This window comes from Pipra filicauda, unplaced genomic scaffold, assembly GCF_003945595.2.
Source record: "Pipra filicauda isolate LSUMZ 115617 unplaced genomic scaffold, ASM394559v2 scaffold243_size1161148_pilon, whole genome shotgun sequence".
Taxonomy (NCBI): domain Eukaryota; kingdom Metazoa; phylum Chordata; class Aves; order Passeriformes; family Pipridae; genus Pipra; species Pipra filicauda.
The window spans coordinates 301026-567493 of NW_024104358.1; the positions used below are offsets into that span (position 1 = coordinate 301026).

At 41.1% G+C, this 266468-nt stretch overlaps 3 protein-coding genes and 5 long non-coding RNA genes across 10 annotated transcripts in view; 3 read left to right on the forward strand and 5 right to left on the reverse strand.

The window, feature by feature from the left end:
• The window catches only part of RAD21 (RAD21 cohesin complex component), a 22524-nt gene extending 18894 nt beyond the window's left edge, over nt 1-3630 (reverse strand). Inside the window, exon 1 of the mRNA XM_027730540.2 lies at nt 3483-3630. The gene's annotated coding sequence lies outside the window, so the exon portion shown is untranslated. The remainder of the gene's footprint in view (nt 1-3482) is intronic.
• An 8677-nt stretch (nt 3631-12307) lies between these two features.
• On the reverse strand, nt 12308-14822 carry LOC120323361. Its single transcript, XR_005563728.1, has 2 exons — nt 14591-14822; nt 12308-13444 (listed from the first exon to the last, which is right to left on the reverse strand). It is a non-coding gene; the product is annotated as an uncharacterized LOC120323361 (long non-coding RNA).
• Nucleotides 14823-46843: 32021 nt separating this feature from the next.
• Nucleotides 46844-66465, reverse strand: LOC113992866. Of its 2 annotated transcripts, XR_005563727.1 has the most exons (3): nt 66123-66465; nt 47327-47401; nt 46844-46972 (listed from the first exon to the last, which is right to left on the reverse strand). It is a non-coding gene; the product is annotated as an uncharacterized LOC113992866 (long non-coding RNA). The 2 variants fall into 2 exon arrangements; XR_003542385.2 differs by lacking the exon at nt 66123-66465 and having other exon boundaries at nt 47327-48328.
• Nucleotides 66466-76189: 9724 nt separating this feature from the next.
• LOC120323362 lies at nt 76190-78731 on the reverse strand. Its single transcript, XR_005563729.1, has 3 exons — nt 78621-78731; nt 77690-77749; nt 76190-76213 (listed from the first exon to the last, which is right to left on the reverse strand). It is a non-coding gene; the product is annotated as an uncharacterized LOC120323362 (long non-coding RNA).
• Nucleotides 78732-96392: 17661 nt separating this feature from the next.
• LOC113992870 lies at nt 96393-226338 on the reverse strand. 2 transcript variants are annotated; one of them, XR_005563723.1, is made up of 5 exons: nt 226316-226338; nt 225723-225939; nt 102151-102271; nt 100909-101063; nt 96393-99242 (listed from the first exon to the last, which is right to left on the reverse strand). It is a non-coding gene; the product is annotated as an uncharacterized LOC113992870 (long non-coding RNA). The 2 variants fall into 2 exon arrangements; XR_005563724.1 differs by lacking the exons at nt 225723-225939; nt 226316-226338 and adding an exon at nt 157663-157697.
• SLC30A8 (solute carrier family 30 member 8) lies at nt 106085-129693 on the forward strand. Its single transcript, XM_027730581.2, has 8 exons — nt 106085-106164; nt 114403-114611; nt 120584-120730; nt 124389-124542; nt 125046-125235; nt 125626-125731; nt 127971-128105; nt 129108-129693. The coding sequence occupies exons 1-8, from the start codon at nt 106085-106087 to the stop codon at nt 129251-129253; spliced, it is 1167 nt and encodes a 388-aa protein (XP_027586382.1). The 3' UTR covers nt 129254-129693.
• Nucleotides 226339-226502: 164 nt separating the features above from the next.
• On the forward strand, nt 226503-243415 carry MED30 (mediator complex subunit 30). The gene is made up of 4 exons (XM_027730579.2): nt 226503-227029; nt 227903-228061; nt 231789-231899; nt 242987-243415. Exons 1-4 carry the CDS (start codon nt 226856-226858, stop codon nt 243080-243082), a joined length of 540 nt encoding a protein of 179 aa, XP_027586380.1. The 5' UTR covers nt 226503-226855; the 3' UTR covers nt 243083-243415.
• A 6269-nt stretch (nt 243416-249684) lies between these two features.
• Nucleotides 249685-250857, forward strand: LOC120323363. Its single transcript, XR_005563731.1, has 3 exons — nt 249685-250013; nt 250431-250477; nt 250667-250857. It is a non-coding gene; the product is annotated as an uncharacterized LOC120323363 (long non-coding RNA).
• The last annotated feature ends 15611 nt before the right edge of the window (nt 250858-266468 follow it).

A 266468-nucleotide genomic window follows, 5' to 3' on the forward strand; every position in this document is an offset into this window, starting at 1 on the left:
GGACAGTATGCTCAGGCAGTGGCACAAAAGGAGAAATCAATTTCCTGGCATAAGTTGGGAGCGGGATGAATGTTAAAGGAACCAAGAGTTTCTTCAAGCAGCAGAGTGCTCATGCAGACACACAGAACATATGTCGTTGCCTGAAAAAGCAACTCATAAAAATCCACAAAAGGGTACCTGATGGCTCTTAAAAAGCTTGAAAGGTAAAACACAACTGTCAGTTTTTGAAATTGACTGGATATGAACCAGGATCTTAAAACATGTTCTAAGAAGTGATGCATTTTTCTGTTATGCATCTTGCTTGTGCTCCTTTAAGACAAAAAGAATATGTACTCGCAAAAGGCCAAATCCTGATTTTTCCAAATTGATTTTTAAAATACTCAAAACTTTATTTTAATTAACTTTGAATTTGCTTCAATGTGCCACCATTGTCCTCAGGTTCCTCTGCCTAAATTGGCCAACAATTGCACATTTTAAAAAATATTTTTCTTTCTACAGAAGTGTAAAAAAGGCTGTATTTCTATACACATAGTAAGTGAACATGTAAAGCAAAATTAATATAATACTGGTTCTACTCTGGTAATGGATCCCTTCAAAGTAGCAACAAGAAAATTTGGTAGGTGCTAACTATGAACTTCATCTTAACCCTCAACATATTAAGTCTTAAAGTCCTTCTGTATGTTAGAACGGCTAACTATCTAAACTCAAATAAGTATGCTTGCATAGTTAGTCCCACCCTTCAAGGCACTCGGAAAGATGCTTAATAAATGAACACTTGACAATAACACTGCAGATGAAAGACAAAACATTCACTGTATTTTAATTTGACTGTTGTTCACACCTAGTCCATTAAATCCACTTGTCTGCTGCTCTCCATAGGTTAGGTTATGTATACACACACCAGTCCATAAGTAAAGCTCAGTCTTCAATTCTTTTTTACTATCACCTACCTACCTTTGTTCCTGTTGTAAGGCTACTCCAAAACCACAGTCATACACGGGTGAGTAGACAAATTCCATAATACAGTTAAGAAATCAGCCAGTCATTTAAATTCATTTGTCCTTGTGCTATCCTTCAATCTCTCTTCTCTGCTGATTTCCCCCTATGCACATTTTTCTCCTATACTGTTTCTGCTCTGCTAAGCCAGCCTGGAGTGATCCAGGGAAAGGTGGGATCACCCTTTGCACCTGCAGCAGTCCAAGTTGGCCCTACCAGACTTTAAAAGTTCAGAAGAACTACCCTGACCCTGCAACTGTACTTTGAATTCTCCAATTTTAACTCACAAGGCTTCACTACACAGCCCTTACATGACTGAACTCCCCTGCTGTGGGCACTCCCTAGCAGGCTTCAGCAGCACAGTGAACACCTGGTGCCACTGAGAAAGAATTCATCACCAACAGCACTAACAAGACCTTACAGCTCCATGCCTCTTCTCACCACTACTTTATTTGATCTCCTTCCTTCATCCACCTTTATAATTGTCTGGTTAATCCACATTTTTCTGAATTTTAATACATTTCTTCGTGGCACCTGCAGCTTTACTGAAGTTCAGTGACGAGTCACCTCAATTTCTTATGTCCACAAAATCAATTATCAAAAAAGATGAAATTGAACTAGTTCAACTTGACACACCTTTGATAAATGCATAGAGCCTTTTCCATTTGTCTCCAGGTCTTGTTTTTTCCATCAACTGTTTTTTTTAAATTCTATGGCTGAGGTTGCCATACCAGGTCTACTAATTACTCAAACCACACCACTCTGTTACAGGAACTGCATTCACTGTTCTCCAATTACAATATACTACACACCTACATAATCAGATACAACCAGAGTCCCACTAAAGTTACTCATTCAAAAGGCAGATCACTCACAAATGCTGTACAGAGTTGGAGATTACTGAACTCTATGAACACTGTTCCGCTCTGCCCCCAATTCCACAGTCATACCTAAGCCTCAGCAGGTATGCTGCCCTTGCCCCTAGATGCAGAATGTTCACTCAACCATTGGAAAAGAAATCTTTTTAATTTAAGGTGACCTTTGATTATATCGACCTTTTCCAGGCAATTCCAGTTCCAAGTCAAGCTAAAAAACTTGCAGAAACCAGGTGTTAACACACTCCTTAAAGGTACGCAGGTTAAACAGAAGAACAGAATTCTTTATGTTACTCCATCTTTTGCAGCAGTTCTGCTCCTCTGAACTGTTCACCCGAAGAGCCCAAATGTAAACTAACTTTTTAACATTTTGCCACTAAGAAGTTAAACTCATGTAGTAACTGAGGCAACTACTCTCATTTCGGTGGGAAATCCCATATCAGCAACCCTGATGTCAAGACATGATTAATTTAATTGTGTGGTAATTTAAGTTTATTGTAGGTCTCACTAACTTTGTTCTCCTCCTTTTATTCTCCTCAACACACTTCCTTCCTCTCTAGTTAAAACTTTAGATCAGTGGGCTTTGCTTTTCCAAGTTTCTCAGAATGTCAAATATTTACAAATGAACATATTCACAAAATAAAACACCAGCCCGGCCTTACTTACTAATGTCCCCCATTTTTGATGACACAAGTTTTACTGAGTAAGAGATCAAGGAAAGCTTGCTTATTGCAGACGTTCACAGAACGTGGGCCTAAATGGTAACTTCTCCTAATTTAAAATATTATCTTTAAGTGTCTAAATTTAAGGAAAAGCCATTTTCACTGAAGCAGTGCCATGTCAATAAGTCACAGCGAACCTACGTCTCCTTTGCTATTGATAGAAACACAACACCTTGTTTTACATTTAACAGAAGCCCTTCTATTCAGGATCAGAGAAGTCTTAACAACTTCAGCAAGATTTATAACAGAGCATCTATAAAAGCTTGTTCTTGGTTCTTCAAGACGCCGGCATTTTTAAAGCGGCCTTTATATGTAGCTCAACAGCCTCAGCGCCCAGACGGTAGTTCATGTTACTAGCGAGGACTGCGAGAACATTCAATACCCTGCTTCACCTGTGACAGAAGGTAAGTTACACTAAAAAACAGGAGGCTGGCAGACCAAACTTTGCTCCTCTCCCCTCTCCAGACGGCAGCAGCCCCGCTGTCCCTTTTGCGAAAGCACAGGCTGGGATCTGTTACAGCGGTGCGGCCGTCACACCTCCCCACAGACCCCTCGGCCGCCCCGGGAAGCGGGAAGGTCCCTGCGGATCGCCGTGTGCCCGCTCCAGGTACACAGCCCTCGCCCCGGCCGCGGCCGCAGCTGCGCTGACCCGGGCCCTGCCCGTTCCGCCACCAGGCCGCGCACAGGGCCCGGCTGAGCCCCGCACACCCGGCCCCGCGCAGCTGCCTCTCCCGGGGAGCCCCGGGCCGGCTCTCCCTGCCCGCCCCGCCGGAGAGCCGGCCCCGAGCCCGGGCGTGCCAGCAGCGCCCCGAGAGCCCCGCTGCGGCCGGGCCCCGCCGGGCGCCTTCGGGCGGCGGTAGCGACCGGGGCGGCCGGAGCCGCTCCTTACCCTGCTCCGGGCCCGGGGGCCGCTTGCTGCTCCCGCCGGGCCGAGCCCGAGCCGAGCGTGGCCGAGCCGAAGCGGAGCCGAGCCGAGCCGAGGCCGAGCGAAGCGGAGCCGGGGCCGACCCGCTCGCTCACTCAGACAAGATGGCGGCGCGGCCCTTCCTGCGCGCGAACGCGCCGTTCAAACCGCAGGATGTTTACGGTCAAATTCCCCCCCGGCCCCGGCCCGGGCACTGCGCATGCGCCGGACCCCGGGCGGCGGGGCGGGGCCGCGGGCGTGACGAGCGGCCCGTGATTGACAGCGTTGAGCGGGCCCGGGGGCGAGGTCCACGGCGCGTGCGCGGGGGCGTCGTCAGCTCTTCAAAGGAGACTTGCTGTTTGGTTCGTTCGGTTTAAAACACAACAAACGCTCTCCTCGGAAACAAATTTTTTTTTTTTACAGTCTGCTCCCCATAACAAGGTGACTCACCAGGTCTTTCTGCTGTCCGCAGCGTCCCCCCGCTGCGGGGGGCGCTGCAGGTGTTTTCTGCATGTTGTGGGGCAGTTCGGTCACTGCATACGGGGAACAACTGCACGCACACCACCCGTTTGCTTTGAACTAATTGCAGCAGTAATTAGAAAGGTTTTCTTGATCCTAATTTACTAATCTATGATGGCTACCTGGGACATAAGAGAGGAGGAAGTGCAGCTACATCTGGACTTAAACAGGAGTTAATGACTAGGTAAAAGCAAGGGAAAGGGAGAACAAGGAGGTGAATTTTGGTAATAGGGCTATTTCTGGTCTCTCTGAGGCACTAGGAAGTCTGAAGCTATGAGTACATAACTCTGGATCAACAACAAACAGCCTTTACCCCAAAGAGACACGAAATACAAAAACCTGATTAAAGTAACCTCTCTCTGAAATAAAACTTCTTGTGCAATGGAGCATCAGTTTGCAAAGGTAATATGCAAAAAGTAATATGCAAAGAATGCCAAGAAAATTTGCTTACAGAGAGTTTAAGAAGTATTGATGCTATTTGTGACATTCAGATAATGTATCTTAGTAGATGGTAACATCAGCTAACAGTATGTAAAAACATGCGGGCTCAGTCTCCTGATTCTCTTCCCTTAAATTCAATTTTGAAGATTTCAGCATTCATTTTCGTTCATAATGTCTCACTAAAACTTCTATTCTGAATAAACATTGATGTAGCATGATCCCACATGGATTTCTGCTACATATACTAATATTTCAAGGGTTTTTCCTCTGCAAGAAAACATCTGCTGTATCACCGCTCTCCTGTATCTTCATATAAAATGAGTTAGAGGTCCAGGCATTGAACCGGGGAGTGTCCAGGCTATCAGCCATTGGACCACTGATGAGACTCTTCAATTAGTTTAACAGTGCTCATACACTGGATTGCATCAAGTCCACCAAAAGTGTCGACCAACAAAGATACATCATTTGCTCCTATAGGGAAACAGCCACTCACACTGGGGAGAAAAGACACACCAGGTAAAGTAACAGCACAATGGTGTGAGTCAGAAACCTCAACTTTCCAACCCTGACCCACATTACTGCTGAAACATCTATAGCAAGGCCTTGCTTTGGCTCTTGCCCTGTTGAGAGCTTATCTTGGTTGCATGCATTTTAATGTGAAATCCTTCTCTCTCTGTCTCAACAGACACTGAATATTAGTGCATTTTGGCCAAAATTGCCTTTCTAGCTACTATGGGCCAGGGTGTGCTAGTTGTCTCTCTAGAAGTCCTGCATCACATTGCCATTGACTGATAGCAGAAATTAATGATGAGATGGAATTGTGATTATTTTTCTTTAATTGTCACTACCAATTCCTTAATAATTGCCCATTTTAAAAATAAAAGAATAAAAGTGGATCTCATTGTTTTTCTTATGCTCTATACTGTTTGAGCAAACAATTCTGTCTATAAAAGACATAATTTTTGAAAACAAAACTAGGAGTTATAGTTAAGTTTTTGGTAAAACCTACCATATAATTAAAAGCATAAACCTAATACACAGGTCCAATCCCTTACAGATGACAAACCAGAGTTTGCCATTTTTTCCAAGTTTAGTTTCCAGTCTCTCCATACTTAGTTAATTCAGGACTTTAAAAGTACATACTTCAAAGAAGCAAGTATATGCAAATCTCAGAGTTTATAGTCTAAATTTGGCTCAGTTTAAATCTAAAGGATTTGAATTGTTATCACATCTGTTTCTCATGGCAGTATGTGAATACTGCAAAGATCAGTCTGTATGCTTGTCCTCTAATTTATTCTTGAATGTATTCTAAAAAAATGTCAGTCTAATGTAATATGATTTATTTTTTCCAGTGTCTATTAGTTCAATATTTTCCAGCTTTCATCTAAAAAGAAAACTTCTTTCCATCAAAATTAAGAATGAAGGCAATTCATTTGCATGATCTAAAACTAAGGTTAACTACCCAATATAAAAATGTTTCATTTTTACTATGGAGATGAATACACTTCATGAACAAGTTGATATTTAAACTTCAGCATAATTTTCAGGTATCCTGCTAAGAATTAAAGCAATTATAGTACAGTAAATAAAGAAGATCAGTGTGTGTTGGAACTCATGTCCATTGAGTTCCACCCACTGGCCTATCAATTTCAAAAAACAAAAATGAGCTCTCATTAATAATATTAATATTAAATAATTACATGGCTCCTTCGAATGTTTAGATTAAGTCAAATATTTTTCAAGCTTTTGCACTTTGGTCCTCATGAAGGCCATTTTCTAAAAGAAGAAAAAAAAAGATTCTCCATTACTAATGCTTGCTTATAGTTTTGTTTGTTTTTTTTTCACTCAGATTGGAATGAGCCCTGAATGCCCTGGCCTGAGACAGGCAATGAAACTCATCTTCCTGTCCCAGGTTTTTTTTTTTTTCTCAAGAAGTGCCACAAGCACTGATTTGTATGCAGCACTCTGTACTTTGCTGATTTTCTCCTTGGGCTGTGCTCAGACACATGCATTCCAGATGGTACTTAAAAAAGCAAGTTTGTGACTATGATGTACACTCTTGCTAGCATAGAGCAGATCACATTATGCAGTGACATTTAGAAAGAAACTGAGGCAAAACGCCTCTTTTTGCTTCCAACTTTGGTCAAGTGTATCTATCAGACAATGAAACCATAATTTTCAAGTGCAGAACAAATTAGTTCACATATAAATAACTTAGGAGAAAGGGCAACATGTTGTATTTCCTTTTGAATAACTGAAGTAATTGGTTTTGCCTGGCAAACATTCTCCCTTGGAATCTGAGACACAGATCCTCTTGTAAGTCACACACCCATCTTCTAGTTCCTGCCAATCTAAGATGTTTTGCCCAATCACTTCAAAGTACTGGCAACATGGTTGCCAGATAAGTTGCTTTTTTGAGCCATCAAATAAGAAATTCAGAACAGTCACAGTCACACTTCTATCATGCGAAGTAGAAGAAAAAATACCATAATCTCTAATTTGATTAGAACCTGTGTATTCTAAAAACTTCATCAATTCACAGTAGATAATCCAAAGTTTGTCCAATATGTTGGACCTTCTCTGAAGAACAATTTCAGCCTCTGTTTACAGCAAGTCAGCTCTGCTGCAGCCGTATGGAAGAGCAGGAGGTGAAAGATGTGAATAACTGAAAACATTCCTTTCTTGCCACTTGGCTTTTTGTTCACAATACATCCTTTTACCAGTAGCTTCAAGCAGAAAGGTTTTATATTTGCTGGGAATTCTTTTCATGGCAAGTCAAAGATGTTTCCTACCGCTATATTTCATTTGAGGATGTCCTGGTTTTGTCTGGGATACAGTTAATTCTCTTCCTATTAGCTGGTACAGTGAGGTGTTTTGAATTTTTTTGAGATTATGTTGATAACACACCAATGTTTTAGTTGTTGCTATTTAGTACTTACTCTAAATCAAGGGTTTTTCAGTTTCCCATGCTCTGCCAATGAGGAGATGCACAAAAAGCTGGGAAGGAGCATGGCCAGGGTGGCTGACCTGAACTGGCCGAAGAATATTTCATACCCTAGAATGTCATGCCCAGTATATAGACGGGGAGAGTTGCCCAAGAGTCAACAGTTGTTGCTCGGAGACAGGCTGGGCATCAGTCAGTGGTTGTGAGCAACTGTACTGTACATCACTTGTTTTTCTCGGGTTTTATTCTTCTCTCTCTCATTGCAATTATTATTATTGTTATTATCATTATTGTCATTATTATATTTTCTTTTGTTTTAGTTATTAATTACACTGTTCTTATCTCAAACCATATATTTTACTTTTTTTGATTCTCCTCCCCATCCCCCTGGGGTTGGGAATGAGGAAGTGGCACTTGTGTGGTGCTTTGTTGCCAGCTGGGGTTAAACCATGACAGAGAAACACAAAGAGACGTAACTGAGGCAAAAATGTTTGGATTTCTGAAATTACAATGGAAATTCAGCTCTTGACATTTGCTAATCCTGGATAGATGGAATGTTGTTAGAGTCTGACACAGTAAATTATGCACCACATAATCAGAACAAATAAACTTTGTTTATATTGGGGTTTTCAAGATTTCTGTAATTTTGTTTCTTAAAATGAAAGTTAGTTGGAAATTCCTATACCATTTCCTAGTAGCTGGGAAAAACTGTCTATAGACTTAGCATCCTTGTACTGGCCTTTTTGACTCTGTTACGTATCAACCCACTTCTGCTGAGCAATTTTGAAAAGATTTAAGCTTATTGTTATGCAAGAGGAAAACTTAAAAAGCATCCTTCCTTTTTCTTCCTAACACATTTTGTTTCCAGTAAATTGAACTATGTGTTTAGCCATTTGTAATATTAATTTTGTGGAAAGGCTTTTTTTTTTTTTTTTTAATAATTGCAACTGATCAGATGAATTTTTTTGGCATACTGGACCTTAATAGGTTTCAAATTTTAGCAATAAACACCTGTAAAGCTTTCTTGGGCCTAAATATTTCAACTTGCTGCTCAGTTGCAGTCTTTCCTCTTTAGTGTTACACTCGTCCTACACATTCCTGTGTTTCTCCTCCCAACCTGCTAGCCCCACAATTTGTGGTGATTTTTAACTTCTAAAGTTGATTGGAAGGGTGGAACTGCACAGGAAACTGGCAGGTAGTAAATGGTCCAGGAAAAAGAGCACAAGGAAAGCTCTGCAGGGAAGGCAGAGACTGAAGGCAAGTGTCAGAAATACAGAAGAAACATTGATTTTTAAATGGATTTTCAGACAAATCCACCAGCTTTATACATACTTTGAGTGCTGATGCTCTACAACATTTTAATAGAGAACAGTCTTACAGTAATGTAAACTTTGCAGAAATGAAAGTATACATTAGATCTCTGTCAGCATGTAGTATTTGCCCTGGGAGTAGTTCAATACTAAAATGCTGTTAGGATAATTTTATCTGATCTGTTGAATCAGAATGGCATGTATTGCTGATGTATATGAAAATTATCTGTTATTGATAATGTCTGAAAACATTCCCAAAATACAATGCACAAGGATTTTCATAATTTCTTACCCATTATAACCCACCATACACTTCTCTAAACAGAGAACTTTTTTAAAAAAGAGTACATAATTAAATTCATTAAGTAATCATTAAAGCTTCTTTAACAGTGGCTCTGAGGCTAGTACATCTCCAGAAGATAAAATGCAGATTAACTAGACTTTGTCACACTGTAGCAATTAGCTGGATTAGAAAGTTTTAGAATACACGAGAATGTTAAGTATAGAGTGTTAAGTATAGAATGTTTGTCCAGTTGTCATTAGGCAATTTGGTTTTACCTTCCTTTTATCTGACTTCTCAGGCTCCTGTGATGTCAATTAATATGACTATTTTTTTTTGTGCGTTGACATGAAAGCTGTATTTACATCAAAACTATTGTTTTATATCATAGTTTTGCTGTGTTGGTAGGCATAAGTCTTTTGAGTTAAATTTGTCAAAGACGACAAATCTGTTTCTTTGGCAAGTGTATATACTTGTAGGCTTTCCAAATTATGCTTTCCTGCATTCCAGCATCAAACTGGTAACTAGTGGTGCAGGCAATAACCATGGCATGATCTTCCTTCTGGTTATATTACAACTACAGTACCAAATGTACCTGTCAGCGTGTTTCACAGGTCTGGAAACAGCGTTGCACGGAATGAATCTGCTCCGACAGCTGCTCCCACTGTTGTCCATCTGTGACACTACAGTGACAATATAGGAGTTACAGATTATTCCAAGGTGGAAAGGTCTCACAAGGATCCTTGAGTCCAACTTTTAAGTGAATGCCCCATACAGGGACTGAACCCACAGCCTTGGTGTTACTGGCACCAGACTCTAACCAACTGAGCTAATCCCCGGGTTAATATTTAACTGCTGTTTTGGAAGCCACCGTCGGCATCTGTGGCTGACCCCCAAAGGTGCAGTCATACACTGGTGACATATCGAAGACAGAACGTACAAGCTGTACCCTGCTCTCAGACACTGTTGTTGCAGAACAGAAGACTCTTTTGAAAGAGTATGAAAAATTATATCAGGATTATACTTTGATAAAATTATATTATAAGTTATGTCTGGAAACAAATCCTGACACTTTAAAATTTTGATTTCATACTCTGAATTACATGGACTTCCAACCTAACTAGCTTCTGTTAAGTGTCCTTCAAGTCTTCCTAGAAGCTGTCCCCCAATGCATGGTGTTTGAAACAGGAGCGAAGACGGCAGCAATCTTCTTTCTCAAGTTGATCTTATCATTCAAAATAAATTCCATTCTCTGTATAGAAGCAATCAATGTGTCATGGTGAAGAAAAATCAGCACACTGAACATGGATGAAACATTCCCATTAGTGTAACATGACTATAAAGAACATTCTTACTACGAGGTAACCTTGTAGGCAAGGCTGAAGTCTTGAGAAAAATTGTAGAGTAGAGATTCTGAATCAAACTTTGTAACATTAATGGATGTTGAGCAAGGTTGCCCAGTGGTATAAATCAGCACGCCATTAAATCAAGTACTGGAAGTTAGTAGAAATACAGTATTTCATATCTGATGAGTATCAGGTCTTAAAATCTTTAAGGAGTAAAAAGGCATTTTTTTCACTGAACTTGGCTTTTTTTCTTAGTGGTGCTCTTTTCCTTTGTGTGTTCTTACATTTCACAATTCCTGTTTGCAATTGCTTTACACTTCAAAGTGGTCTTTTAAATATATTTCAGTACACATTGTCTGGGACTATCTATCTGTTGAAATTTTCTCCTGTATATTTTACTGTTACATGCAGGTATGGCTATATTTGTTTCTTTGATCAAGTAGGACAATTAATTACATCGTTTAAGTGGGTGACTTGATTTATAGAGAATTACAGAAGCCAGAGCAATATGGTGCATGAAAATAGCTATTAAATAAAGAATGAAGCCAAATGATGTTCAGCCATAAAAACCATATATTATATATGCAGTATAATAGCCATACTATCCAATTTCTAGTACTATTAAACATGTCAGCATAGTTTCTCTGTCTTCATAATCATGAATTATTTTTACAGGATACTGTAATTTCATTCTGTTAATAATAAAGATGCTTGATATAATATAACCTCACAAACAATAAATTTTTGTAGATAAATGAATCATACTTTATGCGAAGGGTGCATTTATAAATACTTCATGTAGAATTAATAGATGATCAATAAATGTGATCAGTAAATTACAGCTACATATAGAATAAGCCAGCAGTGCCTGGAAGCATGTAAGTGGAAGATGTTAGAGATTTTCATATACCAAGGTCATAAAGAAGCCATAGACATATTGGCTCTTATGGCCATCTTGAAAAGTGACCATGATGTAGTTTGATGTACATTTGTAGACTGATGAACAAGAAAAGTCCCCTCTGCTTGTCATGCTTCTGTGGACAAATGACCTGGAACAGATTAGGGATGGCAATGGCAGTCTAAGGAGAGATGCTCAGGAAGTACAGTATCTCTTTCCATTTGCCCTCTACGCATTTAGCCTTCATTTGCCTTCTCCGTTTTACCTTTGTTTAACACTGGTGAGGTCACATCTCAAGCACTTTATAAAGGCTGGGCCCTGCCTCATGCTGGGAGTTGTCACTAGGCTGCAGAGGACTACTAAACGCTTTGGTGAGAGAGCTGAAGTATGTGGTATGTGAAGATAGCCCTCTGTGTGGTCACCTTCAGTTCCTGGCTTGTCTCCCCTCACAGATCAACCACACTCTTGCTGTCCCCCGAAAATGGGACTGGAAGGTGATTCACTTCAAAACATTGCTGATTTCACACATGGTCTCTCACACTCCCACAGAGGAGCATGAGGACATACATGTCCAGGTAGTCAGTTCAGCATGCATGCATCAGGATACTTGAATATAGGCAGTCTGCCCAGGAGCCCTGTTGAAGGATAAGGACACAGGCTATTGAGACCTCATCTTGTCTCCTGGTCTCTTAGGTTGGGAACTAAAGCTGATTTTTACACATGCCTTTTTCTATCCTTTAGGGCATCTCGGTAATGAGTTTCTCCATCCTATCCCACATCTCACCTCCATGAGTTGTCAGCATTTACTCACTCTTCTTTGTCTCTGATGGGGGTATCCTAAGAAGCTGCTATCTCTCTGTTAGGATCTTGATGAACTGATAATGTCTAGATGCCTTCAATACAGTCAATGCACAGCCCTCTGGGGTATGGGCCACTCCCCCCAGCTTTGTCTTGTCAGCAAACTTGCTGAGGAGGCTGTTACAACCTCCTTCTGAGGCAGAGTAACTGAGGTTCTTGTTAATATATCCCTTGGGGCGAATTAGAGTGAAAGGACACTGAACAGACAGGTGTATATATTCAGCAGGTTTATTTTAAAAAAATTTGGTTGCAACAGATAGGAGGTGTGTAGCCATTTTAGTTCTTTTCTATAAAAACATAAACTGTATCATGAAGAAAATATATAAGGAAAAGAGAAAGAGACAGAAGGGACAAGTGTAGATAGTGGAGAGGAAAAATATCACCACCTGTCAATCCAGTGATGAGACTTGATTGATGCAATTTCAATGTCCATGGTCAGAGTGATGGTCTCAGTCTTGATCTCTTGGAGGTAGGTGCCCACACAATAAAGGGTTCACCTGGTTATATATGTTCAGACTTAAGTGAGAATGCTCCTATACTTCCAGTGTGGCGGAGTTTTACACTGTCAGATACAGATGCATTATCAGGAGGGAGGAGATTGGCATGATAAAAAGCATTACTCCACCTCTGAAGGATCTGCTTCTTATCAGTCTTTTCCTTTATCTGGCACAAAACCACTTTGTTTAAGTCACCAGTCTTATCAGAGAAACAATAGATTGCAGGGCTCAACCAGCCCATCCAATCAGTTTGGTCCATCACAGAGGCTCTTTCATCAAAGTCACTGATGAATATGTTAATACTGGGCTCAGTATTGAACTTGGGGAACACCAGTAATGGCAGGCCTCTGACTAGACCCTGTGCCACAACCCTCTGGGATCTGCCATTCTCAAGTCACCTCACTGACCACTCGTCCAGTCCACACTTCCTCAGTTTGTCTATGAGGATGTTGTGAGAAACAGTGTTGAAAGTCTTGCTTAAGTCGAGGTAGACAATATCCACTGTTCTCCTCTCATCCATCCAGGTAGTTGTTTCATTGTAGAAAACAATCAGGTTGGTCAAGCCTGATTCACCTCTAGTGAATTGATGCTGACTACTTCTGATCACCTTCTTGTCATCCATGTGGATGGAGATGGCCTCCAGAAAGAGGTGCTCCATTCCTATTCTTAGGTCATTCCTATTGCTCTTCTCTCACCTTTGATACTTCCGGTGCTGCTTCCACACCCTGTCTTGAGCAGCATGGCTGAATCTGGTGATCTGGTTGGATTTGATGATCTGCAGCAACTCCTACAGTTTTCCTTTCCTATAATTCTGTGACATAGTCATAGTAATACAATGCAGCCAAGGATTGTCTCTGTGAAAAAAAGAGATTTTAGGATATCCATTTCTTAGAAAACTTTTGTGATAAAAGTACTGAGCACCAGGGATATTGGCCTCTTGGGAATCTGTTATGTGAGTGATGAAGTGAGAGGAATTACAAGGAGTGAAAAAGACATCTAGTTTTAGCAGAAAGAAATCAAAATTTGATTAAAAAGTACACAAACAAAAATAAGGAATAACTTAAAGAGTAGGAAAACATTCTTAGCTAAAAGGATGTATTTATATTACTTAAAAAAAGGTGTAACAAGGACTGTGGCTCATCTGTCTGAGAAATTGGATATAAACAGTAGAAAACAATTGAAGTATCTGTAAAGTAATTACAAGGGGTTTTTACAAAAGAAAGAAATTAGAACAACCAGTGCAGAATATGAAACTAGATAGGAACAATGTGAATAGTGAATAGCAGTCATCTTTGTAAAGCATAAAATGTTCAGAAAAAAGTAACTTGAAATCACATTTTCAGAAGAAATATTAAAGGCAGTTTGGAGTGGAACAGATAGGTAAATACTAAAGCCTATAAATGGGTATCCCCTTTAAAAGGGAATACGAAGAGAAAAAAATTAGTTTTACTATCCCTTTTGATGATTGATTCTTATAAAGAGACAGAAAGTTTCCTGAAGGGAGTGAATGCAGTTTGCCAGAGATTTCCCCTCAGGTTTCAATTCAGAGATAGATGCAATTCACTGTAGCGTTCGTCATTCTGGTATAGACTGGAGAACAAATGTTTTAAAATCTAGATATTTCTGAGCCTGGTATTATAAAGAACATGCACCAAACAGCCACAGAACCCAGCAGAAATGGGTAACAGACTTATTTGTGTTGTGATGTTATTGAAAATGTGGTCATTGAAGAGTACTTTGAAATGAGTGACCAGAAATTAGTTTAGCTATGAATAAATGACGTGTAAACCAAAGCAGATTCTAAGGGCCACAACAACAAAGGGTCACATCATACATGTGATATGTCCATGAAAACAGAAAATGCAATCACCAACTGTGTTAGAGTATCTCCAGCATCTAAATGAAGTGTCATTAATGTCTGAAATTCTGTGGCTATATCTATATAGGAAAATAAATGGCTCATAAGCCTAAATTGTATGTCCCCTTCCCAACTGCCTCACCTAAAAGAAAAGTCCAAGATCCACCTCAAAGCATCTCCTGGGAATGCCCTTGATTTGCTCTGTCCTTCAAACCATATGTTGTCCAGAGGAATACTGGACAGTGTGGGCTAAAGTCATGCCAGGAACTGACGGTTTGGTAGTTTGGATGATCCTGTACTTGTGCCCTTATGCTGCCTCTACAGTTCTTGATTCCTAGAAACACAGACTTGACTTGCAGCACTGGGAGGTGGCAGTAGCAAGAGAATCAGGAGAACAGGGAACCTGTTTCTGTCAAAAGAATAAAAAGGATCAGTGTATTTAAATTAATGAAAAGAAAGTAGTGAGGGATACAATCAGGTTTCCTTTTTGCAAGAGAGGTAAATGCCAGAGAAAGTGAAAGTTCACTTCAGCCAACTGGCAGTAATGACTCAAGGACAAAAATGTATGACTTTTGCACAGGAAAACTGAGTCTAGAATTTAAAATTTCTAAACATGAGAAAAATATGATGCAAGGATCAGAAATTTAAGAGTCAAAAGAACTCCTGTACTGTTTTTAATATAAAGCTTGGTTAGTTAGTGATGAAAATACTATAACATGACTGGCAGATTGTTTCCTATTTGACATTCCTGAAACCTGTGATTTTATTTCCTAAATCTTTACAGATAATCTCTATTCAAGAAGAACATTTCTATTTCAAATACAGATAGCTAAAATGTGTTTAAGCTATTTTGTTATCGTTTCGCTAAAAAAAAATCAGTAATTTTTCTGAGTTGTAATTTTTTTCTATATTCATACTGTGATGGGGATGCTTATATTTTTTCCTAAATTATACTATGATGGGCCTAGTTCTGAAAGACTTTCTCAATGACAGCTCTCCGTAAGATGTGAAAATCCAGTCAGCAAAGGAGCAAAGCAATCAAATTGGGATCAAAAGACAGAGAGGCTGGGTCTGAGTGGTGCTTAGGCAAGGTGTACTGTGGGTCAAGTGATAAAAGAGGAAAATAAATACCATTAGCCTACTGGAGACTCAGGGTGCCAGGAAGCAGAAAGGTTTTTTCATGCCTTCAGCCACTATCCGGAAATATAATTGGATAAAGTCTTATTTGCATCTTTGGGATTTTAGGTTTCTGATGGAATTTATCTTGCTTAAGTTGTCCTTGTCTAAGTTTGTAAACTTGGCCTTCTAGCCTTAAATAAACTCAATAAATGGGCAAGATTGAGAAGGAGATGAGAATGGAGTCTGCCCCTAGTCTGTAATAGGCTGCCAAGTGTAGCCATTAGCAAAAGCTTGCAGTGCAACCTCCCATACAATTAGAAGGCAATATTTATAAAATTAATAAAAGAAAACATGAAGCATCTAATGGAGGACTGACCCATGGCACTCATGGTCAGACTCAGGTCAAGGGCTAAGTAAGCTATATGAAAAACATGATATTTATGTAGGTAATATCCCCCCATTTAGACAGATTTTTTTTCTGCAGCAATATAAACCCTGTATATCATTGCATAAAGCCACTACTACTGTGTTATGAAAACAAGGGAATATTTTCTCCTATATGCAGGTTCCTCTCCAGATTGTCTGCCTCACAATTCTTCACTACAGGGCTTCCAGCATTTTCTGTTGACCTCTATTAATGTTCAATGTTTTATTCTGTGATACTGTGATAACAAATTTTAATACAGAAAACAAATTTTAATATAGGATATATATTGTCTAATGGAAATAGCAGCAACATGAATGCAATAGGAGAAAGTGAGATATGATGCAATGTAATAAAGGCTGCGGTAAAATAAATTGGCATTGCCATACTGGTCTCCCTTCCTTGTGTGTCTGAAATCTCATCTCATCACGCAGAACATTTTTCAAGCTTGCTTTCTTTTGAGGTGATGCAAAAGATAAAGGAATTCCCAACTCTGGTGATACTGTAGGTATTTTAGAATCAATTTTAATTTGATGGAAGACCTTTCATGTAATGGTTATATCAAAAAAGCTGCAAGTATCAATTTCAAATCCAAATACTGCAACCCCAAATTTCATCTTACAGTTAGAAGTGAAAAAGAGAATTTTCATTTTTTACTGTTCTTCCCTTTCCCTAGAGTGCCCTTCCTGTTGCCACCAGAGATATCTTTATGTACCTGACGTTGAGATAAAGCGGGGTTAATCAGATCTAAACACATACATGAATAGACGTATATTTGCAAAAGCTCAGTTCAGAGAAAATGCTTATGTATGGCACCATGATGATAATTTTTAATAAGCAGGAAGCCACAATAGCTGCAGAAATACTTAAATCTCATTTCCTATCAATCTGTGCCTCTGTTACTACATGTTCCCTCCACCTTTGCCTGGGAGACCACTAGCTCTTAGCCCCTAGCTAATATTTTCTCAAAATATTCCTTCCTCATTTCCTTTAAGCCTTTTTTCTTCCCCTGCTTTGTCCTCAGTTTTGTCCCGTAGGCAGGGCAAGAGAAAGTGTGTACTGTGTGGCTGATTCTGGGCTGCCAGGATGCTAGTTCCTTGGATGTACTGGCATACTAATTCCTTGAATGGTAATGTAGGTGTCTTAGCATCAGTTTTCATTTGCTGGAAGAGCTTTCATGCTCCCTTGTAATAGTTATATCAAAAAAAGCTTGAAGCAGTAATTTCAAATCTAAATACTGCTGGCAGGCCAAACACAACAGGCAACTTGAGCTCACTTGTCTTCTCCACCGGGTTTGCAATATTTAATTCTTCCTTCTTTTTGCATTTTCTGCTTTTCTGAAAGCTTTCAGGAACTTCAGGCTGCAAGACTTCAGTTCCCTTATCTTTTTTTTTTTTTTTTTTTAACTGACCATCTGGTTCAATAGTTATTAGGGAAGGATTGACAGAGAACTTAATTAAATAAGCTTCATTTCCTTTCAAATTCATGCTACCAGCTTGCTCTGCTGTGGGCAGCATTTTACAGATAAAGCCAAACACAGATCAGTAGAATCATGCTTGTATTATGCCAGACTCCAAATCCCTGCTTCAAGCCACTGGAAAACTAAAGCTTCTAAACCCATCTGAATTGCTTAACATGTAATAAGTTACTATTTTTCCCATCTTGTGGATCCCTCTATTCCAAGAAAGAGACAAATTGACTTTGGTTGAGATTTGGAAAAAAATGCTGGTATATAATCACCTACCTACTTACCTACCTGTGTCCTAGTTTCAGTCTAACTTCCTTCTTATCTCTAACCAATATATAACAGCATCAATATCAAGAGCTGTTTTTTCAGTTAGTAACTATATCTATTAGTGTGAACATTTAACAAGCTAACTGGGGCACAACAATCCCAGTTTTTTCCTTGCCTTTATCAGTATAGTGTTTTGAGAATGAAAGCCATATATGTATACACACCTCCTCACATCCTATTCTGAGGTCTTTATGTATACTCAGAATAAGGTTTGCATAAACCTTATACAATCTTTCTGCACAGCAGAGAAGTTCACAGAGTCAACACATTATGTTTTTTTAAAATGAAGTTTTTCTTATATAGGAACAAACAAGTACCATTTGCCTTTAGTGTAAAAATATTCCTTTTGGGATAAAATTGATGTCACTATATGATAGTTTCAGTCTAGGCCTTCCTGGAGACCTGCTTGTAACCTGGGAAGTACCCTATATTCCCAGTGTTCCATACGATTTTTTACGTAAGCAAGAGTATAAAATAAGAAGGAAAGGGAAGGTTCACTCTCTTTTCTTTCCAGCGAAGCTCGAGGCAGCAGCGCCCTGCAGCCAATCCTGCTGGCGTGGGGGGAAAGTGAGTCCAAGTGAGGGCTTGTAGACCTTGAGAGGCGGCGGTTGTCTGGCGCCATCCTGTTTCTCAAGGAGAGTCGTAAGATTTTCTTTTGCTAGTTCTTTAATACAATCAAAGGAGAAGGAGAAGAAGAAGGTGAGTATCTGGTTTTAACTAGTGAGGATTGTAGAATTAAGCTGAATGGTTGGACTAATCTGGCCTTGGGTCTTTGCATGCCGGAGTCCAGCCTAGTTTAGCACCAGTGTTGACTTTACTGTGCCATGATCCAACAGGACTGAGGTAACAGCAGTTAAACAGGTAATAGCAGAAATAACCAAGGAGCTGCACTTCAAGAGTAGGACTTGGACTAGGGAAGATTGTGTGAAAAAAAGGGTATTTCTGCATTCATCTGAGTCTGCTTACCCCTGGGAGTAGTTTTACAGGTGAGCAGAGTTTGTGTGGTTGACAAGAGTGCTAGCTAAACCGTAGCAACTTGAAGTCACAGGGTTAGCCAGACTCGTGATGTGCTAGTTTGGATACTTGTGGATTCTGAAGTGCCAGAAACACTTCAGCAGCTTTGGTCTGACACAGGATCTGTGCATATCTCCATGTACCACACTACTGCAAGCAGAAGTACTGGGGAATATGGTGCACAGACATCTGAATGTCAGAAAACAAAGCTAAAATGGCTCTGCACTGAAATTAATAAACATACCAGGAGATCACTTGGCTCCAATACTTCATGCTGGCTGATGTTTTTAAGCTGCCACTTAAAAATAAGCAGAAGTATAGTCATTAAGAGCAGATTTTCTCCTTGGACATATACAAATGACTTAGCAGAATCTGTTCAAACAGCTGAAATCCTATTGTACTATGGTTTTTAAAACAGTTTATCACCTCCGTAAAGTCAACATCTGGCTTGCTCTGCTATAAAAAACTCTAAGAGCTACTATTTTAGGCAACTGTGGATTTGCCTTTAGGTATTTATCTTACAGTAAAGTATGACATTACAGTTAGTGCTGTACAGTGCACATGCAAATCCAGTTTAATGGGGTTTAAGCTGGGATTCATCCTGCATTATGTTAACCACTTGTCCAGGTTGCCTGAAATGGAACAGGGTCACACTTGGTTCCTGCTGCAGTCTCTCAGCAGATCTTTGGTGCCCTGAATAGAATTTGGGTGTTCTTCTTACATTCTTCTGTGCAGCCCTAGGGTATGGCTTACTCTCAGGATGTGCCTGTCATTCTCCAGTCTTTATAGCAGGTCCCTAAGGCAAATGACTCCTCCCACAGATGCCTTAGAAGTGTACCTAAACAAAGATGGAGTAAATCCGAGCTTTACAGCAGCCCCAGTACAGTGCAACAGCACGTTTGTGGGGAGCTTTATCTCACCTATATTCAGTCATGTAGAGGCTGAGCTTCTCTAAGCTAGCTGTCTTCACAGTTGGTGGGCTGACACAGGTAGATCCAGAAAGCAGTTCCTCTTATTAGTGCTGAACACACTTCTTGAGGTATGTATCTTTGCCGCATGAAGACACTTGTCTCCCTGCACTGGCTGCAGATTTTTCCTGGACAACAGGTTTGAACTAGATGGCCAACTTTTAGATGAAAAAATGTGAAGATAAATGCACCGTGGATGACCACATAAAAGTCCCTCTGGAAAGTTTGAGGAGACGTTACCACTGATAGCACTGGGTACAGACGTACATTTTAGAAAGAGATCTGCATGACAAGCCATGAAAATGTTATAGCTGAGGAAGATAGTTCAATGTAGAAAAGGACTTTTCTTATAGCAGCTTTATTTTCTTCATCTAGATCTTGATTTGAACATCTACCAGAAAAGACATGTAAGTACAGAAGAGAACTTCCATATTTTTGGGCCCTTTAACATATTTTTTTAGTATATCTTTATGAAAAAGTATATATCTCTACATTTTATTTCTGGTGTTATTTTTTTGTATCTTGTTTTTTTTTTTTCCTGTTGTTTTCCTAGAAGTCTATAACAACACACCTTTTTAGATGACTGTTGAATATAAACTAATATCTGACTCCAGCTCAGATGATTCCTAAAACTGTACTGCAGTAATATATCACATCACAGAATAATTTTGTTCCAGATATGATATTACACTGCTCTTCCCACATAGCAGAAACAGAGCACTGGGAAGACCTGAGACATAAGGGATTCGATGGGAAAAAAAATGCAGCAGAGTCCTTTTACAGAAAAATGCATGGTTTTAAAGGTGACTGGCAGAGAATCCTTTCAGTGTTGTTTGTAACCTTACAATTGTTGTTTGTGTTTCCTTACTATGTGCAAAGAAATCTTGAAATGTATTATTTTTCTCAAACCCAGTAACAATTTCAAACAAGAAGTGTCTTTTCAAACAGTAAATTTCATGTCTGCCAGGAAAAATATAACAACTGCGAGAAATGTATACCTGGTCTGAAACCTTCTTTGTGCCAGCAGTTTGTACTTCCAGCTCACTTACCAGTTTAAACACAGCCACCCAAGTAAGAGCGTATGTTTGTTCGGAGGGGGAGAGCACGGCCGTTATACTTGTGTGTGCTCTTATTTTGCAGCATGAATAAGAATGAAGAGAAATAATGTTTTCGCTAAGCATCTACCTGTTTTTCATAGAACTGAGATCTGGGAAAGAAGTTCATATTTAAGGTTATACTTACATATCCTTTTAGAAAACAGGAGAAAACTGTGAAGTTTGGGGCTGGAGGGAAGGCATGAAGTCAGCTTTATGGGTCTTTTTTTGGGCAAAGAGAAGTGGTGATGGGAGAGCAGAGGACAGAGCAACAATTTAGCACCCTTCTGGGCTGTGCTGCTGAAGACTGCACATGTGCAACACCCACACCACCTGCTCTACTGGCCATGCTTCCTGGGAATTGTGGACCTCTGCTAAAGGCTTGTTGACAGGACCTTTGCTAGTGATTGAGTTAAAATCCTGTCAGAGAGGTTCAGTGCTTTTTCTTCAGTACTGCTGCTCCCAGTCACAAGTCAAATAACCTTAAGAATTACATCCAAATTAACCTCTCCATCACCTCCTATTTCTTTTCAAAGTCTTCACTGAGGATGTTTTTCTTCACACAGCTATAACATTTGGATATTATTATTGTTCGGAGTTTATTTTATTGTTGAGATTACCGTGTAATCTTCTGATCCAAGAAACAACAAATATCACAAAAGCTCAAAACACATGGTCTTTTCTGCTCCATAGGGCAACTATCCAAATGCTTTGGCCTCTGGAAATAAGAAAGACAAGAAATATGTAACAGATACACTGATTTATTTTCTTCTGTACTCGAGCTAAGGTTTGGCAATTCAAAAACAAAGGCTGGAGGTTTGGTTCTCTATTATATCAGTTTTACACTGGAATAATACTGATAGAGTGAAGTAAAGAAGCAGTTCCAATATACATTATACATGCCAGACTGGTGCCAGGGGTCTCTGGACTGTTTCAGCCATTCCTGATGAAAGAAGTTCAGAGAATTCCTGTAGAGTTGAAATAAAATGGAAGGTATTAAATATTGAAGATTATGATAATGTTAGGGATTAGTGTCAGAGCCTATGCTTAAATCCTTGCATAGTAGGACAAAGTTGGTTTTAAAACTGTTGCAGTTTGAGGGGTTTCTGGGGGGTCACTGCTGGCCACTCTGTGAAGGTTTTCAGGGCTGGAATCACCCCCCCGCCGCCCGTCCCTCGTGGCAGGGACAGGCAGCAGAGGTACTTTAGCCAGGAGACAGAGACCACGCAGGGAATCCAGCAGTGAAGAAGACCCTTTATTCAAATTTCCCGCAGCTTATAAGGGCTGCTGGGCCAAAGAGGGGATTGGCCATTTGGCTAGCCAATGCAAGGAGACAATATAATAACTATGGCAACACAGAAACCAATGGTAGACAAGTGAGTTAACAATTTCCAAACCCCGGCATAAAACTTCTTTGGTCAGTGGGGGGCTGTACAGCATTACAGTGAGATTTTTTTCAACCACACAGTGACTTCACACGCCAACTCTCCCCCTGCTGAAACCTTGGCAAACCTCACCCATCCCCTGTCATAATGTCCTGTGCACACACCCATGCTTTGCCCATTGCACTCTTCTGTCTCTTTCCTGGCTCTTCTTGGGAATAAATTACCTTGGTCCGAAGCTCTGTGATGCTGATAATCAAGTGCAGCCATTCCCTGTGATGAACCTCAGCTCCATTAGCTCTGGATCCCAAGCTTAGTGAGTACGTAGTATTTCTGCATGTTGTATCTGTTACCAGCTAAGGATGGAGGGAAACCCCCACACCACTAGCCAGCTGGGGCTGCTGAGCTGTAAAACCCTGAGGGAGAATTTTGTGGAAAGCCACTTGAACTAGCCTTGCAGAAAGCCTTTGTCTGGCATTTGCTGTTCTTCCACTGGAGGCCTCTGTCAGCGTAACAGAACTGGCACAAGTGGTTTGGTTGTGATGAACAACATCACAAACAAGGCACAGTGGGACAAGTGATACTAAGTTTATCCACTAAGCAACAGCATCAGGATCATTAGATGCCAGTACCCCCATGGTATCCACAGTCCTGGTCCTTTGCCCAGCTCTGCACTGCTCTGCTTGGTCCTTCCTCCTGTCCTCAAGGCATGCTAGGAGTGTTGTAGTGTCTGTCTATCTGTGTCTCTCAGGCTACCCTCTCTTTGTCCTCTCTCCTCTTCTCTGTGAAGAATTGCACTGGGGTCACATCTCCAGTATTCAGGTGGAGGGTGGGGAGGGGAGCTCCAAGGCCACCTTGCAGGCTGAAATCTCCCTGGGACAGATCCTAACCCCAGCCAAGTCATGTCAGTTTGAAGAAAGGGTCAGTAATAGAAAAGAAACTATATGCATGAAGTACAAATTTGTAGCTTTCACAAAGATTAGGATGTTAAAAATAAGTATATCCTAATTTTTTTTAAAGTGTATAATTAGACTTAAGTAGAATTCTAGTTTTAAAATAAATGAAATATAAATCCCAAGATCCTGAGTTCCATTTGTTCTCCCTGGGTTTATTTCTTCTCATTTGTAAAATGACCACGTACAGAATTTTTTCACTTAGCTGCTAGTTAAAGGTTGCTAGCATAAGGAAGAGCAAAATCTGATGATGATTCATAGAACAAATACAATGAATGTTTCAAAACTGCAAGTTACCCTGCACCATCAGTACAGTGCCTTAGTAATATTTTGTGTATGAAGATCTTGCAGCCTTGTAGTCATGTGGTTCTTAGCTCCCAGAAAGCCACAACCACATGGTAAAATGCTATGTTGGCTTTTCCATGCAGGAATAAACTCACAAGGACTTGCAATTGGACCACAGCTGGTTTTCTACTAAACAGCCATCCATTATTAAGGAATTCCAGGGATTAAAATCCAACCTGGATTTGTCCTGGGTTTGTGCTGCCCACAATATTTTTCTACTAAGATGACTGGATTCTGAATCATGGGAAAAACTACAGGTTCGTGAGTTGTATGCAATGCATTTTCTTCTCTCTAAACTTCTGATGGATCTCAGGATGCCATGTCTTTTCATCAGTCATACCTGCCTTTGGTTTTAAAGCATTTTGTGCCAAATCTCATCTGCCTAGTTTTATCATCCTCTTATAATTCCTTTATGCTTCTCAGAGTGAGGACTTCAAAAGTGAGTTAAAAGTTCTGTCAACATCTAGATGGGAAACAAGAGTAGGGACATTATATCTTTCTATATTTCCCCCTAGGACAGACTAGTGCAAATGAGAGAAACTCATTTTTCTTCTGGAAAGAGATTCTGGTTCTCCTTATCACTAGAAGTTTTAGAGAAGTTCTTGCCTCTTATTAGATATGAGTTGATCTGAGTTGTGAGAAATTCATACACTATTAATCATCAGATGTATTAATGTATAGATATGTATAGATTCTCTGAAGTTTTTGTCAACCCAGCTTCCTAAGGAGGCTAGGCAGTCTTTACTTAAACCATAAAGAATATGTAACCTTTGAAAAAAAGAAAAGAAGCAACCTGAAAGCCTCCTCCTACCATGCTGTTTTAAAATAGAAAGCTGACTACTGTGTTGCTGATTTTGTGCTGCAAAAAAAATTTATTTTCAAAGCAGATAAAAATCAGCCTTTTGTTTTGAGCGATTGGAAGAGTGATTGCTTCTTAAAAATGTATTTTTTGTTTAACATCTTTACCAAGATCAATCTGCAAGAGGTTAGGTAGAGGAGGTAACTCATTGCCCTGTTAAATGAACCTAATTATGCTAAAGCATACTTAAGCAGTAAGGTGGACTTTTTAAAAATACATGTTTTATTCTCATGCCATTTATTATTTGGTACTCTTCTACCCAAACAAAGGAGAACAATACATTTAGAACACTCTTTTTACAATTTCTTTATCTTTTCCTGCTGCATGGGAGTTAGGTGTGATCAACAAGGATATATTTCTCGTTGGTTATAGGGAGAGTGCTCTAGCATTTTCAATGCTGGATACGTAATTTTTATATCTCAGATTAAGACATGACAGCCTTAGTCAGTGGCTTACTGTGGGTCAACAACTTATTCTGCTATTGAAGTGCTGTTAGCACTGCCAATGCTCCACTGCTGACCATGTGAGGATGTGACAAACAGCAGCTGCACACTATGCTGGCACTGGGGTGATCCCCATTTTCATGTCTGAGGCAAACTTACAGAATTTGTCAGAGGCCTGTAGCCTTCATGGCAGTACAGGTACAGCACCCAAGTACCAGTACTGCACATTACATCGTCACACCTCGCCATGGAACCAAGGCATAAATAGTCGGTGCCAATGTGTAAATAGAGTCTATCTCGTCAGCAGCCCTTCTGAGCAACATCAATTGTTTTCTAAACCACAAGTAGCTTGGAAACTGGGAGATGGCCTCCTTTGCCATGATTATTTAATAACTGGAAAACCATGAAAGATCCGTGCTGATTTCCTAAACTAATCATCTAGGCACAGTTTCTCCATCCAGACCAAGCCAGGTAAGTCAATCTTCTGGTTACCGAACAAAAGCAGCATGCATGGATGCTTCAGCCTCAAGGCTGGTATGGCCCCCATAGTCCTGTAGTCTTCTCAGAAAAAGAAAGCCTGAAAATGGAGGTCCCCATAGAGTTTATTCTGCAATTCATACGGCAACAAATCTATTATTCAACCTTAATCATTCTCCAAAATGTTTTCACCCCAACGCTAATGGCTAGATTGCCCCATAACTGAGGCAGATTTTATGATATTTTGTCTGGTTCAATTGTACTTTTAGTGTCTGGATAGCTTCCACAGAAATTAATCTCTCGTCTCTGCTTCGGGAAACAAGGTTAACTGTAGCATCAGTTTAATATACGGCTCTACATCTTTAGAGACTTCTGGATCTTGCAGTTGCTTTTCTCACACACAATTAGACTCCCAAGCATTCATTTCTGCCTAGTATTTATCAGACTTCCTGTATTATCTAGTTTCAGTATCCGCTGAGACCCCCTTCACCGATGTTCTTTCCCAGCCAAACCAGAGGGCTTCTTTCAGTTCATATCACACTTAATTCAGTGTTCAGGACCACTGGCAATTCCCCACATCTTCTTCCTTTCCATCTTATCCTTTGGTGAGCCTGTGCCCTCTGCTTTCTACTTTTACATCAAACACTGTTCTTTCAGTACCTGTGGTAGATCGTCCCACTCCATCTCCACTACCTGTTGACACACTTCAAATTTTCACCCTTAGTCCTCCTCTTTTTATCTTTATAGTCTCTAGTTTGACTACCTCATCCTCCCCAACAGCTTCTGTTGCTTACAACAGTTTTTTTTCCTCCTGTTGTGAATTTTTGTCTCTGATATAGCTTCTTTGGTGTTACCTTACCATTTCAAACTCTCTTCAAATAAGACTTTTTTAGCCATCCCAAGGATTTTCTTTTCCTCTTTTTCTGTTTGTTCAGAATTTTACTGTCCTCCTTGTCTTGTAGCCTTCCTGTTACCTTTGATTCCTCATTCTCTCTGTCTCTCCATCTACTCACTTGTTAAATGTAATTATTTTATTCTATGTGACATTAGCAAGCCTAATCATGACCGTTTATCTTTATTGCTAAAATACTTGTCCATTTCTACCTTCATTTCTAATCATCCTTTTGCTGAATCTGAAATGAATTTGCTAAACTCATCTTCACCTTCTCTTCTCTAACCATGTCTTCTTCCAATCTGAATCATTTCACCTGCTTCATGAGTCTTAATCTGTAATCCTTTTGAATGCCTTGAATAATCTGTCTGCCCAAGAACATATCTGAATTTACCTACAAACCACTGCACCCTCTTCCTCCCTTTCCTCCATTTTTTTTGACTCCCTGGGTCTTCATTTCATTGTCCTTTTTTTCCCAGGCTTCATTTGGGGAGGAGTAAATATTCTAGATCCTGTTTTTTCATCCTATCTCTGACATGAGCAGCCAGATGAATGCCTTTAATGCTGTTATGGTGCTCACACCTACCACCAGCAGACATACTAGACACTGGAGAGACCACAGATTGATGCAATGGGATGAGGCTTCTGAACTGAATTTACTATGTGCCTTTGATTAAACATTGATTTATTTATGTTGCCTTCCAGAACGTCTTGTATTAGTGCTAGTGATCTGCAATTAGTATGCTTCTGTCTCCAGGGAGAAATGGGGAGCAAAAAGGTAATACAGAGAATTTTTCTGTATTCCCTATGTTAATAGTGTGAGATGAAGGCATAGTCTCATTCCTTCATGAGAAAAAGTAAGCACTTCCCTGCAGAAGCCAGCTGGGAACATTAAAATAGGGCAATGAGAACATGTAGCCAGCATTTTAGCCTGAAATAAGCAGTGTGACAAGTAATGTCTTTGTCTTTTTATGTATTGTTTATAGGATAGGCCTTCAGCAATAATGTTCATGGCATTCCAGAAAAAATGGCTTTTGCAGTTATTAAAATGCTGAGGTGTTTACTTTCAAATTACATGCTGCAGCATTTTTTTTCTCTTGGGCACCAATCTTTAAGGAGACACATCAATAAAATTCAGCAGTACTGACTTAATTATGTCTCTTTCTAATTCTAATTGCTCAGCTAGGTGTAATATCCTCCTGGGGACTAAGCTTCAACTGCATTTTTAGGGACTGTGTGAACTAGCACCTTTCTTAGGTATCACCCTGGCAGCGCTGGAAAAAGTTCAGGTTATTACCATGGAATATGCACAGTACAGATTTCCTGATGCCATGTTACCTTACTCTGACCTGCAAATGCTGCCACCAGAGGCTAATGTGACAGTTATTGGATTTGCTGCTGAGTTTGCCAACCAGGCTGTCAATTGTATATCTGCTGTGATACACAGTTTTGTAGAATAGACAGCAGTATGCTTTAAACAAGACAACACTAAAACCTTTTGGACTCCTTGTGGGACAACAAGTAACCATAAACCAATAATTTCCATTAACAATTAGTCTGTTCTGGAATTTAACTAGCGTTCTTCAGTGGAAGAACACTGTTACGTGAGATCTCTGGCCGCATGATTTCTTCATTTTCAACTGCATTAATTTTTCTGTACCTTCAGATATTGCCAAGATGGTATTGGATTTGCTTAAGGGTCTGTGTTATGGATTCTGTAGCAGAAGCAGACTATTCATACATTTTCATAGTTTGTGACTAAATGACCGTATAAAATGGCAGTGAAAGAAAAAAAGAATGAGCAGTATGTAATATACAATATTAGCAAGACACCTCCCACCTATCAGCCTTCAATAACTGAAATTCTTTTCTCTCACCTTTGAAGGGAAAATACCTTCTATTTTACATTGAACATTTAAATGGCTGTTTCCTGTTCTGTGTCTGTAAAATCACAGAGTCATAGAATCATTCAGGTTGAAAAAGGTGTCTGAGAGCATCAAGACCAAACTTTGACCAATCACCACCTTGACACTTAGACCATGGCACTAAGTGTCATGTCCAGTCATTTCTTGAACACCTCCAGGAATGGTGACTCCACCACTTCCCTGGGTAGTCCATTCCAATGTTTAACAGCCCTTTTCATGAAGAAATTGCTCCTGATCCAGCCTGAATCTCCCCTGGCACAGCTTGAGGCTATATCCTCTTGTCCTGTCATTTGTTTTCTGGGAGAAAAGTCTGATGCCCATCTAACTACAGCCTCCTTTCAGGTAGTTGAAGAGATAGTAAGGTCCCCCTGAGCCTCCTTTTCTCCAAGCTAAACACCCCCAGCTCCCTCAGCTGCCCCTCACAGAACTTGTGCTCCAGACCCTTCACCAGCTCCATTGCCCTTCTCTGGACACATTCCAGCCCCCGGAATGTGACGGGCCCGAAACTGGACACAAGATTCAAGGTTCAGCCTCACCAGTGCTGAGCACAGTGGGACAATCACTGCCCTGGTCCTGCTGGCCACACTGTTTCTGATACAAGCCAGGATGCCATTGGCTTCCTTGCCCACCTGGGCTGGCTCATGTTCAGCCACTGTTGACCAGCACCAGGTCCTTTTCCACTGGACAGCTTTTTAGCCTCTCTGCCCCAAGCCTGTAGGGGGTTGTTGTGGCCAAAGTGCAGGACCCAGTACTCAGCCTTGTTGAACCTCACATCGTTGGTCTCAGCCCATTGATCCAGCCTGTCCAGACACCTGTGTAGAGCCTTCCTACCCTCCAATAGATCAACACTCCCACCGAACTTGGTGTCCTCCACTTAGTACAACCCAGCAGGATTAAACCCTGACAAAAATCTGCAGAGTAAAAATAACCAGCCGTTGAAATTTACTGGTAACAGACAATGGAAATTGTTAACATTCAAGTGTGAAAAGTTCACCCATTTTTTAAATTTATCATATGCACAAATGTTAATTACATTTTTAAACGCCTGAAGCCTACAAATTTTGAGAGCACAAAAGAAACTATAGTAACATGTTAGACACTTGTCCTTTTCTTAGACTTTTCTTTGGCACTCTCGATAAGTGAGTGCTAATAGAAGGGTTGACAACAGAAGTGCATTTCTGATGCAAAACACCAAGGACAGGATGAACGGTCAAACCTTTAAGAAAAGAATGGGGCCTTTTTGTTGTGGAAATGAAGCTGCGATAATGTTCCCAGACTATAAACTGGCAGCCTGGAATGGCAAAAACCATAGGAGCTTTTTCAAATTCTTTATCGATGTCAGCAGATTTTTTTTTCTTCCTGTTGGGGTTTTTGTGAAGAAAAATGTGAAATTTTATGTGAACAGTTTGTTACTGTATATAGCTCTTAGCAACAGGGCTGCAGAACATAAAGGCAAAGATTTTATTGTCCATTCATGAGCCTATTAGCACTATTAATGAGATAAAAATTCTGTGACTGAGGTGTTCTGTTTCCAAAAATTAAACAGCATTCAAAAATTAGTCTCTGCAAAAAGTCAGCTGTGGACAGGACTTTACATGACTACTTGTGACTGCTTTACTCACCACATGAAAGAGGCAGAACAGTCTGTTGCACCATCTGTCTAAGGAGGCTGGTAATTTAACGCCATCATTATTGTTAATTTATGTATTATATTTCTATCAGTACCTACATGTCATGAGTGGCCTCTAGGTCAGGTCAGTGGGCTAAGGATACCTGGGGTGTGTTGCTGGCCTGTCCTCCACCCCTGTAAAAGCCTTCCTCTCTCCTACCTCCCTCCTCACAGCATCACTCCCACCTCCCCAGTCCCCTACAACGACTATATGGAATCTTCTTTGCATTGCCTCTTTGCCTCCAAGCATGGGTGAAAAGAAGGTAAATTTTCCAGGCAGGAACCAGTCAGGGGGAGATACAGACTACCACCAACATTTATTAGGATACATTTTGTGAGTTAAGCTATTATTAATGATGGAATAAAGCTGTTATGGTAACAGCATGTAACTATGGGTACTGCCCATTCAGTTACCCCTCTCAGTTGTTCATTTTACTCAGCTAGAGCAGCAGTAAGGAGGCCAACCCTGGGTGTTTATTGAGAAGCAGAGGTCATACCAGTGCACCAGTGGCTTTTAGGAAGGTGTTCTGAAGTCCCTTCCTGCCCTGTACAAGCCCTGTAGACTGTGATCTGTGGCTGCATGTGGCAGCTGCCACCTCCTTGGCTATGGTGTGAGTTATAAAATGTAGTGGTGATGCTCTTGCATAGTGATAGCCTTGGACACACTCCACAGGCTCCTGCTGTTCTGAATTTATCAACTATCTTGGATTCAACTAGAACAAGTCTCCAGAGCTCATCACCTTTTGTGAGGCTTTCACACACTACCTCTCTGTGTGCACTTTTCCTCTTGCTGTTTTCTGGTAACAGTTTCTGTGTGCAGACATGTTTTTATCTACGGGGTCCATTCACCCAAATTCACGCAGAAGTTGGAGTTGTGACAAGTATCAATTAAGTGTGAGCAGCCCTTGTTGTGTCCCCCTGCAGTATGAGGTGGATGCTCCGTTTGTACCTGAAGGAAATTTCCATACGAGGGATCTCCACCAGTTCCGCATGGTCCTTCGTGCATGTCAGAGAAGCCTGGTGACTTTGCCTGTAGGAATATCCTCTTTAATGAGGCACGTAATTTAAAGCTAGCACAGTTGCCTCTGTCCTGCACGGCTACTTTGGCTGTACCCATACAGCCAGTTAGAGCATTTGCCCTGAAGAACACAGAATTATGGCCAGAACATAATGAAGAAAAATGGCAAAATGGATATAGAGAAGGCCTGAAATACAGCGAAGGTCTCTTAACCCAGCCTGCAACATGACCCTACAGACCACACTACCATGAATCAAACCTCCCCATTTTCTTAACGCTCAGATTATTGTCTTTTTTTTTGTTTTTTGTCTTAAAAACATTAAATAGACCCACAAGACATAATCAAGAAGTTAATGACAAATCTGGGCAAAAAGCCCAGAAATGCCTTGTGCCCAGTTGCCTGTCCTGTGCATTAAAAATTCTTTATTCTTTTTCATTTCTTTTTGCTGAAATGAAAACTATTCTTAAATCCAACTTAAATTTCATTGCTAAAAAATTCTTCCTTGATTCAGCTGAGGCAAGGCGCAGTGCCTGCAGAGAAGGTCTGAAGCTGGTCTTTCCCCTTCACTTTGATGAATTCTTTTTCCAGAAAGGCCAGCATACGTCTGCCCCATAAAACAGGAAACAGGAACTTCAGATTTTTCAGCACCAATTACCCAATCAGATATACCAGGTCTACTGAGGCACCACCCATCCCTGGAAGTGTTTGAAGACAAGATCAAACCACTTTGCAGTCAGTAGGATGGAAATGTAACTGATTTGCACTTGCCTAATACTGCCAGTTGAAGGATGAGCTAGCTCTTCATGCATTTTTGCACGGGAGGTGTCCAAGAATTGATAAAATATGTATTTTACTAGTAATTTTACTCAAGCTTTGCAGGTATGGCAAGGCAAGAGATTGAATATACCGGTAAGAAATAGAAAAGCAGCTCTCCTTAGCAATGCAAAATCATTCTCTAAATCTGTTATTCAGGGACTGAAATGAACAGTATAACCCTCTTGTTTTCCCATCTCTGCCTATGAATAGTCATATATTTCACTCGCATCTGTATTTGTAACATTTTTAACCTAATCATCAAGCAATATATATGCAAGGAAGATAAAATACAATTTCTGCTCACTGACCTTTCAGTCCCTTAACATATAAATTGTTTAAGAAAGCCTGCTGAATATTTTCTTATCTTCTGTCACTGGAAATTTCATGCTCCCTGTGAGGCTTGGTAGGATGTTTAATATAGACACTGCGTGGTGTGCTGATTGATGGGACACACTGCAACCCGGACAGCTTTCTGTGATTTAACACATAACAAACCACAAAAAACCACAACAATCACACAATATTTCAGAAGCACACATTTTTGGAACCAAGTTTCACCCCTATGATGGCCTGGGCTCCCTTGGGACTGGTTTCAGGGTAGGGAGGAGGGGTGGGTAAGGTCCCTCTCCAGTTACCAAGCAGCAGGTCCCCACCCCTGTCCCTCAGGGACAAAGCTCCAACCTATTAATACATCCTTCACACATAAGAGATGAGAGCAAGGGACTGTGCTCTGTAAACATTGGTCTCCAGGACCATATTCTGGTGTGGTAGAAAAGCCATCCAAAGTGAGCTGTAAATGAGGCTGAGTCCTGAAAGCAAACTGATTGCAATAGTGCTGTGTTTTGCATCAGCAGTCTTAAGTAAAATTAATCCATGTGGAGCAGTCATATAACACAGCAGTATGGTTTCTCCAACTTACACTTTTTATATAAAAGTAGTTCAGGTACCTGCATATCCCTGCAGCCGGCAGCACCGATGTGTGCTGTGAAACCACACTGCAGCTGCCTCAGTAAAATAAGGGAGGGGCTGGATTTAGCAGTGGATAGAGACTGACTTGAACTGTGGCATCCCCACTAATCGTGCTATTATCTTAACCTTTAACTTAAATTTTGTCCATCTCCTACTAGCAAAAATCATTATCAGGTGATGTTTTGACTTCAAGAAACCTGAAGTGTTAAGGAAAGCTCAATCCCAGCCAGCAGCTAGAGTGAGAAAAATGTTGAAGCTATAAGTCACTAATGTCAAATCCAAGTATTCTGGCTATCACTTCACACATTTAAGATAATTGATGAGCTTATCTTAGTACTTGTGAGCTAAGCAGAGGCCAGCTAGGGTAAAAAGCTGCTATCTAGGTGCAAAAGAGAGGTTTGATTAAAGTGGAAGCAGCTGATGAAGGAGTTCCTGTGCTAGCCCAGCTCCAGGTTTCAGCCCCTCAGATCAAGTGAGCATCCCGGGACCTCCCCATCACGGACAGCTCAAGTTGAAACGCCAGGCAGCTCAGCACTGGGCACGTGCTGCAGCAAGGGCTTTTCAGGCAGCAAACTCTGGCCCAACAAGTGCTGAGGGCCCCGTCAGCAGCTCTGAACATGCAACAGGGCACTTGCCGAGGCTCCTCTTCCAACACACCGTTTCCTTTCCATCTGCCTGACACATGGTGGCCAGAGGCAGCTCGCCTTTGGAGCCTTGTGGTGTGTAAGAAGGTTGTGCCTATACTGATGGCATTCATAAATGGAACTCTCCACCAGGCAATAAAGTGGGCACTTATGCCATTTATTCTGTATTGCTGGGTGGGTTTCGGTTGTTGCCTTTTTTTTTTTTTTTTAAATTTACTCCATGTGAAAGAAAGAAGCTAACAATGACCTTTTGAAAGACAGGTTTCTTCAGTAATGCTTCCACTATGTCAGCGAATGCTAAATCTCCAGTGTATCTCTTTTCTCTTATCTTCCCTTTCAAGAACGTTATGAGAAATTGAAATGTCCATAGCATTGTCATATTAAAAAAAAAATTAAATTTAATTTGAAACAATTATTCAAAGAAAAGTTCTAGTAAAAAATTTATAGACACTAGTTAAACATTAATAATATTCAATATATTAAAATACTGACAATGCTTTATACTTTGTCATAAAATAGGAAAGTCAAGTATCACCCCTATCCCTTTTTGCAATCAATTTCATAAATCTACATCAGAGAAAAGCACATTCCTAGTCCAATTAAATGTGTATAATGAAATATTTACATATAATTTATGACTTTGAGTTATAGAATTGTTAAAAGTTAAATCCAAAACTGGGATTGCATTTCCAGTACATATATTTTATTAATTGTACTTTCAGAAAGATACTTACAAAGTTAGGATGGGAAAATGAAGAATAGAGAATATAGGAAAAAGCAAAATCAGGACTATATAGTCCTCAGAAATCACACCTATAATTTGCTTACCCTGATGAGGATACAGTCTCAAAATTATTCTTCTTAGTGCTGCCAGCAGGCCAAGGATGTGATCCTTCCCTTCTGCTCAACCCTGGTGAGGCCACGCATGGAGCGTGCTGTACTGCCCAGTACAAGAAATACAGACATACTGGAGGGAGTCCAATAAGGGACCATGGAGGTGTTGAAGGGTCTGAACCATCTCTCCTATGGGGAAAGCCTGAGAGAGCTGGGACTGGTTAGTCTGGAGAAGAGAAAGCCTGGAGAAGAGATTGTGGGATCTTATCAATGTATCTAAGTAGCTGAACAGAGGGTACACAGAGGACAGAGCCAGGTTCTTTTCAGCAGTGCCCGGTGACAGGACTGGAGCCAATGGGCACAAACTGCAACACAAGAGGTTCCCTCTGAACATGCAGAAACACTTCTTCACTGTGAGGATAACCAAGCACTGACACAGGTTGCCTAGGGAGGTTGTGGAGTCTCACCTTGGAGATATTAAAAAAAACCACCTGGACATGGTTCTGGGCAACTGGCTCTGGGTGGCCCTGCTTGGTCAGAGGGGTTGGACCAAGTGACCTCCTCTTGACCTGTCCCTTCCAAACTCAACCATCCTATGATTCCTTGAAAGGGACAGGACCTGAACCCTGTGCTCTGAAAGACCTAAATTAGATGAGTTTCCACTGTTCTTCTTGCAGTCATTTGCTAATCTCCAGTGATCCTTCTCCATGAGAGCGGTGGTCAGTCCAGACAACTATCATGTATTCATGCTGTTATAGGCTTTCAGGTGATAGTTGTTATTGCCCGTGTCATCCACATCAACACAACTTGCAGGGAGACACTTAAAGATAAGGGGGATGACACAGTTAGAACTCACCAGTTCAGCACATCTATTCCCAAGTGACAGTTTATAAGGAACAACCTTAATATTTGTATTTCCTATCTTGAAATACTTAGTCTTGCAGATAGTGTAGTCTTCTAACATTTTCAAAATTTCTTAAAAAAAATTAATTAAATTAATTTACCACATCTAATTCCATTTAGTAGGTCCACAAAGGACAGTCAAAAGCACTGATCTAAAGACATTTAGTAACACAGCCCAGACTTCCACTAGATGAATTCAAGAAGCAGCTGGTAACACTTACACAGACCGGCTGTCTGTGCGGAGATCGGTGTATCAGTCATAGGGCAGTAATACAGATTGTCATCTGTGGGTTCTGTTCATGGTTCTTGAAGTGAATCTTACTCTGATTTTTACAGATAGGCATATAGTGCATTTGGGGTGTTAAGGTAGTAGTTTAGCAACATAGACTGATTTCTGTTGGAATCATATGGTATTGAGCCCGCTCTTTCTAACAGAATTTGGCTTTTGCAGTTGTGCAGTGGCCCTCTGTGGACCTCCCAGTAGTGCTGTGAGCTGGCAAAACCCAGCAGGTCAGGACAACAGGAGGGGATCAAGGTGAGAATGCTCAGGGATGTGCACTTTGCACTGAAGCAGCAGAAACTCAGAGAAGTAGATTTCTTAGAGCTAAGGTTCTCCCTCTGCCCCCAGTTTAACTGTTTGTTTTCCCTGGTCAAGGGTGATCTCTGAAGTGAAAATTCATCCAGAGTTAAGAATCTTTTCCTGATGGTATGTTTGCTATAATTGGTGTTTATAAGTTGTTCCAGGGGGGATGAAACGTGGTCAGTGCAGATGGGATACCCAGTGATATTTTCAGCAAACATCCATTAAGTTCTGCTTATCATTGTTACTACAAATATGTTTTTTATATATATATACGTACACATTATATATAGATATATTTTCTACATATTTGTTATATACATATATTAGAAACTCAGTATTTACCCAAATTAGAGGTTTTTCATGGGCACAGCACAAATTTTGCCAAGTTGTATTTCCCTATTACTATGTGTAAACATAACGAACATGTGAAATATTAGTTCAAGCTCTTGCAAAGTTATTGACCCTTTCCCCCTCTTATTCTCAGAAACAGCTGAACTGGCTGTACCAAAATCTAAGAATCAAAACAAAAACACAGCCAGCTAGAGTACATAAAGTAAATGTGCTACAAATGATTATGTCTGGCAAAATATAAGCCACTGAAAGCAAGAACTTCATGGGAAAATATCAGACAGCCAGAATTATCAGGATCACCTATCATGATCCACTGATCATTTCATAGAGTTAAAATGGAAATTGGTCTTGACTATATTGAAATCACATTATGGTTTCATTTTGCCTTTATAGGAAACATCTGGGAATGCTGGAACTTATTCATACTTTAGGTCTCCTAACTCTTGTACCTCATCCCTGAAAGTTTTTGAGACACTCATAGTAGTTGGCAACTTTCATTCCCGCAACAGAACTCTTGCCTACACCTAAGTCAACACAAATTTATAAAGAAATTAAAGACATGCAATAAGCCTTAGAAAATCTGCAGCATTTTCTGTGGCATTTAATTTTCCTTAAATGACTTTTCATGATAGGCAATATGTGATAGTTATTGCTAAGACAAAAACATTAAAAAAAATAGAGAATGATGCAAAAGGTACCTGTTTAGGGAAAAAACTTACATAGAGGCTGAAGAATTAATTTTCAAAGGATTTATGAAGATGTGTGAACTGGAGGTCTTTTTAACAAAAATGATATCATTTAAACTCTCTCAGTTGTGGCTATACAAACATTTCAATTACAATACCCCTATAATAAGAAGAGAAGCAGACTTCTGGATCTGCATACTTGTGTCTCTCTGCTTGTAGATATTGTATATTTGGAAGGTATATGCAGTTAAATTTTACACTCCAGGACATATAAAATGGGCATATAGGGTGCAACCCTGCAAGGTGCTGGTACTGTGTTCACTGCCACACTATAATGGCTCTCTGCAGTCATACCCTGATGGGTCTCGTCTGATGTATCTGTAGTTAGAATTGTGCTGAAGGGACTTGCTGGGCTTGGTTCAGAGATGAACCTTTACAGCATTAAGTCTGTGTTAATTCACACACTTGCATTGATGCTGTATTTCAGCTCTCAGATTGTTAACTTTTTGATCCTAATTATTTTTGCTTCTTTTTCAGATTATTTGAGTAACTAACAAATATACATCCAGTGGTTGCTTCTCTAGTGAAGGATTAGGTTGGCTGCCCTGTAGCTAGCAGGAATGCTGTATCACTTGAAAATGGTGTGAGAAGTGCCTATTTTTATGACAATTACTTTTACATTTCCACCCAAATGAATTTGTCTGTCCTGAAAGAGTCATGGTGTAATTTAGTTTGATAGGTATCTTCTCCTAATAAAAATCTTTTCCCCATATCTTTAGCTGAAGGTGTGCTCCCTGCCAGCTCTGCAGGACTCGACTAGATTTAAACCCAGAAATGCAGAAACTGAGCAATGGAAATGAACTATCAGCAGCTTTTGAATCCAAAGCACTGAATGTTGCTGTGAACCCAGAATAATAAACTGTGTTTCAAGATGTAGACCCTGTGGATGAAATATATATTCCATAAATGGTTCTGAGGACAACATTATGGATAAGCTCCACAAGCTTCTTGGTCCAATTTGGTAGCAGAACACATGGCATTGTTTGGAAATTACAGAAATATTTTAGTGAGGGTATAGGGGTAAGTGATGTTTATATTAAAATTTGCAGTTTTACTTGTATTTTGGAGAGAAGAGTTTGTTTTTTAAAAAAAGTGTTTAAGAAGTATGTATGAATAGGAAAGGGTCTTTGTCTCATTCTTGAGTTATTCTTCATACGTTAAATTTTGTAGAATTTTTAGTTCTTTAACTGTCTATGCTGATTTCTTTGAGATACATGTCACTTCAGATGTTCATTAGTTTAAACTTTCTTTCCTGAAAATAAGAATTTTTAATTGTGCTTTGTAAGTTGATTAAAAAAAAAAAACAAACAAAAAAATCCCCAACCAAAACCAACCAACCAAACAAAAACCCAACAAACCAACACTGTTAGTACTAAGCAGCATTTTAACTTTCGTTCCTGGATTCAAATAGCTAAAGGATATGAGGATGATTCATAAATGCAGAACTGGCTCGGCAATAAAAATCAGTGCATATAAAATATATGTAACTGTAAAATTTAACATTTAGCCATAAAAGCTAATGTCTACAGGCACAGGAGAAGCTGAGTTATTAACCCTTTTATTGCATGCAGGGCTTTTTAAGAGTTTTGTGGAAAGAGCAACGTTTATATTCATTTTGGTAAATGTGCTGGGGAAAGACCATACTGTATTCTCCAGCAACAAAATCTATTAGAAACTGTTGTCTTCTCAGTTATTTCTCCGAGAGGTCAACAAGGACAAGGCAGGCAGTCTGGCACTTGGAATTCCTACAGAATCCCAGAGTTCTGAGATTCACTTTGTAGTGGTTTGAACCTTGTTATCCCCAGAGGCTAAGAGAAGTGGTAGACCCCAAGGGGTGGAAACCCCTGGAAGTTTTGAAGTTCTGCCCAATGGACGCTCCTGCAGAAATGTAAACATACCACAACCAGACCGGAAAAGAAGAGTTGTAGTTTGGTTGTAGAAGAGGTGGCCATGTTGTAGAGCCACGAGGAAGGGGCTCTGAGCCCCTTGGGGCCTCTGGCCCCCTTCCCAGCCCCTGGCTGGGGCTGCAGGGACCTGGAACAGCATAAAGCTGGGCTAGGTGCCTGTAGTTATGCCGGGAGATGTTTTCTCCATGGGCACAGAGCAGCAGCCGACGCTGACCAGAGAAACAGTGGCAGAGAGCCAGAGATAAGAACCTGAACTGAAGAAGCAGCAGAAGCAACATGCAGCACTGCAGAGGAGACTCCTGGAAGGAGAGTCGAGGAAAGGAGAGCCAGCAGCTGAGAGCTACAGAGTTCCTGGGGGTAAGACTGATACCAGATCCCCAAAACTCCTTTGAGACCTCCTGGAAGGAGGAAGATGATGGACTCTTACTTGAAAGAGCCTTGAAGTGCGACATGCACTGTAGAAAGGAGCTAGAGAGCTCCGAGAGGAATGCAGGGGGAGTTGACCTTGGCTGCCCCCCCTCGCACTGCTGCCACGGTGGCAGCCTGAGAGACAGGGCACAGAGGCCCTGCAAGAGATACCAGACCGTCACGAAGACCCCCCTGTGTCTTCGTGATATGACGTGGTGAAACGACCTTGTCTGGGGTTACGAAGGCCACGGAAGACCCCTCGGTTGTGAGGCGATGGGGCCGAGAGAGAGGCTTGAATACCTCCCTCGTGGATGCTGGCAGAAAGCCAGCCACAGCTGCTGCATGCATGAGAAGAAGAAACCTGCTGCCTTAGAAGATGCTGCTGCTTAAGGACTGGATGGGATCTGTCCTTCTTTCCCTCCTGGACTTTTATTTGGAGGGGAGAAGAGATCTGATCCATTGTAAATACATATGTCATGGTAGAGATAGTTTGTGATCATGTGTATAATGTGATATGGTATTTATTTGTACAGTCATTGTAATATATTTCCCTTTCCCCCACTTTGGAGTCTGGTGTGTTTTGTCTGGAAAAACCCATCTCACATTAGGTTGAGATGTGGGAGGGGGGATGGAGCTAGGGAATTGGATTTTGGGACTATCTCAAACCATGACAACTTGAAGGTCTCCAGACTCTTGTAGAGGTCCAAGAAAGCTGCACCTTATGATCCGGTAATTGGATTGTGTGTCAAAAACAACCTGGCTGAAAACAAGAAAACCAAAACTTGCTTTGTAAAAACAAAGGTCCAGATAGGGCAAGACAAATTTAGGCGAGCAAGGCACGCAAGCCTCTGTTCTGAGACACTGCAAACTCAGTTTGTGCCCAGCAATGGCAACACTGGGCTGCCAGAGACCACAACTTCATACCAGCCAGAGGTGTGTGCTGGCTGTTTTTGCCTTGCCTACCTTTCCCTCTATGGAGTGGCTGAAGGAAGCAGAGAAGACTGTCGTAGCACAGAAATTGTGTGAACAGTTTCTGTTGCATTTCTGTGATTTCTCCCCTGGCATGGCTGGGTGCAGATAGTAAAAAATGCTGCGCCACTAATATGGCTGCAGGCCTTGTGCCAAGATGCCAGGGAGGAGTTTTTGGGAGGTGAATAAAGTTTTCTCATCTCCTATGACCACCTGTTGTGGTCCAATTAGCAGGGGACAGCAGAGCATGTTTTCCTTATGTAACCAATGTTGTGTGAACAAGAAGCTGAGCGTCATGAGCACTATATAATCTGTCTTTCTCCTAATAAATCTGACATTTGCCTGATCATATTGATCCTGGAGAAATCTGTCCATACCCTTCCATCAACAATTGGTGCCTGCAACACAGGGACTCCAAGTTCGTCAGTTCTTCGGGACGTGAGGCGAGCAGGAAGAGCCGAAGGAAGCAGCTGTTACAGACAGCACTGCCTCGGTGCTGTGAAGAAGGCCGTGCACAGCAAAAATTCAAATCTCGCCCTGATCCGGTGAGTCAGCTGGTGGGAGCATGGGGGTCACACTTTCCAAAGATGAAGAAGTAGTGCAAAGGCTCCTACAATATATAGTCTCTCTAAGAGAGCCAAATTATGATAAAAAAGCCCTTGAAGGGTTAATAGTTTGGGTGAGAGCTAAGAAGCTAATTCCGTCCACTCAAGCCGCCTTTGAGGTATCCATGTGGGATGCTATTAAGGAAGAGTTATGGGACGAGATTTCTAAGGGATCAAAGGATGCTAAAAAATACCCTTCCATCAACAGAAGACAAAACAGTTCATATTCTGCAATGTTAGACTTCTATGTTACCTCTCAAAATGAATGTGGGTTTTACCTCAGCCTGGCAATGGTACGTTCAACTGAAGATTTAATGGGAGAAGCTAACAAGCAATTTACTTAAATGGGTACATATTCAAAGCCCAATTTGTTTCTGACTGATGGCAGTAGTAGTCTACCACTGGCTTCAAAGAAAGCTAGATGAGTACCACTCAGTGAGGGTAATATTGCATCTCCTTCTGTGTGCTGCAATTAAAGAACTAGAAGTATCTCTGTAAATGTTTTACAGTGTAATGCAGCTTTTGTCTCTGCAAAGGATTTTACCTTAAAATAAAGTGGAAGGTGTTTTCCGTCTTCTGTAGATGGGATAAAAAGCTACTACTTAGATCAGACATCTTTAGAACTACTCTGTCTTTTACTAAATGTTGTAGTGTTTAAATATGTTTAATACTTCTACATCTTCAGTACCACAGTCAACACCTGTCCCAGTGAAGACATCTCCTCCCACTCTCCCTCTCTCTCCTCAAAGGGCTCCTTCAGCTCATCTGATTTTTTTTAAGTTCTGGAAGCTCTGCCTTTGAGCGATATGACTGCTGACAAACACCAAATGACCATCCTTTCCGTGCCACTGGATGCCAACGTCCATCCTCTGCTTTTTGAGAAGGCAAATCAAATTCTGTGCACACATGTCTCCTGGAATGTCGAGAGCTTTGGCTGCTGTGTCCACAGGGCTTGCTTTGTATGTGTGTGTATCAGCACTGGGCTTGCTGGCAGTACACCCCACAGTTTCGAGCACTCTCCACAGGAGCAGTGCTGAAGTACTGCCTTGAAATTTCCTCAGCTGATGTTATGTTACCATAAAACTTTTATTTGCCCAGGATGATGCTTAATTTTGTTCATGTGTAGAGGTGATAAAGTACTTGAATACACTAGAGGACATTCTCCTAACACCACGTGGTGTGGTTATGATGTGTTGACATTTTTTAGAGAGAAAGAGTGGCTGAAACAACACCAGAACATTGCAGAGATATGCAGTGGTGTTGGGTTGGTGGCAGAGAAGAAACAGAGACAGATATGAAAGACAATGGATATTGTGGTTCATACTGTATTTTCATGCTTCATATTGGCATTTCTGAAAGAGTACTACTGTGATACAGTTGAGATCAAGTCCCTCTGCAGAGAGGAGATATACAGCAATAGCTCAAGAACTTCTCCATGAAGAAATTAGATAGAAATGACTGAAGACAATTTGCCCCAACCACCTCTAGTACCCTAGGGCTTCCTCCAGGTGGTACTGGTCTTAATAGTCCCTCATTTGTTTGGACAGAACATCTTCCCACACACAGGATACCAAACTCGCCCTTCAAGGAAGGTGCACAGAGAATTGACCACCACTTTCAGCACTTTCAGAATTTGGCAGTCACCTAAGAAACAAGGTGGTCAGCTTCTCAAATTTATTTGAATGCAGGTTTCAAAAGTGTCCTGTAGATGATGTGGCTTGATGCAATCTGCTGAACAATACACAGCTGTACTTTGACACAAAGTGATCACCAAACAGTGCAAGCTGACTTACATGGGTCGAAGGTATCCATGAGAGCAACACAGGCCTAGGATAAAGGAAGGATATAGTGAGGCTCATATTATCTCAGTGACACCTTCTAAAACATGTTGTTAATGGACAGTGAAGATGGGCTTTTTCCCACCAATACTTTACAGTGTTTACAGTGCTAATTTTGTTCACTTCTTTAAACACTTGATGTGAGAAAACAGGTAATTCACATAAGTTATATTGAACCTTGTTAATTAGATGAAATATATTGGGAAGATTGATTTATTCACCACATTAAATAACCACTTACATGCAAAACTCTCTGTTTTCTGACTGGGAACATGACATGTTGGTTGCTTGCTGATTTTTTAATACTTAAATGAAACCTTTTGGCGAAGACAGAACAGCTTCTCTGCTTTTCATTTCTGTTTTTCACAGCTAAGCAGACAGCAACGCACTCTTAACAAAAACACAGAACTTTATTAGGCTTAGAGGCATGTGCAAGAGACAGCCATAGAAAAGTACTTCCAAGATGTGCTAATCATCTGCAAGAAGTAAATATGTTATGGCAGAGTAGCCAATGAATAGACAAGGTTGTCAGGAGATGTGCAGGCTGTAAAACATGCTGCAAGGTAACTGCACACAGAAGATGCCAAAGCAATCTCCAAGGCTCTTGTTATGTCTGTTTCTCACAGCTCAGCACCACATTTAGACACAGAGGCCAAATGATGCAGCTCTTTGACTTCCCATTCTGCGGTTACACTTCTGGGCCCAAGCCAGATGATCTCGGCCTCGTGCTCCAGTGCATCGTACAAGCTCAGCTGTGCCCAGCTCTCACAGCAAGGGCAGTGTCCTGCTCTGCTCAGGGCCAACACACACCACTGAGTCTGAACCCCTCTGCTTGTCACGAGTGGCCAGGTACCCTTTTGCTTTGGAAGTTACTGCCCCTCCAGTCCAACTGATGTGCATTCAGTGTGTGAAAACTCTGTCATCCAGTTAAGTCCTCAGATAGAAAAACCCAGTCTGTGCATTTTACTTGGAATTTTGACAAAATTGGGGTGGGGGGAGGGGTGCAATTATGCAAGCATCTCTTCCAGCAGATCAGAGAGGTGATATCCTCTGAGAGCATAAGTGGTTATAGGCAGCAGTGGGATGTCTGCAGTGGGATTCCTTCCTGCCTGACAGTAGTGTCCTCCTCACACCAAAAAATGTGTCTGCCCTTGGTCTGATTCTGACTGAAACTGCTTCTACCCTTAAAAAGGAAAGAAGTCTTAATGCTTCATTTATTGCATATATTTGTAAATTTGGGCTATGACAACACCTCAAGGAGTGAAGACGAAACTAAGTATTCAGGTTTTCCAATCAAAGAATATACTTGATTGTCTTTCTGTTATTTGAAGGAGGTTTTGAATGACATTCAAGTCTAAGCTTCTCCATTAGAGTGGGCAGATGTCACATTTTCATATAAAAACAATTTATTATATGTACATTGTAATAGCAGGTGGCCGTTGTCCTTAATGCTTACATAGCAGTGATCTCATTTAGGCTGACAATCTGTGAGCTACACGCAGCCAAGCCATGGACCATTCCCGCAGGGTAAGGACTCCACAATGGAGCACTTCCACTGGGCCTGTGCAAAATGGACCCCACCAGCACCAAAGCTGCCTCTGACAGGATTTACTCACATGACTCTGTTCTGCAGGACTGGACCTCTGGGCTTCTTCCATTAACTACTAACATATGCAACCACTGAATCTAATTCCAGCTCCATCTTCAATCTGCTACAGATGATTTTTTACTGTGACATATCATACACGGACAGAATAATGGCTTTTTGCCCTCAATACCTGCTTAAGAAAAAGTAATTCCTGACACAAACTCACATTTACAGGATACCCAATGTACAATGCCATCTTTCAGCTCTACCAGTTTTGTACTACTCCTCTTCCATTTAGCTTTAAAGAGGGAAAAAGTGACTGACTCTGGTTTAATAGTATCTCTATTGCTAGAAGGAAGGGTGTGACAGTATCTTGAGGTATGGCACCTCCAAAATGCTGCAAATCTACTGTCTTAAGTTATATGGAGGGGAAACATCACTTTGTTGTCAACCAGTTGGTAAAAAGGACAGTTTGGCACAGTGAAGAGGAACTATTAAGAATTCACCAACAATTTTAAAGATAAGCACCCATCTACATTAGGACACAGAGACCAGCAGTGTTTGATATTTCTCTCATCTCACATTTATCTATTTTAGAGCACTCTACCCATCCATACAGATTCAGCAGAAAATCATTCTGAAATTAAAACAAGAGTGAAGAGAAATTGCAAACAAGAATAAATAAGAAGCAAGGGACAACTGCACCTTGAGGCTCTCAGTTATTAGAACAGATTTCAGCAAGTGCCTTGGAATGATATAGCTGTTTGTCTAGAGTTTCCAAGACAGGTTATTCAAGGGCACACACAGCCTCTGTCAGGACTGAGCTCTGCACCATGTGGCTCTCAACCAGCTGAGGGGCTGGAGGGCTGTATGCTCTTCTGGGCTGTAACCCTTGATCACCCCTCACAGTAAACATGTGCCCCGTGGTTCTCTGTATGTCAACCTCTACACATGTTCCACTCCTAAACAAATCACTTGCATCGAAAAAGGAGAAAAATGTAACATTATTACATTACATCATTGCATAAAGCACTGTGGTTCTATCAAGCTGCAAGGGAAATAATCTTTTGGGAGCATTTTGCTGGTGTAAGTTGAAGCCTGTTGACTTTCTTGCTGGCAAAACTACACTTGTTCATGGCTTTTATTCCTGGCGGGTGCTTCTGGAGCTCGGTCTTTAAATCTGGCAGCGCCAAACATCTGCAGCCTGTAGTGGCCCTTTTGTAACATCTTGCTGCTTTCCTCTCTTTCCATGGACAAATCCCAAAACTATGTGTCTTTTTCCTTATTGCTGTAATGGTACATTCTCCCAAGAATAATAAAAGCAGACTGGGAACACAATAGCTGGCCTTTTGGCTAAATATTTTGCAAATACCACATGAGTATTTTAGGCTTAATGACCTATTTGCATTTGACAGTCAGGGGCATTGTCTGATTCTCTGTCTTTTCACTTTTGCTTCTGTATTAACTGGTGTCAGTGTTCCTCATATACAGAGGAATATTATTAATCTGGTAAATTGCTGATCTGTTATGGCTGTTTTCCAGGTCCATCCAGCTATCTAAGGTGGTTAGTGTATTCCACACGTTTCATGGACTCTGACTCTAAATGTGTATTTAAGCCATTAAAATAAATGTACTTTTTTAAGATTTTTGTTTTAAAAATTGCTGATAAATTAACAGTGAACATATCAGAAAAATTATTATTTTCTTCAGTCTAAGTAGCAAGTTTTAAGGGCACCGCCGACAGTTGGACAAATGTAATGATTTCATGGACTTTTGAGGAGAAGGATGTGGATGCAGAAGGAAACAGCTTAATTGCAAGGATTAATGAAACTGCTACTAGTTCAGTAACAGCACGTGGTTATATGCTGCAAATGGAATAGCCCTTGTGGAAGGCAAGAGGACTTTTCAGAGAATCATTTAAGATTTTTTAAGTTCAAACATAGCATACACCAATTAAGAGGCTGAAGAGCTGAATAAATACTGAAGTAATTTGATCACATGCACAAACAAAGTCAAAGGCAATGGAAAAGTTAGAAAAAAATTCTGGGAAAGTTAATAAAACAAATAATTTAGGAAACATCTAACAATTACAATCTCATTCATCATTGTTACTCGGGCAAAAACAACTTACACAACAAGACTGTTACAGGTGAACAACAAGCGAATTGGAAAATAAGACAATGGAAAATTTGATATAGTTTGGAAGAATAAGGGGAGGACCTTAACAATCAGGAGAGATTCACATTGGGAACTCTTTGCCATACCAAAAACTGCCAGAGTTCTGAGCTTTGAATATGTGCTGAGAGCTAAGAATAGACCAACATTTTCTTGAACATATATCTTGTTCCTTTTTTCTGATTTTGATGTGCCGAGAAGAGTAAATGTCATATTTCTTTTTCCTTCTGAGAGGAACAGAAAAGCACTGCCCATATGGGCTTAACTTTCAATCGCTAGAGTGAGAAATGCAACAAATCGATATCTCCTTTTTTTTGATATCTTCGTATACATATAGGTGCAGGTGCAGAGCTCTGAACATATGCAAACACTAGCTTGTGTATACTGATGTGGAATCTTTTAATCAATGCAGATGCAACACTACAGAGGGTTGTGTATGCAGTTTTTGGATGTCACAGCTGTCTGCAGTTAAATAATTCTGCATTGAAAAAACTACACTAATGTCTGCATGTATTTGCAGCACTGTGCCTGAATGCAGAAAACTGTACTAAGTAGATTTCATCTGTGCTGATCCAAGACTATGTGGTAATGAATTTGCATTGAACATAATGACACAAAGAACAGATGATATTGAACTGATCTACTGCAATATGCTGATTTTGAAAAAAAAAATTCACTCCAAACCTTTCTTTCAGTTTATGGAAAGAATTTACATCAGCAATTGTAGCAACAGCCTGGTTTAGGTATCCACAAAGTGAGAAAAGTCCATTTTAGAGGGTTGCATGGAAAGGGAAGAATCAGAACTGGAAGCTAATATGAGGAGAAAAAAAAAAGAAATAAATAGCCACTCAGCAGACACATCCAGATCACTTAAATTAGACATGTATAACTCGTATAATTTCTCATTTTTTTGGCCACTAACATAACTTGTACAATTATTGCTTTGGACATTTTATTTCACTATAGTCATAATGCCATAAAATTACTTAAAAAGAGAATACTTCAAAGATTTATTATCTTTTTCCAGTATATTACTGTTGAGAGATCTGTTGTACAAATGCAGAAGAAAATATAGTCTTTGTTTTAAAGCAATTACAAACTGTATCATCTGTGGAATTAAGCTCTAAACAGATAAAATGGTAGGGATAACAGAAAGAAATTTACCTCTTATACAGAAGTCCAAGATAAAGGTATGATAATCACTGCAGTCTTCCTGTGTTTTGACAAAAAGGTTCAATTCTGCAAAGACAAGAATTTTGTTCTGACCAGCAGCAGGGAAACCACAGGGTGAGGAGAATCATTTGTCACACAGAAATTGTGAGATATGTTTGCATATAAACTTTTAATTAAAACTGCTGCTCTTACCCTACTGCTGGTGGAAGCCATAAGGGTGACTAATTAGGTCTCTTGCAACCCAAACAGTATGGGTGCTAACTGTTAGAGATTATAAAGCAGTATTAAGTCTGGAAGAAATCTGGTTTATGGTCTTGCATAGGGATCCATGTAAATGATCCTGTTTTTTAACACAGCTATTGCAGTTCTCAGAAATACCCTGATGATAAAGCCAGCAAGACTTGCAGTTACCCATAAACTTACAGATTTGGCTCTACATTAGACTGATAATGTAAACATAGGTCCTGGTTAGCTCTGTAGTGAGTTCTGTGCTGGCAAATTCCTGTTCAGCTCACAGTTTCACTAGGGCTTGGCAGGGGAAAGGGGTCTCACAGCAGACTTGCACCAGAGCTTGATCCTTGGTGGCATTATGCTGCCCTGTGGGTCTCATGGTGCTCTCCAGAAAAAGCGTTGGCCAAGGTGGGCAAGGGCAGGATGATCAAAGGAGGCAAATATCTCCAATCTGCTGCTGCTGGACATTGATCAGAGGAGAGGAGACTCTGTTCCCCAATATCAAGAATTGCCACTGCACTCTCTGGGTTGTTATTGCATACAGTTTTACAATCAAAGTGGGAACCAAAGAGTAAAGTGGTCCTGTCAGAGGTTACAGAACAAATCAGTGCAGGAGATGGGAACACACTTACTCCTCAGTAGGAGTCTATTGATTTTTTAACTGCTAGGCACATTTGGCTGCTGAAAGAGTCATAGAGCTCAAATGAGATACAAGAACAAATAATTCACAGCAGACCTCAAAGATGAGTAATTTTGGCAATGCATCTTACCACCCCTGTAATTTCTTTTCTCAATTATTTTAATGGAAGATGTTGAGAAGTGATGTAGAGGTAAAAAAAAAAGGAACAGGATTTTGCCTTCAGCAGTGGAATATGGATTGTGAAGGAGTGCAGAAAAATAGCCCATGATCATCCACTGAAACCTGAAGGATGTCAGTGTCTTGCCTAAACACACACATTTTAGCTTTTTTGGGTATCTCACTTGGTCTTCAGCTGCCATTCCAGGGTGAAGCACAACTTCCATGGTTCTCCTGTCTTCTCTTCTGGCCTCATTTATCATCTCAGTATGTATGTAAATGGAAATAAAGCTGCATTTGAGGAGTGGTGCTTTGTTACAGTCCAGGCTGTTTCTGGACTATAAACCAGCTGGGTTTGGTATCACAGTGTAGTTAGTTCTCATTATTGGTTATGTCCACACCTGCTGCGCTTTGGGATGTAAGTGATCACTCTTGAGTTCACTTGAAGTTTCATGAACAATAGTGTGTGCAAAATTCAAATTACTAGAAAAAACACTGCCTCTCTTTTAGTTCATCCGTCATGTTTGTGGATCAGGCTGGTCTTGGAAATGGATTGGTGCAGCTGGTCTGCTTGGGAAGAAAGAAAAGATTCAATTAGTAGACTAAGTTACTGATGATATTGTCTGGAGAAAAGAGGCTTTCTTTCTCCAAAAACTATTAATCTCTCTTTCAAGCTAATCTCTTTCTCAGAGGCCTAATATGTTTGGAGAACTGTATTACTGGAGGAACTGAGATAGAAATGGGACATCTTCCCTTCTTCTATCAAACTTAAATTATGCCTAAAGAATTATGCAGGAATTGGAGACAGTTAGACTTCAGTAATTGACTCACAGCTGATAATGTGGGGTCTTACTCTGACCCTCCAGAGGACAAAATCCCCTTTACAGTGTCAATGGGACTGTTGGGATCCCAACATCTGAGAAAGGCTTCTCAGTCACATTGCCAGGAGAACACCTTAGCCACAGAGAAGTGATTTTGACCTTGCGATTTAGGGGTAAAGTGTTACTGAAACTGTGGACAGGCATTTTAACTCTTTGACAGGCTGTAGATACTGTTATTAAATAAAACATGTTTCAAAAAATCAGTTTTGGAGAATTTGGCAAGATTTTTTAAATTTTGTAATTTCCAGAAGTCAGCAGGAATGTGTAATTTCATCAGAATTTGGATCAGAATCTTACTGTGTTGAGATTTTGTTGTTAAAAACGTAATTTCTGCACCTCAAGAGCCACAAGATATGTTTCTGTCAGAGGATACCCTTCCCCTGTGCCATGCTGGACAGAGCTTGTTTTTGCTGGTCTGGAGTCTCCCTTGAACACAGCAGAACACTCTTCCACTCTGCTAGGGTCTGTTACCAAAAATTTCTCACCAGCTCCTGCTGTCAGGAAGGAGAAAATGTAGGTTACCATCTTCCTCTTTGATTTGTGGAATGCAGAGTTGCTCACTTCTGCTGATGAGAGCCTAATGCCTACTTAATTATAGAATCATGTGTCATCCTAGTCTTCTTCAAGCAACTTAGAATTTTTAATGTAAGGGAAATGTTCTGAAATTGTTAATCACAAGGGGTCCAACCCCAGGAACCAAGTATCACCTAGTCAGCAATACAAATACCATTATATCTGAATACCTGCTGCTTGTGTAAATTGTGGTACTTCAATTTTTTTTACTTCCATCATGTATATTTGGGGGTGGATATAATTTTCCTATTGAAATCTATATTGATCTCCAGAGTAAATACTCTGTTATATTAGTTGCCTATTTAAAATGTTTGTGGTCTTGTATTTCTTCTTTTGGGTGTGCCTGTGTGAAGTCTGTCATTGTATATCTAAGAATATAAGAAAATTAAAACCTATGATTTTTTGACTTTTGGCAGCTATATGGCTTGGAGTGACAACATAATGCAATGGGGTGAGATCACTGATTTGAGATGTACAGAACTATAACTGATGTGCTATTTGTTATGTACACATGTATATGTATGTATGTAGGTATATATATAGAAATGAATATATATGTCATGGCACTGAACTGCTTCTGTAGGAAGATTGCTCCTGATAAGAGGTGATTAGGGAAGGTCCACACAAAGCTGGAAGGGGTACTGGCTGTGGTACCCTGTGAGTTTGCTGTCCATCTGTCACTGTGCTCCTGTTTTAGGTCTTAGAGCTGGCATGAAGTTCCCTTAGCTGTCTCACCAACACTTGTCCAAATAATGCATTTTCACCTATAGAGGTATCATTTCAGCAGTGCCATAGAAACTTATGTATTGGATCAGTGTCATATACTGTGAGTTTTATAAGTTCTGCTTCCTTCTGTCACAGATCTACACTTGTATGAAATACACGTCTGGATCTCACTTGAAATCAGGAGGAGTTTGGAATTCAGGCATCACTTCAGCTGTTTTCCCTGTATCTCTGTATGTTTGGCATAGTGATACAGGTTTTAAACTCTCCTCCTAGACTCCTGTCTCTGATAATTGCCACTCCAAAAAAGGTGCCATATCTTCCCTGATTCTAAAGGATCAGCATGGAGAAGCAGATATGGGCTGTTGATGTGGGTTGTATGTACAGCCCCTTGATGCAGGAGGTCCTTAGTCAATACCTCTGTGAATCTCATCACCATAACTGCATGAATGCTGCCTGAAGGCCAAAGGTTATCAGAAACCAGTGAGAAGGAGAGGGCAAGAGTGTCATGAGAGATCGTGTTGGTGGTGCTGCCTTCTTAGGCACAGGTCAGGTCTGAGTCACAGATCTCCTCTAATAAGCACCACACATTTACAAACTTTTCTGGGCACACCGAATCTGTGAAACTGGGCCATGATGAGCAGTGAGAGGGGCAGGATGGAGAGAAGGGCAAGTTTGGTTTAGAGAAGCCTTTGGTTCAGTTTGGATCACAAATTAGAAAAGGAAGGTCAGCCTGCCAATGAGTTGATGATCCACCTGAAAGTCTGCTCATCTAGAGGTCCTCAAAGTAGGCTACAGCTCTGAATCAGTTGTGAGTCCAAAGTTGACCATGATAGAGGAGATGCTGCATTTTCCTGACCAACTGTCTTTATACAGTCCCTTGTATATACCTTGTATAGTCCCACAGCAGACGACCTGCCCATGGGCCTGGGATCTGAAATAATATTATTTTCACTTCAGCAAAGATCTCAAATTAACTCACAATTTATTACAATGGTAAAATACTATGGTCTTTCTTATGTTAGTTATTAACGAAAATATTTTCACTGGAGGTTTATTTTGCCAAAAACCTCTGAAATTAACTGCATCAGTGAACTATAATATAGGTAAAGCTCCATATAAATTATTTGATAGGGAATTAAAAAGTAACAAGGCAGCAAATCTTGAAGAAATCACTTACTCCTTGATTGGATTTGAGACCCCTCAGGTGACTCAGTTGATTTGCCAGGAAATGTGAATTTTAAAACCATGCCAACAAAAAGCAGAGCACACCCTCAACCTAAACCAAAAGCCATGCCTGAAAGTTTAACACACAAAGTTTTAGCATATTCTCAGCTATGACTGATTGAGGTTTTTGCTGTTCTGCACTGCTCAGGGGTCTCTTTTAATTAATATCAAACACTGTGGAACAGAAGGAAATACATTAAAAAGGAAGTTATTAAATTTTCCCCCAGCTGTTATTGCTAGATGTGCCATATTTTTGACTACTGATTATTAATAGAATTCTACACCGTAATTCCGATGCTGCTATATTACATATTTTAAGAGGCAAAAATGATCTGGAAATGAGAGCTGAGGTCTGGGCTACAAGATTATTCATCAATCTCTTCCACAGTGTGACCTTGGGAGACTGCCTCAATTTCCCCATCCCTCAGTTAAGCTAATAACCTCTTGCTTCCCATGGTCGCTGGGACGTTCAGTTAATAACTCAGGTTTCTCTCAGGTCTGCAACTACTTCTTTTTGTGCTATAGGCTCAAGTGCACCACTCCCATCATACAAGGTTTGGGAAGAGAGGTTTTAGCATCAGAAAGGAAATCTCTCCAGTCCCTGCAGGGTTGCAGAGGGCAAGAGGAGACACTTTGACTTGCAGAGAAGGAGTCTCCTATATGAAAAGACAGAAAAGGGATGAGCACTACCTGACAGCTGTCCCAGGAGCTGAGCACTCTGTAAGAACAGGAACCTGTCTGGCATGTGGGGACAGATGCTCTTCTCTTTGTGAAACCTCAGCAAGGCATAATGCAAAATATCTGCAGTGAAAGGACACACATATGCAAAATACATCATAGAGTAAGAAGTGTGGAAGAGAAAGGAGAAAGGTAAATGGTACCTTTTCAACTATGGGTAAATAATCAGCAGTTTTATGAAATGTGCACAGAAACTGTTTGCAGGTGATGTACACAAACATCAGAAAATTTTCTCCTGAAAGCACTGCTGTCCTAAAATGGTAGCTGCAAGTTGTTTTAAAAGATAAAAAGCAAGAAAGGGTTTCTGAGATCCAGTATCCAGCTTTGAGGGCAGAGCCACACAGGAGACTGGAGTCATGGCCAGAATCCAAGCACTTCATTATGTTGTGCCATTTCCTAAATAAGAGGCAATTAAAATGCAGCAACTTGTGCTGTTCCACTGCAGTGTAGCCATTAAGCTTCAGTTTGCACGTTAGGGTCCTATTTGGCAAACAGAATATTTGTGCTAGTTGCGTAAAAAGACACCACAAGACCACACACGTGCCCTGAATGCCCAGTGTGACACTTTGGAAAATCTGTCTGTGTTAAAATTGAGTTCTGGTGAGTTTATGACGTTTTTTTATCTATAACACTGTGAGCCAGGCTTATACTTAAAAGTACATTATTGGTATTTGACTATTAATATAATAAAAAAGCATTCATGGTGTGGCATGACTATCTACACTAGTAGAGTTGCCCTCCAAAATGAAATGAAATTATGAGCAGAGTTTTTCTGTGGCATCTAATCTTCAGGGAGATTTTTTTTTTTTTTTTTTTTGCACACTGATGTTAGCTGGGAACCACAGATCTCAATGCCCTTGACTGAAAAAACCCCACGAGCTAAAATGTGTAGGCTCAGTGAACATGGAATCAGCGGTTTCCTCACAGGTCACTGTCTCCAGATTTAGGTTGGAAAGATTGACACAAAAAATGGAGAGTCTTAACCTGCATAATTCGTTGTTCAAGTGCAAGCACTATAGAACAGCGGGAAAGATGCAGTACAGGAAAATGGCAGAGCTCCTCAGATTGCTTGAGTGAGATGGCATTAAGGCCATGGAAAAATCCTAGCAGAAAAGAAGGAATGAAGAAGCAATGTGCAAAAACTTTATCTTACATGTCCAGAATCTGAAAGAGCAACAGAACACATACATTTTAATCTAGGCAAGGTAAAGGGAAGTTGGACAAGGTCTGAGAAGAGGTGACAGGACCATGAGAAGCCTGAGCTAGAGATACAATGAAAAGGGACTTCCAAAGGAAAATTCTCAGGAATGCTCAAGACGGATGAGGATGCTCTGGTAAGGATGTACACAAAGATTCTGCAGGCTGATCCTTCATCTTATTTGCTGGCAAAACCATTTTGGAATTGTTTAGATTTTCTAGTCAAACAACATCCTGGTAGCTCCTCATGTGCCATCCTCTTTGCTCTCTTCATCTAGCTCAGGAAGAATTTCTTCATTGAGAGGGTTGTCAAGCAGTGGAATGGACTGCCCAGGGAGGTGGTAGAGTCACCAGCCCTGGAGGTGTTCAAGAGATGACTGGACATGGCAGTGCTGTGTCTTAGTTGACATGATGGTGTTTGGTCCAAGTCAGACTCAATGATCTTGGAGGTCCTTTCCAACCTTGAGGATTCCTTTTCCACCCTTCTATGATTCCATGATTCTTGACCTCACCCACTTCTATTTTTTGCAGAGGGTCAGATACGCTCCGAACCTTGTGGCTTCCTTTCTTCACTTAATGCCTTTCCTTGAAGAGCACGATTAAAAACGAAGTGCAGGAAGGAGAGCTTTGAGTAGTGGAGTTGAAGCAATGGGTTATTTCAAGACAGTAGTGATGAGACCAAGAGACAGACAGCTCAATGTCTCTCACCTCCTGCATAAGGCGGCAGACAGTCAGGCTCTACATGGGAGAGGTCCACATCTGCAGCTGGTGCTTACTCAGTCTTGGGAGAACATTGAAATCCCTCCGTGTTCTGTGTCCACAAAAGATAAGCCAGCACTGTAATACATAATCTTTTTTTGTTTTGGTTTGGTTTTGGTTTGGTTTTTTTCCTGTAGTGAAGAAGTATAGGAAATTTGTTGGACTGGTATCTTTGTTTTACTTTGAACATTCAATCTTTATCATCCCATGCAGCCAATCTGCAACAGGTCAGTTGTTCTTTAGTTTTATGAGCCTCTATTAGATGTGAGTGGGAGTTTACATAGAATCATTTAGGTTAGAAAAGACCTCTCAGATTATCAAATCCATCTCTTAACGAAAGACAGTTCTTCACATCTCATTTCATTACTGATGCAAAATGGAATTTTCCAGATAATCTGTTCAAATGATCAAATAAAAAGCATTAATTTTTACAACTTGTTCATTATTTTAAATGCTTTCTATGTTTCCTCCTAGAGCTCCTGTGCTGAATGGATAGAACTCTTGCAGATAATGGTTTATTTGCAGGCTATATCTAGATTCATTACAGACAGAGAAAAAACAAGACACTCTATGGGCAAGTCATATGTAAAAAAAAGCCCCAAAATTCAACATTACAGGAGGCAAAGAATTTAAAGATACTGCAGACATCTAAAAGCATAAATCACTTAGGCTTTCAACACTTCTAAAAGCTTGTACTACTTTTAAAAAGTATCTACCCACTCCTTCACCACATCCAAAGAGAGGTGTTCAGGATCAGCAAGATGAAGATAGAGGACTTTCTCCACTCTTACATTAATCTAAACAGAAAAAAGTCTTTGACATCTAGGCTGTGTAAAGCCAAGTTTTAGATCTGTCATTGATATCTGTTCAAAGAGTTGTTGCTGCCTTCCAGCACAGGAGATTACATGGCACATAGCAGCAGCTGTCCCCCTTCCAGTGCAATGCAATCAGAAAATGCCCATGGTGATATTTAGTTAGCTATTAAATTTGATTTAATTTTCATAGTGCTGCGTATTTGTGAGCTGGCTGTATCCGGGGATATGAAAGAAATTGTGAGCGTTGAGGGGAGTTTTAACAGCTCAGCAGGGGAAGCTGGAATAACTTGTACCTGGGAAGGTACTGGATAATGCCTGGTCTATTCTTCCCAGCACCAAGCAGTGAGCAGTCTCATGAAGGGTACAGCCATCTTCCCAACCCTGCTGGGCTGTAAGAACACACAGCGGGTTAGATGAATGACTTCAGGAAAGCACAGAAACTTAATTTCAAATGTAAGTGTTGGGAACTGGGGAAGAGTGGCAAGAGCCCATTTGAGATGCAGAAGGCAACGCAAGAAAGCTGGAGGCTGAAATCCTGGTGATGTTCGTATGGACAGCAAGACATCTCTGTAAATGCAGTGGGAGACAATCGCAGCCCAGGCAAGGAACAAGGAGGGTGGTCCCAGCAAGCATGGAGCTGCCAGCAGAGCTGGCAGTGGCAGGTGGGCAGGAGGAGAGCTGTGCTGCCGCCCACTCGGCACCCAGGATCTCTGTCCTCTATAGCTGGATGCGCGGCATCCTGTCTAGAATTCAGAATTGTAATGATTTCCCCCTATTGTAGCCTCATCTTTCACAGAGCTATACAGATGGGACTTCTGTGCCATCAGATTTAAGAAAAATACATGTAGGAATTCAAGAGCATTGCTTGCAAAATAGACCTGTGGATGCCTGGGAACATGAGGAAAGTGACAAGTGCAACAAACACCTGTCACAGTGAACACATCTCTGATTCCTAAATTTCAGAAGTCCTAATTAGAAATGAAGACATTTTTGGGAGTTCATTCTAGATTTGACTCTAGGTTAAGAGCGAGATCTGGCATCTTTACTGAGACAAGGCAAATTCTATCATATGAGAAGAGGATGAGGTCACTTGGTCTGTTCAGCCTGGAGAAGAGGAGATTGAGGGGAGACCTCATCGCAGTCTACAATTTCCTCATGAGGGGGAGAAGAGGGGCAGCCACTGATCTCCTCTCTATGGTGAACAGTGACAAAACCCAAGAGAATGGCCTGAAGTTGTGTTAGGGGAGTTTAGATTAGATATTAGAAAGAGATTCTTCACCCAGAGGGTGGCTGGGCACTGGAACAGGCTCCCCAGGGAAGTGGTCACAGCACCAAGTCTGACACAGTTCAAGAAGTGTTTGGACAATACTCTTGGACACATGGTGTGACTCCTGGGGAGGGTCTTGTGCAGGGCCAGGAGTTGGACTCAATGATCCTTGAGGGTCCCTTCCAATTCAGCAGATTCTGTGATTCTGTGATTTCACTGTGGTAAGTATGTATTATCTTTCATTAGATGAAAGTCCAGCACTCAGCCCAAGAGGAAGGACATGATTTCTGGCATTCCCATATCTGAAGTTAAGTCCTTCTGTCTTCTAAAAACTGTTTATGGAAGCCTGGTGAAAGCCTTGTTCAACCGGAATTGGGATTGTAAATGTTGTGTAATGGAAAAATGTGACTACTGAAAAACAGTGGAAGTGAAAAAGGAAGGTTAAGAAATTCCCATATGTACTTGCGTCATCCTACTCTAATTCATCTAATCTGTCTGTCAAAACTATCTTTTTCAGCTGTCAGTCTAAGCATACTACTCATCTTCTGTTACGACCCGCCCCAGAAAAAGGGAGGGGAGTAACCCAGGTTTTTATCAATAATTACCTTGGGGTGGATTAAAGTGAAACGACACTAAATAATCGGTGTCTGAAAACAAAGTTTATTTTAACAATTCTGTATCAACAAGTATGCTAGCGTTTTGGGTGTTGTCATAAAACAATGCAACATAGAGATAACTTTTGGGGGGGGAGAAACTGTTTAGGGGAGAGAAAAAACAGGATGAGAGTAAGGGAAAAGAGAAGCTGAGAGTGCAAAAGAAATGGATATAGTCACCGCCCACTGGATCCAGCGATGCTTGAAAGCGATGATCTTGATTCGCAGGTGGTGGGGGAGAAGGAGAACCCAAATTCCCGAAGTCACCAGTCAGTTTATATACCCTCAGCATGCTTTTGCACCTCCCTGGGATGAGGAGTTGTTTGCCTTTTTAGGGCTTAGCACTGGAGGGAGGGATGGGCCCAACTTCCCATCTGAGGTATCTTCTTGCCTTTTTAGGGCTTAGCCCATCTGAGGCATCTTCTTGCCTTTTTAGGGCTTAGCCCACCTGAGGCATCTTCTTGCCTTTTTAGGGCTTAGTCCACCTGAGGCATCTTCTTGCCTTTTTAGGGCTTAGCACTGAGGGTATGGGCTCAACTGTCCATCTGGGGTATCTCTATGCCTTTTTAGGGCAAAAGTCAAAGCCTGCAAACTCCTGGAATGCATAAATCATTAACCATTTCAGTCTCTGACATCTCCATGGATATTAATGTCCTCTGCACATTTCATTACATTCAACTTTTTTGCCTTCACCAGTGCAGCACAGTTCTCTGTGGATGCCTCCTATTCTACAGATGTTCTTTCTCAGTAACGATATGCTGGTCTTGCTCTTCAATTCCCTACCTGCCAGGACTCCTTTTTGTCCCTCTTGATGGAGAAAGAACTTCAGAACTTCAGGTCACAAAGTTATTTGTGCCTTAGTTAGTCTTCCATAACACCAAACAAAAAAAATTATAAATGTCAGAGGAGGTGATTTTATGCCTGTGCTCAGAGAGGTGTCTGTATCTAAATAGAACAAACCTTTCTCCCCCTCAAAAATTCCACAGAAATAAAGATTCATTTCTGAATTTTCCAGTGCATCTTATCCTCATTTGGACACAAACTACTTGAGGAAGAAAGTGCATACAGATCAGAGAGTGCTACTGATGGAAGAGAAATCATAAGTAATACAATAATAACAGAAAAATGGAGAGATGAAATTGTGGTACCTGAAAAAGCCTTTGCTCCACCCCATGAATGCTTTTCCTCCCCTACACACTAGTTATTTGTTTTATATAAATACAGGAAAGTTGATTTGAAGCTGAATAGTGAAACCAGAATATTTTTCCTTACAGAGCACCAATAAACTGATTTAGAATGAAATATTTTACAATTATATAATTCTTTAACAATATATGTTATATATTCTAATGAAAATGATTTAAATCTAAGTTGTGAATGTACCTGGAAATCACACAATTTTTTTTTCTAGAAGAAAGGGCACTAAATTTAAATATGATGGAAACCTTGCTGTCTTCCCTCTATAGTTAGAAATACAAAACCCTTTTGCTGGGGAAGCTGTTGAGTATGGCTAGGAGGATTATGAAGCATAGTTTCAGCTGCAGTATCCAATGGGAACACAATAACTTCAGTGCTTTAGTTCCCTATTCCCTGAAATTTATGGCATCTTGAGCAATTCAGCTTGTACTGAAGAGGTTCAGCTGAATTAATAAATGCTGTCCTTACTTTATCCAAAAAGTGCATTGAAATTTACTTCCCTGAAGCACACCAGGTGTGATGGACAGCATCTTCTGTTTCTAATGACCTTGTTTAAAACAATAAAATGGATCTCAAAAAACTTACGTTTTCCATGCTAGGTATGCTGTGTGAAAAAGATCTCAGCACTAAAAGCAGACAGGCACAGTGCTGGGCTGGTCTGCACAATTCAGTGGCGCTCTTGCCTCCATTGGTTGGAACTGACATAAAACCGTGACCAGCTAATGAGACACATCTTTATAGTCCTGGTTAATGGATATTAAAACTCCATTCCCTTTCAAAACCTAAGACCAAACAACATGTCCAGCTGTGGCTGTCAGAGGATCCCCATAAGGGAAATTTAAAAATGAAGGTCTTATGAGTACACTGTTTGCCCATTCCCCGCTCGCTTTTAACTTTTTACACCTAGAAGGTGTACCGACTGGAGACCAGCAACAAGTGGTGTTCCTCAGGGGTTGGCATTGGGACTGGCTTTGTTCAATATCTTTGTTGATGACATAGCAGTGGGATCCAGTGCACACTCAGAAAGTTTGCCACCAGCCCCAGGCTGTGTGGTGCAGCCCACAGTCTGGAGGGCAGGGATGCCACCCAGAGGGACCTAGAGAGTCTTGAAAGGTGGGCCTGTTCAAACCTCATGATGTTCAACAAGTCCAGGTGCAAGGTCCTGCGCCTGGGTCAGGGCAATCCCAAGCACAAATACAGGCTGGGCAGCAAATGGATTGAGAGCAGCCCTGAGGAGAAGAACTTGGGAGTGTTGGTTGATGAGAAGCTCAATATAACCCAGCAATGTGCACTTGCCTCCCAGAAAGCCAACCATATACTGGGCTACATCAAAAGGAACATGACCAGCAGGTCAAGGGAGGTTCCATGGAGAGATACATGGAGACATCCAGCTGACAGACATCACTCTAAAGAAATTATGTTTTTTACCGGAGTCCGTGAAAGTCTGACTTGCTGGTGAGAACTTTGGGTATTTTCTGGGCTGACTTTGCCCACTAGAGTTTTGCACTTTTCTGGGAACATTTCTGAGGACATGAAGCAAAAATGGTAGCTTCACTTCTGGCCATTTTCCTTCTGGCCCTACGCTCTCTGTGTGAGCTGCTCCCTGTGGTACCAGCCAGTGCTAATAAGGCAGAGGGAATGTCTCCCTGTGTTTACAAGAGCTGGTGACCCCTTGCACCAGCAGTAGAGCTGCCCTGGCGTCACTACAGCAACTATGCAGAGACCATTTTAACACCATCTTTGATGTACAGAGATGTCTTATTACACCCAGACATTCCTGCCTGGTGCTGGGAAATGTGTATCTCCAAGGTGGTTCTGAAAGATGATTTATTTGCTTCTGGGGCTGAAGCCACATTTGTTCATTTGTTTTATTTTGTGCTTGTCTTTACCCCAACATCCCTCTGAGAGGAGGAGGAAGGGTTGGAGAAGAACCTGTCTCAGCAGTGAGGAACAAAGTGTTCATTCAGTGAATCTTGTTGATTGCAATCTACTAGATGACTTCTGCACGTTTCACTTTTAATTAACTACTATACATTTTCTTGGTATTAGTGACTTGTCAGCATTTTGGAAGCTGCTGCTAGGAATTTTAAATAATAACAGCATTTATCTTCTGCATGGACACATCACGATTAGGCTGATAAAGATTAGTGAGGAGTTACAATAGGTTTTTCTCAGTCTAGGAGTGAAAGGTGGGAGAAGCTTGGGGTTTGTTTTTTTTAAATAAATATAAGAATAATTTCATCTAATAATGATATTCCTTGTATTAATAGACCTAAGAGAACCAAGTACCTTTCTCAGAAATTAATATCAGGAAATAAATTTTCTGTCCTGCCAAGCTTTTCTCTGCCAAATCATGGCCTTAGTTGCTAACCAAACTCCTTGTCCCTTCAGACACAGGAGCTCTGATGGGGAGAGGAAGAATTTAAGTCGTCATCCAGGGAGGCACAACAGTACCTGCTGAAGTTCATTGCTGTTTGAGGCCAAATTTACACCAGTCCTCTAAGCAATCTCCAAAAGACTCTTAAATCTCACAGAGAGGGGTTTTACCAGGAGGCAGACAAATTCAAATTAGAAACAAGGAGCCCCTCTCCCCCTCACCAAGCCATAAATAATAACAGTGCTGGTGAGGAGCTGTCCTGGCAACTGCCCTTTCCCACGCGAAACTGCCAGCTCCTTTTGGGCACCTCTCTGGAAGTGACAGTGCTGGACTCAGAGCAGGGTGTGGAGACACTGTGTAAGGCTGGAAACTGAAGCTGGCATGATGTAAGTCACTCGGACTCAGCATCTCCGAAGATTTGCTGCTGCAGTTTTAGTTATGACTGATAGATATGTAAATGAGGTTGGGTTTTTTAATACAAAAACAATTTCTACAGATTTTCTGTGTGATTATCTATGAGTCAATGGGAACAAGTCTTACCACAGATCACAGGGATGGGTACTCAGCCACTGGAGAACAGCTGTGTCTGAATGCTGAGTGGCACCTCCTGAGCACCCTCTGAGCAGTGCTGTCAGACCTGGTCCTCAGTGTAAATCAGGATTTCTTTGAAATTGTGATGCTTTATCCCATTTGAGGGATGGGGCACTAAAACAAAATCCTTGAGAGCTGCTGGTGAGCATGATTTCCTTTTTTTTTTTTTTAAGTCTTTGGTCTGCAAATAAAAACCACCACTGGAAAATATTTTTTAAACAAACAGTTGCATTAAACCTGCCTCAATGTCTGGACTGAAATGATTTCCATCAGTTTCCAGTCCTTGTAGCTGATCATCTTTTGAAATTCTGGGGGAGAGAGGGAGACTTCTCTGCAAGCATTAAAGAAGACCAAATCTCTATGTGCAGATGAGATTTGGTAGGTGAGGAAATAAAGAAGAATAGCTTCAAATTGAAGTTGAATGTTAATCTTTTTTTTCCCAACCCTTTTATAATTTTAAAAAAATACACTGACATTTCTACATACCATGTATTTAAGAGGTTTTCCTTTTCAGAAGGGATGTTGATGCATGGATTTTTTTTTTTTTAGAAATTATTGCAATTAAACTGTTGTCCAAAGAATTGCAAGGGAAAAATACTGCTTCTCAGTATCTGTTTAAAACCCTAGTAGAATACCAGTTTCCTTAAAATAAAGGTTACTGTCTCTTTTGAACAATGAATCAAATGCAGCACTAGGTCCCTGTTTATTTGTACTGTGGCAGCACCTAGAGGCTCTTGACAGAGATGTTGCTTATTACAGAACTGAGCATTGTCTGCAAATGCACACACAGAAATAGAATTCAATAGCCATTGTCACAACGACCTAAATTTTTAAACACTTACATCCTATGACACAGCACTTCTTAGGACCTCCTGGAAGAGAAAGTTTCCTGAAATTGTCATTAATCTATTTCTTTGGTAATAAGTGGTGATGAAATGGTTATTTTTATTTGAGATTAATTGCTGGTAAGTGTTAAGGAACTGAAACAATTACAGAACTTGAATAATCGGCAGCTGGTATGTGGCTTGAAATGGTGGATAATAAATTATTTATAATGAAAGCTACTGAGGATATATATCTTCTGCCTAGCAGTAAACACAGAAACCTTACCAACTACTTTGTTTTCAACTTTTAACAGAAAGAATATGATCATTTCAGAGTCAGATGCAGTGCATCTATACCTGAGTTCCTCCGTTCTGCATGCCTTAAACATCTTTATCAGTTCTTTTCTGAGTGAAGCCACAGTACTTTCAATGGTTGAGTTCACTTTATTTGTCCACCTTCCTCTTGCTAATGTCTACTGGAGGAAACTTTGCTATGTGTTGCTATTAAATGTGGCAGATTTGGAAAAGAAATCGCTAAGCTATAGAAGAAGAAACTCAATTTTTCTAACTTTAAATTCAGTACTGAAGGATACAGCTTTGTCAAGGTTAACCTAGCCCTGCACAGTGATTTGGATGGATTGGGATGTAAATCTTTAGGAGTTAGCAAAGAACTGAGCACAGACACCAAGGCAGTAAAATAGTCAATATGAAACTGTGCCAATATTTGTAACCTTGTCTCTTCTTGCCCTGTGCTTCTGCGATGTGATCACTGATGGAGGAGGGGGAGGACCATCAAACAGACCTCGACTTTGTTAACTAACACTGAGTTCAATCCTTGATTTAAACGGCAGCAGAACTAGAGCTGCTTATAAGAAATACTGAGTAGTCATGTGGTGAATGCATAATAAACAGATTTATAGCGTTTTTCCTCCAGCTGCTATTAGTAAGAAAATAAAGGCAAGATTGCCTAAATACAAAAGAGAAATTTAATCTTCAGCTAACCATAGTGATACATGGCTGGCAGAAACACAATCCATCTGTGCTTTCTCTGACAATGCTTTCCACCATTTGTTTTAGAGAAAGACATAAAGTTCTCATAATGCATCTGGATAGCTATGAAATACTCTGGCTACTGTTGGAGAGAGAGAAGGCATTTCTCCCTGAGTTCTGTCAGCAGTCCTTCTTGAAACATGAAGATTATCTCTTGTAATCATTATCCCACCAAGGACAGCTGCAGAGTCCATGTTTAGTCAGGAACTGTATGTGCTAAAACCTGGAATAGCTGCACTGGGTAATGCAATTACCCCAGATTTTCTCAGAAGGGGAAAGACTTGACCCCAGATTAGCTAATTTTTTTGAGACTGCACTGTACTTTTTCTCCACATCTCAAAATTTTGGGTATAGTATAGGCCAGACATAGTGCGAGTTCCTTTTTGCTCGCTGCAGATTGCCTGTGGCTTTAATGGCAGACTGTCCCCTTTGTTTACTTTCTACATAAGAGAGTAAAATGTTGTGGTCTTCTCCATGCATTCATGGTGACACTCCTCTTACACTTCTCACTTACTTGTAAAGATAAAGCCAGGAGCAGGCTGGAGTGTGGCTGTGATACCCTATCCGCTCAGTGTTGGGGGACTGTGCAGTAGAGCTGGCCTGCCTGGCCCCACATCAAGTCCAAAGAGTGGAGATCCAACAACCAGCGAAGGGAATTTCCTGAGTGAAATGCCAGTGGCATCCCATTCCTCTTGCCATTTCTAGTTCAGGGGCTGGACACATGATGGGGCAGCACCCCTGCCTCCTCCGTCTGGTCTGTCCCATCAGGGCAGCCTGCAGTGAGCGTCAACTGAGAACTTCCTTTAGTTTGAACCTTTTTGGTGACTTTCTGAACATGTACAGAGCAAAGAAATCCTCACACAAGTGTTTAAAAAGCTGTGCCCTTTGAGATGAGAACTTGGAAGCAGACTTAGAGATTCTTTTGAAGAAAGAGAAGACAATGAGGAGTACAGATTTGGGTTGACACTGTCATGTTTAATAGAAATTTTTGCCTCCTGGAGGATATGAGGGCTGCTCCCTTGAAGATTTAACCTCAATTAGTCCCTTAACCTAGGCACTAATTAGTGTCCTTTGGATAAAAAATGTATATGCACAGACTAGCTTGTTTTAATTATTATTCTAACAAAGAGCCATAACCTATAACTTGCTATTTCAAATCAGGAGAATAAATTAAAGGTAAGCACAAAACATCTTCAAGTAATGATCAAAGAGAATACTTTGTGATTTTCTCCTGGTGTTAATTAATACTGCTTAGTTGGTCTGGTTTGCACTGACAATTTCATTTTGGGGAGCATCGGGGATTGCATAAGACTAAAGGCTAATTTTAAATATACTTGGATTAAGCCAGGCATATACAGCTACTGCATAATTCAGAAGGCTACTTTTAAGTCACTGGCAACGTCCACCTTGAAAACGTCCACACGAAAAACTATGCTGGCCATCTTGCAATGGGAGCTTCTGTCCCCATGGGTACCTTGTATGGATGACACTCTCATACTGAAAGCATGAGACAGGTCTGGAAAGGTTTGCTCAGGCAAGGAGGAACACATAGCTTTAGTGGAGCCTGTAAAGTCCTGAGTAAGAACCTTCAGCCTTTTTTCCCCCTGTCCTCATTCTTTTTGCATCCCATTTCTTAGGCAGCATCAGACTGGAAGAGGACCTCGTCCAGACTCACAGGATGAGATTTACTTGACGCAGGCAAGAGTGGCAGAGTTGATCTTCAAAGGAATAGCATAGAGGTCTTCAGAGTCTCTTTGTAGATAAGAAATTACCCAGGGAGATAAAAGCAAAATCTAAGCAAAGTTAAAATCCCATGAGAGAGACACTTTGTCAGGGTGTCAAAGCCTGTTCCTAAAGGCAAACTTGCATATGAAAAAGGGGAGTAAGGGATCAGAGTAGTTCTGAGTGTGGGGAGCAAAGACTAGGTAGAAGATGCTGCTCCATCTACTTTGCTTTGCTGAGAAATAATTCTGCCAGAACAAATAACATATATTTCATTTGGTGTCTTCACTCCTTTACTGTTTTCAGTGAGTAGACAGCTGAAATACTGCCAATGAAGGAAAACAGATTTTATGATGAATAGTCCTACACCATGAAAAATGAGATTAGAGGAACGCCTAAACTAATTTCAGGTTATTGCATTACAATCTTCATCTCAGACTAATTCTCAGTAGCTTTATTCCAGGTTTATGGACAGAAATTTAAAGCCAGTACATTTTATCATCTGTATCATTCAGTCCCTTTTTTTTTTTTTTTTTTTTACTGAAGCTTTGCAATGTTCTCTTTAATTTCCAGGAGAATGAATTTCACCTTTTATAACATTCAGAGACAATTATGCTGTCTTTATGATGAATGATGTCACCCTGATCCCAGCAATAAAAGAGAATGTACTAATGCCAATAAATATATTAACTGTATCAATCATTCTCCTGATTTTTTTTTACTTTGTTGTTCAGAAGAAATAGTATGCAACCTTGAGCTTTTAATTGGTTAACACTTCCATAAACACCATAATGGCTCTTTAAATCTTTCTTTTGTCATGAGAATGGGGAAAACATCATGAATAAATAATTGACTACCAGAGCAGAGCTCAGCACTGATCTATGGGTCATTCAGGAGGTGAACTTGATCTAAAGATTTATTCAAACTCTACAAGACGGATTGAGCTGTTTGTGCTGGAAGTAGCTGTATAATACAATATATTTTCACATGCCCTTCCAATTATAAAAGAGTTCCTCAATGAAATGTGATATTGCAATTGGACAGTGGTTTAAAAACACGGGCTGAATTCCACTGAAGTCAGTGGATGTGGGTGTTCTCTGACACGGCAATTCAATTAGAAGTATTAGAAAAGTAGAATTGAAATAAAAAGATTAAACCAGTCGTACCTCCCCAGCTGGCACAAGGAAGGAGATGGGGGTAGGATCAGCTCCTGCAGCTCCTCGCTGCCTCCCCTGGGAGCGCGGGCGCTCTCTGCGCACTCACAGCAGGAACACGTCCCAGAGTTTCACTCACATTTACCTTGCACATGGCATTTGACAAGCAGCAAGCCCCCGAGAACTGCAGGTTGAAGCTGAGCAGTTTTCCAGAGTGGGATTTTAATTTGCTCTCTACGTCACATTCAAGTGACATGACTGGCTTGAGTAGAGCTCTAACCGAGCTTGGAATATGATCCAGTTCTGTTCCCAATGTACAAAACGGTTAAACGCAGACCGAGTGAAAAAGGCCTGTTTCTCCCCTCTTTATCGGAACATTGATTTTCACAAAATGGCTGGAAAATGAGGCGGAGAACACCTTTACAAAACAAATGACAGCGGCACGGCCGGCCCCGCAGGAGCGCCCGGCGCTGCCCAAACGCGAGCGGCTGCTGCCACCTCGTGTCGCCGAGCGGAACCGGGACGGGCTCCCCGGCACGGCACAGCCCGGACATCAGGGGGAAAATAGTGGGACATCTTTCGTGGCAACTCTCGCAGCTAATTCCTCTTTCACTCGCTTCCCGCTCCAGACCTGGCTGTTTGTCTAACGGGCCCTATTTCCCAAGCACGGGGCAGCTGCCGAGAGAGCGAGGAGACGGCGGAGTGTGGGCTGATGCTAAACGGTGATGGAAAGAAAACAGGTCTTCTTCAGCCAAACGTGAGCCGAGCAGGGCCGTGGTAGTCTTGGGTTTTGTTTGAGCGTTTTTAGTAACCAGAGCAGTGGCTCGAGTGCCAAATCTCCCCGACTTCATGGAGTCACAGAACGGTTTAGTAAGAAGGGACCTTAAAGCTCATCTTGCTCCACTCTGCTGCCATGAGCAGGAACACCTTCCACTAGACCAGTTTGCTCAAAGCCCCATCCAATATGGCCTTGAACATTTCCAGGGATGTGACAACAACAACTCCTGTGGACAACCTGTTCAACTGCCTTACCATTCCCTTAGTAAAGAATTTCTTCCTTATATCTAACCTAAACCTTCCTTCTGTCAGTTTGAAACTGTCACCCTTTGTCCTGTTGCTACACACCCTTGTCAAAAGTCACTCTCCAGCTTTTCTGTAGTCCCCTTTAGGCACTAGAACGATGCTATAAGCTCATCCTGGAGCCTTCTCTTCTCCAGGCTGAACAGTTCCAACTCTCTCAGCCTGTCTTCAGAGAAGACATGTTCTATCCCTCTGATCATCTTCATGGTCCTCATCTGTACTCACTCCAACGGGTTCATGTCCTTCTTTTTTGGAGTCCCCAGAGCTGGACACAGTACTCTATGTGGGGTCTCACTAGAGTGGAGCAGAGGGGAGAATCCCCTCCCTTGACCTGCCGGCCACTCTGCTTTTGATGCAGCCCAGGACACACTTGACTTTCTGGGCTGCAAGTGCACATTGCTGGGTCATGTTGAGCTTCTCATCAACCAAAACCCCAAGTTCTTCTTCTCAGGGTTGCTCTCTGCCCAGCCTGTATTAGTGTTTGGGATTGACCTAAAAGCCTTCACCCAATGGTTTATGGCATTAAGCTTCTTTTTGTTTAAGGGAGGCTGTGCATTTCATACAGGCACTGGGCACACCAGCTGGCCCATGTTCTCATGACATGTGTGCTACTCCAGCAGTAGCTGGCTCAGTCTCGCTCCCCGTTTCCACCTTACCCAGTGCACTTGTTTCAACCAGGAAGGACATCCCATCAGACCAGCACGAGTCCACAACCCAGTCAGACAGGCCAACTGGTGCTGACATTGGAAACCCTCACACTGCTCCCTCTCCATTCAGAACATCATAGAATCACAGAATCAAACAGGTTGGAAAAGATCTTCGAGATCATCAAGTCCAACCCTTATCCAACACCACCATGGTTACTAGACAATGGTGCTAAGTGCCACATCCAGTCTCATCTTTCCATGCATCTCTCTGCCCTGCTTACCAGTGTCACACTGTTTGGTTCCTCCCACTGTAGCCCTTGGATTGGAACCTTCTTTTGAGCAGGGATCCAGATCCAGTTCCCCCTGCAGTTCTGCGCAGTGCCAGGCAAAATGCTAATTGTGATGGCAAAGTCTAAAATTTGAGAGCATAATTGACACGCGCAATAGGGCTAACTAAATTAAATACAGCTGGAGAAATACTGAACTATCTTTTAGCCATAGGAGAGCCCTCATTTGTCAAAAGCTATTTCATCTCCTGTAAACACAGGGAAACAGTGATAAATAACTGAAACCCATGCTGAGTTTTTTATGGCGATCAATGTATCTGTGGCGAGTGGCCCACATCTGATCTTTCTTTAGACAACATAAGAGAGTATTAATCAGCAGCAATTATCTACTGGCAAAACCTAACAAAATTCTGCAAATATGCACAAAATAAACAGTCTGCTGGCCTAATAATTGGGCTCTAAAACAAGCTGACAATTGCTATGGATAATCACCTTATAACTAACCATTGCAAGTTCTTACTGCACATCTACAAGCTGTTGATTTTAGAGTCCACAAAGGAGTGCCTGGCAGTTTTTATGATAATGGTGATAAGGTAAGAAAAACTTTTTTTCCTTGGGAAAGAAAACAACACCCACAATATTGGAAAACAGCAGAAGATCAGTGAGAGCTACAAACAGGGTACAGAATGTTTTGTGTTTCTTGGTGCAGGGGAATAAGTTGTAAAGAGACAAGAACAAGGATAGAAAGTCTTGCATAGCACAGAAGAAGGGTTATGGGTACAGTTAACTATCCTTGTATTTCCTAACAGAAAACTGCTTCTGCAAATAAAGAAAGGAATTGGATAGGAAAGCACAAAGAATAATTGTTCACTGAATCCACATACCTGTATGTTATTTAGGAGTGTGCGGAAAGCTTTGGGCAGAATGCAGTACTCTGAGATAAAGCTTGAATTATAAAAAAAGAAAAAAGGAAGGATGCACGGCTTAACAGTTTTTTCCCTGAAGGCAAATAAGACCCTGGATAGGTTTTATGAAATATTGCTTGGTTTCTTATAGGAGCAGCTAAAGAGTGGGTCACATATATTGATATCACAAGATATGTGCGTGGGAGGTAAGTCTGGCTCTCCCCTCACATTCTGCTTTAATATAAAGCATTATTCACCTGCAGCATATATAGTTTTTGCAGTCAGCATATACAGGTGAATTAACTGTGGGTAGGCATCCTCTCTGCACACTGCTAACACGAGTAAACATGAGAAAGCAGAGCTGACCGCTAATACCCTTCCACCTCTTGGTGGGGCTTGCCTTGGCCATCAGACATGACCTTTGTGGTATCATGCGTTGCTGTTCTCCATCCCCAGGTTACTGTCAGTGTTGGTACAAGCCTTTGTTCTGGGGCCAACAGCCATGGTAGCTGTGAGTTTGTGACAGTTACGAGCAATTAGCCAAATGGGTTATGAATTTAGGTACATATATTAGGCAGATTGGCTCTCCCTTTGGAAACTCCTTCCTCCCATGTGTGATGAGGAATTTGTGTGCTTGCTTCAAAGGACTAGTCCATAAAGTCCACTAAAAAAGACTAGTCTGTCAAAGTACTGGCTGGGGCCCATTAAGATTGACTCAATACTGTTTGTACCCATTACGCCAATCTGCTATTGTAACTGTGTGACTTCTCCAGACCTGAGTTTCCTCAGTGTCCTCAGTTTTCTTTCTGCACTGAGACTGAACTGACTGTGCCTATCTTATCAGATATACCATCCCCAATGGTATCCTGATCCTCCTTCTTCCTGTAGTATTCTCCAGTTGCTTCATTTTGCAGACACTGCAGAGCCCTTGACTGGAAAAGTGAGTGGACATTTGTCAGAAGTGGTATTTTCTCCTGTGTCAAGCTGGGATTTCACAAAGTTGCAAAGAACCCTACAGTAAGTTTTCTGTTGCTGATTACATGGCTCCATGCACACCTGACACTGGTCTGTGCACACTCCTGGGCCATTCATTCCTGAACAGCAATCAATCTCTGGTGTATCTCTGTGTGTTAAAATCAGGCTATAGTTCAACAAGCACTTAAAGCCAGCAGAGCAGCTAAAAGAGATTGTATTGTCCCTTCTCATCCCTACTCAGCTGTTTCTGCCTCCACATTATCTCCTTCCTTATGCTGAATTCTAGCCCCAAGCTGCATTCAGCTCTGCCTTTTGCTGGCTGTGACCAAGAGAGTGACACAAGTAACCACAGGTTACTCCATGGCATCCTGAAGTAACTAGCTAGTGACAGCTTTTGTGCCCTTTCTTCCAGCTGCCAGGTCTTTCTTACCAGGTGCTCCAAGCTGTCTGTGTCTTCCTGTGGCATCTGGTGTCACTTCTTGTGCTGCAGGGACTTAGAGCATCCAGAGAGGGGCCTTATTTCTTTTCTTAAGATGCTTTGAAAAAGACTTGATCTGAAAAATAAGAAAAGAAAATGGGTTTTATTACCTTTACACCCAAATAAGTCCTGGGGTTCACTAATGCAGAGATACTTAAAAAAATTGTGCTCTTTCTCTTTTCTGGAGAGAAATGATGCAGTTCTCCGAGAAGAGAGAAATAAAATCACCAGCATCAGATACACAGAGACTGGGCAAGCACCTTGAATCTCCCTTCCAGTTCTGGCAGTGCATCCTTCTGACCAGGGGCTGGGTGCAGCTGAGAGTGGGAGGATGGGTGGACCATTATCCCCATAAAATCATTTCAATCCACCTGTAAGTACCAGACCCTAGACAGTGAAGAAAACCTAGGGTTTCAAGAGTTCACCCAACTCAGAGCACATTTATTCTGAAAGTTCTCCTCTAGAAATATAACCTGAGTTTTCTACCGAGGTCACGTTGACTCTGGAGACATGAGACCTGTGCATCATGTTTTCAGGTGGCTGCTGCCCATCACTGGTTTTTAATTCAGTAGACAGTGGAAATGCCAAGGCTTCTCATCAGCCATATGTACATGACCCTTGGAAAGCAGCAGCATGATCTCTTCCACACCATTACTTTTTATTGCATTCACTGTTATATCTCTGTGAAACAGGGAGACAAAATACCCACAGAGCTATTTTCGTTCTTTGACAGAACAAGTCTGTTGAGCTTCGTATGTGTAATGTGAAGAACATCAGTCATTTAGAGCTAAACTGCAGTTGAAAAGGTCACAGTCACTGTGACAGAGTAAATGAAATGTTTAATTCAAATAGAATATCAGTTACAGTTGCAGTAGTACTCAGAGTCACTTGTGTTTTCTTTTCTTTTCCCTAAAGCTCAGCAGAGTGTGATTCAGCATTAGCTGTTGGCACCCTTGTGTTACAGAGCCCTTCCAGAAGGTACTTAGTTTTTATTTTAGATGTTCTATAAACTGAATAGTGGGTTGTGTCTGCAGAACGCTGCCTCCTCTCCATGGATTGCACAGGAAGAGAACTGGGAGAAAGGGGGATGTATTTGCATTTTTTGTATATGTAGTAGCATGAGTCACAGAGCCAGTTTTGGATTTTTTTTTTTTAGTGAAGACTAGGTTCTTTGGAAAATGTGAGTTTTTTAAAAAAGATTTTTTGGCACATTTTGCTTATGGAGAATGAAACAGTTTGGGCTGGAGACTTCGTCCCTGTCCTTTATCAGCTAGGCTCTGCTCAAGGCTCTGGCCCGCACAGCTGGAGACTAGTCTAGCCCAGCTCCTGCCACCCCAGCAGGTACGCTGGGGTGGACTTGAGGCTTATATGGACATGGGCACTTAAGCCTCTATCTTTATTGTAAAGATTTCACTCTATCACAGCAAAATTCAGCAGCAGCCATTCTCTTTATGTATTCATGTGGTTGCCAATGACATATCTCAGCTATGGCCACGTCTTGCATTCAAGTAAGTGCTTAAAAATGCCATGGGCATTAGACCTAACTGTTAAGGCTTCATCTCACTTCTCATCCTAGCAAAACACATCATCCTAATATGCTAAACACTAGCTAACACCAATAGGACACACTGTCTTCTTGAAAATGTATCAATTGTATCATGACCATCAGCCTGACAGAGGAGACCTGGGAAGGCTCAGCAGCATTAGTGCTTTCTTGGCTTGCCAGAGCTTTTATTTAAATGGGAACTGGAAGAGCATGAGTGTAAGAGGGAGGTGTTCCCTGGGACCAGGTAAAGTTCACTGCCCTGGCCTTAGCTGTGGGATTAGTGACCAGCCAAGCTGCCTCATGTCTGTGACTGATGCAGAGTCAACAGGCAAATGCTGGGTTACCAAGGAAAAATGCCTAATATGCCAATTTCATATATGAATCAGGGGATGGTGAAAAAGAGATTGATGCTGTTGTCCATGTGACATTTAGTAGTGACTTATAAAGCATCCAGAGCAGTGCTGGCTCATTTGGAGCTGGCGTGGCTCTCTTGGCTCTCGTTGCTGTGGGTAGTGCCCACTCTGGTTAAGTCACTTGCAGATGCTACAGCCTTTGCTCTATCTCTGCACAGCCCAATGCCTTGCTGGTGGAGCTGACCTGTGCTGGCTTGTGCTCACCGAGGGCTCAGGGAATGCAAACATATCGGGACTCATCTGAACCACAGCATCTCCGTGAGCCCTGGATATGAGGCCATGAGTTTCATCAAACTGTCCAAGCCTGAAGTTTGCTGCCTAAACCCATAAACAAGCATGTGAGTGCACAGTCTGCAGTCCAGAGCCCAGTTCAAGAGGAGTATCCATGAATAGGGCAGAAAGAAGAGCTCTGCTTCCTTGGGCTCCCTAATTTTTCTCAAATTGACTTTGCAGCTCAATATAAACCTCTGTGATTTTAACACTGGCTGCTTACCCATGCTTCTCATTTTTGACATGCTGAGGCTGTACATTTCCTGGAAATAAAATGTCTGAGAGAAGCAGAGCTGCAGAAGGAATTTGAAGGTTTAGTGATTCGCGCACAAAAAACCCTCTTCTCCCAGGCATGCCTGCCAAGTTCCCATTTTCAACCTCAGATGCCTTTACTATTAAATTACAGCCACTGAAGCGGATCCTGAATTGGTGCTCCCAAGGACAACAGCAGTTGCTTTGCTGAATGGCAGGAGTCCTAATAGCAGCCTCAGCAATCACAGGAACAGCAAGATTTCTCTGTTGTCTCTTTGTGGATATCATCTTGATTTAGACTCCAAATGTCACTGCCTTGGAGGGTTCTATGTTTGGTGTTTCACCCTGCTAATGTACTCATGAAATCAGTCCCTTTCCTTTCTCTTCATGTTACACCTATTTCGCAGCTTCCCAGTTATAACTAGATTTTGTGGGACTTTTTTACAGGGTGCTTGTTGGCTGAAGTATAAAAAGAGCTCTGGTGCAATTGTGAATGTTTCCTGTGTGTTTGTGTGGGACCCCTCAGAGCAGAGAATTTGGGTAAAGAGAGGGCTCAGATAATGAACCTGCAGTTTGGGAGTGTGTAAGGAGTCAGAAAGATCTTGTAATTAGACAGCACAGGGAAATGATCTGAACAGAACTGGAGAGCCCTTGGAGCAGGGCAGGCTGGTGGGAGCTGCCTGGAGCCTCTGCAATGCAGTGAGCTGCAGCTCTGCCCCTGAAAATCCCATCCCTGTAGCTCACAGGTGGCCTTCTGACATCAGCCCTTATTACTGCTCACCATGGTTTTCCCAGCCAAGATCAAACTTTATTGGGGTCACTTGTAATTCTATCCCCTCTATTCCTTCTTGCTTTGACAGGGCTGGAGGAAGGCTGACATAATTTCTTATGTGAAATATGACCTGTTGTCTATGGACTCCTGTATTCCTGTGGAGTATCTCCTGAGCAGTAGCATCTGATCAGTGCAAACACTTCTGAAAGTCCCTAAATGCTGTTTGGTTGCTGTCCCTCATCTTTCTGAGCATCTCTGTCCTGCATACTGTTGGGACACACTCATTGCCACAGCATCACTGCCCTGCAATGAAACAGATGCTGCTACAGCACACCTTTGCAGTTGATAAAACTTTTTTTTTTTGCCAGGTTCCTGTGCATACCTGCAGCTGTCTGCTAGAGGGGAGGGTCTGTAGGACTTTTGTCCATAAATGCAAAGCAAGATAAATGTAAATACACATTTGTTTCTTTTTTTATGTGACATACACTTGGAAATATTAATAATTCTGCTGTTCTTACACGAGCAAAAAATGACCTGCCTGCAAATCACAGCTAGAAATAGAGCTGCAAGATGTGCACTGGGAGGAAGGCCATGTTATATGGTCACATGGCAAATATATTTGAGAGAAAGTTCATCACCTGCCATTCAGTCCCTTTTAGCTGCTGTCCCACAGGAATGACACAGGTCCCTCCTGTCAATTCTGACCATCTAGAGCAGCATCACAGCCTCTGGCTCATGTTCCACCCCCTGGTATTTGTTTTTATTTTAATGATTTTTATGAAAATCCCCGAATAGCAGTTGTATTGGATGTAGCATTGCTTGGACAACTGCACACAGTGTTGGGACAAGCCAGACTATGCCACTTCTTATTAGGGTGGTCATAAGTAGTTTTTATATGTTTGGTTGCCTCAAAAGGTATTACATCTTTAGCTAAGTGTTTTGAGCTATAGTGATATAAATGGGGGAAAAACAGGAATCAAATAAATTCATAGAATTATAGAATGTTTTGGACTGGAAGGGACCTTTAAAAGCTTTCTGGTTCCAACCCTCCTGCAATGAGCAGGGACATCTTCAACTACATCAGGTTGCTCAGAGCCCCATCCAACTTGACCCTGAATGTTTCCAGGGACAGGGCTTCTACAGTCTCCTGGGCAACCTGTGCCAGTGATTCACCAACCTCATTGTGAAAAAATCTCTTCCTTATATCTAGTATGAACCTTCCCTCTTTTAAGTTAAAACCATTATTTCTTATCCTAACACAACAGGCCCCGCCAAGAAATTTGTCCCCATCTTTCTTATAAGCCTCCTTTAAGTATTGAAAGTTGTGAGTTGTTGTTAAACTGTAGGTTGTACATGAACAAATGCAAAACTATTTTTGCATCAAAGCTAAAGCAAGTGTTGAGTAAAGTGCATTATGAGTAACAGCAATGTAGGAATCAGAAGAAATCCTTCTGTGGAGTATGTGTGTAATGAGTCCTCGTGTAAATCTTTCTAAGGAAATTCTCTGACTTGGTAGAAGGCCAGAGCTCTGTCATTGTGTTCTATCTAGTAAAAAAGGTACAAGTGCTGAACCCAGAGCTTTGAAACTGTCTGTGAATCTAGCTTAAAGACTTAGGGAAACGGAGTCCAGTAGAGAGCATTTTTGCATCTCAAATAATAAATCCACAGTTCTTTATGGCAACAGACTGTAGGTATGGCATTATATTAGTTCTGTTGTGCAAAATGCGAGGCTTTTGTAAATCTACATACTTTGCTTCCTTAGAGCAGGAACTTTGTTGTGTAGCCAGGTAAAACCTATCTTCAGGATGACATTCAGAGACACTTCTCAAGAGCCTTCAGCCACACGTTACCTGAAAAGAGTTCTGGATTTGCTTAAAAAAACTGTTCTTTATACTTTCCTTAAGGAAATTATACATTTCAGAGCTTTTTTTAATCACAGATTGGTATTTACTTGTCTTAATATTCCTAATGAAATGGAGGTCAGTGGTAAATGCCTATCTTTGATAGACCGTTTGAGCCCATTTATCTCCAGTGACAATGTCACTTCATCTGATGAGGGTAGACTCAACCATGTAACTTTTGGATGCCAAAAAAAGGGCAGAACATCATCACGTTCTACACCAGGGACACTGATGGGCAAAGTACCATTTCCAAAATGGGAAATTGAGTCCCAGTAAGGAATTCACTTTGAGGCTTGATTTGTGTGGGTATTGCTCAGATATGAGAGTAGGACAAGGTATAAACCCTGAAATAGGCAGTAGGGATGAAAACATCTGTATATACTAGATAAGAAAATTTATTCATTACTAGGCAGCAACTTTCCAGTAAATTATCAACCTGGCATCTGACAGAGCAGAATGAGCTATCATACTAATAGGAACATGTCATAAATATTATTGCTTTGAGAATGTTGCCTACTTTTTCCAAATCCTTTCAACTTGCTCTCCAGTTTTTCTCCAATCATTGTCAGTGGTAGACCTGGATGAAAAACAGTGCTTTTTGTTGTTGTTTTTTGGGAAATAATGACTTCTCTGTCATTATTTTCAATTCTAAACAAAAAAACTTGGAGCCACCATGGTGAAATTTCCCATCGAGTAAAAGTTTAGATAGTTTCAGTCAAAAACAACAAAAACATTTCATTGTGATAATGCCATGTATTATAAAAAAGTATTCTACAATGCACAGTATCTAATTTATTAAATAAAATTGAGACATAAATACAAAAAGCATTTTGACACTGTCAAAACAAGCCAGCTGGACTTTTTCCTCTGAAAAATGCAATCAAATTGTACTCTCAAAATTTAATACAACTGCATTTTCCAATTGAAAAACAGATCCATCAGATGGATTTAACTTAAGGAGTCTGATCCTGCCAATGGGTATACTAAAAAATTGACAGCAATCTAATTGAGTTAGAGTTGCAGAGCTTTGGTCAAATTCCTTCTCTATCTTAAATTTTTGTAAATTAATCTCTGGGACAGGGCCCTGGCTGATGGAAGACAGCAAACAGCCTGAATTCTTTGAGCCCTTCAGGGGTAAAGCCAGATTAGAGCCACCTATTTCCTCAGCTTTAGCTCATGGTCCAGAGAACAGGAGTGTGCTGATCCACAAGAGCTGTATTGGTGTCCCACAGCAAACACCTTGCCATAATTTGTCACTTATCTAAACTGCAGCAAGATGATGGTGGAAATCAGATTTCTTCTATTATTTGTGGAAACCAGGAATGGAAATAAATAATTTACTCAGCAAAGCATCTCCCTTCTTGGAGAACTCTCACAGCGATCTTTTTGTTCCTCAAATCCGATATGGTTTAAATCCATTGCTTGCTTGGTTGTATCCTCTTTTCTGCCTGACATTTTTGACAAGCCAAAGTAATTCTTAGAGTGATGTTTTTCCCTTTAAATGGTACAATCTGGTTTTACACCTAGTCATACTTTCAGACCTAACACAGATTCCTCTTTTTGTCACATTTTAGAGAAAGCATAGCAGAAAAAAAAATTATATATATATATATATAAAGCCTTTCCATTAATTCTACCACATTTTCTGCTCTCCACCTTCCCTCTCTGAAGTAGGATTGATCCTCCCTTGCCCAGTATGCATAATGAGCTCAATGCTCCTGCATCTCCACTTAGCAAGTTCCTACTGCAAAGAGACAGCAGGTCAGTGTCCTTGTGTTGTTAATCCATTGAACTAACAACTGAAACCTGGGAGGATTTTTAACCAATTATAAATGAGCAAGTTATTAACAATTAAAGTTACCCAAGCATGACTTTGTACTCCTCACTTCAACCCCACTCCCTTTTGAACAGTGTCATCATCAGATAAAGAAAAACCTCGATATTGAAACATTCTTGTACTCACAGACTTGGGAAGAAAGTTATCAAAAAAAATCTAATGCTTACTGACTCTCTGTTATGTAGAAGTTGAATTGTTTTTAGAGAAACTTGGTACCTGATAAATGAACCTCATCTGAGATGAATCCAGAGCCTTGACTTGTTATTTTCCAGCATGCTGTTACAAACAAGGAGAAAATGAAACTCATATCCTCAGAGGTGGATAAGCACACCAAGGTCAAGGGGTGTATACTGCATTTCTCACCTTAAAAAATATTATTGCTGTTCACTGAACTGCTCTAGACATCTTCTTACAGCAACCAAACCAACCCTGTCTAAGTGGGGGGTTGTTCCCAGCGTGATATGCTCTCCCAGCCCCTGAGCATGGTACACTGACCAGAAGGACACGCCATCAGAGGCCTGCTGTTTTGTTAATCTCCTCAGGCATTTCATGAGTTTTTCTGCTCTCACAAAGCTCAAGCAGCTTCACAGCCATTTTAGCTATCATTTAAGCATATGGTCTTATTTCATGGTGAATTAAATTTTAGGTTTTTCCAGTAGAAGGAAAGCAGCAATCATATATGATTTCCCCACAGCTATTCCAGGCATGTAATAGCTGAAATGCACTTGAAAGAAGAGGTCTTGGTCAATGCAAGAAGTTTTAAGACACCCTATCTAAGTTACAAAGTTATTCTGTGGACTCCTCAGGTAATCAACGGAAAGAGCATCCTGAGAGCAATTCAGAGCAGGAACCTAAATTGGACTAAATTTCAGATGTCCATCCTTCTTTTTCTTCCCTCCTACTGGCAGCCCAGTTTCCCAGCCTAACTCTGACTTGAGATTCTTCCTGTCAACATTTACTTCTTGAGCATAACTCACTGCAGCTTTTTCTCACTCCCGTCCATAACTCTGGGCAGATGACAGGGCTTATGATGCAAATTTTTAATTTTTTTTTTTTTAAGGATCTGTGCTATTGTGAGTAAAAATATTACGTAAAGCAACCTAAAGACAGATAAATCGCTACCAACCAGCACCCCAACTAAACATACCTTCCTGGTTTTGCTCAAGTATGGGCATAAGTAGCACAGAGTTTCTTATTGCTTGTTTGTAGTTGTAGCGTCTGCAAGGATTTTCATGAAATCTTCCCACATCCTGAAGGGAATCCTGGTGTTTCATTTGTGTTGCAGAAATAAAAATCAACACCAAGCATAAATATTTTATGGGTTTTACCTGTGTCACATCAAAGCCTGGCCAAGCCAAGCAAAACAAAGCAGAACTGCAGGGACGCATCTGTCATTTCCTCCTTACTCTGATGTGTCCCATAAGCAAATCTGATAAGTAACTTCTGCAAAATGTTACTTGAAATACAACATTTTAATGAAATGCCATAGAAAGTGGTAGAAGTGATACTTAATGCACAGATCTCTTTTGTTCTATTATGCATTGATGAGGGAATTTGCATGATCATTAGGGGATGACTGAAGTTTGGAATCTTTTTAATGAATATTACATTCTCGTCTATTAAAGGGAGGAATGACAGTAAATTCTTCTTGTAGCAAGTTTCTGCCATCTGTGTAACTTTTCCCTAGAGCATCACTAGGAACCAAGTCAAAGGAGGCACCTAAACAGTGCAAAGGAAAGAATTTCAGCAAAGTAAGACCTAACCAGGTTTCCATGTAGCTGGTACCTTCTCTCTGTGGAAGTTTGACTTTATTCTTTTTCTTTCTCTTTTTTTTTCTTTTTCATTTTGCAAATTGACCTATGGTCCATGAAGTTCAACTGACCTGTCTTCACACTCTTTTTGTATGAAGTTTATGAAATATTATCAGACATACAAACTTCTTTTATTGTATTTACTGAAGCATATTTGACAGAAAATTTGGCATGCATAAGTAGGTCAAAAGATACAGTCAGTTTTGCAATAATTTTCTATTTCTCTGACTCTAAAATTTTCAGGTATTTTCATAGTTTAATTAAAGGAAAGTCAGATGTACTACTTGCCTAGTTTTCAAGAGCATAGGTATATATTCAACCAGAATTTCATGTTTATGAAAGAAACACAACTTTCTTTCTTCTTAACTGAATATACATTTTAAAAAGATAACAAGTCTTGATTAAGAGGGGTCTGAGCAACAAGTACTTAATCATATACTTAATCAGCTAGCATGTACTAACTAGAACTGCTTAGAAAACCTTTCCCTCCCATTAATTATGTTGAATCCTGAAATCAGTGCAATTTATTCTCAGAATGCTTCTGAAAACAATTCAAAACACAGGAGGTGTGATTTGCTCAAACTCACCATAATCAAATCTCATTAATTTATATATTTCGTTATACTTGTCTCTCCCTTTTTATTGAGAAACTATATACATCATAAGACCTTTCTGCAACAAAGTATAATGAGAACTGTAATCTTTGTATCAACATGGCAACATTCTAGTAAAAGTTGAACCACAAAGGTATCAAACAGCATATTTGTACTGAAAATAGAGAGAAAACATCCACATTTCCACAGAGAAAACTTTTTGTTTGCAAAGTAATTTATCTGCAAAACAAATGGATTTGCTCTGTTTTCAATTATTGTAGCTGGCAGTTTAATTAATTCTTCAATTTATTTTCAAACTTCAGCCTCCAGCCATTCGATATTGCTGTTAGGGAATGACCTACTATTTCTTTTGAAATCATGCTATTATCTGATATCTTTCTCTTATAGGCATTTCTAACCACTCTGCAATATTCTTCGGCTTTCAAAACTTAAGTTCACTTCCTTTGATTTTCTCTCTTCAGGTCACAAATCCTTCCTACAGTTTTCGTCTGAATTCTTTTTAACTTTCAGAATTCCTTATGGACTATTTTCTTGGAAAGTTTTTAGAAACTTGTCTTCCCCTTGTAAGCACACTCATAACACTCTTTCTGCTAATGTCATTGTGCAGGTTCAAGAAGACAGGAATACATCTGACTACTTACTTAAAATGTCTCACCACCCCCTCAGGCACCAGAAGTAACTCTGCTCCTAAGGTCTGATGTCAAAACTGCACCAAGCCTGTCTGATCCTTGGGCCTCTGAAAATGTCTGAAGTTTCAAATCCTTGCTATTGAAAGGATCAGAGCTAAGCAGGACCATGAAGCAGGTTCACCAAGACCCCATCAATAGGTAGGATGTAAGATGGACAGCATTCCTCAGACAACAAAATTGCTCCACAGTGTGGGTGCATGAAGCTCACGTCAGTCATGCCACGGGCAAGAGACCTGTGAAGATCGCCTGAAAACGTGCTGCATGCTCCCACACAACATATTTCTCAACTCTTTGGCTACTTTCCATCTTGTAGAGATGGAAGAAAAGGCAGTGAGCTTTGTGTGACCTTGCTTTTCTTGTTTCATGGAGCAGCTATGACTCCTACTGGAGATTTGTTACTTACCAAACCCGGAGTGCTTTTAGCACTCATTGCATAAATGCGCATATTGGGTCACCACTACATTAAGGAGAAACATGCTTCATGGGAGGCTCCAAGAAAAGAGGCCACTTCCGGAAATTCATGCATACACTGAAACAGATGACTGTTGAGATACTGGTTTCAATGCTCCTACCACAAAACTCCCTGTGAAGAAAGAGTGGGAAGGTCTCTCCTTGAGCTGTTCTTCCTACACTAGGTGTAGGAGAATTGGTCACCGTGATCTCTTCGCTCAGCCTGTGGCAACTCTTGAGAAAGAAATGAAGCATTGAGTTAAGTGAAGGAAGCAGGTTTTGTGTCCTTTCTTTCACTGACAGAGAAAGCTGAAGCCATCAGTATGGTTTCTGACCTGGGAGAAGACAACCTTAACAACCCATGCCAGTGGAGAGCTGGTAGACTGCAATTTCTCAGCTCTGGTGGAGAAAAGATCCTGGGTGAAGTCTGTAACCACGACCAGGCTGAAACTTGGGTTCCACTGTCTTTGGGGACTTACTAAGATTTAGAACAGATGTCAGGAGAAGAAATCAATGTAAAGACGAGAAGATACTGTTAAAGCAGTAAAAATGGTTTGACAATTCAACAAATTCAGTGCATTTCCTAGTCTATCTGAGCCAAGACCCAGTAGAGGTTAAGTACTGAACTGTACTGCCAAAATGTTTATTGATCAGAGTAATTGTCTATCTTGCCACTTCCAGGAATCCAAGATATGTCTTTCTTCTATTTCCATGGTAGTATTTTATGGAAACCACTAGAAATAGAATATTCAATTTAGGCTGAAGTGAAGTACCTGAATCATATGTAGCCATCAAAATCAATAAACTAATTTTCAGAGATGATAATTATTTTTCAGTTCCTATGGGGAAAAGGAGTCCATGGTTGTTTGGAATTTAAATAGACATTTTCTATTTTTATTTGTCTTGCTCCAGTAAACCTTTACTCACTAAGAATAAGTGGGTTGTTAGTTGTTAATTATTATTCTAACAGTATTCTACTAAAGGTGGTCTGGAAACCTGTTTTCCCACTTATTGACTTATCTAATTTGAAAAAAGAATGTATTAAGGCTGTTTAAAATAACTGTGACATTGATATTTTATCTAATCCCTGTTTTAACAGAAGCAGTCAATATCTTCTCTTTGTATGAGCAGATGAAACTGCATATTGCCACTCTAATTCTCCAGTTCTGTGACTGGATTTCTTTAGCCTCTTAGGCTTAACAGCAGTGCTTTCCACATATGGAAAGATTTAGTATCCATAGAGATCCTCCCCATAATCTGTGCTACAGGAGGAGTCCCCACCTCCCTCTGAGGAACATGTGATTCTTGTAGACTTCTTCAGCGATTAAAGGTAACTCAGATTCAAAAATCCTTTGTATGCAGTACATTCAGCTCAAGACTGAGACATCTAAATTAAGATGCCTAAATGTAAGGTCTTGATTCAGGTGCCTAAACATAGATGCCTAAAGCTTTTCAAGATGCCCTTGTAAATTTGTTGAGATGCTCATTTGGCCTTCAGCTGCAAGTCTAGAAGAGCACAGGTTTCCTGCAGGTCATGGCTATATCTGCCAGCTGTGGAGATTTCCTAAGTCGTCTGAAATGACACTGGACACCTATGTTTACTAATTGAATAGAACCCTAATTACTATTAGATTGAGGGACACAGAGAGAGTCAGTAAAGGGATTGAGCTCTCGCCAGGTTGGCAGCTGGATCTCCCTAACCTCCACTGAGGGTACTGACTATAGCAGTTGTTCAGGCACCAAGATCACCTATAGACACTTACTTGCAAACACCTAATTTTAGGTGTCTTTATCCCAAACTGAGACCAACCCACGAAGTGCTCATTGTAACAAAGGATGAATTCAGAAATGGAAGGCAAAACACATGAAAAGGAGGAAACTGTCTTTGTCAGTGACTCAACAACAGATACAAATACTGGCTGGTAGAAGTCCCCCTCTGAATGTTTCAGTGAATGCCATGTCTAGAAAAGGTGACTATGAAAGGGCAATCTTCTCCTTTTACCTTCCACTCTCTGAGGTTAAACAGTGCTTCTTCTATGGAAAATTTATATAAGAGAGCAGCTGTAATCCAGATACGATGACAGTTTTTGTCATAATTATCCTGTTCTTTTATTAACACAATTGGCTTAAGCACCAATCACTGCATTAAAAGTAACCTGAACTTTATTGTGCCCTTCTGTTTCAATCAGGAGCATCTACCATATGCTTGACAGAAAGGGACAATATTGGATGGTAGAACATTTGAAATGCCTCCAAAATTAACCTTTCGGTTTCTTACACTTGTAAAAACAATTCTCTCCTGCTGCTTAGTGCAATTTGCAGGACGTGTTGGGAAGGAAACAACCTTGAATTTTCTTATGACACTAACTTCCATTACAATAAATCTCAAGGTGAGAGCAAACAGGAAGATATGAGCCTCTCTTACAACCATGTTTCTGGATGACATTATAGTCAGAGATGTTCTTTATAGTCTCTGTTGGAAAAAAATACACCAAATTTTATTGGCAGTGTCTCTCTGACAGATGCCATGACTGTCCTTGTTTAAACCAGCATCAAATCACTAAACAGAACTTGAGAAAAATAAAAACCAAAATGTTGTTATGAGAATTTACATTACAAAAGTAAAAAAACAAAACAAAACAAAACAACAAAAACCCCCAGAAGTTAAAAATGAAATTAGAATTTGCTAAAATAAAAGTACTGCATTAAAGGTGTGTTTTGGAGAATGCTGAATTCCAGAAACTAATCCAAATAGGTGTAAAATGGAATACTTTTAAAAACTGACAAAAGAAGTGCTAACTGTGCATGTTAAAACCCCACTTTCTTTCTTAACCATTCACTGATTTTTAACTTGTTTAATGTCTACGTTTAGCAGACATTTAGCAGACGTTTAGTCTACATTCTAGATGCAGAGCTAACTATTTAGAAAGAGTTTTACAAGACAGTGCCGTACCAATAACATGAAATATCACTTTATAGTTTCTTCCTAAGGATTACAGTCCCAGAAACAGAAAATACATTCTTCCTTTTAAGAGCAGAAACCTGCATCCTATCTGACTTGTCATCTTTGTATTTATCAAGATTATTATCACAGGTTGTTCTGCAGTTCAGAAAAAAACCCCAGAAAGTTCCCTGGTACACATGGCCAACCAAGCATTAGTCTGAGTGCCTCAGATTCTTGCTTCACTTTCTGTATTCACTGTCCCTGTGATAGCCTAAGTGAGATTTTCTGTGGTAATGTACTGAGTCTTCCAGAAGACTAATTATAGTTTTCCAATACATAATCCTGCAATCAGGACCTCTTGCACAGTTAGCTGCACCAGCAGTAAGACTGTGGGCATGTAGTGAGAAGCTCTGGAAACTGATGTAGAGCTGCTACTGAGAAACTCACTTCTGTGAAAGATAATAGCCTTCCAGAAATCCCAAGTCAGTGACCTGAATAGGAATGAATTTAGATATTCCAGGCCCAGTTTCTTGCCTTATCTGGTCTGATGGAGATCTGTGATGTCAATGGAGCTGTGCAGTACAACAGGAGCCATGTGTGGTCATGAAATTGCTTGTCTCATTTGTAATGCTGTTATTAATATTGAATTCCAACATCATAAGCATGGAGTAGCATATATTACTTGTGTACCATTACTTGTGTTAGTGTGTTTGTAGCACATTCAGCAGTGACCTGCTTACTTATTATGAACAGAATCATAGAATCAAGCAGCTTGGAAAAAACCTCCGAGATCATCAAGTCCAACCCTTGATCCAACACTGCCATGGTTACTAGAGCAAGTGCCACATCCAGTCATCTTAAAAACCTCCAGGGATGGTGAATCCACCACCTCCCTGGGCAGCCCATTCCAACGTCTGATTACTCTCTCTGTAAAAAATCTCTTCCTAATATCCAACCTAAACTTCCCATGACACAGCTTGAGATTGTGCTCTCTTGTCCTACTGCTGATGGCCTGGGAGAAGAAACTGGTACCCACATGGCTACAACCTCCTTTCAGGTAGTTGTAGAGAGTGATAAGGTCTCCCCTCCTCTTCTCCAGGCTAAACAACCCCAGCTCCCTCAGCCTCTCCTCATAGGACTTGTGCTCCAGTCTCTTCACCAGCCTCATTGCTCTTCTCTGGACCTGCTCCAGGACCTCAACATCCTTCCTGAACTGAGAGGCCCAGAACTGGACACAGTACTCAAGGTGTGGCCTCACCAACGCAGAGTACAGGGGAAGAATCACTTTCCCCAGTCCTGCTGGCCACACTGTTCCTGATCCAGGCCAGGATGCCGTTGGCCTTCTTGGCCACCTGGGCACACTGCTGGTTCAAGTTCAGCTTCTTGTCAATCCAAACTCCCAGGTCCCTTTCTGCCTGACTGCTCTCCAGACACTCTGTGCCCAGCCTGTAGCACTGCAGGGGGTTGTTGTGGTCAAAGTGGAGGACCCGGCACTTGGCCTTGTTGAACCTCATCCCATTGGAATCAGCCCATCTCTCCAGCTTGTCTAGGTCCCTCTGCAGAGCCCTCCTGCTTTCCAGCAGATCAACACTCCCCCATTGATCCCTGAGGGACACCACTAGTGAGCGGCCGCCAACTGGATGCAGCACCATTCACCACCACTCTCTGGGCCTGGCAATCAGCCAGTTCCTAACCCAGTAGAGGGTGCTCCCGTCCAAGCCATGGGCTGCAGCTTTTTCAGGAATATGCTGTGGGAGACAGTGTCAAAGGTTTTGCTGAAGTCCAGATAGACCACATCCACAGCCTTCCCCTCATCCACCAGGCGGGTCACCTGATCATAAAAGGAGATCAGATTGATCAGACAGGACTTGCCCTTCCTAAACCTGTGCTGGCTGGGTCTGATCCCTTGTCCATCCTGTAGGTGCTGTGTGATTGCACTGAGGATGATCTGCTCCATAACCTTGTCAGGCACTGAGGTCAGGCTGACGGGCCTGTAGTTTCCCGGGTCCTCCTTTAGCCCTTTTTGTGGATTGGCGTGACATTCCCCAGCTTCCAATCATCTGGGACCTCCCCAGTGAGCCAGGACTGTTGGTAAATGATGGAGAGTGGCTTGGCAAGCTCTTCCGCCAGCTCCTTCATCACTCTAGGATGGATCCCATCTGGTCCCTTAGACTTGTGAGGATCCAAGTGGCTCAGCAGGGTGCTAACTGTTTCCTCCTCGATTACAGGAGGGCTATTTGGCTTCCTGTCTCTGTCTACCAGCTCCGGAGGCCAGCTATCCCAAGGACAACCTGATTTACTGTTGAAAACTGAGGCAAAGAAGGTGTTAAGTACCTCAACCTTTTCCTCATCCTTGATGACTATGTCCCCCCCATGGCCAACAAAGAATGGAGGTTTTCCTTGCCCCTCCTTTTGCTATTGATGTATTTGTAAAAGCACTTCTTGTTATCCCTATCACCATAACTGGTCTACTCTGGCCTCCAATCGGGAGGTCTGGAGACACACCATCTTCAACGCTGCTGATGCTTTTGAGAAAGCACGCAGGATCACTCTTGAGGAGAAAAGACAATGCAGAAAGAATCGTGCCTTGCAGAATACACCATCTAAGGAGTCTTTCTGCTGTGCCTTTTGCAACTGGACATGCCTATCTCGTATTGGTCTTTTTAGCCACCAACGCGCCTGCAACAAATGTGGGTAGAGCCCTTCCCAAATCTTCGTTTGCGAAGCCCAGCCATGAGTTTCTTGTTATCCCTAACGAAGTGGCTAGATTGATTTCAGATTGTGCCTTTGTCTCTCTAATTTTCTTTCTACATGACCTAACTATATTGTTAAACTCTTCATGAGTAGGCAGCCCTCTTTTCCATAGTCAGTAAGCTCTCTTTTTCCCCCTAATTTCCTTCAAAATCTCCCTGTTGAGCCAAGCTGGCCATCTTCCCCGTCAGCTCTCCTTTTGGCAGACTGGGACAGCCTGCTCCTGTGCGTTTAAGACTTGCGTCTTGAAGTATGTCAATCCCTCCTGGACCCCTTTGTTTTCAAGGGTTGTTTCCCAGGGTACTCTCTGAACTAGTCTTCTGAGTAGGCCGAAATCTGCCCTCCAAAAGTCCAGGGTAGAAGTTTTATTGATGGCCCTCCTTGCATCCCTGAATATTGAAAATTCTATTATTTCATGGTCACTGTGCCCCAGACGGCCTCCAACCACCACATCTCCCACCAGCCCCTCTCTGTTTGTGAACAGAAGGTCTAGTGGGGCCCCACCCCGGTAGGCTCATTTACCAGCTGGAGCAGGAAGTTATCCTCTATACATTCTAGGAATCTCCTAGACTGCCTTTTCTCTGCTGTGCTAAGCTTCCAATGGACATCTGGCAGGTTAAAGTTGCCCACAAGAACAAGGGCTGGCGATTTTGAGACATCTGCCAGCTGCTTGTAGAATAATTCATCACCCTTATCATCCCAATTGGGTGGTCTATAACAGACTCCCACCAGGATATCAGCCTTGCTGGCCTTCCCCCTGATTCTGGTCCACAGGCACTCAACCTTATCGTTACTGACTTCAACTTCTACAGAGTCAAGAGAGCCAGTAACATATAGAGCCATCCCTCCAGCTCTCCTACCTCGCCTGTCCCTTCTGAAGAGCTTGTAGCCACTCATGATAGCACTCCAGTCATGCAAGTCATCCCACCACATTTCTGTGATGGTGACTACATCATAGCTTTCCTGCTGCACGATGGCTTCCAGCTCCTCTTGTTTGTTACTCATACTGCACTGATTGGTGTACATGCACTTCAGCTGGCCTGCTGATTTCACTTCTAACTCCAGCTTTCCACCCTCAGGCTCATCTCTGGAGAGCCTGGTTTCAACCCCTTTAAACCTAGTTTAAAGCCTTCCCGATCAGCCCTGACAACTTATGGGCTAGAGTCCTTTTGCCCTTGCTAGATAAATGAAGCCCATCTGACTCTAGCAGGCTAGGTACCATAGAATTTGTCCCATGGTCAAAAAAACTAAAATTCTGCCGGTGGCACCAATCCCTTAGCCACCTATTGATAAGATGGGTTTTCCTAGTCCTCTCCTCATTCATCCCTGCTACTGCAGGAACTGAGGCGAACACCACCTGTGCTCCTGTCCCATTACTAATAGACCCAGCACCTTGAAGTCCTTTTTAATTAGCCTGGTACTTCTTTCATTAGTGTCATCACTGCCAGCCTGGACCACTAGCAGTGGATAATAAACTGAGGGCCAGATTAACTCAGGGAGCCTCCTACTAATATCCCTCACCCGAGCCCCGGGAAAGCAGCAGACTTCCCTGTGGGATAGGTCCAGTCAGAATACAGGGCCTTCAGTTCCCCTGAGAAGGGAGTCACCAACTACAACTACTCTTCTTTTTCTCTTTATAGCTGTGGTTGTAGTCTGCCTGGTAGATGGGGTGCAACCAGGAGACCCTCCAGACAGATCCTCTTCTTGCCTGCCCTCTGCCTGACTCTCTGGGTCCAGGGCCTCATACCTGTTCTTTAAGGGCACCCGGGGAGGTGATGGGTGTCGGGAGGGGATTCCTTTACCTCTTCAATCAGGGACCTGTTTCCATTTGCCACTATTACTGGGTTTGCTCCATCTGCCTGATAGCAGGAGGGGCAGAGCTTCATTGTCTCCTGCTGGACTTCCTTTGGGGTCGAAAGGGTATGACTCCACTAGTCTATTTCCCTTTCACTCTTCCTAATACTTCTGAGCCTCTCCACTTCTTGAGCTCTGCCACTAAGCACAGCAAATCATTCACCTGCTCGCATCGTATGCAGGTGTCTCTCGCACGGTCCTCTGGTACTGACTCCAGGCTCAGACACTCTCTGCAGCCAGAGACCTGAAAGGCTGTGTCCTTCCTGGGGGGTTCTGCTTAGGTTACCGCACTCCCCCTGAGAGCAGCAGCAACGGCTTTCACTCCTTTGGAAACCATTGCTGGGTCCAGCAGAGTTGCGGGGGAAAAAAAAATAGAAAAAAAATTACCCACACCCACCTCACAAGCCACCAGAGAGAGAGCTGAAGTGTGGCTGTGCCCTGCCTGAGAGAACTGCTGTGCCACACCCCTGTTTGCTTGCTCGGGGTCTCTCCTGCTCCCTGGAGCAGTTTAACTCTCCCGGCAACGAGCTCGGCCCCACCCCCTGCTCAGCTGATTAAGCCTCGCAGGGCAGCTGGGCTGAAACACTTAGGGAATGGACCTGTCTGGCCATTCTGGAAAAAGTACTTGAGAGTCTTTCTATTATTACTTTACAGTATAGAAGAGTGTCTGAAATATCAGTTTTTGCTGTACAGTAAAAGTGTTGCCTGCACAAATACAATTACTATGATTCTGAAAGCTCCTGTTTTAAAAATTTTCCTTATTTTGCTGTCTCTTGTGACAGCAATTCCCATTTTTATGATTCAGACATGTAAGAGAATTAAAAGCCTACAATGAACATGTACCTTGTTTGTGCTCTGACACTTTCTATTTTCATTTGCTATATATTTTACAGATCATTCTCACTGATTTCAGTTTAGCTTAGATGCCTGGGCATTTTTTACTGCCAGTACTGTTCAGTATTGTTTATTAGTCAGCTACGTACATTTTCAGATACTTCCATACCTTTACATTCTTGTCCTTAGTAATTTTAAGTATTCTGACCTCCACCATCTCGATCAGTATTCAGTAAACCTATACTGAAGCAGAATCAACAAAACTATACCAGACCCTAGCTCTTACCAAGAAATATTTCTCCTGATACTGCATTAAAGAGCCGTATATGAACACCTCTAAGGCAATATGAGATGGAAAGCAAATGCTTGCATCAATAAGTCATTAGCAGCAATTAGGACAGAACAGAATTGTCATCTGGCTATTTCAGATGACGATAGAAGTCTAATTGTAAAAACTATGAGAATGTAAAAGAGGTATTGGAAATCCATATTCAGTGAACTAATGCAGGCAGCGTGAGCACAAGCTGCAAAAGTCACTAAAATTTAACAAGCATTTTTGAGCAACACAGTTCTGAAAGCAGAGAAAAGGCATATGAAGTGTGAAATAGTCTGTAAGTTAATAGCTGATAGAACTGCCTAGTCTTTTCCCAAGTTCCCTTTCTAGTTCTAAATAGTCAGCAGCAGAGTGAGCATAAACACAGTCAGTCTTCTCTTGCACAGGTGTTACTGCATTGATGTCAAGTGAGTAGCATTTTGTTAGTAAGAATAAAATTTGGTCTATGATGAGAAAGCAAAGTACAGATGAAACGTCATTTGATAAAATATGGCAAAGCAAGTGACAGAGTGGTGTGTATACAGCTCACAAGTGCAAGCAGGTGGGAACTGCAGGAGATGGGAGAGGCACCCAGCATATTCCAGCATAAGGCAATTGAAATAAACTCTACACTGCATTTGGATACCTTCCTACTAGGATTCATTTGCAATAATTCAGAGTGATTTAAACACCCAGCTATAAGTGTATGGATCTCCTGTATGTATCAGTCATGCATGAAATGGCCCAAATTCTCCTTAAATCTGGAAATTTGTTTGCTATTCATGGGGTATTTATTTCCCCTTTGCTAGCTGTGGAAAACAACATGGCTTTTCCCTGCTATGTAAATATCAACACTGGTATTTTTGCACTTAAAATAGTTTTTACATGTGCAAAAAATATGTGGTATTTTTATACCTGTTGTCCAAAATACTCTGAAATTCCACAGAAATGACTGCTAATGAATATAGCTTAAGTCTAACATTTCAGTCTCTGTGTCTATTTAGTACTCAGCACTTCTGCTGTGATTACTTCTAATGGGCTGAAAGGCAGATGCCTGTGTGGCTGGAGGCATATTGTTACTTCAGGTGCTTTCATGAAGGTCCTTTACCCTTTCTCTGCCCATCCTTATTGGAACTATCCGCATCTACCCGCCACTTATTGTGACAATGACACTACACAAGACTTACATACAGACTTTTTTATTTGTAGCATTGTGTAAGGCCTAAAGCACTGCCAGTTCAATGTGAGGATCAAACAATGGTGTAGCAAAAGAAGGATCTACGTTGGCTCAAGAAGCCTGTGCTTGAGGCACAGGTCTGATTTGGAGGCCACTGAAATAGCTGGAATGGGTATAGTCATTTCCAGCGAGCTTTGGAACTCTCTTCTGGTTGCATCTGTGAAGTCCTGACTGTGAAGCAGAGTGGCAGTTGTGGAACTCTTTGTGTTTATGACTATAAACATAATCTTCATTCAGATGCTGTGATGCTGAAAGCTGTAGAAATCCCCTAGGCTCATATAAAGAGTAAAGCTCTTTAATAAAAAGGAGGGGTTTTTTTCCTCCTTAAATTACTACAAAACCATGTTATTTCCATTTATTTTAAAACAGCTTCCAAGCAGCCAATAGATATTTATATTGATGGAGTATCCATTTGAGTATGGCGACTTCCTGATTCCAATTTGGTTTTTCTCCTACAGTGCTATTAGGCTGTTTTTGTCTCAAAATGGTTTCCAGAGAATACCAGTGATATTATTTGGCTTTTATAGCTAGAGAGACTGAAATCCTCAGAACTTCATCCCCAAGAGCTCTTCCTGGCCCTACTATAATTCAGTTCAAAAATTCTTAGCCATACACACTTCTCTCACCGCATTCCTAGTGGATGCATATGAAATGAAATTCTGAAGGAATTAACTCTTCAGAAGAGCTATCACTGATGTTTCAGGTGATGTGATATGACCAGCAGGTTGAGGGAGGTGATTTTCCTCTCTACTCCCCTTTCTCAAGACCCCACCTGGAGTACTGTGTTCAGCTCTGTGATTCCCAGCATAAGAAGGGCATGGTCTTGCTGGAAGTGAGTCCAAAGGAGGGGCCATGAAGACGATCAAAAGGCTGGAGCACCTCTCCTCTGAAGACAGGCTGAGAGAGTTGGGGTTGTTCATCCCAGAGAAGAGAAGGCTCCAAGGTGACCTTATAGCACCTTCCAGTACCTAAAGGGGCCTACAGGAAAGCTGGAGAGGGACTTTTGAAAAAGGCATGTAGTGACAGGACAAGGAGGAATGGCTTCAAACTGAAAGAGGGCAGGTTTAGATTAGATATCAGGAAGAAATTCTGTACCATGAGGGTGGTGAGGCACTGGAACAGGTTGTCCAGAGAAGTTGTGGATGCCCCATTCCTGGCAGTGTTCAAGGCCAGGTTGGGATGGTGTTTTGAGCAACCTGGTCTATTGGAAGGTGTTCCTGCCCATGGCACGGGGGTTGGAACTAGATGATCTTTAAGGTCTCTTCCAAACCAAACTATTGTATGATTTTATGATTACATGATATCTGTCCTCAAACTATTAATACTTTCACACTGTAGTAGAGGGGACTTGTATCCTTGTTTGTAAATGAAAAATTAATTCCAGAAAAGTTATAGCCACTATTCACCTTGCTGTTTAACTATAAAAATAAAAAAAAAAAAAAGGAATTATCTATGGCTTATTTTATGTACAAAGCAGAGCATTACTTGACCTTTGATTCTCTGAATTTTGCTCAGTGTGGATGTGTTTCGTTTTTTCAGAGGTTCCACTCTGTGTCTAGTCAAGAACTGGAGAATAGGCTGATCACAGATCCAAAAATCTATCATTACCTCTTTGGAATAGACATTTCTATATTTTCTTATATAATAGGCACATTTCTTCTTTCCTCCCCCCCCCCCCTTTAAATATCTTTCATGTTATTTTTAGCCCATCCAAATCTCCAAAATACAGTGTAGTCTTTTATTTTGAAACTACCAGTCACTATGTGAAACCATTTCATGTGCAGGTGATTAAATTCATTTAACTTAATTGCACAGATAATGCTAAGTATAAAAAGCCTCACAAGGCTGGTTGCAAAGCAGGAGCTGCAATGTTTTGAACTGAATTTTGTACCATCGTTGTCCTCTCCACACTAAATATGTAGGAAAAATCATGTGGAAAGAACCTTCAAGGATGTAGTAAAATGTACAGTTTCTCAGTCTGGGAAATGCGTACAAAGATTAAATACAAGTAGGGCTTTGTTCTTATTGCTGACAGACATCACTGTTGGGTCAGGAAGTATAGTTTGCATACAGCAGATGAAAGGTCTTATCTACCAGCTCCGAAACAGTAATTTAAACTACATCTCTATTACTTCCTGATGCAGGCAGGCCATTATTAATTTGCTATCTCGTCAGGCCTATGTGCTTCTAAATTTGTCCATCAAGCAAAGATTTTAACAAAGAGCTTCAGTTTACGATGACAAGTAGTGAAAGCATAGAGAATGTGCTCTTTTGGGAAAGAGTAAAAGCAGTGCCACGGGAATTAATGAGGTGATAATTGGTGCAGAGGATGCTGGCACACACAGTGTGCCTAAGTTTGAAATTCAAGTTTTCCTACAGCTGTAAGTGTGGTGTAGCTGGGGATCAGGGATGTGCCTGGATCTGCAGCCAGCACACTCCACCCTTAATTCCTGATCTCAGAGCTCCCAGCCAGCCTCTGCATGCATGAAACAAGGGGTCTGCCCAAGGCAGTGCCTTGTGAGGAGGGGATTGCCTTAGCTCTCGGCCCCTGCACAGCAGAGCTGTTGGGCAACTGCTGCAGGAGCCCTCCAGGGGGAGCATCAGACTGGCCTGGAGATTCCCCCGGGCAGCTCCTGCTGTGCCTGGATGGATTGACAGGCAGTATTTATGTGTGAGAGGTGTTGATTAACCTGGACAAGAACCCAGCCATCCAAAGGACCCACCCAGGCAGTTTCTGCTGCAGAACTGACCAGACTGTGCATAGGTCATCATGGCTGGGCTTCGCGAACGAAGATTTGGGAAGGGCTCTACCCACGTTTGTTGCAGGCGCGTTGGTGGCTAAAAAGGCCGATACGAGATAGACATGTCCGATTGCAAAAGGCACACCAGAAAGTCTCCTTAGATGGTGTATTCTGCAAGGCACGATTCTTTCTGCATTGTCTTTTCTCCTCAAGGGTGATCCTGCGTGCTTTCTCAAAAGCATCAGCAGCGTTGAAGATGGTGTGTCTCCAGACCTCCCGATTGGAGGCCAGAGTAGACCAGTTATGATGATCAATATGGCCAAGGCTGAGATGTTGTTTCAGGGAGTCCTTGTATCTTCTTTTCGGGGCTCCTCTCATGCAGCAGCCAGTGGCAAGTTCACCATAAAGCAAGATCTTAGGGAGGCGGTGGTCCTTCATCCTGGAGACGCGCCCTGCTCAACGCAGCTGTGTTCTCAGCAACATGGCCTCAATACTTGTGACTGCTGCTTTTTCTAGGTAAGATGCTGGTGAATAGTGGAAACTGCGCAGATGCAGAAATGGACACCTAGCACAGTGTTTGGTACATAGTCAAGATAGATATTTTGTGCATAATTTAATACTATCAGTAGAAGCAAACCATACACGTGCTGGAGTGGTCATGCAGGACCATAACAAGTGAGCAGAGGTTTGGGGAGTCTCACCAGATCTAGCTGAAGGTGCACTTGCAAGGACACTCATAACAGAGACTCCCATGAACATCTGGACAGTAACCAGCCATGCTGTTTGATGGACTAGAGCATTACCCCATGCAACAACCCTTCAAATCTATTTATTTTTAACAAATGCTCTGTCTGTGAATGCTTGTGCAACAGTAGTGCAATGCTCCTGGGGCACTGAGAGAATGTGCACAGAGCAGCCCCGGACACATTCAACCCTCAGAAAAGAGAAACATAATTTCAACTCCATTGGAGCAGCCCTCCTTTGTCATAGAAAGCAAACAGAACCTGTATGTTACTGCTGAAACTCCTGTTTTGGACTTAAGGTCTTGTGCTGATGCATATTTTATTATTTTACTGAAAGTGGGATCTGTAACAAATATTTTCTGCCATCTTATATGTACCATGTGGTGATTAGACAGTCTCCTTACAGGGAGAATTGAAGCAAATATTATCATGTATAATTAAACATGGATCCTACGTATCTCAGGAGTCTATCTTTGTAACTTTGAGTAAGATCTTTTGCAATCTTATCTGCCATCTTGCTTGGGACTCCTCTTACTTACTAATAAGAGCCTACTTAAGAGCTGGGAACTCATGGCTACCCTTATAGGGTGCATTTTGAAGGAGCAATTTATATGTATTTTAAACATTTCTCAAAATCTTTGGTGATGGAAGCTTTGGTGATGGAACGTTTGTGCCCTTGTTTACTTGTTCCTTTGTTTAACTATTCTAACCAGACTGTTTCTTGTCCAGCTTTTTCTTTTACTGCTGCTTGTCCTTCTTGTCCTCTGCACAAGCTCTGCCATATCACCTTTCTTCTGCTTTTCTACCAGCCTGCTAAGCTAAGTCAAACCTTTTGTATTTCAGTCATGCCCTACAGAAAATGTTTTCAAAGTACCACTTTTCTTAACATCAAACAGAGGGTCTTTATCTCTGTGGATATGTAACATCTAAACAAGGACATGGCAATCCTTGTCAAGCGTTAAAAGTGCTGGTGAGAGGAGCACTACTGTCCATTTTCCAGGATAGAAGCTGCCTTTCTGGCAACAGCACGACATCAGTTATGTTTAGATTACAATTCCCTACAACGATCTTTTCTGCTGTGCTGCTTCTGCCCAGTTATTTTTCCTGTATCATTTTGTTCTACTTTCTAAGTGTACCACTATTTGCTCTTATCTGTGCCTTGCTTCATCTTCCTGGCTTCAGATCATTTCTCCAATGCATTGTTTTAAAATCTAACCCTCTCAAGTGCTTTCAGTCCCCCTTTGCTCATTATTTTCACATTTGAGGACATCCATGCTTTTCTGTTATCCAGGTCATTAATGGGAATATCATACAATACACCTAACCATGTAGGATACAGCCTGTGTGGGTTATTGAAAATTGAGTGCAATCTTACAGCAATTTGTGCACTCACCTCTGTAGTGTTTAAATCCACTAAATTCATACTCATTTCATAAACTTCATTAAAAAAACAGAGCTATGCAGGCTAGGCAGTAAAAAACAAAGTCTGGATCCCTTTCCCCACCCACGACGTGGGGGAGCCCAGCTCTAGTTCCTTCTCCGTCTGAAGAACCATTTCCGACGTCTTGTGGGACGGGGAAGGGGGACTCCAGCGACAGGGTTTTTCAGGCCCCGAGCCTGGAGGGGAGAGGTGCCCTCCCCTCCCCCCAGCACCCACGTGGCTCCATGGCAGGCACAGAGACAGCACACCGGGCGTGGAGAGGAGGCAAGAGAGAGTTTATTGTTGGGAAGGGGTTTATAAGGCTTTTAGGAGGGTCAAAGGGGAACCAATCACAAGTTCAGGGTCACACAAAAGAAACCATCAGGTAAGGGGTCAACAGCCAATAGGAAGGGGTTAAACAAAGGACCAATGGGACACCTCAGGACACCTTTCCCAGGACATTCCTGCATGGGAGATAACAGTTGCTGTGGGGGGGTGCTGGGAAGAAGAAACACGTGTTTGCAAAGAGACCACAAAGAGCCATTTTAAGACATGTTTAAACAAGTTTCTCATCAGATATAGTGCTACAACAAAGTGTGATTATGAAGAACTGGATGGCCAAAGTACCCATTTAGATTTTCAGCAATAAAACATTAATCAAGCTTTTTATAGAAATCTCACCAAACCCTTGGCAAAACCTCAAGTTTCAACAATGGAAAATATATGGGAAAATAGGACTGACCTTTTCATACTTTACTTACAACACTTTATGCCCAAAAAGCTATTACTCACCATCACTGCTAAGGTCATGTTCTGAACTCTCCAGAATGTCTTTTACTTTTCATTTCTTTTCATAAGATCCACTACAAATGAGCATCTCTCTGGACATCAGTGTAGCAGAAAGAACTGTTATCCACATACTTCTGTGAATAGTTCAGGAAAATTTGGCTCAGTAAAATCTAGGGCTCTGGCTACTGTTAAAGTTATTGCTGGCTCAGGTTACTAAATTTTTTAACTCCTTGATAAGTAATTTGAAACATAAGCTTCCCAGACTGTTTCAGTTTATTACTCTTTTTAAGTGAGCAGATCTAAATTAGAATCTCCTCAGATCAATAGCTCATTTTTATCACAGAACATTTGGACTGTACCATATAGATCAGATAAATCATCTTTCACTGCACTCAAAAGTTTTAAACTGCACATCTGTGGTGAAAAACTACCATAGATTGAGTGCTAGGAAAATGATGCATTACAACTGTTTCTACCTACCAGTGGCTCTTCCTGAATAAGTGCCATTTTCCGGAACAGCAATTATTTTAATTGCAGATGTTTCCTCAGACTGCATGACATATTTCTCTCTCTTAAAACAGGCTGTTTACTTTTACATTACAGCCAGAGTCTCTTCACTGAGTGTCATAGGTGCTGTTCAGATTATTTAAACCATGAAAAACACTAAATAACGTATTTGACTACATGTGCAATTCAGAGCTAAATGCATGAGGAGATTCAAAGTGGAAGTTAAAATCACAGCAGTGTCCTTGCCAGTGTACAAATCACAGGATCACGGAAAATTCATGCTGGAAGGGACCTCAGGAGGTCTCTACCTCATCCTCCTGCTTATATCCAGCCTGAATTTCTCTTTTTTTTTTTCATTTTATGCTTATTGTCTCTCATCTTCCCACTAGGCACAGCTGTGAAGAGCCTGGCTCCATCTCCTTGATGACGAACTTATGGACGTTGGGGGCTACTTTTAGGTACCCCCAAGCTGTCTCTTTTCCAGGATGAACCAACCCCTGCTCCCTCAGCTTGTCCTCACAGGGCAAGTGCTCCCACCCTGAGCATCTCTGTGGCTCTCAGCTGAACTCACTCCTGTTGACTGATGCCTTCCAAAGATGATTGCTCCTTGTTTTTGATACTGCTACAACTCATATATTAAGCCATTATATGCTGTTTGCTGATCAAAAACTGCCACAGCAAAGGTCATTACAGGGACTTCAGAGGCAGATGAAATGACACTGAATAGAACCAATTGAATTTTTTTTCTGAAACTTTTTTTTTCCCAAAGAAAAATAACCTTGAAACCAAAACAGGTTTTTATAGCAATTTTTCTTTTTTTTTTTCTTTTACTTCTTTCAACAGAAAAAGTTCTTGAATGCATAGGACATGTTTTTTCCTTAATTTTGCCTAATTCATATGCAAAAATAAATAAAGGACTTTTAATCTCAGTTTAATGTACAATTATTTTTAAACAAATAAACCTCTTTGCAAGCCCTGTAGAAAAGGGGAAGGATCCTGTGAGTTTCAGGGCAGAAGGAAGCCTGATGTAAATGGGGACCACGCAGAGCCACGCGAGCAGAACATGTGCTCACTACCCCAGGATACTGGTGTGGAACTGCAGCCACCAAATCCCCACAATAAATCAACTCTCAATGCCTTGAACTGAGTCTTTCCATGTGGTAAATGTGAACAGCAAACTTTCAGAAAAATAACAGGTACAGACCAACATTTCCCCATGTTCTTGGGCACAGGTGTTAAAGAAATTCCTGAGGCCTTTTTCCAGGACACCATCTGTTACCCTGGTCAACGCATGGTTCCAGAAAGGATTTATACTGCTGTTGGAAAATAAGGATAACTTCCAGAGTTTTTCACTGTGCTATCACTGCTTCTGTTGGACTTGCAGCCGTATGTTACAGCATCTCCATGACGATCACAGGTAGGCATTCACACCTGTGAATTCCGTGATAGATCAACTGAAAATAGTTTACTCTAATGCACTTTAATTCAATAAGGGTTTCATGGTGGTTTGTCCTTCACCATCATTATTATTCAGTATTTTCATTATTGCTATGGACAGAGGCATAGAGGATATTCTTATTAATTTTTCAGATGACCCCAGTCTGGAAAGGATTACCTGGAGGACTGAAAAATAGGATTGGAATTCAGAATACTTTTGAAAAATTGAATAAATTATTAAAACAAAAAAAGAAGATGCAAGTCAATCAGCCCAAGTGAAAGGTATTTATACACAGGTGGTGGTAATTGTCTACTCAAATATACAGTAGCCAAAGTGGGCTAAGCTTTAGTATAACGGCAGAAGACCTGGCTGGGGAGAGAGGCCGCTTAGTAAATCACAAGATGAACCAAAGTCAGTAACATTACAGTGCTTCCAGAGAAGTATTTATTGCCAGGAGACTTATAAGCAGGATTTTGTCTTTGTGACATGTAGTGGAAATCTTTCTTCTTTCAGCACTGGCATGGCCCCAGCTGGAGGGTGTGCCCGGCTGTTGCCGCTCAGAAGTGATACAGCTGCTGGTGTGTCCAGGAGAGAATGGTCCAAAACAACAGCCTGAAGGAACTGAAGCCTTTTGCTAAAGGAAAAGAACAGAGAGGCATGACTGCCACTTCTCACAGATAAAAGGTGTAGAGAGGTAGAGAGGGAAGGAATTAATTCTCCATTATGAAATAATGGCTTAAATTACAGTGAGGTTTAAGTTAGGCATTTGGAAAAGCTTTCTAATAGCAAAGGTAATTTAGCACAGAAATAGACTGCATGAGGAATATCCATCATTGGAGGCTTTAAGAGGAGTCTGTGTAAGCTCTACAGGAACATGCAGCCCAGACATGAGCCTAAAAAGGGGGAAGAGCTGTTCTGATTTGGGTGCTAGCAAGCGGATATGACTTACACTTTCCAAATGCAAATCCTATGGCTGTGACACGCTGCTGTCTGCATAGCACTAGCACACAGGTGACCTGGAGCAATTACTTAATTTATTGATATGCATAAACCTCAACAATAGGCCTGTTTTTACAGGTGGCACCTCGAAATATTAGGAACACGAGGAACAGGGCATCAAAGCAAACCCTCTGATTCAGCCCTTGCTATGAGGTTAGCTCAGATGCTCTGCAGGAATTGGAGTCCAGCTGACACTGCAATGTCCTAGTATTGATATGCAGGAAAAAGCCTAGCAGGTGAGTGCAACCAACCTTTGTAATAACCAACATGGTCTTACTTAGATGCCTTCCTGACAGATTTTGCTTAGATCAAATTTTTATTGGTGTTTGAAAACCCCAAACAGTGGGGGAGTGTGGAGGGAGGCTGGTGAAGAATTTTTTTTTGTAGTAGGAATGCTAACTTGTATTTTACCAAATCAGCTCATATGTTCGTATCCTACAGATAACTACAAAACCCAAATATTTTTAAAAGAGAAAACTAGATCCAAATTTATCAACAGGCTTTTAATATTTGAAAAAAAAAAAAAAAAAAAAGCAAGAGCCAGAGTCTTTAAATGTCATATTAAATGCAGACTTATTTACCAGCTTGATGCTATCCCTGGTATCATCAGGTAGCTCAGGGACTTGATTACAGTCATCGTGACAATGCTATAATAAAAGATTATGAATAGCTTGTTGCTGACTTGGGAGCATTCTGGAAATCTCATATCATAAAACCAGCATTCAGTCTCTTTAACTTTATTATATTAAAAAAGTTATAAAAACTCACTGTGTAATTTTTACTGTGCTCCATACACAGGAGGGCCATTATTTAACTCTTCATTTAATTTCCAGATGCTTCATATACACCATATAAAAGGTATCCAGAGAATCTGAGCAGGAAACAGACTTATGGTGGCAGCTCAAAGGTATGCAAGTATGGAAAATGCCATTAAAATTATAGCTTATCCGGTGTGATTTGCTTCCCTAAACTAGAAGTGTTTCAACTATTTCCACAGGTTGAGCCTCAGGCCGCAAGGTCAATGTCTCTTCAGCCTGTCTGGGAGTCCAGGTGGGCACTGCCTGGGGATCACATATGTGTTACACTTCTGAGATGCTGGGTCCAGGATCCCCCGGTGTTTTCTGCCTTGAAACACGTGTAGTGTGTCCCATTTGGATCCCTTACATCATGGGAACATCGCTGCGTGCAAGCAGTGCAAGAGTGGCAGTCTTTGAAGTCCCGGTCTTGGACTTATGCTGGACTTTTCAGTTTTACTTTAGCAAAAAGAGAGAGAAAATATGTGGCTGCAAAGAAAATCTTACCCAGGTAGCAATTTCCAAGACCCATTCTGCATTTCACCAGAAGGTTTCAGGCATGCCATGCCTGTGCAATGACACAAGTGTGGCTGAAGAGCCTTCACCCTGCAGTGGGGGTGCACCCAGCCCCCGTGCCTGAGTGCGCTGTACATCCGCAGAAACTAGAGAGGGAGTAAGCAAAGAAAAAAAACAGTTCACTTCTTGAAAGTTTCATGGTTCTTGAGCATTTGAATTGTGAGCCCTGGTTTCCTTCCTTCCAGTCATATTGCCCATTATTGAAAAGAAAATTTTGGAATTCATGCAGGAAAGAAAAAGTGCTTGAGCAATGGCCAGTGCCTGCATGGCCCAGGCAAGAAGGACCTGAGGACTGTTTCAACACTCACTGCAATTCGACAGGCTTGAGAAATCCTGGTTGCTGGGAAGCCTTTACACAGATTGTCCCTGCAAATGCTTTTACCAGGTCACTCTGTCCTTTTCCTAATTCAAACTGCAATTATAGAGATGATAAAATGGAAAATAAATATATATGCAGTAGCTGAGAAAAACCAATTAGTTTTGCACCAGTGAAAAATAATGCAGAACTCCTTGTGTCTTTAACAAACTGGCTCTCAATGTATATTGTAATGCATCTTCATGATCCAAATATGCTTAGGAAGAGCATGACAACAAAATATATGTTGGAAGTGTAATAAAGGAACTAATGCAGTAAAGTTACTATATTTTATTAGTAAAAAAACCCAATTAAAATGATATCCAGGTAGTAACTTAGGAGCCAAATGTCATAGCTGTCTCTTTTGCTGCCAAAATATGTGTACTCTCTTCCTAACAGTCTCTTTCCCCAAGGAAAAATAAATGTGTCTAAGAAATACTTGTTAGCAATGCAATTACAGGCTTAATTCCCCAACCAACTTCAGACATCATAAAAACAAAACCAAGCAGAAGCCCTTTGCAATTGCAATGGAAAAGAGACAGAAAACCACTAAATGCTCCAAGAAAGATAATATATTTTTATAACAAAAGCTGACACACTCTTTGACAATAACATTTGAGATGACATTAGCATTTGTTTTTCAACTGCACTGTCTTTTTCTTTTAAGCTACAGCCTAGAATTAAAAACTTCTTCTAAGGGCAGACTGTGCTACTCCTGAACAGGACTTTTGGGACACTCAGACGCCAAAGTAGCTTGCCAGACTCTCAGAAAAGCAAAGCAGCTTTGTATCAAAATAACATTTCTTGGTACTACTTACTTCTGAAGGTCTGATATCTCCAAGGAACTTAATGAGAGCTGGGTTATTTGTACGATGTGGATTCAACCATGAGAGATGAAACACTGGGAAGATAATTCAGAACACTTCTGAAGTGTTGGTGCTAGCAAAATGAGATCAAAATAAAAGTTTGAATAAATAAGATGAAAAGGACAAAAAATGCTAAACCTTACCTTTTTTTTGTTTTTTTTCCTGCTACCATACAGAATAGATCCATATTCATATCACAGCTTGGAAAGAAAACCTTCAAGAGGACTGGCACAAACCATGGGAAGTTCGTAGCTGTGCAAGCCTCATGTCTGTGGTGTTCTTCAGGATTCCCGCTCTGGGGTCTAGATTCATCCATATCTCCTCATGGATTTACCACTGTGCTCCCTGCCCAGCCTGGGCACCCTGGGCTCTCTCACTATCCAAAGCAGGGTCTTGAGCTCCTCCAGAGATGCCTGTCTAGGGAGGGGCTGTCTCATACCATTGGTTTCACCCGGGGAAACTCTGAACTTGGACACTTTCCTGTGTGGGGAATAGATGTCTGATACTCTGAAGTTCCTGGCTCTGAAGTTCCAGGCTCTGCAGAAGGATTCCCACTTCATTTGGTAGCAGCATAGACTTTTACTGTTGGAGGTACAGGGGTACACCACAAAACAGTGCCACACTGTGCTCCTGCCAGATCCCCACTCCCAATGCAAACTTGAATTTCTTTGACAAGTGGCTGAAAAGTCTTTTTCTCCCCAATGACTTTGTGCAATTTCAAATCCCATCTAAAACATTACAGATGACTTCTACCTCTCAGTTCAGTTACTGTCAAAAGTTTCCATTCTTTTGAAATGCTGGCAGCAAACCCAAGATAAATATATTGAAGTTTAAAAATTTATTATTTTAAAATATTTAACATTAACAAGTTTTTAATGATTTTTAAATTCGATCTAAATCGGGGTAGATATTTTCCTTTTGACACTCAGTTATAAAAGGTTACTCTATTCATAGGTTCACAAGAAGACGAACGTGGTTTTTCTTTCAATTTGTCTTGCCTCCAGCCTTGGATCACAAAATGACAGATGGCTGGAAGGCACTGGAGCTTCACTAGGTGAAAAAGTATATTCTCACTATGAATATAAAAACTGTAATAACCAAGCCCCAGAAATCACAAATGCCAGGATCCCTGGGTTACAGGCAATACAGTATAGAGCTACTAGAGCTGATGCCAGAGAAAGGTAGAGAGGAACTTTGCAGATGATCTCTAAGATATCTCATGGCTCATAAAAATGATCGACTTCACTGGCATTTTCAATTAATAGATGCACCAACTTTTCCTCTGTACATTTAAGCTGTCAGTATCTACTCCCATAATGACAAGATAGAGGGGATGTTTTTTTTTTTCCCATATTTAAAGTGCTGCTGATTAAAGTTAAAATGGGATCAAGGATATGCTTTTTTTAACTAATGGAGATTTTGGATAATAATGATGAGAAGCTTTAATTTGCAAAAGCCAGTGTGATGCCTCACATGTCTGTATTGGATGTAAATCTTGAGAAATGTCCTTGACTAGGGTTATTAGAACTGGTATGATTGGATATGTGACATTTTTAATGTAGACTCAGAAACAAACTGCTTTATTATTGAAAGGCTAAGATGAATTTATTGAGATGGTCTGAATAATTTTTCTGAAACAGAAATTCCACAGACAGCTGCTGTCTCTCTCTTAATGAGTTTCAGAGACTGTATAAAGAGGAAACCCAAGTCTTTGTGGAAAGCTCTGAAGAGATTTCTTTCTATCCTGCCTCACAGCCTGTCTCCTGAGAAGCACAACCATCAGCACTGACAATAATAAACACAAAACAGAAGTCTAGATTAAATGCTGTGAATGATCTATGGCTTTGTTTTGCTGGTATGCACCTGAGGCTCAAGACCCTTTTACAAAATGATGGAAACTCATCTCACTAACAAAAGTTACATGGTGACAGTGATTTGAAACAGAGAATGGCTTTATCTGTAACCTTCTGAGGTGGATTTTAAATTTCCCTTAAATTGAGGGTACTTAGACCTGATACTTCAGCTTAGCACCTTAGAAAGGCTGAGATCCACTGTAAATCAGGTCCTAGGCCAGGTTTATTTTTCAGGCATCTCCAGTCTGTGACAGGATGTTGCTGTTTGGTAATTTCTAAAGGAAAGATGAGTTCAGAAGCTCAGAGAGACACTGTAATAACAATAACATTGATGGGAAGAGGAGCCAGCAGAAGCCCTTGTTGAGCATGAATTATAAGCCTTTGTCAGGTTCCAGGGTGCACAGCTGGAAAGGCCATCTTCTTTTTCCTGCTTTACTCCCTCTTGGCAGCAGAATAAAATTTCTACTTAATGGCCTTTCTGAGGTGGTAAGAAGTGTGGTACTTCTGTTTTGTAAGATTTCTGCAAATGCCCTGGGTCCACACTATTCACCCTTCGATGCGAGTTTCTTCTCAAACCAGCCTTGCCAGCATTCCACATTGTCAGGTCCAGCAACTTTAAGTGGCAGCAACTTTAAAAAACATTAAAGACCAACCTTCTAATGTTCAGAAGGAGTTAGGAAGTTCCAGACATGAGTCATAAAATCGATCTCTTCCACCAAAGAGACTAATAAGGGTGCATAGGTGAGTATAAGCACCTGGGAAAAGGCTCTCGAGGAAAGAGCATTAGAGAGGTAAAGATGATAGCACATTGTGGAAAAAATCCATGTATTTCTGCTGTGGCTGTTCATAAAAGCCCGAGATACAGTCAGCTACTTGGCTCACAGGTTCCAGGGAAATGTTCGCACAGCTGATATGCAGGAGGCAACATGTGGATCTCTGATGACATAAACCCACCTTTTGCATTTATATCATGTACAAATGTGCCCCCGGCCTCATGAATCTCAGACAGAGTATGTGTTCTGCAAACTGGGGGAAGGGAGGGGAGATCCCAGCTCATCATATCCACATTAGGCTACCCATGCTAAAAAAGACTGCAGAATTTAAGCGCGGCCCCCAGCATTTGCTCACTGCCTAGTGCTAATCTCTTCTGTGAAGGCTGTGCACAGGTAGGGATCTCAATCACAGTCTGTTTCTGCCGAGAATATAGTAAAACACAGACAGCACCGGTGCAAAATTTCCCATTAGTGCTGAAGTGAATGTCTGAGGTCAGGCTGTGAGAAAGGTGAGGCTGGAGGTCTTCTCCCCTCCAGGGACTGTGGCTGTTGACAGAACTAACAAACTGAATAAAGCAGAAATAACAACCTGCAGTCCTTTCTGCTGAAATAAAGATTTCAATAACCTGTGTTGCAAATGGCAATAGTAAGCAGTCTCTTCTGTTTCAAACCATTAGGAGCAAATATGACAGGGGTAGAAATCAGTCTTCAGAGCAACTGCTTATGTTAAAAGGCTTGCACAAAGCCGGAGTGATGGAGGTTTGCTTTCCTCACAAGCCAAGGAAGCAGAAAGGCAAACAGGGGTTTGACTGTTTCCAGGTAAATGGGCTGTTTTAATCACCTTCCTTCTCCCTTTCTGTACGTCCATACGAGCGCGTGTGAGGACTTTGATGTGTGCGCGCTGTGCTTGACCCCCAGCCCACGACTGCAAGAGCACGCACCCACCGCGTGACCAAAGAGCATATCCAGCACCAAACATGGAGGGAAAAAAGAAAAACAAGGAGTGAGGCCCGAAACATCCAATCTGCTGTGCTCAGCAAGTTACTTGTTGTTATGGTAGTGACGCCATCGGGACTAGGAAAGCAGCTTTCTCTCGCAGTGGGATTATTGAGAAGATTATTAAAACATTTTCACTTAAAACTATTTGGCAGAGACTTCTGCATAAGTCAAGAGGACATTTCTGCCCATATCTTCTTCCAACAGAGACCAGAGAGTTTAAGGGGGAAAACAAAAACAAGCAAAACCTCATCGACTTTCCTTATGGCTACCAAAAAGGGTCTTGAAAGAGCTTGTCTTGTGAGCGAGAGGGACACCAAGAAGTACTCCTTGGCCCTAGACAGGTAACACAACTCTTTGTTTCCTTCACTGCCATTTCTGTCTCTGAGCAACAAGAGATCACCAATCTGCTGAGGGGCTGCAGGAGTTAAAGCCTAGAAAGTTTTACAGTGTATAAAGGGAGTATTTTTTACTATTTTCAAAGTGTTTTGTTTGATTTTTTCCTTCCTAAACTTTCTTATTAAATGTTTGAAGCATTTACTAGACAGCAGTCTGATGTGTCTGCGTATGTGATGGATTGAACCAATCTACTGTTGAAGCAGGTGTCTCCTGCTATGTATTTTATAAGCTTAGTAGATTTATTGTAGGATGCAAAACCTCATGGATTATGCTGCAATTTTAGGTTGAATTATAATCGTGCTATTGACACCATGTTTGATTCAAAGCTCCTTCATGCTTGAAAGTCTAAATTATCCATTTGGTTTGAAAGAAAGGCGATGCTTTATTCCCATGGATGGTCTATTGGACTTAGAGCTGAAGTACCTCTCATGTGCCAGAGATCTTGTCAGTAAATGCTTGTTTGAGTGAAGAAAGATCCTCTGAAAATGTAAGATATCCTGTAGCTTGGGTTAAAAAATTAGTATAAATGTCCATCAGAAAACAGTTTTGCAGTTTAACTTATTTTCATTCTTCCTTTTGACTCAGACCAGAAAGTATTTTTAAAAGAAAATAGCTGCTCAGTTACAGCTTAGCACCTCTTGACATTTCCATTATCTCATTGGTTTTCAGGTTATTTATTGCCTGGCTCTCTTAAAAAGCATGGGACAGAAACTTGGCGTAAACACTGTCAGTTCAAATGGAAATCTGTCTCTCCATGTTCTTATACTGGGGTCACTGCCATCGTATTTTAGTCATTTGAATGTCTGGATTATTATTTAAATATTACTGTGTAGCTCCATAAATATACATGGCACTGTCCAAAATGACTTTTGTGGTAATATTTATATTTCAGAAAGATCCCATATGATTCTGCAGTTCATTTTAGTTACTGAAGACTCTCGGAGTTTTTTTGAAAGTTTGCAGTTTTGTGATTAGAGCTTCAGTGCTTGAGGTCCTTTGGTCTCTCACCACCTCTGGACACCAAGGACAATTCTGGACAAACCCTGAGAGAGGGGCAGTTGTTAGGTTGCCTTCTGAGGAAGCCCTTGGTTTCCCTGGATCACTGGTAACAGGGAATATTCCTGGTAAGAAGAGGGGTAGGATGCACACTGGGGGAATGAATACCTGGCAGCTGATCCTCCCCTCTGAGCTGACTCACCTTCTGGAGGAGTTGATTTGTTTCTGATAATTGTTTCTTAATTTAGGGTTGAAGTTAGTTGGGGTGAATCACTGTAGCAATTGCAATTGTTGGGCTGATGGCTGCAGCTACCTCCAACAGCCCCTGACCTGGAGGGCTGGTCCCAGGAGGGTTCCCCAGTAGCAGTCCTGAGGTGGCTGAGTGATGGAGATGGTACACAGCTCTCCAAAATGGACTTGTCATCCAGCCATGTGGCTTTTGTGCTGTACCTCCATTTGGCTTTTTCTGTCAGATGAAATCTGATTAACTGCACAATCTAATTAGTCTGTCCATTCCCAGAAACAACCAGAAACAGGGACTGAGAGCCAGTCTCCCTCCTTTTCGGAAGAACTGGCAGCCCAGGGTTAGTCCTGCTCCCCATTACAACCCAGAAGTGCAGGTTGCCAGCCCAGCTACCTGGGGTGCCAACCCAGTGACCCAGGGTGCCAGCCCAGTGACCCAGGGTGCCAGCCCGCGGGCCAGAGCCAACCCATCAGGGCATGCAGCCCACTGGACTTGGGCTTACACAGTCCAGCTGCCTGCACAGCTTCAGGTGTCTTAAGCTGATCAGTAGCAATAAGCTCATCTTAGCGTTTGGTATAAATTAAGACATTTTTCCATTTCCCATGTGTAGGCTTAATGAACAGCTCTAATGCTTTCTACAGACTTTATTTTGCATATAGGTTGCATATTTCTTTGCCATCCTCCAGCTTCTTTCTTTTTGATACGTGCCATCATTACGATACACATGGAACAAACTGGTTTTATCTTGACCATGTGAGTAGGAAGCCTGAAAGCAAACCCCTTTCCTTGTACTCAGGGCTGGAGGAGGGTATTTTGCACATGCCAGGCCTTCTGTAGTCGCTAGCAGATTTGAATGCATGAGGTTTCCCAGGCTTAACTTGAAAGGCTTACAAGAGGACGGGCTTTAACTGAGCCCTCTGAAAAACAGACCAGTTGTAAGCTTGAAGAATAATTCACACTGGAAAGGACCTCAAGGAGGTCTCTGGTCCAACCTCCTGCTCAAAGCAGGGTCAGCCAAGCCATTGAACAAGGTTGCTCAGGGCTGTCTCTGGTCAAGTCTTCAAAAAAAATCTCTCAGGATGGAGGCTGCACAACCTCTCTGGGCAATCTGCTCCCATACTGAATTAACCTTACAGTCTTTTTTCTTTTTTTCCTCATATTCAATCTGAACTTGTTTCACTTTATGACCAATGACCTCATTCTTCCTCCATGCACAGCAATAAAGCTCCATCTTCTCAATAACTTCCTCAAAAATATTGGCAGGCTGCAGCCAGGTGCTTATGGAGCCACCTTTTCTCTAGACTGGACAAGTCCAGTCCCTGCAGAAGTGCTCCAGCCTTTAACCATCCTAGTTACCCTCTACTGAACCTGCACCACTTTATTGATCTTTCACGTTAGGGACACCAAAACTGGACACAACATTCTAGATGTTGTCTCACAAGTCTGTCTGTCCCATGTGCATTACTTTTGATTCATCCATCCCTGTAAAATTTCAGAAGGCTCCTGTTGACCCCTTCCTCCAACCTGCTTATGGCAGCCTTGTCCTCTAATCTATCAGCTGCACCTTCAGGTTGGCATCATCTGCCAACGTGACCAGGTGCACTACACCTCCTCCTACAGGTAACAGACAAAGACATTACACAGGATGGGTTTCAGGAGAGGAAACCACTTCCCACCAGCCTCGAGGAAGGGTATGAACCATAATGATAAAAGGGTCTGAAGCTGAGCGCTCAGAACCTCCCGCTTCATGCAACAAGCGTTGTCTGTAAGTCATTCAAAGAGATATTTGTATCATCTTTAAATTAGGTCCGAACCAGGTGTCTAAGATGGTTTTCCATGGTTTTTTCACAATCAGTTATAGTGGTAAGAGAGATAAGTTTTTCCAATGATTAGCCATTTATTATGTTATTTTTTTATTTATTATCACCTATCTAGCGATCTAGATAACCACTTATCACAGTCTAGATAATAGCTCAACCAAATTCCCGAAGTTTCCAGGAATGAAGACAGGCCAGATGTATTTATTTCTTGCTGGCAATAGATCAGTGTAATATTAAATCAGTGAATATTCAATATCCCACTTCATAAATATGTGAATTTACCTCTGATTGTGCCAGTTATACTGTGAACTAGATTTTGGTTTGATTCAGCATGATTTTCTGAATTTCTGATTATGTCCTTTATATGTCATTATAGTGGGAATTTGAATACCATCACACAGCGAAACTCAAGGCTTTTAGTCTCAAGATTTTGAGTTTTATTCTGTCTCTGAGACAAGAGAAAAAAATGAGTGGGGAACAATTCTGAAAGCAAAAAAAGATGTGTTAAAACCTTAGGGCTTGTCTTCATGCAAAAGTTTTAACACAGGGCATTAAGGTGACCCGTAGATATTGCTGCCTATCAGTCTTAGGCTCATGGTTGATTCCTGTCTGCCAGGCTCATACCAGTAGGCAAAAGTTTGAAGCGAGCCTGGGAGATGATTTCTTTGGGTAAAGAGTGATTTGTATAGCAAGCACGTAGAGAGTATTTTCTTCTTTTTTTGCCTTCCTGCAGGCGATATGAAAACTCTTACGAGATCAAAGAGTCCTCATCAAATAAAGGCTTTCCACCACTCATTATGCTTTACAGAAGTCAATGCTTAGGAAAACTGTAGGTGTTTTTCATGACTTCTGAAGTGTTTTAGCTGAGGGCCCTGTGGTTATATCTCCTTTGTACTGGCTTGCCAGCTGGTCCCAATAGCACATAGTATTTTAGCAGACTCAGCAAAACCAATCCCATCGCCTTTGCCCTCCTGTTGGTAACATTAGGACCCTGTAGAAAGGACTAATGTCTAAGACTGTGTCTGCCCAGTACTGGCCACATGCCATCTCTATTATACCCACTTCGATTATGGCCACTTCATCTCAGAAAGAAAATTAGAATGAAGATAGTAAGTGGTATGAAACAGAAATTAAATGGCTAGGGCATCAGCTCAGAAAATTGATAGTTCAGAGGTATAACAATGATACATAAAATCATGAATGATGTGATGAAGGTAAACAGGGAATAGTCATTCATTATTTCTAACAGTACAAGAACTAATTAAAATAGCAGGCAGACAGCTTCAGAGTAACAAAGGATGTATTATTTTTACACAAATCATAATTAAACTGTGGAACTCAACACTTTCAAGTCAGCTGGGTTTGTGGAATAAAGATCTGTAAAGGGCTGTTAGACAGGAGCTCTGGTTCAGCCACCTCCCAGCCTCCAGATTTGTGTAACTGGGAAGCAGTCCTTCTCTGGACATGTTCATTTTTGGTTCTTTGTCCTTATGTATTTCCTTCATGATCATGACAGACTTTGGATACTTGGCTACATACACCTTTGGTCCATCTCCAGGCAACTACTGCTTTACTGTTTTGCAGAAGGAAATTTATTGACAATACATTTATATATATGGGGCCAGGCCCTTAAAATGTGATTAAATAAAATAACCAAGGCACAAATTCCCAATTACTAGACATCTAAATGTATGCAGATATATAAATATTTGTGTTTATTTTGTGCCCACAATAAGGAAAATGAGAGACTGGACAGCCAGGCTATTAACAGGGTCTAAAATGCCTTGGAAATATTAAAAATCAAAATCAGAATTGTGCCAGAATAAGGGAGGTGACTGTGGCTTTGATAAATTTTTCTCTGAAGGCAGTTTCATTATCCTTTCAGGCACCAGAAAATTACTATTTTCCCTTGTGAAGGAGATGATCTCCTGTGGGAAGTGCAGTGATTCTAAATTTTGCTCTTTTGACTGGGGAACTCATAATGGTCTAGGAGGATGGCAATTATTCCCATCAGCCTGCAGATCAAGGCACCCAGCAGATCAAGTGAAAACAAACAAAAGGAAGTTGTAATAAAAAGCTGTTGCTAATGATTTGTGTGGAATCTGCACTATGTATTAATATTTTTTACTTTCCCCCTTCTGGGCATGACTCAGTAGGAGCCTTTCTGTGACATTCCCCTGACTATCTTTTTTACAAAGAAAAGAGAATTTGAAATGGAGAAAAGATTATTTTTTTAATCTGTGACTCTGTAATGTGCAGGTGCAGAGATCTGATACTCAAAGGCTACATCTTGCTCTAACACACTCTGAAGGGGTTTCTGGTTTAACAGAGCTGATCTTTGCACCTTAAACTTTTGATTCACACTTTTATAAAATTGCCTCTTAGATTCTTTTAATTAGTGGCAAGCTGCTTTTGGAAGAGAAAAATAATGCAAAGGAGCTGGCAGGAGTTTTTGCAATTCATCAGGCCAGATGCTGTTCTGTGAGTTCAGTGAATGCTCGCCACCTCTGGCAACTGGGGCACTTTTATTTAGGTGCCCTTTAGACAGAAAAAAGTGACATTTGTGGGTTTATGTTTTCTCTGTTTGCTTTTGCATCTGTCCAACAATATCTGTGGATAGTGCTTTCCTACCCCTCTGTGATGCCCCAAGGTTTTGTTAGCTGATAAAGAGACCTGAAGATTAAAAAAAAAAAAAAAAAAAAAAAAGGGAGGGGGATCACAGAGCAACCTGTTTTGTTAACAGCAAGGAAAGGATTTGGTGGCTCAGAAATATGCAGCTGCAATTTTGCCATCCCTGCCCTGACAGGCTGTTGAGCTGAGCGTGACTCATGTAATTAAGATGATTTTAACATTTAATGCCAGCTGATGAAAATTGAGGTAAGGGGAAATTAATTTTACATGCAAACTATAGAAAAGCATTGCAAGTTAACTCCAGAGAGAGATCACAATAAAGAAAATCTTGCCTGCCCTGATCTCCAGGGGAGAGTGAGAGAACTGCAGCATTTTATTCAGCCATCTGGAAGGAATTAATTTGTGGTACCTTCTGTGTCTAATTCATCAGGAAAATACTGTACAAAAGTGACACAGAGCACATGAGGACCCTGATGAATGTAAAACTAAAGGACTGGAGAAGGACTGGCTAGTGGGGACCCCAGCTGCCAGCTGGGTAGCCCGTTCCCCAGACAGCCCAGCTCCCATTTATTCATTGTTGTGAGGAAAATAAAGAAAAATGCTGACAAAAGGACTAAGAAAACTCACTGTCTCTAAGCACCAGGCATTAAATCTGACCAGTTGCTCTTTCACACAAGCTCCTCACATACAAGGGGAATCAGTCGCCTTCACTGAGCAAACAGAGACCACATGCTAACCAGGCTGGGAAACAAGCTGACTCAGGGGAATGTTGCATCCTTGGAACATCTCAATAATATTTACAAAACCAAATCCACACTGATTATCTACAGTTGCAGGGCTTGGCTACCAATGTGGGTCAGCTTTTCTCCTTTTGCCAGTACCTCTGTGGTGCTGGTGAACACGAAAGGCCAAGGCATCCATAGCTCTGCAGGTGCCTTTGCCTCTCGCCCATTGGTGTGGGGCATCTGGCAGGACTTCAGACCCGCTGAGCAGCTGCAGCCCTCTCAGGCTGCCCATAAAAAGCAGCTGGAAAAAGCTTGTGGTTTCAGTAGTTTTTTTCTTGACATTGACTACTGCAGGTTGGCAGCCACCAGCTGATTTCTTTCCAGCGAGATTTTAGGCATCTTGACACTTTAATGATAAGAAACACTACAGATAGTCACTTGGATCCATCTTACTTCCTGGAGCACAGGTTTCCTTCACTTAGCTGAAGAAACAATTCTTCTGTGTCCCAAAGGAAAGTCTGAAGTCAGAATGGGGAAAAGAGGCTGTTATTACTGGGGCAGCTAAGCCCAGTCCCACATCCTGCCTCCAGGCTAATTTCAGACTTGAAATAAAGCAGTGGAGTTTGCTGTGTTCCTGGGTAGGCCATGCACACCCAGACCTCAAATAGCTGCAGCTGATGGTTATATGGATGTTATGTATGTGCATCTCAGCAGAATTCACCTTCTGATGCCACAGTCTCAATACGCGGTTATCACATCAGGAGTAGCTCTGGCAACAAATGTTTTATCTGGAGAGATGTAATGGTTTTCAGTCGAGCTTTCTAGGACAGAGTGAGCCTCTGGGTTTTTCTCAGTTGAAAGGTAAAGAGAAGGGAACATCCTTGCTCACCAAACCACCCTGGTGGCTCCCCTGGGGCAGTCTCTGGGTTACTTTAGTGAAAGCCCCAGATGTCATGGCAATCCAGGAGCTCCCACAGTTGTAATGCCATGGCCCAGGACCTCTCTATCCCCACTATGTATTTGCTGTGCAGGAACCCTGACAGGGACAACACTGAGGCTTTTTGGCAGAGCAGATTTGGCTGGGAAATCATCTTGTGATGAAGAAATGCTTGAAGAGCCACTTCTACTGAACTTCTCACTGTTCCATGAAAGCGGTGGCACAAAGGGGTCAGCATACTATGAAAAAATTATTGCTTTGATTTTTTAAATACCTTTGAATTTTCTATGCTCAGGTTCTGCAGGAATATTGGTAGTTTTTGTACATATCTGGAAATTTGAGATAAAATAGTTCTGCATGTAAAGAAAGGAGAGAAATATCTTTAGCCATTTATATTTGAGAAAAAGGTTTTATTTTTTTACTGGTCTACCTGACAAAGCTATTGGGAATAAAATCCTGAATTTTTCAGTAGAATTGTCTCCATGATATGCTGAATTTGGTAACTATTTGCATGAGGTACGACTTTTTGAAAATCATATGGTGTGCAAGAAATACACAGCCTAAGAAAGCCACCCTGCATTTCATAAACTGCTAAATGATGTAGGAGAGCCCAAAGAGCTGGGAAACACAACCAGAGCAGTCATTTCATGTGCAGCTCCCTCCCACAGAGACCTGCTTGTGCGAGCAAGCCTCTTCTGTGGCCTGTGCTGCTGTTCCCAACTCTGCTTTTATCCTTTGAAATTAATTACATAGTTTCTGGGTCTGCAGGGCTAGAGGCCCAAATAGCCAGGGTTTTTCTTTTTTAACCTCTGTTTCTTTCTATCCTGAAGGATGAGCTGGCTTCAGAAGAATTTAAATGAAGACAGGCAGCAGCAGGAAGCAGAAGTTGCTGAAGCTAATCCAGCATATCACTGTCACGGCTACTCACAGGCCTATGAGAACAGAAAGAGGGAGCAGCATCAAGCCAGGAGGAAGCTCTGTGTAGCATCAGTAATTTGCATCTTCTTCATGATTGCTGAGATAACAGGGGAGTATGTGTGTTCAAAGAGAGCTCAGTCTGGTGCCCAGCACAGCCACATTCATGCCTTCTCTATACACTGTGCCTGCAGGGACCCACAGTGCACAGAGGTGAACCCACTTGGGATTAAATAAACCTCCTTTGTCACCAGTCATTAAAAGAATCATGGGAGAGGGGTGTGTGTGGGGGGGGTGTTAAGTGGAATTATCAAAGTATCTTTATATATTCATTCAAGGATTGCATCTGGGTAGGAATACAAAGATCAGTTAATAGCCTGAACTGTTCTCCCAGGTCTTTAAACTTGACTTAAAGTGACTAGCATGTCTTAGCATCACGTCACAAAAGGTTTCTAATAAACTGGATTTTTTTTTTTTAAAGATTAAAGGATTTTACATATTTATCCCGGCCAACAAGACTCAGCATTGATGAAGGTTGCTAGCAGCATAATCTGATAATAAATGCAAGAATCTTCACAAAATCCAGGGAAATCCAGGGCCAGATTTGCCATCTGTTTTTCTACAGTTAAGTCAATGTATTTATATCAGACACGTTTATTTTTTAAAATGGCCTGCTGGTGTGTCTCTGGATCAATGGAAGATTATTCCCCTACCTAATTAGCTTTCACTTCTGAACCCATCCTACAATATCCAATATAAGTATTTGGCTTGCTCATAGAGCATTAGCTTTCATTTTGTCCCACTGGTTTGCTCTCTCCATGGATACTGTGATATTTATATCCACCTGATAGTTCCTGGCTCTTTAACTTGCCCTTCTCCACAGTGAGGTGAGGTAGAGAAAGGCATGAGGAATCCCACAGACTTTTGCCATATGTGCTCCAGGCGATGTAACAAAAATCAGCCAGGAAGGCCTCTGAAACCCATAATTTCCTAGCTCAGGGACCTCTGGAGCCCCATGAAAATGAAAGAGAAAAGCTTTGTCTTCCCCACAGGTGAGAAGTGGAGGCACTGAAAGAGTTGTTGCATTTCTGCCTTCTCCCCTGGCTGCCAAACCCAGCAGGGACTTCTCAAACTATTCCCTCCCATGCTCTCCATCTGCATGAAGCCCTGTTGTTTGTAGGTCACGTGCATTTCCCCCGTGAAAACCCATGCATATTGCTAATCCCCATGCAGTAATTTCCAGTGCCAGAAGTAATGCATTATTAACAAAACCATATAATCAGTAGGCTTAAGTTTGGTGAATGCAGCAATGCTAGAGGATAATTGGAAGGACAGATGATATGTTAACTAAATGTTTCATTTTGCTTAATGAATCATACAGCTTTTTTGCAGTGACAGCTTAAGTAACAGGCTTGAAGACCATTTTGCTTCAGACCATTAAACTTTGACAAACCAGTTATTAACTGCAGTTACAGACAGCACTCTATGGAGATTTTTGTAATTATGAACCATACATTTAATTTTTTTAATCATTAAGCAAGACTGCCTCTGCCTGATGATTGACCACTGAGTGACTGACAATTTCTACTGCTTGTGGTATACAAAGCTATAAACATCCATTGTAGGGAATAATAAGCCATAAAGGCCCCTTGTTGGGAGTATTGATACAAGGCAGTAAAAGCCTATAACTATTACACAGGCTTTACTCTTGAAAGTAAAGGATATGTTCCCCTTCCTTCTACTCTAAGGGTAAACAGCTTCTGTGGGCATTATTATGTTAAACAGAAGAAACAAAACTACATCCCTCTCAGAGAGGTTGAAACGTTGTGCTTCTTTGAATGCCTAGGTATTTCCATGATATTTTTGCTCAAGCCATCTCTGCTGGCCATTACCGCTGTCCCAGAAGGGCTGAGCCTGATACACTAACTGTCTTTGAAAGACAATTATCTTCCATTCTTCTAAAGCAGACCCATCACAATCTCCATAGATTTGGAGATATCAGTCAAACCAATAGCACCCAATGTAAAGCCCTGATATGAAAGTAGTTTCCAAAGATTTTAGTGGCTACGGTCCAAACGTGGATTTCAAAGTACTTCATTTCCATTTGGGCACTAGAAAGAAAGACAAACCCTGCTTGCATCCTCATGTCAGAACAGAATATAAAGACTTGACCAAGTTGCTAAGATAAGCAGACAGATCTCAGAAATTCACCCAAGGCGTTAGTTACACCAACAATACATAAAGTAAAAATTTGCAAACATTTTTCAAAGGTAGAAGGCTAGAAGCAAGCTTTTAGATGTTGTCCCACAGAATATGGAAATACAGTATCTAAAATGCAATGGGGCTTTGCATGCAGCTTGTGTTTTACATATTTTTTTACTGAAAGATAGCTGCTGCCTTGGTTGTTAACATCTGTGCACTGTGAGACAAACCTTCTTCCTTTTGCTATGCAAAACTACCTCCCACTTGAAAGTCTAAGACCTGTGTCATGACCAAAAAGTATATGTGTATTTATACCTGTGCATGTCCTGGGAAATATCTGTTCTGCTGAATTTACTGCAAGGAATGAGGTGCCCCCAAATTCTGCAGCCATGCTTGCTCCCTTCTGGGAAGTAACTTTCAGGCAGTTGTAAATGGGAGGCAACAGCGAAAAATAATATATGCCTTATATGTGCAAAATACATTCTCCTGTGGTGACAAACCATATGATGTTTGGTATTTTAATCTAAAATCTGCATACAGGAGGAAATCATAGAATCATAGAATCATAGAATCGATTGGGTTGGAAAAGACCTCCGAGATCATCGAGTCCAACCCTTGGTCCAAATCCAGTCCATTTACTAGATCATGGCACTCAGTGCCACGTCCAATCTGCGTTTAAAAATCTCCAGGGATGGTGAATCCACCACCTCTCTGGGCAGCCCATTCCAATGCCTGCTTACTCTCTCTGTAAAGAATTTTCTCCTGATATCCAACTTAAATTTCCCCTGGCGGAGCTTAAGCCCGTGCCCCCTTGTCCTATTGCTGAGTGCCTGAGAGAAGAGACCAACCCCCACCTGGCTAGAACTTCCCTTCAGGTAGTTATAGACGGTGATGAGGTCCCCTCTGAGCCTCCTCTTCTCCAGGCTAAACAACCCCAGCTCCCTCAGCCTCTCCCCATAGGACTTATGCTCCAGTCCCTTCACCAGCCTTGTTGCTCTTCTCTGGACCCGCTCCAGCACCTCAATATCCTTCCTGAACTGAGGGGCCCAGAACTGAACACAATACTCAAGGTGTGGCCTCACCAACGCAGAGTACAGGGGAAGGATCACTTCCCTGGTCCTGCTGGCCACGCTATTTTGATACAGGACAAGATCCCATTGGCCTTCTTGGCCACCTGGGCACACTGTTGGCTCATGTTGAGCTTCCTGTCAATTAGTACCCCCAGGTCCCTTTCTGCCTGGCTGCTTTCCAGCCACTCTGTGCCCAGCCTGTAGCGCTGCAGGGGGTTGTTGTGGCCAAAGTGCAGGACCCGGCACTTGGCTTTATTGCACTTCATCCCATTGGAATCAGCCCATCTCTCAAGTCTATCCAGATCCCTCTGCAGAGCCCTCCTGCCTTCCAGCAGGTCGACACTCCCTCCCAGTTTGGTGTCATCAGCAAATTTGCTGATGATGGACTCAATCCCCTCATCTAAATCATCAATAAAGATATTAAACAGTACTGGACCCAACACAGACCCCTGGGGAACACCACTGGTGACCGGCTGCCAGCTGGATGCAGCTCCATTCACCAGCACTCTCTGGGCCCGACCCTCCAGCCAGCTCCTAATCCAGGAGAGGGTACACTTGTCCAAGCCATGGGTTACCAGTTTTTCCAGGAGTATATTATGGGAGACAGTGTCAAAGGCCTTGCTGAAGTCTAGATAGACCACATCCACAGCCTTCCCCTCATCCACCAGGTGGGTCACCTGATCGTAAAAAGAGATCAGGTTGGTCAGACAGGACCTGCCCTTCCTAAACCCGTGCTGGCTGGGTCTAATTCCTTGTCCATCCTGAAGGTGCTGTGTGATTGCACTCAGGATGATCTGCTCCATAACCCTGCCAGGCACCGAGGTCAGGCTGACAGGCCTGTAGTTGCCAGGGTCCTGCTTGCCGCCTTTTTTGTGGATTGGGGTGACATTCGCCAACCTCCAATCATCTGGGACCTTCCCAGAGAGCCAGGACTGTTGGAAGATGATGGAGAGCGGTTTGGCAAGCTCTTCTGCCAGCTCCCTCATCACCCTGGGATGGATCCCGTCTGGTCCTATAGACTTGTTAGGATCCAGCTGGCTCAGTAAGTCGCTAACTACATCCTCCTGGAATACAGGAGGGCTATTCAGCTCTCTGTCTCTGTCTGTCTGCTCTAGAGGCCAGTTGTCCTGAGGGCCACCTGTCTTACTGCTAAAAACTGAGGCAAAGTAGGTGTTAAGTACCTCAGCCTTCTCCTCATCTTTGTTAACTATATTTCCCTCCAAGTCCAACAGAGAACTGAGGTTTTCCTTGCCCCTCCTTTTGCTATTAATGTATTTATAAAAGGACTTTTTGTTATCCCTAACTGAATTAGCCAAATGAACTTCAAATTCCACTTTTCTTTCCCTAATTTTTTTCCTGCATGACCTAGCTCTCTTCGTAAATTCTTCATAAGTAGCCAGCCCTTTTTTCCACAGTCTGTAAACTTTCTTTTTATCCCTGATTTCTTTCAGAACCTCCCTATTTAACCAAGCCGGCCATCTTCCCCTCCGGCTGGCCTTTCGGCACACTGGAATAGCCTGTTCCTGTGCGCTCAAAATTGCCTGTTTGAATTAAATTAATTAAATTAAACAGTCCATCCTGCTGGCATGAAGACCTTGCATCTATAAGGAAACAAGAGATGTGCCTATATGTCCCTTTGACAGTGGTATCCTGCCAAAGGTTTGAATGAGTCATTTTACGAAGTTTGTCAGGATTCATTGATTCTCATATGGATTGTGGTTAGGAGAAATGGGTGAGCTGAAATTAATTAAATGACTGAAGAATGGAAATGTATTGCCAAATGCAGAAACTAGATATTTTGGCTCTATTATTTCACATTTCCATTTTTCTAAATTTGCACTCTGATGAAAAGATTCTCCTGCTGTAATGAGTTGGCAGGACATGTAATGAGTCCTGCCTGTGATCCTTGTCTTCTCCTACAGCCACCAGCAGTGGGGATAGTTTAGAACAAACTTTTAGTTCATCTGGATTTGCCCTTAGCCCTGAGACATGGTTAGAAGAATTTGGCAAAACAATGATATTTGGTTTAGTGGGTAAAAGAAATGTGGATTACAATAACCTAAAATGGTTTGAATTTGGTGTTTGGGGTTTTTTCTTTAGAATTCACATAAAACCCAACCCTGGCAAAATAAAATTATATTCAGCCACATTTTTTGAGCTTTAGCAGGAAAATTAAATCATGCATTACAGATGCAAAATGATAGATTAGTCCTGAAAACAGAACATTTTTCTCCATGCCCTCACTAAAATGGTTAGTTGTTTATCACAGACCTTCTACTGGGACCTTTCCATGTATTCCTGTTTTAGTGTTGCCTGTGACAAATAAACAGTCAGGCATCCAGTCACCCAAACCTCAGGAAGAACATGCATATTTTCCTATAAAAAATAGGAAATGAATCCCATAAGCTGCATCTCTGAATGTTTGTACATACATAAAAATATCAGTGTTCTGAGAAAAGATAGTGGGACAATACTGGAAAAATGATTCCTAATACAGCTTTTCATGAAGAAATCTGATACTAAAATAGTCACAGTAAAACAGTCCAACAGTAAAATAACCACAGAACTAATGTATCACAACTCTTAATGTTCTTAGGTCTCTCTTTCTCACAAAGAAATTTGGCTTATGTGTTTCTATTAATTCATACCTTTTATTACATGAATGAGGTAGAAAATGAAATGATCTTTGAAGTGGTTTGAGTCTTGTGTATGATGACTGAAAATTGAGTGTTCCCTCTTATTCCCAGCAAAGCAGGTCTTGAGTCTGATCTGGTTGACTCAAACTTCTGACCAGAGGGATGATACGGATGTGTGTTTCACACAGGTGGGCAGATCGCTGGGAGCCTGGCGGTGGTCACGGATGCGGCACACATCTTGGTGGACCTGACGAGTTTCTTGATCAGCCTCTTCTCACTGTGGCTTGCCTCCAAACCTCCTACCAAACAACTAACTTTTGGGTGGCACCGAGCAGGTAGCAAACATCTCACAGTATGAACATGTGGAAAGGGAAAGGTAGATTATCATAGCCAGACACTGGAAAACGTGCTGATGTCCAACACAGTTCTGCAGGCATTTAGAGACAGTGCACTAATGCTCTCAAAGCCCTCTGGACTCAAGACAAGCAGAGTAAGACAGTGAGCTTCAAAGAAGTAAAGAGCATCTCTTACCTACAAGTGTGTCTTTCAGATCACTATTTACTATAGTTTTGGGCTGGTGCTAGCTTTGGCTGAGGTAACAGCAATTTCCCTCATTGAACTGAGTGTGAGGAGGACTAAGCCCTCAATCTGTAATGATAGAAACACAGGTTTCTATCAAAGCAGCGATACCCATAAAAATGAAGGTTTCCTCTATTTATAAAGAAAATTATTAAATTATTTTAAAAAGTCAACATTACATTTGTAGAAAAGTGAGATCCTTTAACATTTACCCTTTTCTAGATCCTCTCCCTGCAATTCTCTTTATCATTGCTTGTTTTTATCAGATGCAAACACAGGCAGATTTTTAACATACTCTACCCTTAACCAAAATCAATACTTTTACCTATGACACCTAATATCAAAAACCTGATAATCAAACACAAGTGTTTTTACAAAGACAAGACACCAGCAAAACATTAACCATGAGAAAAAGTTTCTCGGAGTATGAGTCTGTTCAAGATTTAGACACCTAAATATCAATGCTACATATACACGAGCACATATAAATACAGGGTCTGATACATTCAACAGAAATGTAGACTCCATTCAGCTGCATAAACATAGAAGTCTAGTGCTACGTCCCTAGAATGTCTGTCTTATGCATGGGAATGGCAGCTGTCGCACAAGTTCCGCAGGAGACTGCACAGGATGCCAAGCACAAGACCAGGGCATCTCAAATGTGATCAGACACTCATAGTTAAGAAACTAGTATGTGTTCCCAGTCAGCTAATGGAGCAATCACCATTAATTTGACATCCATTGTTCATAAAGGTAGCTTAGCTCACACCTGCAGGTAGACATTTCAATTTAATTGTCTCAGTCTGGAAGTGAGTCTCCTGCTGGATGTCTTGGGACTCAGTTTAGTTGCTTGTATGTGAATGATTTGTGCTTTTTGAAATCCAGTTGCCACTCCAGAAGTCTATGGATAAATTATACATCTTGTGTCAAGCCATACATGGAGGTGCCAATGTATCTCAAATGACTTTAGACACCTGTGCACCTGAATCAAGGACTCAGATGATAAATACTGAACATCAAGGATGTTCAGTATGAAGGCCCAGAAGCAGCTTCTGACTTAGGATGTCTGTAGGCCAAGGTTGTTTGTAGCCACAGAAAGTACCAGGGAAGACATATGCCATGCTCATCCTGTCTTTATGTAGCTCCTTAAGTATATTCTATCAACTCTGCTGGAAACAAACTGGGTGAGAGGGATGTTCAGTATTACTCAAGCACTGGTGGTATTATAGAGACAACACACAGCTGAATTTTGCAGCCTTAGAGAACTACTACTTACCATCAGTAAATCATTCATTACTTTTTGTGTTTATGCTCTCTTAGCCTGGGGGAAAAAAAGTGAGAGACTTCTCTCTTGCTGATGTAGGCAGGTTCAGCCACCTCATGTAACTTCATCCTCAGTCTGAATTATATTATTTCTTTTTCATTGCAATACAGAAGTTCAAAATCAATCCTTTCTTGCCTTTTTGTATGCAAAGAGAGTCCTATATCAAATGTTAGAGGCTACTTAATTGCATTCCATGATTGTTCTCCTGTTTCTTGCTTATTTTCCCAACTATATTTCCAGTGTAATATGCAGATGGGTACCTTAATAGAGTAGCCGAGGGCAGTCAGGTGACAAAGTCACTCTTCACTGACTACCAAGGTCTTACAGGTGCAGCCCTCCATGATACTGGAAGCTGTTTGTTCACTGCTTCTCTCAGACTGATAGATATTGCCATGAAAAGACTGTATGACACGGTTCAGGTTTAGCAGAGGCCATGTGAATGCCTCCTGCCCTCCAAGCCAGAACCAGTGCAGCTACTTTCAGCAACACAGATTGAAGCACGATATTGAGTAAGACTGATAGTGTGAGCCAAACCTACTTCCAGGTACAAAAACTCTCTTGCACCTCAGTTTCCCTCTGCTATGATTCACAGATTCCCACACAATCCTACACTATTGTTTGCTGTACTCTGTTAGTGCTAGTAGTTCTAAAGAAATTTACCTGAGAACTGAGTGCTGCTGAACTGGTCTGTAAACTTAGCTAAACTTTTGCTAAGATAACACATTGAAAATTAATATGTATTTTCACCTATGTAGGTAAAGATCAATTCTAACATATTCTGTTGTGGAGAATATGCACACATCCACACAGATGAACACAGGTGTTCACAAAAGCTGTTGGCTGCTTTCATGCCCATGATAGCACAGCCATCAACACCTTCAGTTGGGCCAAATTTGCACTTTCAACCTGTAACTTGCAGAAAAAAAATTGTATGCTTTATTTGAGCTTCTCTCTACTTTTAAGCAACACTAGATTCCCCTGTCAGTGCATTTTCATTTGTTATTTACCAGTTTTAGAATAAAATGATTATTTGATAAGTATTTGGAGCCTGGACTGCTGCAAAAGGGGTGACCCTCATAAAAATATATTCAAAATCATAAGCTGTTTTCAGGGATTGTTAGTGGAATTCTGTGCAAATGCTTTCTGGCTATCTACTTCCTTTCACTTTACTGTGAGCTTTCATTTTCCCTGGTACTCTCTCAGTTGTGCTCACTTACCCATTCAAGTCACATGGCAATTACTAGTCCCACATCCTATTAGAAGCATGCTGCACATTCATGTGTACTTCCCTGGACCTCTTCTATGGCAGTGCAATAAAAGGTGGCCTTGGGGACTGGATTTATTTGAGCCCAACTCAGAGCCAATAGAGACAAAATTAAATTTTGCTGCCCCAGGGAAAAAATAACTTCTTTTGTTTTCATCACAGCTGGTGGCACAAAAATGATTTTGTGGCATTGGCAGGACGAGTTCCAGGATAAGTTTTGCTGGCAGGACCTCTTTGGGGGCTGTTACTGCTTTTCTGAACTGTGAAGTGATGAGAAGTGTGTAGAAAGAGGGGAAGGTAATGGACAGGGATTATGTCTGCCAGTGGGTTTGAGTGAGCTGTGCCTTTCTCCTTCCCTCCCACTTCTGCTCCTGTGATCAAGATAATCTTGTTGGGGAAGGAGGGCTGGTCTTTGGAGTTTTCACACCACACTATCAGGGCCAGGAAACTACACAAGATTTGCTCTTTTATCCTTCCTTCTCATAATAGTTCTTTTTGCTCCTACCAGAACTGCCCAAATGATCTTTTTCATCTCTCCAATTTCTTTGAATGACACACGAACTCAACACTGAAAAGGAGCCAAAAGTAGGGGCAGGTAGAACAGGGTAAGGCTATCACATGCATAAGGCTGCCCTGGGAAGTCACTGAATTTACTATGACCAGAAAGGGGTTTAGCCCATTCTTTGTATGCATTCTCTGCCAACATACAAGAAGCCAGTCTCCTGGCTATAAAGCTCAACAGCTCTGGAACCATTACCATCAACCTCTTAAAATTTCTTGCATTTCTGTTCTGACTGTTTTAATTCCTGATTGTTTTAATTCCTAGAAATTCTGGGAGCTTTGATGTCTATGATAATTGTCTGGATGGTGACTGGCGTGTTGATATATTTGGCTAGCATGAGGCTGCTGCACCCTGATTACGATATTGATACTACAGTGATGCTCATTACCTCTGCTTTTGCCGTGCTCGCCAACATCCTGTAAGTTATTTTGTTTTCCTCTCCATATAATATTTGAAACTTGAGCCTGCTGCTGTAATTAAATAAAAAACTATATAGAGATATTGGCCTCAAAAATATTAAGTACTTATGATGTTCATGAGGATATGGAAAGGAGTCGAGAAGAGAGATTGTGCTTCTCATTGAAAGTTGCAGTTGCTCTCCTACTTTCTGTTAGCTGCCACACCGAGAAGGTAAAATTCCAGGAAAAGATTAATCTCCATCTCGTTTTTTATTCGATGTCAGAATATTCAAGAACTCTGTAGAAAATGAGGTCTCATTAATTACCCTGTTCACAGACTTGTTTGTATGCAGACCAGTGAAACACGCAGGAATTATCTGCTTAGCCACTCTGTATTTCTACCTAATGTGTCAGATTTTACCGTTCAGCATTCAGAAGTGAGAGGGGTGATGATGTGTGTGACATCACTGCTTTCAGAGATGCAGTATATCCGCTGGTATTTGCAGCTTTACGTCTCTTGCAGACTAAGCCTGATTCTGCACCAGACCGGCCACGGGCACAGCCATGGGGCACAAGCCAGGGAACACGTGTCAGCCCCTCGAGAAAAGCCAGCTCTGAGCAATGCCAGCCTGCGGGCAGCCTTTGTGCATGCCGTTGGAGACCTATTCCAGAGCATTAGTGTGCTAATTAGCGCACTTATCATCTTCTTTAAGGTTAGTTTTATTAGTTCACTTGCCTTCCTTGCAATTAAGGATAAGTGTTATTTTCACAGCATTGTGACACCGGGTACTCTGTAAATATTTCCTCTGTCTTAATGATACACATTGTAATTTAGTCAGAGAACTATACTTGGGAACTGAAATGACTGTTGAGAGTGTAACACTTGCTTCTTAGTGTTCCAAGCGGATACTTCAGTGTCTCTCCATTTTGTCGTTTGTAGCACCTTCATTTTCTGTACTGAGGCTGAGGCTCCCTGACAAAGGAGGCCAGCACTCATTCTGTACTAGATGAATTGAATATATTATTCTTTGATATTAACTAATTAAAATTCCAATAACCAACAAAAATGAAATTAACAAAGTGATGTGTTCATATTTTTCTAGCCAGAATACAAAATAGCTGACCCAATCTGCACATTTGTGTTTTCCATCTTTGTTTTGGCAACTACCATCACCATTTTAAGGGATATTTTGATTGTGCTAATGGAAGGTAGGACCTGATTCCAGAATCAATAAACTTATATTTTGGGTTTGTTTTCTTCTATCTCTTTCTCCATAATGCTTATATGTGCTGAAAAATTATAATAACACACTTCTACATCAGTTTCCAATATTCTTAAGATTCTGATCATACTTTAAACTACTTTTAATTTTACTCAAAACTGTTTTCTGTAAACTCTATGTTTATACATATGCCAGTTTTTGTAAAAATCAGTGTATTGGTGTTTTGCTAATGAGCTCTGAGTTGCTTTTGTCTGTTGTATGTGTAGCATTGCTTTTTATCACCATTTTGGCATATGAGATGCCTTCTCACCTCATTCATTGTGAATTTCCTTTACTTGTGTGAAATAAAAGTCTTTGTGGAAAAAAAAAAAGAAAGAAAAAGACTGTGCCTTGAACTGTTTCTGTTAAATGGACTGAGTGCAAGAGGCAGAAGTTTGAAAGATTTTTAGTTACACCAGTCTAGAAAAGCAAGCTATTGGACCTTTCCAGTCATGTTCAAGTGCACTGGAATAGACAATTCTCGGTACATCAGCAGCAAGAACTAAGCTTAGCAATATTTAATCCTGTCAGCTATGGGCTTGAACATTTGATTTGTAAGGCCAAATGACTTGAGCATTCACAGAGGCATGTTTTTGCCTTCCTCACACTGAATAATATAATGCAACCTCTTTCTCAGCCATGAAAACACAAGGATTAAAGGGAAAAGTAGCTCTAATGGTGCAGGGTTTTAATGAATATTCAGTATGACTGTCTGCGTGGCTATTTACTTCTCTCTTTCACTTTACACCTACTTTGGTTCAAGAAATAATGTTTCCAATATTGTTTTACAGTAAAGCTTCATTCTAGCGTTGTTTTGCTTTCAGTGATTGTGAGATAGAGATACATCCATGTAGAAGTGTACCTAGACAAGAGCGCAGCAACTGGCTGTATTCTGGCTGTCAAAAAATCAGAAGATGTCTTCATTACTGAAAAAAAAATCAAATTACCAGGAAGGTCTGGCAACCCCTGACACCTATGAGTCTCTTTCTCAGCAGCGACTCCTAGCTTCTACAAGCAGTGCTGACATGCCAAAATCACAGTGCTCTGATCCCTCTTGCAGCAAGACCTTTTACACTGTCCTCCTGGAGAGGGCTCTGAAACCAGGCTCCTCTCTCCTAAATAGCATTCTGCCCAGAATTTTCTGAAGACAAATTGGATGTTGGAGCTGGTGCTGGAGGTGACTCTTATCTCATGCACCCAGTCTTGTCCCAGACCATCAGCTCCACAGCCCCTGTGAATGGCTGTGTCATGTAGGCACTGACTGTCTGTGGTTTTCTGTAAAAGAGCATGAACATGTCAGCATCATATTCTATTAAGTCAGTACTCCATATAGCATATCATTCTTGTAATAAATGGATAGGACAAAGCATACAACACTGAGGTCATTGACAATTATAAATAAGTATCAGTTAAGGTATGAAAGACAAAATTAACCAATACTGTGCTCATCATTATTATACTTCATAACTGGTGGAATTAAAAATATTTTTCAGTTTACTGATCCAAGTGGATCATGATGAGCATCCTAGCTCAGAGCTGCTCACGTGCATTTGCAAAGTCCCAGGCCTCACTCTAGGGATTATGTGTTGTTAAACTTCTTATTCAAATTTGGACTTAAATTAAACTCTGAATTTCATGTTGCAACTCATCCTGTCACAATTGTCCTCACTCTGAATGATGGTCACCACCATCATATATTGTAAGAAGGCTTGTCTAGGAAAACAACCACTGGCTACTCAATAACTAGACCTGGGATCTAATCTCATTTAAGATTCCTGAGTCAAACCATTTTAATCTTTACATTCACCTTTCCTTCCCTGCTAAATAGATGCTTCTCTATTGTGTGAATGTATTGAGGACAAAATGCCCCATAGAATCTGCACTCACAAAATATGTTGGTGCAAAACTAGGACATGTTCTGGCTAAATAGCTCATCCTATGTAAACTGAACCCTCAGGGTATCTCCTAAAACATGCATGAGTCTACACTTTCCATGGACAAGTGTATAACAAGGGATAGGATTAAATAGCACAGTGAACTCTGAAATAGATGGGCTTTCAAAGCATTAAATATTTTTATAAAAATTATACATCGAAAGTGAATAAAGGTTCATGATGCATTTTCCTCTATCAATCATCATTTCTATTCCTTAAAATATTCTTTTCCCATCAATTTCTCCTTTTCAGGAACATCAAAAGGATTTGCTTATGATGAAGTGAAAGCAAGAATTTTAGCAGTTGAGGAAGTGGAGTCTATTCACAACCTTCATCTTTGGTCTCTGACAATGAATCAAACTGCTCTGTCTGCTCACGTTGCCACAGGTCAGTAAATTTCTGTAAGCAGGGAGTAAGTATTCAGCTGCTGTCTAGTAAAGGTCAGTCTTTCCTGATTTGGATGAAACTGACTGTATATCAGTTGCTTGTTAAAAAACTTGGCATGATTTTGTTGGAAAAATAAAACCAACAACAATAACAAGAAAAGCTCTCAAATCCTCCTCTCGGAAATCTTGCCAAAACAACAGGGACCTCTCCTTAGTCCAAAATTTGAAAATTACAGAGGCTGTGAAGTAAGGAAGTAAACCACAAGGTATTTTAAATAAATTAGAAGAATTAGGCTCAGACTGTATTTTTTTCACAAATAGATTCTGGAGTGGATTTGTCAAACTTGAAAACTGTTGATCCCTATAACAAAAACTTACAGGGCAAATCTGCATTGCAGATGCATCTCTAGTCATAAAACAATCTTTAAACATAGTTTGGAATGTAGAGAAAACTCCATGGGAATAGTTAATATTATAAAATATTTTTTAAACTGTAATTCTTATCCCAGTTGACAAATTGTGCACTGCCCAGATCAATTTTCTCATCCATATGTTTGCTTTGTATATATTAAGGTCTATTTAAGAAAAAAAATCCACCTGTGTTTGGCCAAGGACAGGTTCAGTGGTGAAGTGCTCCATGGTGTCCCTACTTCCCAAAAACAGAGGGTCTATCAGCCACCCAAATCACTTGGCACTGCTGCTACTCTTTGACTGGATGAACTAATCTTTATTAAGTATTTCTGCTTTCCTCCAGTCTTCTGCCAAACTGAATTTCTATGGTGATTACTCTTAGCTTAGCTCTTGCCAAAAATTGCATATTCCAACCACATTTGAATGAACAATCTTTTGCTGACATGGAGGTTCCTGAAAGAAGGATAAAAAGGACAAGAAACACTTCTCAAACAAACTTCTTGGTACAAGTTTCTGTCAGTAAACATTTACTTTTCTTTAAAGTAGTATAAAAATGTATGTATTTTGATTATTTTCTGCTTGCTATCTATAGCAGACACAACGGACAGCCAGAAGATTTTGAGAGATATTACCCAAGCCCTATTTGAGCACTACAGCTTCCACTCCATCACTATTCAGATTGAATCAGGAGAGGATCAGAAACAAGACTGTATCTTCTGTCAAGAGCCCAGGGACTAAAGGGAGCAGTAGTCTGTGCCAAATAATGATTACCCCTCTTACAGGTCAATGGAGACTATATTTGCTGGTTTATGTAACTGATTAACAACAAATGGCAATTAACTGACATAACAAGCCCTGCCATTGCAAGCAGTGCATGGTCCTTTCATTGCTGGTATCATCTACCATGAGAGAACATGTATTGGATCCATCCATCAGCCAGATCGCCTGTCCATCAGCAGTTTCTTTCAACTACAAGAGAAATTTCTAAATTATTCTTGACTAGAGCAGCAGATTGGCACTAAAGCAACACTTAAAGAGTGGCTGTTTGTAATTAAAGGTAACAAAAAACTAATCAACCTTCAAATTACCAACAGACCAATTATCACAAAGCGTAATGAAATGTACTTTTAGTGTTAGCAAAGCTCAACGTTTACTCAGGATGAAAGAGAAAAATTAAATTACCACAAGGGATGAAGGGAAAGAAAGTGATGGTGACATGTCTGCTTTTTGGCAGACACTCCTCTTCCTGATACATGTAAGTATCAGATGTGTACCATGCTCTGCAGCATGGATCACAAGAGAATTTACTCCATTCACATTTGGCAAATAGGTCTTTGGTTTTTTAGCTAGCCCTCAGGCAAACTCTTTTCTGCCAGACATGAGCAGTACTCTCTACCATCAAGACAGCCCATAACTCATATAGCACTGCATCATGATGAGTTATGATAGAAGATTTGAGGTGGACTTTTGCGTGTCTGTGTCACAAGGTACCACTGAGTCATGACAATAAAACAGATCAGGTGCTCTTAAAAATGAAAAAATAATTATGGCAAGGGAAGAATGGGGCCCATTCTGAACATCCTGTCTAGTGTCATAGTTCATGGTACAGCCTGTGGGGTGTTCCCCAGTAACACTATATCCTGAAGTTAAAAAAACTTTTGGCATGTCGCACAGCCATTCACTGTAAAGGGAAGAGAAGCATCTCTCCTTCAGGTAGCTAATTTCCACATTTCCTAACAGGATGTGTGTTGTGGGTTAGGAATGGTATTCCCCAATTTTATGTTCCTACCAAAACATTCCAAACCATGTGCTGCTAGCTCACTCCCCCGTTTCCCTTCCCCCTCCCCTGCAGCCAGATGGAGAAGAGAATTGAAGAGAATGGATAGAGATAAGAACAATTTACTGGAAACAGCAACAGAATAAGAAAATGAACAGTAACAGCAACTATATTAATAACAGAGTGTAAAGAGGTGAACCATTCCCAAGCGAGTGCTCACCACTACACCACACGTAGACCCCCGACAATACCTCACCGTGCCACCACACTACATGACCTGTACAGAACGCCTTCCTCTGTCCCTGGAAAATGTTTTGTGCTGTTGTTTTGATGTGAGTGGTATAGAATAACCTCTGTGTCTTAGCCATGCCCCCTCCTGGCTACTGCAAAAATCAACCCTGTCTTGGCCAGAACCAGGGCGAAGCGTCAAATTTCCCTCCTTTTTATGCCTGAACTTTGCCTCCTTTTCATGGCAGAACTTTGAACAAAGAGTCAGGTCTTGCTGTGCCTCTATTTTTGCCCAAGCAACTGAATTAAACTCTCACCTGTTAGCAAAAGCAAGGGTTGCACTTCAAAATGTATGCTCCAGTGCTTCAAAAAACAACTTCAATTCTGCCCCTGGCCATAATAATGCAGTTTTGTTTTCTCTGTGGAACTGACCTAATGTTTTGCCACTCCACAATCCTCTCTCCAAGAGCTGTAGGGCTTACCTTACTAACAGGTTTGTTAGAACAAAATAAATTATGTCATACCAAGTGGTACTGAGTTTCTAGACTGACAGGTGGAAGGACCATTGTGTTATTAAGGTATAACCATTGTGTTATTATAGGCCTTGCTTTTTAGGGAATTAAGTTTTATTTACAATAGGTTCACATTAATTTTCTATTTTATCATCCCAAGGAGATTAGAATTTATTATTGGGACTTTTGGCTACGTGTAACACATAACTATGTGATGATGGATTGACGTATTAAGCTGGCATTTGTTACCTGGTAGGGGGAACAAGGAATTATTCTGCTTTGTGGAAGATCTTAGTCAGGTAAACCTCCCACTGAAATCAGATGAGATATTAATGCAAAACACCCGCTAAGAATTTCATGAGTATCTCATTATTTACCAGCTTGAAAGAACTGAGACCACAGCAGTGGTATTCAGCACAAGGATAAAGACAATTATTGCCCTTCACAGCTGAAACTCCAGAAGATAAGGCACAGATAAATCAAAGCACAGTAAGAAATTCTAAATGGAGAAGTTAACTTGTATTTTGGCCAGTTTCTCTTCTGGTATAATTTAGCATAGCTGTCTCCTACCAAAGGCAACTCAGCTGTACTTGTTAGGTAACCTGAGTATTCTTTTCATTAGTTAGGGAGAACAAGTTAATAGTGTGAACCTTATATGAAAAAAACTATCTTTCCAAATGTTTGGAATAAAATGAGGACACAGACCTGAATATAATAGTGACTTCTGCAGCACAGTTTTATGGTCAAGGACAACATAAAAGATAATGAGTGAGTGACAGAAATGCCCATATAGGACACAGATTCAGTTCTGAGATTTGGGTCAGGGTAGAGAAAAAGACAAGAATTTTAAGAGCAATAGTGGATCTTGGAGAAAATTTAAAGAGAGAAGTGATATGGTCCACGAAGAAAGTTATGCTGAGTAGTAGAGCTGTGAAAAAGCTGGATGGAAGCAACACAAGAGCGATTGGAAAAAAGAAGATGCAGCAGTCAGCAAGAGGACTGCTGAGGCTATCATGCAAATTAATTGAAAGGATGGGCAAGTGTTTCATTATGTTTTGGAAAAAGGAGCAGTGAAATATAGAGATACAAGGAAAGAAGGATATAATCCAAAATAATGATACTTTATAAAAAAAAGTGAGGAAAAGTTATAAAAAAGGTTTAAGAAAGGACTGAGGGAGCAGCTTCCATCCACAGTAATGTAACCTGGGTATGGAGTAGTAAAGATCAGGGCAGGAGTGGGGAGGCAGAGGAGAAGTCTGGGTTTGTTAGCAGCAGTAGATGTATTTCAAGCAAAAGAATTTAACCACTTATCTTTAGCAAAAGAGACCTAAGGGAATTTTACCTAAACATGATAGATTGAAGATGAATTTAGAGCAAATATTTACCTGTAGTTATGAATATTGCTATAAGGAGCTGAATCTTTAATGCTCCTGCTATGTATATGAATGTAAAATGTATGTTTGTTCTTCATTCCTGTCTAGTTTGATCCTCAGGGATATTATCTTGGTACAAGGTTGTTTTTAGAATACTGTCTGACTGGCTGAGAAGGATTTCTGCAGAAACGCTACTGCGATATACAGAGGCTGAGAAGTCAAGAGACGATTTCTAGACTTGTCTGCTTTTATTAACTTTTCGTCCTTTTGATTGTCTGAAAAATAACTACAAGAAAACTGACCAAAAATTGCTATCTCTAAATCATTCTTGGAACTACTGTGAAATGGAAAAGGGTTTGTCATGTAAGTGGTCAGTTTTCGAAGCCTAACTGTTTTTTGATGGAGTTCAGTTCATATGGGCAAGTACATGGCTTTACTGGGTAGCCCCTACTGAAATGTTATGAACATTTGCAGCTTGTAAATTATATATTTGTCTGGTCCCCTAAAAGCATCTCTCTTTTTCACTTTCCACAAGGATAAGGAGTTTGTAGAAAGTCAAGACTTTTTGGAGTAGAAATCACAAAATGAGCAAATGCAGAACCTTCCTCTTTCAGCACTGACAAAGAGCCTAAGTGCCAAAAGTGTGCTGAGATGACCATCAAACAATGACGGAAGTATTTATAATTACTTGAACTGGGAACAGTTAAGGCACAACAAATCTGTCATTAACACCAATGAAATGATCTCTTACTATAACTAAAACCATAGATATAATTCTGTATTCTCCTCTCTGAGATGTGATTATGAGAACTGCATATGAAATTGAGGATTATATTGCCTACTCAGTGTGAGAAATCACAACAGTAATTCATCATCTCTGGAGGAAAGCAAACAGATATCCCTGACCATGGCAGCAAACAGTGGCCTAAGCAACAAGGACCGTATAGGTCTGCAATATGGTTCTTTTCAATGTCAAGAGGTTGTATCAGTTTTTGCTCTCAACACTTTTTCCTCTATTGGAAAAGCTAGTATGCCCCAACACACCTTCCCCAGTGCCTTCCCCCCAGCCATAGCAGATGTGCTCTCCTTCATTTTTTCATCCCCTTTGACTATTTTTCCCTTCTTCTTCGCTCTTCTATTTTTCCCCACTTGGCTTGTTTCATCAATGCTCTATTACCTGCCTATTCAAATTTCAATGCCAGCATATACTTACATATCCTTACATATCCTTTCTGTTTATAGCCCTTCCCATTTCTCTTCATCCTGTGTGTTAGATAAAAGCTCCTCAGAAAAAAACTGCCTTTTGCTCCATGTTTGTTGAAAATATGGCATAATGAACTATCTTTTTTCATAATAAGGACTTAATAAAACCAAAGAGAAAAAGTCATTCCAGCCATCACATATTGGTAGACATCAAGCACTCATATGTACTTACTTTGTACTAAAGTCATTTAGAACTTTCATCACCAAAAAATTATCTGAACTATCTCCAGCTTATGATACTCTTTCATGTTCTCAAGCTTTCTGATAATCTCTTTCAGCTCAGAAAAACAAAATCCTTTCTTACCTGAGTACATACAGTTTAAACAAGAAAGGACTTAAAGACATCCTATTGCTTAACTACCTCCTTCAACTTCTCTCTGCTTGGACTTTGTGTCAGACAGTCAGTGTCTAGGAAGAGTGCACTGCAGCAAAGGAAGCTTTGGATAGCAGCCTGGTGGGAACAGTGTCTGGAATGGGAGCACAACAGAGGGGTTATTACATGGTTACTGGAGAACATTCAGAATTTTCCATCCCAGGTGTTATGTTGATGAGAGACATGTCTGCTTTTCACTACAGTCTCAGGGTTTGACTTTTGATTTTTGAAAAAAGGATTAAAAGAAATGAGTGAACAGAAGGTAGAAGGGTTGTATTGTGAAACATTCCTGGTGGCAGCAGAGACATTTTACCCCATAGCTTGCACTCTAACAGCAGGGCTCTGTAGCTTTGCCTTCCAAACTGCACTGCCACATGTTCTTCCAGGCTGTGCTGTCTCTCCTTACCACACACCATAGAAACTGCCATGGCATGCAATGAAAGGTGTCCTGCTGGGACACATGCCATATGACTCCTTGCATGGTACAGCTAGGAGCTTCTCAGCTACGGGCACCCCTCCTGAATTGCAAGGGCAGAACTACCATCCAGGCTTTGGTGATCACTGACTTCTTTTTTCCTACTGTGTAGTTATATTCTGTACTAATTTTCTTCTTGGAGACTGAAGCTGACTGGAACAGTTTATGTACCTTCTGTCTAAATAAGAAAGAGCAGGAATTCATGAATCATGGTACAACCTGCTAATCCACAGAGGCATAAGGCACTCTGGGCTAACTCCTGGTCTAGTCAGTAATTCTGACATCAAAATGCTTGGAACTGGTGTGCTTCTGAGCAGCAACATGCAACCTGGATCTTTAATTTTTGGCTCCTGCCCTGCTTTCTCATGTGCTGACAGGCAGGTGTTATCAGTACTTTGAAGGACATGCTGTGCTTTGAAGGGTGTGGTGCACTTTGAAGGATGTGGTGCACTTTGAAGGAGTAGCAGAAAATGCTGATGAGCTTATGAGGACGTCGCATCCAGCTCTCCTCTGCCGTAGAGACGGTTTTTGCAAAAGCAGATCCTTTGTAGGATGGAAGAAAAAATAATAAGGGCATAAAATGGGAAATCCTGTGGGCTAAAATGTTATCATGGTACCAAACACCTAGGAAATGGCTGGGAATGAGCTACAGAGCTGTACTCTGCCTGCAAAGGGGTGCATTCCCCCTCAATATGCATAAGCAGCAGCAACAATTCCACAGGAGTGCTGACAGGAGAAGAGTGTGAATGTGAAATGAAATTTAACAACTCCCTCTGCCCTTTAAACTGCACTTACAGAATTAAATGCAGAATCAGGGATCATAAAAAAACATTCTCTTAAAAAGAATAGTTTTGACTTTCTCTGAGTACTTTCTTCACTGTGAGTGTTTTTAGGAATTGACCAGGCACACTCATTTCTACAGTGTATTAGCAGAAAATAGCTGGTCATCCATTAGTCCCCTGCTTAGTTTCAATTGCAAAGATATGACTGAAAGCTGGTATTAACTGTGACAGAGAGGCTTAAAAACCATATAGGCTTCAATATTGTATAAAAGATGTAAGTCAATAGGGCTTTTTAATAGTAGTTTAATGTCATTAATTTGTATTCTCCTACCATGTAGAGTTTGTAGCAGGCACAGCTCAGGTTTTCGTGGACAGAGATGGGCTCAGCCCCTAGGAGGCTCTGCTCTACCAGGGCTGGACAGACCAGGGACAGGAGAGGGAATATGATGAGGAATATCAGAGAGATTTTTGTGAGGTCATATCTGAGGTCTGTGGTGAAGGCTGTTGCACAAACCAGCTTTCTCTGAGAGTGCTTTAATGCCCTGCCAGGAACAGACACAGCCATATACCTGTCAGCACTTACCTGTACAGACCAGGTTGCATTAGACAGCTACTCTAATATTATGGGAAAGAAGAAAGTCAGAGAGGACTCATCCTTAAACAAAAAAAGGGATACCAAACAAGACACAAGGAGGAAAAAAAAACAAACCAAAAAACCAAAATCTTTTAAAGGTGCTGCTGGAATTGTATATTGGAACACATCACCTTATATATCTTTAAACTTTTTGTTTATTTTTTCGTAATGTATCCACTCAAGCAGGCTGACTTCGAGGACAACCAAAGGTGTGCCTTTTTGCCTTCAGTGAGACTGCAGACTTATGAGATTTGTAATTTGTTCTCCATGAGCCCTGTGTTGCATCTCCTGTATAATGTTCAAGCAAGGGAATGAGCCTTTATAGTGACAACACAGTCAAGGAGAGAGACAGCAATGCACAAAGTACTTGTCTTCCTACAAAAAAAAATATAGAAAACATTTTATATTTATCATGGATATGTTCCATGTTTTCTCTACCAAAAAAGCTTTGAAGACCTATCCAGCCAGGCACATAACTGAGAGCCTGGGCTGCAAGCATGAGTCACTTTTTTTACTAGAGAAATGAAGTTTTCTTTTTATGATCCACTAAATGGTGAGAGGAGACACCCTGTCATGGAACAATAAATCCAAGCTTAAATCCTGAGACTGGAAAAAAAGATTTTATCTTTCCTTGTGTAATTCTTCAGGCAACTTTTAAATTTCCCCAGAGTATTTTAAGCCTCAGCTAACACAGTGTTATTCCATACAGTAGTTGCCTGTAGAATACTGTATTTTGTTTCATCTTTTCACTTCTGTAAATCCAATTCTTCCATAAAAAGGAAATGCCTATTAATCAGGCCTGAGTTATTATAGTGGAGGTGATGTCCTACCTTGGTGTAAAAACGTACATGAAAAAAAAAACACATGCATGGAAAGGAAATATTGCCACCTTTTTAGTGCAAGGACATGGAGTAAATTAGTCCTGGCTTTCCAGGCACTTCCTGTGCAAACCTTAACACATGGACATATCTCACTTCTCTAGCATCACTGCATCTCTGAGGAGCTCATCTGTAGCTGGTCATTACTGGAGGGTGCTCAGAGTGTCTTAAGTATGAACTTTGAATACCCAGGGATGTTGTGTTTCCCTGTTGGAAACATTTGGGAAGTCCCAGGGCTGAGACAGCTTTCATTCTTCCTTGTCACACACTCCTCTTGTGGTGACCCGGCTTGGACACCCTTTGTGCATCCACCATGGGACAAGATTTTGTTGTCTTGGAAAGCCACTACCAGGACCTGGTAAGGATTTACTCTCAAGCAGCTGCCACTTACATCAAACCCCAGGGATCAATACATTCTGCATAACAACTGCACCAGATCTCATTTACAGCTTTCTCTTCACCAAAACACTGACCTGGGTTAAGTGAGTAATGAAACATCGAAAAAAACCATTTTTTTTAAAAATCAGTGGAATTATTAACTACTAAAAACCAGCAAAGCACTAGGAAGCTTATTTGATTATTTTTCAATGTATGTAACAAAACATTATTGAGAGGAAAAAATATAATCAATACTGAGTAGCATTATAGCTAGCTGTGCAGCAATTTAATGTTAGAAATGGATTAAGGTGACAAGAAAAGTCAATGCAGTCTTAAATTAAAGGTGAGGAAAGTCAATGAAAAGTCAAAACTGGTAAGGAGTCCATCAAGCAATAGAGGCTAAAGCTCTGGTAAGCACAAAGTGCCTCAGTAACTTCACCTTATCGCTGTAGCTCTATGTTTTACATGGTTGTTCAAAAGAGTAACTGGGTATGTTTGTTCTCAGTTTGAACCATTAAACCATTTGAATTCATTGGGCTATTTCAAAGAGGATTTGCAAAAGGTGAAAAGTCTGGGGTTTTATCTTCTTTGCTTAGGGAATAAAAAGGTGGAATTTTCCCTCAGTGTTTTATTTAACTTTAGCAAAGCCTTTTCCCCTGGAAGAACCTACAAACCAAACTCACTGGAGAATAAACAGGATTATAATGCTACAGTACCAAGAAGGAAGCTTTGGTTAAATAAGGGAGAGATATTTTTTATGTGCAGTTTTAACTTAAATTGTGCTTTGCTTTGTTATATTAAAACAAATGATAAGGGAAAATTGATAAGGTTGCGTTCCAGCAACCTCTCTGCCTTTAATTCTATGAGGTTTAAAAATGCTCTGATAAACTGAGAAAGCCCAACCTAATATTGCTCCTATTTCTTAAACAAACAAAAAAAACTTCTGTGTCTCTGAATTCTGTCATACTACTCAAAAACTTGGGTATTCAACAACCCTGGCATGCTGTCAAAAGGCTCTTAAGTCCTTGAGTTCTCATACTCTTACTGGAATATCAGGCTGACCAGAAGGAACAGAAAATGTCATGACCCATGTGTTATCATTTACATGCTAACGTCTTGAATAGCTGTTGAGATGCCAACATTTCTTAAGCTTTGACCAGTTCATAGCAGGAACTAGCTCTGGGGTTTGTTAGTAATATGGAGAAAACATACTGATGAGGTTGCTCAAAGGGATGCTTTTGCAGCTTTATTTTTGATGATGCTGAAGCTTACAGTTATGTGTCAAGCTACCTCTTGTTGTTCAGTCAGACACAACCTGGAAAATATATTTTGCCTGTCTTGCAACTGCCAGTACTTAAGATGCTCGAGCAGAGCTTTCTCTGTCTTTTAGCATCTCCCAGGTGTGTGTTATAGCACTTGAAAGAACTTCCGTCTCTCATACCCACTTATGCTGTTGTTTTAGTGCAGGCTTTGCTCCCTTGATGCTTAACACTTACCCCACTTGGTAGAAGAGCTGTAGTAGTCCCCAATTATTTATTCCCTACTGAAAAAAAACCGTGTTTAACAAAGCTGCTTTACCTAGGCACAATCTGTAGCACAAAGCTGTGTGAATTTGCCCTCAATCCAGGACCAACAGGTGATATTTCAAAACACAGTGTTTTCTGATATGAAATGACAGTGAATCCACACAGAAGTATGTATCGTGTTTCCCTCTCTGCACATGACCAAACTTTCTGACAAGTAGAGGAGATTGAAATCTCTGCCATCAAAAAATACAGATAATGAGACAATGCAGTTAGCATATTGGGTACAAATTTTGGGGCCGCCAGTGTTCAAGTCCAGTTTACAAACAATTCCTTGCACCACAAGAGCAGAAGATAGAAAGAGTTGTAGCAGATCTAACAGTAGTCATGTCAACTTTACTGACAACTCTGACTGGCGTTGAAAGTGCCAAGGCTTTTTGGTTGAAAGGCTTTCATTCCAACAGCCAAAGAGCACAATGCAGTCTAGTTCCCACAGAAACCTGGAGAATAAAATTTGCAGGGAGAAGACTTTAAGACTCAGTTTGCTTGCTAAATGTTTTTCCATCGCTCTTGATCATTAACAAGAGCACACCAGGAAATGCTTATGACCACCATGAGGTCATAAGCACTGATTTATTTACTCACTTTTCTTGTAGTGGAATATGTAAAAGAGGTTTGAAGTCCATGTCAGTGGTCATGCTGCTCTCTAACCGAGAAATGCATACTGGTATTTAGAGGTAAATACCTGCAGAAAGTCACTTAAGTGGCAATAGCCAGCAGACTGGAATAATTGATTCTGATTATGTGAAAGGGTCTATTTAAAATGACTATCTAAACCTACTTCTTTCTACAGTGGAATCAAATCCAGACTTTCCTCTAAGTTTAGTCAGTTCATCATCAGACTTGTGGGGAATTTGGTCTTAGGAGACCACCCCAGATGACTTGGTTTTATATCTGAAAACAACACGAAATACAGTGTAGCAGCCTTAATTACACTGTTCTCCTTTATAGACCTGACATTTGGATGGGCAGTGTGTTTCACCCACTCATACATGCCCCATTCACAGCTGACCCTGGTGGCCTCTCCATGCTCAGGACACCTCTGGTCTGAGGATGGCTGTGGGTAATAAATCTTATGGCAAATACATGACATTAAGCCTGTCCTTCCTGGCTTATATTTCCTGACTGCTCCAAAGGCAGACAGAGGAGACAGGGGCTTGAGAGCATTTTCAGTGAGCTTCAGACTTCCTGTTACTGCATAGTCTCTTGCACCAGCCTATGTTTTTTGCCATGTCCAGACTAGACACCAGAGCCTGGGACAGTTCTGGGAAAGTTTCAGTGTATCTCTGTGTCATTGGTATCACTGACAGTAAGTTATGACATTAATGAGGGATTTTGTCTTACTCTCTCTAGTCTTCCAAAAAGTGCACATGAAGTCTTCTTGTGAGAGCATCCAGAAGATTTGGCTTTGAGAAAAGTAAATAGCACTAGGAAAGCTGATTACTGAAGTATTTAGTAATTTTAGTTGCTTAAGGGAAGAAATAGAGAGAAAGGACACGCCATTTTTAATGTGATGTTGCTTCACCAAACACAGGTTTGGAGAGATTTTAAAGTTCATGCATTTTTGAAGAGTCATACCTATACTTCTGCTAATATAGTTCACATTTAACCTTGCCTTCATAATCAAACTAGAACTGAATGAGTTTTCAGTCCACAAATCCATCACATACACATTCTGTTCTAATCTTACTCACACACCATGGGAATTTTTTTCTCTAGCTAAATCCCTACCACAACATTACACAGATAACTTGACAGGTTATGTAACAAGCACAGTTGGGGCTAGTGAATGCGTATGGGGAGTGTGGAGAAAAGGAATAAAATAAGAAGTAGGTTCATATAGGAGAGAAAAGAGTGCTGTGAATTATTCTGCTTTATAAATGTTTCCTTGAGCATGACAGTGTGGAATGAGATGTAGCACCAAGATTAACCTGAAAAACAGAGTAGTGTTTAGTTCTTAAAGGAAAATCCAGGAAAATGCTCTCAGGTCTTACCTACTCCCATCTACCTCATTTGACATATTTCTGTCAGACTTCAGAAGTAGGCTTGGTCTTAGTGTTTTTGTATCTTTTATTTTATCACACTTGCACTAAATGGCCTTAATCACTTTCTCTGCTCCTCCTAAGGGTCTGAACCAGCAGTTGCACCTGAAATATGCAGTATTTTACAAGACCTCCAAAAAACCTTATCCTTCGACCTGAATAAAAACTTCTAAGGGGCTAAATAAACAGAAGTTTTGTACTCCAAATGCTGAATTTAGCTATCACCAGTGGTGCTGCCATTCAGCCCCATCCTTCTGCCTGAGTGTGGTCTGGGTATTGCTCAGGACTATAAGGATCCAAGCAGGTCATGCTGGTACCCACTGTAGCAGAAGCTAGGAGCAAGGTTTACTACTTCCCCCTCCGATTTCCACTCTTCTGACAATTCAGAAAGACAATATTTCAATGTGTGGAAACCACAAGCTTTTGAACCACCAGTGAAAGCAGTCACATCTTCTTGATGTGACTCATAAATTTGCAGGACAATCTAACTTGGAGGGGACTTGTGGAGGTCACCTAGTCCAACATACAGCTCAATGCAGACTGAATTAGGGTAGGCTGCTCAACTCTAGTTGAGTTTTAGATCTCTCAAGGATGTATATTCCACACCTCTTGAGGCAACTTTTTGCAATATTTGATTGCTGTAATGCTACAAGTTTTCCTTATATCAAAGAGGAATTTCCCAAATTTTATATTGCATCTGCTGCCCTCTGATCCTATCAAGAAGAGTCTCTCTGATTTCTCTGCACCCTCCCATTAGGCAGTTCAAGATAGCAGTAAGATCTCTCCGAGGTATTTCTTCTACAGGCTGAAAAAATCCGGTTCTCCATCTCTTTTTCTGGTCATATGCTTGAGCCCCTGACCATCTTGGTGGCCTGTCCGTTGACTTGCTTCAGTCTGTAAATGTCTTTCTTGTATTTGGGAGTCTGAAATCATGATCACAAAGTAGACTTTGACCAAAGAAATCCGTCGTGAAAGAATAATGAAATCTCAGCAGGTACGTTGGGATCCTGTATCAAAATTTTCTTTAGTCTTATATCAGGACATGGCTATCCTAGCACTAAGATCTTAACAGGTTAAGACGAGTATTTGTCATTCTGGAGTACAGCTTTTAAGAAGCACCAACCTTACCCACTAATTCTTCTTGGAAGCTGAAATTAGGGCCTTAATATAAAGTTTAGTATGAAGATGAATGTAACCCACATCAATTCACTGAAGTTGTTTCTCTAATCCTCTTAGGTGCATCAGCCCCTCTCCCTCAGGGGACACAACACACACGAAGTGCTTCCTTATCTTTATTCCAAGCTTAACTGAAGCAAACTCTTCACAGATGAGGGCAGAGTCTTCTCCAGTCACAAATTTACTGAAAGGACTAGAGGGGACCTGATGCAGCATGCTTGCTCTGTCTGTTTTTGTAAGGCAAAGGCTGATTTTGAAGGGTACTTGTTCAGAAGATGCTGTTTTGACTTTTCTCCCTAATACCATTAGCAGTTTCATCAACATGCAGCTTACCTGCAAGTAGCAAGGTCACCATTTCCCTCCATATTACAGCTTCGGAATCACAGAACCAGTTGCTAAAGACTTTTAAGATCCTTAGGTCCAACTGTTAACCTGGCACTGCCAAGTCCACTAAACCATGTCTCTAAATGCTACAACTACATGTCTGTGATGGTTTCACTCTAGACCTTCCTGGAGACCAGCTTGTAACCAGGAAGGAACTAGGAAAGTGATCACGGAAGTATTCCATGCTATTCCTTTACGTAACTTGAAGTATAAATAAAACCAGCAGGAGGGATCTCGCTCTCTTCCTTTCCGGCGAGGTTCGAGAACGGTGGGTCCCTGTCTCGGTCTGGCTTATCTGGAGCTGTGACTGCTGTTATCTGCCATGCCTGAGGGGAGAGCACCGGGCCGTGTCTAGCCATCCTGACTGTTCAAAGGGAAGTGGTGAGATTTTGCTAATTTACCTTCAGTTGGCTGGTTGACTTGCTCGGTCTTTGTCCCTTTTTGTCCTTCTCCCTTCTCCCTCCCCCTCTTCCCTTTTTGGGGAACTGTTTGGAATTTCTAGAGTTGTGGTGTATAGTATTCTCATTGTATATATCTGCCTCATATGTAAAATATATATATATATATATTTTTCTATAGCTTTAGCTGCTTAAGTCGTTTCTTTTCTCTTCCCTCTCTGGGAAGCAGGTCCTTGTTGTCGAGTTTCGGAGACTTGGCAGGAAGCCAGCTCGAAACTTGCACAATGTCTTTTAAATACCTCCAGGGATGGTGACTCAACCACTGGGCAGCCTGTTCCAGTGCTTGATAATCCTTTCCATGAAGAAATTTCTCCTAATATCCAATCTGAACCTCCCCTGCTGCAACTTGAGGCCATTTCCTCTTGTCCCGTCACTTATTACCTGGGAGAAGAGATTGACCTCCACCTCCTTTCATGTAGTTGTAGAGTATGAGAAGGTCCTCCCCGAGCCTCCTTTTCTCCAGATTAAACACTCCCAGCTCCCTCAGCTGTTCTTTATAATACTTGTGCTCCAGAACCTTCCCCAGCTCCATTGCCCTTCTCTCCAGTCTCTCAATGTCTCTCTTGTAGTGAGGGGCTCAGAACTGAACACAGGATTCAAGGTGCAGCCTGACCAGTGACTAGTACAGCGAGACAATCAGTGCCCTGGTCCTGCTGGCCATACTGTTTCTGATACAAGCCAGGATGCTGTTGGCCTTCTTGGGCACCTGGGCACACTGCTGGCTTGTATTCATCCACTGTTGACCAGCACCCCCGGGTCCTTTTCTGCCTGGCACCTTTTCAACGACTCTGCTCCAAGTCTGGAGCATTGCATGGGGTTGTTATGGCTTAAGTGCAGGACCTGATGCACTACCCCTTGTTGAAGCTCATACAAATAGCCTTGTTCCATCAATCCAGACTGTCCAGATCCCTTTGTAGACCTTTCCCACCCTCTGGCAGATCAACACTCCCACCAAATTTGGTGTTGGCTACAAACTTACCTGGGGGGGGGCATTTGGTCCTCTCATCCAGATAGTTGATAAAGATGTTGAACAGAACTGGCCCAAATCCTGAGCCCTGGGGAACACCCCTGGTGACCAGCTGCCAGCTGGATTTAATTCCATTCACCACCACGCTCTGTGCCCTGCCATCCAGCCAGTTTTTCACCCAGGAAACTGTTCACCAGTCCAAACAATTTTCCAGGAGAATGCTGTGGGAAATGGTGGCACAGGCTTTATAAAGTCCAATTGGACAATATCCACAGCCTTTTCCTCATCCACCAGGCAAGTCACCTTGTCATAGAAAGAGATCAGGTTGGACAAACAGGACCTGCCTTTCCTAAACCTATGCTGGCTGAGCCTGCTCCCCTGGTTGTCCTGCATGTGGTATGTGATGGCACTCAAGACAAACAGCTTCATCACCTTCCCCAGCACCGAGGTCAGGCTGGCTGTAGTTCCCTGGATCCTCCTTCTGGCCCTTCTTGTAAATGGGTGTCACATTTTCTAACTTCCAGTCAGCTGGGACCTCCCCAGTTAGTCAGGACCAATGATAAATGATGGAGAGAGGCTTGCTGAGTTATTCCACCAGCTTCCTCAGTACCCTTGGGTGAATCCCATCCAGTCCCATGGACTTGTGTGTATAAGTAGTATCACAGGTCACTGGCCGTTTCATCTTGGATTATGGGGGCTTCATTTCACTGTCTTCCAGCTCAGGGGGCTGGGTACCTGGAGAACAACTGGTCTTACTGTAAAAGACTGAAGCAAAGAAGGCATTAAATAACAACCTTTTCCTCATCCTTTGTCACTATGCTTCCCCCCACATCCAAAAAAGAGTGGAGAATCTCCTTAGCCCTCCTTTTATTGCTTCTGAAACACAAAAGGACGTAGGGATTGCATCTCTGAGAGTCTCGGCACAAGCTGGAGCTGACCAAACATCTAGTTTGCCCTTGGTAAACTGTACTTGTTAGTTCACATTTGGTTTCACAACCATTTCTTTTACACTACATTCTGTAAATCTGAACAGTTTCAACAAGCACTTTGTCCCTGTCAATGTAAATAGTCCTCTCTGCAGAAATACTCTCCTTTTTAATTTTAAGGGTGCTTCTGAAGACTTCTCCTGAGCCACTCTAGACCACAGAATTGCCTCAGGACAGCTCTAAGCTCTCTGTTTCCCTTTATGAATCCAGCAAAATGGGATTTTGATTCTAATTAAAAAACTTAACCTGCCAATAACAAACAATTACCAATCATGGCTCCTGTTTCAAGATGAAATATGCTTGAATGGTGCTCATTTCTTGCCCAATATATCTTTTTTTAATCTCTGTTTTCATTTTAGATAGTTTGTTTCTCCAATAGAAAAGATGGTTTCATCTGAGATAACACAGACAGAACTGGTTCCAGTTTTTCTTTTTTTATAGTTCACCAGTTATATTCAGTAATTCCAGTGCTGCTCTCTGCACTGATCCAATGTCTATTGGGAATTTTCTGTGTACTTGTATTCAAAGGCAGGCTGATGGATTCAATATGACTTTTGCTATTTTGGTTTGGTTTTGGTTTTTTTTTTCCTGGCATTAAGAGAAACGCAACTTCGGTTCAGAGTGTACAGATTTTAATTGCTAGCACCTCAGGTAACGTGAGGGCTGACTCAGTGGGTAACCGAGGCAGTTTGGCTTTTGTGATGGACAGGAGACAGCAACTACATTGTTAACAGTATCAGAGCAGCATGTTTCCTGCTGCCTTCATTGCTTTCTGGGATTTTAAATGCAAAATATTTACCAGAATATTATTTGCTTTATCACTGCATCTAACTATCACTGATATGCAATGGCATATGGCAAATCTAGGGGTTTGCTGGGGCTTGTATCATGTAGTTATCATGTGGTGGGTGTTTGTGACCTGGTGCCATGGAGAAATATTGCTGATATTCCAAATATCTTTTGGAACATGTCCATTGGGGAAGGAAAAGAGAAGCAATCTGCAGGAGCCATTTATCAAGTATGAAGAAAGAAAAGGAGAGAAGGGCACAGGTATGACTTCCTAGGTCTCTTCCATGCCCTGTGATGTAGTGATACTAAACAACTCCTGTTCCAGATGCATAAGATCATGAAGATGACTTTGTATAAAGGGAACACAGATGAGCCCACACCAGCTGTAAATGGCAAGGAACTACATCAGAGCACCAAATGCATCCTAGTGATTACATATAGCATGCCACAATTATACAAAGGCTTTTTGATAATCCTTTCAACAGCAACCTTTTGGGCTTCTGGAGTGTTTGCCTTTAGAAGAAGAAGATTCAGTTTTCATTGTTTACAAAAGATAACTGTGATACGTGTTTGCTGATGACCGGGGCTAACTGCTGCGCAGGTAAGCAGATACTCATGCCCCCTGGCATGCTGTAGACCAGGCTGAATTATGTAAATCATCAGCAATGTAGAAACTACATTGAAGAAAAAACAAAGAATTCCTTATCCAGGGTCTTCTTTGCCTTCCAGCTGTGCCCTGTTACACTGATAAAATGAAGTCCTTCTGGTGCTATGTGGCAATGCCGGGTAGCCAGAAAGACTTCAGCTTCTGAAATGAGTTAGAATCTGACCTAATGTTTGGGAAAGAACACAACAAAGGTAGGGTGAACAAAGGTGTTCAAGTCTGTCAGGGTACAGACTGACCATTTTGGGAACAGTCTCAGGCCAATCACCATCTATGACTGTGTCTAAAAATTAAAAGAGCAAGAAATTCACTTTGAAATAAACTGTGGGCAAAATATAATTTGGTCAACTCCATCTTAGCTCAAGGCAGAGGTAGGACCCTGAGCTGAATAACAGTGGGAATGCCACATGAACACTGGCATATTCATTCTCATCTTTAAGTTATTATCCCTACTTTAGCATACAGAGAAGTGAGAGGCAGAGAATAAGTGATTTGCCCAAGGTCACAGTTAAAATCTATAGCATGGATAGGAACTAAATTCCGATCTATTGAAATCAAGTTCTGCAAAACGACCCTTTCTTCATTTTATGGATAGGTAGTTAGAGGACTTAGCAATGTGAAAGTAGTTTAATAACCCTAGCAAACATGCCACAAATCCATAGCTGTTGTATATAAATACCTCTCAGATATCACTGCACATCCCAATCTGTCCTCCATTCCTTTTGCTAGCTCAGCAAGGTGTCACATAAAATTAGACTCAGAAGTTAACACATTAAGCATTTATTGATCTCAATAAGTTACAGTCAAATATGTCCTGTCTCTTAATGAAGAAAAGTAAAAGGTCATCTAAATGCTCATACAGTAACTGTGATGTGATACAAAATATTAGTTATTTATTAGAACAGAATAAGTATTAAAGTCTTTAACTGTTACAGTACCAAATAACAAGGGTCAAGATACAAGATTATCCTATTTGTCTGACCTACTTGCAAGACATCCCAAATAACTAGTACATGCCTTGTTATCACTATAAAAATCCTCGTCTAAAGTCACTTACTTGTAATAAGTGACAGATCTAACCTAGCAATATCAAACAGACAGTAGTCACTGCTTTGTCTTTTCCATGGCCAGGGTATCAAACAGGAGATTAAATTCGCTTTATAAAGCCACTGAAGAGGCCTTTTTTTTTTTAACGGAAAACCATTCTTCACTTTGGTTCCTCAGGAAATCTACCCTTCCCTCTCTGCACATATTAGCAGAGAAGAAAAGTCTCAAACTCTGTAGGTGAAATTTTTACTTTCTTCAAGGTGATGGCAAAATATCAATTTAAGGCTGTAGTTTCACTGCTGGCACTTAGCAAGAAACAGGAGAAAAACACCCATAATGAAGATCTCTGCCTTACAAGTCCCAGTCTCTGATGTCTGCATTTGGATGGCCAGCTACTGAAATACATGTTTTTGCCAGCTGCTTTGCGTGACTGAGAGCAAGAAGCATATCTTGCTAGAGACAAAGGAAATTCCAATTAGTCCTTAGATGTCCTTGCTTTGATCTAGCAAAAACTTTGGAGCTAGGAGTGGTATGGTACTTACTGACTTGCAAAGCCTTGAAGAGAGAAAGCCTGCGGGTAAGGCAGGACAGTTTCTCTTCAGCCCCAGAGGTTTAATGAGAAAGCAGATTAATTTTTCTTTTAAAAATGCTCATCTTAGTTCAGAGGAGACATGGCCTAAAGGGCATCCTGACAACATTCAGTTTTATATTTCTACCTCAGAAAGTTTGATGAATATGTTTGAGCACCTCAGGAAACCTCTTGGTGAGGGTCTGGATGAGAATGAGATAACACAAGGGTAAGTGAGAATTTGGGGAAGCACAAAAACACGTGAAAAAAACAAAGTTGTTTTATACTGTTACAGTTGCAGTCAGTCATTCTCCTAGCACTGAGAATTCAGTTTTTGATCCTCAGAGCCACAGGTTTCAGTGAATATTAGGGATCTGGTTGTCTTTTGGAGAGCCCATTCCCTCCTGGCAAGTCCAAAATGGATTCTTGCTTGGAGGCCCTCACCACATACCACAAAGTTTCCCTAAGAAGGGCATCTTGGGGACATCAGCAGTGAAGGTGTCTTGGTGTCCTTTAAGCTTTCTTTTGGCACCCCTTGCCTTGCCTGTTTGTTAGCATTTGCCATAACACCATCAAACTCAGTGGCTCTCTTTGGATGCCCCAAGCAAACCCTTCCGGATTTCCATTTACCTCAGCCCTACAGAAAGCAGGTGAGTGATGAGCACTTTGTCATTCCTGCTGGCAGTAGAGATGTCAGAACAAATAAAAGATATCTTCACAGCAACTGTGTCATTTAAACTTTAATAAACCCTTTGTCTCAGCCCTGCCCTTTGACTGACCCCATCCACAGCAGCCAGGCACAGGGGAGCTCAATCAGTGTTATCGGCACAGCACGTGGCCAGACCTTGGTGCCTCGCCAGGCTCTGCCAAGCAGGGCCACTGCTCAATGAAACTCCTGCTGCAGCACATCACCAGGACTCTGCAAGGGCCGCAGTCATGCTGACAAGCACCCAAAAAGAATAAAGCAATGAAAGGTAAAAATAAGAGATTAATAGTTTAATGTGAAGTGAGTTGAAATGCCTTCCTTCACATCAGTGCACCACTGCATTTCACTTCAGCAAAACTGGTTTGGGCTCAGACCACTACCACCAAAAATAGGTCTTGGCTCTTATCTGGGAAATAATGGGAACAGAAAAAAGCGTTATTCTGTCAGGGCAGCCTTCTGCCCCAGATGCCAAGAAATGTCTTTATTATTGGATTACTAGATACCAAATTAAGTCTAAACTCTTAAGTCTGTGGTAGAATTTATGTTAAACAAAACATCTCCCTCTGTAAGATATCTTCTATAAACACAGAGAAACTTTCAGATTGCAAAAATTCCTCAGCAAAAGACACCTGGAAAGAAAAAATTGCTGATAAAGGAGAATATTCTTCTTCAAACTACTCTAAAAATCCTGTGAGCAGAAGAAAAGAAATACAGCCATTTGGGAAGAGGGAGAGAGCCATAGGGAAATGAGAACATGGGTCTGACAGAAGCCTTGCTTGCTCCCAGTCCTATTTGCTTTGAAATCACACTTTTTGTTATTTCTGCAAAGCCAAAGTCAGGTTACTGCCACTTTTTAGCATACCCGGTGCTGACAATTGTCAGCATCTCATTGATTCTTGTAAATAGTCTATAGTTTATCTCTGGAAATTTACCTCTGGAAATAGGTGACTCAGTGCCAATCTCAGCCCCTCTTTGTAAAAGTAATAAAGGTAGCCACAAGGTCCAACTCTAATGGTCATAAAAAAATTTGAGAATGTAACACAAATGCCTCCTTACTAGAGGAATCAGGTAGTAATATAACAAATCTAACCTTTCATTCAATCTTGTGAGTTTCAAACCAGTCTCAATATTTGTAGCTTGAGCATGACCTTGGAGATAGGCAATAATAGAATCTCCTTGTCTTCTTTGACAATAGGCGTTGCCCTTCTGTCCTTTTCGTTCTTCTGAGGGCAATTTGTCTTCCAAGCTGTCAGCGTATCCTTGGCCCATGAGGCATTTAATGCAAAAATTATATTAAAAAGAATCAGGTGATTGCATAGGAGATGCCCATTTTCCTTCTTCTGAATTGATTTCTTCTCTCTTCTTGTAGTTTCCTTCTCCTGGCAGTCATGCAGCTCTGCTTACACACAAAGCCAGATCTGCATGAGTGGCTGGTTCTGCTGCAGTGGGAGAGGTTTTCCTCATCTCATTACTTCCGTCCCTGCTCCCACCCTTTGCACCTGTGCAGGTCCCCGCTCTACAGCTGTGTAAGACTTTCCTTTTGGGAGCTTTTTCATGCCTCTAAAAGAAGCATTGAAACTATTTTGGGATTCTTCCTCATAAAACATCAGATGATTTAGCCAAAATTGGATACACCAGCTTCAGCTTGGGGCTGGAGAGACTGACATTTGTGTTTACTGCAAACTGACATCTGTGCTGCTGGATTTTTTTTTTTTTTTTGTCAATTTCATATGTTTGAATGACACGTATTTACCAAAACTGGAATTTACCTGAGCAAGTAATGGCAGAATTAGTCACAAACTTTCTGAGAGGAACTGATAAATTCCTGACATGCACAGATGCCATGGGCACAGGCGGACCACTTATTGGCAGGTCAGGAATTGATTGTCTTAAGGAAATGAGTCTGCTCGTTTTTCCAGTAATGAAGTGCAGTTTTTCCTTTATTTTCTGGTGCACTTTCTGGTGCACTTTCTGCCATGGAGATATTAAATGTAATATTCCTTTCTGATAGTTGCATCAAATTGTATTCATTAGCACTTTGTATAATTCAGCGTCTTTCAACATTTGGATTGAATTTCCTTTCCAAAATACTTTTCCTCCAGTTCTGGAGACTTCTTCATCTTTGTGTTGTGTCAAATACTGTCTTCAAGACTGTACAGAAGCTGCTCATCAGTTCCTTTAACACTTTCTGTTACTTGGAGTACTTGGCCTTTTCATTTGTAGGTGTACTTGGAAAACTATAAACTGAGCAGGTATTTGCTTTACTCGTGATGATGCTGTTCATTAACTGTAACTATAAGGGGAGTGACTATCTCCTGATTTCTTATAATTTTTGATAACAGAAAGTAGAAAGCAGAGCCTTATCCCAATATAACTTTTATTTTTATCATCTCTGAGCAGATGTTCAAGCTTCCTTGCTTTTACACGCATCAGCTGACTGCTCTGGAGTAAGAAAAATGGTAAATCTCTTTGTTGTTGTGTGTGCATCATGCTGACTGCATCAGGAAAACCCCTGCTACAGTGGGAAATATGCAAATCCTTTGTGGCAACACCATTCCCCTAACATCAAAACAGGAATGTTTTGTTGTCTGAGCAGTCTTGGACTACATCGATGAGAAATGCAACAAATATGCAGCAAGGGAAGATGCTCTTGAAACACATCTTTTGCAAGATTCTATGTTCTAGGAAGTTTTATTCCCATGCTGTGGGACTGACTAATTAGGTAACTTAATAGTATAAGCCTCTGAGTACAAAAAAAAGCTGTTCAAGATAAGACTTTCAAAAGCACAAATATACACTAGGGAGTAGAAAAAAAAAACAAACATATTTTATACCAAAATATAACTTTTAAAAATTATCCGTGGTTTGTTTTTGTTGCTTGAGTTGCATGGTGGTTTTTTTGTTTATTTTTAAACAAAAGAATGTAATGATTTTGGCCTATTCAAAAAACTAATTCAGGGCATACCCTGGGAAACAACCCTTAAAGGCAAGGGGGTCCAGGAGGGATGGACATGCTTCAAGCAGGCAATTTTGAGCGCACAGGAACAGGCTATTCCAGTGTGCCGAAAGGCCAGCCGGAGGGGAAGACGGCCGGCTTGGTTAAATAGGGAGGTTCTGAAAGAAATCAGGGATAAAAAGAAAGTTTACAGACTGTGGAAAAAAGGGCTGGCTACTTATGAAGAATTTACAAAGAGAGCTAGGTCATGCAGGAAAAAAATTAGGGAAAGAAAAGTGGAATTTGAAGTTAATTTGGCTAATTCAGTTAGGGATAACAAAAAGTCCTTTTATAAATACATTAATACAAAAGGAGGGGCAAGGAAAACCTCAATTCTCTGTTGGACTTGGAGGGAAATATAGTTAACAAAGATAAGGAGAAGGCTGAGGTACTTAACACCTACTTTGCCTCAGTTTTTAGCAGTAAGACAGGTGGCCCTCAGGACAACTTGTCTCTAGAGCAGATAGACAGAGACAGAGAGCTGAATAGCCCTCCTGTATTCCAGGAGGATGTAGTTAGCGACTTACTGAGCCAGCTGGATCCTAACAAGTCTATGGGACCAGACGGGATCCATCCCAGGGTGATGAGGGAGCTGGCAGAAGAGCTTGCCAAACCGCTCTCCATCACCTTCCAACAGTCCTGGCTCTCTGGGAAGGTCCCAGATGATTGGAGGTTGGCAAATGTCACCCCAATCCACAAAAAAGGCTGCAAGCAGGACCCTGGCAACTACAGGCCTGTCAGCCTGACCTCGGTGCCTGGCAGGGTTATGGAGCAGATCATCCTGAGTGCAATCACACAGCACCTTCAGGATGGACAAGGGATTAGACCCAGCCAGCATGGGTTTAGGAGGGGCAGGTCCTGTCTGACCAACCTGATCTCTTTTTACGATCAGGTGACCCACCTGGTGGATGAGGGGAAGGCTGTGGATGTGGTCTATCTAGACTTCAGCAAGGCCTTGGACACTGTCTCCCATAATATACTCCTGGAAAAGCTGGTAGCCCATGGCTTGGACAAGTGTACCCTCTCCTGGATTAGGAGCTGGTTGGAGGGTCGGGCCCAGAGAGTGCTGGTGAATGGAGCTGCATCCAGCTGGCGGCCGGTCACCAGTGGTGTTCCCCAGGGGTCTGTGTTGGGTCCAGTCCTGTTTAATATCTTTATTGATGATTTAGATGAGGGGATTGAGTCCATCATCAGCAAATTTGCTGATGACACCAAACTGGGAGGGAGTGTCGACCTGCTGGAAGGCAGGAGGGCTCTGCAGAGGGATCTGGATAGACTTGAGAGATGGGCTGATTCCAATGGGATGAAGTTCAATAAAGCCAAGTGCCGGGTCCTCCACTTTGGCCACAACAACCCTCTGCAGTGCTACAGGCTGGGCACAGAGTGACTGGAAAGCAGCCAGGCAGAAAGGGACCTGGGGGTACTAATTGACAGGAAGCTCAACATGAGCCAACAGTGTGCCCAGGTGGCCAAGAAGGCCAATGGGATCTTGTCCTCTATCAAAAATAGCGTGGCCAGCAGGAGCAGGGAAGTGATCCTTCCCCTGTACTCTGCGTTGGGGAGGCCACACCTTGAGTATTGTGTTCAGTTCTGGGCCCCTCAGTTCAGAAAGGATATTGAGGTGCTGGAGCGGGTCTAGAGAAGAGCAACAAGGCTGGTGAAGGGACTGGAGCATAAGTCCTATGGGGAGAGGCTGAGGGAGCTGGGGTTGTTTAGCCTGGAGAAGAGGAGGCTCAGAGGTGACCTCATCACCGTCTATAACTACCTGAAGGGAAGTTCTGACCAGGTGGGGGTTGGTCTCTTCTTCAGGCACTCAGCAATAGGACAAGGGGGCACGGGCTTAAGCTCCACCAGGGGAAATTTAAGTTGGATATCAGGAGAAAATTCTTTACAGAGAGAGTAATCAGGCATTGGAATGGGCTGCCCAGAGAGGTGGTGGATTCACCATCCCTGGAGATTTTTAAACGCAGATTGGACGTGGCCCTGAGTGCCATGATCTAGTAAATGGACTGGATTTGGACCAAGGGTTGGACTCGATGATCTTTTCCAACCCAATCGATTCTATGATTTTTTCTATGTATTAATTGATTGTGAGTGAATACAAGGGAAACCCTCTGAGCCTACTTGCATGTCCCAAGCTGTACAGACATGGTAGAGAGACAGTGCTCATAGTGTTCCCTTGCTGAGGAATTCCCAGCAACCCAAGGGCACAAAGCCATTTCCAAAGCTAAACCGTGCCAGGGGACATAGTATGGTTACTTCTGTGTCAGGTCCACTCACGCCTCATGACTTACTTTATCCTGCTTTGTGTAGATAACTCAATAGTTTTATACATATAGGTGTTGGTGTATGTGTGGGGGTTACTTATACGGGAAAAGATGAAAGCAAACGTGCTGTTCAAACATGCTATTTAAAACTGCTTTGATGCAAACTAAGGAAAATTGAGGAGAGTTAGCGTTCACAGCACCATTTGAATGGTATTTACTGAGAAATCAGACCTAATATAGACAGCGTCACGCATTCCTGCTAACTGTGGTCAACCAGAGCAAATAAAATCACGTTCACTATTTCCTAAAGGTATCCCTTGATGAAAGATTGTGTTACAGTAGCAACACAAGCATAGGAGAAAAATCAGAATGAACAAAAAGACAAACAAAAATGGACAATAATAAAACAAAACGAAAAAGTAACACGGGAAAGATCAGAGGTTTTTTCATCTGCATTGCTTATCCTCACTGAGGAATAGCCTATTCCCTTGGCACTTGAGCTGCTGGAAATCCCTACAGCAGTGGGAAGGTTATTCCACACACAGGATGTCAAACTGACAGTGTGGTCTTGATGCAGGGGCTCTGGCAATCATCAAGGCAACGGTGATGGATGGACTGTTGACTACAGACGACAGCAAGAAAATAACAAGATATGGCTGAAAGCAGCAATTGATGTTTATAATGACAGAAGCTGCAGAAGTAAAGATGCCTCATTCCCATATATCATGAATGAACAGGAATGAGGCTGGTAATTCCATGGGATATGTTAATACTGAGTGCTTATGCGGTGTCTTAAACCTACACATATGAACTTTGTATAAATATATGCCAGCATAAATCAGAACTTTGGATTTCTGGATTAAAGGTTTTTGAGTGTGGATTTCATTTCCTGACAGAAAAACAGGCTTTGAGGGAAAACAGATGTTTTCCATGAATGCTTCTGTTGCACTAGAAAGCTACTTTTTAAAATGGGAGACATCAGAAAGAATCTTCTCAGGGCTCTTGCAAAAGGACATCAGGGGAAAAGATTATCTTACAGATAAATTTTTTGTAGTGCACAAGGAACTTCTTGATGAAAACATACACATTTGCATAGAGGAGAGATGCGATAGAAGCAAAGTACACTGACATACATGTTCAATTGGGTTTTTTTTCCAAGATTTCCAACAATTACACAGGTATTAATGCTTATAACACCAGAATGAGAACATCCCTGGAGATATTGTATCTGCATTATAACTCTGGATCTTTATTAGAATCATGGTACAATATTTTCAAAACTTTGTGTGAAGAGGAAGGTGAAGCCAGACAAATTTTCCTTACACCAGCACATTATATTTTTCCTCCACTGAATTGCAGTATGACCACTACTTTGGTTGGCAGAATGACATTTCATTACCAAGACATATGGGAATTGATTTAACAAATGGCTAAAGAATTAAAGTATCCAATTGGTAGTAATAGCTGAGCAGTATTTCCCACTGACTGAAATTCTTTTCTAAGTACTATAAGTATGAACTGAACATAAATCCATGAAGACCACCTGCCCAAACTCATCATGTGAAGGAGTTTCTGACCTACTCTTTTTGATTACTAACTTGGGATTCAGACTTTTTGTTCTACCTCTAAATAGAAAATGGCATTTTTTTTCATGCTGCAACATTTCTGCTGTAACTTCAGAAGCAGCACAGGTCTCTGACAACCAGATTTCAGGAATTCCCACTTTTCTGTGTACTTTTCTGGTGTACAACTTTGAGCAGGAGGGCTCCATCTCAGACAACTCTTTTAAAAGGAGCTGGCAGACCAGCATTTCAGGTAATTTGAAGGGCAGGGAAGGGAAAATTATTTCCCTAGTTAAAAGTCAATTCTTTATCTCTTTTGAAATGTATCTGGAGGGCTGGGAAAAGAAAGGTAATGTTGAAAAAGGAAATAGGTCTTTTTTAGGATGATATGGTTTGAAGCTGGCTCCCTGTCAAGTCTCCAAACCTTACCACAAGAAGTCCGTCCCCCCCCCCCAAACCTCAGGGAGAAGAGGGAGAAAAACAACCAAGAAAAACCGAAATGAGAGAGAGACAGCTAAAGTGATATATATAAATATATTTACACTTATGTTACAGGTATATACAATTGAAATATATATACAATTTCACAAGGGAACGGGAAGGGGGAAGGGAAAAGGAACAAAACCAAAATAATATATATATATATCCCAATTAGCAGCCCAATATCTATCCACTAAAAGAGTTAGCAAAGAAATAGCTCACTACTCTCCTTGGGACAACCGAGAGTCGCTCCGGAACGATCACCGGAAACCTCCGTCTCCCAAGGTCGACAAGGCCTTACCAGGCCTCGCTCCCCAACACGGCAGACCCGACAGCAGGGAACCTGCACCTCCAAGCCGCCGGAAGGAAAGAGAGTGAAGGCCTCTCCTCCTTTCTTCTTACAGCCTGGCTTACATAAAAATCGTAGGGAATACTGGGTAAATCTGGACCCTTCCTTGGTTACAAACTGGTCACCAAGGAAGGCCCAGACTAAACCACCACAAGGAATAGGAAGACAGAATTGGACAAATATATTAACAGGGGAAAAGTAATTTTCTGCACGTCTGCCATGAATTTGCATAATGCTATCTTAACTACTGTTCAAATCAAAGCCAGTTCAAGTAAACAGAAAAGTCCCTGATTGAACTAATTACAAATTTCAGAGATGAGAAAGGTTAAGCAGCAAGCATTAGCAGGTTTATTTGAAAGCATATTGTAGTGTACACCATAGTGTGGTGAAAAATATTCTATTCATGCACAGTTGTGTTATCATAATTGCCAAAATGGTTCAGCATCATTTTAGTTATTAAGGCACTAATGAACCTTTAAACGCATGCTGAGTCCCGATGATGTTACCGATTTACTTGCAGGTTAAGAAGTGAAAACCTTTTCTATGTTTGCTTTTCCCAGAGTAGAAATGTTAAGATTTTAAGGAAGAATTGGTATAATTTAACTTTATCTAAAACTAAGACATGTAGTCTAAGCTAATCACTTCAGTGCTGTATAAAATCAATGGAAACAGATAGAAATTCCAGAGGTATTTCATAAGTAAATGAAACTCTAAGAACAGGGAGAAGCAAACAAACTACCTAGTCCTCTACTGTGTCTCCAGAAGTGGTCAGCAGAAGGTGCCAAGTGGAAAGTACAAAACTCCCAGGGAAGTGGGGATCCTGAGGCCAGCAGCAGCATCTCATTCCTCCCCTCTGATGACAGCAGCGCATGTGACAGGGCACGACTCAGCCTCCTCCAGTGCTTTTCTCTCTCCACTGGCCATGGGATGAGCACAGCTGCCTAAAAGCCTCATTTGTAAACGATGCAGACAGTTGTGATGATGTTTGCCCAAGCCTGGCAGCTTCCTAGCAGGCAGTGCCCACAAGGCTGAGAAGCTGCTTTTCCAGAATCAGGGGCAGTTACTCATTCTGCTAAGGCAACACAACCTCACCACAAGCCCTTCTGCTGCATGGCCTGCAGGGTGGGTGCCATACCTACCATCCATCCTGTATCCGAAGCAAGAAACCATCCCAGAAGGCCATTAATCCCTGAGCTCAGCACAGCAGGCACTCGAACTGGTTAATGCCCAGCTAGCACAAGAAGTCGTTCGGCAGAGCTCTGCTGCAGCTGCAGATCCTCTCCCCAGTATGAATCATCATATTATTTAGAAATTCCTGACCAAAAATACATATCTTCTATTTTAGCATGATCAGAGTGCTATTTTTCTCTTGTACCTCTTGTACAAATGAATCTTGGTCTGCAGAAACAGTATCTATCATGTATATCCATATGCATGCAAAAAAATCTTACCAGATGTCTGGGAATCAATTGGAAGGTGCTAGATTCCACTAGATTTATCCAGACACCTGAATTTTCTTGTGGATGTCAGTCTTCCATTCACAGATGGCTGTTGTGAACTGACTTTACATATGACTTTATAGTTAATTCTGCTTTATTCTGACAGAAAGCCGAAGTCTTTTAGCAAATCATTCAGGGTAAATAACAAGCAAACCTGTTGTTTTTTTATTATAGATAAAAATATCCCTCCTTCAAATTGCAGTTATTTTTAAAGGTATTTCCTAATATGGCTGTCTGCTGCATGAATCATGACCTGATCCTGGTATCTTGGCAACTGCATTAGTTATTTTATATCTGGCAGCTCACATAGCTTGAAGAGACTGAACAGATCTTCTATATATCCAGTCTCATTTTCTAGTGCTATTCTAATTACCACACATGTGGAGTCTATTGCTCCTATCACTGAACCTAGCAATTGCAAGGACTTTATATATTCCTTGTCGCTGATGTTCTGAGTTTTGGAGGAAAACTACCAGGAAATAAGGATTTATTCTGTTAAGAAACACATCCAGCTGTTTGAGGCACTGGGAGATGAGGATGAGTAAGTACAGTAATGTCCCCAATTTCTGATTTAGGAGGAGTGGAAGTTTAAAAAGAGCAAATGAACAAAAGGAATTAAAAAGAAAAAAAAACAGATTTTTTTCCCCCCAGTCCCAGCAAAGCATCACCTCTGTCTCCAAATCACTCTCAAAACACTTTTCAGGCTATCACTGGGAGAAAGAATTATTTGTCAAATATAGATCTGAAAAATCTCAGATCTACTTGCTTCTCTGTTAAATAACGAAGGCAGTAGAATGAAGATTAGCAACCTGCAGCTAAGATTTAGTCTGGAAGGGAAAAAAGCAGGAAAAAAAATTAAGAAAAGCTTGAAATTTTAGGAAACATGCAAGGTTAAACCTCCTATTAACTCACATGTGCAAATGGCAGTTCTGCAATTAGCATTTAATCAAATCTGAGGAAGGGATTCAAAGGTATTGACTTTATGATCTTCTCTACTAATTAGCTCATTCTATCTATGAAATAGGAATATTTTCTTATTAAAATCAAAGTTATATCTACTAACATTGGATCTGATCTAATGTTAGAGAAAATCTAATTATTACCTAAATAATAACTACATAATCTCCTGCAAGAAAGTTGGAAGGAAGATTAAATAGTTTATATCCAGTCTGGAGATAATATGACTGAAGCAGACACTGAGGAGGAAAAAAAAGAACAACTAACTAGACACAATACATCTGGACACAGTGAAGTAAATGTCTTCCCCCTTCTCTGACACTAAATGCTGAGATATGTTGTATTTTTTCAAAGGACTGAGTCCACACTGGCTATGTCTATACTGCTAAATTAAATTGTGCCAAAGGTCCTGGGAATGATAACTCTTTCATTTACTGTAGTAAACTCTTAGAACAAATCTCTGACATGATTTTGCCCAAAGCCAGTTAGCTTCCTCCTAAATATTTCCCAGGCAAGGTTCAAAAGTTGGCACGGCCAAGCAGTCATTCCCATGGGAATGGGATTAGCACATGGCTAATCTGCTTTGGGACTGATGGGTGCAGGTAATGGCATAGCAGTTGGCCTCAGTAGAAGAGAATATTCCTGGACATATTTAATTTACCTGTATGGTCACAAACTCCTCAGGGAAACATAACATTCTCTAGAAATAATATAAACTGTAAATCTGGTTGATAGCATCCACGTTCTGGTACAGAAAGGATCAAATTATACTGGGTCCCAATTAAAAATCTTATTAAAAGTGGATGCCGATTTTTTTAATAAATACTTTTCTTTGTAATGCTGTGGTTTACATGGATTATTGCATTTGCAGCACAGAAACTGCTGTCAAAAGAGCTAGTGGCTTTTTTTCCCCATCCAGAAGCCTTGCTAGGCTTTGAGTCAGACAGTAAAGATGGTATTTTTCTGTTGCCAAATACAATCCATTCTAAGTCTAGACCTGAATTTATTTTGTGACATTGAGAAAATTTATTCATTTTCCCTTTATCTCTGCTTCTGGAAATGTATCTCTTCTTAAATTAAAGTGTCTAAAATTTGCTAGTGCCATTTGATTTATTCCATGGGAAGGAGAAGCGGCACCCTGATACATTTTTAGATTTGACCACCACTGCAAGTGTTCAGTCCATAAAAAACCTACAGAGAACGTGTAGAGAAAAGTAATAGGAATGTTGCAACTGGTGTGAACAGGGAATAAATAGAAATATCTGACCATGTTTTAAAGACACCTAGAGATCAGCAGCTCATCATAATCCTAGCATGTAGAAAAGTGCAGCTTCACAAGTCACCCAGGTGGCAAAGAACAGTGAGTAAATACTGACAACTCACAGAGGTGGGATGGGGTGGAGACCCAAAGGACCATCAGACCTGAAGGAGTACAGAAAGGCACATGCAGAAATCAGCACAGGGTTCCCAAAATAGGAGATAAGGTGAGGACTCAAGAGTTGGTGTCCTGTCCTCCACTAGGAACCCTGGACAGACCACCTGAACTCAGGCATCTTTGGTGCTGGACAGACCACCAGTATATGTAACTCCTGATGCTTGTCTGTGGAAGCATGAGAACACATGAGTGAAGTCAACACTGTTTTGAAGTCAATCACATCCCAGTCCCATTGTCAGGGGGCAGCAATAGCAGGGCAGCTCCATAAGCAGAGATGAGCTGGGAGCTGAGGGTGATCACATACAGGCAGGAAAAGACCAAAGTAACCATGCTATGGACAGTGGAATATGTATATTTTCTTATACATGCATTATGATAAGGCTCAGAGTGGGCCTTGTTGCTCTCTACAACTACTTGGAAATAAGCCACATGAATAGGACCATGAAGATGATCAGAGAGATTCAGCACCTCTCCTGCAAAGCCAACCTGAGAGAGCTGGGGTTATTCAGTCTGAAGAAAAGAAGGTTTCAGGGACACCTCATTGTAGCCTTACAGTGTCTCAAGGGAACTTACGAAAAGGAGGGAGAAGTACTTTTTATATGGGCAGATAGAGTCAGGACAAGGTGCAATGGTTTTAAACTGATAGAGAGCAGGTTTATATTACATGTTAGGTAGAAATTCTTCACTGTGAGGGTGGTTAAGCACTGGAACAAGTTGCCCAGAGGATGGTGGGCCCAGTGGATGCCCCAACCCTGGAGTGTGTCCCCGATGTGGGGGACATTCAAAGTGATAGCACTGTTCTTCCCAAGTCACTGTTACATGTGATGAAGCCCTGCTTTCCTGGAGATGGCTGAACACCTGCCCGCCCATGGGAAGAAGTGAATTAATTCCTTGCTTTGCTTTTGCTTTACCTATTGAGACAAAGACAATTGTCTTTGTCTCAACCCATGAGTTTTCTCACTTTTACCCTTTTGATTATCTCCCCCATCCCACTGTGAGGGGAGTGAGCAACTGGCTGAATGGCTTAAACCAAGACACTCAGACAAAGACCATCAGTTCTAAGATGAAAGCTTATTATTAGCAATGCCAACAACAACAAAAAAAATCCCATAAAATAAATAAGATGGAGATCAAAGAGCAAACTCTTATTACAGGGGAGAAAAAAGAAGTAAAATACATCCTATTTTTATTCAATTCTGTTATCTACTTTAGAACTTGTATTTCCAACTCAACAAATGTAGAAAATAAATTCAGCAATATACAGGGAAATGAATGTAGAAAAAAAATTTTAATCAGAACTACAATAAAAAAAGAGCAGGGAACTGGAGGCTTTAGAAATGAGTCAATAAAAAAATCATATACTGAAGTGTGTGAACACATGCTTAGATCCATTAAAAGGCTGAGTGTGGATGGTGAGTATGCCCATTGCAAACAAGCATGGATAAACAATATGCAAAGCAAAATAGGTTAAATCAACAAAAGACTTCTTAGCAAACCGAACTGTGAGCTATTGTAAAAGGCTTCAGTATAGCAATAACTCATTAAAAATCCTATCCAGAAAGACGAAGAGAGAGAGAAAAAAAGTACTATCGGAAAGTAATACTAGTATCAATATACAAGTCTTTATCAAATATTAACGCAGCATTTGATACATGAAGAACTGTTAATATTAAAGCATAGTATTGAAATTACTAACATTTTTGCTTCTGGTTTATATCAGTGTCATGGTTTGAGAGCCCCAAAAATTTAGTTCCCTATCTTCAAACCCCCTCCCACATCTCAACTCAATGTGAGAAGGTTTTTTTCCAGACAACCACACGAGACTTAGATGGGGGAAAGAGAATATATTACAATGACTGTACAAATAAATATTATAATACATCATATACATAATCTTAGCTATCTCTACCATGACATAAGTATTTACAATGGATCGAATCTCTTCTCCCCTCCAAATAAAAGTCCAGGAGGGAAGAAGGAAAGATCCTTTCCAGTCTCAGAGCAGAAGTTTCTCTAGGGCAGCAGTCATCTATCCTCTTCTCATGCAGCAGCTGATAGCTGGATTTCTGCCAGCACACACGAGGGGGAAATCCAAGCCCCCTCGACCACTCGTCTTTCAAGTGAGGGTCTTCTTCCGTAGGCTGTGTTCACCAGGACAAGGGTCACTTCACTACGTCATATCACGAAGCTTAGGGGTCTTCATGACGGTCCTTATCTTTAGGGGATTCAAGCCCCTTTGCAGAGTTCCTCTGCTCTGCCTCAAGCAGCAGGGGCGCCAAGGTCACTCCTCTCTGCATTCTTTCTCTGAGCTTTTTAGCTCCTTTCTGCAGTGCTGTAGCACTCCAAGGCTCTTTCAAGTAAGAGTCCATCATCTTCTTTTCTCAGAGGTCTCAGAGGGGTTTGGGGAGTTTATTTCCAGTTCTTACCCCAACTTCCTCTCTCTCTGTTCTCTCAGACAACTCGGTGTCTTCCTTGCTCAGCTGCATGATATTTCTGCTGCTTCTCCGGTTCAGTTCTTATCTGTTGGCTTTTAGCCATAGCCTCTGTTCACTGCCGTCTCTGCCACTGCTTTTCATTATCTCTTGCTGCGGCTCACAGTGGAGAAACATCCCCCAGCTCATAGCTACAGACACATAGTCCAGCTTAACACTGTTCCAAGTCTCTGTAGTCCCCCTGCCAGGGGCTGGGGGGCCCCAGAGGCCCCAAGGGGCTCCGAGCCCCTTTCCTCGTGGCCTCAGAACATGGCTACTTCTCTACAACCAAACTACAACAACCTTCTCTTCTGTTTGCTTGTGGTATGTTTACATTTTGCAGAAGCGCTCATTGGATAAAACTTCAAAACTTCCAGGGTCACCACCCCCTGGGGTTTACCATTTTATAACTGCAGGGGGAAAACTGTTTCCCACCACCACAATTAGGATAATAATTTTTTCTTCTTTTTCCTTTCCCTAGAATTAATTTACAAATCAGATACCACATCAGTCATTCTCTTGTCCAAATTATTTGTACAATTCTTATTTAAAATTGATGCTTTGGGTTAGGGTCCTAACGAGAACTATTCCTTACCTAAGATTTCAATGAGGTGGCAAGATAATTCATTCTGAACTTGAACTCAGTAGAGTTCATTTCAATTTATTACTCATTTTAAGTGAACTAATCTAAATTAAAATCTCCTTGAATCAATACCTCATTTTTATCATAGAGTATTCTGACTATATCACACAAATCATTCAACTGCTCCTGTATCCAGCAAAGCTAAAATGGCTTTGTGGTGAAGATGGGCTTTTTTCCACCAAATGGACTCATACACAAATGCCCCATCGCCAAGCTGTATATTTCTTACAGCATCAGCTCTTTTTATGCTCATCAGCCAGCATACTCTTACCATTTATCTTTGCATCATTACAGGATTATTCAAGTAAAATAGCGTTAAAATACTAACAAGGTGCAAGAATTTATACTTGGTATCAAAAATAATTAAACTTTTACCCTTTCAACTTCCCATTTTAGTTAGCAAAATGAATAGCCAGTTTGTGTCGTTTGTAACCAGCATCATTGTATACATTTTGTGACTGATCCTAATGCTTTTGTTGTGGAGATGAAGTGAAAGAAAATTCTGAACAGATTTTGTTCTAATATTGCATGTTTGTTTGAAGGTAATGACAGTTCAAAAGTGAAGTGTGTTTGTTCTTGTGACAAAGGCCATAAAAACTTTTAGGAGACTTACTCAGTTTTGTCTTGTTCTTTTCATTATTCTTTTATGTTCTGCTTGTATTACATAGTCTACAGTCAATTCATAAAATACAATAAAAAAATCCCATTTTACACATGCACAAATTGGCATGGCTGCATAAAATAGGTGCTGCAGATACTTTACGTCTAGAATCCCAAATATCCTTACATATTTCTTTCATGGTTTTTCCTTTGTATTTCTTAGCCTTACCAGCTTTGCTTATGGTTTTTCAAGTGCAAGAAATATGAAAAAATATTTTGAAATCCCCTCATTAAGCAAAATGCTTCAGAATGTACCTATCTTTTGTCATAAGAATAGGTGCCTTGAAGCCCTTTGGACTTATATGCTAAATTAGCTTATTGGTTTGTGTCTTGGTGCTATGGAGAACAGAATGCTCTGCCCACCAGCAGCACTCTTCAGCACATGCATAATCTAAACCAAGGGTAGTTCTACTCTAAACCCTAAAACCAAACACATTTGGAGAGCCCAGAGGAACCAGTGACTGATGTTACAGCTACACTACTGAAACTTTGTTCCCATGTCCAGGCATTGCCTTAGTGAGAAATTGATGCCCTGGGGAAAAGACAGCCACATCCTTGCTCCCATCTCCTACACCCCAGGAGGTGTTTTCTGATTGATTAGAGGGCAAGAGACTCAGCTCACACCAGAAGGCAATCTGGTCCCAGAACTGAGTGTTAGTCATGCTGCTGTCAGACAATTTGTAGGTGTTAGAACCAAAAGGAGACTGTGACACATGGCATCAGAGACAGGAGATTACAGAGGGATTCACACGGATTCGCTACCAAATGCATGAGATAAGGGGCTCACCATATATAAGAACATCCAAGGGCTCATTTTCTAAAATCTCCGTGCATAGCCCTGGGTCAGTGATCCTTGCAGAGTTACTGCTATGTGGTTGTGTTTGTGCCTTTAGATCTCAGAACACAATGCACCGTAAATAGATGCATTATTGTATGGTCATATTTTTAAAAAAATCACTCCAAAATAAATCAAAATAAATCATCTAAAGATTTAATAATGTACTATTCATGTTCATGAAAGTGTCTTCACTCAGAAAAGCTATTGCACTATTTATCCCTTAAAGTACCATGTACAAAGATCGATTGCCTCAGTTTTGAGTTCTTCTTTTTAAGCAGAGAAATGGACTGTAAAAGGTAAACCATGCCATGGTGTTGGAGCGTATACAAGTCTTTAACTAAGTTCTGTGGTTCAGTGGTTCTCTTTCGTTCTCAAGAGCACATGGGTATGCTAGAAAAGAGAGACTACTCACAGCTTCATGGAGCTTGTTTTGAAAGAAAACATCAATCTCTTGAGCTGACAGATTTTATAGGAACAAATCTGGACCTTCTAACACCTTCCAGCTCTGTAACTGTTCTTCCATACTGTCAGCCTCGTCTACCTCCTCTAGCAGAGAAAGTCTACAGGAGCCCAAAATAGAAACATTCCCACCAGGTTTCTAAACTGCAGTTCCTCTGTGTAATTGCCGTTGCCCCTAACAACTCTTAAAAATTTGACAAGTGACAACACTTAGACACCAATCAGGCTATATTTAAAATTTGAGAGGACAAGACTCATGAAATATATGATAAACACGCTGTACTGGTCCATGGTTACAAATCAGAAGCAAGACTGTAGGTCTGTTCCATCTCCAACTGCTGTTATGCTATAACTACAGGATTAAAATAAAACAAAATTAGCACATTTCTGACACAGACCGTTTTTGACAGACACTAGAATGAACCACACCGTGGAATCCACTCTGCTTGTCTCTGCCTTGGCATTAAACTCAAGAGATCAAATTACTTCAGACATAATACGATCAATATAGGAATAATGAACAAGGTTGTATGAAGAGACTCCATAGTTCTGATAATTATGCTTGTTTTCTCAGCTTGTGCTTGAAATTCCTAATGCTGAAATCCCTACTTCCTAAATGTTTCAGTAAAAACACAGAAAAGATAAAAATAAGATCCCAAAAGTTCTGGTGAGATAAGGAAACGTGAAGAGATACCACCACACTGTTCATCAAAAATGATATTTGCCTTGCTGGAAGTAAGTGGAGGGGGCTGGATGAATATCAGACCTTTAGTAGATAAATCTATTTGAAATGGGCTTGGCTGAAGAATAGGAAATATAGCATATCATGCAAATTGTCACCAAGAACAGAATTCATGGGCATATAGGTATCTATTTTATACTATAAGATAAAAATGTTGGTTTAGGCGGACATCAGATTCAGTCTCCTACAGAGGATTTATTCTTCTGAGGAAGAAGTCTGAGCTAGATTTCTTTCCACATAAATAAAGTTGCATAAAATAGAATTATACCTGTTGAGAAACACAGCAGAAGTGTAATCTTTCCTAACATATAAACCTTTGTGTGCAGAATTACGACTAAATCCTCTGAATGGCAGATGATGGAATGAACTGCAGTTTCTTTCTGTGACATGACACCTTTTTTCATAAGTCCTTCTCAAAACCTCTTGGATGATCTGATAGGAAAAAGTAATGTATACCAAAGCAATGCATTAAGGAAAGATCCTCACCTGCATGAGGAATCAGCAAACAGGCTAGGAAGGATCTTGATTAAGTTCAGAGGGCAGCTTTCAAAGGAATGACACTGTAGGTCACTGGAAAGATAAGTTTAAAAGTGTTTCTGGTCCTGTTTGTTTGAATGAAGTCCCTCTTCGAGAACAGAAAAGTTTGAAGATCTGTCCATCTCTGTGGAAACCACCTTCACTCTCCTTCCAAAATGCAGTATCAAAAGCCGTCACACAGTGGGAAGAAAAGTGCTTTACAAAGTAAGAAACTGTTTCTCCCTCATTTGGCCTGAGGTAAAAAGAAATGTCAATATACATGTAACTGCTAGCTGAACCTTGAAAGGCTGGGAGCTCTGGTTTGGCAGCAGAATTACTCTAGTTCAAAGAGGCAAATATGTTGTGGTCTTATTGCTTTAGGCAGACCTATTTATCAATGTTAGTGATAGGATCACACAGAGAAACTGGGCAGGCATTCAAGAATCAGAAAGGCATTAACCATATCATCTTGTGTGAAGTAGTGGCTTCCGAGGAGCAGTAGATAGGGATCAGTTGTCCTCCCCTAAATCTTCTGAGACCCTACTTGTTCCCAAATGACCACTAAATATATGTCTTTGCCAGCTCTGGCCATGAAGAGTATTAATTACTCTTTTTGAATCTTCAGAGGGAACAGTAGATGTTACCGTTGGAGCTTTGTTTCTATTTTACTGATGTTCGAGTAAAATTCTGAAATAAAACACTTGACATTTCTGCCCAGTCTGGGAGCAAAACCAGAGAGAAATGAAAAATCTGAGATCTGAGCCAACCTTGGGTATGAGACTTCATCTATATCGAGGATGGAGCAAGGTCATCATATGCATGCGAGGGTGGGGAATGAAGCTAAACCTTGAACTTATATTTGGGATGCCGAAGTTAAAAAATGTTTCCATAAGAGCTTTCAGTTCTCTTCTTAAAAAGAAAAAGAATTTAGGGTGTAAACATCCAGAAAGGCAAGTCTGAAACTGCAATTACCCTTTAAAAATTTGAAATTTACACCTCCTGCATCAGAGTGGCACCAGAAAGTCAAGCCACCTGCCAGTTTCTCCATTCCTGCCAGGGGCTCAAGCTTGTGCCACCTCTTTTCCTTTGCCAAGGGTAGCCCACCCAGGCCAGCAGATTTGTCCTATGCAGGACAAAGCCATACTGACAGTTCAGATGTGTGGTTTGTGGTTGTTCTTCCTTCCAGTCAAAATATGTAAACCCAGCTTCAGTGGATTTCAGTCCTAGATCAAGAACCAACAAACAACCTGAAATTTTGTTTTATACCAAATGTTAAAGCAGAGAGTTTAAGATTTTCTGTCGCTGCTCTTGCTATTTCACCATTGTTGATGCCTATTACAATGCTATTTTAGTACGGTTGTAGGCAAGGCATGTATTTTAACTGTTGGCAGTCTAAAGTTTTATACTCTCTTCCTTCACCAATCATTCAGTACACATCAAAAATCAGCATCTCAAGTAATTGCAGTTAGACTTGATTTCTTACACTAAGTGTCATGAGTAAAGGACAACATTTCCATTTATTTGATAATCACTCACTGCTTTGTTATTCACAATTTACCCTACAGATTATGTGGGCCTGTAGCAATTTATACCAACATGCACTTCTGTGTTTATGTAAGTGAAATTGCTTTGGGAGTGAGATGAAGATTTGCAATGGCTGAAATGCTCAAGGAATTGAAAATTATAGAGGAGGTATAAAAATACACTGTTTGTCCTTGAGATGGAGACAAGATGTCCAAGTGACTGACTCAATGTGTGTCTTTTCTATCTCTCCCCTTCCTAAACTAAGATTTAAGTGGGATTGACATCAATATAAATCTGACTGTTTCTCAAGTCTTATGGGATTTAGAGGATGTGTATAGAGTGTGAACAGTGATACTCGGGTGATTCTGTCTGTGACTCTGCATAGAAGATGCCCTATTTTCAGCCAAGAGGCTGTAGATCTGGAATTATTCTCCTGAGACAAAGATGGGAATGGAGCAAATGTCTAGACCAAGTGACCTGAGCAAGGGCTTCTTCCTGTCATGCTTTATATGAACACCTGATATCAAGGTATTATCTGAGAAGGATAGTCCAAGGCACTGGAGTGCCTTCTCCCTGGATCTTTAGGGGGCTCATGCATGAACCGAGCCCCTCATCACATTACACTGCTAGCTGCAAGTGTAGAAATGTCTCGAAGAAGGCTTTGGGGTCCAGAAGAGAACTATCAATGACATATCAGAGCCCTCATGGTGTGTGGTTGCAGAGTCAGCAGTTAGGTGGGAATTTTGTGTCTGGTTGTTTTGCAGCTGAAATGTCCGTTGCAGTTTCCTCATAACAAATCTTCTTCCACACCAACAGTTTCTCCTTTTTTATGGGAAGGACTCAGGAAATGGTTGTACCCATAATTCTCCACCTTTTATTATTTCCCAGGTTGCCACCCAAACTAATGATGGAAAAGGCAGCTATAATTTATGATATCCCGAAGGCCCATCTGTGGGAAGCTAATTGTTTTTCCTCAACCACTTTCATATTTATTTTCTTTTTCATCTGCATTTGAACCAGAGGCCATGACAATGATGGCAACCACCCACACTGACAGCACATGCTCGTATTTTTCTTGGCAACAATTATTTACCCAGCTTGTTAAGTTGCTGATGACATTGAAAGAGCATCTGTTTCACACTGTCTGCATCACTTAATGCAGAAAGACACAGTTCTCTGGCCCATTTTATTGATTCTTGTGATGTTTCCCGCTATTAAAGTTTTCTGTTCTTGGCATTTTTTATTTTTCTTGGCTTTGGCTTGCTAACTGTATCCTTGCTCACTTTGTTAGCTTACTTGCTGCTGCTAAGTAACAATTTCATACCAATCTCCAAATCCTTCTATTGTTCCTTGTGCTGCCTTGGAGCTCTGCAATCTATACATACTCCCCAGAGCAACAGTTTACTTGATCTGCAATAAGTCTTTGATAAAACACAGAAACATTTGGAAAACAGTGTAAGGCTACTGTGCAATAGGTAAAAGAGTAACAAAGTAGATAGCAAGCCAGCTGTCACCTGGTGTTGCTCTGCTCAAGGTGTGATTGTCAGGAACATCACAGTAATGACCACCTCTTGTTCCAGAGATCTCCAAAGTCCTCTTCTCCCAGAGGCTGTTCAGTTCAAATGATAGTGCTGCATGACTTGGCACCCACCTTACTTCTAAACCCTTTGGGATCCACATTTTAATTCCCTTTCTATCTCACCAAAAGGACAGTTTCAGAGGGGTGTATGCAATTGGGCTCCATGGTGGGCCACATCAGTGGTGGCCCCTTGGTTCTGTTTTTTTTCCCAATGAGTTTACCTTCTTGGAGGAGAGACACTGTTTCAAATCCTTCCCCAGACAAAAGGGGAAGAAAAATCTTTTCCTTTCTAAATTCAGCACTGCCATTGCAGAAGGGCATTGCTCCTTCCCCTGGTGAAACTGTTTCCTGCTGAACTAAGTACATTCATACAGAAAATATGAGTGAATGAATCCAGTTATCAAGGTACTCACTGTGAAGATGGTGAGGAAGTATTCTGGGATTTGGTGTGTAATATAAGAAAAACAGCAAACAGACTTCGATGCATTTCCTAGAGCATTTCACCGAAAAAAATGGTCATCTTACTAAATTTGATATATTTCACCTTCTGGACCAGAAGCCTTACATTTTGGCCACATCCAACACCCTTTGGAGTACCTGCAATGCTTGCAGTTCCTGGATTTGGAATCCTTAATCATGCTGTATGATGCAACCTCTAAGACAGAAACATATTTCCTGAATTCCTGCTGGATCCATTGCATGACTGGACAGTTCCACCAGGTTAACAACTTTGCTGGTACTAGCACAGAGTTGTTTGCACATATACATATATAAAGACACTGTAGATGAAATTCTGTCTTTAGACACAAACTGAGTCACCTCAGACATGTAGATGTCAAGCATGACTAGAATACATTGGTTCTACCTCTACTTTTTAAATTATGATCTTCTTGTTTAACTGCCCTATTGCACACATTTGCCCCCTTACATTTCCTACCTGTCAAGTTGTCTTTTAAACCATAATTTGAAACATTTGTCTTTGGTGTTTTAAATTAATCCATTTCCCTCCCAGTGGGACCGTATGCCTTAGATTGCTTTGACAAATGCATTTTTATTCTTTGGAGAATTGTTAGCAGATTGACAATTGTTTGTTTGTTTTTTTTTTTAGAAATATTAAAGAACAGACAGTTGAAGATTATAAATAAATAGAATTCTTGGTGAACTGCATTGTTCTTAGGGAGCTGTGTTGTATAACTACTTGACCTCAGTACTGCTTTATGTCAATCCCTTGTAAGGTTCAGTGTGGCAGTCAATACGTGCCTAGGGCATTTGATATTCAAATTTAATTTACCACACTGCAAATCACACACATGTGTGATTCTTGGCAAATTAAGGAAACTTTGATTGATTGAAAATAATTGAAATGTCCTTGGACTTGCTAAAAAGAGATTAGCCCTATTAAATATCAGTCAGAAGTGAGCTATGCCACAATATAATTTGGTAGATTTTTGTGACTGAAACTTAAAAATCTCCTGAGAAAATTCCACCATGAGGAGTGACTCTATTCTAACCCCCTTAGGACACGTCTATGCAGGAAGGAGCAAATGGAACCATACTCCCTCTGGAACACTGTGAAATGGCCAGATATAATCTAACACGGGTCCAAAAGCAGCATTACTGTGGCACTGTGCCCAAGCTAATAAGTCCTGCTGACAAGACTAGGACCAGATACAGAAGCAGGTTGATGCTGTGCCAGAACTTTCCTCTCATGTCACCACTCACAGCTATCTTCTTCCCAGGGTATTTCCTCTTCACTCCCATATTTTGGTAAGCATGGGTGCCTGGGGCTGCACATGGCTCAAAACACTTTAGCAAGGAGGGTGGTCTAATTCCCTGGACTCTTTGGTTCATACTGCATTGAGGCTGCTCTCCAGCCATATCCGCAAGATCAAATCTCCTGCGTGTTCGTACTGTCACATCACACATCACCACACAACCATGTGTGGATGCTCCCTGTAAAGCCACACTGCCCATGCAGGGTACTCAATCATCTCTTGTATTGGCCTGGCTGCACCATCACACAAGCAGCCTTCCCTCCCAAATGGCATGGAGGTCCTTCCCTGTATGGAAGTATCCCACACCAGGCTGCCTCCACTGAAGGGTAATGTACACAGCCCATCCCCAAGACCAAACGTCCTGCCTGCCCAGAATGCTAACCTCTGTCCTCTGCCAATAGAGAGTGGAAGCCAGGTGGGGCAGACACTACACTGCCTTTTTGGCCCTATATAGCACAAAGATAACACTCAGAATTCATGAATTCATATATTTCCAACAGCATCTGTCTTTGGCAGGACAGAAAATATTTTCCTTTCAGAGCCCCACATCCATGATGCCTCAAGCTTTCCATCTCTGTTGCTGCCAACAGCTTGACCTTTCATTCCCACATGCTACAGTGCCAGGCTAAAGGGAAAACAGCCAGGACCTCGATGGAGTTGCCCCATTCCTGAGCCAACTCATTGTCTGGTGGAGGCTGCTCGTGCCACCCACTTTGTGCTGCCTTCCTCTCTGCTGCACCCCTGGAGCCAGCCTGCCTCCCCATCCTGGCATCCACAGTGATTCCCTGCACAGGGATCCTTTCTTGAAAAGGACTTGCCAAGGAGGAACATCCTTGCAGTGCAGGTATCCCAGTGAGAGGTCTGGCATTGTCTTCTCCCGCTGCCTGTACAAGAGAGCTCCTCTACAAGGAGTTTCTGTAGAACCACAGATAGAGGTATTTTCATGATAGCGTTCCCTGAAATTTGCTGAAATTTTACAGAACTGACCATATGGAGGCAAGCTAACCCCCCTTGATTTCCCCCTTCCAGAGCTCAACCGTATATACTCTCCGTCACCCTCCCTAAAAAACGCAGTCCTGTCTCTGCAGAACTTTGAGTACTTTTGTGGCCATGTAAGAGCTGCTCCTTGGGGACAGAAGATGGGATTTGTTGCTTGCCCATGACCTATGTGATTGACCTCACATGCCAACACATTTAGACTCTTGACAGGAATAAAGTGTAAGGTCTGATCCCGGGCTGCCCACACCTTTTTCCTTAAGGCTCTTAAAGGTGAGATTATTCCCCTGGAGGGGACATTCTATCATGGAGACATAAAGTCTAAGATGGAAAATCAAGGTTTGGGATGAGGGGCTTCTGTGGTACATGTTTTCACACAAGATGTCCAAAACATGATGTCTAGAGCTGCCCTAAGTGCCTGATGTTTGAACAGGATAGTTGATTCCCAGGATTGCCCTGACAGACCAACGTAAACTGTGATTCTCACAATTTCTACTAAGAAAAGGGTCAGTCCTGGCTAACGTTAGCTTCAATAAATTAAGGTTGAGAGATTTAAACTGCAATGAACTATATAAGAAATCTCTTCTGTTGGTAACAAATCAATATAACTCTTTGGACTTCTGTGGCCACAGATAATTTTATTTTCTTATTATGGCTGTCAAAAAATTAGTTAACAGATATCCAAAGAGTTGTTTGAGAACAGTATGGAATGTGAGGGTTTCAGCAAGACCATTCTCCATGCATTATGTGGTGAAACAACCAACTAGAGTGATGTGGGTGGTGAGGGAACCAGAAGGGATCAAAAAATGCATTTTTAAGAGGTTGACTTGATTATTTTGTTAGATGACACCAACTTTTCCCTTAGAATATGAAGTATCAGAGCTTTTGAAGACCAGAAAATGACCTGTCACCATGAACCCATGTCATAGTTTGAAATTGGCCCCCCCTGAGAGTTTGGGGGCTCAGAGGTGATTGGGTGCCAGGGCAGTGTTCCCTGGAGAGCCAATCACTATGTTGTTCGCTTCTGCTCAAAATCATATATCACAGCGCCAGATGCTGTTGGCAGTCTTGGTGTTGTGTTGTTGGTGTCTGCTGCGTGTAGGTGGAGAAGGCCAAGGGTTGGCTGAGCTCCTTCTTCCCCCTCCCGGTGGGGGGGAGGGGAGCCCTGCGGCCCCCCAACTCTGCCTAGGCCAGAGTTAGAGACAGCACTGGAATGAGTGCATGTTTGTGAGGGATGCGACTCACAGCACCTGAGGTAAGAGGAGAGAGGCAGGCTTTGCAGCCAAGCCCTCTTCCCCCTCCTTTCTGCAGTTAAGCTGTGGAGGGGGGCTTTTTCTTTCCCTCCACTGTAAAGTGGAGGAGAGGTTCAGCATTTGAAGCAGAGCCAAGTGGATGAGCTGATAATAAAACAGCTCGGCACTCGGGAGAAGAATCCCAGGCAAAATTGGAGACAGACCGCAGAGAGAGGCCCAGAGGATGTCTCTGCTGTGATCTAAATGGAGGACAGCCGAAAACCCGGAGGAGGAATGAAATTCCAGGATGCATACGTTGATAAACTGACTACACTACAGCAGCCTACGAACCAAGGTATGAGAGGACAGACTCAAAGCTATCTTCTTGGACTTTGTGAGGAGAAAAAAACTTCCACAAACAGCCGGAGCTTGGTGAGGGGAGAGCATTCGGGCCCCAAGCACTCCCACGAGGGAGACACTGGTTACTTCTCAGCCTTGAAAGGCTTCTCCTGGACTAAAGTTAAAGGGAGGGGCTTAAAGGACTGATGGAAGTGTAATATATATATATATATATTTGCCTTTAGTTTGTATAGTATTTATTTGTGTAAATAAATGTATATACTTCCCCCTTCCCCTATAGAAGCCTCTGGCCTGAAAGTTTCTCTCTGATGTTGGGATAAATTGTGGAAAGGGGTGGGGGGGAAGCCTGGAAATTGGATTTTAGATTTCTAATGTGTCTCAAACTGCCACAGCCCATTACCTGGAGGCAGATTTTAGATGCATTGGATTGACATGAAGGTGAAACATTATGGTAAACTTGACACAAAAACTCAGCAGACACACTGAACTCTATCACTTAAAGTTACAACGTTCCTTTACTGGATGGCAGTGGTGGAATTAGCATTGCCAAAGCCACTGTAACTGCGTTGGGAGTGGTGTTCTGGAAAAGGAACAGTGGCAAGAAAACAAAGATGAAATGTAACGGATCTGAGAGTAGCCACTTGAAAGAGTCCCTTCAACTGCTGTAGGAAATTGAATGGAAATGGTACATTATCTTTTCGAGCAGAATGGAGATTGGCAGCTGCTATAGACTTGACTGAACATGGGTCATGATATTGCCTGAAGCTGACTAAGGTCCTGTTATTAATTTCAGTGGCACCAGATTGAGTCCGGGGGTCAGTTCTGTGCAGAGGAAGGTGAATAGAAGGTGCTATGAAAAGAAATAAAAAAGAGAAAGGAATTTTCTAACCCCTTTGATTCATGGCCCTGCGCATTAATTTTGCATTGCCTCTCTGCACGCAAGCCATGGAGCCAGCCAGGCCATTTTGGCTCATCTGTTGCAAGTCAGGATCTCAGTGTCTCATCGTACCTGGAAGCCGAACCTGGCCCTCAGAAGGACATTCCCACATGTAGCTCTCAGCCCCAATAAGGCCCCAAAGTTCACTCAAGTTAGTGAATAGCAAAAAGCTTCTCCACAGGTTACATGAAACACTCAAAGGAAGATCCTGCTTTCACAGTCCACCTGGATAGTTTATGGAGAAAATCTACACATTACATAGGTGCTTCAAAGAAAGAATACAAAGAGCTTCTTTAGAGATTTGGAGTTCATGATCTTCTACAGAGGCTGACCCCACATTGCTAAAAAAGGTTGAAAATTCTTCTTATGTTGCATGGCATGTGTGCTGGTAACAACTTCTGTGACAGGACTCCTAAACATAGAAGAAGAGCAGCATTTAGTTGGACCAAAGGTCTTTCTAGACCAATATCTTCTTTTTAACAGCAGCCATATAGAGAGACTTGGGGAAAAGTAAGATCACAGTAAGCATGTAATGTATTTTCCACTATTATTCTATTAGACTGCAGGCATTGCCAGCATAGGACATCCTATCCAAACATGGATTTCTGTGTTCTGTGTACCTCTTCCATGAACATGTGCATTCTGCTCAGAATCTAGAATAATTAATGTTACACAACTGTAAAATCAGCACACCAGTTCTGCAAAGTGAAGATGTGTCAGAAACTGTCTCAGTCAGGAAGCAAAGTTAAGTGAGGATAACTGTGAGCCTTCTTATTGCATAGACAAGAGATTCATGTTCTTTTAGAGTTTTTTTGGAAACTCTTTATCTTTACTCAGCCTTTAAGACAGACAGCGGAAACCAAGTGCTGCTCTTCCTCTATCTGACTAACTGTGCTAGAAGAGCAAAATATTAGCGTTTCTAACCTGTGAAAACTGCAGTTCTTATGAAAACAGATTCCTTTCCATGCCTTCCCATCAGAGATATGAAAGGGGCCAGTTGGCTAAAATCAGCAGATAAGGAAGTAGATAAGTATACATTAAGACTGAGAAGCTTATTTCAGGAGTTTGAACTTCACTGGTAGCTTGCCAGGAGTCTACAAATCAAAAAATCTTGGAGACTAATGAAACTAAGAGAAAAACATCAGCTTCCAGGTTATTGGATACGACCATATAAAAAAAAGTGCTGTATTAATCACAGGTACACACAGCTATTCCAGAATTCATTACTTGACTGCACTAGCTTCATTAATCCAGCCCCATGATTTAAAATATGAAAGTGCAAGAAATCAGAACAAGTGACTCTTAGTCTCAGCAATATGAGAGTCTGAAGAAGTGTCCAGCCCGAAATTTTGTCACTCCCTGGAATAAATGCTGTAGATCTTGCAAAGAATTCAAATAATAATAATTGTCAGGATAACATATTCACTTGCACATCTGTATAAATAAGATAGCAGAGTTGTGCTGTGGTCACTTTGAAAGCTAAATAACTTGCCAGAGGTACTTCACAAAGCTCTGAAATATGTATCAGGAAGGCACAATATATAAAAAAAAAAGCAATACAGGTTTCCCATTAAATCTTTTCTATCCGTAAAGTGCTAGCTGCTAAACTGCATGAAATACTCACTGAAAATCCCTTCATCGGTCTTTTCTTTGTCACAGTCAGAAGAACATTGAACGGTTGAAGAACATTGAACTGTTGAATTTGGCAAATAACATTAGAAACCTACAAGTGAATTCAAAATATCTATCACTGACAGTAAGACAATTCAACTGATTGTAAATTGTAACTGCATGAGCAGGCTGGAGAGAACACTTGTCTGCTGCTACAATAATTATTGCACACACGCCTTTCAGCAAGGTGTCAACTCTACAGGCGTGGCAACATTATAAACCTCTCAGTGGTACAGCTCACCTCAAGCTTGCCACTGTTGCCACTGGCCTATGGAAATAGCAGATGTACATTATAAACATCATAAACGATCTTCCCCTTTGTAATGAATAACAGGTCATTTTGGAATTCTAGATACACAGGGCTGAGAGAGACCTTGAGGTGATCACTTTGTCTCTCCTCTTGCTCTGAGACAGAACAAATCATGTCAGATCATGCCTGACAGATATTTGTCTTAGCTGCTTTAAAAGACCTCCAGCAAATGAGATTTTACAATTCTTCCAGCGAGTGAGGCTGCTCCAGCATTTAACTATTCCTATAACAGAACAGCTTTCTTCTTAATATTCCAGCCACAAACTGGACTGCTTACTGATTTGAGATAGTCCATATGACTGCAAATTTACTCCTCTGGGTCCTCCTGGGTTTATGCTGTCTTGAAGAATCATATTATGTAAGTTTCAGGTTAAGGTGTTTTCCTAATTTTCAGTTTATGGAACTTGCCCTTAATTTCTGAAGGTCAGGTTGGCATCTTATACTCACAGAAACTGTGACCACACTAACATTCACAGTCTGATGCCATATCCAGAAACAAAATTGGCTAGCTGGGAGTTATTGGTGACATTGCAAATCTGAACAAAAGCTCAGCTCAGTTTTAAGATTGGAGACTGGGTTTTAGACTGGAGGAGAAAATCAGTATTTATAACACAGAAGCAGGGAAAATTGGATGTTATTCAGTAACCTTTGGAGCAAACACTTCTACGAAGAAGAAAAATAGCTTAATGATTTAAAGTTTTTTGAATACTTGGTTTATCCAAATAATCTGTCAGTGGCAATTTCTGGAAATACGACAAAAATTAAGTGCATCAAATCAGAAATAGGATAAAATTATCTTCAGCCACTGCATTCTCATCTGTTACAGCTTAGGTGGCTTCATTTGCAAACTTCCTGAATACATCCTTCTAAAAGTAATCAAGTATGACCAGAGTGATGCTACATGGTGTCACAGGGACCAGAACAAAAATAGAGAGCTGTTTTTATGGCTGGAAAATAACTCACTTCAATAAACAGTTTTATGGCTGGGCTTCGCAAACGAAGACTTGGGGAGGGCTCTACCCACGTGTGCTACAAGCGCGCTGGTGGCTAAATAGGCCAATACGAGACAGGCATGTCCGATTGCAAAAGGCACAGCAGCTTACACAACTGTTTAACAAAGACTAACAAATCTGCTTCACAAGCCCTGCTACTGGAGGCAAGCAGCTGATTATCAGGCAACAAACAACTTCACAGTAAGAACCACCCCATTACTAGATGTTAGGGAAATGAGGAGAAAACATTCGGTTGCTGGCTTGCTTTGGGACAAACAAAAATTTAAAGAAAAGAACATCTTTTAACATCCATATGATGACAGAAAGTAAGTTTAATTATCACTCCTCCTCCTCAGAAACATTAGCATCTCTCCTACAAGGATAGGTTGAGGCAGTTGGGCCTGCTCAGCCTTGAGATGATTGAGAGGGGACCTCATCAATGTCTATAGGTATCCAAAGGGAGGGTGTCAAGAGGACAGAGATATTCAAGAATTGTCTGGACACAGTCCTGTGCAATGGGGTCTAGGATGACCCCACTTGAACAGGGAGGCTGGACCAGATGACCCACCTTGGTCCTTTCCAACCTTGCCCATTCTGTGACTCTGTTACTCTGTGACTCTGTGATGTGACTGAAGGAACACTATGTACACTGCTGTTATTCTCAGAGAGAGAGAGTATACACCTTTAATTGTAAAGGTGTGCCTGCAGCCTACTGCATATTGTGAATGTGAACATAGATTTAAGAAAGCAGGAATCTGGAACAGAACTTTTAACATGTGAGACATGGTATGGAGCACATAACTTAATGAACTGCATTGGCAGAGCTCCAGGTAGTTGCTATAAACCAGCTATTTTCCCAGTACAACTGAACACCGTGCTTATTTGGAGTACAAATGTGCAAGCAGTACTAAACCAAACTATAGGTTGGTTTTTTCCCCCTGGAAGATTGGGAACAAGAAAAGCACCTACTAGCTTTGTAGTTTTCTATGCGATACTTCCTTCAAATTATAATTTATTGATTTATTTTCTCTCAATAAAAAAAAGATGCAAAAATGTCATATATTAAGGTTTCATGGCTTCTTACTTATTTTATTTCTTGATCAAGTAAGCAACAGTTAGCTAATTCTTGATTAAATAGGATACCTACAACCGTACTCGAGTCCCATGCTATGATTGCTAATTACAATGGCTCCCATGATTTTTGGTCCTGTTAGTTTTTCTAGTGGTGATTGAACACTGTCTATGCATGAATGAGCAAGTGCCTCAGAGCAGTTCTCCTTGGCTTCCATACAGTGCTAACCGCTCTTCATGGTAAGCATGAGGAGATTTTCTATTAAGAAATTGCTGATACATTTTTCTCACTCCCAATTTTACTTTAAAAGGCTGAAGTGACTGAGAAATATTCTTTCTTATCCCCAACCCCCTCCCTCCAACCCCCTCCAAAACTCTCTCTGCTGTACAGCCCAATTTATGCAAATAACTAACCCAGAAATTATCCAGGCAGAGCAAGAAGGAACTTCAGAATATGCTACCATGGTATGGTGGACTTGGCAGAAGCTGGCAAAACTGATTACAAACTGGGCTTTTTGATTGCATTTCTCTCTTATTGTCTTCTTTTTCACACAAAGAACACTGAATCAGATAGATTCAGTGCTAATGAGAATGTCTACAGCTATATTTAAAGGGATAATTATTTTTGACAAGAGATGAGAGCCTCTTTTTTTTTTTTGGAGCTTAATCTAACCACACTCTGATAGGACTTGAATTTCTTTGTATTGATTTACACAACATGGTTGAATTCTTTTGACCTGAAGCTCTGCAGTGCAAGTCTGATGGAATTTTACTATTTCTCTTTAATTTATGCAGTTACAAGTGAGTTGCCCTCAGCTCATAAATAAAAAAATTAAGGACTGAACAGCACTAAGGGGAAATGGGATTGGTGGATATCCATACCTTGCAGACATCTCACTTAAATTCTATAGTTATTCTGTTATCGTGAAGTTATTTGTCTTTTTTATACTATCTGCTAAGTGATGGAAAGATGGAATTCCACCTGTGACATCATTCCTCTGGACTTCAAAAGGGGAAATCAAGGAAAAATATTGGAAATATTTGTAAAAAGAAAAGAGATGATTCAAAGTAAAAGCATACTGTATTTCTCCTAGTACAATCAACTATTTCAACTGCATAAAAAAGGCAAATAGGTGATAGACTAGCAACATCTGATTAGCTCTAGGCAGGCCCTGTTCCAGTTCTCGCTGAATTCAAGGGCAGTATTTCTGCTGGTTGACTTTGAATCAAGTTTGAATACCCATCCCTTCATCAAGTCACCTCAACATACACCTGACTTACAGCAGGAATCTGCAGCTGTACTCAGTGTTTGTAAACAGTAAAGAATTATCAATGCAGTGAACAATGAGCTGACATTTTAGAATAGAATAGAATAGAATAGAATAGAATAGAATAGAATAGAATAGAATAGAATAGAATAGGAGTAGAATAGAATAGAATATTTCTATTGGAAAGTACCTAGAAGGATCATCTAGTCCAACAGCCTGACTAATCCAGGGCTCACCAAGTTAAAGCCTGTTATTAAGGGTCATGTTCAAATGTCTCTAAAACAGTGACAGGTTTGGGGCATCAACCACCCCTCCAGGAAAGGAAGCCTGTTCCACTGTTTGACCACCCTCTTGGTAAAGAAATGGATCTTGAGGGTAGTGTTATATGAGTTACTTTAGAATGTCCCATATTCTAGGCAGATTATTTGACTTTTCCGCATTAAAATTTTCTTTTCCTGTTCCCCTAAAAAGTCTGTTGAGTACAGACAAAACATTAACCAGTCCTGAAGCTTCTCGTGACTAAGCTAATTTGGGATAATCTAGCAAAGAAATTCAACTCTCTAGCCCAGCTCTTGCATGTGTGAAGCATTCCCCATCACTTCTTTAAAATCCAGCATTGACATAAGCACTCTGACTGAAGGAAGTCAGAGTAATCAGGTCATCAGGTCAATCATCAGGTATCTTGAATCCAACTTTGAAGCATTTTCCATTCCCTGCTCTACATCCAATAATTACATATACTGACAAATATCATGGCCTTTACATAACCAAACTTAAACGTTACTTAGCCTGAGCCTTTCTTTCCTTGCTCCCAATACTCAGCTCATTGTTTTTTCAAGCATTTTAAAAAAATGAAATTTTGTGAGGTTAATGAAATATGCAAGAGAGACTGACTCAGTTGCAGGAGCACTCACAACCTTTTCTTCATGCTGTCAGTAAGGGCAATTTGATTCTAGTCTTGCAAAGTACATGTGTTCTCATGTCCTTGATCCCCACAGGTCCTCTCTGTTCTGGCCATCAGTTGTGCACATGCTGTCTTCACATGTGCACCAAGCTGGAGAGATTTTTGGTGACATGAGAAATCTAGCTGCTTCTCCCCTCCCCCCTCCACCAGCTATCTCTTTGGGGTATTAACTTTCAAGCCAGACTATCAAACCAGGAGTTTTCTCCCGGCTAGATACAATCCCTAAGGTATGCGCATGGAGTAGTGGTGCCAGAAATGACCGGTAGAAAGTTATGTGTGTCCCACCTGGAACTGCCTGTGGCTGGAGCCCTCATTTGAGATGTAGGAGGACAGGGCAAAAGTCTTTATTGTAGTTCCCATACCACTGACTAATGTGAGGCAGGGTTTCAACATGAATCTTCTTTCTCACCCAGTGAACATTTAATTAATTTACAGAGTCACACATTTGCAAGAATAAAGGTGGTAAGCGAGGGCACTTCCCTGAGACATGAGATCAATCAACCAGAACGGAGATTTTAACCTGAATTTCCTGTGTGATTTAAAACCTAGGATGCTGATTGATCTCAGCAGCATTCTCCAGCCCTTAACAAACCCCTCATAGACATGTCTCAGAATTGATTCTTCGGTGCCTAAATAGCCTGGGAATTAGTCATTACAAAACTGCAATTATGTTTTGACAAGGCCATTTAAAACTAACCTCCTCTGAGAGCAGAGAGCCAGTAAAATGAGAACAAAACAATGACACCCCAGTGCTTTAAGCAGGTTTAGTTTCAGCTCTGAAAGCTAAATGAATTTGCAGCATGAAGGGTTTTGCTCAGACTGCTGCCCCTAAATTTCTCAGGTGTTTAAACAATCTCTGTTTCCTACATCTTTCTCTCTAAATCGTCTCATGTATTTCATCCCCTTGTATCTATTTCCTTAGACAGTTAGGTGAGAATTTGTTGTCTTAAAATGTACTTCAAAATTGAATACCATATCCTAATATTAATAAAGGAAAATTCTAAAAATTGTCACAGGACATTTTGTTGAGTGTGAATGTCAGTTTTGCATTTTACATAAACTGTATTTCCCTTATCTCTCATTACCCTTCTGACTCCTCTAATTCCATATTGGAATCAGATGCCACTTATACCACTTCCCATAGGTATTTGAACAATGATTCAAAACCTCTTTAGCACCCATGTCAGGAAATTTTCAAGCAAAATCCATGTAAGCCTGCATAAATCACATTTTGTTCCACTTCACCACGGTTTCTCAAGCTTTTTCAGTCTCTAGGAGCTAGGACCTGTATTAATAGGTAATAAAATGTGCTACTTTAGTTTGCATGATTTTCTTTTGTTCACACTTAACTATTTCAAAGTTTTGTCTGATAAAGACAGACGTTTTCTTTTGCCTTTGTTAGTCCTCTTGGAATCAGAATAAACAGAGCTTCACTCCTAAAACATTCTGCTCTTTTATTGAGATTTCCTTTTTTCTTCACACAAAACATATCCCTTATTTTATAGCCCAAAACTGGCCAGAGGAAACTGTAACTTGTCTGGATTAATCCTTTCGTGCAGTCCCAGTGGGGTGCTACCCACTCATCCAGTATTATAAATGGGGAGCTGTTCTGCAATCAGTTATTAATAGAGCTCATTAGCCCTCCGAGGTGGCTGCAGGGCACTGGCACAATAGAGGGAAGTCTGGGATGCTGCTTGAAGGAAAGACGTGTGGAACCGCCTGACAGCAGTTTCTACAGAAGGGAGCCAGGAGCTCTGCTGAGGGCAGCATGCATGGGCTGAGTGGTGGTGGTGGGACATCACAAGTGATGGTCCCAGCAGCTGCTGGAACATTGTCCCTGTAACACCAGGGTCTTGGTTCAGATGGAACTCCCCGTGGACTCAGCCCTGCAGGGATGTCTGGGGCCTCTCACTGGGGCTGGGGTGGGAGGGGGGCTCACTGCCTGCAGAATGTGTGAGCTGGTGGAGAGCTTTTCTTGTCAACAAGCAGATCTTGGGGAGCAGATCTGCAGACTGTGGAGTGGTAGACATGATAAAAAGAAGTTGTCCAGATCTTCATGAAGACCCTGAAGAGCCTGGACATTCAGCTGTAGTGAAGGAGACATAGGCAGAGTCTGAGCTTGCCTAGTTGGGAAGTGGAGACTCCCACAATAACCAAGGCTGGAAGCTTCTGACTTGAGAATTATGAATTGGGATCCCAACAGACTGAAGAAATGGGCCGACAGAGCACTGGGGGCCACTCATGGTAGGTGATCACTCCTCTCTGCTCATCACTGGTGAGAAACATCTGGATGTCCAGCACTTGGCTCCCCAGCACAGAAGAGACATGAAATACTGGAGTGAGTCCTCCACAGGGCCATAAGGATCATTAAGGGACTGGAGCATATGTCACATGATGTGAGGCTGAGAGGTGGAACTGTTCAGCCTGTAGAGGAGAAGTCGTGGCACTTATTTATGGCTCACCTCAAGGTACTGTAGGGTTGCAAGCACAGTGGAAACTGTGCAGAAGTTTTCTACTTTTAAAACTATTTTCTTTTGCTAAACTCTGCTTACATAGGAATATAGGTACTAGCTTGGTTTGCTGGAGGTTGTTCGCCTGCAAACACTGCAGCACTCCTAGGTGAAAAACCTCTGAAATTCAGAAACATGTAAATGCTTCTCAGGATACAGTAGCCTGTCTAAGAATGTGGGAATCACAGACTGCTACCCAAAGTAGGTAACATGATGAATTTTGACACATAAGGGAGGGCCATCAGGCAGAATAAAAAGTACCAGGTTGAGGGACAACCCCATTCTATAACAAGGAAAGATTTGTTGTCTTCAGCCATCAGGAGATAATAGGGAACTAAAGCTGTTTAAGACTTTTAGATGATTCCAGTCACAGCCCTTTTCATTTTTGTGATGGAAAACATCTGAAGAATCTTAAGATACATTGGTATATTTGACCATCACAGTCATCCTAATTAGTTTTCAGGACAGTCTTTTCCTGACTAACCTTAAGAAGCAGTACCTTAAGATCTTTATCCCACATCTAATTGATATCTTGAGTCTTTAGAGCATCCTGAGTTATGCTCAGACATATATATAGATATGGACTGAATTTTGGCTCATGCAGAAGAGAGGACTGTTTTTTCAATCCATCACATTTCTATTGTGCATTAGAACTATGCTTTACTTATTATAGTTCAACCAACTTATAGAAAAAACCCCAGACATACTAATAAAGAAACTTTACAATAAACGCAGACATAAAAGGTTCTTCATCCTGAACGAAGTCTCTTACCATAACCTCTACAGACACCTGGCTCCATAAGGGATACCAGAGCGTTTGGAGATTAACAAAAATTTTCTAGCAATGCAGCTTTTCATCAGAAGATGCAGATTTACAGAGTGTGAAGGATTAATTTGTTACATTTCAGGTTTTACAGACTTTCATCAAATTAATTCCTGCTGGTCTGTCCTCAATTTAAGTATCTTAGAAACTGTGGCATCACTGATATGAAGATCCTCAATAAAACTAAGAATCTTGACATTTTCATTAGAGTTAATATCTGCTGAAATCAAGCAGCACATCAGCTTCACTAGACAGAGACCTACAAAGTCTGGGGAGGCACCTTTCACAGAAAGCTTGGGAATTTTATGTTTCTTTTCAGATTCGGCCTTTCAAAAAATAAAATTTCTCATAATGCAGAAACACTGCTTTTTGGCAAGCAATACTGTTTGACTTTGCAGTACACTGAACAGAGTTCCTGTCCAGTATTTCTGGACAGGAAACTGCCTTTAGTTTCCTGGAAACTGTCTTTAATTCCCATTGATGGTGGGATTTTTGCCTGAGTATAAAATCCAGCATTAAGCTAGAAAAATATAACATCACTAAATGCAAATTAATACATCTGTATAAGATTTATATTAATAATATATCTTGCATCCACAGACATTCTGGGGGAAAAGTGTCTATGAGATACAGCTTATCAGGTAGATCCCAGCCCTGGGATCCAAAACACAAAGGCTTAATTTCTAGTCGTAGATACTGCTACTTTGTGCCTCTGTTCTCCTACCAGAAAGACAAGATAATGAGCTCTTCCTCCTTTATAAAACATTTTAAGATCTACTGGAGTTACACTGATTAAGAAACAGATATTTGGGTTTGCTATTATTTAAAATAATGAAAATTAATAAGACATTGAATTAATGTGAATTTTCCAAACCTCCCAATTTGGATTTCTTTCTTATTACATCAGGCCTCTACAGAATTAGTTAACAATGTCATGAATAAACAATATATTATTATGATTTTTTAATATGGTCAATCCACAATAAATACAAGCCATGTTAAAAAAACACATCGATGGAAATCTGTGCTTAATCTGCACAAAAATCAGCCTGTTAAAAAGAACTGAAGAACAAACATAATACTCCTGAAAATGCAGAACTGACCATCATGACTTACAAATATGCCAAAAACTTCTCTGGCCTATTCAGGAAGCACATCTTGAAGCATTTCTGCCTACAGACTCCTAGGAATTATATTGCCGATTGCTAACTACAATTTGCTGAGTTATAATTCTGCTCAGAGCTGCCCTAAATTCGGTATAACCAGCACCCCTGCTAGGAGCAAGCCCAGAAGCTGCTCCCTGGTTCTTCCTCCCATTTTTCCTGTGCATCTCCACCTTTTGACCCATAAGTTCATGTCCTCGAGAAGCTGGCAGGAGGGAAAAGCACTTTTTTTAGAGTTGGCTCACATTTATTTGTATTAGGAAAGAGGGCATGGAGCAGTCTGGCCCACCTGAATCCAGTGTCAGTTTTCCAAGTGTAGCCCATCCTTGTACAGTTTTCTTTATCACAATTCCAGCCCCCTCTTTATTTTTCAGCTATTGCTGCACACCTCTGCTCAGACCTCTGTGTGACAACTTTTATGTCTCTCCTCAGAGAGACCTTGAAAATTCCAGGCCTGTCAGCCTATCAGAAGCTTAGCCTATTTTTACTAATGTGCATTACCTGATGGTGCCCAATTATACTTTCATAGTCCCTTATGAGGGTTCTTATCAAAAAGTCTTTTGAAAATTCAAGTATGCTGTTTCCACCAGGTCCCCTGCATTAACACTGAAAAGAGCTCTAACAAGGCAGAGAAGCATATTTTTTTCTCAGAGAAGCAGTGCTGCTTTGATCCTGAGAAGCTATACTTATCCAAGCATTGTGCTATTCTATCCCTAATTGAACCCTCAATCGGGTTCCCTGCTATCATAATAAAGTTTAGTGATCTGTAAATCCTCAGATGGCCCAGAGCCTCATTTTGAAGATAAGCATCATGCTAATGAGTTTTTAGTTTTCAGGCTTCCTTGCTGTAAAGACTGTAATATATCCTTGTCAATGTTGCTTCTCTTTAATGCTTTGTTTGTTTTTATATCCTTGGATGAGTATCAGTCAGTCCTTGTGATTTACTGCTCCTAGGTTTCACAAGTTGTACCAGAGCTTCAGTCTATCAAAGGCCACAATGTGATTTTAAGTAAAAAGTGCCCTTTTAACAGTATTTTCCCTATGTTCCGCCATAAAGATTGATGCACAAGTGTACTGTAATTCTTCTGCTTATTCCTATTATATCTGATAGAAAAGAAAAAAAACACCACAGGAGTGGAACTTTATTTAAAAATACTTTTTTCAATGTACCACTGTCCTAGGATATTACAAAACTTACTGTTAGAGTTTGCTTAGCAGGACTGAAGCCAGCAATATGAAATCACCCAGCTAATTTTCAACACTTTAGTCCACGATGGAAAAAAGCCTCAGTTTATCTGAATCCCCTCTGCAAATGCTTCCCCTTCTCGCCTCCTCTGAAAGCTCGAGGCAACTCCAAATTTAGGTGCACCAGCTGAATTCCTTAAAGAAAGACGAGTGTGAGAAGAAAAAGCAAACAACTCTCCAGAGCTCAGTTTGGAGTCCCTCAGTCAGCATCTGCTTCAAAGAGCATCTTTGTCTTCTCTAAGAGCCCACTGCTTTCCAGCCACTGTGGGCCTGCCCAATGCACCAGCTATATATCAGCTCCCTAAAGGACACATTCCTGGGAAAACAGTACTGTGTCCCAGTATTCTGTATAGAGAGTCTCTCCGTGTTTCCCAAGGTTGATTTTTTTTTTGCTGGAAGACTTATAATGCTGGTGAACTGTCATTATTTTTAAGCACACCTCAGTTTGAACATAATTTTGTTCACAGGGCAGTTGCACAATTAGAGAAGAAAATATGAGCTGAAATAATGACGCTGCTTTTGAACATGAAGTGCAAGAAAGACATGCTCTTTTGTCCACAATTAAAAACAAAAATTCTGTTAAATTTCTCTTTGAAAACCTCTGGACATTCATACCTATGAGGGAGGATGAAGGAAAAATAAGGAGAGGGAGAGAACTGACTGGAGATGGTAATCCAGGCTAGTGCTGTTTCCTGTCTTAGGGAATATTTACCGAAATTTTATCAAGGAGAATAAGACTTCAAGAAGTTATAATTTTCACATGGTTGGGAAGGAGGTTGCTTGAATTTTTAATATAATTGCCAAGAAGGCTTGGATGTAGTCAGTCTTCAGCCTAAGGATAAAGACTGCTGAACCCAGATACTGAGTATACCAACTGGCTGTATTCTGAGCATGAATTAAAGTTGTACAATGGTAGCAACTGTTATTTGTCATGGCAGTACCTCCCAACATCTGCAAATGGAGTGCATGGAATACAAGAGGATGGACTCAGAGTTCCAGCAGCAGACTGTTGCCCTGAGAAACCAGATCAGCAGGTGACCCAGCCACAGTTCTCCAATCGTTCACTAAGCAAACTGCACACCAGACATTTCAGAGCCTCTAATGGTCTATTCTTCATTTTCTGGCTGGGTAAGCTTGCAGTGCTGGGGCAACGATCTGTGTACGTGCCATGTCAGCTGAAATCAGCAATAACTCTGATCAGAGCACATTAATTAGAGGTGCTCATAATGTTTTGGCATGATGATGCTTCATCCAAGTCAAAATATTGCACAGGTGGCTTTAATGATCTTTATTTTGAGGAAAATAGAACCTGTTGGTAAGGGCATGGGCACAGCACAGTAGCAGGAGGGTCAAGTCCCCGCTCTGTCAGATTTGAGGCAATAATACACACATGAAAAGCTTTGCTTTTTTAGCAGGCAGTTCGGCAGGGACATCAGCTGGAGGCTATGCTGACACGGGCACAGGATGCAGTGCCATGGGGATCACTATGTACAGCAGAACAGCTAGAGCTGAGGGACAAGGCTCAAATTAAAGGTGGTTCCAGGGTTAATGACAGTCTGGTTTGCTGGACTGAATGTCTATCAGCAGGTTGGAAAGCATCAGGTGTCCTCCAAAGCACATCTTTTAGTTTCACCCAAAAAGAATTCATTCAGTGAGGATGATAAAGAATCACTTCAATTTATCTCTGACCAAAATTAAAACATTAATGTGGATGTACCCAGAGATTCCAACATACCAAGCTTGTGGTCTGACCAATAAGTATTTTTACTGCTCCAATTTTGCAGTAAAATTCAGAGTTTTCAATTCAGTGTAGATCAGAAATGAATTAAAAATGTCAAAAGGCTCTCTGAAGCAGAGCTGTTGGCATGTGAGTAGTTTTACTCAGTACAACATGTTACTGCACACTATGAAGAAAAGACATTGTTCTGCCTCTCAAGTTGGCAGGGAGAGTCATTGACATGCTTTCTGTTAAAGTCTCTGATTTGATCCTCCATTTCAGACAAGAATTATAGCATGTTCTAACTTATAGAAGTGTGACAAAAACTAATGAACTTTTATAAAGTATTCACATACTATAGAGCTGAGAGGGAAAAATAAAGTTCAACAAAAATATTGTAATAATATTCTGTATTGAATAATATCACTTAATGGATAATGAAGGAAAGACAAAGTTTTGTATGCTTGTCCCTTTGTCTATTAAGTAAGCATCATTTCTTCTGCATGGAGACAAAGACTAGGGCCTACAGAAAGCCAGTACATCAAAACAGGCTTTAAAATGCTATCATCTACATAACTTTATAGGAAATTATGCATAATAAGTAACATGCACGTGGAGACTAAAGCAAAGAGGACTTCAGAATTATTGTGAAATACTTAGATTTGCAACCTTCAAGAAGGTAATGGAGATTTTATATGTAAGATATCTGTCTCTCTCTGTCTGTCTAAATATCTCTTCACTAATATAACATGCCAGTGACATTGCTCCTGAGATTTGCTTACCTGTGAATTAATAAAGGATTTAAACATAAGAAAATACTAATCCCTCCAAGTGTAAATAAATTGTTAAATTTATGCACCCATTTGAGGGGATGGATTTGGGGGAGCTGGGGAGATGCCTCTATCTCTATTTGTTCATGTACTTCAGTATGAACAGCTCAGCATGACAGTGCTGCTCTAACTCCAGGAAAGCTGTTGTCCTGCTGCTACTACGACTGACCGGCAGCAGCGCTGCAGGTCATGTTCACAGGAACAGCCTGTCAATACCCCAAGCTAATTCCTCGGCAGGATGTCAGTGAGGAAATAGGAATCTCAGACTGGTCTCTGCACTCTGAAAAGAAATTCTGAAAATACAATGCAGCTCTATTCAGGCTTATTTTTTTCCTGGGGGCAGGTTTCTATAGAGGCCATCAAACCAGCAACCCAGCTATTCTGTGTGTGGCTGCACTCCAGCACCAGAACACCCATCAGAAAATGCAGAACCTGACTGCAGCTTCCAAAGGCTTTTGTGGCTATGTCCAGCCTCAGATTCCCTCCCTCCAACCCCTAACATGCTGGGATGTGTTGATTCAGAAGGAAGGCTGTTTCTCTGGAAACTACAATAATGGAGCTTTGTTCAAATCCAGAAAATGAAATCTTGGGATGGCTCAGCGAAGAGGAAGAGTTGCTTAAGTTAGCAAACAAAGTGTAAGAACAAGGCAATGAACATATTTAAGTGTGAAATTGGAAAACTGTGATCTGAATAGGAGTGAGCTTGAGGAGTCACAGAAGCTAAATACCCAACCAGAACCCACAGATCCTAACAACCTCCTGAAAGGCAGCAGGTGCATGGTGCCCTCAGAGCAGACAGCACATCCAAAGGGCATCCTGCCTGTGTTTCCCAGCCTTGTTCTCGCTGTGAGCACTGTGGATCACTTTCACAGCCATTAATGAGAAGTAATGCACTCTTCAGCCCTTCAAGGGTTTTGCTCACTCAGGATGTTATGTGCTTTGACAGTTTCTCAGGGGGGAGAGTATTCTAAAACTACCAAACTCTGCCAAAAATACAGTATGTATTTCTTTTCACAAATTCTTAGGTTAATTCAAGCCTCAAGTGACTGCTATTCAAGTGTCCTCTAAATGTGAATGGGATTGAGGATTTTATTTTTATCACTACAGAGCACTAGGCATTTTATTAAACGTTGGCCAAGCTGTCAGCAATGCAAAACTTTCCCCAGCAGAAATACAACACAAAGTGTAAACTCTTGTGTCTACCAGTACTTTTATGAGAATCTGAGTAAACCATGGAGAATTTATTGAATGAACTAAAATATTTGTGCCCCACAAAGGCTACCTGAAAAAAGCTCACTTTTTGCTGACAGGCAGTTGTTCCTGAAATGCAGGGTTGGAGGAAATACCATGGATACAAAGCCATGAAAACAAGTCTACCCAAAACTGGGTAGATACCTTGTGATCACCCAAGTTCTAGCCTAATCAGGTCTAAAGTCTGGATCGGCTTAAAAATATGCAAGGATCTTTGGTTTTTATAAAATACGCTGAAGTTATTGATTTTATTTCTTACTTGAAGAATTGGCTAGCAGCTCTCAAACCTCGTGATGATGCATTGATTTAAAGCTTAGTGTGGTTGAAAAAATGTGAGATGCAATAGATAAACAATTCTCTCTCCTGTCATTAGCACTGGTATCCTGAGAACAAGGACAAATGCTATAAATTCTGCAGAAGCAGGCAGAAATAGTGATAGAAGTTTCTATCTAGACAGTAATGCTAATAACAACTACTTGGGTCGTTAGGCTACCCTGAAAATTGTGCTGCCACATCTTCACTGCTGATCAGCCAGCTATATTGGGTCTTTAGTATATGTAGTCACATATCTCGTTACAATACTTTTGGAAGTCTCCAAGTCAAATATTGAGGTCCTTTGCTTAAAATGTGAAATCTGCTGCTTGAAGTACAAATGACACCTTAGAAAGAAAGAGAAGGCCAAGTAAGCAATCAGTCAGCATTCCTGGGAAAAGTACAGACAAATCCACAAAAGGTTACCAGCATGGTTATGACAATGGTACAGGAGGTTCCAGTGGCTTCAGTCCTGCTGCTGACTGCATGAGGCTGCCAAGAGCCACCTGTACCAGAGCTGGCATGTCTCTTTGAAATTACTAACTTGGTTTTGCTACAACAGAAAATAAAGCTTCAGAATTTCCTGGGACAACTTATGCTTTACGCAGCTAAACAGCACTTGGTGGTTCACGACAAGATTTCCACTGAGACACCATCAAGGCTGTGATCAACATTAGTGACTATTGCCTGGTTTCTGACACATGGCCAGGGTCCATGGAAGGGAGGAAGACCTGGTGGGCAAGCGTTGCCATAAAAAGCATATCCTTTGTAAATATTGTCAAAAGCAATTGGTCTGAAAGCAACAAATATTTTCCTGTGCTTGTTTTCTTGCCACCTTGTTGCAGACAACCTGAAGCCCAGATGACTCAAGGCTGTCACAAATATCTGAAACCATATGTGAAGGCTGTGGGGCTCCTATAGTCTGGGGCACTCATTTCAAGCCCTGATGCAGGAATATGTGTCAGTGCCAAATCAGAACTGGCCAGATATTGCCTTGAGTAGCAGTTGCTGCTTTGGACCAGGGACTAACACTTGGATCTTTCACTTTCATGAGTGTCCTACACTTCCATACAACTGTGGGACTAGGTCTCAATCTGGCTTGTTGAGTATGCACTCCCATTAGGTATGGGAGGAAAAGGTTCAAGCCCTTGCTATGTATTTAATACTAAATGAAATCTCAACAAAGACTGTGTTCTATCCCTGTAGCTGCCTCAAGGTTAGGACACGCCTGCCATATGGTGGACTGAAGACCCATCCAAGTATTTTGAGTACCATTTAATTGCTTTTAATCAGCAACCAAAAGCCAACATCAAAAAGCCTTCCTGTGAAACAGAATACTGTGAAATCTCAAATTATTTCCTACCCAGATCGAGGTGTAAGACTGTAGAGCTAGAAACTGGACTTTTATCTAAATTCAGTTATCTGGTACCAGGCAAACCTAAGCAGTTGGGTTTTCTCTCAAGGTGACTGCGCAAAGGTATTCCAATCAAGCTGTAACAGTATTCACAGGCACTGAAGTTAACAATGTGTCAGCCATTAATACTGCTTAAACCTCAGATTTACAGAAGGATTTTCTTCTCTGTGCTTCAGAAGAATTCACTGGTTTCTTCTTGTGTAACTGATTACAATGGGAGTTCTTGACAGCTCTATCAGTCAGATAAGGGCACTTGAAACTTTTCTGCACTATTTCTAAGTCAAAAATACCTTAAGATGTATACTACCCACCTACACAAAGGGTGAGATTTTATTTTTGAAAGGACTGCTTACTGCCAATCACCTCCTAAGGGGTAGTCACGAAGCCTCATAAAGGATGCGGCTCCTTATGAAGTTTTAGGGGCAGCATTAGCTACTAACAGAAGTCATCCCAAACACAGATATTGCCAGCTGTCAGAGCCTTTCACTTCACCTTTGAAAAACAGCCGCAGTGTCACTTTGCAGAAAGACAAAAACTACATCCGTGAGCAAACTTGTTCAGACCCAGTTTGGTATCACGTCTGTGTGGCTGTAAAGCACAGATCATCTGGAGCAGCAATTAAAGTTGGAGGAGGAGGAAGAGGTCAGTGGACCAGTCAATAATCAGAGCACCTTTTCCCCACAACTGGCACACAACCCTTCTGCAGTTTGTTGCTTAATTAAAGTTTAGTGTTTTCTGCAGTGCACTTCTGCCATCTAGAGGTTTTCCTGCCCTGATGAAAATCTCTTCAAGAAGAGATTTTTTCTCTTCTGTATCCCAAACATTTTTAATCAGGTATCAAACCTCTGATGAAAGGAGGGCAAGGCTAAGACTGATATCACATATGACTAAACTAGAATTAAGAATAGGTTGGAAATACAAAAGAGGTTTTTTTTGAATCATAGCTTTGATGGAGTGCAGATTTTACCACGATCCCTCTGAAATAAAACATTTTGAAGCAAAGGGGATAATGCAGGAGACCTAAATCAAAAATTCTAAAAACCCCGGTGCAAGACACCTATATATTTAATGTTCTCTGAGTCTGGAAAAGAAAAATATTTATGCCATCACCCACAAAATAATTGTAAGTCAATACAATTATAATGAAGGTTGATTTTGTGACCAATACAAACCTTTTACAAACTGCATTGCTGAGACTCTGAAGTTAAACATCCCTAAGCAAATAAGGTAAGGGGATTTACGTAACAAATCTCTCCAGTCACCCTGTCACACAAGTTAACTCCCGACACCCAAGATGTACTTAAAGATCTTCCAACATCCCCAGCTGTTGATGCACTTGGGAAGACGGTTTCATTAGCTCAGCTACATACTATCTTGCAAGCTTTGAGTACCCCTGCTATGCTCACATTTCCTATTTAAAAGCCAGTGTCTGCTCCTCCTCTCTCGTTAAGGAACTACCCCGCTGCTCCATTAGGAGAGAGAATACACAGGAGAAAACTGAACAGGAGAGGTGAGTGTGGCAGGGTGAAAGCCCCAAGGCAGGATGCAAATCAGAATTTAGGATACGTGTTCACACTGCGATGTGAGGGCTGCCTCGAGGTTGCCTTTAACACCACTCTTTAATGGTAAATAGGGAAGCTGAACTCCAGGGACAGACGAAGGCTGTCCCGGACGGTGCTTGTGAGCCAAGTACATCTGGCAGCATGTTGCCAAACATACACAGAGAGTTCATGTTCAGCCTATGCATGAGGTAGTTTGAAGGCAAGTGGACCATGAACCAGTATGCTCCTAGTTGCTCTTGTGCATCCATCAAATCCGTCCACCCATCAAATGCAATGCAGTATACTCACTGAAATGTCAGCTGCCTCAGCTAAAATAAACCTCCAAAATTCATGTTCAACAGATGCCTGAAAGTTCACCCGGAAGATCTGGATCCACTTGCAGCTCTGTGTCTGGAAACCTCCTGCTCCTCCTGAAGCCCTGTTTGAATCTCAAAGCTGATGTGCAGCAAGGCCCAAGTGCCCTCAGCAACCACAGTCAAGAGCCATGTTTGGCAAACACCTAACACACAACAACAGGATCGGCCTGCGGACAATGTAGGGCTGCAGATTCATTTTTTTGATAGAATGGGTGGAGGAAATTGTCTGAATTTTCAGTGTAGAGTTGGTTTATACATAACTGCATGGTGCGAGAGGAAGGCTTAGGAAGTGATGCCAACCCATTGCACACCTTCCTGGGGCATGCTCTGAGCACTGAAGAATAAAGCCCCTCAGCGCCTGCACTATAAAAGTGAGCTCTGTTCTGTTTTTGGAAGAAGAAAAGCCAATATTCACTCTCAGGAGTAAATTATGGGTCCTGGGCACCAGCATGCCTCCTCACATGGCTCAGTAACAGCCCTGTGTTATGGATTCCTGCTGGGATATTCTGCATTTCTCCCTGCTCTGGATATGTCCCTCTCAATAAATTTTTAGTAACTATACCGGATTTATTTACCTTAATACTGAACATTGGTTTCAACTCTGAAGACTACGTATGTCCTAAATAATCACTATTCAGGACCTGTTGATCTAATTGAAGTCTCTGATGACCTGAAAGGGTACTCTGAACCTGTTACCTATTTCTGCTGCCCAATAAATAAAATGCAGTCATCAGGCACAAGCAGTGCCCTAATGCTGGAAAGAGCTCAGAAGAAAACATGGGAGAGAGAAACACAAGTGTCAGAGTCTGAATTACTGGGGTGTTCCTGGGCCTCTGCTTTCATCATATGCCAGTCCCAAGGCAGCTCAGGTTCCTGAAGAAGCACAAGGCCTCACTGGTTTTTGCGTGATAGTGGAGGCAAGGAAAGGTTTACTAGCACAAAGTACATCCATTCCAGCAGGCACGAGGAATGGAGTTCCTGAGCTTTGTCTCTTTTGAAGACACCAAGTACTACTCAGTTGAGTGGTTAAACTCATCCACTTCATGAGCCTTTAAAGGATTTGCTGTGCTATGGAGCTGCCTCCCAGTGCTCAGGTATGACTCCACTGAGTGCTTTAAAGTTTTAGTAAAAATTGACTTGCATCTTGACCCGTTAAGCACTTCAGCTCTTCTGCCAAGCAGGAATCCCACTACTGGTGTCCCAGGAATAAAGGCCATAAACAAGCAATAGAAACATCCTGCAGAGTAACCTTTTTGTTCTGTGCTCACAGAGTGGCTAACACAGTGGGATAGCAGCAACACAAATCATCATTATTATCATCCTGAAAGACAGAGGGAAAAATACCTAAAGGAACAAAACTGAAAAGGGAAGCATACTTTCCAGGTCAGCTTTTAAACTAGAGGCTGCACTCAAGTGTGTTGTGATTTAACTGAAGGAACTTTTTATCCTCTGTGTGTTATAAAATACACAGCAAGATGTGACTAAATAGATATAACTCAAACACAAACTTCTCCAGGGAAGCAGGAGAAAGGCACTCTGCTAGAAACAACAACTGAAGACAATGCATTGAATTTCAAGACCTATATTCTGCTTTTTAAGCATTAATAAATGGAATGATGCTATTGTCACTGGTATTGATTTGAAGTCATTAATTTCATGAAAGTGATTGATTGGTGACAATGAAATAATTCTATATGGTACTATTAAAAATACAGAATATTTAAAAATACAGAATATGTAAAAATACTGAATCTAAGTCTATTTACTCCATTTGGGCTCAGCTGCCTGAACATGGTCCTCACATAAACTGCAGGGGAATCTCTGCTCTGGCACCCAGAACACCCCTTCCCTTCCTCCCTGACACCAGTGTCTGCAAGGTTGTTTCTCTCATATATTCCCACTCCTTTCTCCACTGCTGTTCTTTCCCTTTCTTGAATACATTATCCCAAAGGCACTATCACTGTCCCTGATGGGCTCGGCTTTGATCAGAAGTTAGTCTGCCTTGGAACTGGCTGGCATTGGATCTGTTGGACGTGGGGGAAGCCTCTAGCAGCCTCTCTCAGAAGCCACCCCAGTAGTCCCCTCCTGCTAGCAAAACCTTGTCACACAAACCCAATACGTTATCTTTGTGTTTCATGCCAGGTCCTCCCTGGAACAGTGTTGGAGGTATAGAGAGGATCTGAACATTCAGGGGCGGTTGGTCTCTGGGGTGAAGCACTGCCAGCACAGGAGGTAGAACAAAGTTCGTATCAAACAGAGTGGTATAAAAAAAGGTGAGTTCTGTTTGGTACCACTTCTGGTTTTTCATATTCCTCATCTCAGACCCAGTTCTTCCTCCCGTGTTTCCCACAGGCCCAGGGAAAAGACCAAGAATATCACACTCCATGTGGCTGGTGCCATGAGTTGATCCCTATTCAGCAGCCAAAGGAGATATTAGGGTTTAAATGAACCCTGTGCTTAGGAACAAATTACACCAGAAAATATATTACAGGTCTTGCTCTTACATTTGATGAACTGTATGTCTATTGATTTAAAAATATATTTTTCTTTCTTATTGTCACTTAAATGTATGGGATAGTAACTGATTCATGAAGGAGTACGTATTGTTTCTTTTAACTCTGATGATAATTACTTTTATTTAATGAATAAGGTCCAGGTTCAATAAAAGACCCATCTGGCTTCATATAATAAATTGATTTTATTGGGCTGCTGTGAAGCGGAAGCTAGAGAGAGTTTTTATTGAATCTAGGCCCAAACACAATATATCACAACTCTCATTTCATCTTATTTTATCTATTAATAAAACTCCATTTAATATCCTTGGATATTTTTCAAAAGGTTTGTCCTTTATCCTCTTTGTCATAATTAGCACGGAGGGTAATTAGTTTTTACATAGGCGTTTTCCTTCATCTAGATAAAAGTCATCTAAATTATTTTCATTTGCTTATGGAAATGAGAACACCACGTTTTTATTTCTCCTTCAATTGCTCCCTGGTGATTACCTTAATTGGAATTACTATTTCTATACTGCTGTTGTGGAGTTTAACTCTTCAGGAACTGTTGTGGTGGATAACAAGCCCAGAACACTTGGGTGATGGCAAATGAACTGGCTCTGCACAGACCTAAAGCCTCCAGCTGCCATGTCAAATATCCATGGCAAGATTTTGAAGGTCACAGGACCCTTACGACCTTGCTCAGACTCCTGGGGTAGTCACTGGGGAGGGAGCACATCCCTGCATCCCTGTGCACTGCCTCAGGGGAGGCAACTGGGGTCACTTCCACACTGGGGTGTTCACACTGGTGTCCCACCACCAGCTTGTTCTCCTGACTCCAGCACGTTGCTCTGCCTACCTCAAATCCATTGCCATAGTAACCGAAGTCTTTGGGATGCCCCAACTCACAGCACCGCACCTGCAAACACAAGTAAGAGGAGAAGGTGAGGTGAGGCAGCAAAGGCTTTGCCCAGCTAAGGCTCACTTCCACCACGGGGCTTCCATGTGCCTTCAGGGAACTTGCAAGGGAGCTGTCTGTGTTGCTGCTAAAACACTCTCTATTTGTTTGCTCAGGAAGGCTATTATGAAAAAAAATATATATCTGCAATTCATAGATTTTTATATAGTTTTACACGCAATACAGTGTCACATAGAACTCCTTATTTGCATCTAATAAATATATATTTTCTAAAATGTCTTTTATTTGGGACAATATTTGCATGGAAGTATAAAGTAAAATAAATTAATATTAAATTATATATTGCAATAATAAAATTATGATAAAATATTATTTATTTAGTAAAAAGAATACTTCAATTTTTATTCCAGTTTCTGAATCAAATGGGCTAAAAAGAATTCAGACTCCAAATTTATTCTTCTCTCTTTCTTTCAATATGAAATGAAAATTTCTGTTTTATCAAAAATGATGTAAAGAATTTTCAGATTTCATAAATATTTATCTTTTATTATGACTATTCATTACTAATATTTCAAGGACACCAACTCCTTAGACTGTTCTTAGTACAATTTTGCTGCTACTTTGGGTTAATCTTCATGGCATTCTGCAAATATCAGACTCTCTAAGAGAGAAGGAAGGTGTGTAAAAAACAGGGAAGATAAAATTGAAAAATATTGAATATGACTAGATTTAATACCTATTTAATACCTATTTGACATCTTTATGTCATAGACTCAGTGGTATCTTTTCTTTAATATTCACATCATTAGAAACTCACATCTTGACCCTTCTCACATCAACAAAAACACTTTCAAAGTAAGTGTAATAAAACTGGGAGCGCAGGAAAAAGAAGACCCATAAAAATGAAGCACAAAATGAAAAACCTGGGCAAGCATATTCATTCAGAAATCAGCTCTGATGTGTACCTAAGGGCATATCTAAGAAAGGAAAAGATTTTCCAGCTGATGGCCACTCTTAGCCCCACAGTATGGGGCAAAACTAGCTGTGATTCATCTGTAACCATACTACAACCAACAGTCCAACAGTCCATACATGTCCAACAAACAGAAACCAAGTTGTAAATGATTGAATCCTATGAACTTTGTTGCTGAGGAGCCAGAAAAACCTATTTTTCAAATACTCAGATTTCAGATTTCACACTGAAGGTGAAAAAACACTTCTAAGCATCTGAAAACTCAATAAGGAAACCCAAGAGAACAATGCAGAATATGAGATAACAGCTCAGAGTCACGCCTCAGAGCAAAACTTCACTTTGGAGACTTGTCTGCCTAAAATTTGAAACAAAAAAACCCAAACAAACCTCCAAACTCTACACTGGGTGTCAACTATTTAAGCTGTCTAATCACCAGAATATCCTACTCTGGGTTTCTGCACGCTGCTTCAGGGATCCAATCCTGCAGGTTTCATCCTCTCTGCCACTTGGGCTCGGGGGCTGCAGCTGCCAAAAGCACAAAGCCAAATACTGAATGAGATACCTGTGGCACGATTAGGGCAAGAGGGAGAGGAAGGTGAAAGAAACATGTTTGCTGCAATTATTCATATAAGTAAAGTACTTTAATGTTCATCTTCAGAATCAGAATAACTAAGGATATTCCTGATGATGGCATGGTGCAGTAAGAACTGAGGAGGGCAGACACAGAGGGCTAGTGGTGCTTCATTCCCTGTATCCTTGGGTAGGAATGGGTGCACCTGAAGTGATGGTGTGTAAGGAAGAGTTCAACTGAAAACAGCCCCTGCCCTGTGATGACACCTTTTCCTTTCATCCCATCTTTTGTTTTGCCACAGGCATTAAAATGGAGAAGCAGAGATTGCAGGCTACTGGAGAAGACAGTTGATAACTAAGCAGTGCCCTTTGTACTGTGGTCCTGGAGCAAGGCATGAGACAAGGCTTTGCTAACAAGATACCACAGAAAACACTTTAAAAGTAAGAGATAATGAAGGATCAGCAGCTATAGCAGGGTTTTCAACGGAAAGGAGGGATTAATTCTGAAGGTACACTGTGGGCTTGGCACTTTAGAAGGAGGCTAACCTGGGGAAGTGGAAAGTCTTGGAGGCTGGAGGAAGAAGCAGATCTGAGATGGCATCACTAGTGTCAGGGAATTTCTGGAGATGAGGAATTCACATAGGGGTGATTGTTGGGAGGGAGTCTGAAGTAGTTATTTGCAGTGCAGTTAGGTTAGATATCCCTGAGAATTCCTATCCCAGGTGTCCCAGCGACTTGCATAAAAAACTTATAATTTGTTGTCTAATGGTTTCTGTCATAGAAATAATGTCATAAAAGCACAAGTAAGAACTCTCACCACCTAACCTTAGGTGTCAATGGCGACTGGAGGACTAGTTTCCAGTGTTCTCATGTAGCTAATGGAAATGGGCTTCTTGCGAGGGATTCAACAAAAGCCCACCACAGACAGTCTGATTTGTCTCTACAGAGGGAAGCTGGATGAGTAGCATAGAGTAGCGACCTATCTTTTACATAGGTAAGACAAAGCAGACTTAAGCAAATAACTCAAGATGAGTTGATTGTTAAGAATTTCCCACATGATAATAATGCCTTCTTTGCCTCTGTCTTCAACACTGATGGACCCTGGACCCCTAGAGCCCAGTGTTGGAAGACCATGACTGGGGAGGTGCCAAACTCTCAGCTGACTGAACTTGTTCAAGACTTGCTACTCCATCTGGACGTGCATAGAGGGCCCAATGGGATTCATCCCAGGGTACTGATAAACGATCTCTGCATTATTTTTCAACTGTCCTGGGAGTCTGGAGATGCCCCAGTTGACTGAAAGCTGGCAGATGTTGTCTCAATTTTCCAGAAGGGTAAGAAGGAAGACCCTGGAAACTTCAGGCCTGTCAGTCTCACTTCAGTGCCTGGTATAATTATGGAGAATATTATTCTGGGAGTTACTGAAAAACATTTCAGAGACAATGCAGTTGTTGATCGTAGTCAGCAAGGGGTCAGGAGGGGAGAGTCCTGTTTGACAAACTTAATTTCCTTTTACAGCAAGGTCACCCACCTGGTTGACCAAGCAAAGCCAGGAGATGTGATGGTTTTGGATTTTAGCACAACTTTTGATACTGTCCCTCAGAGTATTCTTCTGGATAAACTAGTCATCACACAGCTAGACACATCCATTGTAATCTGGTGATCAGTTGGATGACAGCTTGGGTCAAAGGGTTACAGTAAATGTACAGTAAATATTATATCATGATAGCAGCCAGTCACCAGTGGGGTTCCACAGTGTTCCATTTTAGGTCCAGTTCTCCTTAGGGCTAGTTCTTTCTACAATGTTTTTATAAATTATCTGAACAGAGAAACCATATGTACATTAAGTAGATGTGCGGATAATGCTGAAGTTTAAGGAATTGTGGATTCCCTCAAGGGTAGGGAGGTCTTACAAAGAGATCTAGATAGACTAGAGAGCTGGACAATCACTGACCATATGAAATTTAACAAGAGCAAGTGCCAGATTCTCCACCTGGGATGGAGTAACCTTTATTATATGTACAGACTGGGGAATGAGAGATCTTGGGGCAAGCTGAATATGAGTCACATGTGTCCTTGCAGCCAAAAGGATCAGGAGTATCCTGAGATGTATCAAGTACTGCATGGCCAGCTGGTCAAGGGAGGTGATTGTTCTGCTCTACTTTGCACTGGTGCAGCCTCACCTCAAGTGCTGTGTGCAGTTTTGGGTGCCACAATATAAGGATATAAAGCTATCAGGGTATGTCCAGGGGACCACAACCAAGATGGTGAAACATCTCAAGGGGAAGACTTATGAAGAGTGGCTGAGGTCAATTGTTTTGTTCATCTTGGAGAAAAGAAGGCTGAGGGGCGACCTCATCACAGTCTACAGCTTCCTCAAGATGGGTAGTAGAGGGGCAGACATTGATCTTCTCTCTGATGACCAGTCATAGGACCAAAGGAAATGGAATGAAGCTGCATCAAGGAAAGTTCAGATTGGACATTAGGAAAAGGTTCTCTGAGAGGGTGGTTGGTCACTGAAACAGGCTCTTCAGGAAAGTGGTTGCCACACTAAGCCTGTCAGAGTTCAAGGTATGTCTGGATGTTGCTTTTAGTCATATGGTTTAGTTTTAGGTAGTCCTGTGAAGAACAGGGAGTTGGACTTGATGATACTTATGGATCCCTTTGAGATATTCTATGATTCTATATGGGTGGAAGAGCCAGAGACCAGCTAGCTACCTGCTGCACCTCCGTTGAGTCAGACAATCTGTGTAATTGGTACTGTTCCAGATGATAGCAATGGATCACCAATTGTCAAACATGTCATGTCTTAAACATGTGGGTTACTTCATAACTTTATCTTCAGACAATTTACTTTCTGATACTTCCAAAAAGTAACAAGTTATTTCAATACATGACAAAAATCTATCTTACCCAAAGCCCATCCAACATCCACTACTTCCATTTATCTTTATGAAACCCCCCTTCACACAGCTGCATCTCCACATGCTTCATAACAAAAATCACTTTCTATGTTGGTCTCTACTAATGAATCTTCCTTAATTGCTGACAGGAGAATAAGCAACATCAGTTTCTCCTATGAAGCCAAATCCAGGTGTTGCTCATTCTTCATAGTTGCTAAAGTAAATGGAAAGCACAGCAGCCACAATGATTTGGTACATCAAGTTTAAGCTGATGTTCCAGGTAATTTTCCTGTTGCAGCTAATTTGGTATTTTCTTGTTTGTGACTAAAAGTCTGTTGTTCCTTCAAGTTTTGTATACTAACGTCACCGTGCCAGGGATGCTCTATGTGGTCAGAGAGTGCTAAGGCAAGGAGCACTGTGGAGTTTCTAGGGGATATGAGCACATACAGAAATAGCTGGATATGAAATCTTTAAGGCCCAGCTTCCCTCCCAGACGGTTGCTCCATACACCTAGCAAAAATACATACACATAGCAGAAATGCAATTGATTGCCGCTGTGCAGGATGAGTACTTGAGCAAATATAATGTAAAATTCATATACTGTAATGCAGGAACAGATATGAGTTACTACATAATACAATAGTAATGTCCATGGCCTTTCAAAGATGATCATGTTCCTTCTTCGATCCTTTGTTAGTTCAATTATTTCTCTCTCTGACTTATCATTTTAATTTCTTGTGGTCTTACTGCTTTATGCAATTCAATTTCCAGTTCTCCATGTAACTTCAGCAACTGCCATTCCCACTTCCCCAGTTTTCTGCCATATAGAATACGGATTTTTCCACAGATATATTAAAATATTTAAAAACTTGGAATATATTTCTTGATTTCATTGCACCATACAAGTTTTAGAAATATAGAAAGAAAATAACTAAGAAGACTTTTCAGTCAATTATTTCAATATTGATGAAGTTGTCTTTGCTCCTTTATCTTAACTTTTTCTAATATGCAGCCATACAGAAAATAAGCATTTTGGTGAGTTTAATGTAAAATATTTTTCCTCTGCCAGAACATGACGCTTCAATATTTTTTCATTAAAAAATCTCAGCGCTCAATACACCTAATTAGCATTTTTATTTCCTAAAATTAGCATTTTCTGATAGAAATTATTGGCCAGCTTTAGTTATGTTTATTATTCCCCTGTTGGAGTGTCATCAATAGCAACAGTAATTTATTCTCTTTTAGAGACTGTAACTGGAACCTGAATACCAGGTGTTAAACCTGGTTAACACCATGACCCACCAGGGAAGCTGGAAAACATGGATGTTCTGTAATTTTCCAGGCCAAATCAAACCTTTTGGAAGTTTTCTGCTATACTTGAGACAGATCACAAAGTTCAGAACAATTCTTATTTCACTCAGCTGTTTGCTTGCTAATTGGTGTCAAGTCCAATGCTTTTAAGATAAGACTTGACACTGGAAAGTGGGAGGCAGAGATTATACCTGGAGATTTTCCTTGTTTTGAATCTTCTGTGCCGGTGTCTTATGCTGACTTCAAATTAGTTAGGAAAATGTTTAGCTCTGAGAAGCCTTTCGTAGCTTGGGTCATGAAGAAGAGGTAGCTGCTGCTACTGAGAAAAAGAAATTAAACTCGGAGGGTTTGGACTTCTTGACAGCAGTGGGATTTTTTCCTACGTGCTGTTTCAGTGAATTTACTTTCATTAGGCTGCTCTTAGGCTGTTTGGTGAAGTGCCTTCCGTCTCCCGTGTTTCCATCCCTGTCCCGCTCTGGGCAGCGCTGGCACCAGGTGGCACCACCGCCCCGCGGTTCTGCAGCCGCAGCGCCCGCCTCCAGCCCCGCTGGCTCCCCGGAGGAGCGGGGGCTTCTGCCCTGGCCGAAAACAGCTTTTATGTTTTGGAAAGGTGATCAGATAGAAGCCTCTAGATAGAAGTACTCTAATTCAGATTAGTGTTCTATCTTTATCTCATGGGGAATGCGTAGGATACAAAATGTAGATGACTTGCAAGGCCATATCTGTGAATAGGACTTGATAGTTATTATTGCTGTTATTATTTCTCTTTGTGCTACTGTTAGGGGCTCATCCCTAAAGAAGAGAGAAAAGAGATACACTAACATTTTTCAGGTACTTAAATTCTTACAAAGCACTGCAGGGATACCTGCCCCTTGCATTTACTGTGAATAGGACAAAAAGTAATATAAGGGACATTTTTAGGTTAGACAATAGAGAAAATGCTGTAACAAAGAGATTAAAGCATTGGAAATTATTGCACATGGTGACTCTGGAGACCTCATCACATTGGTTTTCAGGAACAAGTGAGGCTAGTTTAGGATGAGGAGCAGCAGAGGAAGGACTAGAGGACTTGTCAGGGTCCCTTCTGGTGTTGCTTTCTACAATTAGGTGAGATAAAGATTGTACTCAGGTATTCAAACAGCATCTTGCCCAATGGTACAGGCTGCATAAAGTCTGATGACATTTTTGATAAACACTTGGTAATTGCAGCTCTTCAGATCCAAAGGCACTAACTGAAAAGCTAACTCAGGTATGTCAATACTAAGGGCAATCACCCTTTTGGATTGCATCCTGTTCTCACCTTTAGATTTGATATTCAAAAGAGAGATTAGGCGTAAAGAAGCCTCTCCTTCCTCTTGTAAAGAATTTTTACCTTTCCCTTTGGAGACGTTGCTTTTTAAGATCATTTTTGAAAACACATGCTTGTCTGATCGGCTTGGTTTGTTTCTTCAAGCCTTTCAAGCTCAGGAACAGACATTGTTGTAACTAAAAAAAAAAGAATCACATTTAATAAACAATGTATTCTAATACTCCTATATACCACACATGTGGACATATTTCATATATTAACAAACTCAGAAATAGTAAGATAATTTTCTGAGACTGATGAGGTAAAAGTATCTTCATTTTACCAGACAAACATGATGTTTCTGGATTGGATAGAAATTCAAGATTAACAGATAAATTTGGGTATTATTTAAAGGGGTGGGAGGAGGTGTCCATCCTCTTGAAACTTGGCAGAGCCTTCCAAATTGAGATCCTCACTAGCTTTTTCACAATGTTAGGGACTTTTATTAAATAAGAGTCTGAATTTTCTTTCAGTGGACAGTCTTCGCTTTTAGCGCAGTGACCTTCCAGCATGGAAACACACGTGTCTTTCCTCATGGAGAAACTTTCAGTCCCGTGATGCCTCTTCTGTGTCAGCTGGTCTGTGGTACCTGCAATTGCTGCCACATACCCCTCATGTTGAGTATTTCTGTTTGTGACTGTCTTCTCTTTAAAAATGGCCGAATAGCAATGAAAGGAAAAGATATAATATGAAGCTGCAAAGAGCAAAATGGTCTCTAATTTAAGGCATTGGGAATGCTGGTACTTCAAAATGCCTTCAAGATATTAACTAATCCACAGCAAAATACATGACACAGGTAGAGACTGATTTACAAGTTGTAAGCCCCAGGCTACCTGGATTAAAATAGTGACTCCAGGCTCTGTGTGCTCCAGCTACACTATGTGGAGGATAGTGAGTACTAGAAATCACATCTGTATCTGTCCACCTTTCATTTCTGCTGTTATTTTGGGACTATGTCTAACTCCCCACGGCAAAGTGGAAAAATCTCTGTTCCTCTTCTTGATTTTTTTCCCTACAAACGTATGTATGCAAGGAAGCACAAGGTAAAATTACCTGCTATTGAAGATGCCAAGTCTCATACTATGTTTCAGTTTTGCACATTGATTTTCTTGTGTGTGTCTCTGATTTCACTTGTGCAAACTGATCACTACCATACCTTACTCAGCTAGGACTCAGCCCCAGGTTGACTGCAAAGCTGCAATAAAATAAAAAAAAATGAACAGCATTTACTTTTATTATGAATAATAGATTTTTCATTAAAATTCCTCCCATCTCTCAGTCCCCTTCTGGATGGATTAACCACGTCACCCATGCAGATTGCTGATATGTTGTCTCTGATGTCTGAAGCAGGAAGAAATGAAATCGAGCAGTCCCAGGGAAGCACTTGACTACAGTAAAGTGGCAGATTACAGCCATCAAGAGATTTTCCCATCAGATGCAGTAACCAGCCACCTTGAAAATGGTTAATAAAAGAACTTGACATGAAATCCACATTAGTATTTAGATTTCAGAGAAGCAAACACATTTGCATGTAGCCATTTTAGTCTTAATTCTGAAGTCCCACATTCTGGTACAGTCTCCCTCACTAACGCTCTTGCATCTTTTAAGAAAACCATCTCACTTTCTCACCTTTCTTAACACTAGTCATTCTGATGATCAAAGAGATAAAACTGTAACAATTTTATAAACAGCACACCAGTTAAGATTTTTAAATAAGTCCAAGTTACCCATATTCATCACTGAATCAGTTTGGAAGAAGACGTAACATATTTTATTAGCCCAGATGGTGCAATTAAGGAAAAAAGAGAAGCCTGGATACAATGGAAAAATTGAATATTTCCCATTTTGAGCAATAAATGCATCAGTTTTACTTTTCAAATCCTATTGATGTTTAAACAAATTCTGGAGAATTAAGAGTGTCACAACTGACACTGAATTTCTGACTTACTGAAAAGAAATGTGTCGGTGGGACAGAACAAAATATTTTTATTAAGGGAAATTTCTCTTAATTTGCCATTTTTGTTCTGATTTTAAAAGAAAAGACAAAATACCCAGTAAATCAATTCCTGTACAGCTCTATCTGTCCTAATTCAACAACATCAGGCAATATATAGACAAAACCCACTAAAACTGAAAGGGAGATGATTTTGCTTATTAGTCTTAAACAATAAGTTATATTTCAGATTACCTTGAAACAGAGTGATGGGTTGTTGTTGCTTTTAAATGAAAGCAGTGAAAATTTAAGCAAAGAATCAGTAAGAAAACTAAAGCCTGGCAAGCAGATTTTCAAACCTGTCTGTTGCACAAGGGCAGGAGAGGCTGCAGAGGAGGAGGAGGAGTAACAGTAGTAATAAAATGATAATCCACATTCTGAAATACAAAAGGTGAATCACTTTTGTTGTCAGTCAGCAAAGTGATAAGGACAAACAAGCCATTCGATAGCGACAAACTTCTGTGGAAAGTTTGAAACATCTGAAAATTGCTGGTGCTCTGAGATTCAGGCTATAGGAAACTGAGAATATTAAAACCAAACAAGAATAAAAGGCAGAGGAGTTTCAGCTGACATTTTCAGAAATGCATTTAGTACAGGAAAGAATCCCTTTGGACTAGAAAGTAACTAACATAACCTTTTAGAAAAAGAGTCAAGGGACCCGACAGGAAAATACAGAGCAGTCACATTCACAATCTACTTTCCAAGATCAAAAGGAAGAATAGTTAAAATAGCCAGACTTCTTTTGCTTCAAATGCATCCTTTGTTAAGACTTCTTTGAAGATCCCTCTGACACGCTGCTCATGAGAGATGCAGCCCTTAGCTAAGATGTCCTAGAGCACTTGATAATAACACAGCCCACCAGCAACAAATGTCTAATGTGAAGAAAGAAGCATCGACAGATAAGAAAGTAGAACAATGGGATAAGAATAACAGGTTGTCATAAACAAATCCTTCGTGTGCTGAAAAGAATGCCTGCATACCTCAGAGATCAGCGTTAGAACTGGCTCATTGCTTTGTCAACAAGTAAAGAGAAAAAAATAAAGAATTGAAATAGTTTATCTATTGCACATTAGCAGAAGAAAATGCACATTAAGACGGAAAAAAATAAGCTATGTCAACAGCGATTTACTCTCCAACATACCTGCCCTGGAAATGGCATGCAAGGCGTATTCCAGCTTCTTCTGGTAGGTAATTTATAAATAAACCCTAATGACATCAACAAAACAGCACAAATGTTTGCAGATGTCTCTTCAGGACTCAGCTAAGGTAGGTAGTTTGGGGGTTTCTGTTTTTAGGGACAGATCCTCAGCTGCTGTAAGATGGCACAGGTCTACTGACGCCAGGATGCCAAAAATTAAAACTAAGCACATACTTAAGACCTTATCTTGAAGCACAACAGCAGTACACACTATGCGCTGTTAAGGCTTGAAGAGGAGATTTATTGAAGACTCAGCTGTTAAATCCAGCTCTCTGGGGCTGCAGCCTGAAGACTTTACCCACGGTCACCATAAAGGATGTCCTTAAAGCCAACAGTATTAAATCTTTCCTGCTTCCATGGAGCCTTGCATGACTCAGTTCCTCTTTAGTGTTATTTGTCCCTGCACCTGCATATGTCCACTAATCTTTTATATATCATAGCAATCTAAACTGGCCACTATAAGTGATTCAGCAGAGGGATTTCATCTGCTCATTTGTTAGTAAAATGCTATGTATACCTTTAGTACTATATAAATAAATAATAAGGCTAACAAGGCTGACTCTATACATAGGGACTTAAAAGTCAGACAATCTTAACATTAACATCAATCTGCCACTTTATTAGCAGTCCGTGAAGCTTGCAGATTCCTGGCCTAATGTGCACATGCCAGCCAGTTTCAGTTGGCAGCTTAGCTGCAGGTGACAAAACATCTTTTCTGACTTGCATAAAAATATGTGTGTAAGCAAAGAAAAACCCAAGAAAATAATATCTACTATAAAGAAAAATGATACAGGACAACAAAGATATTTAGAAACTGGGAGGGAGATGGTGTATAAAGTCCCTGATGATTCAAAAGTGCAGAAAGATGTTGGGTTCAGTGATGCTGATGGTGATAGATTGGGCATTTGGCAACGTGTATCTCTTGTCGGTCCAAGCTGCTTGTCTGAATTCTTGTTGCCTTTGCTTTGTCTCTTTCATCTGAAATAATCTGTCAATACAGGGAGCATGGGAATGGAAACTGAATCCCTTACCTGACCAGGACTGAAAGAGCACTGCCAGGAGTGGGAAGGGGTAGGAGATGCAAGGGATGTGTGGGCTTACGCCAGATGTATCTGTTAAATAATGCAAACACATTAAACAACACAAACTGTGTTCTTTGTTCAGCACCATATGAACTACACTCAGAGATCCTGTTTCAAACCTCAAAACTCATCAGTCTAAGGCCAAAACTCTCAGAGTTGGTTTTCAGAAATACTGGATTTGAGGATTTCCAAACCCTGGCACACAAAAAGCTGGTACATTTAGAGAGGAGCACCTGGCACCTCCTGAAAGAGATTTGAGTCTGGGTGTACTATCAGTACAAGACATCCTTGAGACAGATTAAGCATCTTATGAGACAAGATAGGGGAAGTGAAACAAAGGCTGGACAAGGTACCGGCAACGACACTGATAAAAGCAAAATCCTCATGTCCCCACACTGAGTGAGGCATTTCCAGTCACTAATCTCTGTGTCTCATCTTTGCTAGATGGTCATTTGGAGGAAGTTTTGTTGTTACGCAGATGGATTCTCCAGCACGAATCCCACTGTCTCCTTGATCAGCTCTCTGAAAATACTAGCCTTCATGTCAGAGTAATACAGGGTTATCTACACACTTTCCTCTTCTTCTGGTGCAAGAAAAGTGAAGGACTTACAATGACCGTGAAGACCACAGTGAGCACCTCACAGTGAAGTCCCCATTCCAGTGACAAGCATCAGAGCTTAAGAGAATTGTCAGTGACACACTGTAAGGGAGAACCCTCACTGCACTGAACCAGAGTACTCAGGCACATATTCATCCCATATACAAGGACTGTCAGCTGTTTTGTAAAGGGAAACAACTACTGTACAAGTGGTGAAAAAACACTGTTCCACAGAAGACAGAATTGAATGTAACTACATGGCAGGGCAGGCAATACCAGAAAACAAATAAAATTATATCAAAGAAACTGCTCCTGTATAAAAATCAAATCTTACTCAGATATGAATCCTGTTAACTTCAGCCTGGTGCAGGAGTATTCAGTTTTTCAGATGAAAGAAGGCTGCTGTAGGCATTTCTGTAAATAGGTTCTATTTTATCACAAATGAACTTAAAATGATTTTACAATTCTTTTCGTTTTGCTACGCTTTTACTGACATTTTATTTTTTGACATCTTTACTCTCCTTTCTCTTGCCTGCATTCCATCCAGATAAAATAGACTAAGTAGCAAAGTGCCATTTTTCCTTTGGTATGACGGTCTTTCACCTTTGTGATCCTTTGGAGGACACCAAGTCTTGTGTTTAAATCACTAATCCCCTTTGGAGAAGGTCTCACTTTCTGGGTGGCTTCATCAGTCAGACCCACAAAGCGATCACTTCTCAATTTATATTATTTCAAATTACACTCCTTTATCTGTCATTGTCATACAGCACAGTAGGACATCTTTGGAAGATGACGGGGACTGTCTGTTTTGTCACATTCAGCTCTCTACTGCAATTAGAACCTGCTTGTCTGCTAACTAATCACACTTTGTCTGCCTCACAGTCATATTTTCACTTCTTCAGTTTCCACACAGCCTCCAGAATAATTTCAAATTTCTGAAATGGATATGATTTCTCGAGATTAAACTTCAGATCTATGCTGATGACCCCAGTTTTCACATAGCAGAAATCTTCCTCTTTCATCCTTCCTTGTCATCAAACATTAATCTTTCAGAATAAAGGACAGCATTGCACACAAGACACCGGATTCTAGATACCTGCTTCCAATTTTCAGCTATGCCACAGCCTTCTCCAGGAGGTTTGCCACTGTCACTGGGAATGGGGCTTGCCTTCCCTGACTCAACTGTTCAGTCTAAGCTGTTCTCTACAGTTGAGAGAGAGGCATGACCAGCAGTCCTGGAGGCATCACTCACTGCAAGTATGTTTTACTTTCCTTTGACAAGTGGGAGAGCCTGGACAACAGGGTTGACCACAGCTTTCAGATGCCTAATATTTATAAGGAAATCCTATCCTTACCTACTCTCCACCCCAGATCTCAAATATGGTAATAACAACCAAGACCTTCTTTCAGCTGTTATCAGCTGTCTCTGTTCAGGATATATAATGTTGTAACACTCATATTCTGTGTCAGAAGAGTGCCCAGTTAAACAAAAGAGGGACTGTACAAGCCTCCATTGCAGGAAAGGTTGAAGCATCATTCTAGGTCCTGTTAAACATCAGGGCAAACAGAGGAGGACACAGCCACCCTCCAAAGGCAGGTGAAGAGCTCTGCCAGCAGTTGACCACATCCATCCAGCTTTCCTCTGGTAGTCAATAGGAAGATTACTTGAGAATGATTTTCAGTATTCTTTCTATTTGGCTATATTCAGCTTATATTCCACAAATCTTTCATATTTACTGAATTTGTTAGTGTCACAGCATAGATTCATCATTTGAATACATGCAGTTGTTTGGCCTGCTATGCCCAGCTGTCACTCTCATCACCTTCCAACCTCATATTTCCTCATCTTGACGTCACGATTTTGAGCCACAAAGCTCTGAATGTTCAGAAACATCTGTAATTGAACTTTTTGATTCCAATGATTATCAAAATTGAGGTTAAATATGAAATTCACATCCACACCAGGTTGTGAATATCCAAATTTCAGAAATGCCCATCTTATACCACATTATTAAGTTACTCAAGAGTTAGTTACTAAGAATAGATTCAAAATGTTTTGGATTTATCCACCATAGGTTAGAATTTACAACTAGCTTTTGGTTCACCCTTTCAATCAGATGTTAAGGAAGAAGAAGGGTAATCTAGTTCAGATCCTGTGACTTGTTAATATTGCAAGGATCAGGAGCCTCGGGCAGTTTGGCCAGAGCTGATCTCCACTCTTGGTCCAATGTTGAGAACATTTAGGAGTCCAGAAGCAGCAATTATCACTATAACAAAGTTTATGGCATCAGGAACAACATAACAAGGAGAGGCTGCTGAAGCATTTCACTCACTTTTCACCAGGAAGACAATCTGTTCCTGGCTATCGTGCTCATATGAAGGCTGTGTTCGAATTTAGGTCTTGCCTTATATGGTCAAATAAGAATTCTATCTGTGCCTAAGGAACATTTCGTCTGAAGCTATTTTCTACTCTTCCTTTCTCCTTTAGCTAAGGCACACTTCAGTAGATTCATTCTGAAAATGTTGTCCCCGTTATAAACGCAACCAGTATACACTGGCATCTTTTCATGGTACACGTATCACTGCACAGGTATTACCAGCAGTAGCACAATTCCTATAGATCAATTATCCTGCTGACATTTGCTAAATGACCACCAGACAAGACAAGAGCTGCTATCATTCTCCTCCTAGTGTGATGACAGATGGACAAATAGTTTTGTTCAGACAATTCTCAGAATTTTAGTCGAGCAGTTGAAATATATGAGGGTCAGAAAGAATTATTTCCTTCATCAACATTTTTAATACAATGGTTTGCAATACACAGATATCGGGGCAGATGTATACATCAGGCAGCTATCAGTAAGACAAGAGGGCATGGTCTTAAGCTCTGCCAGGGGAGGTTTAGGTTGGATATTAGGAAGAAATTCTTTACAGAGAGGGTAATCAGACATTGGAATGGGCTGCCCAGGGAAGTGGTGGATTCTCCGTCCCTGGAGGTTTTTAAGATGAGACTGGATATGGCACTTAGTGCCATGGTCTAGTAACCACAGCGGTAGTGGATCAAGGGTTGGACTTGGTGACCTCAGAGGTCCCTTCCAACCCGGCTGATTCCATGATTCCATGATTTCATATGGATATACGGTCACATACAAACAGATACAGATATACACATACACATTTAACATGCAATACAGAATATGCAATATTAGCTTATATGGTTCATACATTTTTATAAACACATGTAGATAAATGTAGATATGTGTATGGAATATATTCTTAAGATGTGGCATTCAGTTGCATATAACTCATTTTAAATTTATTTATGTTGTCTGTTTCTTCAATTTTTCAGAAATCACTTATGTCCTGAATGACTTCCTAACAGCCCTTACTTAGATGGGTCAATACTAATCCAATTTTTTTATAGACCTTACAGCACAAAGCATGGCAATTTCAATAATAAAATTACTTATTATTTTTACAGTTCTCCAAAGTGTGATGTTGACCTGAGTTTGGAATGCCAATTAACTCAAAGCTAAGCACATGTTTAAGTACTTTCCTGGATCAGAGTCAATAAAATCAGCTGAGACGGGATTCATGAAAGGTGAACTTATGAATCATTAGCATGGAAATGGTCATGGAGCCTTTTTAAGTAAATTACATAGGGAGACTGGACACAAACAAAGAGAAGAGACACTAATAACTGGCCCTGTTGGATGTGGCAGGACGCTGAGATCAGGAGAAGGATCCGGCAAAGGTATCCCAGTAAGAACCTGTCTCTGTTCACTCAGATCATATGTAAGATTGCTACTGCTTTCCCATGACCTTAATATGGCCCTAACAATGGGGAAAGGAGCCAAGCCAGGAGATTCAGGTGCAGTCTTGCAGCACTGGGGACTGCATAGGTGTTTGCATCCACCACTCAAGTCAATATTAAGGGACTGCAAAAATATTAGCATGTTGATGGAAATCAAGTCTGGAGCTCCCTCAAAAAACACAAAACATGCTGCAGCTGTGCAGCTGGAGCGATGCAACAGCATCACCTTTGAGTCAATATAAACAATTTTATATATACATGGTATAAAAACATCAACCATGTTCTCTAAAGCAGTTTGGATGCAGCATTACTTCAGTATTTCAGTATTTTCAGTAGAATAATCACTAGCACTGTCCTTAGCCTGGATTCCTGTTTTGCTCTCAGAGATTCCATGTCCCTCCTGTTGCAGATCTCCTGCACCTTTGAAAAACCCAGGGTGAAGGATATGCAGACTAAAAAATTGGTGAAAATTATGGAAAATTGGATGAACTAAAACATGCTCTTCTCATAAGATCTGTACTGTTCATATGAAGATCTTGATACTTAAATTCTAAGGCTAAAGACTGAGGCACAGCAAAGTACTGACTCCTAGTATATTTACTATATAAGGATGAAAGATTGTTGGTCCCTCTGGGATTATGAGTCTGAGAAGCATTGTTATTTCAGACCCGATGTTAAGGCCATTAATGATTCAATGCAGCCTTTTCCTTTACTTCAGTAGCTGCAGTTCTACCCCTAACATCATTTTTTTCCCATTTAGCCTGAGGATTTGATGTGATTAACATCTGAAATATATTACTTGTGTTGGTGTTAATTAATTTAGCTGATATATTACAACTTTTAAACGCTATTGGTCATGGAAGGCAGAACGATAGGGTTAATTAATTCTGAAGAATTTTAACCATATACAAAAGTATTTTTAAAATGAAACAACATGAAATCGGAGAAAGACTTTTCTCTATCATACTTCATTAGGATCCCTTAGGTCCTATAAAGAAGACAGTATTCTCCCAGTAAACTTGTGTTAGATGGGTAATACAGGAACAATGTGCTCTCAGTCCGGATTTCAAATAGTTATCTCAGCAAAAATATGCATCTTAGAAATGGCCCTGAATTTACTGTTAGCGGGACCAAGTTCATCAATCCCACATTCTAAAGTCTCCCAAACTAAGACTTAGATTCTGCAGTTCACATTTTGAATCTGTATGAATCAAATCTTTTTAAGTTTCTCCCTCATTAATTTTCAGTCAGGATTGTCAGTTAATAAAATACAGCATGGCACAGATGCTCAACTCATGTAAATTTTCCTGACTCCTGCCACTTGATAGCTGTCTCTTTGACGTCAGTGGAACCATGACAATTGCCATCAACCCCAATGTTCATTTTTTCCCTCCTGTTATCCACTTCCCCAAAGACATGAATCACTAGATGCTGCCACTGCTGTCATATAGTGCCATATAGACAAAAGATAAGTCACCTAGAAAACTTCACAATTCACGCTATCAGAGGATACGGATTTGAAAAAGTAGTTTGACTGAAATGACAAATGATGAAACACTGAATTGACCTCTGCACTGTAGTTTTCTTCTTTTCACGCTTAAGTATAAGGTTTTAATTCTCCTCATGCTTGCAGCTATTACTCAGCAGATATCAGCTGCTGAAGGACCTCTTCCTACCCCCTCAATACTGTATGTTCGCTCTGTCACTTCTGGCACTAATGGAAGCAGCATCCCTAAATACAATTCTATCACTAAACATTAAGAAGAAAGATTGGATAGCAGGGTTGCATCTCTGGTGGGAATATCTGCACAGGCTGACAGAATAAAAAAGAATATTTGAAAGACGTCTTTTTAAAGCTCCAAGTAAAGGACTGTCCTAAAGTGTGTGGAACGCAGCCTGGTATATTATAATTTTTCTGCATGAAATTAAAAATTCATTTAATTTCAGCTGCAGTAGCAACAGGGCACAGATTTAATCTGTAAGCATTCTTTCTAGACCCAGATTTTCATTCAGATTTTTCTGCATTATTTATGCCTTTTTTCCATACACTAATTTGGCACCTGCACGCGAGAAATAAAGACATATGGGCCTGAAGATCCTCAGCTCAAGCAATGAGAGCTAAGGATAATACCTCTAGAAATTAAAAATAGAAAAAGAAGCCTACAATAACATTACTTTCATCTTTTCTTTTTTCACAGTGATGCATGGATTGTTATTATTGTTACCAGCCTCACAACAAGACAGCATACTGGGTCTTTCTTTTGTTGATAACAACATGGTTGGTATTTGCTAATGCTTTCTAAAAAGGCATCTTCTAGAGGGTTAGTAGTGATTAAAATAACATTTAAAAGTCACACTTCTTAACCCCAAGGCTGTCATACTTGTCACGTGTGCCAACAATACCCTTATAGCATTAAAATGGAAGAATTTTCAGATGTCTAGTTGAACAATAAATAGCAAGCTTGAAGGTGTTTGGTTATCTTGCTTTATTGTGGTTTCTTTGCTTGAACAATCAAACTAATTAGTCGTGTTCTCCTTTTCATGTTACTACTTTATGGTCTGTTTCACTTCAGGCTTTCTCTCTAATTATTATCAAAAATATGACATGTGATATGTCTTTCAGATAGTGCTGGCCAGAAATTTTCCATCAAAAACTTTCATTTGATGAATGGCTTCTATTCAGTTAAATGAAAACATCTGTAGCTAGTTCTCACATCATATATTAAAAGATGAGCACTTTCAGACAGAAACCTCCCTCTTGCACATCTCAGAAGTAAAAAATCGCTGAAAAACAAACAAAAATAACTTAAATCATTTTACTGGAGTCACTGGAGATCAAGTGAAAGGAACTGGGAATGAGGAGAACATGTTTTTTTAACAAATTCTGTTTGCTATCACCACACATGCAGTTCTCTTGAAATATTGAAAATCCCTGGTGGAAATGTCTTAATTGACTTTTGGCATAGTTTGTTTTTTTAAGGCCTACATTTAGGGCCTTTTTTAATTATTTTTTTTAATGTGGTCTTTTAAAATCCAAACCAAATCTTCCTGCATTACAGGAAGCAGGTAACTGCAACTGAACAACCAGATAATGGTTGCTTTAAGATCTATGAAGGAGGTACAGGATGGTAGCAGCCTGCTGCAACAGTCAAGGTGATTTCTCAGCACTGCCAGTGCAAATAAAAAGCATATCATGCCACCTGCTAATGCAGCAAGATTGTTCTGCGGAGGAGCTGAAGACCCATTTGAAGGACTCAGTAGGAAGGTTTTACATGAGAGGGGACTTACACTTTTTCTGTTTCTCCTTTTCTTTGAGAATTCAATACATTGGTTGAAAACATTTGGATTTTCTCCGAATTCTTCGCTATGATATCATGTAATTTTAACGTATTCTGCCTCTCTACCCTTACAATTTGTCTGTCTGCATTCTTGCTCTTCCCATATCTGTAAAGTCAGAAGCAGCCATGAGAGTTTTCTTAGGTTTGAGACAGCTCCTCTGCTGTCCCTGACAAAGTACCACCACCAGCAAGTCTATGGTAGCTCCTTTCAAAGGAATATCACTGTACGTCTCATCTGTAACAGCCTGATACTGAGGCAGAGACTGATATTTGAGCTCTCTGTGGCTGACACTCCTTTCTTCCTCTTGTCATTATTATTTCAGTAAAAGCATTGCTACTAGCTGTGGTCCAGTCTCTACTCACAGCCAACTGGAAGTAAGCCATTCCAATCCAAAGCACAAATTCTCCAAATTCTCCAAGCATTACCATGTTTTGAAATCCTCATATTGTCACACTGCATGTATGTTCACTCTGCTAATAAGCCTTTTTGAGTTGTAACCTTAGAACATGCTTAGATCTCAGATCACTAATTATCATCTTCATTCCAGGAAAAGCCTTGTTCCAGATACTGACAAACCTGTCAAACTGAAACAACACCAGACTTTTCACTCACTTCACACAGCATTCATGGAAAAAGCACTTGCTCACACCACATTTCATGTTAGAAAAAGCCCCGATAACAATTAAAAAAACAACAACTCCACTAAATTCCATTATTCTCTTAAAATTGACATGGATTACAAGATTATGAGGTTTCTTCTTCAGTAGTTTGCTTTTCTTCCATTCCATTTTTCCTTTTAAAGATTCTAGTCATAAGAACAAAGAAAAAACATGTATTTGTTATGGTGTACTCATAGGTAAGAAGAGCAGACTACCACGGTCAGGAGCACTCTGCCACCAATGGTCTGGGAGGTAACAGGAGAGAGAAATAATTTCCAGTAGGCAGCATGTGTGTTGCTGCCCTTTTGCAAAGTTTAGAAGTGTCAAATAGTATGCATATGGACTGTTCCACGCCAACTGACCTTGAACCCAGAGAACAGTCTTGATGAACATTTAATTTATTAGTATAGTTGCAGCTATACAGAGTTTACTGAGCATCTGTTTCACACACAACACACCCCACAAGTTACAAAACCCTTTCCAACATGCCATAATTAGGAGACACAATGTTTAATAAAAAAGAGCTAAAATGTAATGTGCAATTAGTGCTGATCCAGCAAGACAATGAGCTTTGCCATCATCCAAGCCTGCACTAGTTGGGAATGTAGTCAGTAAAAATGGCCAGATGTTGTATATAGATTTCAGGTTATAATGAGAAATATACTGCTTCTAGTAATTGTGATATACATCTGGAAGGTTATATAGGAACAGGATGGAAAACTCTGGGGAAATAGAGGACATCCTCCACTCTGTAACATACTGCTTGTAATATTACACAGAGGGAATGTGGCCAGAAGTTTTGCATAAATAATGACAACGAGTCAATCCAGGAATCCCGCAGTAATGCATCAGCTTAGAGGGATGATTTGTGTTCGGGCATCTGCCTCCAGCTATGCTTTTTTCTTATCTATCATTCCATTCCCTATTTCACATAGTCTTATATCACTGGGAAGACACAAGTGGCATTTGACTTGCATCGAGAGATGATGGCTTTCGCAGACAGGATCTGCACTGTAGATCTTTCATGCCCTTATAACTTTTCCAGCATTGCCATCTACACTGTTGATGACTTTCATGGTAAATTAGGACACTCCAACCTCCTTATCCAAAAACCATTAGGTCCCTTTTTAATCTATCTTCTTCCTAGCTGTGAAATATACAATCTCTGAATTGTAAAGCACCGAAGACAAGGACTATTTTCTTCTGTGCTCACAGAGCAGAATGAGGTTATACTCTTGCCTGGAGTCTTCTGCTGCTACCACAACATATCTGACATGACCACATAATGTATGTCTGGGTTTCTTCAAATCATTCTGAAGCTACTAAAAAGAAAACAAGAAGAGCAAAATTTACCTTAGGATGAATATATTGTGTGAATGAATGTCTAAATGAGAGAGTGAACGACAGAGAATGAGTCCATGAATGGTTACACATGCAGGGGAGCTACTGACCAGAATGCAAAAATTCCCAGGACTAGATTTGTAGCACCAGAAGGGTTGATCTTACTATCTTGTTAATACCTGCTTTACATGCCATCCATGTGTGCATGCAATATCTGATTCACATGCAGAACGGGTTGTGGAATCTCTGAATAAGAAATGAGGCTAGAGAATCTAAATTGATTGACACTGAATAAATCACAAGTAATTTTGTTCGTAAGAAGGAAATTAAGGTGAAAGAAAACATCTTTTGCCACAGATACAAGAAACAACAATGAGCCTTATAATACTTCAAGAATACAGATATTCTTTGAAATCAGCTGACAGGTGGTCAGTGTTCTCCCAAATGACAGTGGGGTACGCTTGTTCCCGTGAAGTCACAGAGAATGTTTTCACCTACGTATTGGGTTTCTGTGGCCAGGTTTTGGTAGTGGGGGGACTGTAGGGGTGGCTTCTGTGAGAAGCTGCTGGACGCTACCCACATGTCCAGTAGAGCCAATGCCAGCCATCTCCAGAATGGACCCAGTACTGGCCAGGTTGAGCCAATCAGGAATGATAGTAACACCTCCATGATAACATATTTAAGAAGGAGAAAAAAAAAGTTGTGAGACAGGTGAATATTGCAGTCAGAGAAGAGCAGACTGAGAACATGTGAACAACTTTGCAGACACCAAGGTCAGGGGAGAAGGAGGGGGAGGAAGTGCTCCAGGTGCCAGAGCTGAGGTTCCCCTCCATCCTGTGATGCGGACCATGCTGAGGCAGCTGTGCCCCTGCAGCTCATACAGGACCGTAGGAGTGCAGAGACCCACCTGTAGCCGATGGAGGAGCCCGTGCCAGAGCAGGTAGATGCCCAAAGGAGGCTGTGACCCTGTGGCAGGCCCATGCTGGAGCAGGATCCTGGCAGGAACCTACTGACCCATGGGGAGAGACGCCCATGCTGCAGCAGGCTTTCCTGGTAGGACTTGTGGACCTGTGGGGGACCCAGGCTGGAGCAGCCTGTGCCTGAAGGACTGCACACTGTGGAAAAATGACCCACGCTGCAGCAGTTTGTGTAGAACTGTTGCCCATGGGATGGACTCACGCTGGAGAAGTTTATGAAGGACTGTCTCCCATGGGAGGGAACCCACAGGATGCAGGGAAAGGACTCCTCTCCCTGAGCAGCGACCGAAACAACAACTGACCGTAACCCCCGTTCCCTGTCTCCCTGTGCCACTGGAGTGGAGAAGGTAGAACTTAGAAGGAGGGAGAGGAAAGGGTTTTTAAGATTTATTTTTACTTCTCATTCTCCTGCTCTGATTCTGTTAGTAATAAATTTAATCCATATCCCTACTTTGAGTCTGTTTAGCCTGTGATGGTGATCAGTAAGTGATCTCTCCCAGTCCTTATCTCAACTCATGAACCCTTCCTTATATTTTCTCTCCTCTGTCCACTTGCAGAGGAGAGTGAGAGAGTGGCCTTAGTAGGTACCTGGCATCCAGCCAGGGTCAACCCGCTACAGCCTACTACTAGAGATTTACAGTTAGAGAGAGAAATAAAACATCAGTAGAGGTAGATGAAGAGAGAAACCCCAGGCTGCTGCACTTTTCAGGGTCTAGGAAAATAAGCCATGTACTACAGAGCAGAGCAGGGATGCCCTCACACAACTAGGACATGTTTTGGGAAGGAAAAGAGCACAGGACCTCTCTCTCTGTCCTACTACGGAACGAGTCACAGGAGTAGCATCTGTCAACACTTTAATGAGAACTATGCCTCCAACTGTGGATCAACAGTGGGAAACTGCATACTGGCAATGACCCCTGAAGAGAAAAACCACCCTTGCACTCCTGCTTGTAATGTTAATAGCACATAAGCAGTCAAACCACAGGGCAGACTAGCTTTTCTCCAGTATTAACTACTGTGAAGTCCACCACAAAGTCATTTGTCACCAACATACTTTCAGCATTGGTGTAACAGCTGTGAAAATATAATTAGTCTCTCCATCTCTGTCCCACTGTGTACCAGTCACTGCTTCAGTGGTCTCTTTGGATATGTTTCTGTCCTCCACTGGCCAGAGGTCAAGTTTCCCAGAAGCTAGTTGCCTGTATAAATTACAGTGCACATATTTTACATCTCATTGTAATGTTTTCTTTTGCCAACATCCACTTCTTTGCAAATGTTTCATTTCCAAGCCATTTTTGTGCAAGCCCCAAGAGAAGCCATCAAACAAGCATGCTGAAAATTTATCTACAGGCATCATTAATGCACATTTGGCTGATGAAGACACAGAGTTCATATAAACTGCAATTTAGAATGCCTCTTCTTCCAAACAGTTAGTCCCACAAGACACCATTTGCTCAGGAAAAATAGGACCAGGGGAAATATCCGAAAGTCCAGTACAAGAAGTCACAGACTGCCCACAGCTATTTTGGGGCAAAAAGAGAAACTTGGTACTGTTCTGTGTGAACAATTTTCAGTGTCAGCGTTTGGAGCACCAACACAGTGGGAGGCTGCAGGGGAGGTGCTGGGTAGTGAGACCAAAAGGAGACATGATACATCTGCTTCTAGGCTTGGGTCTGAAGCCACGGTGTCTAGATTACATTGGGACTTCCAGATGTCTCTTTGGAGACAAGCAACTGAATGACTGCAAAAGCAGAAGGATTATAAGGATGAGATTTCTGCACTGGGATACCCAGGAAGAAGTCTGGGGACTTCCTGTTACTCCTTTTTCTTCTGTCACAGTTACAGGGAGAGTACCAGCTGCTGGGCATAACAGCCCATCATGTAAAATGCAGGGAAGGATAACAATCTTCATGCCAGAAAGAACTGAGTATGAAACTAGTTCTTTGGTGTTTTAAGGAACAAAGGGGCCAAGGGTAACATTTCTGGGCTGAAGGTCAAGAAGCAAACTTTTTAGAAGTAGAGAATTGATAATACAACACATCTGTCAATATCAAGAAATGGGTGTGTAGGATCCACTGTAAAGTTAGAACCAAAAAGCTACATCATGCCTGAAGCCCCCCACATGTAAGCTGAACTATCACACTTCATCTGGCTCCTCCATCCTTTGTTAATGCTTGTTTTTATATTATGGGAAATGGATGTATGTATATTACGGGAAATGGAGTACTGCCCTCTGCTCTGATGGATCTGACCCTGACTTAAGGGGGCAATGCAAGTCTCCACAGTGTCCAAGCTGTAAAATAACACCTGTTGCAGTGCCATTTGGATCAGTCTGTGGCAGGACTATGCTTCCACATTCAGCCTTTACTTTCTTTTATTAAACTGATTTTATCTCAACCTATAAAGTTTTTCATCTTATTCCACCTCCCCCCCCTCCCCCCCCATGCTGCTGAGGAGGGGGAGCAAGGGAGTGGGGGAGTGAGGGAGTGTGATGGTGGGGCAGCTTGGTGGGCATTCCACCACATAAGGCCATTCTGAAATTAGGGATTTACAAGTCATTTTTTCTGACCACTCTGTGAACATTTGGAGGCTGGGCTGTGGCAAACCACTGAAGTTGGTTACCACCTGTATGAAACCCAAGTAGGCATGACACTCTGCTTCTCTGCACCCCCACAGAAGGTGCCATTAACACATTTAACATATAGACAAGTCTGCTTGTGGATATACAGATCATGAAGGAGACGAGGCAAGGAAGGAAGCTGAACCCCTTCCATCTCGCTCTTCTTGTCCTTCTACCACCTGCAGCACCAAGAGCTGTGTAACAGAATCATATAAAGGCAGAGAGGTCTTCATTGCTCAACCCCAGACTCCCTTTGGTCCAGAAAACAGCTGTGCTCATCCCCTACTGAGCAAAGGCATGGAGTACTGCCCTCTGCTCAGATGCTTTGGGCTCTGATCCTATGTAATTTATCCCATCTTATCTAGCACTACCATAGATGATCCTGCCTCCCTCTAAATGGATGCTTTCACAGTTCATGAAAATACCTGCCTGAATGAGGAAAACACCATCGGAAAAACACCCATGTCACACACAAAAAAAAAAACAACCAAACCCCCAATCCTCCTCATGTAATCACAGCCGTTAACTCTCTCCTCTGGCCTATAAACATAGTCTCTGATGAACTAAACTCCACCTACCTTGACTGTCTGTGTTGGCCACATACTAAAAAAGTTACATGCTATGCCTTTATCTGTCACAGCTTGGTATCAGTAAAATTGTGCCTTGTCTGTTTATTGTTTGCAAAGCTTCCACTAAGTCCCATTATTTCTCCTTGAAAGAACACATAAACACTAAATGGGACAGGGTGGAGAATGAAAGTCCTTTCCTGGCTAACACATTTCCCCCAAGCCCATCTGTCACCCTCAGAGCAGTATCAAACCACTGCTGCTAAGGAATAGTGTGAGGAAACTTGTGAGAGAGTACACTCTTTTATTCGAGGAAAAGAGAGGATGATCCAGGGATTTCACCAGTTCTGTTTATTTTTAAATAGAATGATTCATATTGCCTTGCAAGCACATCAACTGATTTAGAGAAAATTATTTGAAAAAAAGCAACAATTATCCTCTTCACTCACTTTTGAGGATTTTTATTCTCCTGATAGAACACAACTATACCACCTTTGGAGTTGCTCAGGGTATATGAGTGAGAACCTCTTAAAATAGAAAAAAATCATAAGACATTATTATTTTGAAAACAATGAGTCCTAATTTCAAACTTGGGTTAAAGCTGATTGGACTAGAATATTACATACAGACATAGGCTCTTTGTTAGGTTTTTGGTAACTTCTTTACAATCCAACAACAAAGGCTGCAGAATGCTAAGACACTGGTTGAACTGATGCCACAGATACTGAAATGGATGTGAAAGATGATCTCTGATTTGGACATCTTCCAGATGAAAGCACTTGGCCCAAACTGAAGACAGACAGTGGTTGCTTAACAGATTGCTTTTAAAAAGAAAAATACATATTAATCTTTTTCTCATTCAACCAAGAAAATATTCTTACCTAAAAGGAAGAGATTCCTTTGTCTGGGAGTGAAACATCAGATTTAGATGGCTCTGTGGACTGGCAATGAAGAACGTTAGGCCTCCTAGCAACGTTCTTCAGCACTCTCCACATGCAGACTTGGCTCCATGTTTCAACTGCCTACTGTACGTGACAGCCCTATACTTCAGGATACAACCGCATATGGAGTCTGTCTGGCACGCCTGAATAGTAGGTGGTCTGAGTTGTTCATTACTCTCATGCCATCGGATCTGGGACAGCAAGTTAAGCAGTGTGAACAGAGCTCTTGGCCACGCAATCGGAAGAGGAAAACGTTATCCTTTGTGCTCAACCCTTGAATAGTTTTTGCATCTTTTTCTCAATGTACAGTGAACTGAGATGCAAGCCTTCAAACAAGCCCTTTGAAATTCTCCAGGGGCTGCTCTTCCCAAACACTGTCTAGCCAGACACCATGGGATGTTCTTTTGCTGTCTGAAAATATCCCCCTCTTATTTTAATAAACCATTTTTTCCTATCTGTTTAAGAAATCACTTTTGTATCCTTTATGCTAAGATCCTTGTTAAAATATGCATCTTGGCTAGGGCAGAGTGCTAGAGAGAACTTAGTCAGGCAGTAAAAATCTTCAGTTTAGGAAAGGGGGTGGTGTTTACCCTCATTAGTCAGTTTCTGAGGTAAAAAATGTTTTCTGCAGCAAAATGCCTCTGATAGCAAGTTTGTATGGTTCTGTTCCTGACTGTTCCTTGACTGCTTTTTTCTTTCTTTAACAAAGATTGTATATCACATGTATGATTTGATATGCACGCAGGTAACCAGAGAACTAAGCCATTAGCTCCAGCATTGAAGACAGTTAATTTCCAAATTCAGAAATGCTAGAACAGACTGTGAGAACTCACAGCCAGGTGGGAGAGAACACACACATCCCGCAGAGCTGGGCTCCTGCCTTATGTGTCAAAGGCCCAACACATATGCAGAATGCCCTCTGGGCTGCTTTTTACAGCTTTCTCTTTCTCTTCTTATTTTCCCTCCCCTCAGTCAATGGGAAAGAATGCTTTGAAGTTTTACATAACCTGTAATTATTTCTCTTGATAGAAACTACATCTTTTTTGGCAAAAACAGCCAGAGGGAAAAACAGAATGTTGCTGCTTCCCACATTATTTCTTCTAGACTTAAACCTTCCAGCTGCGGAAGGTCTCTTGAGCAAAGGAAAATCCTTAAACAGCTCAGCTTTCCTCCTCGCCCAATTTCTTGTGCTTGTCACCCCTTGCCTCCCCACACGCGTCAAATTTCCGATTTATTTTTACAGCATTACAAATGCAATGCATTTCACAAAAAAGATAATTTGTAACATCAGTTTTAATAGATCACAACTATCTTGACAGGACTTAGTAAGAATTCATATTTTGTCATGATTTTGACTAGTTGTCAAACTCACTCAAATACAGAGTTCTAGGTATGACATCACCTGGAAATAAAAAAAGAGAAACTTTGGTACTTACTGATTTTTGCATATGAAGAAATTTTTCATTAGGCAGACAGTAAGCATTAGCTATTGCATAGACAGTTTGTATCTATCAGTCCCCTGTTTGTTTTTGAGGGTGTTCCTTTTCCCCTCACACAGGAAGCTTTGTCTGTATTTTGAAACCACCTCAACTCAACTGTATTAGTGTGGTACAAGCACTCAGAGACATTTTACACCCACACAAATACTGTGACACAGGAAGGCCATGTGTTAAGGCTTTTCTATATTAGCAGTAATATTTCTAAGCAAGAAGGAGTAGCAGTACACCTATAAAGCTGTAAAATTAATACAGGTGTGCATGTGTATACCGACATATACGCTCCTACCTTGCAAAACAGATTTTCAGCCATTTATCAGCGTGATTGGAACCAGATCACCTCCCCTACGAAGACAGGCTGAGAAAGCTGGGGCTGTTCAGCCTGGAGAAGGTTGTGTGGAGACTTCATAGTAATCTTCCAGTATCTGCAGGGCACCTCCAAGGAAGATGTAGAGGGACTCTTCATCAGGAACTATAGTGATAGGACAAAGGGGAATGGCTTCAAACTGAAAGACAGTAGGTTTGGATTAGATGTTAGGAGGAAATTTTTTGCTGTGAGAGTGGTGAGGCACTGGAACAGGTTGCTCAGAGAACCTGTTGATGCCCCAACCCTGGAGGTATTCAAGGCCAGGTTAGACGGGGGCTCTGAGCAACCCAGTCTAGTGGGAGGTGTCCCTGCCCAGGGCATGGGCATTTGAAACTAGATTATCTTTAAGGTCACCTCCAAGCCAAACTGTTCTATGATTCTATGATGTAGCACAGGGGCGGTGGGACTTGTGTGAACACGCTGGGGGATTCTGACCAAAGTTTTCAATCTCAAGAGACCGCGCGCAGGGCTCGGGGCCGACACTTCTACATGCTGACCAGCCCGCAAGTCCTCACTGGATTCAGGAAGCCAGGAAAACGACCCGACTGAATCCGAAAAGCCAGGAAAACAGATCCCGACTGAAGAGACCGGCGGGCACAGGGACCGCACGAGCGGCCGTGACAGGCGGCCCGGGCCCCGCCCGCCGCTCCCGCCCCGCCGGCTGTGACGGCCCCGGGCGCCGGGAAGTGCTTCCGCCTGCGCCTCCGCAGGGGACGCGGTGCCGCGGCCCCGGGAGTGTCCGCTTGCGACGGGTCGAGGCAGTGACCGCGCTGAGGGGACGGAGGTGCGTGAGGAGCATCCCCGGTCCCACCGCCCGGCAGCGCCGCGGTTGTGAGAGAGCGGTGTCCCAACCGAGGGGTTGGTCCGACCCCGGGGGTGCAGCGCTGAGCCGGCTTCGCCAGTTGAACGGTTCTGTCTGGGATAGGGCCGCGTGCGGGGAAAAGGAATGGGATAGCTGTCCTTCAGAAGTTTATTAGGATAGACTCAAGTACTTGATCGTTCCATCATAACGTCCTCTTTCTGCTCGGCCTAGTGGGACTGGTTAAGGGCAGGAGATGTCGACCCCCCCTCTGGCTGGGGCGGGGATGCCGCCGGGCGCTTTCTCGGGGACTCAGTCTCAGGCGGCCAGGGAGGTGAACACGGCTTCCCTCTGCCGCATCGGCCAGGAGACCGTGCAGGACATTGTGTTCCGAACCATGGAGATCTTCCAGTTGCTGAGGAACATGCAGGTGAAAAATAGCTTTTTATTTTCACGACCCTTGCTTCCTGTGGTGTTATCACTGACAGCCCGTATATACAGACAGAGGTGGCGGCTTAGGACGTTTAGATAACTCCATCAAACTGTTTTAAAAGGGAGGATTGATTGGAGAAGTGAATACTGCTCTTAATGTATTTGTTTACTCCTGTAGATAAAGTGAACATGTAGAATATTCAGAAATGCTGAATTGCTGTTGCCCCCACAATAGATAAACTCTAAATACACTTTGTAACTGTGTTTTCCTTTATGAATAGCAAAGTCTGTTTATATGCCAGTTATGTTTCTCTATTTATGTTAACATACAGGGAGTAATTTTAGAGGAATTTTCATTTATCTTTTTTGGTAATATTTCCCACCTAAAACTTCTTTTTTTTTCTTATAAAAATGGACATAGTCCTTATTTATGGCTACTTACTGAGAAAACATACAAACATTTGTTGTGTTTTCTCTCTGTGGAAAGTAGAAGATAAATAATAACCCCCATTCTTTCTGTTTTCATGACTCTGGTGTTATTGAATTTTGTGGCCTGGGGTTGAGACACAAACTCTCAAAGTGTAATGCTTGGATCACAACAATGTCATACTTAACCGTTGTGAAGACACTCACTGAAAAGAGTTAGAGGGATTGGCAATGACCAAAGTATAGAATACATGAAGCTGTTTGACAACAGTGATTGAGCACATATAATCCAGAATTTTACTGGTAAATAAAAAAATCAGTGATTTCTGTGGGAATAATGTGATTGTCTGATTTTAAAATGTACAAAACCCCATCTGATTTCTTTTGGACTGGTTATTTTGTGGGACAGAAGCTTTAATAGTTTTAATGTTTTGGTTCTCTTAAGTTACCAAATGGTGTTACTTATCATACCGCAACATATCAAGACAGATTGGGAAAGCTGCAGGAACATCTCCGTCAGTTATCAATACTCTTCAGAAAACTGAGATTAGTCTATGACAAATGCAATGAAAACTGTGCTGGGCTCGATCCTGTTCCCATAGAAGTAAGTATCTTTATGCATATATACGTTACAGCTCGGAATAACCACTTTCTGCATAGCGTATCATCCATTCTCTTCAGTTGCAGGAGACTCATAACAAGTTTTAATGAGACTGGATATTAAGTGGACAGAATTCTGTTTATTAGTTAAAGCTGGTTGAAAAACTGCGAAACTTTCAGATTATCATCATCAATTCTTGCCAACTGGGAGGGATCCAATTTTGAAATTGAATCCCAGTTTGAAATTTTCCCTCTGTACTCAGCACTGGTGAGGCCACACCTTGAGTGCTGTGTCCGATTCTGGGCCCCTCAATTGCGGAAGGACATGGAGGTGCTGGAGCGTGTCCAGAGAAGGGCAGTAAAGCTGGTGAAGAGTCTGGAGCACAAGTCTTGACAAGGAGTGACTGAGGGACCTGGAGTTGTTTAGCTTGGAGAAGGGGAGGCTCAGGAGGGACCTTCTCACTCTCTACAACTCCCTGAAAGGAGGTTGTGGCAAAGTAGGGGTCAGCCTCTTCTCCCAGGCAACAAGTGACAGGATAAGAGGAAATGGCCTCAAGCTGTGCCAGGGGAGGCTTAGGTTGACATTAGGGTTATTAAACACTGGAATGGGCTGCCCAAGGAGGTGTTAGAGCCACTGTCTCTGGAGGTGTTTAAGGAAAGACTGAATGTGGCACTTAGTGCCATGGTCTAGTTGACAAGATCTCAGAGGTCTTTTCCAACCTAATTCATTCTTGGATTCTGTAAAATCAAACTTGATTTAAAATTTTAGCCTTTTTCCTCAAGCTTCTTAGTTCCTTCATCAATTTGTTTCCCCTAGGAAAATGAAAGGATCAGGGTAGATTTTTTAAAAGAAGTGGGAAAAAGTGGGGAACAGCCTGCTTCAAGCTCTCACCTGTCAGCCTGGCTCCCTCACTAATAAACATTATTCTCTTTCTCTGACCATGAATCTGTGCCTCCTTAGTTGCCTCATTCTGCTGCTCCTAACCTGCTGGGCCAGTATGAACCAAAACTAATTGTGCAGTGGTGATGAAACAGTTACAGCATCGGACTTCCTGGAAGGAGGATTGGCTAAAGTTTTTCCTAATAAAACTGCTATTCCTAGTAAAATCAAAACTTTGTTTTCTCCCTCATGAGTTAAGTTGTTTCTAATTCTTAGTAATACTCTTAAACCCTGTTTTGTGTTATGACTCAAGTTACTACTGTGCTAATTATCCAGAACTGTGAAGTTCTTTAAATATTGACCTTTGGATTCGGAGGCAACTTTATTAACAGACTTGTGATTGTCCGTTGAATTTTAACCATATAAGCATTTTATTCTGTATTTGAATCTCTTCAATGAATAGGAATAAATAAATTAGGTTCATTCATTCATTCATTCTGTACTGTCCAGTCTAGACTACTACTTCTAGACTACTACTTCTGTCAACAGTCACTGCCAAGGGTTTTAGAGAAACCTGACAGCAAGCAAGGGAGTAGGATAACTTTCCCATTTTAAAGAATAAAACTTTTTCCATGGTGTGTTGACTTGTGTGCAATAGAGTAGAGTAAGCTTTTTTAATGCAATGTCTGACTGATAACTTAGGCACAGCAAAATTTTGTATCAATAGTTGGAATTCTTTCTGTTTAATCTGCGTAGTCTTTTCTGCTCTGAAGTTAGGAAGTGCCTGCCTGTCTCATGTTTTTACTGGTTAGGGTGAATGACAGTGGCACACCATTCGTCTTGGATCAGTTTTCTTAAATTCTTCTTCCAGCATTTCAATAATAGTCTCAATCATATTATTTTGTGGCTGACATTCTAACCATACCTTTGAAGAATATTTACAAAGCTCTTTTTTTTTTTACACAGTCAAGAGAAGTCGGTACCTACTAATATTCCTTAGTCTATTATTATTGATATAAATGTTTTCACATTTTTTGTAAATGTGTACTACCAATATAATAAGTATGACTAAATTTCTGTTAACCAATGTAGCAAGGCATGAAATAATTGTGAAGCAGATCTGGTTTAAATTTCCTGCTTTTGTGTGTTAGGTGTAATTTGGCTTTTCTTGGTGGGTTTGTTTTTTTTCTAATACCTTTTCTAAAAGACGGGAGGTTTTCAAAGGAAGTGTTCTAGTTTGAGTGCTACTTTATTTTTCCATCAGAGAGAGGAGTTTCTTCCAAGAGTATTTAGGAGCCCCTCTACTTCTTTTTTATGGTCTGCAAATGTAGGAAGTGGTTAACCTTTACTACATTTTCATGACAAAGTTTAGTGTGGTAGTTTTTGTTCATTTTCATAAACTTAATAAGAATGGACTACGGAAATTTTTGCGTAGAAGGAAATTAAATTTTCAGTGGGTTAAATCAAAGTAAGTTTTCTATCAAAATGCTGAAGGAGGATGCTGAATGCTTTGAAATATTACACTTCAGCCTAACTAACGAGTTAATATGCACTTGGTGAGCAATTTGCTCCCAGGCTTTTGAACTAATGTCTTCTTGCTCATTTTCATCAATACTAGTCTTTCATTTGTCTGTAGTGTGTATGGGAATGTGGATGTAATTTTGCTTGGTTCAGGACAGAAAAAACAATGTTGCACTGTGGACACTGTGGATGTATGCTATGTATAAAATGCTACAGCTTATTATTTTTTTATTAGTTGTTAGTAGCTTGGAAGTGTTCTGACACAGAAGCATGTATTTGTTTTGTACCTGCTATATTTACTGATTCTTTTTAATTTATTTTCTTTTTAGGAAGGAAGCATACAGTAGTATTCATTTAGGGGATACTTCATCAAAGATTTTTGGCTTTGTACAGAAATGATAGTACAATATGGTCTTTTCCAGCCTAAACAAAACTATGATTCTGTGTGTCGGAGAAGATCACAGTGGGAAATACTTAGGGAAAAACTCCCTTTAGGTAACTATAGACCTGGTCTTAAGAACAGCCAAACAGAGGTTCACTAAAATAGCAAGTCATAGCTGGAGTATTAACTAAGTAGCTATGTAAAGCCAGTCATAATTATGGTTAGTATAGAATCATAGAATATAGAATCATAGAATCAATGACCCATCAGGATCATTGAGTCCAACTCCTGGCCCTGCCCAGGACACCCCAAGAATCACACCATGTACCTGAGAGCATTGTCCAAATGTTCCTTGAACTCAGGCAGGCTTGTGACCTCTTCCCTGGAGAGCCTGTTTGGTGCCCAACCATCCTCTGGGTGAAAAACATTTTCCTGATATCCAACCTAAACTTCCCCTGACTCAGCTTCATGCTGTTTCCTCGAGTCCTGTTGCTGGTCATGAGAGTGAAGAGATCAGTACCTGCCCCTCTGCTAAAATACTTTATAATAAACAAGCTCTTTTTTGTGGTGTTTCATAGTGTGGAATGGTAAAATGTAAAATCACAATCTGCATAGTTCAAGAATACAAGATTTATCCATGATACACATCTTGAAATGGAAAGTGTGGGGTTTGCCTGCAGTTGTGAAATTGCTTGGATCTAAGCATGGTAACAGGTGGGATTGTGTCCTTTTGAAGCGCATCATTTTCCTGGAGAACAAACTGAGGTCATTCCAAGGCCTTTGGGTTTGAGGTGACGAGCTTGTGTCAACTTTTGTTTGAGCGGTTTGAACCTGCGCAGAAAATGGTAGTACCTTATGTATCTCCTGCACTTCATTTCTTTTTTTTTAATTTCTTCTTTTAATTTTTCTTTTTTTTTTAAATAAAGCTAATATTTCTTGTTTTCACAGCAACTTATTCCGTATGTTGAAGAAGATGGCTCTAAGCATGATGATCGTGGTGCTGCAAGTCAGCTTCGTTTTGCTAGTGAAGAGAGAAGGGAAATTATGGAAGTAAATAAGGTAAGAAAGTTAAATTAATTTGCATAAAATAGGAAATGGCACTTTGATGTCACAAAGTTCAAATTTCTAGATTGCTTTACTAAATGCAGAATGTCTGATGACTACCATCAAACCTGGGGATAATTAGTTCTTGCACTTAATTATTTCAGAATTACCTTTCAGGAAACAAATTTGAGAGGAGTTTTTTGTTTTGTTTTTTTGTTGGTTGGTTGGTTGGGTTTGGTTTGGTTTGGTTTTTTGTTTGTTTTGGGTTTGTTTGTTTGTTTTTTTTAACTCTGGCTGTAGAGTTTGGGTTCCCTGACAGTTTTTACTTGTGCCTCTTTTAAAAACAATATATATTCTTTTGAATACAGTGTATTATGTTTATGCTTAGCCCACTAGATATCAGCACTATAGACTGAGGTAAGGTGCCTGTTGAATTTATTTCTCTTCAAAACTTACCTCAAGTTTAAAAAAAAAAAAGGATATTGAGCACCAGATGTGTAAATATTGTTACAATTATATAAGTTGGTGAAGGCTTTTGTATTTTGACAATTTGAGGAAGACTGTTCCTTTGTTAGAGGAACATCTATTGAATCTTAACACATTGAAAAAAAAATGTGCTATGAATTATAAAGATGCTGTTAAATTTTCAGTTTGAGTGGCAGTCTGCAGTTAGGGACAATTATTAAAGATGGATTCAAATCTAAAAATAAATAATGCTAGAGTAACTGCAAATATAATATTGAGATTAAAATATGAACTTTTGCCAGACCACAGTTTTGAACATTGTTTCTTCAATCTGTAAAGTACAAAGATAGGATTAATTAAATATTTCTATGGCTGTAATATCTGTAAATACTTAGTAAAAAGGAAGTATAATCTACAAAAATAACTGAACAAAGGAAATAAATAGATGAAATGTTTAATTTAGGGAATAATTGGTGGATTTTTAACTTTTAAAATATTTCCAGTATTTTAATTTGTCTTCAACACTCAGAGATGTATTGAATTTTTCATAACCCATTTATGTAGAAAAATAGGGACTAGTTGAATTTAGAGAAAAGCAGTTGTCAGCTTCCCTGTTGTAATCGTTCTCCTAAGTGCTGATATAGCACAGTTTTATATATTATATTGTATGCAGTGTTGTACTCTGAATTTATGCACATTTATTTGCAATCTTTAAGTGTTAATAAGTTTAACTGTCCATATTTGCTGTGGTTTTAATAGTTCTGTGACGTGGGTTTGCCCTTGTTGTTGTACTTGCATCCTAATGTGTTTTTAAACCTCCTTGGTGTGATCTTGTGAAAAGAATTTCATAAATTTTTATGGTGAGTTCTGAACCTTAAGAAGGTTGATGGTATTACAGGACCACTGGTCACAAACTGGTAATTAAGAATGCATTAAAACCTTCACTTAAATCTGGTCTGAAATCCTGTATTTACACCTAAATGCCAGACCTAGTTTTCCAGATTTTCCATAGTAAATCTTCACAAGATAGTTGAACTTTCTCTAATATTCCTGTCGACAAATACTTACTAACTACTGCAAAAGAAAGTTAAACTTCTTGTTTTTTGGAAGTGCACTGATTTTTTTCTTTTGTCTCCCTCCAGCTGTATTAGCACATCCAGTACCACTTTCAAAGCTTGAATTTTGGTACTTTTCAGAATAGGAAATACTTTGGGGTTTATGACTAGAAATAAAGAAGTTCTTCTTTTTGCAAAGAAAAATCACTAGAATCATTATTAATTGATCTAATTTCTGACACTGGCTGCTGGGCTTAACTAGCCCTCTCTGGTTCTTAGCTGGCATTCCTGATAGCTTTTCAGTTCCCCTATGGTATGTAACATCCAACTCAATTGGATTAATTTATTTTAGAAAAATTTCATGATGCAAAATGTTGATGAAGATGCTGTGATAAGGAAACCAACATTACAGATGAGGAAACTTTTTATATTCTTGACCCACTGTCATCGTTCAGCTGTTGTCCTGTTCTCACCTAATCCTTTTTGCTGTGATAGGCAGCATTTTTTCAATCTTGGCTGTCATTGGTACCAAAGAAAGCATTGTTGCAATTTCCCAATACTTTGACACTATTGAGATATTTGAGTTCTTAGACCTGCCATGGGTTGCTTAATTTTACCCTTCTTCCTGTGATAACCCAGCCAGTCTGATTTCTTTAGTGGCTCTGGATGTATGTGAAAGGCACTACTTGCCCCTCAGTGTAGAGCTCAGACACAGCTAGGAGTAGCTCATACAAATCTTGTGGATCATATATTCTCACACAAAAATGTCCCTCATTCCATGAACCACTGACCTGAAACATGGCAGCTCTGCTTTGCTGCTGCAGTCATCTGGGCAGGGCATCCTCAGTGGAGGAGGAGAGGAGCATCAGGTACTTCCTGTACTCACCGTCTCATTCATGGGGCAGGAGAATCTGTTGATGTGATCCTAAATACTGCAGGAGCTTTTGGTATTGGTTTACTGTGTAGTGACATCTTTCTGCTGTGTTAGGCTTATAGTTTTAGGTCAGAAAGTTTAATGCGCTCACCTTGGCTGTGGAAGTGCTTGTCTGTTAATTTAAAATATAGATCAGTTTACAAGGTAATGAATTTCTGTCCTAGCAATTCAGTAGTAATTAGCAAATGTAGGTTTAAATAAAACCCATTAAGCTTAATACCAGAAGGGAGTTTTGCCAGCACTAAGAAACATATGCCATTATTACAAAACAAACAAACAAACCATTTCTTGAGCACTGAGCTACTTCTACCTTTTGTACTAAACAATTCTCTGTTGCAGTTCCCAAAAATGTAGCTTATTCCTTTTTAACTGTATTTGCTTTCTGGGCTTGTAAATTGTTGGGGTGGTTGACTCTCTTTTGGAATAAACAATTCACTGTTCCAGAATTGGTTAAGCATTTGCACTGGTTTACTAGTGCAAGTCTTGACCCAGTTTTCATTGAAATTAATCCATTTGCAACAAGTGGAAACTGTTAACAAGATTTCCTCACTTGTCTTCATATTTTTCAAGTGTTTAATGTTCAGTCTACAGATTTTTTACCTTCTAAGTATAGCATCGTCAGTATTATTTTCACCTAAGGCTCACCTTAGGTCTGTAGTCTTGTAGTACATTTGAGAGGACTTAGAAAATAGCAAATCAGAAACTGAGAATGCTTTAGTCTGTGTGGAGCAAGTACAGGTTAGGTTTCTTAGGTGCTGTAGGTCTGGTTTCAAATGAAGCACTTAGGAAAACTATGACGTAATTAGTAGTCTCAGTACATTTGGATGAAAATGAAATGATGTGAAATAGCATTAGGACATTCCAGGTGACCCTTTAGAAAACAGTCATGTCTGATATTCTTAATTAACATTTGCTAAGTGTTTAACAGTGATCTTGCTAAGAGAGGAAAAGACAATCTATATGATGGACTTTTAAGTTAAGCTGTTGTGAGTTTAGCTCTGGGCTTTTTTTTGATAACATAAACATTGTGCACTGCAGCTGATGTTGTTTAGGGAAGTATCCTTAAAATGACAGCAATTTGCAATTAGTCTTTCTCTTCGGAAAACTTTACTTTTGAACTATGCTGAAAAACTAAATTCCATTTAAACTACCTTTCACACTATTTGCATGTACTTTTGTTTTATATGTGTAGAGTACTTTTTCACCCAAAATACGAATGTGCACCAAGGAATACTTTGGCAAGAGGGAAAGAATTCTTTATTTGGACACCTTCTCAGTAGATTAAGCTGCACTGGAGACAGTTCCATCATGTTTTGAGTACCCAAACTGGCTCTCTGCAGTGGTAGAATCAGAGGAATTTAGACTCGGTGGGAGGTCTGGAGGTTATCTACTTCAGCCTCCAGCTCAAAGCAGGGTCAACCAGCAAAGTTAGATCCTGTTGCTCCAGCTCATATCCAGTAGCATTTCAAATATCTGTAAGGATGGAAATTCTGCCTTTTCTGGTCCCTTCTTAAGGGTTGACTTTCACTGTGAAATTTTTCCTAATGTTACACTGGAATTTTTTCATAACTCATATATCCACTTTCCCTCATCCTTTTGCTGTGTACATTCAAGAAAAGTCCAGCTTTGTCTTTTCTATGATCTTCAGTATGTAGCTGAAGACAGTGATCATGCCTTTTGGCCTTCTCTTCTTGAGACGGAACAAATACAACTTTAATCATCTTGATGGCCTTCCACTAGGCATTATTCAGTATGTTCGTGCTTTATATTGATCCCCAAATTGGACAGTTGTTCTGCAGATCCAAATAGAGGGGAATAACAATTTCACTCGACCTGATGGGTGCACTCTCTCTAGTATAGCACAGTGTGCAGTTAGTCTTCATTGTTGCAAAAAGATCTGCAGCTGACTCATGTTCAACTTGTCAAAAAGTATCAAAATTACCCCAGATCCTTTTCTGCAAATGTGATTTCTATTCAGTCAACTCTCTGCCTGTGCTGTTGTGTGAGTTTATTGTGTGTGCGGATGTAAGATTTTGCTGCTTTAATTGAAGTTCCCAAGGTAGGCCCCTCTGAACCAGATATCCTACCACTGAGTATATTTATCACGTTCCCCTACTTGGCATTGTCCACAAATTTGATACAGTGATTAGGTCAGTAAGTGTGGATTAATCATTAATGAGGATATTAAGAATACTCACCTTAGTATCAATCCTGAGAAACTTCAAGAGTGACCAGCTACCATTTGGTCTTAATACTGATGATCCCAGCATTTAGAATTCCATAGCCCTGACAGATTTCCATCAATCTTGTAATCCACCTATCCAAACCACACCTCTCCAGTTTGACTACAAGACTAGGAGAGATTGTGTCAAAAGCCTGACTAATATGAAAGTAAAGAAAAGCCCCTGCTCTACCCTTGCCACACAGCCAGTCACTACTCAGTAGAAGGACATCATGTTTTTCAGGCACAGCACATCTTTGGTAAATCCAGGGTGACTGTTTCCAGTCACCATGACTTTATCATTCATATGTCTGGACATGACTTCCAGAAGGGTTTGCTGCATAGTCTTTCTGGAGTCAGGGGTTAGGCTAACCAGCCTGTAGTTTTCTAGATATCACTCCTTGACTTTCTTGCAGATGACTAAAGATGTTTCCTTCTTCATCAGGAGCCTCTTCCCCTCTCCAGTAGAAGATTGCATAGAGTGGTCTTATAATATCATCAGACAGCTCCCACAGCACTCAGATACATTTTATGCCAGATGATGATATACTTCCTTTTCGGTTTTGTGTAAAGCGTTGCATGCAAAGTTTTTCACATTACATCCTATATCAAAATAATATCATGGTAACAACGTTGAAAAAAATTAGGAAAAAGTGAGCTTAAAGCTGTCTTAACAATCCCAGTTGTCACCTTTTGTCCTCATATAGGTGCATATTGTACAACCTTTATTGCATTATCACATTTGGTTCCTCTTCCCCTCTGCCCACTTTTCTGGAAGAGTCCTTGAGTTATTCTGCTTTTGTTGCAGATGAGGCAGTGTTTAGATTGAATCAGTATCGTAGTAAATAAGATTATAAAAATCCTGGTTTGTGTATTGGGTAACTGGTATGAGGGTATTGAATAAGCAGGGAATTTGGGAATGAGAAGCAAGGATTTATTGTGAGCAGTGAGTAACTAACTGGAGGCAGCTCCTGAAAACTGGATTTTTTTTTTTCTCTGCCACAAAACATCCGTGGCAGTTGTTCATCCTTCTCCTTGTGGTTCATGGTAGCTTTGAATGTGTGGGAAGCTGTTCAAATATGAAATTTAGTTATGAACTTGAACCTGAAGTGTCTCTGAACAAAGTTAGTAGGCACTCCAGTTTTATCTCTGCTGTTCATGTCACTTAGTTGTCCATCTGTAACTGAGGATCATACATGTATGTGATTTTCATGTTAAGAAGGGGGATGTAACACTGAGGATTGTGGTGGAGAAGCACCTTGGGGAATGGGTAATTCCATTACAAGCTACATAGTCTAGATGGTACTCAGTAAATAAGACCTCAGACCTCATTGTTGAATGATAAATAATTGGTATGGAGCAAACATCGATCTACTTGCATGAACGTGCTTCTTCCTCCCTGACAGTGCATACGTGCAATCCCGTCTGGGTCAATAGGTGAAAAGTACTGAGCATGCAGTGGAGCACAGGCTGTCAGTGGTGCCTTTGCATGTTTCAGGAACACAGAGTTACACATGCAGAAGGAGCAGTTTTCCCTTCAGCTATCAGGTGAGGAGCAAGGCAGAAAACCCAGTCTTATTTCTGGTAGGGGTAGAACAGTTATGTCTGTGCGTGACATCAAGAAAAGCTGTGTTAATGTTTAATTGCACAGCAGTTACTGTATTACTGATTAATATTTTTATCCCTTTGGAAAAAAATTATACATAGATTGATATTATGATGAAAAGTGGGCCTTGGTATCAGTTGAGCAGACATAAGTTAGAATATCATCTGGCTACTTTAAGAGTGTTTGAGCAAAGTGTTGAGGACATTTTTTGTATCATATTTTTTTCCAGCTATATGCATATAATATTGTCATTCTTTTGACTATAAAACCGAAAGAAAAAAGAAAGGAGAAGGTTTTTCGACCTTACTTCAGAGATTTCAATATAAAGGACTCATTTAAAAAAGAGACAGTTTAAATTTCACTTTCCTATCACAAACATTGTGTTTCTGTAGAAATTTCTTGGCTTTGACTTACATGGAAACATGGAGGCCACTGTCACCTTCATAAGGCTTTCAACAATCACTTCCTACAGCAGTTTAATGGTCAGAAGGAGTAACATGAGTTCTATGTCCAGCTCTGGGGTCTGCAGCACAGGAAGGATATGGACCTGTTGGAGCAGGTCCAGAGGAGAGCCACAAAAATGATCAGAGGGATGGAGCACCTCACCCATGAGGAAAGGCAGAGAGAGTTGGGGCTGTTCAGTCTGGAGAAGACTCCACAGAGATATTGTAGCAGCCTTTCAGTACCTAAAGGGGCCTGAAAGGCTTCCCAAGAAAGGTGGGAACACTTTTTAGCAGGGCCTGTTGCAATAGGACAAGGGTAATGGCTTTAGACTAACAGAAGGTCAACTTAGATTAGATATAAGGAAGAAATTTTTTATGCTGAGGGTGATGAAACACTTGTCCAGAGAGGAGGTAGATGCCCCATCCCTGAAAACATTCACAGTCAGGCTGGGTTGGTCTCTGAGTAACCTGGTCTAGTTGAAGATGCTCACTGGGGGGTTGGATTAGATGACCATTAAACATCACTTCTAACCCAAACTGTTCCATGATTCTATGCTAATGGAAAAGAACATGATGCCCGTTCTCTGTAGTAGAGTCATAATCAACAAAGTAAGTATAATTTTTTAATTCTGCCAAGATTTATGCAAATAAAGGTACTACTGTTACTAATATTTAATGTTTTATTACACTGAGATGTCCTTCTGGCCTGTACAGTTGTAGATCTTCAACAGAGCAGGTGAAAACTATAGCTGTCACAGCATTCAGAGGTATGGTCTTTTATATAAGATTTTCAAGGTGGAAAGCCCTCTTTGTTTATTTTTTTCTTAAGCAGGAGAGCCTGTACAATATAGGCAAGTACTGTTGATGTTTTTACAGGCACCAGTTGGAATATGATCTTACTCGTCCACAGTGTTTACACTATTTTCTTTGCCTGAAGAAGGGACTTCTAACAAATAGCTTGAGTGCAGCATAATGACTCATGTTTTGGTTTTAAAATTTGAAGGATAGATGAGCTTAAAATGAGGAGAGAGATGGGAACAGTGTTGAAGGAAAGTTCTGATGCATCTCTGGTAGTAAGTTGTGAATTGGTCTAGACAGCACTGATTTCAAATGAAATGAAAGTGAATCAAAAATTAGTTTTAGTAGAAATTTCATTTCAGTTGAAGTTGAAATTACTGTGTCCTACTGAACCCAAATCTGTATGAAACGTGGCAAGTTCTTTATGGCAGATTTTCTTTTCCTTGAAAGACAGCTATTTTCTGCATGTATGTTACAGTTCTCCCACATAATTTCATTTATGTGGGTTTTGTGCTTCAGTACCTGTTTTCGTGACTGACTTACCTGACCTATGCCTACTGAGGTATTGTTGGTTACTGGAAGGTGCAGTCCTTGCCAACTCCATCCTGCTGGCCATAGTGCTTGCAGGGTCAATCAAAATGGGTAGTTAATCACATCGAATATTAGTATCACCAAAGAAGACCTCTTAGGATTGGTTTACAGTCACATCCCTTTCCTGACAGAAAGGGACTAACAGAAACCTACCTGTCAAATGTAACTTGAATTTAGGTCTCTTAAACTCATTATAAACTTCCAGTCAGATCCCTTTTCTGACAGAAAGGGACTAACAAAAACCTGCCTGTCAGATGTAACTTGAACTTAGGTCTCTTAGATCATTACAAACTGCCTCATATAAGATAGTTTCCCTGTGCTATCTTAAAACAGATAAAGTCAGAAGCTGTAGCATATATGTGGGATGAAGTACTTTCTCTTGTTTCATACAACTGTTAATCCTGAGAAGCAGTCCAGAGTTCAACTAAGTCATTTCAATAGAAGGAGGAAAGAGTGGGAGACAACTTGCAAGCAATCTGTTCAAACAAAAATTTGTCATTACTGCAGAAGCTGCTTACAGAACTTGCCCATTTCCCAAGAAGGCCATTTCACCTATCTTTCCAAGGTTAGACCTGGGTTGAGGTGTTCTTACTGGCTCAGCAAAGTCTTAAACAGAGGCCAGCACTTCCAGTGGTGTAGAACATATTAATTATGTATTACTTTGTGGTGTGAGCCACTGCCTGTCAAAGATCAGTAACAAAGATCACTCTATGCATTTCAATTAGGAGACCATGCTCTCTGAAGTGGATATTTTCTCCTCTCTTTATACTTTCACCAGCCTAGCAATCCAGGGATAGTGCTTCATCTTAGATGCTTTTTTCTGTCGCTAGAAAAAGTAGAAGAGCTAAAAAAATAGGTCTTCACTGAAGACAAGGATCTAAAATTATCTTCAGATAAATAAAGAAACAATTTTATACTTCCTGTCTTTACAGATGCTTTGAAAACAAATGAAATCCAGTTTGAAGGTTCCCTTGTCTAATATCAAATAAAGATCAAGCAATTTACAGTGTCATAATGCTTGCACAGGAAAGGAAAACAATCTTACAGAATGAGTCTTTTGGGCATAACTTGCATAAAGTTCATGTGAGTTTACCTAAGTAACAGTATTTAACAATACAATTAGACATGGATGAAGAGAGAACACGGTCTGCTTATCAGAGGTCAATGGTTCTTATTTCTGTCTGACTTGAATAACCATCACTGACTGTTCTCCCTTCATTCCTATTGATGAAGGTTTTGAAAAATCTTGAAATGACATGCCCTCAGTATCAGCCTGCGTTAAACTAGTAGTTTTGATGTGACGTTCACTGATTTCTTTAAGATTGAATGTTGAGGATGGCAAATAGAAACATGTTTAAAAATGCCACAGGTATGAACGTGCTTGTTTATCTCATCCCGCTTGTGCTTTCTCAAGCATCAAGACCTTTGTAGGAAGACACTTGCAGTTCTGTCATTTGGGTGCTGTGGTAACTACATGATTCTTAGTTTTCTCTCTCGTCTTTAGGAGTTGGATCTCTGCTATATATTATGAAGTCTTGGATCAGCAAATGGAAATGAAAGAAGCATTAGATAAATGCCCATAGTTATCTTTAAAACACTTTTTAGTCTGTCAAATGCTTGATTAGAAATTCAGTGTTATTGCACATGAACTGTCCTACCTCTGTTTTCACATCCTGCTCAGGAGTCTGGAACTGCATGTTGTCTCTTCTTCCAGGAAATGTGTCCCCCGAAATCTGTGTTCAGTAATATTTCCCTTACTATGTTCCCCATATAAACCTAATTACTATATTACTTCAGACTGTTTTTACAGGTCTGAAATTAATGGGCTTCCTTTTTTACTCTGGACTTCTTTCCCAACTGACCATCTGGGCATCTTAAAACATTGTTGTGTTGTCTGCATCAAAATGTTTTCAGGACATTGCTTCTTTTGTTGCTTCATTTTATCACTGTTCCAGTTGCTTTGGTTGTATTACTGATCTGAGTCGCCCTTTTAATGTATTGCCATTTGTGTAGTGTCAATAACAAAGTTATGTCAAACCTGAAACATTTTGTTTTCTTTTGATGGTAGCAAGTCTTTCCTGTTCTTTCCCTTTACTTGGAACTCCAGACTTCCCTAATGAATAAGTAGTTTGATCTCTAATGTGAGAAGGCTGACATCTTGTCAAATCAGAATGAAATGAAGGACATGCTGTGTATTGTTAACAACAACCTAACTTAGTTCTCAACAGCTTCGATTTGAGCAGGAGAATGAATAAACGAGACAATAAATATGGGTATTATTGTGAAACATGAAAGGTTAAGGAAATTGTATGATGTCTTAATGCCCAGATCTTTCTTCTGTAAAGACATAATTTTTAAGTTTTGGTTATGCAACCAAATAAAAGCAAGTTTGCTGTTCTTCTTTTCCTTCACATGCTTCTGCAGTTTGCAAAAACAAATACATAAAATTAAAGAATTCAGCATGCTTGGGAGAACCTTTTTCAAGACAGGACTCTAAGCACATCACAGTTGACCTACATAGGCAGAAGGGCTGCAAAAGCTTGATTTTCTTCACCTATACCTTGTGCTTTGTTCAAACTTCTACTGTTAATCCCTCATTTTTCTGCAAACCCAAGTTACAAAACATATTCACATAAATTTACCTGTTCCCTGAGTTGTTTCTTCCTATTTGCGATGCTCTCCTTTGGACTTTGAAAAGTGGGGAATGATCTCCACAAACCTCCAGCTTTTGAAGGTGTCAGGTGTTCTGATAAAAAGAATGCTGTGAAGAGAACAGCATTGACCCTGTAGCCATAGTCCTTAACTTTTGAGGCTTTCTTGTATTTTTAGGATGTGATTTTAAGGGGATGTATTATCCCACTAATAGTGCTCACAGACAACTGAGGAAAAGGTTCATATAGCATTTCATAACGCTGTAACTTTTGTTGAATTTTTGAGTGTGTTAATTGAACTGATCACAAAAAAACCTGATAATAAACTCTTTCCACAGAAACTGAAACAGAAGAATCAGCAGCTGAAGCAGATCATGGATCAGTTACGGAATCTTATTTGGGACATAAATGCCATGTTGGCAATGAGGAATTGAACAAGGAAAATCAAACTTTGTATTTGAAGAAGATACAAATGTCATTGGATATGCTTAACTTCCTTGTAAGAAGAAACATATTTTCCTACAATCATATTGCAGTAATGTTTGAAAAGTCTTCAAGATTAAAATGTTGGTTTTTTTCTAATAACTTAAATGGTGTTGGGTTTGTTTTTATAGAAGATACGTCCTACAGGTTTTACCTGAGTGTTTCCCTTAGGCTGTACAGCATCAGTAACTTACAGTAATAATTTGGATTGCTATGCACATGAGGGGGTTTATAAATGAAGTGTTTCTGGATTTTCTTTATAATACAATTAACAGTTTTAAAAACCTGTTTGCATACATCAAACAGCCTCTATGGACAGGAAGGGTTGCAAGACAGGAAAGTCGCTCCAGAAAGCTACGGGGTCAAAATCAGCAATCTGATACTGCAATTCGATATGTTCTCCATTGTGGGAACTTACACTGCAGGCTGCTATACCATACAAGTTCATCTTATTCCAATGTCCTATCCTATTCCATACATTAGATAAATCAGAGCAAAATTCAAAAGCTACATAAAAATTATATCCTTATGGATATAATTAAGTCTTTTTAAAGGAAGACTACCTTAACTTCTTTTGCAATTACATGTTGTAATTTCTTGAGTACTACTCTAGGTATTGTATGGTGAATCATAGAATATGCTGAGTTGGAAGGGACTCATCGGTATCACCAAGTCCAACTCCTGCCCTTGCACAGGACCGCCCCCAGGAATCACACCGTGTGCCTGCGAGCACTGTCCAAACACTTCTTCAACTCAGGCAGGCTTGGTGCTGTGACCGCTTCCCTGGGGAGCCTGTTGTGGGTTCCTTCCAACTTGGCATATTCTGTTCTGTTCTGATATCCGACCAAAACCTCCCCTGCTTCAGCTTCATGCCATTTCCTCGAGTCCTGTCACTGGTCACAAGAGATTGGTACCTGCCCCTCCTCTTCCCCTCACGAGGAAGTTGTAACTGCAATGGCTTCTCCCCTCAGTCTTCTCTTCTCTAGGCTGAACAGACCAAGTGACCTCAGCTGGTCCTCATAAGCCTTCCCCTCAAAGCCCATCACCATCCTCACTCCTCTCCTTTGGATGCTTTCTAATACTTTAGTGTCATTTTATATTGTGGTGCCCAAAACTGCACGCAATATTCAAGGTGAGGCTGCCCCAGTGCAGAGCAGAAGGGGACAATCCCCTCCCTCGACCGGCTAGTGGTGCTTTGCCTGATGCCCCCCAGGACACGGTTGGCCCTCCTGGCTACCAAGGCACTGCTGACTCATATTCAACTTGCCATTGACCAGGACCCCCAGGTCCCTTTTCACAGTGCTGCTCTCCAGGCTCTCATTCCCTGGTCTATACACACAACCAGCATTGCCCTATCCCAGGTGTAGAAGCCAGAACTTACCCTTGTTAAACTTCATTCGGTTGGTGACTGTCCAGCCCTCTAATTTATGAAGATCTCTCTGCAGGGCCTCTCTGCCCTCGAGGGATTCAACAGCTCCTCCCTACTTAGTGTTGTTGGCAAACTTAGTATTCCTTTGAGTCCTGGGTCCACGTCATTAATGGAGATGTTGAAGAGAACTGGGCTGAGGATAGAGCCTTGTCAAACCCTACTAGTGACCTTGCACCATCCTGATGTCACCCCATTCACTGTAACTCTTTGTGCTCAACCCATGAGCCATTTGCTCACTCATCACATAACATGGTTATTCAGCTATATGCTGGACATTTTGTCCAGAAGAATCCTGTGAGAGACAGTATCAAAACCTTTGCTGAAATCTGAAAAGATTACATCTACTGGCTTTCCTAGATCAATTAGGTGGGTTATCCTGTTGTAGAAGTAAATCAGGTTCTGCAAGCAGGACTTCCCCCTCATGAAGCCTTGCTGGCTGTGACAGACTGACCAGTGATGTATTCCTGTAGCATTATGTATGGCTGGAATACTTTGGTTTTCTTTACCAGAATGCACTGAATAAACTGCTCATTAATCTTTTCCCTATGACTGTCAGTCCTAGGAAACTTTGGGGTATACAGGCAGTTGATTATTTTGAGTTAATCATCAACATTCATCTTTCTTTGTTCTGCCCTTGCTGTTCTTCACAATTTTTGTTAGCCCTGAAAATAGACCTGAAAATTTTTGTTATCCACAGATGCTGCCAGTGGACTATTGTCTCTTTTTCCAGATGAAGGAATATGTAAAACAACAGTTTCAGTACAAATCTATGGGGCACTTTACTCTTAATATTTGTCAAGTTGAAAACTTATCATCTTCATAATTTGCTTCTTGTGTATTACTTTTAATGCTCATTCTGTGTCCAGTCAGATTCCTTAGTAGTTTTGTGTAAAAGATCTGTTCAGAACCTTCTGAAGCATCCAATTAAATGGTATCCTCTTGAAAGATATCCTTTTTACAGTCTTGGGGCTTGATACTGAATGCTTACTGATTTGAGATTCATGGGTTTAAAATGTTATACTGCTTTTCACAGAATCATAGAATGGTTTGGGTTGGAAGGGACCTTAAAGATCATCTCATTCCAACCCCCTGCCATGGGCAGTGAACCTTCCACTAGACCAGGTTGCTCAGATCTTCATCCAGCCTGGCCTTGAACACTTCCAGGGATGGGACATCCACAGCTTCTGGGGGCAACCTGTTCCAGTGCCTCATCACCCTCACACGTGTTTTATTGTTCTGTCAGTCCTTTTAATTTTGTTTTTTAATTATTTCAACCCATTTGTCTACTCCTTGAGGTAAAAGTCACTGGTAATAGATGTGCTCACAGCTGGTTAACAATATGTACCTTTTCCCTAAAATTCAGTACAATATAGTTGTCTTTTGTTTCTCCTTTTGAAGGCTGTAAATATTAACAGATGAATGGATGTCCTGTCTTATAATTGCAAATAAAGTGTTAGAAAATGTTAATTTTGATTAGTTTATACGGTGTTGAAAGTGATCTGTAACTATGACAATACCTAGATGTGAGTGGATGTCAAAACACCTTACAAATAAGGTCTCTCTCTTTTCTCCCACACTGCAGAAGGAAGAGGGTATCTTACTCCACATATTCCTAGCAGCAGAACTGTTCTTTTCCCATTTAGATTGACCACTATGGCAGACTTGTTGATCAGAAATAATAGTTGATTTCTACAGCTGTGAGAGTCATACGCAAAGCTTTTGAAAAGAAGATGACTACAAGTAGAGATTTTATTTTGTTTCTGGTTTAAAATGCAAATGCATTTTTCTATTTGCAAGGTGTGGTGGCAGCTTTCTGTTTTGTGCATGTATAAGTATGCATGCAGCCTAGAGGAAGTATTTGACGTGGATTTTGAAATGGCACGATCATCTTAATTGGTAGTGTAAAATTCTCAGTTCTTCAAATTTTTGTTCTATTTTTGGAACAATTATGGAAAATGGAAATAAGCCTAGACTTGGCTCTACCGCTTGTATAATATCTATGTCTTTTTCCTAAATGTGTTTAAAGTTTGTTGACTTTTTTATTGCATACAAACAGTACGCAAGTAACCTAAAATGTGAATAAGAGTGCAGTTATTGCAAGTAGATGTCTGGCTGATAAAATATTCAGCTGTCTCTGTGCAGCTGCTAGCAGTAGCCAAGGTCTATACTACAATTTTTCATCTGAGAGGAGAAACACTTCAAACCGCTACCAGAATAGATGGGCAGTAGCTAAATTGCAAAGTGCAGAAATTGACAGAATTGTAAATTATCACAGTAAATACTGTCAAAGCAGGAACTTTGCGAGGTATTGGACCAAAACCATACACTTTGACTTACACAGATGAAAGTAAGGGTAGTGAACGTAATTCATGTGCTAGCAGGTCTGTGAATAAGTATCGGATTTGGCCAAGAAGATGACAGTTTTAAGAAAAGTGGCAATTCCTGAGCTGTGAAACACTTGAAGGAATTACTGGGCATCAACATGTGCTGAAATTTAATATTTTGGTTAATGCTGACTGAACTTTAACTGCTGGTTAATGAAATGGCACCAGATGAAGTATTTACGAATACCAGTAAAGCAATACCAACACAGATGTTTCAGTGTTTGGTTTATGTATGTATAGTTGATTGTTGTATCATTATATATCATTGAAATTGTCTTCATGCTTCTGGCGTTCCCCTACTTTCCTCAGCAACCTGGTGGCTCTCGAAGTTGCTGCCTGCAGCAGTGTTGGGACTTGCTGTCCCTCCTGCACACACAGAGCTCTCTGGAAGCACACCCCGTTCACTTTGAGGGTCATCTTCATGTGACTGGTAATAAGTATAGCTGCTTATTAGTGGTTGGACTCAATGATCTTAAAGGTCTTCTCCAACTTAAATGTTTCTATGATTCTATGGCTATATTTGTATTTTCAATAAGGCAGAAGCTGGATAAACATACAGACAATCCCAGAAGCAAACACCAGAACATAGGGTCATTATATTTTTGGAGTATAAAAACATTTGAGGGGCTTGGGGTTCTTAGGATTCTGTTTTGCCCAAATAGGACTTGGGAGAGTGGAGCTATGATGTGGAATACTTTATAGCATATTTGTGGGAGCACTCCAAGTTAACACACACTCCGAAAATGCAACCATTCATCTAACACCTTTGTAGACAAAATAGCAGATATTGAATGTGCGGCTCAGTGTCACAACACAACAGCAGAAGATGCCTGCTAGGCAGGTTTTTCTCACATAAAAAGACAAAAGTGCAGAGCAGATTTATGCCTTGTTCAGGAAAGATGCAAGGAGTTTACCTTTCCTCTTGTCTTCCATAGAGGCAGCAAGGCAATACCCAGAGTGCTCTAATAAACCATGACCGTTCTTGTTGTACCATAGAGAAAACCCCTGCTCTGATTAATATTTCTTACTGAGGGAGAAACTGGAACTTGTGCACAAATGCTACCTAAATTAATCACTGTAGAGAATGGATTTAGAGGAAGAAGGACAAGAATTAAATACATTAATAGCAAAAGAAGGGGCAAGGAAAACCTCAATTCTCTGTTGGACTTGGAGGGAAATATAGTTAACAAAGATAAGGAGAAGGCTGAGGTACTTAACACCTACTTTGCCTCAGTTTTTAGCAGTAAGACAGGTGGCCCTCAGTTGGCCTCTAGAGCAGATAGACAGAGACTGAATAGCCCTCCTGTAAAGGAGGATGTAGTTAGCCTTACTGAGCCAGCTGGATCCTAACAAGTCTATGGGACTCCATCCCAGGGTGATGAGGGAGCTGGCAGAAGAGCTTGCCAAACCGCTCTCCATCATCTTCCAGCAGTCCTGGCTCTCTGGGAAGGTCCCAGACTGTCACCCCAATCCACAAAAAAGGCTGCAAGCAGGACCCTGGCAACTACAGGCCTGTCAGCCTGACCTCGGTGCCTGGCAGGGTTATGGAGCAGATCATCCTGAGTAATCACACAGCACCTTCAGGATGGACAAGAGACCCAGCCAGCATGGGTTTAGGAGGGGCAGGTCCTGTCTGACCAACCTGATCTCTTTTTACGATCAGGTGACCCACCTGGTGTGAGGGGAAGGCTGTGGATGTGGTCTATCTAGACTTCAGCAAGGCCTTTGACACTGTCTCCCATAATATACTCCTGGAAAAGCTGGTAGCCCATGGCTTGGACAAGTGTATCCTCTCCTGGATTAGGAGCTGGCTGGAGGGTCGGGCCCAGAGAGTGCTGGTGAATGGAGCTGCATCCAGCTGGCGGCCGGTCACCAGTGGTGTTCCCCAGGGGTCTGTGTTGGGTCCAGTCCTGTTTAATATCTTTATTGATGATTTAGATGAGGGGATTGAGTCCATCATCAGCAAATTTGCTTCGACCTGCTGGAAGGCAGGAGGGCTCTGCAGAGGGATCTGGATAGACTTGAGAGATGGGCTGATTCCAATGGGATGAAGTTCATAAAGCCAAGTACTTTGGCCACAAGCAGCGCTACAGGTTGGGCACAGAGTGGCTGGAAAGCAGCCAGGCAGAAAGGGACCTGGGGGTACTAATTGACAGGAAGCTCAACATGAGCCAACAGTGTGCCCAGGTGGCCAAGAAGGCCAATGGGATCTTGTCCTGTATCAAAAATAGCGTGGCCAGCAGGAGCAGGGAAGTGATCCTTCCCCTGTACTCTGTAGGCCACACCTTGAGTATTGTGTTCAGTTCTGGGCCCCTCAGTTCAGAAAGGATTTGAGGTGCTGGAGCGGGTTGGTGAAGGGACTTAAGTCCTATGGGGAGAGGCTGAGGGAGCTGGGGTTGTTTAGCCTGGAGAAGAGGAGGCTCAGAGGTGACCTCATCACCGGCTACCTGAGCTAGCCAGGTGGGGGTTGGTCTCTTCTCTCAGGCACTCAGCAATAGGACAAGGGGGCACGGGCTTAAGCTCCGCCAGGGGAAATTTAAGTTGGATATCAGGAGAAAATTCTTTACAGAGAGAGTAATCAGGCATTGGAATGGGCTGCCCAGAGAGGTGGTGGATTCACCATCCCCGGAGATTTTTAAACGCAGATTGGACGTGGCCCTGAGTGCCATGATCTAGTAAATGGACTGGATTTGGACCAAGGGTTGGACTCGATGATCTCGGAGGTCTTTTCCAACCCAATCGATTCTATGATTCTATGATTCTAATTCTGATCTCATAGGAGCCAAGATTTCGTTGGTGTTCGAGGTGGCTGCAAAAGCCAGAAAGACTACAGCTGAAGAATGACTGACAACTGCTGTGGAAAACAGTAAGCTCCACATGTAGATTTGAAGACCTGAATTTAAGAAAAAGTGTCAAAAAAAAATATTTGAAGACACCCAAGGATACTGTGAGTCAACTGAGGTTCACAGAGGATGGATTAGTTTAATTGCTTCAGGCTAACAAAGGAAATGGGGGATTATAAAGGAATTTACAAATACATCAGTGCAGAAAAAATATTTGGGGAAGGAAGTAAGTAGTTTTCTCATTTTCCTTATTTAATAGCAGCGAAGGCTGATATGGCTGAGCATCAGGCCTTTAAAAGAGAAGGGTTTTTTTCTGAGTTGGAAGGTTATTCTATATGTAAAAATAACAATCTGGCTGATATGTATTGCAGGATATTAATGAAAGTGACAAAAATTATGTACCAATGTCAGTTTTTATTTAAGAAAATGTAATGAGTAAATTAAATGCAAATTAATACAATATAGTAAAACTTTTGTCTTGTTAAATCTAACTTCTGCCTAAATTTAAAGGATTTTTCTTACTCATATTGCATAAGGGACACATTCTGGCACCTGTTACTACAGAACAAATAACACTACTAACAGGCTGGAAGAGTGTTTGTATTGATTGAATGTAGTCAGAAGCTGAATCCATGTTTTCCAGCACTTCTCACCAGACTAGGCCCAGTGAGGACCATCAACATATTTGAGGTAAATAAGCAGAGGCGCATTTTCATATGTCCCCTTTACCCTGGGAGCATCACAGCTCATTGTCTGCCTTCATGTTCAACTTACAAACCATCTAATTGCTTAGAGTTCTGCTTCTGCACATGTTCCCAGCAGCTGATGATATCTGACAATCACTGCTGAGGTTGTATAAACTGTGATTTTTCTGCACAGATCCTATAAGAGACCTGATGTGCTGAGGCCCCATTTGGCCCCTTGTACTCTCAGCTGACTGCCCTCGCTGCAAAGCTATAGAGCAGTGTTCTAGAATGGAGATGAAACTGAGTGGCTGAAAGGAATGAGTTACATACACATCTGTGCTAAAATTTTTTCCTAGGCCTGTGTGTGCTTATTGTGAAATCTTGCTTGAGAAATAAATTCAGATTTGTGTAAATAGGAAGAAAGATTGGTGATTTTAAAGTTGTCTGAGTAGCAATGGATAGCAATGCAGCTTTTTTTTACAACCATGTAGAAGCTTTAGTGGTATTTACAGTCCTGGGGAGGGTGGAGGAAGATCATGAAGACAGTCCATCACTGAAATACATTGTTAGAGTAGAAAGACTTTCAAACAGTAAGGGGAAAATACAAAGAAATATAACAGCAACCATCAAAACTTAGGTGAGTACACACTTGCCATAAAATAGAGGCGATGAAAGGGAATTTGGGAAAACACATTTTAAACCTGCATTAAAGAAATAAATTTGGATGCTGTGAGACAAAAAAAGCCTTTGCAGTTTTGGGGTGCATGTCCAAATATTGCATAGTAGGGAGTGTGAGTGTGAGAGCTCTCGCTCTGAGACCAGTAGTTCTGATACATTAATTCTGCATGAAATACTGCGTTCGTTTTTGGGTCAGCATGTTACTAACACAGCAGAAAAGAAGAATACTGATGTGCTACCATATGCATAATCATTAGAATAACTCGTGAAAGTGAAGACAAGGCTCGAATGTAGAAATTCTTGGGTAGATGCAAAGGGGAGGTAATTAGAGTGATTTGGAGTGGCTGTAGTACAAAACAGTGAAAGAAGGTAAGCAGGAACTTATTTCACCAAGCAGCAATGAAGAGGGATGGGTAAGGGAAACCTCTTAATGCCAAGATATGAAATACTAATTTCCGTAGTAGTTTAGAAGATGCCTCTTGGGTTACTTGGAAATTTTAAAACTAAACAGCACAAAAAGGCTAAACAAATGCATTGGGAAAAGGAAAAAAAAAGAATATCTTGTCTTGCACTGGCAGAGCAAGAGGTGGATTGAACTGACCTGACTGGTTTTTCCACCTTTAGATTGTACAGTTGTAGAGCATCTATTTATTGGATGACTGTCAGATGATGAGCTCCTGTGAGCACCTGGACTAGATGCCACCTGCAAGTATTAAACAGGCTTTCATGGCTTCTTTGTGATGATTTGCTGCAGAAATTCCTCTTCTGGTTAACATGCCTTCATGGAAATTCTATTAGAGGAATCAGAGCAGACAAAGAAATGAAGCAGTACCTTGTTTCTCCCTCCCTACTTCCCCACCCCACATCCCAAGCCTCCCACTCCTGATTTTGATTCATTTCCTAGTGAAGTAGCTGATACCTGATTACTGTCTGTTGACTTTGTGGAACTTAGGAAGCCTTTTACTAATGGGAAACATGATCCTGTTTATCCACCCTTCCCCAGCTGATAACAAAACCAGCCGTAGTGATTGCATGCCTTGCTGTGTGAGCTGATGTCACAGTCTGCACCAAGGGAGCATGTTTGTTCCAGCACAGACACACAGGGGTGATCTAAGAGCATAAAATATATGATCATATTTTGCCTCAGGGATGAAGTAGCATTATAAATCGTTATGTAAACCACATATTACTTTTATAGCATTTACGTATGTTACATATATTTTTGTTTGGTGTGGGAGTTTTCAATTACTTTCTAGGAAATGAGAAGATTTTTTTAAAGGTCTTGGATAGTCTGAGCAACCCCATCTAAAATGCCCTCCAGCACTCACAGAAGACAGAAGAAAAGGAGGAAATAGAACATAGGCACTGCACTTTCTCATAGGGTAGAAAATGGGGTTATATATATGTAATTACTACTTCCACAGTCCTGATTTCTCATCATAATCATTTGGTAGCTTAGTTTATAAAAACTACAAGTCCCACCGTACCATTTGGAAAGTAATAAGCAGATTCAGTAGTTAAGCCAAATACAATTAGATTTATTTATTTTACACCATGAAGTTGCAGAGACCACTATAATTTAAATTAGCTTTACAAGGCCAGAGTGGAATTGCAATTAATTCAACCAAAGAGTATGCAGCTTTCAGATTTGAGCTTTTGAACTTGACTCGAACAATTCAGCTAGTTTTCCTGCCAAACAGAAAAAGCAGAGAAACAGTAAATCCTTCAGGTCTGCAAACTCATGTCACAGACAGGAGTAAGGAAAGCAGGTAGAAATTTCAACCCGCTGATGCTCTGAAATACAGTTACCGAGCAGATTATGGAATGCACTACTACCATTTTGCTACACATTAACACAGCACCTACCAAAAAAAAAGTGGTTTCAAGGACAGAGCTCAAATTCCTAGCGTGAGGCCAGCAACATTCACCCTCACGCATGTGTGCTGGCTGCATTCAGGTTTGAGGCACAAATATTTATTCCTGAAGTCGATTGCTTCCATGTGCCATGCATGTAAAATTTCAGAAGCCCCTTGTATTATAGTTTGTGCACTTTTTTAAAGGCCTTTCACTGACACATAATAAAGTTAAGTCTCTGGTGATCAGCCCTACAGTGGTATGCCAATAAAGATCTCTATTTGTGTGGGTGGAGATGTACAAAACCAATGATCATCTCTGTCTCTGAAGAAAAGGGTAGATAAACAGGAGGGAATAATGACAGAAATAGACAACAAAGAAATGCTTCCCCCAGGACTGAAGGATTTGTTTTTTCCTCGTTTCACATATTTTTTTGTCAGCTTTTTATTTAAATATGTGAATAACTCTCTCCTTTCAGTGCATGCAAGTTTCCATTTCCAGCTCCAAGACAATTTGCATTTGAAGTTTGGGTTCAGGCTGTTGAGAGACAGGAATTATCTGCAGTGTGCAAATGTGAATGTGGAGTGCAACTGCCCAGGAGACTGGTGATACATCATCTCCAGGGGTTTTGTCAAGGTCTTATATTTTAACAGTGTCAGCCTTCCCAGTCTGTTGCAAGCACAATTTACACCCCTTCTGTCTCCTAAGAGGAAAGGAAATAGAGGCGACAGAGATGTTCCCAGAGGAGTGACTAATCTTTACCCTTCAGGAGTGTTCAAGGATAGCCACCTCTACTAATCATTAAATAGTTGTTTTAAAAACAAGGAAAAAAAAAAGCAAATCAGTTAATCCCATTTCCCAAATGTTCTGCAGTGCACATCATTATCTATTCTGCTTCTTGTAGTCATTACCAGAGAGAAATTAGGTCTAGCAATGAATGGTCAGTATGATGCTGTCAGTGACACACAGTTCAATTTTAAATTTAAAATAGACTCTGTTGTCTGCCTGTATCAGCTATTAACTTTAGTGTCATTGTCACAAAGCCATCAATCTCAGTCTGTCCCAAACCTATTTTATGTGTAGAGTCAGCCCATCTTCCTTATTTTCTACACATGCAGATTTTAAATCATCTTGTAAACCTTCTACTGCACGAAAGGTTGAAGGCTGCAAGACTTGGCAGATTGGGTTTTTTTTTAATTCCCCCCTCCCCCCAACATACATTCAGTATCCACCACCAGATGACAGATTGCAGCTACTATCTGAACTGGATCATGCTAGAAATGGGAAAACAGAAAAAAAACCAGCCCTAAAGCTGATACGAAATGGATGAAAGCCTGGTTCCACTGAAGCTGATGGCAAATGCAGTAGAACTTAATTTCCAAGTAATTGCTATAAAAATTGTTTCAGAGAGACACTGCACAAAGTCTCCTTTGTAGGCTGGATCTTGTACATTTTAGAGATGATTTCTGCTCGTGTAGCACCAAAGCAGCTTAGTGCATCAGAAATGCCTCAGTTAGTTGTCATCTAGTTTAATGTGGGGGAGTTTGTTACTGGAACATTTTAAGCATTTAATTGAAAGAGTCTTTTGTTCTGGATTTTGCCTCTCTTCGGGGTCTATCAATGTCTAAGAACATCGGCTTTTAAGGCCAATAAATTTCCTCAAAAGTTCCAGAAGACACAGCTTTGGGAACATATATGTGATTTGTAAAGGATAGCTGTAATAGGACAAGCTGCTTGACTAGAGAGCATATTCTGATATTCACTTTATTCTATCAACATGAATCCTTCAAGCAAGAATCTTTCTTAAATACCTCAATAGAGAAGGGGCCCCCCGGTGGTCTAGTGGTTAGGATGCAGCACTCTCACTGCTGTGGCCTGGGTTCGATTCCCGGTCAGGGAAACTCCCATGGGTAGATGGAGCTCGTCAGCCCTGTAAGGCCACCCATCTAAGAGAAGGTCACTCTAAACAAACCTACGTCCTGAGGACCTCGCTGCCACTGTCCAAGCTCGCTCGGCCCCAGCAGATGAACTTTAGGATTAAAGGGTGGGCTCAGTTCAGCGCACACTGTGTCTCACCTAAAAAATCCACTGCGCAGGCTGGAAGGGTAATGACCTTTCCCAAATCTTCGCTTGCGAAGACTGGCCATACATACAAATAGAGAAGTTTCTGCCTCTTGAGTCCATGACAGAGAGTTGCTTCATTAGCCTACATCTCACTGAAACAACTGTAAAGGGACCAATTTGTTAAATACAGTAACTGTGATGTTGTGTTGCATCAGTACATAAAACAGTAAGTAATGAAACCTGGGTAATTCTGGCCATTTATGTGTGCAATTACTTTGTTGTTAAAGCTTTGCTCGGCCCCGGCAGATGAACCTCAGGACTAAAGGGTGGGCTCAGTTCAGCGCACGCTGTGTCTCACCTAAAAATCCACTGCGCAGGCTGGAAGGGTTAATGACCTTTCCCAAATCTTCGCTCACGAAGACTGGCCACATATATATATATATAAAGTTTTGGGCACTTGAAATTTGAGTACTTCAAGAGCTGTATGGCTGCTTTGAGTGCCGTGTCCAAGAACTACAGTGACACTAATGCTTGTTGCAAATCTTGTGTTCAAATCCCATTTTCACCTGTAGATGTCAATATTAACGTAACAAAGCCTAGGTTTTGTTTACAGGAACTCACGGACTTGCTAAGCCTTGGTGTAACTGACCTGCTCTGATCCCTAGATAGTATCTGAGTGTTGGCAGAACTCCTGTACCGACCCTTTTGTTGCTTCTCTCTCATGGGAACTGGTGCTAGTAGGCATTTTGTAAGTGAGGCACGAGAGACTGCACAACCCATCCCTCTGGTGATTAAAGCACTTCCTTGAAAGACCCAAACTGAGGTCTTCAACCTTTGGGAGCACATCAGGCTCAGCTTGAGGCAAAGAGGGATGCAGCAGCGTGAGTCATACAGAAAGGAGCCAACTTTATGTCTGGAAGATGCTCTCTTACACAAGTCTTTTTTTTTTTTTTTTTAATACATAGAAGCCTCACTTCTATGAGAAGAAGTGAGAGATGAAAACTGAGAGATGACACAGAGTACGTGTATAATTTATATTTGTTGGAAGATACAGCTCCTGAGTACAAATCAAATAGCTGTATCCAGAAAAGAGTAGAAAATACTGCAGTGTTGGGTTTGTGTGGCATTGTTTTTGCAGCAGGGGGCTACAGAGGTGGCTTCTGTAAGAAGCTGATGGAAGCTTCCCCCAAGTCTGACAGAGCCAACTCCAGCTGGCTCTGAGACAGACCAGATGCTAACCAAGGCTGAGCCCAACAGCTACCTCTGGGATAATGTATACAAGAAGGAGAAAAAACTGCTCAGAATAACAGCAGTGAACAGAGGAGCGGGAATATGTGAGAGAAACAGCCCTTCAGACACCAAGGTCAGTGAGGAAGGAGTGTGAGGAGGTGCTCCATGCACCAGAGCAGAAATTCCCCTGCAGTCTGTGGTGCAGCCCATGGTGAGGCAGCTGTGCCCCTGCAGCCCATGGAGGTCCACAGAGGTGCAGAGATCCACCTGCAGCTTATGAAGGACCCCATGTTGGAACAGGCGGATGCCCAAAGGAGCCTGTGACCCCATGGAAAACCAGTGCTGGAGCATGCTTCTGTCAGGACCTGTGGATCTGTGGAGAGAGGAACCCACACTGGAGCAGGTTTGCTGGCAGGACTTGTGACACTGCAAGGAACCTACCCTGGAGCAGCCTGTTCCTGGCAGACTGCACCCTATGGAAGGGACCCATGCTGGAGCAGGGGAGGGGATGAGTCCTTCTCATTGGAAGAAAGGAGCAGCAGAGACAAGGTGGGATGAACTGACCACAGCCCACATTCCCCATCCCCCTACGCTGCTGTGGGGAAGAGAGAGAGAACTTAGATATAAAGTTGAGCCTGGGAAGAGAGGAGGAGTGGGCAAAAGGTGGCTTAAGATTTTATTTCTCACTACTTTACTCTGATTTTTACTGACAATAAATTAAACTGATTTCCCCAGGTTGAGTCTGTTTTGCCTGTGATGAGTGAGCTCTCCCCTTAGTGATCCCTCCCCTTCCTTATCTCAACCCACAAGCCTTTTGTTATATTTTCTCTCCCCTGTCCAGCTGAGAAGTGGTAGAGTGGCTTTAGTGGGCATCTGGTATCCAGTCAAGGTCAACTCACCACAATTACAGAACAAGAACAACTAAGTGCTCCCCTTAGCTACAGCAGCTAAGGCCAAAGGAAAAAGAGAGAGGTGGTATTTGAGTAACTCTAACACTGCTTCTGTGATGGCAGAGAATTTGCAGTTATGGGCTTGAGCATGAGACATGGCTGCAATACCTTCTCATCAGATCTGTGCAAAACTGTAAGATAATACTTCATTAGAGAAAATATACAACACATCCTATTCCTTATGCTCTCTTCACACGCTTGTAAATGTTGCATAAGAAGCAGAGTATATATATAACTATACCTACAACTCCTTGTCACGTGAAAGGTGGGAGTTTGGATTTTTGCCTGTTGGTATCTTTGGGAGAGTCGAGACCCTGGTGCCTGACAGTCTGTCAGCATCCTGTAATGAGACCCTTCACCAACAGATTCACAAGATCGGAGGGTACCTCAACCTGCCTTGTTAGGGGAAACTCATAAGAGCCAAGACCCCTCTGCAACTGGTGTTAAGCGCTGCCAGCAACTGCAAGGACTAACTTTACAGTTTATGGAATAACACTCTGTTAGTACAAATTGTGACAGATAATTAAGGTTTGAATGTTGTCGGTGATAGTGTCTACTGCAAGAATATGGCTTAAAAAAAACCAGTCTATTAATACATATATTAAGCAAGTACAAGTTCTGATACAAAGCAATCTACTTATATGTTGTGGGGGTAAGCACAAACAAAAGCTTTAGTCTTCAAAGCAGCATTTAATGCACGTAGACAATATTTCTCACCCAAGGCGTCCCTCTGGCGGGGGAGAAGATGGACTCAGCCCATCGACTGATCCCAGCAGTTTCAGTGGAGGTCTTCTCCCACTTTCCCCCTATCCCCAGCTTACTTTTATACTATTTGCTTTATGTTTGGGTGGAGTTTGAGTGGGTCTAGTCATAAATACCTTTTATTTCTGATTGGTGTATTTAATGGGAGGGGGGTGGTGGTTGTGGTTTGGCACCTGAGGAGGGAGTTTGACATGTTTGTTGGCTTCAGCAGCAGAACATCTTGATTCTTCCTTGTCAGACGGGTACTGTATGGTCTCAGTACCACAATGTTCTCCCATTCTGCTGGGATTAGAATGGAGGGGGGCCACGTAGTGTCCACTTCGTTCCACACTCCGTCCTGTTTCTCTGAGCAGATGTTTATTGTTGTATAGGAGAGGATGTCAGCCTCAGTCCATCCAGGTAGTTGCAGCTGCTTTTTACCTTAAAATTCTGAATTCTCTCTAGGTTTAACTCTATCCATCATCCCACACTCCTCTCACTACAAACACACCTGTAAACCACCAGCTGCACACGTATAATCACAAACCCAGCTTCACATTATTCACATTTTGTGTGGCTGGAAAAAACCATCCTTCTCCAATGACAGTAAACATTCTTGGCTAAGCCACTAGGTCTGACAGGACTCCAACAGCCAGGTGAGATCCTTCACCACTCATTGAAAGGATGAGCCTGCAGTGCATCTTGTCTTCTAGGAGTTGTCTAAATAAGGAAGAAGACAGCTAGGACCAAATATGAGAGATACTCTATGGCAGGAGAACAGAAGTGTCCTGGGTGCAGCCTCAGCCAGCCAGTTAAGGATAGAGGAGTTCTCAGGAAACCCTAATCTTCTCTTGGACTATTTTTGTACCTCGGAAGGGTCTTTGATTTGAAAAGGTGATGTGAGTCCATCTGTAAAATAAGAAGGATAATAAAAATTTGTTCCAGGCATCTTACTTTTATTAGTTATTGATGTCTACAAGCAGGTTGGCATGGCACAAAGCTTGAATAATGCTGCTTTTAACCAATGAGTTGTAAATGTAAGTCTGGAGCTCATCAGTGGCCTGGAGTGTGATAGTTTCGGCAATGTTTGCCCTTGTCTGAATGTCATAACAGAGCAGGGAGGGCTGAAGGAGCACATATCAACACAGGAAGGTGTGCTTCGAGAAAGGATGCATGAAAACTGCAGTGCATGCCTTTCGAAACTGTATAAAAGAAGAATTCAGTTGTGTTGAGGATGGTCTGAAGAATGGAGGAGACGATAAAGGCATCACCGAGATGTGATGTACTGGCTGAGTGGAAATGAGAGCAGGAAATATTGCAGCTGATGCTATAGGTCAGAGCAGTGTTCTGGGGATTCTTGAAGGGAAGCACAAGTAGCTGAAATTTAATGCAGGAGGCCAAAGGAAAATGATGGAAGAATTCAGAGGTGCCGCTGTGGAGGCAGATGATTTACTGAGACATTTGAAATAGGTTGCAAAGGAAAAAGGTGAAAATGAAGAGGAGGCTCTAGTAGTCTTGAGGAGAAATGATCAGGGCATGACCACAATTTTTGTCACATGGCTGACACAGGTGAGACTTCAAGAAGTTGCTCATGGTGATGTAATTTGGCAAATGTCTGACTCTTATTTCAGACTGGGAGAGATGAGTCTGAGGAGATTTAATTAGCATGTAGGACTCCTTGTAGGAAATTGCTAAGTGTTGCTATACCCAGAAGTTTCTCAGGAAATAGAAAGCAAAATGAAAAATGGTCACGATTTCCTCACTTCACAGAGAAATTGTGCAAGATTCGCAATCTGTTCTTGCTGTCCAGGAGATGAATATTCAACCTGTTGTCTCTCTATGAATAGAACGCTCTAGAAAGATCAAGTCCTTTCTTGATCCTCTAGAGTGTTCATGCTGAATGATGGTTGAAACATAGCTCAATAAATGCTTTATGAAGGAATAAATTCTATCTTGATTTCACATTGAATTGTTATAGACAAGCAACTGTTCTGAAAATATTTTCACATATTCATTCGTCTCCCTTTAGAGAATGCAGTGTGCCAGTTTCTGAGAGAGAACAAAATTATCATGTATTATTTTTAGATGTAAGCAATTTGTGGTTAATGTTACTCTGCCAGAACAGGGTACCAATCTCCCAGTTTCAAAACCAGGCATGTTTATTGGATAGCTATAAAACTCAGTGTGAAGGAAAGAGGGGAAATTTTCACCCAACTCAAATAATCTGACATGTACTTCCAGCCTACAAATAAGACTGAAGCTGGAGTAGCTCAACAAGAGAAGATGAAGAATATTAATGTACTGAAATGTCTATACGTGGATGCAAGGAGCATGGAAAATAAGCAACAGGCACTAGAAGAGATACTAAACAATGAAGTTAATGAGCTGGTGGGCATAGCTGAGGCAAGGTGGGCTGATTCCTGTCAATGCTTTGAATGTCAATAAAGAGGCAGACATCTGCACAGACAGCCAGAGGCATGGTGGCAGGATGCAGCTATGTTTTCTCACTGGTGTGGTGCATGCAATGGGCTCGAATGATGTTCTGGTTTCTTGAAAAAACTTTAACTTGGTAGATTAGAAGAAATAATGAACATGATGGATCCAGTGCAACTTTTTTTGTTCATGAGCTCTTGGAAATCCACAGTCCTGAACAAACTGGATGTTTGTGATAAAAAACAGTTCAAACACTTTTAGTTAAATTAACACTCACTGTTAAGTAGTGTAGTAAAACTACAAAACACTGGATGCTCTATTTGAATGTTGGGTGTATTCTTATGAAGCTTCCTAATTGCAATAATTAGTACCAGCCTTGGGACAGGCCACCCGCTTCTCTTTCCCACTTTGATGTCAGCTGCTGAAGGGAAGAATGTAAATAAAAGCTGGACTGTAAACAGAAACACTTGCTGAGACCTATGGTCCCAGTATTGCAGCCCTATCTCACTGTTTTAGGATGAATAGCTCAAACATATTCGAAAGAACTATCCGACGAAATATGTAACCATAAATAAGACATTTTAGCCACCTCTAGGCATGGGTAGTTTGACCATCAGCTGATTTGCACATCTCTTTTGCACATGGAGTGTTATCACAGAAATCCTGCGTCCATTACCTGAACTGCAGTGTTTGGAACCAGCTGGCACTAGGTGAAGCCAGACTCAGCTTTCCCATGGAGCCACAGTTGACTCAAACTGGCCAAAGATATATTCTCTACCATATAGTGATTGACATGCTCAGGAATGAAAACTAGGGTAAAGGAACAAAACAGTGAAATTTTGGCTTCCAAGGTGGCCATTGCTCAGCTTGTCTGCCTGTGGGCCAAGGTGAGTAACCTCCTTGGTCTCACTTGTCTTCTTCTCTTTCCCTCACCTGTTAAACTGTCTTTATCTCAACTCATGAGTTTTGTCTCTTTTGGTCTACTTGTTCTCTCTCAGTGGAACTGGAAAACTCAAGGAAAAAGGTAGTCTCGTGAGCATATCAATGTGAATACAACATCATGGGACATTGTGCTAGCCACAAGGTTAGTGCCAGGGCTATTTCTGAGGCACATCAATAAAGACACCTTCAGCCTGATTTGGCACCTGCTTTCCTGCTCCTGGAGGGATGAGATATCTCAAAAGCCTGTGTGAATTATGGAGTAAGAGGTTAGGTACCCAGAATGCCACCTTCTGCTAGAAACTGGGGGCCTCAGGTCCCTTTCAAGTTAGCTTCCCACAGATGTACGCACTCCTAAATAACTGTCTAAGGATAGTTAATTCAGAGACACTTTTCCACAGGCATTACAGACAAGATTCCTCCAAGTTTGGATCTGTCCACTATCCATTAGTTACCACTATCCCAGAAAGTCTTGAAGCTTCCCTTGTCCTCCTCAAGCCACAGACCACACCATACCAAAACACCATTGTGGGAATCAGTCACTCTGGGAGGAAAAACACCAAAAAATTATCATAGGTCCTCCATGAAGAGGTGGTGGAGACTGAGGCTATATGCTAGATGTATGGATTACTAGTTGCCTCCAGGACAAGCCCTGAACCGTCAGCCTGCAATCCACACCGTGCCACTGGCCAAGTTGCATGCAGCCTGTTGCACATGCCTGTAGGCAGGTAGGCACAGCCTAAGCCTTGTTTAAACCAAGGTAGGAAAAGACAGGCATCTGCTGCAGAATACCTGCAAGGTGAGGGCACGTCTCCAAACAGGCAGTTGCTGCTGTGGATGATCCTGGTCTGAATAAAGCAATGATGGGAATTAAAATAGTATCATCTGTCACCTCCTGTGATCAGCATCTTGGCTACCTAATCTCATTTCCTCCTTGAGATTTTGGCTTCGTGGCTGGTGGCTGTGGGGAAAAGATGATGTGAAACCACCATGTTTCATGGTGGCTGGACAGTGCACTAAAATACACGGAGAAAGATTTCTGGGATGGTAGGGACAAGCATAAAAGAGTTCACAGGCTGTTTATCCAGGAGTTAGCTTTTTCAAAGGCATCTACAGCCTCTGTCCCCAGGCAGGGCTTCCTGGCCTTGGGAGAGAGCAGTGCTGCTCGCAGGTGGCTGGGGTCTTCATACCCAGGATGTTACTGCTGTCCCTTCCCAGCACTTTTTGTGGCACCCATATGCAACCCAGAGCTGAGAGAATGAAACCACATGTGCACCTGGTGCTTCAGTCTTCCAACACGTTTCACTCTTGGGGAACTCACTGGTTCCCCATGCAGGCACTTCCTACTCTCTTCCCATCACCCCAAAAGCTGATGTCTCCTCTCCCAGAAGTCCTGCACCTGCTGAGCCGCCCTCCCAGACTCTTTCAGATTAGCTTAAATGCTTTCGAGCAGTAGATGCTTCCTTGCCCAGATCTGTTGAAAGACAGGGAATGCTTGTTTGACTAAGCTGCCCCTTAAGCCTTTAACAGGAAGCTTTTATCTAGCAGAACCAGGGAGTGAAACACACAGGACATAGACTTGTTAGCAGAAAATATTGCACCGTTGTGGTTTCTTTGGCAGCTTGGCAGCAGACTGCAACACTTTATAGACATGTGTGTGTCAAAGGAAGCCATGTGGGGCTGGATGCAGCCTGCTGGGAGCAGGAGAGGGAGAGGAACTGGAGATGGGTCTGGGATGAGATATTGCAAGCTGCAACTGCCCTACATGCATCATTAGATCTACACTTTTAGATATAAAAACAGTGTGGGACTGTCAACACAAAATATGTCACTCACAGGTAGAAATTGCCTGGCATCCTGCAATTCTTATTTGCATGAAATCAAAAATAGTAGGAGGAAATCTGCCCACAGCAGACTTTCAATTTACGTCAGTCTGCCAAAGTCTTAAGTGAAAGCAAGCCACTGTGTGAACACTTAGTCATCGCCTTCATTTAACATCCAGTGGGTGTAATGTTTGGCAGCCTAGCCCTCTGAAGAGACAGCCCTGGCATCTCATTTTAGCACATTATCCCATTATATTGTGTGCTGTAGTATCCCAGTGTATGGAAAGCAATGAAAACATGTAACTGTGCACAAAGGCCACACAATCATAGATGGCTCATCTGGGGCAAGCAGAGTGCCTGTGATTAAAACCTAGAGGGTAAGGTGAGGTGAGAGCTCGGACTGCCTGAGCAAGCTGGGGTTTGGAGACCAGCACCCTCTACAGTTGAGGAGCCTATTTCCAAACCTGCTCCTGCAAGGAAGCAAAGAAGACTGTTCACGTGACCTGATGTAGTGGTTGGCATCCCTGCCCATGGCAGGGGGGTTGGAACTAGATGATCTTTGAGGACCCTTCCAACCCAGACCATTCTATGAATCTATGAGTCTATGAAATAGGAGTGGCACTGCTCTGCCACACACAGAACAACTTGGAAACTTATTTTCACTTCTTTCTTGTTTTGGTGCTTTGTATCCTCATGTCTCCTCTCCTTAATGGTGCTCAGGTGATTTGTGCTCTAACTACATGGAGCACAGCTGGTTCCTTGGGCTTTGCCAGCCCTTCCCAGGGATATGGGTGGGCCACCCCATAGCTCACAAACAGTCTGATTCATGGAGAATGGATGTTGCCCAGTGCCTGAGCTGGGGGATCTTGGGAATGCCCTCAGGGTGGACTTAGATATCTTTTTAGACACAAAAACTTATTCCAAATCTGACCCTGCTGGGAATCAAAGACAGGATTTCAAGAATACCTAGGTAGGTGCATGATGCCGAAGTCAACTGTAGAAAGTAAGAAGTGCACAACACTGATGTTTCCTAAATCTTCATCAGCTCTTTTTCAGCAAACCCTATGATATTGCATTTATATCTGCAAATACTAAATATCTGTTTTGGTCTTTAGGTGCTTAATATCTGTGTAATCAAAAATCCAAGGCCCAGCTGGATCCTCAAGAGCTCCAAACTTTCAGTGATATTGATGTAGTTGGCAATTAAGAGCAAGACTCATGCAAGTGAGGCACCAAAACACCTAGCTTTTAGATCTTCCTGGTGCAGAACCCAAAATAAGAGTGGTCATAGAGAGACTGCAGCCATCTGGTACATTAAATATCACCAGAGGCATTCTGCCACAAAGGCCAGCCAGCATCAAAGCTTTCAGGGGCAGGGAGCCACAAGTAGACTGACTTCTTGGAGAGGACCTGGACCATTCCTGCTCCCGGGCTGTGGCTAGATGGTCTTTGGCAGACTAAGAAGTGTCGAAAGCCAGGTGGGATGGGGCCCTGAGCAACCTGATCTAGTGGTTGGCATCCCTGCCCATGGAGGAGAGGTTGAAAGTAGATGATCTTTAAGGTCCCTTACAACCCAAACCATTCTGTGATGAAGAGGTGGCACAATCCAAAAAAGTTTCCAGGCAAAAAAAAGCACTCATAACTGAAATACAGTTTCTCTAAAAATCCCTTGGCACTCCACAGCTGACCAGCACAGAGAGAGTCATGGGCTCTCTGTACAGCCCATGGAAGGGAGCAGTGCTGGTGGAAGAAGAGACCTACCATCCACCTTCATCAGGTGCCCTGACTCCTAGGCTGGAGCACGGCGGGTTTGCTTGTGCACCCTCTTCTTGGCCCCAGGAGCCTTGACTTTTTTGTGCATGCAGCTGCTTTCTTGCTATTTTTCTAAACCTCAGACAGCTCCCTGCTTTGCTGGCCAGCCACTGTCTGTCTTAGCCATTTATCTGCCTCTGGGCACTGGAGGAACCTGAACACCACAGAGGCAGAAAGTCCTGTGAGAGTTTCACCGTTGTGTGCTCAGCTGAGCAACTGCAAAATTCCTCCTTGCGTGTTGTGCCTTTTAAACTGTTATTCCTAGAAAAACTAGACATAGCTAATGTGGTACTTTTGAGATCTTATAACAGGCCATGATGACATGAGTATCCTTGTAATTCCACCCGAGCTGAGGGCAAGAAGGTGGATATTTTAATTTACATTTAGCCTGTGACCTGATCCCATGAAAGTATCCTCGCTAATAGGCTTGATACAGTGGGATTACTCTCATTACTCAGTAAAGAGTGAGCCCACCAGCAGAATAAACATTGGCAGGATCAAGTAGCAGATGAGTCATCTTTTCCAAACACAAAAAGACAGCGCGACAGTAAATAAACATGTTAGTTAAATTAACTATCACACACAAATTCCATATATCTGTAAAACAACTTTGGCATAGCCAGCACCACAAACTAAAGCACTGTCTAGGTCTCTGTCCTAGCACAAGTATACCCAGCTAACACTGTCCCTGTGCACAACAATGCCACTGCTGTGGCTGTCCCCAGCCAGGGGAATGCTCCTCCTAATCCAAACCATGTGCCAGCTGAGAGCCAACAGATAAACTAATCGAGTCCAGCAAGACAAACATCTGCAGAGTTAACTTCTACTCTCCTTTGCTTCCTCTACAACCTATTTGAAGTTCACAAAGTCATACTGAGTAAATTAGAGGGGAACTGCATTTACAGTGTCTCTAGTGTAAACATAACACTACCATAGTCCCTCATGGGCGTTGAAAAACGTTCAACAATCAGTATAAAAATATAACCATTAAATTAAAAAAACAATATTTAAGCTGATAACTCTTCCCTGAGGGTTTAAACCCTTCTTTTTTATTTTTAAACAAATATTAAGTTGGTGAATATCTCCTGAGTAAAGTGATCCTAGCAGTGCAAGGATGAAGCAAAAAAGGCAGGATGCCTTGCCAACACAGAATTCTTCTTTGTAATAGTCTTTTTGCTGTTTTTTTCAGACATCTTCCAGAGGATCAAGTAAGAAATGTCTGACAGGATCACGCCATGATCAATTAGACCTCACCTATGGGAAAGTTTTACCAGTGTTCACATTTTTCTTGTTAAATTTTATCCTACTGCTCCTCACAAGCTCCGTCACTGGTATCCTTTGCAGTAAGGAACTGATCACATCAAGAGTGTCTTTAAACTCTGGGTTCAGTGCCCACTGAGCGGGGGGGGCACTCTCAGTTACTACAACATGGTTACTGGTATGGGCATCCTGGGCCTGTCCTATAGTCAAA

What these genes read in the sequence shown, in the direction of transcription:
- SLC30A8 (XM_027730581.2), top strand. Translation starts at nt 106,085, where the DNA reads ATGGCTACCAAAAAGGGTCTTGAAAGAGCTTGTCTTGTGAGCGAGAGG. An exon ending in TACTCCTTGGCCCTAGACAG is followed by an intron (nt 106,165 to 114,402) that starts GTAACACAACTC and finishes TCTATCCTGAAG; the next exon opens with GATGAGCTGGCTTCAGAAGA. An exon ending in GTCTGCTCACGTTGCCACAG is followed by an intron (nt 128,106 to 129,107) that starts GTCAGTAAATTT and finishes TGCTATCTATAG; the next exon opens with CAGACACAACGGACAGCCAG.
- MED30 (XM_027730579.2), top strand. Translation starts at nt 226,856, where the DNA reads ATGTCGACCCCCCCTCTGGCTGGGGCGGGGATGCCGCCGGGCGCTTTC. An exon ending in AGTTGCTGAGGAACATGCAG is followed by an intron (nt 227,030 to 227,902) that starts GTGAAAAATAGC and finishes GGTTCTCTTAAG; the next exon opens with TTACCAAATGGTGTTACTTA. An exon ending in AAATTATGGAAGTAAATAAG is followed by an intron (nt 231,900 to 242,986) that starts GTAAGAAAGTTA and finishes CTCTTTCCACAG; the next exon opens with AAACTGAAACAGAAGAATCA.